Raw genomic sequence first — 288,358 nt, forward strand, 5'->3', positions numbered from 1 at the left:
GGGCCCGGTTTTGGAAAATAGCGCACTGGGGGCAGGAGTCGGTTGGATGAGCCGCCCCCAGACAAAGGATGCACCGGCGATGCGGATCTGTGAGAGAAAGAAGCCGCTCGCACCGGGTGCACTTTTTAAAGCCGGTCAAAGGCCGGGACATTAAATCGAAAGTAGCCGCGGCTCGATTAGCCACGCGGCCACGGGGACCCGGAAGCCTCCGGGTCGTTGAAAACGAAGCAGGAATCAAGTAAAAAGGTAAGGAATTCGCGCACAGCGACTTAATCGTGAAAAAACAAGAAAAAATCGCGGTGCTAGAAGGCAGTTGGGGCAGAGCCTGAAAAACACGTCTTCTAGGCTCGCGGAAAATTTTGAACTGGAGACCACGAGGGGATGCACCCCCTAGTGGAGCAGGAAGGCACGCATGCGTGGAGCAGCAGAGCAAACTTAAATCTTCAATCAAGTTTGCTTGAAAATGCTTCCGCATCGGGGCTCCGTAGATGACGTCACCCACATGTGAGAATATCATGCCTGCTTGTCCTGGGATAAAGGATTTTTCCATGATTTACTCCTTAAAATCTGCAAATTTTGATTCAGTTTGGAAGCAGAAGGAAGCCTCTGGGAACTTCTTAAGTACTGGGAATGAGAAACACATCTGAAAGTCCGAGCGAAGTTGTAAATGAAAGCACACGTTGGTGCATGTTTTCTGCACTTAAATGTAAGCTTTCAATTAAAAAAAAAAAAAAAATTGTTTTTAAAACTTATATTTAAAAGCACAGAGGAACAGCACCAATGCATGTTTCACTTCCAGATTTGCCTGCCACATGCATGCAAGAGCCGTGTTTACCATAAAACTGTTGTACCCTGGATCGGTAGCACAGAATGTTGCTATTCTGGGTTTTTGCCAGGTACTAGTGACCTAGATTGGCCACCATGAGGATGGGCTACTGGGCTAGATGGACCATTGGTCTGACTCAGTAAGGTTGTTCTTATGTGCATAGAGGATGACTTGGGGACAATTTTTTCCCCATCCCTGCGGGAACTCAAATTGCCATCCCATTCTGGCGAGTTTTTTTCTTGCCCCTGCCCCATTCTTGCAAGCTCTGTCCTCATCTACACAAGCCTCAAATACTTTAAAATCATAAGTATTCAAGGTTTGTGCGGCTGAGGCAGAGCTGACAGGAATGGGACAGGGACAGCGACAAATTGAGTTCCTGTGGGGACAAGAAAAAAATGCCCCCGTGTCATTCTCTATGCACATAAGAACAGCCTTACTGGGTCAGACCAATGGTCCATCTAGCACAGCAGCCCGTCCTCATGGTGGCCATTCCAGATCACTAGTACCTGGCAAAAACCCAGAGATTTGTCGCTGTCCCATTCCTGTAAGCTCTGCCTCAATCGCACAAGCCTTGAACACTTATGATTTTAAAGTATTTGAGGCTTGTACAGATTAGGACAGAGCTTGCAAGAATGGGGCAGGGGCAGGAAAAGAACTCGCTGGTACAGGATAGGAATTTGAGTTCCCATAGAGATGGGGAAAAAATTGTCCCCATGTCATTCTCTATGCTCATAAAAACAGCCTTACTGGGACAGACCAATGGTCCATCTAGCCAGTAGTCCGTCCTCACGGTGGCCAATCCAGGTCACTAGTACCTGGCAAAAACCCAGAGTAGCAACATTCCGTGCTATTGATCCAGAGCAAGCAGTGGCTTCCCCCATGTCTTTCTCAATAACAGACTATGGACTTTTCCTCCAGGAATTTGTCCAAACCTTTCTTAAAACCAGCAACGCTATTCGCTCTTACCACAACCTCTGGCAATGTGTTCCATAGTTTAATTATACTCTTGAGTGAAAAAATATTTCCTCCTACTGGTTGTAAAAATATTTCCCTGTAACTTCATCAAGATTGAGAGGGGACATGATCGAAGCATTCGAGATATTGATGGTAATTGACTTAGTAGAGAAAGAGAGATTGTTCACCCTCTCCAAGGTGAAGAGAACAAGAGGGCACTTGCTGAAGTTAGAAGGGAAAAGATTCCGTATAAACATAAGGAAGTTTTTCTTCACCAGAGAGTGGTAGAAACCTGGAATGCTCTTCCGGATGCTGTTATAGGGGAAAAAACCCTTCAGGGATTCAAGACAAGGTTGGATAAGTTCTTACTGGAACAGAACATACGCAAGTAAGGCTAGAGTCTAATAGGGCACTGGTCTTTGACCTAAGGGCCACTGTGTGAGCGGACTGCTGGGCACAATGGACCACTGGTCTAACCCAGCAGCGACAATTCTTATGTTCTTCCATCTTTACTTATGATCTCACAGTATGCATATTATTTACATGCAATTAGTGGGATTGTCAAAATGCAACCCTCCTCCTTCGGTGTCCCAACGCACTCCTTGTTGTCATTCCCTCTGTTCAGCATCGTAATTTTGTGCCTCGCAGGTGTTTACTTCTGGCCAGCTCTCTCCTCCCAATCTCACTTCGCAAAGCCACAGACACTGATTCCTGCAGCTCGTGGCTGACCCGGAAGCCTTCCTTCTGATGTGAAAGAAGACTTCCGGGTCAGCTGCGAGTCATGTGCAGAAACCAGCAGTCGCAGCTTTGCAAAGTGTGACTGGGAGGAGAGAGCCAGCCAGAGGAGGTAAACACCCACGAGAGGCACAAATTTGCGACATTGAATGGAGGGAAAGACGATGAGGGGTGCATTGGGACACCGAAGGGAGGATTACATTTTGACAGGAAGAGAGGAATAAGGGGTGCGTTGGCACAGGAAGGGAGAGTCAGGGTTGCGTTGGGACACAGAAGGGAGGGAGCACAAACTTTGGACAAAGGAGGGAAGGAAGGAGGGAGGGAGCATGAACTTGGGACACAGGATGGAAGAATGGAGGGAGTGAGGGAAAAATGCTGAGATTGGGGAATAGAAAGAGAGAATTGAAGGGCATGGGTGTCTAAGTGAGAGGGAAAGAGAAGGTGCACATGTGGAAACGAAAGAATAGTTGGACATAGGGAGCGAGAGAGAAATATTGGACATGGTGGTGGGAGAGGCATGAGGTGCAGTTGCATGAGGAAGAGAGAGATGAGAAGGAGAAATGTTGGATGTGGTGTTGGAGAGGGAACTGTTCAATTTTGAGGACTGTTTCTTTAATGTTTAATGTTCTTTAATACTTTTATAGACTGTGTTCTGTACAGGATCTGAGTTACATACAAATTCAACTTAAGAACAGTTTAAAAAACGGAACTTGTTCTTAACCCAGGGGACTGCCTGTAGTTCTGTGTGCCCAAATATATTTGGGAATAAATAATTAATTACCTCAAGTGCATTAAACTAGAAGCAGATAAGTGAAAATGCACACATGGGTATAATTAGCACCTTAAACTTTATACCACTGCTTACGGCCTCTTTTACAAAGCCATGCTAGCGGCTGCCCTGCGCTAATGGACCTGAAGCCCAAAGAGATTTAAAGGGCTTCGGGGCTGTTGCCGTGCGGCAGCCGCTAATGTGGCTTTGTAAAAGAGGCTGTTAGTGCTCAGAGAACCATTTGTTGCTTATGAGACCGATGGGTAAGCATAATTTAGCCCACTACTGACACGGCTCAAATTCTCAATCATTGCACTACAGTTTTTCTGCTAAACTTTTCAGTGAATTTCAAACTTTAAATTGCTTATTTTTAAATAGCTTTATAAATCTTCAACTAGTTAAGTAAACACACTTAGCTTTGAGTGAAGGGGTTCAACGGGTTCTGACGCGTTTTGCCATGCTGCCTCAGAGAACCCACATCAACACAGGCACAACTCTGCCCCCATCATGTTTTAGGAAGACCTTTTCCAGCTCCCTCCTTCCGTAACTGTCATCTCCGCAGAATTGTGCCTGTGTTGATGCGGGTTCTCTGAGGCAGCACCCGTTGAACCCCTTCACTCAAAGCTAAGTCTGTTTACTTAACTAGTTGAAGATTTAAAGCTATTTAAAAATAAGCAATTTAAAGTTTGAAATTCATTGAAAAATTTAGCAGAAAAACTGTAGTGCAATGATTGAGAATTTGAGCCGTGTCAGTAGTGGGCTAAATTATGCTTACCCATCGGTCTCATAAGCAACAAATGGTTCTCTGAGCACTAAGTAGTGGTATAAAATTTATGGTGCTAATTATACCCATGTGTATATTTTCACTTATCTGCTTGTAGTTCTGTGTGGACAGCAGGACAAGACACCGACACAGGGGTTGGCTCTTATGGCCTCTACAATTTTCAATGTTGTGCATAGTAGACAGAAATCTCTTTCAGTGCTGCAAACATATAGACCAGCTCTTGGCAGCAGAATACTTTTTTGTTTGGGGGGCCTACAAGCTTGGCCCCAGGCTACACCCCCATAATAGTACTAATTATAATACCAATTTTTCCATTCATTTTTCATATATACACACAATATACTGTAATCTTATTAACAATACATAATGGTTAAACACAAAATTAAACTACGCAAAGCACACTGTATACTTCTCAACATTAATTCCTACCAGAACACCTGGCCTTGGTCACACAGGCAGAACACATATAACCCCTATGCAAATACAGGACCACAAACTAAAAGTATTAATATATACAAACAAAACCCTAAGATGCAAGACTCTGCATGCAGTACAACCCCCAGAGAAATACAAAGAAATGCATTTCTTCCTGAACAGTGCAAAATATTGGCAGCAGATGTAATTTCTCAAAACTGACACAATTAATCACTAAATTGAAAATAAAATCATTTCCCCTACCTTTGTTGCCTGGTGATTTTGGTTTTCAAACCATTTTCCCCACAAATTTAGTGCTTTTAGAGCATCCTTGCGCCATGTGCTGCAGCCGGGGGAGGCGGCAGTGTCTAGTTTAGCCTTTACCCTGCTGAAGCAGATGACTAAATGCTCATCTAGCTTGGCGGGGCGACCTTCTTTGCTTTCGGGGTTCAGCACGGAAAAGGGGGAAGACAGACATCAGACCATGGAAGAGATAGTACCCAGGATGGAGGGGAAGGGAAGAGAGAGGGAGGGAGGAGATGGCACATATGGATGAAGAGGAAAGGCAGAGAGAGGGAGGAGATAGTGCAGATGGATAAATGGGAAGGGAAGACATGAAGAGTAGATAAATGTAAGGAAGTTGAACATTAAAAGTTAATGCCAAAGATGGATGTAGGGCAGAAAATGCCTCAGACATCGCTCAGTGGGCCGCAGAAAGCCAGCCTCGTGCCTGCAGAGACCGGAGAGGAGCGTGGGAGCACTGCTCCGCCCCCCTCCCGAACCAGCAGGAGCCCGACATCAAAACCATCAGCTCCACCAGAGCGCAGCCTTTTCTGCCTCAGACATCGCTCAGTGGGCCGCAGAAAGCCAGCCTCGTGCCTGCAGAGACCGGAGAGGAGCGTGGGAGCACTGCTCCGCCCCCCTCCCGAACCAGCAGGAGCCTGACATCAAAACTAACAGCATCAACGGCGTGCAGCCGTTCGGCGTGCCGTCTTTGCGAAGCACCTGCGCGAGGCAACTGCACAGGTGTCCGCGGAACCCCCATCATCCAAATCCATTCAACCCCAGCCAAGACCTCTGAAAACACAGTCCAGACTGCGGATAATTCAGGGCCAACCACAGATCCCTTTCAACAGGCATAGGCACTGCAGCCGGACAGAGACACAGCCAGATCAATCAACAAGAGACTTCCTACCACGGGTCACCCCCAACAGGTCCGAACTCTCTAGCTCCCCCCATTGCTCTAAGTTCCTCCCCCCCTCCCTCTTTGAATTTTCGTTAGACTCAAATCGTCAGTTCCTATATTGCATCCATTACTGGGATCATTGCCTGTCCCCCTCACAGTAATAGCTAGCCATTATTCTGAACTGTATTCTTCCCTTTGTTCCTGAGCGCCACACCTTGTTCCTGAGCGCTATACCATCCAAGCACCATAGTTGTATTTCATTGAACCTCATTGTATTTCACTGTATTTTACTGGAAATTATCAGATGCCAAACTGTACTATATTTTATTGGAAACTGTCTAGATGCTAAACTGTACTCCTGTTGAGATCAGTACCTGAATTCCCTCCCTGTTCACCCTTCCTCCCACTAGCTCATTTAGCCCCCTCCCGGCCCTGGCTTTCCGACAGTATAGCCTCTCCTTGCTAAATCCCTCCGATTTAGCCCCCTCTGCATACGATTCCGTGTGGAACACCCTATTGCTCAGGTTCCAAAAAGACAGACAGTTTCAGAGGTAAATCCGCTCTCACTGCAGGGATTCTGGTTCATCCACTCTTTCCCTCCTGTGTTGTCCAAAAAAAAAAAAAAAAAAAAAAAAAAAAAAAAAAAAAAAATTCCCTCCACTTAACATACTGCTTCACAATCGATCCAAACAAGCCTTGCCTCCCAGCTTAAAAGGCTCCCCAAGTCAAACATGAAGCCTCCCTTTTGGCTCTTTTTTCTCCTTCTCTGCTCTTCTCTTAAAATCACCCTCTGCTTAAAACCCTCTTCCCCTAATCTACCAGACTCCCCAAATGTCACTAATACCTGCCCCAGCCTCAATATCCCCACGCTGCTACGCACTAGAAGTCACTCTCACAAACATAAATCCCGCAAAGCCAACCTAGCCTACCTAAAGCCTGTGCCCCCTGCCAACCTTCCCAACCATGCCCCTGACTCTCTAACCCCAGTCCCGATACTTTACTGCAACGCCAGATCCGTATGCAACAAGACCCAAATTATGAAAGACCTCCTCACAGATTTTGATCCTGGACTCTTCTGTATCACAGAGTCCTGGATCAAAAAAGATGATTATTATACTCAAAACGAGATTTGCCCCCAGGGCTACCAAGGCCTCTTTTCTCCTAGATTAAACCGTAAAGGAGGCGGACTGGCACTCCTCTACAAATCTTTCTTTAATGTTGAACTCCTCGAAAAAGGCAGCCACCATTCACTAGAATATATGTTAGCCTCTATCAATGATGAGCTCCATCTTCACCCACTAGGTATCTTATTACTTTATCGTCCGCCCACCCCCTGGAGCAACTCCTCCGAACTTGTTTACGAGACCATATCTAACGCTTTCCTTAAGTTCCATAGACTACTGATCATCGGAGATATCAATCTCCACCTTGATGACACCTCTAGTAAAGATGCATCCGATTTCAATAATTTCCTCATCTCTCTCGGCTTCTCCCCCCCCGCCTCCTCTCCAACCCATGAAAAAGGACACTCTCTAGATCTCATCAGCTTCCTCGATCTCACGGATTACAAAACCTCAACCGACGACGTCCGCTGGGATCACGTTCCCTGGTCCGACCACTTCCTAGGAACCTTCTGTCTCCCCATCTTCATGTCCCCCCTTGGAACCTCTCCGCAGTCCTCTAAGTCCATTACTTTCCGTAAGAAAATTTCAAATGACCAGTTCTGGTCCAAATTTCTTGACAATCTCCCATCCAAGCCTAAGCCATCAGATCCTGCAACCAACTGGCACACTTGGATCACTCTCTCAGAATCCACCTACCAATCTCTCGCCCCACTTTCCACCAAAACCATCTCCTACTCCCGTAAGGCCCCCTGGTTCCTCCCACAACACAGGGCGCTAAAACAAAAATGTCGATCCCTGGAACGCATCTGGAAAAAATCGAAATCCCCCACAGATAAACAAATCTGGAGAGTCAACATTAAATCTTACAACAATACACTCAAAAGAGCTAGGAAAGACTTCTATGGTGACAAGATCTCCAGATCGAAAAACCAGAACAGTATGCTGTTCCATATCTGGCGCTCCTTAACCCCCAACACCAACCCTTCTATTCTTCCCTCCTCCCCATCAGTGGATCAACTAGCAAACTTCTTCAACGGAAAGGTCACCGCCTTGAGAAGCTCCTTCCCTCCTGCAGTCTCCTACAATCCTCTGGTGGCCGCCTCCCCCGATCCTACTACAAAGGTCCCCACCCCCATCCCAGTCAATAGATCCTGGACCACCTTTGAGCAAGTATCCGATTCCCAGGTCCTCAAACTCTGTCTGAAACTGAAATCCTGCAATTGCACCTTGGACCCATTCCCATCCTATCTATTTGAGAATATTCCCGCTCAGGCCATCTCCTCTCTCACTATACTCATAAATTCTGCCCTATTATCAGGCCTCTTCTCCCCTGAAATGGGACGCATTGCACTGACCCCCCTACTAAAGAAAGCTGACCTAGACCCCTCCGCCCCATCTAATTATCGCCCAATAGCAAACATTCCGCTCCTAACCAAACTGCTAGAGTCCATCGTCTCCTCCCAACTTTCAGCCTACCTGGAAAGATTCTCTATCCTCCTACCCTATCAATATGGCTTCAGACCCAACTTCAGTACCGAAACCCTCCTGGCCTCCCTTATCTCGAAGATCCAACAATTTCATTCTCATAAAAAATTTGCCGTTCTCCTTCAATTCGACCTCTCTGCTGCCTTTGATGTCGTCCACCATGACATTCTAATCTTCCTACTCTCCGAGATAGGCATCAGTTCTACAGTCCTCGACTGGTTTTCGAATTTCTTACGTTCTCGCTCTTACACCGTCACCAAACATGGTTCCTCCTCCTCCCCATGGAAACCGACCTGTGGAGTCCCACAAGGCTCCCCCCTATCTCCCATCCTCTTCAACATTTATATGTCCTCCCTGAACCTTCTCCACCTATCCCCCCTAGAAACACTCTACACCTACGCCGACGATATCCTGGTCCTCATCGAGACCGATGCAAACCTCACCAATCTCGTAGCTAACATTTCTTCTTGCATAACCAACCTTCAATCTTGGGCTCACACTGTACAAATGAAATTGAATGAGTCCAAAACCAAACTACTATGGCTCGGCCCCAAACTTGATCAATTACCCACCTCAATCCCACTGCCCACAGGTTCCTCTCTACAGCTGGAGTTCTCTAGCAAAGTTCTGGGCATCACCATAGATTCATCATTATCCTTCAATGACCACCTCAACTCCCTGATAAAAAAATGTTTTTGCAGCCTTCACATGCTGAGGAAAGCGAGGTCCTGCTTCCACCAAAAACACTTTGCCGTCCTCGTACAATCCATTATCCTTTCCAGATTGGACTATTGCAATTCCATTTACCTTAGCGTAACAAAGAAAAGCATTCACAGACTCCAACTAATACAGAACACCGCGGCTAAACTTATCTTCTCAAAAAGTAAGTTTGATCATGTCTCACCGCTCCTATCCAAACTCCACTGGCTTCCCGTTATTTCCAGGGTCCACTTTAAATGTGCCTGTCTAACCTTCAAGATCCTCCATGGTATCCTCCCTCCTTTTATCCCGCTATCCTGGAATTCCTCAAATCCAACCTCCACTAGATCCTCGCAAAAATTAAAACTATCCTACCCCTCCCTAAAAGGCATCTCCCTTGTTGGTAAACTTGGCTCTTCCCTCCCTTTTAGAATTGCTCAGCTCTGGAACAGTCTCCCTTCCCCTCTCCGCAATTTGAGTCCACTTCTACCATTCCGTAATCGTCTGAAGACCTGGCTCTTCTCCAAAACGTAACCCCGTCCCGTTCCTGGCATTCTTACACCTAAACCTCTCTCCTCTCTTACTTATATAATTCCATTGGATTTCCGTTCCTTCCCTAACCATGTAAACCGTGCCGAGCTCCATCAGTGGAGATGATGCGGTATATAAATCCAAGATTTAGTTTAGTTTAGTTTAGTTTAGAAAAACAACAAATGGATGAGAAAACCCTCAAACCAGAGTTAAGAACACAGACAGAAGGAGGTGCAACCAGAGACTTGGAAAAGATGATTGAAAATACCTTTGTTATCTGGTGATTTTATTTTTCTAATTTCGTTACTGAGTGACTGAAATATATCAGTTTTGAAAATTTACATCTGCTGTCTATATTTTGCACTGTTCAGGAAGAAATGCATTTCTATTTCTCTGGTGTTTCACTATATGCATGCAGAGTCTGGCATCTTATGTTTTAATTAGTGTATATTAGGACTTTTAGTTTATGGTCTTGTATTTGCATAGGGTTTATCTGTATAACCAAGGCCAGGTGTTCTGGTAAGAGTGAATGTCATGGGGCCATGACACCAATAACACTTCAAGTAGGAAGATATTTGTCAGCTCTCATTTTGACCCAAAACAACCCTCGCTTAAAAATGAATGAAGACCACTGGTACTTTGAAGATTAGTCTCCTAGTGTATTTAGACTTTCAGAAAGCTTTCGACAAAGTTCCTCATGAGAGACTCATGAGAAAATTAAAGACTCATGGGATAGGAGGTAATGTTCTGGATTAGGAACTGGTTATTCTTCAGACTGAAGGGGACAACAAGTACGAGGGGGCATTCGGAGAAACTGAAGGGAGACAGGTTCAAAACAAATGCAAGGAAGTTTTTTTTCACCCAAAGGGTCGTGGACACTTGGAATGCGCTACCGGAGGAAGTGATCAGGCAGAGTACGGTACAGGGATTCAAACAGGGATTGGACGGATTCCTGAGGGATAAAGGGATCGTGGGATACTGAGGGAGGAGCTGGGATGTAACACAAGTATAGAAAGCTAACCAGGTAATAAGTATAGAAACCCAACAGGTCGTGCATGTGCAAGACCAGAGGGTTAGGACTACGATAGGACTTCAATGAGATAGAACTAAGATAGGACTTCAATGAGAAACCAAGGTGGCAAGGGAGCCCCTTCTGGTGATTCAGACAGGTCGTGACCTGTTTGGGCCGCCGCAGGAGCGGACTGCCGGGCAGGATGGACCTATGGTCTGACCCGGCGGAGGCACTGCTTATGTTCTTATTGAATAGAAAACAGAGGGTAGGGTTAAATGGCCATTTTTATCAATGGTGGATAGTGAATAGTGGCATACTGCAGGAATAGGTCCTGGGACTGGTGCTATTTAACATATTTATAAATTACTTGGAAATTGGAACAAGTTAGGTGATTAAATTTGCAGATGAAACGGAACTGTTGTTAAAACACATGTGGACTGTGAAAAATTTCAGAAAGACCTTAGGAAATTAAAAATTGGGCATCTTAATGGCAGATGAAATTTAATGTGGACAAATGCAAAGAGAGGCACATTGGAAAAAAAATAATCCAAATCATAGATACCAGATGCTAGGGTCCACTTTAGGGGTCCATATCCATGAAAAATATGCTGGGAATTATTAAAAAAGGATGGCAAATAAGATTAATATTATGATGCTTCTGTATCACTTCATGATGCAACTTCACCTTGAATACTGTGTTAATTTCTGGTCACTGTAAAAGATATAATGGAATTAGAAAAGGTCCTCTTGTATGAGGAAAGACTAAAGAAGTTAGGGCTCTTCAGCTTGGAGAAGAGACAGCTGAACGGAGATATAATTGAAGTCTATAAAATCCTGAGTGGTGTAGAACGCACACAAGTGAATCAAGTTTTTACTCCATCAAAAATTACAAAGACTAGGGGAAACTTACCCCCTCTTTTACTAACGGATAGCGCAGGTTTTAGCGACGGCAACAGCGGTAACTGCTCCAACGCTCATATGAGCGTCAGAGCAGTTACTGCCGCTGCCGGCCCAAACACCCGCGCTATCCGCTAGTTAAAGAGGGGGTTAATGAAGTTATAAGGAAATGCTTTTAAAACTAAATAGGAGGAAATATTTTTTCACTCAAGGAATAGTTAAGCTCTGACACTTGTTGCCAGAGGATGTGGACAAGGTTTGGACAAGTTCGTGAAGAAAAAGTCCATACTTTGTTATTGAGACTGATGTGAGGGAAGCCACTGCTTGCCCTGGGATCAGAAGCATGGAATGTCACCTCTTGTCTACTAGATCTAAACATTTGCATCCCTGTACTAGAAACAGCTGTTGTTATCTGATAAAGCTCAATGTAAGAAAACTTAACATGGCATTTGAGTATCATTACTAATAAAGGCAATAATACCAAATAATTGTGTGGAGAAAGATCGTTTAGAACCAAATGCAAAAAACGTCAGATAATACAGGAAAGATAAATACAATTATCATCAACATAGAAAAAATAGTCAACACATTCTTCCTGGAGCAATAAACCTAAGTCTCTCATGCATAAGTTAAAAAGAATGGGGATAAAGGGGAACTCCTTGGTCACCTGCCATTGTTGTGAAAGATTTTCTTGCCAACTATTGACTCTACTGACAGCAGTCATTAATAAATCGTTGTTTGAAGGAAATGTTCCCGATACAGGTTACAAATAATCAGCCTATTTCATATTTAAGATTTATGAGTGAGATCTTAGAAAAGCCTCTCTTAAAGTAGATACAAGACTTTTTAGTGGAGAACAAACTGATTGATGCTTGTCAATTTGGATTATACTGTTTCCCCTGCTCAATCTTTTGTGAAAAAAAATCAGGATTTTGTCAGTTTTGGGAATGTTTATTTCATATTTTTATATTTGGGATATTGCAAAAAGAAATTTAGTTTTTATTTCTTCAGTATGGCATTCAAATCCTAGGGACAATGTCTCCTAATGGAATAGGTTTATGTATGCTATGACAGTAATGAACATCACTCCTAAGTCAAGGGATATGGTAAACCTGGCTTTGGGGGGGAGGGAGGGGGGGAAGGGAGGAATCTAGTTCCATTTCTGCCTATTTTCTGTATCTAATCTGATCACTTATTCTGTAAATGAAGAGGGTCTCTATTCTACATGTGCATTAAGATCAGGTATTATATATACAGTATATAGTTTTCTATGCAATAATCTGTAACAATTGAGCATGGCCTAACAATTGAGCATGGCTTCTGTTTTGAACTGGCTTCTGAACAGGTACTGAAAGCTGTCCTGTACAGAAAGAGAATAGAACCAAACAAACTTAGTGCTTCTTTTACAAGTCCCAGTAGATGTTTCTATTGTGGGCTGGTGAGGTAAATGCTCTGACGTTCAAAGAAATTTTATGAGTATCAGAGCATTTATCTTGTCAACCTGCAGTAGAAACCTATATGGCAGCTTTGAAAAAGCGTGTTGGTAATGCTTAAGATAGATACAAAAAAACAGCACTAGTCAATAGGTTCTTACAGGGGGATTTGCCTGCGGACATAAGGACATAATACCAAATGGTTATTTAAATAATTAATTAATTTGTGAAGTGGGGTGTCCTCAGTATGAAGGGTCAGCGAAGGGAGAAAATTCGCCAGTGCTTGACACAACTGGGGAGCGAGTAGAAAACCCACTCACCTGCATACCATCACTGGACACCTCACGTGTGCTCAAAACAATAAGTGTTCAAAATAAACTGTGATATTTAAAATGTATAAATCACACAATGTGCATCTGTAAAGTAGGGATGCTTAGATGGCAACTCCAGTAATTTAGAAGCAAACCCAGGGCCAGGCAGATTTCTACCCTGTGTGCTTAGATCATGGTTGGACAGATCTAGATGAGCTGGAACAGAGCTTCAATAATTGAAGAACAAAGCCAGTGCTGGGCTTCTATATAGAGAGTTGCGCGGGGACAGAAATCCCACCCATCCCTGCCAAGATCCTCTCCGTCCCCACAAGGATCCTCTCCATCTCCACCCGTCCCCATCAGGATCCTCTCCATCCCCATCCATCCCCGCAAGGAATTACCTCCATCCCCGCCCGTCCCCATAAAAAGCAGCAATTACTTGTGACAGGATCATAAATTCCACAGTTTCTTTGGTGTTTCCACTGCAGTTTTCCTTGTGGAATCTCTTTGGTGGAACCCTTGTTTTGTTTTCTATTCAGGTAATTAACTTATAAACCCCCTCTTTTACTAAGGCTGATGTGTCCATTATATTATATGGATGAACCCTGCTTCCAAAGCCTTCCATCCCCGTGGGAGTCCCGTGGACCAGAGGGGGGTCCCCGTGGGAGTCCCATGGGTTAGGGGGGATTCCTGTGGGACCCCCACGGGATTCCCGCAATCCCCGTTCAGACCTCTACTTCTATAGTCTGTGCCCTGAAAATGGCAATGACAAATCAAGACTCCTGGCTCTCCTTTCTTGAACCCTAATCTCCAGCCCTTATCCTCAGTACTTCAACATAAGTACATAAGTAGTCGCCTCCGCCGGGGCAGACCAGAGGTCCATCCAGCCCAGCGGTCCGCTCACGCGGCGGCCCATCAGGCATATTGCCTGGTCAGCGGTCCCTGACTAATTTTATTGCCTACCTCTACAGTTATCTCTAAACCTTCCACTGCTCTTATCTGTACCCCTCAATCCCTTTGTCTTCCAGGAACCTATCCAGGTCTTCCTTGAAACCCTGTACTGTGCTATTTCCTATCACGGCCTCCGGAAGGGTGTTCCATGTGTCCACCACCCTCTGTGTGAAAAAGTACTTCCTTGCGTTTGTTTTAAACCTGTCCCCCTTCAATTTCATCGAGTGACCCCTTGTTCTTGTGGTTTCTTTCAAATTGAAAAATCTGTCTTTGTCAACCTTTTCGATGCCCCTCAGGATCTTGAAGGTCTCTATCATGTCTCCTCTGAGTCTCCGCTTTTCCAGGGAGAACAACCCCAGCTTCTTCAGTCTGTCAGTGTATGTAAGGTTTTCCATACCCTTAATCAGTTTAGTTGCTCTTCTCTGGACTCCCTCAAGCATTGCCATGTCCTTTTTGAGGTACGGTGACCAGTACTGTACACAGTATTCCAGATGCGGGCGCACCATAGCCCGGTACAGTGGCAGGATGACTTCCTTCGTTCTGGTCGAGATACCCTTCTTAATGATACCTAACATTTGGTTTGCTTTCCTCGAGGCTGTGGCGCATTGTGCCGACGCCTTCAATGTCGTGTCTACCATCACTCCCAAGTCTCTTTCCAGATTACTGACCCCTAGCATTGATCCCCCCATTTTGTAAGTGAACATCGGGTTCCTTCTCCCTATATGCATGACCTTGCATTTCCCAACATTGAAGCTCATTTGCCACTTTTTCGCCCATTCTTCCAATGTCGTAAGATCCCTTTGGAGATTCTCGCAGTCAACCGTGGTTTCAACCTTGCTGAATAGTTTGGTGTCATCTGCAAATTTGATGACCTCGCATTTTGTTCCCTCCTCCAGGTCGTCAATGAATATGTTAAACAGGAGCGGTCCCAGCACCGATCCTTGAGGAACCCCGCTCGTGACCCCTTGCCAATCCGAGTAATGGCCCTTTACACCAACCCTCTGCTTCCTGTCTGCCAGCCAGTTTTTGATCCATCGGTGGACCTCCCCGTGCACCCCATGGTTCCATAGCTTCCTGAGCAACCGCTCATGTGGTACCTTATCGAAGGCTTTCTGGAAGTCTAGGTAAATTATGTCTATGTCTATGGGTTCTCCATGCTGATGACCCCTCTTACTCCTTTACATCCAGTTTTCTCACTCCAACATTCTCATACAATCTCCACCACCCCTATGCACCAGAACAGCCACTGCCTCAACATCGCCTCCAACTGCTTTATCACCGAATTATGCACCTCGACTTTTCCCCATCTCTGTCCATCAGCTGCTAGCCTTCACAACTCACCACCTCCCTCCCCCAATCCGGCTAATCACTACCCATATATTTAGGAACCTTCAGGCTATTGACCCTGAAACACTCTCCTCCTTTCAACCACTGTCACATAAATCTGTCAACAACAAAGCTGTCCTCTCCTAAACTCCATTTTCATACCCTTGCCCCTCCCATTTCACATCCTGTAAGTCATGCCAAACTCCAGCCTTGGTTGATCCCCCAAATCTGTTATCTGTGCTCCTGTGCCCGCGTTGTTGAACGTCTTTGGCTTAAATTCTGTAGACATGCCGACTTCATACATTTCATATTCATGCTGACGTCCTTCCAATCTACCCTCTTGCCAAACAAGAATACCACAACCATTTAACTAAGTCTCTTAGTTCCAACCCTTACTGTCTCTTTTGCCACACTCAACTCTCTATTCAAAGTACCCCTCCTCCTATCCCCTCCTCACTTTCTCCCCAGACAAGGATAGAGTTCTTCCATGACAAGATTCACCTTGAATTCTCAACCAAGTTACCTGCCCCATCACCCCTTCCAGCTGTTCACTCTGCCAACCTCCCCTCAACAACCCCTGCCACCTTTTCTGAAATCACAGAAGAGAAAACTGTTCACCTTCTCTCCTCCTCCAAACCCACCACCTGTTCATTTGATCAGATTCCCACCCGCCTACTCGGAGCTATCGCTCCCATCTGTCACATCCTCAACCTATCACTCTCCACTACAACAGTTCCTGATGTCTTCAAACATACTGTAGTTACCCCCTCCTCAAAAAATCCTCATTAGACCCCCACATCCACCTCCTACTATCACCCCCTTTCCATCTTCCCCTTCCTATCCAAACTACTCAACCTTGCTTTTCACCGCCATTGCCAGGACTTCCTTTCGTCTCATGATATTCTTGACCTGCTTTAATCAGGCTTTCACCCTCTCCATTCTATGAAAACTGCCCTTGCTAAAGTCTCTCATGACCTGTTCTTGGCCAAATCAAATGGCCTCTACTCTATCTTCATGCTTCTCAATCTATCTGCTGCCTTCGATACTGTTGATAGCCACCTACTTCTCAACACACTGGCCTCGCTCAGATTCCAGGGTTCTGTTCTCTATTGATTTTCTTCCTATCTTTCCCATTGTACTTTCAGTGTATGTTACGGTGGATCCATCCTGTCTATTGGTGTACTTCAAGGCTCTATCTTGGGGTCTCTCCTCTTCTCCAAATATACCCGCTCTTGATACACTGATCTCCTCCCATGGTTTTCAGTATCACCTCTATGCTGGTGACTCCCAGATTTACCTTTCCAAACCAGGTATCTCTACGGGAATTCAAGCCCGAATCTCAGCCTGCCTGCCCGACATTGCCGCTTGGATGTCTCACCGCCATCTCAATGAATATGGCTAAAACTGAACTCCTTATCTTTCCGCCTAAATTTACCTCCCCCCTCTCACTGTTCTATATTTCTGTAATTAACACTCTCCTCCTCCCTGTCTTGTCAGTTCACAACCTCGAGGTGATCTTTGACTCCTCTCTCCTCCTTTGCTCAGATCCAGCAGACCGCCAAGACCTGTCACTTTCTCCTCTATAATATTACCAAGGTCCAGCCTCCTCTCTGAGCACAATATCAGAAACCTCATGCACAATACCAGAAACCTCATGTACATACTCTCTAATACCTTAAGTTTATATACCGCATCATCTCCATGAGAATGGAGCTCGACACGGTTTACAAGAACTTAAAATAGTGGGTAGAGAAGAAAAAGGATTACATGAACTTATGTGTAGAAGGGGGGAGAGAAAGGGGGGAAAGATAGAGCTACAATTTGCTGAAAAGCCAGGTTTTCAGTTGTTTGCGGAATAACTGAAGGGAGCTCAGGTTCCGCAGCGGGGTGGTGAGGTCGTTCCAAAGACCTGTGATTTTGAAGAGAAGGGATTTTCCCAGTTTGCCTGAATAGTGGATGCCGTGTGGAGAGGGGAAGGCTAGTTTAAGCCTTTGGGCAGTTCTGGAGGAGTCGGGACTGGAGGAGTTGAAAGACAGTGGGATAAGAGGAGGCAGGATTCCGTGAATGATCTTGAAAGCCAGGCAGGAACATTTGAAATGGATTCTGGAGATTATTGGGAGCCAATGAAGTTTGGCAAGGAGTGGGGAGGCATGGTCAGACTTGCATTTTGAGAAGATCAGTTTGGCTGCAGTATTCTGGATTAGCTGGAGTCCTAGAATACTTTTTTTTGATAGATTTAAGTAGATGGCGTTGCAGTAATCTAGTTTGGAGAGGATACTTATCTCAGGACTCCCGCTCATCCATCTCTCACCCCTTCAATCAATTTAAAATGCTGCTGCATTACTCATTCTGTGAGAGCCGCCACAATCACGTTACCCCTCAAGACACTTCATTAACTCCCCATCCATTTCCAAATACAGTTCAAATTCCTCTTACTGTGATCGGGCTGAGCAGTCATTACCCATTACTCTCTGCTACCTAGGTGTTTCCAGTCTCCCATTGAGCTGTTAAAACAATACAACACTGTTACAACAAACACACCCTGTAAAAATACATGACCAGGTCCCTCCAGGTTCTCCCTGGATTCCATGGTTCTTCTGGTCCTCTCCAACCCCTCATTGGCCCTCTGGGTCTTCAGGAAACTTCTGGTGCCATTTACCATTCTATCTGCTGATTGCCACCGGCCCCGCTAGTCCCTCCACTGGTCACTTACATAAAAACATAAGAACTGCCATCTCCGGATCAGACCTACGGTCCATCGAGACCGGTGATCTGCACACGCGGAGGCCCAGTCAGGTGTACACCTGGTGTAATTTTAGTCACCCATATCCCTCTATACATCTCGTAAGGAGATGTGCATCTAATTTGCTTTTAAATCCTAGAACAGTGGATTCCGCAATAACCTCCTACAGACTGCTTCCTAGGGGGTTCTCCAACAGCTTCCCAGTACCATTACCAGTCTCTCCACCAGTCACCACCTGTCCCCCATCAGCCTTGGACTCCTCCTGCTCTTCTAGTAGCTGGTGGGGCCTCCGCCGGTCCCTTACTCCTCCAGCCTTGGGTCCTGAAGACTTCACCAATCCCGTTGCTGGTCATCAAGCCTGAGCCCCCCTGGACTCCAGGCTCTATGGAGACCTCTGTCTACCTTTTATTCCAGACCCTTCAAGTTGCTTAGGTGTCTTTTCCCATACACATACCCTGAGGACTCTTCCAATCTTCTCTGCCACTCTCCTGGGCATTCCCGAGGACTCCTTCCAGTCTCTCAGGTGCTCTCTTTGACAACTCTCCCAGTTGCTCACTCATACCTCCAGGCTCTCTGCCACTCATCAAGCTTGAGCCCCCCTTTTGGGCTCCAAAGCTCTACAGGACAAACCAATCTATCAGGCTTACTAAGGACCAGCAGTCCTCCCTTCAAGGGGCACCTGGCTCCTGTAGGAATTTCTGTTCTACATAGCTCTAGAGAGTTGCGTGGGAAAAGAAATCTCACCCATCCCCACGAGGAGCCCATCCCCCCATAAAAGTTATCTGTCCCCATAAAAAGCAGCAATTACTTCAGAAAGTTTTGATTTTTTTTTAAACCAACAATAAAATACAATCATTTTTTTAACACTCCCCTCCTTTATTTAATACCCCCTCCTCTCTATAAAAAAATAATTTTTAGTAGTATTCCACGAGTCACAAAGCAAGGGTGCACCTAGGAAAAGGAAGCATCATAAATACTGCAGTGAGCATTAGAACATTAATATACCCATTGTTAAGCTGAAGCCAGATTAATACAGATCGATCCTGCACAGTCAACGCTAAAAAGCACAGTTACTTACCGTAACAGGTGTTATCCAGGGACAGCAGGCAGATATTCTTTACGCATGGGTGACGTCACCGACGGAGCCCTCGGTACGGACCTTTTTAACTAGAAAGTTCTAGTTGGCCGCACCGCGCGTGCGCGAGTGCCTTCCCGCCCGACGGAGGAGTGCGTGGTCCCCAGTTAGGATAAGCCAGCTAAGAAGCCAACCCGGGGAGGTGGGTGGGACGTAAGAATATCTGCCTGCTGTCCCTGGATAACACCTGTTACGGTAAGTAACTGTGCTTTATCCCAGGACAAGCAGGCAGCATATTCTTTACGCATGGGTGACCTCCAAGCTAACAAAGAGGGAGGAGGGATGGTTGGCCATTAGGAAAATAAATTTTGTAACACAGATTGGAAGAAGTGTCCATCCCGTCTGGAGAAGGCATCCAGACAGTAGTGAGTAGTGAACGTGTGAACTGAGGACCAAGTGGCCGCCTTGCAGATTTCCTCGATGGGCGTGGAACGGAGGAAAGCCACAGAAGCAGCCATAGCTCGGACCCTGTGGGCCGTGACAGCACCTTCCAGTGAGAGACCGGCCCGAGCATAACAGAACGCAATACAGGCAGCAAGCCAATTGGAAAGCGTCCGTTTGGAGACAGGACGACCTAGACGGTTAGGGTCGAATGACAAAAAGAGCTGAGGAGATGAGCGGTGAGCCCTGGTACGGTCAAGGTAGTAGGCCAGGGCACGCTTACAATCCAGCGTGTGCAGTGCCTGTTCCCCAGGATGAGAATGGGGTTTGGGAAAAAAGACGGGCAACACAATGGACTGGTTGAGGTGAAAAGCTGAGACCACCTTCGGAAGGAATTTGGGATGGGTACGCAGGACCACCTTGTCATGGTGAAAAACAGTGAATGGTGGATCGGCGACCAGTGCATGCAGTTCGCTAACCCTCCTGGCAGAGGCGATGGCGATTAGGAAAAGCACCTTCCAGGTAAGAAATTTGAGCGAAGTTGTGGCAAGAGGCTCAAACGGAGGTTTCATGAGTGCTGATAAAACCACATTCAGGTCCCAGACGACAGGAGGAGGCTGTAGAGGAGGTTTGACATTGAAGAGACCTCTCATGAACCGGGAAACCAGTGGATGAGCCGTGAGAGGTTTTCTGAGGATAGGCTCGTGAAATGCAGTGATGGCACTGAGGTGGACTCTGATGGAGGTCGATTTGAGGCCAGCATTGGACAGTGAGAGCAAATAGTCCAGTACAGATTCCACCGCTAAAGAGGTGGGATCATGATGATGCCGTAGACACCACGAGGAGAACCTGGTCCACTTCTGATGGTAACATTGGAGGGTGGCCGGTTTCCTGGAGGCGTCCAAAATGAGGCGGACAGGCTGAGATAGATTCTCTGGAGAGGTTAGCCCGAGAGAAACCAAGCTGTCAGGTGGAGCGAAGACAGATTGGGATGTAGTAGAGATTGATGCTGCTGTGTAAGTAGAGTAGGAAACACAGGAAGAGGAATGGGCTCCCTGGAGCTGAGTTGGAGCAGAAGGGAGAACCAGTGTTGTCGAGGCCACCGAGGGGCGATGAGAATCATGGTGGCCCTGTCCTTGCGGAGTTTGGACAAGGTCCGCAACATCAGAGGAAGTGGAGGGAAGGCATACAGGAACCGATCCCTCCAATCGAGCAGGAATGCATCTGGGGCCAGACGATGAGGAGAGAAGAGTCTGGAACAGAATTGGGGCAGCTGATGATTGTGAGGTGCTGCAAAGAGGTCCACCTGCGGAGTGCCCCAGCGAGCAAAGATGGAGTGGAGTGTTGGAGGGTCCAGCGTCCACTCGTGAGGTTGAAGGATGCGGCTGAGATTGTCGGCCAGAGAGTTCTGTTCGCCCTGGATATAGACAGCCTTGAGGAAGAGATTGCGGGCCGTGGCCCAGGTCCATATGCGTAGAGCCTCCAAACAAAGGAGGCGAGATCCGGTGCCGCCTTGCTTGTTTATGTAGTACATGGCGACTTGATTGTCTGTGCACAGGAGAAGAACCTGGGGACAGAGAAGATGCTGGAAAGCCTTGAGGGCGTAGAACATGGCTCTGAGTTCCAGGAAATTGATGTGATGTTGACGCTCCTGTGGGGTCCAAAGTCCCTGGGTGCGTAGATCTCCCAGGTGGGCTCCCCACGCATAGGGGGAGGCATCTGTGGTGATGATCATGGAGTGAGGGGGCAGATGAAAGAGCAGACCCCTGGAAAGATTTGAGGAGTTCAACCACCATTGGAGAGATTGCTGAAGAGATGATGTCACAGAGATGGGATGAGAAAGAAGATCCGTAGTCTGTGACCATTGGTTGGCGAGAGTCCATTGAGGTGTGCGGAGGTGGAGACGTGCCAGAGGAAGGACATGTACTGTCGAGGCCATGTGACCCAGGAGGACCATCATCTGTCGGGCCGGAATGGAAGAAAGTCTGAGGACCTGACGACAGAGACGGAGCAGGGTCCATTGACGATCGGAGGGAAGAAAAGCCCTTATTAGAGTGGTGTCCAGAACAGCTCCGATGAATTGAAGTCGCTGGGTGGGAAGCAGATGCGACTTGGGGTAGTTGATCTCGAACCCCAGGAGGTGGAGGAGAGAGATGGTGTGATGAGTAGCCTGTAGGACAAGTTGAGACGTAGGTGCTTTCACCAACCAATCGTCCAAGTAGGGGAACACCTGGAGGTTGTGAGACCTGAGGAAGGCCGCTACTACTATAAGGCACTTGGTGAATACCCTGGGTGAAGAAGCGAGGCCAAACGGTAGCACCTTGTACTGATAGTGGCGGTGTAGCACCTGGAAACGCAGGTAGTGGCGAGAATTCGGATTGATGGAGATGTGAGTGTAGGCCTCCTTGAGGTCCAGGGAACATAGCCAGTTGTGTTGAGAGAGAAGAGGGTAAAGCGTGGCGAGGGAGAGCATTCTGAACTTCTCCTTGACCAGACACTTGTTGAGGTCCCTGAGATCGAGAATGGGACGGAGGTCTCCCTTCTTTTTGGGTACCAGGAAGTAGCGGGAGTAGAATCCCTGACCCCTTTGTTCTGGAGGGACTTCTTCGATGGCATTGAGAAGGAGGAGGGATTGAACCTCCCTCAGGAGGAGGGGGGTTTGAGATGAGTGTGAAGCAGACTCTACGGGAGGGTTGTCCGGTGGAAGAGTCTGGAAGTTGAGAGAGTAGCCGTGGTGGATGATGTTGAGGACCACTGGTCCGATGTGATGACCTCCCAACGGCTGAAAAATATGCGGAGACGACCTCCGATTGGTTGTGGAAGAGGGAGCAAAGGCGGAAGACTGGCTATGCCCTGGAGAGAAGAGTCAAAAGGGCTGAGAAGGCTTTGCAGGTTGAAGAGGCTTGTTGGGCTGATTGGGCTGAGAACGAGCCTGGGCATGGTGTTGTTGCTGACGGGGTCGCCGAGGTTGTTGAGAAGGCGGATTGAGTGGCCTGGCTGAGAACCTGCGCTGATAGGATGATTGAGGTCTGTAAGGCCGTGCAGGTGGAGCCTTTTTCTTCGGCTTAATCAGGGTGTCCCACCTGGTTTCATGGGCGGAGAGTTTCTGGGTGGTGGAATCCAGGGACTCTCCAAAAAGCTCATCCCCCAGACAGGGGGCGTTCGCCAGACGATCCTGGTGGTTGATGCCCAGGTCTGAGACTCTCAGCCAGGCCAGGCGGCGCATGGCTACGGCCATGGCAGAGGCACGGGAGGTGAGCTCGAATGAATCGTATATCGAGCGGACCATAAATTTTCGCAACTGAAGGAGGCCAGATATGTGTTGCTGAAAAAGTGGAACCTTGCGCTCCGGGAGGTATTTCTGAAGGGCAGACAGCTGCTGAACCAAATGTTTCATGTAAAATGAAAAATGGAATGAATAATTATTTGCCCTGTTGGCCAGCATGGCATTCTGGTAGAGCCTCTTGCCAAACTTGTCCATGGTCTTACCCTCTCTGCCAGGAGGGTTAGAGGCATAGACACTGGAGCCCTGAGTCTTTTTTAAGGTGGATTCGACAAGAAGGGACTCATGGGGCAATTGAGACTTGTCGAACCCTGGAATAGGTATTACTCGATAGAGGTTGTCCAGTTTACGGGGGGCCCCCGGTACCGTAAGGGGGTTCTCCCAATTTTTGTAAAAAGTCTCCCGTAGGATGTCATGTACGGGGAGCTTGAGGAACTCCTTCGGAGGTTGTTCAAAATCTAAAGCCTCCAGGAAGGCTTGAGATTTTTTAGAGTCCGATTCCAGAGGAAGGGACAAGGCTGCAGACATCTCCCTGAGGAATTTCAAAAAGGAGGACTGCTCAGGTTTGGAGGTGGCATCGGGTGCCGATGGATCCTCATCAGACGAGGAGAGATCCTCCTCGGTACCGGGGGGGGACTCTTCCCATAGGTCTGGATCCCGGACCTCTGAGTGTGCATGCCGAGACACCGGGGTGGAAGGTGCGGTGTGGTGAGTCTTGGATAAAGATTTTCCAGAGCGCACCGAAACGGTACCGGGAGAAGAAGACCGGCGTTGATCCCGGTCCCGGGAAGTATGGTGTCCTGCCTGGTCCCGAGGAGGATCCGTCGTGGTATGAGAGTGAACCACCGGATGGGCATGAAGTTGCTCAGCCGAAAGAATCGGCATGGAGGTGTTGATAGGTACCGATGGGGTGGATACCGGGGGCTCGGTACGGGGCTCGGGCCGGTCTGGTACCGAAAGGAGCGGTGCCAGGATAGTGGGTAACAGGTGCTCGAGTTGGCGCTGCAACTGTTCCTGGAGTTGAACTTGTAGGATGGCCGTAATACGGTCATCCAGGGGTGGCACCGGAACCGCTTTCTTTTGCTTCGGTTCCTTAGGTGCCGCTCCACGCCCCGGCGATGAGGAGGCCGATGACGAGGCACTCACCGAAATCGGGGCGGAGCGCTTTCGGGATCGGCGCGAGGCCGGTAATGTCGGTGTCGCCACTGTGGCTGGTGGACGCTCGAGGGAAGAGGGAGGCTTCTTAGCCGGCTTACCTGGCGCCAGAGACGCCGATGTGGGGTCGGGCGGTGTCGAAGTAGACGGTGCCGATTTCTGTGGTACCGCTGTCGATGCCGAGGAGTCCATCGTCGACCCGGTGCCGAACAAAAGATTTTGTTGGATTTGTCGGTTTTTAAGCGTCCGCTTTTTAAGAGTGGCACAGCGGGTGCAGGAGTCCGCCCGATGCTCCGGACCCAAACACTGTAAACACCAATTGTGTGGGTCAGTGAGGGAGATCGGGCATGCACACCGCTGGCACTTCTTAAAACCGACTTGCGGGGGCATGAAGGGGAAAACAGCCTCCGCAAAATCGAACCCCGAGGCCTGTATAATGGCAACAGGCCCCGCCTGGGCAAAGACGGAAAAAAGGGAAAAAAAATATAAGTTTTTTTTTTTTTTTACAAATCAAATGAAAAAGAAACCCGAAGGCAAAAAAGAAGAAAAAATGGAAAAAAGCGCGAACGGGAAGGCAAATAAGTGATTTCAACAGCCGTTGAAAAAACACACGCGTCTTCTTCGCTCCGCGGAAACGAAGAAACTGGGGACCACACACTCCTCCGTCAGGCGTGAAGGCACTCACGCACGCGCGGTGCGGCCAACTAGAACTTTCTAGTTAAAAAGGTCCGTACCGAGGGCTCCGTCGGTGACGTCACCCATGCGTAAAGAATATGCTGCCTGCTTGTCCTGGGATAAGAAACTACTTTTCATACATACAGAACACAACCTCCCTACCCCTCACACTGGCCCACTTGCTTCCTTGCCACCATCACCACGCTCTCCCTACCCCTGATCCTGTCACCATCATCTCTGTACCCCCTTATGCCTGTTCCTGTTCCTGTCCCTTCCCCTTCACCAAATCCAGCCTGCCATTTCACTCTCCTTATCTCTCTCTCTGCCCAAGGTGGAAGGCTATTATCATGGCTGGCCTGTCTGCCACCTTATTCTCTAGCCATCTGTCATCCCATGCTCCAAGTCACCATTACCTCATTCTCCCTACCCCTCATGATGGTCATCATCTGTCCCTTTTGCTAGTTCTCATATTAGCCATACTGCCTGCTTACTTGGCTCTGCTATCTTCTGCCCCCCCCTCCTCTCCCTGTCACCACACTATCACCCTACATGCTAGCTTCTCCTCACCCTGGCCTGTCTGTCACTTCCCTCTCCCTCCCCCCTAGCTGACTCCCACAATCCCAAGCCCACCCCTGCCTAACCTGTGGGCCATATTGACTCTCCTCTCTTTCCTCCCCCACCTGTCACATGCATGCCAAGTCCCCCCTCCCTCATTAACCTGACCTCAGCAGCCCCAGCCATCTCCTGCCTAGTGGTTTGGCAGGGGGAGTAGGCCCTCTCCAAGCCAGCCACCCCATTGCCCAGAAGCTGCAGCCACCTTCACCATGGCAGCAGGGAGCCATGGAGGGGGAGGTGCAGGGATGAGACCTGGCCCACCCAGCCCCCAAGGTACTTCCCTTCTCCAGACCCAGTGCCCACACTTATCCCATGCAACTTTGGGCAGCTCAGGTAGGGGCAGGGTATAACACAACTGGGAGCCAAAGAGCCACCCTGCTCCTCACTTAGGCGGCTGCACAAAGGCAATGAAAAGTGAAATGCCACAGCCCCCCAGAAGCAGCAACTCAGCCACCAGCTCTCCCTCTTCCGGAGCTCATCATGTAGGCAGAAAGCTCAGCACAGGCACACATTGATTCAGCTGCAGCACAATGGGCCAATCACAAATGACCTGAGAACTCCGAGGTCATTTGTGATTGGCCCGTTGTGCTGCTGCTGAACCAATGTGTGCCTGTGCTGAGATTACTGCCTACGTGATGAGCTCCATGCCTACATGACATGCTGCTGATTCATCAGGACTCAGAGCCCAGCACAGTGCTGGACTAGACCAGACCGAAAATAAGATAGGCCTCAAGTTGGGATAGGAACCCCAGTTCCATTTCCGTGGGAGTCCTGTCGGCCTTGGAGGGGTCCCTGTGGGAATCCCATTGACCTAGGGGGGTATCCCTGCGGGATTCCCATTCAGACCTCGACATAGCTCTGTCCTGGAGCTGTTATTTTCAGCACCTACTTCACTCAGGGGGAGTGGACAGCTCCCAGCAACTTTTGCAAGATCTTATGCAAACAAGCTCTATACACAGCACTGCTCAGGCTCCCTCTGCTGGCCAATGACAGGAAAGCAATGCATGCACATAGATCTCATGCATATTCATTGGGGAAAACCCAACTGGAATATGGCTTTTGAGGACCAGAGTTCCCTACCCCTGCTGTAGCCCCTCAATATTTCTCACTTTTCCTCTTATGCTGCCCCTTCCTCCACCGTGAACTCCATTCATTACTTGTACCCGTCTCCTCCACCACCAACTCCAGACTCTGTCCCTTCTTTCTTACCACACCATATGCCTGGAACAGGCTGTCAGTCAATATATCATGCTCCATATCTCTAGCAGTATTCAAATCCATGCTAAAAGCCTGTGTTTTTGAAGCTGCTTTCAACTCTTAACTCCCACTCACTGTTAGATACTAGAGAGCTGCATGGTAACGGGGACGATGGGGATCCCATGGGTTCCCCCTTTGGGTCACAGGGATCCTGTGGGGATGCCCCTAGGGTCACGGGAATCCCATGGGGACACCCCCTAGGGTCACAGGAATCCTGCAGGGTTGGATGGCACTCGAGCCACGAGGCTAGTCTCCTTCTCCTTACCTGCCCTGCCACAGCCGAACGGAAGTCTTCCCGATGTCAGCACTGACGTTGGAGGGAGGGCTTAAGCAAAGCCCTCCCTTCCTCCGACGTCAGCGCTGACATCGGGAAGAGTCCGGTCAGCTGAGTGCAGCAGGGCAGGTAGGGAGAAGGCAATGGCGTACCAAAAGGGGGGGGAGGTCTGCCCCGGTTGCAGCCATGGGGGGGAGTGTGCACAGCCGATCAGGTCCCCTTACCTTTGTGGTGCTTCCCCCGACTGACCGACAACAGGCCTGGCCGACAAACCTCCCTGCCCTGTAGCCACAAATCTAAATTACTTTCTTACAGCAGCTTCAATACTCCAGCTGCTGTAAGAAGGTAATTTAGATTCACGGCTATAGGGCAGGGAGGTTTGTCCGACCGGGCCTGTTCTGTTGTCGGTCAGGTGGGGAAGCGCCACAAATTTAAGGGGCTGGGAGGAAAGGTGGAGTGGAGAAGAAAAGACGCTTAAGGGAAATGGGTAAAACTGAGGGGGGAGAAGGCCACTGAAAGCACTGGGGAAGACAAAGGGGTGGAGAAGGATGCTGAAAGGACATGGGGAAGACAGAGGGGGGAGAAGGATGCTGGCAGGGAAGAAGACAGAGATGCCAGACTATGGGGGGAGTGGAGGGAAGAAGATGGGTGCCAGACCAATTTGGGAGGGGGGGAGAAAGGGAGAGGCATAGTAACAGAGCAAATGGAAGACGCAGAGAGAAGAGAGACAGTGGATGGAAGGAATTGAATGAGAACATGAGGAAAGCAGAAACCAGGCAACAAAGGTAGGAAAAAGTTTTTTGGTTGTTTTTTTTGCTTCAGGATAAAGTAGTATATTAGTTGTGTTTATAAAATTTATAAACATTAGAGGCTCTGGTAGAAACCCATTTACAAAGTATGTATTCTTCCCAATTAATATTTCCAAATTAATAAAGTCTTTTTGCTTATTTTTAAATGGGTTTCTACCAGAGCCTTTAATTCAGTAGCATAATTAAATTAAATAACTATTTCTGTAGTTTATAGGGACAGGCGGGGAAGGAGGGGATTTCTCACAGGGACAGGTAGGGATGGGTGGGATTTCTGTCCCCGTGCAACTCTCTATTAGATACCTTTTCCCAGTGTACCATTCCTTCTACTAGAAATTCCCCAAGCACAAGATGTCCTGCAGTCTTCCTGTCTGTGCAAATTAGATTATAATCTCCTCTACAGCACTGCATAAACCTTCAACACTACAGAAACTATAAAATCATAGCAGTAAAGGGGGGGCATATATAACTAGAGAGCTGCATAGGAATAGGGCCAATAGGCATCCTGCATGGATTCTCCCTCAAAGTCATGGGGATGGAGGCACCTCAAGGGCCTCAAATGTGTTTCCTGAGCAGCATGCCTCCTTCTTCCTGCCCTCCAGCCATACTCACCTTGCCACAAAGCAGTGTTCCCCTCACGCTGCCCACCTTCCTTTTCATGTCAGAGCCAACATAAGAGGGCAGGTTTCCAGGTCAGTAACATGCATGAACCACAACCCTGTGAAGCAGCAAGTGCAGTTGGAAGGCAGCCCACCTGGATGGCTCTGCTATAATCTCATGGGAGGGCGGGGGGCACAAAGTAGTTGGGCCACAGAAGGGAGGGAGTGAGCATGTTGGGACAAGGAAGGGAGAGAGGGGCACAAACTTTGGATAAAGGCTGGAAGGAGGGATGGGAACAAACTTGGGACACAGAAGGGAGGTAGTATGTTTACTCAAGGAAGGAAGGGTGCATGAACATGGAAGGTGCACAAATTTGGGACATAGAATGGAGGGAATAGAAAGGGAGAATTGTTTATGTATAGGTATGTGAGTGAGAGGGGAAGATGGTGCACATGAGGAAATGAAAAAATAGGAGCATTGCTAGGTATAGGGAGGAGCAAGGTAGAGATACATTGGAAAGATGAGATAAATATTGGATAGGGTAGTGGAGAGGAAACAGTGGGACAGATTGAAAGGGAGGAATGTTAGTCTTGGGGCTAGTGGGCAGGGACAAAAGATGTCACACATGATCCAGGGGATGAGAGGGATAAGTGTTGTATGTGACAGTAGAGGGCGTAGGAGAGCTGCACCCTGAATCCCTCTCTCTTTTTCCCCCCACACCCTTTGCAGCAAGGGAGATGAGGGTAATGAGAAACAGAGATGATTGACAGTGAGACAGAGACATGTTACACATAGGGGTAGAGAGAGGAAGAAATGCTGTGCAGCAGTGGGAAGGGTAGAATAATCCAGGATAGAAGAGAGGATGCTGTACAATGGGAGAGAGGGAAAGAGAGACATGTTGAACAATAGGAGAAGGAACCAATGGACAGCAACCACTTGAAGAAGAATTTGCAGGAGACAGAAAGGCAGAAAAAAAGAAACCAGAACCAACTTGTTGGAAAAATAAAGCTCAAGACAAAAGTTTTTTTTTTTTTTAAAAAGAACTTTATTGACTAAAATATGTTAGTTTTAGGAAAATGTATATTGCAGATGTCTTTGTATTGTGTTAAAAAGAAAATAACTGCATTTCTGGTTTTAGTTCTCTAGTGTTGAAGTACTTGCTGACCCTTGCTGTGGTTGGGGATCCCCAAGCACCACCAGCTGAGGACCTCCTCTAAAAAGGTAGCCAGAACTTCCCTGCTCCAAGCTTAGCAGGCACTGGTAGCATCCCTAAGGTGCCAACATCTGTGACTAAGCTGGGCAAAAGGGTCTCCTAACTACCTTCAGAAGAAGTCCTCAGTTGACAAAGCTTGAGGGTCCTCATCAGCTGGAGTATTTATACTTTATATTTACATTAGAGGCTCTAGCAGAGATTACATTTACAAAGTATGTATTCTTCCCAGCTAATATTTCCAAATTAATAAAAAATGTCTTTGCTTATTTGTAGGTGGGTCTCTACCAGACCCTTTAATTCAGTGGCATAATTAAATGACTACTTCTGAAATTGAGGATAGGTGTGATTTCTGCCGCTAATTCTTCCTGGAGTTCCCTACTGCCTAATCAATACATACATTAGGCAAGAGTCAACAACGATTTATTATCTAGAAATTGCTCAACATATGTAGAAACATATCACAATTTGAACTAAACAGTTACAGGGAAATTTAAAAAAAAAGTAGACCCTAGAGCTATAACTTTAGGTTTCACCTGTAGAAAGGCTTTCATTATGAACTGCGTTGATTTTGCTACATCAGGAAAAATCATAACCAGGGAACCATATAAAGGAACAGTTTTCTTGGAAAAATAAAGCTTTCAAAGCAGTTTTAACAATAACTAAGAGGGTAACTATTGAAAATTAAAAGTCCTGAGAGGACTCCAGGAAATTGGATATTTCCAGGCTACTGAGCATTTCTGCTGCTCCCTCTTGGTTCTCAACTTTATTAACATCCCTTGGAACATAATAAATGTTCCCTACTGAAATCAAATCTGAGAAGTCTACAAAACATTTTTAGGAGGTACAAGCAATTCAAAATTCTAAAATTTTTAGCCCTAGACATTTTCTATCACTTCTAATTGAAGGTGCATAGTAAAAACTATTTTTAAACAGCAGTAAGTTTAAATCAACTGAAATGACTGCTCCTTAGAGTCCATTTTTTCCAAGATATTACTCTACTTTAATCAGTCTTGTTTAATGGTCAGAAGCAAAGTGACATTCCTCAGAAATCTTAGAAAATTGAGCTAGATTATTCTGCGAAGTTTTAATCAGTCCCTATCACAACTGCCCAAACATCTTTTAAAGAAACAATGTATACCCCGAGGCCCAGATTCCAATGTGGTTAACATCATTGCTATCAGAACAGGAGTCAAACTCTTGTCAGAATTGATAGCAGCACCCAACTGAGTATTACTCATAGGTGATCTGGCCACCTCTGAATCAGAAGGACCAGACCACTCCCACATTATAGTGGGATGGAGGGGGAGGGCAGTTCAACCACCTGATGAAAGATGCCACTGGCGTGATAATTAGTATTCATGGTTCCAACACTCTATGGTCCTTCCAATGGGCAGAAGTGCTGGTGAATAGGTCCTTTGACCAGATCAGTTTGATGGTAGTACTGTGTTTTCCTCCCTTCTGTTTCCTCAGGATACCGAGAGAAACCCCTGTATGCTCCTCTGTTGCTCTAAAGGGGCAGATCTTGTCTCTTTGGTCACACCCCTTCAAGCATGTGCCCACAGCTGTGCCAGGAAAGGTGAGTGAAGAGATCCCCTTGTGATATCACACAGCTGACCAGGGTAGTGCTTGGTCCACATGACTCTCCCTCCTCCATTCTCAATAGGTCGTCTCTATGACTACCTTCTAGGGCAGAGTGGAAAGATCATACAGGTCTTTATCTGCCATCTACTATGCAACTATGTATTTCAGTATTCATATTGCCTATTTTTGGGTTATGGGTGTTAACCTGCCCTATCAAAATAATGTTAGGGGTCTCTTCCCCCCCAGGTTTTGAGTAAACTTTGTGAAAAGAATTTGTTGCTATTAATAAGATGACACCAAGATTTATCTATTCTTTTCTATTGTGGATAGAAAGACAACATGCTACAGCTCTCTCTTTCTTAGGGGCTTGTCAAGTACACAGTACCCATTTGTAAAACTGAAGTGCAGGTTTTCTACTGTGTAGTTGTGTTACTATCAGGCCCCCCACCTCTCACTCCCTTATAATAGGATAAATGGTGATGCACTTCCCGTCAAGCAATGCACCTGAACTCAAAACTGCTTTAATAGCCCCAAAACAAGTATGAATGAGGACAATATACATGTAGCTGCTACCATCAGGACAGGGATAAGACAGGCAATACAGTATACTGGAACCAGTATACGTAGATGGTGGGCTTGCTGATAGGCCAGCACTTTTGACCTTTAGTTTAGAAGTCAAAAATTTTCCAGCCTCTATACAAGAATCTTTTCTAGGTTTACAGTAACTGCAGTAGATTCAATTACTGCTAGATGCAGATCTGATTTCTGCATAATTTAATGTGAACCCTGTAGCTGAGGATCTCTCCAGTACTATGAGGAAAAATAAGTGTGTACATATGGAGGGTGGGTTCAAGATATGTCCCCTCTCACCCCTAGTTCCTGTGCCTTTTTAATACTGAGAACTCCTGACATCTTTGTTTCTAGCTGTACAAGCAGACTTTTGCATGACTGCAGCAGGAAAACAACCAGAGGAACCAACTTTTTAGAAAGGCTGGGGGTGCTGAACTTATAAATATTCCTCTCTAAGTGAAAGCATTTACTTAATAGGGGTACAAGCACCCCCAGAGCTGGCATCTATGACACTTTTATAAAGTATTTAAAAATAAATATCTTGTTATGATCCAAGTAAGTATTGAGTATAAGCTACTAAAATGACCTTCCACAAGGAGTTCAGATTTGGCACTGCCAGTATAATAATATTCAAAGGCGGCCAATTCATTTCAGGTGTATTATTGATAGGTAAGAGGCAACTGCTTTTCCATCGGCACCAACCAAGACAATCTGTGCCACAATATCCTATCAAAAGGACAGCAAGATTGATTTTACATTCTTCTTCTAAAAGAGTGCACTCTAATTCATTCAGCTAAAGATAATTGCATGTATTTTAGCAGTGAGTATTTGTGAGGCAACACAAAGCGTTAACACCTTCTAGTACAAATATGACAATATATAAGCTACAAGATTTTAGCATCCAGTAGACTTCCAGAAAAATTGTTATGAACTGATGTGTTTTCTTCCGGAGACCTTGATGATCATATGCTTAATAGGAAGGGTATTCCACAACCAGAGATTAGCAACCCAATCGCACCAGAGCAGGTTTAAGTCCCACTCTAGTTCAAGTTTTATTTTGATTTGGTGAATCGCTTATTCAAATTTGCTAAGCGAGTTACAATAAAAAAGGTAAACATACATTTAGACATACCTTTACATTTGAATAATGCATGACTTTTGGTGGTGGGGGGGGGGGCGGAATAGCGATAACCAAAAATAAATATTATTTTCTTTTGTTCTGGTGAAAGTAAAGAAGATTTTAGCAAAGTTACCAAAAAAAAAAAAAAAAAAAAAAGCCTCTTGCCTCGATTTTGTTTCATATACGAGACAGCAGGATCTCCTAGAGCAGTGGTCTCAAACTCGCAGCCCGGGGGCCACATGCGGCCCGCCATGTTCTATTTTGAGGCCCGCGATATGTTTATGATAATCACAAAAGTAAAATAAAACAGTTTCTTGATCACATGTCTCTTTAGCTATAAATTACAATATTATTATTAAGACTTAGCCAAAAGGAAAGATTTATAAATTATAAAGAGTTTTACCTCATGCAAAATTGTAATTTCTTTAATAAGACATTAACTATTTTTTCTGCGGCCCTCCAAATGCCTACAAATTGAAAATGTGGCCCTGCAAAGGGTTTGAGTTTGAGACCACTGTCCTAGAGGTATACACCCGTACAAAAAGAGTTAATATGCTGTCCGTAGCCCAAGCACTTTTTTGTGTGTATTATGTTTACTGTATATAGCTAACGAGTTGAACTGACATCCAGCACTGCTATACTTACAGATAGTGAAATCCAAATGGTATGCCTATAACAAGTTCTCATCCCGTAAGGGCAAAAACGCTTACAAATTAAGTGCGATCCTTTACCCTTACTTTAGAAGTACAGAATAGTCAGAGCTCTCGAGCCGAGATTAAAATGCAGTAGCAGTTTTCCTAGCCAAAAAGATAGTTGACATAATCAAATACTGGGAACTTGTACATCTAGATTAGAAATTAAATCTATGGAGCTATTCTGCTTATTACTTACCCTCCATTAGCGGATGAGCCGTGCAGCGTCACCTTTCAGTTTTTGTCTAAAACGCCCCACATACAGAACATAACCGAGATAATCCCGTAAAAATGCTGCTGCAGTACCACTATACCACTGCTTACTTCTATAGCGCTACCAAATGTACGCAGCGCTGTATACGCGAGCCAAGACCCTAATTTAAGAGCAGAAACCAAAAGCTATACGTATAATCTTGTAAAGTATCAAAACCAACGCGTACGCTAAACCTCTAATAAGCCAAAACTTACAAGAATATATTGAGTTTATTTCCAATAAGGAACATACAAAGGCATTAAAGAGTGCAGCATATCATAAGTTATATCCACGTAGCTATAAAAAAAAAAAAAAAATAAAAAAAGAGAGAAAGGAGTTAAGAGGCCAGCTATAACTGCCCCACCTACTACAATATCCTGAAGCATATTATTTACCAAGTTAGTAACGCCAAGAGCCAAGTCAAACTTCTTTCACAAGGTGGGGGAAAGAGAAGAGGAAGAAAAAAGAAGGGGGGAGGGGAGAACACGCGATAACAAAAACGAGTGTTTCCAACATCTATCCTAAACTTACAGTAGTGGCACAAGCAACTTGTCACTATTGCTTGCACAATGAGAGGAAATAGGGAAGAAACAGTTAAGAAGCGGGAAGGGGTAAAGGGGCCGTTGCAGCCATTTATCCCTCGTCCGAAAGAATGAGGATCAGGAGCAACAAGAGACACCGCAGTAGTTATGCTTTCCTAGGCTGCTGGGAAGCAGCAAAATGCAGTCCAGCCCCAGCAGCAGATAACCCAGGAGTGGCACCCTCCAGTCCCGGACTCACAAGCGCAGCCATTTTGGGGTTCAGAGAGGACAAAAGACTCTCACAGTAGCACCCACGATCAATTTCTGTAGGCTGATCCTCCTACTGTAGGTCGCTTCCCAATCCCCATCCCACAGTCGCCCGCACTTCTTCCCACCGATGGAGCCCTCTGGCTGCCCAGGCTCCCCAATAACGCTCGTAGCCATTTGCCTCTGCTTTAAAACGGAGGCGCCGACCAATCAGCGCCGGCCGGGATCCCCCGTCGCCCTGACGTCATGGGGCTGCGCCTGCGCGCTGCCGTCGGGCCCGCCTCGGTGGAGCAGCGGGAGTAAAGATGGCGGCGGGTTCGGACCTGCTAGATGAGGTTTTCTTCAACACAGACGTGGACGAGAAAGTGGTGAGCGACCTGGTCGGCTCCCTGGAGTCCCAGCTGGCGGCCTCAGGCCACAACGCGCCGGAGCTCGGTAGGGCCCAGGGCGTCGCCAACCACGTCGCTGGCCCGGGACTGGGAGGTAGCGCGAGCGTCCAGACTGAGAGCAAAATGGGACTTGCACAGGAGATGACAAAAGCAGGTAATGTGGGGAAGGGGGTCAGGACGGGGCGCGCGACTGGGCGCGAGGGGGCCCTGGCTCTCACTAACGTGTTTTCCCCTCTCTTTTCTCTCTGTCTGCAGCAGGGGCTGGAGTGCAAGCGGGAGTGATTAATAACAACGGTGGCGGTAGCGGCGGCAGGTCCCAGGCTTCAACCCTGGATGGCACAGCGTCGGCCGGCACCGAAACGCCCGGGACCCTCGGCCAGGGCAAGTCGGTGGTGATCAGCACCATGGCAACGACTACCTTGCCCAACCACGGCTCGGGCAACGGCAAGAGCGGCCCCACCGCCCTGCAAACTTTGAATGGGAGTAATGTGCTGATGAACTCGCACCATGCAGGAAGTGCTACTGCCACTTTCCCAGGCGCTCACGTCGCTGCGTCCGCTGTCACCCTGGTCAACAACGGGCCCGGCTCTGTAGCCAAAGGCAATGGGAATCCTGCTCTGCCCTCTGGGGCCAGTACTGTCATCCAGACTTCTTTCCTGAGCACACCGAATGTTTCCTCTACAGTCATCTCGTCCTCTTCCTCCTCCTCCTCTTCTTCTTCCTCCTCCTCCTCGCAACCTGCGGTGGGTGGACCTGGACCCACCACCACCACCACCCCTACGACTACAACCACCACCAGCACCTGTGCCATGGTCAGGCCGCACCTTCATCTCGGACCTGGCATTGCTACCCAGAACGGCAGCAATACTGTGATTAATTCCACTCTCAGTGTGCCCAGTTTGCCCTCCTGTGTAGGCTCAGGGGTTGCACTGCAGACCTCACATTTGAACAGCCAGCCTGGAGTGGGCTTGTCTACAGCCTCCTCTACGCAAGTGATCAAATCCGAGTGTCCGAAAACCATTATACAAGTGCCCCCGCAGTCAGGGCAGCCCAACCCAGGGAACATGGTGATTGGGCAAACTATGCAAGCTGGGCTGTCCGGTGTTGGCCCAAATCTGAGTGGCATTCCCCCTCCTGGGACTCCAACTGGAATAGGAAAAAGCACTGCTAATACAGTGGTTTCAAGTTTGCCGAGAACTCCGAACGTGACCACAGGTGGTCTCCGAGCCACTATTACTCCTCCGGTTTTAGCACCTCGTCTGCCTCAGCCTCCCCAGAACCCACCTAATATTCAGAATTTTCAGTTGCCACCGGGTGAGTAAATACATCTGTAACAGTGTTTATGCTATGCTCATTGACTGGCAGTTGTTTTGCTGACTATGACATGCTATTATTTAAGATGTCTTGACACTTTATAACTGTATGTAAACTGTCCTAGAATGATGCTCAATCTTGAACCACATTATAGCTTCTGGACTTTAGAAACTTCTTGCAGTCATAACGGTGCTTAAGAAATGAAAACTAAACATAAACAAGAAAAAGGTGGCTGAAAGAATGTTACTGTTAAAAGGAATGTTTGTTTAGTTAACTTATTGTTGTGTCTGGAAGCATGTAGGTAACATTGATAGTAGGGTGGCTTAGCATAGCCTCTTTCCTTGTCCCTGCACATCCTCCTTGCCTTGAAAGAAAACTACTTGATTGTGCAGTAGTAAAAACTTTATGGATAACTTTATTCTAGTATTTTTTGAAAACCATTTTCTAAACTATTTAGAGGCTAAAGAACAGTTGAGAGCGTGCAAAAAATTTTCTTTTAAAAGTCTCCTCTGCCAAGTTAGGGTTGTTAAAATACTATATGAAGTAAGAAATGGTTTTATAAATGATTCTTTAATGAATCGGCTTGCAAACGCATGTGAAAATTTTCATGTGTTTTCAGGTAAATCATTACATATAGTACAATGAATACACTTTATTTTCAAAGGTTTAAATCTACTAATGCAAAAGAAGTGTTTATCACATGGATGATTCATTTTATGAAGAAAAAAATCACTTTCCTGAAACATTCTGTGGTGAAGTAAATATTTAGTGAAACAGTTTTGTGATGCATTAATATAGTGCAATATCTATTTGCTAAGAACATTTACATTTTTTTGTCCTAATTGTGTGAAGTGTGATCTGTTATCCATTTAGGTTATACCTTGGTATATCTATCCTTCTAATACATGTGAATTATGTCATGGTTCCCCCTGTTTGATTCTGGGGGGTTTTCTTTCTTTTTACACTATACTAGAGTATAATCCATTAATACGCATTGAAGTTAATGAATGGATGCTGTCCATGGTGACAGGGGATGGAGGAGTTTAAAGAACCTGATATTGCCTGTCTGAAACATTCAACAAGATACATTTGATGAATTAAGAAAGGGTATTAATATAAATATTCCACTTAAAATTATACATTGAACCTGGTGCATTAAGCAAAATCACCTTTGACTTCAATGCTACAACATTTTGTTTTGGGATTATAATAAGGATAATGTTTTGAGTTAGTATAGGCAATCAGGAGAACACTAACTAAAGTATTAATTTTATTAAATCAAAACTAAAGTGATGTCTTCTTTCATCTTTCCTACCTTTCACAGTTAAGTGAACTGAGCAGAAGGTGTATGAAATTCACAGCATCAGTAAACATAATTGTGAAGTGGTTCCATGTTAAGATGTGAGACCCTGAAAATGTTTACATGATATTACAAACTTTGAGTCCAAATTATTTATAATGCAGGGACATATCATAGAAACATGACGGCAGATAAAGGCCTATCCACAGTAACATATTTTATGCTCCTTATCCTAGAAATAAGCAGTGGATTTCCCCAAGCACTCTTAATAATAATTATGTTATAATATCATGAAAATCCAATATCCAACCACTTTACTACTGATATACTAGTGGACCTCAACAGCAACTATTTCACATATGGAACATAGCCTTATATCGGTAGTAAAGTGGTTGGATATTGGTGCCTCATTATATACCTTTTATGCTGGGTTGTTGAGCATAATTTATGGTTTTATTCCTTGGGATCTTGCCGGGTACTTGTGACCTGTTGGGACTTGTGACCACTGTTGGAAACAGGTGGGCTTGATGTACCTTCAGTCTGTCCTAGTATGGCAACTCTTATATGTGTATGTATGTATGTATATGTGTGTGTGTATATATATAAATGTACAAACATCAGATTTTAGTAACAATGAGAGATATATTACAAACGTTACATGTTGCAGAGAAAATGCCTAGTTCTTATAAGTGTGGACAGAGAAGAGGGAAAGGGATTGGGACTTGTATACCGCCTTTTTTGTAGTTTTCCAACCACATTCAAAACGGTTTACATATAGGTACTTCAATCTATCTAATGTACCTGGGGCAGTGGAGGATTAAGCGACTTGCCCAGGGTCACAAGGAGCAGTATGGTGGTTGAACCCACAACCTCAACCTGATTGGTTCAAGTCAACTAACTTCAAGGTTTGCCATACTCAATCTTCCAGTAGATTGCAAAGGCAACACGAGTTGATCACGTTGCATTTGCGATCTTTTTCTTCCTGCCGAACCAGGCCAGGCCGGACGTACAAGCGCCGGACCCACAAGACTTCACTTGCATGGCTGGCCTGGAACTTCCTCTTCAACGTCTGAATTGACATCGGAGGTGAAGGCTTGTGGGCCCGGCACTTGTACACACCAGGCCTAGCTTGGGGAACCCAGGGAGAAATTGGTGTGGTGGCTTGGGGGCGGGGCAGCAGGGAGAGAGAATCGGGGAAGTGGAGAAATTGGCGCGATGGCTTGTGGGGGGCAGGGGGAGAGAGAAAGAAAGGCGGGCAGGGGGAGAGAGAAAGACGAAAATAAAGAGGGGGCAGGGAGAGAGAGAAAGAAAGACAGAAATAAAGAGGGAGGCATGGGGAGAGAGAAAGACAGACAAGCAGGGAGAGAGAAAGAGAGAAAGAAAGAAAAGGTGAGGGGGCAAAAAGAAAGACAGAAAGAAATATTGGATTTACAGAAGAAGGAAGTGCAACTAGAGACTCATGAAATCACCAGACAAAAAGGTAGGAAAAATGATTTTATTTTCAATTTAGTGATCAAAATGTGTCCGTTTTGAGAATTTGTATCTGCTGTCTATATTTTGCACTATGGCCCCCTTTTACTAAACCATGATAGTGGTTTATAGCATCAGGAGCTGCGAGGGGCATTCAGTGCAGCTCCCTGCGCTAAAAACCGCTATCATGGTTTAGTAAAAGGGGAGGGGGATATGTTTGTCTATTTTTGTATAGTTGTTACTGAGGTGAAATTGCATATTTTAAAGTCATCTGCCTTGACCTCTGAAAAAAAACAAACAAATACAAATTATAATTAACATTTTCTCTGCGTACAGTGTGCTTTGTGTTTTTTTTTAAATTTTATTGTTGATAGATCATTTTGACTTGGTCATTTTAAAAGTAGCTCGCAAGCCAAAAAAGTGTGGGCACCACTGATGTAAAGCATTAAAGTGTAATGCTCTATACCTCCAAATGGAGTTTGTACTGCATGCTTTCTAACTTCTTGTAGCACTCCAGAGAAGGGGCCAAATGCTCATCAAATTCTAAAACTATCAAAGGGATAAATTAATTTTCAATCCCATGTTTTCCCACTTATTTTAAACAGCTTTTCTCAAAACATCTCCTTCCCTCACTAGCAAGATATATAAGTCTCAGCAACTTTATGTAGGCATTGCTCTTTCTGTCATCAAAGGGATGCCACATTAGCAGCAAATGTCTTCCCTTCCTCCCTTAGGTTGTGGGTATATTGCCTCCAGAGTGCACACAATCCCAGTTGTCCTTGTTGGGCAAAGAGTTCAATGGCCCTTCTAGCTTAGTTCTGGTACAAACCCAGAAATAATGTTTTACAGTTACTTTTTTCCATATGCTTATGTGTAGTTCTGTAGCTTAGCACTATTCATGCATATAGGGCTCCTCTTACTAAGCTGCGCTAGCCTTTTTAGCGCGCGCTACATTGCTGCGTGCGTTATACACTAACACCTCCATAGAGCTGGCGTTAGTATTTTCCTTGTAGCGTGGGGGTTAGCACGTGCTAATCTTCAGCACACGCTAAAAACGCTAGCGCACCTTAGTAAAAGGAGCCCATAGTTACTGGAAAGGGAAGCATTTTAGCTTGGTCAATTCAAAAGCTGCTAATATTGAAGTGACTTTCATAAGGGAATATGTGCAAATCTATAAATTGGTCTATTGATACCTGTCCTGAAAATTCCTGTGAATAATGACTCTGATACTTTGGATTTATTTAACAGTTTTTATCCAGATATGTTTTGAATAAACTTTATAATTGTGTTGCTTCATAAACATGTAGGAAAAAGGATTTTGATTTATCTGACGTCTTTCAGTAGTAATTTAAGGTGAGTTACTTCAATTATTGTAGGTATTTTCCTGTATACTGGAGGACTTAAAATATCAATTTGTACCTGTAAACAGCCACCCCTGCTGTAGACCCATAGTAGCTTTTTCAACACAAGCATGCTTCATAACTAGGGTCCTCATTGTCTTTGTTATTCTTCCTAGTTAGTTATCAATGTGTGTTACAGCAACAAAACTGAAAACAAATCTGCAAAAAGGATATCTTTCTGAGTAAATAGGTTTTATTTTAGTAGGACAGAAATATGATGTGAGACTGAACTTTTCTACTAATACTACTAATCATTTGTATAGTGATAATAGACATAATGCAGCATAAACACATAAGAGACAATCTCTGCTTGACAGAGCTTACAATCTAATCAAAACAGACAAACCTGGGTCTGTGGGAGGGAGTGGCCAAGAACAAGGAATGGAGATTATACTGGGGTTTGCAGGAGGACTACTGTAAGGATGGGGGTGGGGACAGAGAGCTTGAACCAGTCTCAAAGTTTGTGGGGCTCAGGCACTATTCTGCATTAAAGCATTAATGTGAAAATCAGTTAAGACATGCACAGGAGCCTTTTTTATCTGGGTATGAGTCAATTTTTGATATGATTTTTAGAGATAGGATTTATGATCACAATTTCCATCCCATCTCATAATCCAGTTTATCTTTAAGAATGATTTATTAGATTTTGAATCAAGATGTGGATTAAAAGGACCCTCAAATATTGTGAAATGTCAACAATTTCCTAACTGTATTGAGACTAACGTAATGTCTTCATCCCACTGCTGTGTGTGGATTGACTGAAAGTAAATAAAATTATCTTAGTGTTAGGCACCTGTGAGCAACCCCATTAGGATTTTCTCTGAGGGTTTTTCTCCTCTTAGTGTCTTTATTCCAGAATCAGAAGTCAATCGGCAAGTCATCATCCTCCATGGATGATTGACGGTTGGTTTCTTATCCAACATTTATCTGTCCACAACCTGGATAAATATAGTACCTTCAGCCCAGAAAGAAGTTAGGGTGGGCCTCTATATAAAAGCAAGCTTGGTATCCTGCTTTCAGCAGTAGCCAATTCAGGTCACAAGTACCTGAGAGAAACCTAAATAGTAGCAACATTCTATGCTACCAATCCCAGGGCAAGCAGTGGCTTCCCCCAAGTCTATCTCAGTAGCAGACTATGGACTTTCCTCTAGGAACTTGTCCAAACATTTTTTTTTTTTCTTAACTCTGATACGCTAATTGCTGTTACCACATTCTCTGGCAATGAGTTCCAGAGCTTAACTATTCATTCAGTGAAAAAATATTTCTTCCTATTTGTTTATATTTGAAATTATTCAAATATATTTTTTAGTCTTTGTACTTTTGAAAGATTAGAAAATTGATCAACTTGTAACCACTCAGGATTTTGTAGACTTCAGTCATTTCTCCCCTCATCTGTCTCTTCTCTAAGCTGAAGAGCTTTAACCTCTTTAGTCCTTCCTCATACAAGAGGAGTTCTATCCCCTTTATTATCATTGTCACTCTTCTTTGAACCTTTTCTAATTCCGCTATTTCTTTTTTGAGATATGGTGACCAGATTTGCATGTAATAACCAAGTTGAGGTTACACCATGGCATTATAATATTTTTAGTCTTGTTTACCATCCCCTTTCCTAGCATCTTGTATGCTTTTTTGGCTGCCGCTGCACACTTCACAAAAGATTTCAGCGTTATCGTCTGCAGTAACACCCAAATCTTTTTCTTGGGCGTTAACCCCCCCAGATGGACCCTAGGATTTGGTATCCAATTTGGATTTTCTTTCCCAATAGTCATCCCTTTGCATTTGCCCACATTAAATTTAATTTGCCATTTGGATGCCCAGCCTTCCAATTTTTTAAGGTCTTCTTTCAATTTTTCACAGTCTGCATGCGTTTTAACATTTTTGAAGTTTTGTGTCGTCTGCAAATTTAATCACTTCACTTTTTCCAATTTCCAGATCATTTATAAATATGTTAATAGCACTGGTCTCGATAAAGATCCCTGCAGCACTTCAATATTCACCCTCTACTGAGAAAAATAGCCATTTAACCCCACCCTCTGTTTTCTGTTCAAAAAACAGTTTCTAATACTAGAACAGAACATTGCCACCTATCCCATGACTCCTTAATTTTCTCAGGAGTCTCTCATGAGGAACTTTTGTGAAATGCTTTTTGAAAATCTAGATACAGTACATCAACTAGCTTACCTTTGTCCACATGTTTATTTATGTCTGCAAAGAAATGAAGCCAGTTGGTGAAGCAAGATTTCCCTTGGCTGAATCCATGCCGACTCTTCCCATTAAACCATGCTTGTTTATGTGATTTGTTATTTTATTCTTTATCATTGTATTCACTATTTTGCCCAACCATAAAATAAGTAATACAGTGTTTCCAATTATTCAGTTCAATTACAATCTTCTTATAATATCTTTCTTTAGCATTTTGTCTGAATACTTTTCAACATGTTGTTTTTAGTGTGGTAGGATTGTCTCTTTTGAAATGCTCTTTCATTGTACCTTTCACTAACCTCTTTCAAGAATACTTTGAAAATTTATCTTTTTCAAAAATGCCTGAATCTTAAGTTTTAATTTTCCTTGACTACTTTAGCAGGGTACAGCTTGCTGAAAGAGTTTTAAATCCTGACCTGTCTTCTGCTGTCTATCCATTTCTTAAACTAATTTTAGTGTTTTCCTGTATTCTCCTACCCTAAACTTAGTTTTGTTTGAGATTTATATTAGTGTATTACAGGGGTGCCCACACTTTTTTGACTCGCGAGCTACTTTTAAAATGACCAAGTCAAAATGATCTACCAACAATAAAATTTTTAAAAAACACAACGCACACTGTACGCATAGAGGTCAAAGCAGATGACTCTATGCACTGTCACCTCAATAACAACCATACAAAAATAGACAAATACCCACCCCCTCCCTTTTTACTAAACCATAATAGCATTTTTTAGCGCAGGGAGCTGTGCTGAATGCCCAGCGCTGCTCTCGACGCTCATAGGCTCCCTGCGCTAAAAACCACTATTGCGGTTTAGTAAAAGGGGACCATATTGTAAAATATAGACAGCAGATATAAATTCAGACACATTTTGACCACTAAATTTAAAATAAAATCATTTTTCCTACCTTGTCTGGTGATTTCATGAGTCTCTGGTTGCACTTTCTTCTTCTGACTGTGCATCTAATCTTTCTTTCAGCCTGTATGCTTCCTCTCCTCCACACCTCATTCCCTCCCCCAACTTGTTCTTCCTCTCTCCCTGACCTTTCTTTCTTTCTCTCTTCATGCCCCCTTTCTTTTTTTCTGTTTCTCTTCTTTCCTTCTGTCTCCCTGCCTGTCCCCTTTCTTTCTTTCTCCCTGCCCTTCCCCAAGCCACCGCCACTGCCGCTGCCATCGGGGAACAGGACCCAAATGCCACCAATGGATAACAGGCCCCAAAGCTGCCGCCGCCCCATGCTCTCTCTGCTTCGGGCCAATCAATCTTCCTCTCCCCGACATCAATTCTGCCGTCGGAGAGGAAGTTCCGCCCAGCCAGGCAGCGATTGGCTGGCCCGAACTTCCTCTCCAACGGCAGAATTGACGTCGGGGAGAGGAAGATTGATTGGCCCGATAGATCTCCAAGGCAAAGTGAGTCCTGGATGATCGACTCACTTTGCCTTGGCGAGCTACCGGTCGATCGCGATCGACCTATTGGGCACCCCTGGTCTATTATATAACTTGATCTCTGGTTTTCTCTTTAATCTCAGTTTTCTATATTTGTATGAACTGTAATCTGCTGCGGTGGAATCTCAATCAGTAGTATAAGAAAAAAATTAATGAACTTGAACACTAAGGCCCAGATTCTATAAAGTGTGCCTAAATCCCACCTAACGCTGAGGCGTCCAAACTAAGTTGTTAATGAGCCATTTAAGGGTCTTAACAAGTGATAATTGGCACATGCACGTCCAAAGGATGTGGATGCCACTTTGTAGGTGCATTCACAATTTCATGGACGCCCATTAGGAAAACTCACACCTAATGGAATAGGAATGGGCATGGTCTGGGTGAGGAACCACAAATCTCTAACCTTCGTAAAAAGACTATCTACACAGTGCGTCAACTGCGACTCACAAGACCATATTTTCACCCACATCACTTTGCTCTGATCGTTCAGATGATGGTCTTACCTCAACTGGACTATTGCAACTTCGCGTACCTTGGCATCAATACCACTCTTATCCACAAGCTGCAGCTCATCCAGAACACAGCTGCTAGAATAATCTACAAATTAAATAAATATTATTCAATCACTACCTTCATCAGACAACTACACTGGCTTCCAATATCATCCCGAATAATTTTCAAAACTTCATGTATCCTACACCAGATTCTGTACGGAAACTCAGCAGCCCCCCTCATCCAACTATTCTTTACGGTTTGGTTGACATCAAGTAGAATCCTTAACAGAATTCAACTAAACCTGACATCCACAAAATACCTCCACTACAAGCGAATATTCCACTCTATGCTAACTTCTCTGTGTGTAAAAACCTGGAATGACCTACCAGAAGCAATCAGGAAAGAGACAAACTACACCGCATTCAGGAAAAACCTGAAAACCCACCTCTTTGACAATTAACTGTTTCTGCCTCTGTATAGCTCCCCCTACTTCTAGGCCCCTCCCCTTACTTTTCCATGCCTCCCCCTCTACTTCTTTCCCCCTTCCTCTTTGATCTGTCGTCTTGAGCTTGTATAGGTTTGTACGACTCACAATTGGAAGATTAGATTAGATATGGGCGTCCTTCGATTCATTTGCATAATGCTGAGCAACCTGGGGCATCCATCTCATGCTTACATTGTAGATGAATGAAAATCAGGTCTACTTTTGAGCATAGTTTGGGCTTCAGATAGACCTGAGTTCTATGGACGGAACTTAGGCACAGTTTGGATGTCCTTAATGCACTGTTTAGTCAGGAAAAAAAAGGGTAGCTTTTTAGCAAGAAACCTAAAACTGTAGGGTTTTTTTTATATGTTCTGCTTCAGTTAATGGATGTTTTCCTCAAATTAGCAAATAACATTGCTGTTTGTCCACCAAAAGTAGAAGGTTTTGCATGCAATATATCTGTTTTGATGTGCCCTGTTGATGTGGTGCCGTATTAAATGTATTTTGAGCTTAATAAAGCAAAAATAAAAACCCAGAGAGCAATTTAGCAGATCGCATTAAGGATGTCCAAACTGTGCCTAAGTTCCGTCCATAGAGCTCATGTCTATCTGAAGCCCAAACTACGCTCAAAAGTAGACCTCCTTTACAATGCCTATAGGACCTAGTTTTACAATTGCTATGCAACTTCCTAGCTCATTGTAAAGCACACTGGTTAAACCTACAGCCTTCTACCCTAATGTTACTGGTTCGAATCCCAGTCACTTTCTCTGATGGAAGAGAAACAAATAAAAGAATTACCGTATTTTCACGCAGATAACGCGCACCCGTGTATAACGCGCACATGAGTATAGCGCGCAGAAACCACGATATTATGTATAAAAACTTTTGTATACCGCGCTCACGGGTATAACGCGCATGCTGCCCGACTGTCCTTTCGCCCTCCCCGACTCTCCGTGCGCTGTCCCGACTCTCCGTTTACCCGCCCTGCCCTCCCCCCCCGGCAGGACCACTCGCACCCCCACCCCGAAGGACCGCCGACTCCCCGACAATATCGGGCCAGAAGGGAGCCCAAACCCTCCTGGCCACGGCGACCCCCTACCCCCACCCCGCACTACATTACGGGCAGGAGGGATCCCAGGCCCTCCTGCCCTCGACGCAAACCCCCCTCCCTCCAACGACCGCCCCCCCCCAAGAACCTCCGACCGCCCCCTCATAAATGCTTTTATTAGAAGCTTATGGCTTGCCCACTAAATATCCTCCCTTCTGGAAGACACAGCATAGAGTCTAATAAGAGCCCACGAGATACAAAAGTTTTTCTACATAGTTCCCACCCCGCCCGACGCCCGATTCACCCCCCCCCAGCAGGACCGCTCGCACCCCCACCCCGAACGACCGCTCGCACGCGCTCCCACCCGCACCCGCGATCGGAGCAAGAGGGAGCCCAAGCCCTCTTGCCCGGCCGACTCCCCGACAATATCGGGCCAGGAGGGAGCCCAAACCCTCCTGGCCACGGCGACCCCCTACCCCCACCCCGCACTACATTACGGGCAGGAGGGATCCCAGGCCCTCCTGCCCTCGACGCAAACCCCCCTCCCTCCAACGACCGCCCCCCCCAAGAACCTCCAACCGCCCCCCCAGCCGACCCGCGACCCCCCTGGCCGACCCCCACGACACTCCCACCCCCCTTCCCCGTACCTTTGGTAGTTGGCCGGACAGACGGGAGCCAAACCCGCCTGTCCGGCAGGCAGCCAACGACGGAATGAGGCCGGATTGGCCCATCCGTCCCAAAGCTCCGCCTACTGGTGGGGCCTAAGGCGCGTGGGCCAATCAGAATAGGCCCTGGAGCCTTAGGTCCCACCTGGGGGCGTGGCCTGAGGCACATGGTCGGGTTGGGCCCATGTGCCTCAGGCCGCGCCCCCAGGTGGGACCTAAGGCTCCAGGGCCTATTCTGATTGGCCCACGCGCCTTAGGCCCCACCAGTAGGCGGAGCTTTGGGACAGATGGGCCAATCCGGCCTCATTCCGTCGTTGGCTGCCTGCCGGACAGGCGGGTTTGGCTCCCGTCTGTCTGGCCAACTACCAAAGGTACGGGGAAGGGGGGTGGGGGTGTCGTGGGGGTCGGCCAGGGGGGTCGCGGGTCGGCTGGGGGGGCGGTCGGAGGTTCTTGGGGGGGGGCGGTCGTTGGAGGGAGGGGGGTTTGCGTCGAGGGCAGGAGGGCCTGGGATCCCTCCTGCCCGTAATGTAGTGCGGGGTGGGGGTAGGGGGACGCTGTGGCCAGGAGGGTTTGGGCTCCCTCCTGGCCCGATATTGTCGGGGAGTCGGCCGGGCAAGAGGGCTTGGGCTCCCTCTTGCTCCGATCGCGGGTGCGGGTGGGAGCGCGTGCGAGCGGTCGTTCGGGGTGGGGGTGCGAGCGGTCCTGCTGGGGGGGGGTGAATCGGGCGTCGGGCGGGGTGGGAACTATGTAGAAAAACTTTTGTATACCGCGCTCACACGTATAACGCGCGAGGGGTATGCGCGGTAGGTAAAAACGCGTATAACGCGCGCGTTATATGCGTGAAAATACGGTAAACAGATCCAACTCCCAGTATCACAATTATAATGAAAAGCACCATAAAATCGCCATTCAAATAACATCATAATAATAAAATAACATTAAGGACATTGTTTGGATGTCTGACTCTCGCCTAAAACCCGATTCTCTAAAGGATGTCTCAAAATTTGGACGTCTAAACAGTGCTGAGCATCGCTGAGCGCGATTCTACAAAGGACGCCTATCTTGGATGTCCAAACTGCGCCTAACTTTAGACATGCTTTGCAGAATCAGGGCCTAACTCTTCAAAACCTCAGACACTGTCTTGATAATGTGGCTTCTTTCTTGCTTTCATAAACTAAAACTTAGCCTGCAAAAATCTAAAATTCTGAAGTAATATGGTTCTTCAATAATAGCTGATACCTTGGTTTCCACAAAGGGAACATTCAGCAGCTAAACGTGTCCTGCAGTAAACCATTTTAAGATGTGGTAAGCACATGCTAGTGCTTACTACAGCTTAGCAGAAGGGCCCCTTAGTTATTCACTTGTCTTGTCTCTCTCTGTTCTTATAAGTTACAGTATTATAAACACACACAGACTTTGAGGGCTGCAAGCAAGTAAACATAAGAACATAAAAATTGCCACTGCTGGGTCAGATCAGTGGTCCATCGTGCCCAGCAGTCCGCTCCTGCGGCGGCCCCTAGATCAAAGACCAGTGCCCTAACTGAGACCAGCCCTACCTGCATACGTTCCGGTTCAGCAGGAACTTGTCTAACTTTGTCTTGAATCCCTGGAGGATATCCCTAATGAATACACATGAGAGTTTTGCATGCCTATTACCTCTCGTTTGTATTCATTAGGGATATCCTAAAAACCAGGCCTTTTGGTGACCCTTGAGGACTGGGAGTGAAAACCAAAGGCCTAGTTTCTGTAATTATGGGTAACAATATATTATACAGGCAGTCCCCGGGTTAAGAATGAGTTGCCGTTTTAAAGTTGTTCTTAAGTCGGATTTGTATGTAACTCAGAACTTGTAGATTTTAAGATTCTTGCTGCTTACCTCTGCTTCCAGCTGACAAAAGGGTCAACTGTCCCTAAGAATGTTCCCTGTAAGGTACAGCATGCACAATCACACACTGTTCTTAATGTGGCCATGCATTATTCCTGAATCTGCTGCAGGAGAAGTGTAGGAGTTTATGCCACTGGAAAACTGCTCAGTGAAATCAAATGAAGCTGCAACCGTGTTCTTAAGTATAAGTCATACTTAAGTCAAGTGTCTGTAACTCTGGGGCTATCTGTATTTACTTAGAACACAGAAACTGAGAATGAGATATCAAGAAAGTTTTAAGACTGAATCCTCTGTGCAACCACTGACTCTTCAGGAGACCCTTGTCAAGTTCACAGTTTCATAATTTAACTGTGAATTTCCTGTATTTAATTGTTTGATACTTTTAATTCACTAATGGTTAGTCTGCTAAATCTTCACATAACAAGTGGTTTATCCCAGGACAAGCAGGCAGCATATTCTCTACATGTGGGTGACGTCATCCACGGAGCCCCGACGCGGACAGCTTTTCAAGCAAACTTGATTGAAGATTTCAAGTTTGCTGGTGCTGCACCACACATGTGTGTGCCTTCCTGATCCACTAGAGGGCGCATCCCCTCCTCATGGTCTTCAGTTCTTAGTTTTCCGCGGAGCCAGAAAGCCCTGTCTCTTCTCTGCGTTCTTCTAAGTGCCTTTCTAGCACCGCGGCTTCTTTATTTTGTTAGGGAGTCGCTGTGCGTTTGTTGATTGAGCGCGAGACCTGCACTAGTTTCTAGTCCGGGAGCGGTTCAGCCTCTGTCCGCTCCAGTCTCGGGAGTTCGTCGGGGGCGGACCTGAACCCAGTTTGTCTGCGCTTCTTCTTGTCTCGGCTTCAGGGGGAGGCCCTTGTTCGTTTATGCCGGAAGGTGGCCCCTCTGTCCTCAGCCACCTCCGGTCTTTTCTGCCTCTGCCTCGGCAAGCCGCCCGTCTGCGCCTGAGTCAGCTGGTGTCTCAGCGGTCTTCGGTCTCGGCTGCGCAGATGATGATCCTTTTGGGACCATGGGTCTCCACGGTTCATGTCCCACCGTTCGCCTGGTTTCATCTTCGTGTTCCCCACTGGACCTGAGCGTCTCAGTGGTGGCAGGATCGGGATCCCGCTTTCCAGAACATTGCGGTGCCTCCCTCCTTGAAACGCTTGCTTCGTTGGTGGGCCACCTCGTCGTATCAGCAGGTTCTGACGATGGACTCCTCTGCATAGGCTTAGGGGTGCATCTCGATGGCGTTCGGACTCGGGGTCTTTGGTCGAGTGCGGACCGTTGCTGCCGCATCAGCCTGCTGGAGCTTCGGGCCATTTACAATGCCATGGTGGATTTTCGTTCTTAATTGCAGGATTGCGGAGTCCTGGTGCATACAGACATCCAAGTGGCGATGTATTCTGTGACCAAGCCAGGGGGTACAGGTTCCCTGTCACTTTGCAGGGAAGCCCTTCGTCATTGGTAGGGGGCGTTATGCCACAACCTCTTTCTTCGGGCGGTGTATTTCCAGGGCAAGCAGCATTGTCTGGTGCACACGTTGAGTCGCTTTTTTCGCCCGCATGAATGGTGGCTCCATTCTCAGACTCTGCGGCAGGTGGTTGTTCGGTCGGGAACTCCACAGGTAGTTCTGTTCTCTTCGCCCCTCACTCACTGGTTGCCTCGATACTGCTCGAAGATGTTCTCCCGGGTTTGCCTCGAGGCGGATGCTTTCCTTCTCGATTGGACGGGCAGGTTCCTCTATGCATTCCCTCCCTTTCCTCTGATTCTCAGGTCTTTGGTACACCTCCTGTCGGTCTGCGCCACCATGATCTTGATGGCTCCTCTGTGGCCCCGGCAGCCATGGTTCTCCCTACTCAGTGTCAGGGAGCCTCTGCTTCTACCTGTGTTTCCTTCTCTGCTGTCTCAGTGTTGAGGTTTTCTGTTGCATCTCTTTTGATCCTTGTCGGTTGGGTCGCACTGTTTCCAAGCGCACCTTATCCAACTGTTTGGCTGCTTGTATTTCCTTCTGCTATGCTCGGGATGGTCTCTCACTGCAAGATTGGGTCACAGGGCATTATGTCCGAGTGATGGCGGCATCTGTCGTTTTTCTCAGAGCCATGCCTATTCAGGAGCTCTGCAAGGCTGCCACTTGGTCTTCGGTTCATACCTTCACCTCTCACTACTGTTTGGACGTTTTTCCAGGCGCGATGGCCAATTTGGCCAGTCGGGGTTGTGTAATCTGTTTTCATAATTGCCAACTTTCCCTCCGTCCTTTTTTGGTTAGCTTGGAGGTCACCCACATGTAGAGAATATGCTGCCTGCTTGTCCTGGGATAAAGCACAGTTACTTACCATAACAGGTGTTATCCAGGGACAGCAGGCAGATATTCTCGCAACCCTCCCACCTCCCCGAGGTTGGCTTCTTTGCTAGCTATCTGAACTGAAGACCGTGAGGAGGGGATGCGCCCTCTAGTGGATCAGGAAGACACACACATGCGTGGTGCAGCACCAGCAAACTTGAAATCTTCAATCAAGTTTGCTTGAAAAGCTGTCCACGTCGGGGCTCCGTGGATGACATCACCCACATGTAGAGAATATCTGCCTGCTGTCCCTGGATAACACCTGTTACGGTAAGTAACTGTGCTATACAGTGATTTCCTGAATTACCTGGCATTTCATATCCAGGGTACTACTGTGCATATCCTTACTTTGTATTATTAGAGTAGAAGGTGGGGAATAAAGAAACACTTTGTGATTTGAGCTTGTTTTAGGGTTCCGGACATGAGAACAGAAGCCATTATGCTATAATAGTAAGGCCAAAGTGGTGGTGTGGATAGCATGATGGAGAAGGAATATTACTTTTTAAGCAGGTCAATTTGTTTGTAGCCCATGTATCTTGGACAGTTTTCCTCAAACTGATCCTTTCTTCTCTACCACTAGCTTGCCACACAGGATTTCAGGGCATCCCTAAGCTAATGTGGGCGAGAGATTTGTGTATTGGAAATAATATGCACACATTGTTTGTGTATAATTGTATATTTGTCTAGTTATGTGTGCCAATATACCTAGGACAACCCACCACTTACCTTGACTTCAGGAAGAAACTTCAGACATATGGAATGCTGTTCAAGATTCCATCTGTTTGATCTCTGATTTCCTGGCATTTCAAAAAAGTCTGACAGCCTAATTTTTTTGACTTACCTTCTCAAATTTGGACACTTTGTAATCTTGTAATTGTTTGGCTTTAATTATTTTAAATCTTCGGAAAAGTCGCTCCATAGAAATAAAAAATAAATATAATATAATTTACTTGCATCTATAATGGAACTCTGCTCAGAGACATGAAGGTTGACAAATCCGCCTCACCACCCAATCATTGCAGTGTTCAATGCAATTTCCAACTCATACTCATAGTTCATTATATTGTCACTAGCTACTCGAGCTATGAAAAAGAGTCTCTTTGTAAATCAATTCAAAGTATATTGAGAAAACTGAGACTTAGAACTTTTTCCTAATTCCAAAAGTTCAAAGCTAAGTCTCAGTTTTCTCAATATACTTTGAATTGATTTACAAAGAGACTCTTTTTCATAGCTCGAGTAGCTAGTGACAATATAATGAACAAATATGAGTATGAGTTGGAAATTGCATTGAACACTGCGATGATTGGTTGGTGAGGCGGATTTGTTAGCCTTCATATCTCTGAGCAGAGTTCCATTATAGATGCAAGTAAATTATATTATATTTATTTATTTTTGATTTTTATGGAGTGACTTTTCGGAAGATTTGCAGTTGTAACTTTAGTCACTCAACAGTGAATTAGTTGAGTTCATTACCCCTACAGTGATCTTTAATTATTTTAAGGCATAGGTTTAAGGTTGTTTACTGTATGTTGTCATTTTATAATGATCTGTCATGTTTTGTTTTAATTATGTACGTATTGTTGTTATCCACATAGATCTTTGTTATGCAGGCTACAAGTGTTTTAAATAAATAAATCTCTTTTCCCTATAGCCACTCTCTTATCCATTACCCCTCCTCTAACCACTTCTCCTTCTAACAATGTAACTTCAAGAATCTGATCTAAATCTTATTGTAATCCGCATAGATTCCTTGCAGAAAATTGCGGTATATAAAACAAAGTATTGTGTTGGTTTAAATATGGTTGCTTTATTGTGTCCTCTTAGATTTGTATTTAGCATTATCCCAGGACAAGCAGGCAGCATATTCTTTACGCATGGGTGACGTCACCGACGGAGCCCTCGGTACGGACCTTTTTAACTAGAAAGTTCTAGTTGGCCGCACCGCGCGTGCGCGAGTGCCTTCCCGCCCGACGGAGGAGTGCGTGGTCCCCAGTTTCTTCGTTTCCGCGGAGCGAAGAAGACGCGTGTGTTTTTTCAACGGCCGTTGAACTCACTTTTTGCCTTCCCGCTCGCGAAATTTGTTTCCATTTTCTTTCTTTTTACCTTCGGGTTTCCTTTTTCTTTGATTTATCAAAAAAAAAAAAAAAAAAACTTTATTTTTTTACCCTTTTTTCGACTTTGCCCCGGCGGGGCCTGTTGCCATTATACAGGTCTCGGGGTTCGATTTTGCGGAGGCTGTTTTTCCCTTCATGCCCCCGCAAGCCGGTTTTAAGAAGTGCCAGCGGTGTGCACGCCCGATCTCCCTCACTGACCCACACAATTGGTGTTTGCAGTGTTTGGGTCCGGAGCATCGGGCGGACTCCTGCACCCGCTGTGCCACTCTTAAAAAGCGAACGCTCAAGAATCGTCAAATCCAACAAAATCTTTTGTTCGGCACCGGGTCGATGATGGACTCCTCGGCATCGACAGCGGTACCATCAAAATCGGCACCGCCTACTTCGACGCCACCCGACCCCGCAACGGCGCCGCTGGCGCCAGGTAAGCCGGCTAAGAAGCCTCCCTCTTCCCTCAAGCGTCCACCAGCCACAGTGGCGACACCGACCTTGCCAGCCTCGCGCCGACCCCGAAAGCGCTCCGCCCCGATTTCGGTGAGTGCCTCGTCATCGGCCTCCTCATCGCCAGGGCGTGGAGCGGCACCTAAGGAACCGAAGCAAAAGAAAGCGGTTCCGGTGCCACCCCTGGATGACCGAATTGCGGCCATCCTCCAAGTTCAACTACAGGAACAGCTGCAACATCAACTCCAGCACCTGTTACCTACTATCCTGGCACCGCTCCTTTCGGTACCAGACCGGCCCGAGCCCCGTACCGAGCCACCGGTATCCACCCCATCGGTACCAATTAATACCTCCATGCCGATTCTTTCGGCTGAGCAACTTCATGCCCATCCTGTGGTTCACTCCCATACCACTACGGATCCACCTCGGGACCGGGCAGGGCTCCATTCTTCCCGGGACCGGGATCGACGCCAGTCCTCTTCTCCCGGTACCGTTTCGGTATGCTCTGGGAAGTCTTTATCCAAGACTCACCATACCGAACCTTCCACCCCGGTGTTTCGGCATGCACACCCAGAGGTCCGGGACCCAGACTTATGGGAAGAGTCCCCCCCCCGGTACCGAGGAGGATCTCTCCTCATCCGATGAGGATCCCTCAGCACCCGATACCACCTCCAAACCTGAGCAATCCTCCTTCTCAAAGTTCCTCAGGGAGATGTCTGCAGCTTTATCCCTCCCTCTGGAATCAGACTCCAAAAAATCCCAAGCCTTTCTGGAGGCTTTGGATTTTGAACAACCCCCTAAGGAGTTTCTTAAGTTGCCCGCACACGACATCCTATGGGAGACTTTGTACAAAAATTGGGAGAACCCCCTTACAGTACCTGGGGCCCCCCGCAAGCTGGATAACCTCTATCGAGTTATCCCAATTCCAGGGTTCGATAAGTCCCAATTGCCCCATGAGTCTCTTCTTGTTGAATCCACCTTAAAGAAGACTCAGGCCTCCAGTGTCTATGCCTCCACCCCTCCTGGCAGAGAGGGTAAAACCATGGACAAGTTTGGCAAGAGGCTTTATCAGAATGCCATGCTGGCCAACAGGGCGAACAATTATTCCTTCCATTTTTCATTTTACATGAAACACTTGGTTCAACAGCTGTCCGCCCTCCAAAAGTATCTTCCGGAGAGAAAGGTTCCACTTTTTCAACAGCACATCTCTGGTCTCCTTCAGTTACGAAAATTTATGGTCCACTCTATATATGATTCCTTCGAGCTCACCTCCCGTGCCTCTGCCATGGCTGTAGCCATGCGCCGCCTGGCCTGGCTGAGAGTCTCAGATTTGGACATTAACCACCAAGATCGTCTGGCCAACGCCCCCTGTCTTGGGGATGAACTTTTCGGAGAGTCCCTGGATTCCACCACCCAGAAACTCTCTGCACATGAAACCAGGTGGGACACCCTGATTAAACCCAAGAAAAAGGTTCCGCCTGCCCGACCTTTTCGGCCTCAATCCTCCTATCAGCGTAGGTTCTCAGCCAGGCCACTCAATCCGCCTTCCCAACAACCTCGGCGGCCCCGGCAGCACCAACACCAGGCACAGGCTCGTTCTCAGTCCAATCAACCCAACAAGCCTCTTTCTCCTGATAAACCTTCTCAGCCCTTTTGACTCTTCTCTCCAGGGCATAGCCAGTCTTCCACCTTCGCTACCTCTTCCACAACCAATCGGAGGTCGTCTCCTCATATTCTTCAGCCGTTGGGAGGTCATCACATCGGACCAGTGGGTCCTCAACATCATCCACCACGGCTACTCTCTCAACTTCCAGACGCTTCCACCAAACAACCCTCCCGTAGAGTCTGCTTCTCACTCCTCCCAAACCCCCCTCCTCCTGAGGGAGGTTCAATCCCTCCTTCTTCTCAATGCCATCGAAGAAGTACCTCCGGAACAAAGGGGTCAGGGATTCTACTCCCGCTACTTCCTGGTTCCCAAGAAGACGGGAGACCTCCGTCCCATTCTCGATCTCAGGGACCTCAACAAGTATCTCGTCAAGGAAAAATTCAGAATGCTCTCCCTTGCCACGCTGTATCCTCTTCTTTCTCAACACGACTGGCTATGTTCCCTGGACCTCAAGGAGACCTACACTCACATCCCAATCAATCCGAATTCACGCCGCTACCTGCGGTTCCAGGTACAACACCGCCACTATCACTACAAAGTGCTACCCTTTGGCCTCGCATCATCACCCAGGGTATTCACCAAGTGCCTTATTGTAGTAGCGGCCTTCCTCAGGTCTCACAATCTCCAAGTGTTTCCCTACTTGGACGATTGGTTGGTGAAAGCACCCATGTCTCAACTTGTGCTACAAGCTACTCATCACACCATCTCTCTCCTCCACCTCCTGGGGTTCGAGATCAACTACCCCAAGTCGCATCTGCTTCCCACCCAGTGACTTCAATTCATCGGAGCAGTTCTGGACACCACACTAATGAGGGCATTTCTCCCCTCAGATCGTCAGCGGACCCTGCTCCATCTCTGTCGTCAGGTGCTCATGCATCCCTCCATTCCTGCCCGACAGATGATGGTCCTCCTGGGTCACATGGCCTCGACAGTACATGTCCTTCCTCTGGCACGTCTCCACCTCAGAACACCTCAATGGACTCTCGCCAACCAATGGTCACAGACTACGGATCTTCTTTCTCATCCCATCTCTGTGACATCGTCTCTTCAGCAATCTCTCCAATGGTGGTTGAACTCCTCAAATCTTTCCAGGGGTCTGCTTTTTCACCTACCCCCTCACTCCATGATCATCACCACGGATGCCTCCCCCTATGCGTGGGGAGCTCACCTAGGAGATCTACGCACCCAGGGACTTTGGACCCCACAGGAGCGTCAACATCACATCAATTTCCTGGAACTCAGAGCCATGTTCTACGCCCTCAAGGCTTTCCAGCATCTTCTCTGCCCTCAGGTTCTTCTCCTGTGCACAGACAATCAAGTCGCCATGTACTACATAAACAAGCAAGGCGGCACCGGATCTCGCCTCCTTTGTCTGGAGGCTCTACGCATCTGGACCTGGGCCACGGCCCGCAATCTCTTCCTCAAGGCTGTCTATATCCAGGGCGAACAGAACTCCCTGGCCGACAATCTCAGCCGCATCCTTCAACCTCACGAGTGGACTCTGGACCCTTCAACACTCCACTCCATCTTTGCTCGCTGGGGCACTCCGCAGGTGGACCTCTTTGCAGCACCTCACAACCATCAGCTGCCCCAATTCTGTTCCAGACTCTTCTCTCCTCATCGTCTGGCCCCAGATGCATTCCTGCTCGACTGGAGACATCGGTTCCTTTATGCCTTTCCTCCACTTCCTCTGATGTTGCGGACATTGTCCAAGCTCCGCAGGGACAGGGCCACCATGATTCTCATAGCTCCTCGGTGGCCTCGCCAACACTGGTTCCCCTCCTGCTCCAGCTCAGCTCCAGGGAGCCCATTCCTCTTCCTGTGTTTCCTACTCTGCTTACACAGCAGCATCAATCTCTACTACATCCCAATCTGTCTTCGCTCCACCTGACAGCTTGGTTTCTCTCGGGCTGACCTCTCCTGAGAATCTATCTCAGCCTGTCCGTCTCATTTTGGACGCCTCCAGGAAACCGGCCACCCTCCAATGTTACCATCAGAAGTGGACCAGGTTCTCCTCTTGGTGCCTATGCCATCATCATGATCCCACCTCTTTGGCGGTGGAAACTGTACTGGAATATTTGCTCTCGCTGTCCAATGCTGGCCTCAAATCTACCTCCATCAGAGTCCACCTCAGTGCCATCACTGCGTTTCATGAGCCTATCCTCGGAAAACCTCTCACGGCCCATCCGCTGGTTTCCCGGTTCATGAGAGGCCTCTTCAATGTCAAACCACCTCTGAAGCCTCCGCCTGTCGTCTGGGACCTGAATGTGGTTTTATCAGCGCTCATGAAACCTCCGTTTGAGCCTCTTGCCACAACTTCGCTCAAATTTCTTACCTGGAAGGTGCTTTTCCTCATTGCCTTCACCTCTGCCAGGAGGGTTAGTGAGCTGCATGCACTGGTCGCCGATCCACCATTCACTGTTTTTCACCATGACAAGGTGGTTCTGCGTACCCATCCCAAATTCCTTCCCAAGGTGGTCTCAGCTTTTCACCTCAACCAGTCCATTGTGTTGCCCGTCTTTTTCCCTAAACCCCATTCTCATCCTGGGGAACAGGCGCTGCACACGCTGGATTGTAAGCGTGCCCTTGCCTACTACCTTGATCGTACCAGGGCTCACCGCTCATCTCCTCAGCTCTTTTTGTCCTTCGACCCTAACCGTCTAGGTCGTCCTGTCTCCAAACGGACGCTTTCCAATTGGCTTGCTGCCTGTATTGCGTTCTGTTATGCTCGGGCCGGTCTCTCACTGGAAGGTGCTGTCACGGCCCACAGAGTCCGAGCTATGGCTGCTTCTGTGGCTTTCCTCCGTTCCACGCCCATCGAGGAAATCTGCAAGGCGGCCACTTGGTCCTCAGTTCACACGTTCACTACTCACTACTGTCTGGATGCCTTCTCCAGACGGGATGGACTCTTCGGCCAATCTGTGTTACAAAATTTATTTTCCTAATGGCCAACCATCCCTCCTCCCTCTCTGTTAGCTTGGAGGTCACCCATGCGTAAAGAATATGCTGCCTGCTTGTCCTGGGATAAAGCACAGTTACTTACCGTAACAGGTGTTATCCAGGGACAGCAGGCAGATATTCTTACGTCCCACCCTCCTCCCCGGGTTGGCTTCTTAGCTGGCTTATCCTAACTGGGGACCACGCACTCCTCCGTCGGGCGGGAAGGCACTCGCGCACGCGCGGTGCGGCCAACTAGAACTTTCTAGTTAAAAAGGTCCGTATCGAGGGCTCCGTCGGTGACGTCACCCATGCGTAAAGAATATCTGCCTGCTGTCCCTGGATAACACCTGTTATGGTAAGTAACTGTGCTGTCTTGGCAAACTAGCAGAAATTTTAATTTTGTATATTTATTTAAAATATGCTTATTGATTAAGGATTATTATCTAGGGATCATTATAACAGGGGTAGGGAACTCCGGTCCTCGAGAGCCATATTCTAGTCGGGTTTTCAGGATTTCCCCAATGAATATGCATGAGATCTATTTGCATGCACTGCTTTCAATGCATATTCATTGAGGAAATCCTGAAAACCCGACTGGAATACGACTCTCGAGGACCGGAGTTCCCTACCCCTGTTATATAGGATTGATTGCCTTAGAAACATAGTAGATGATGGCAGAAAAAGATCATAATGTCTCATCTAGAATGGGCCAGTAAGATGATTAGGGTTGTAAGTGCCCCATATTGCCACCCCTAACCCCGCAGCCCCCCCCCCATGTCTGCATTTATTCTATCTTCAGACCTACCTCCTCAAAATTCCTAATTCTTGTTGTTAGTTTTCGAAGAGTTTGGAGGGAGGGAGTTTGTCAGCTTCTGCATTTAACTAGAACTTGTTCTAGTACACTAGAACTAGTGTACACTAGAACTAGTGTACTTCCTTAAATCTAATGGGTTACAGGATCCGAGGCAACATGGCTTTACAAAAGGTAAATCATGCCAAATATTTATTTATTTAGGTTTTTTTTTTAAATCCCATCCTCTCATAAGAGACCAGAATGGATTACAAATTTTACATACACAGTGAGAGAACAATAGTGAGATATTATCTTTGGGACAGTGCTGTGAACAAGTCTGCTCTGTGAACTTCTAATAGCGAAGTTACTCAGCATTTCATATTCTGCTCTTTTCACTGTTTTTCAGCATTATATCTGCTTAATTTTTCTTCTCCTCCCTGTTTCTTACTTAAAAAAAACAACAAAAAAGCACTAAAAAATAAACCCTTCTCTTTCCTTTGTTAAATCTTATTTCCTCTTCCTCTTCATAGGACTAAGGATAAGACTTATAGCCCACCCACCCCAGGGACCATTGTTCATATAATCAGGACATTGTCCAAATAATCAGGACTACGGTACTCAAATCAAGTCACTTCCCAACCAATCAAGATGACCTTTATTCTATGCAATCACTGTGGTGCTTTAATTCCAAGACACACTATTTGGAGGCTTAAGGCTTGCCCCATCTGTCTTCAACTTGCTAGTATTAAGGAGGAGCTCTACAAACTTAAACAGCAATTGAATACAATTAAAGCAGCTTCCATCACTCCACAAAATCATACCAACTTACCACCTCTACCTCAAAGAATAAAACAGCCCAGGAATAAATGGGTCACAGTAGGCTCAGGAAGACTGCAACATGTAACATCCACCTTCACTAATATTACCTCTACAGAATTCCTTTGCTCCACTAGTGCACTGCGATACTCAAGAAAACGAAGGGAGGCAGGACTGGAACTAATAAAGGTAACTCAAGAGAACAAGCGCACCCTAAGCACAAATAAAAAAGCCAAAAATAGAAAACTATTACTGTTGGGGGATTCCATCATCAGAGGCATTAACCTTGGAACACAGGGCGAGGAGACCAAAATAGTGAAATGTCTTCCAGGATCCTCAGCTACCAGGAGTTTCAGGCAAATACTGACTATAATTAAGGAAGAAACTAAGGATTTTAACACTGATGTTGTTATCCATCTGGGAACAAATGACCTGGCCAACAACTCCACACTTGCAGCACAGAAAGCTTTTCGGGAGCTTGGTGAAGGTTTGAAACCTTTTGTAAAGACTTTAGCTTTTTCTGAAATACTGCCTGCATATGGAAAGGGAGAGCAAAGAGTGAAAAACACAGAGGACTTTAATAGATGGCTCAAAGCCTGGTGTCATCAAGAAGGCTTCAGGTGCATAGGAGGATGGGGAAATACATGGAAGGACAAGAAGCTATATTGCACTAATGGGCTACATATTACTACAGCAGGAAAAAGAAACCTTGCAGAGAAATTTAGACAATATGTTTTTAGGCATTTAAACTAGAAGGTGGGGGTGGTGTATGTATGAAGGACAATTATAGAGACCACCCCCGGCAAAAGAAAAGATGTGATAGTAGTAAAGATTGCAACATAAACAATATCAGCAACTCATTTCTTAGTATTGCAACGGAAAGTGAAACGAAACAAAAATCCATACGAAAAAGGAGATTACCGCTGAAAAATAGCTGGAAAGCGATGACCACAAATGCTCGCAGTCTAAGCAACAAAGTTCATGATCTGCAAGCCCTGATGTTAGAGGCAGATCTAGATATTGTCACTATCACAGAGACATGGTTCAGTGAATCCCATGGATGGGATGCAAACATACCGGGATATAATCTTTTTAGGAAGGACAGAGATGGTCAAAAAGGTGGAGGAGTAGCTCTCTATGTAAAGATCAACATCCAAGCGACCAAAATGCAAGGGACCTGGGGAAAGGAAGAAGCGATATGGATCGCTCTGAAAAGAGAAGATGGAATTTCTATCTACGTGGGTGTAGTCTACAGACCGCCGACTCAATCGCAGCAAATTGATAAGGATCTGATTGTGGATATCCAAAAGTTTGGAAGGGAAGAGGAGGTTCTGCTGTTGGGAGATTTCAACCTGCCAGATGCGGACTGGAATGTTCCGTCAGCGGAATCAGAAAGAAGTAGGGAGATTGTGGATGCCTTTCAAGAGGCTCTGCTCAGACAAATGGTGACGGAACCCACAAGGGAAAAAGCGATATTGGATCTGTTCCTCACAAATGGAGAGAGTATCTCTAATGTTCGAGTGGGTGCTCACCTGGGAAGTAGCGATCATCAAACGGTTTGGTTTAATATAACGGCTAAAGTGGAGAGCGGCCGCACGTTACTTAAAGTCCTAGATTTCAAACGTATGGACTTTAATGCAATGGAAGAGTACCTGAAGAAAGAGCTGTTAGGATGGGAGGACATAAGAGAAGTGGAAAGGCAGTGGTCTAAGCTGAAAGGAGCAATAAAAATGGCTACGGACCTTTATGTAAAGAAAATCTATAAAAACAAGAGAAAAAGGAAGCCGATATGGTTTTCCAAACTAGTGGCGGAGAAAATAAAGGTGAAAGAGTTGGCATTCGTGAAATATAAAAAACCCCAGAAAGGACTACAGGGTGAAACTGAAAGAAGCCAAGAGAGGGATACGTCTGGCGAAAGCACAGGCGGAAGAACAAATGGCTAAAAATGTAAAAAAGGGAGGCAAAATTTTTTTCTGATATATTAGTGAAAGGAGGAAGATGAAAAATGGAATTGCTAAACTAAAAGATGCTGGGAACTGATATGTGGAGAAAAAGCAAATGTGCTAAACAAATACTTCTGTTCTGTGTTCACAGAAGAAAATCCTGGAGAAGGACCAAGATTGTCTGCCAAAGTTACACGAGAAAATGGAGTAGATTCTGTGCCGTTCACGGAGGAGAGTGTTTATGAGCAACTTGAAAAACAAGGTGGACAAAGCGATGGGACCAGACGGGATCCATCCCAGGATACTAAGGGAGCTCAGAGAGGTTCTGGTGAGTCCTATTAAAGACTTGTTCAACATATCTCTGGAGACGGGAGTGATTCCTGGGGATTGGAGGAGAGCGGATGTGGTCCCTATTCATAAAAGTGGTCAAAGGGATGAAGCAGGAAACTACAGGCCGGTGAGCCTCACTTCAGTTGTTGGAAAAATAATGGAAGTGTTGCTGAAAGAAAATATATTGTACTTCCTTGAATCTAATGGGTTACAGGATCCGAGGCAACATGGCTTTACAAAAGGTAAATCATGCCAAACGAACCTGATTGAATTTTTTGATTGGGTGACCAGAGAGCTGGATCGAGGACATATGCTAGATGTAATTTACTTAGATTTCAGCAAAGCCTTTGATACAGTTCCTCAGGAGGCTGTTGAACAAACTTGAAGGGCTGAAGTTAGGACCCAAAGTGGTGAACTGAGTTAGAAACTGGCTGTCGGACAGACGCCGGAGGGTGGTGGTTAATGGAAGTCGCTCGGAGGAAGGAAAGGTGAGTAGTGGAGTCCCTCAGGGTTCGGTGCTGGGGCTGATCCTGTTCAATATGTTTGTGAGTGACATTGCTGAAGGGTTAGAAGGAAAAGTGTGCCTTTTTGCAGATGATACCAAGATTTGTAATAGAGTAAACACCAAACAGGGAGTGGAAAATATGAAAAAGGATCTGCAAAAGTTAGAGGAATGGTCTAATGCCTGGCAACTAAAATTCAATGCAAAGAAATGCAGAGTAATGCATTTGGGGATTAATAATCGGAAGGAACCGTATATGCTAGGAGGAGAGAAGCTGATATGCACAGACGGGGAGAGGGACCTTGCGGTGATAGTGTCCAAAGATCTACAGGCGAAAAAACAGTGTGACAAGGCAGTGGCTGCTGCCAGAAGGATGCTGGGCTGTATAAAGAGAGGCGTAGCTAGTAGAAGGAAAAAGGTGTTGATGTCCCTGTACAGATCATTGGTAAGGCCCCACTTGGAGTATTGTGTTCAGTTTTGGAGACCGTATCTGGCGAAGGACGTAAGAAGACTTGAAGCGGTCCAGAGGAGGGCGACAAAAATGATAGGAGGCTTGTGCCAGAAGACAACTGAAGATCAGGGAGGTGAAGGTGGCCTTCTCTGAAATCCTCCCTGTACCAAGAGCAGATGGAAAGAGACAAGGGGAATTGCAAGTGATCAACGCCTGGATGAGACGATGGTGCGAAGACGAAGGCTTCGACTTCGTGCGCAACTGGACGGCGTTCTGGGGAAAAAGCAAGTACTACAGAAGGGATGGACTACACCTCAACAAGGAAGGAGCAAGAGTTTTGGCAGGCAACATGAAGAAAGCAATAGAGAAGGCTTTAAACTGAAGGACAGGGGAAAGCCGACAGTCGACCACCGGTCGATGGCACGGACAACAGGATGCCCCGACGTAGGAACAAAGGACTACTACTCATACACAAGAGAGGTCGACCACACAGCCAACAAAGGAGAACAAGCAGGAAGGGACAACTCAGACACAGGAGGGGATGACCACACAGCAAACATGGGAGATAACACAGGAGCAGGAAAGGATACCGTAAATGAAACTGTAAGGACAGCCAAGAGTAGAAGGTCCAAAAAGGTAACACGAAGGGAACTTAGATGTATGTATACAAATGCTAGAAGTCTAGGAAACAAAATGGGAGAACTAGAGACGATAGCAAGACATGAGAACATGGATATCATTGGCATAACAGAAACATGGTGGAATGAAGAAAACAAATGGGACACAGTACTACAGGGATACAAACTATATAGAAGGGATCGAGAAGGGCAGAAAGGTGGAGGTATTGCCCTATATGTTAAGGAAGGAATAGATTCTGTTGGAATGATTACAACAGACAGGAAAGAGAAGCTGGAGTCCCTCTGGATCAAATTTCCTGGTCACAATGGCGCAGATACAAAAATTGGCCTTTACTATCGTCCCCCAGGACAGGCGGAGGACACTGACTCAGAAATGATGGAGGAAATCAAACAAGTATGCAAGACAGGCAATATAGTTATATTGGGAGACTTCAATTTCCCAGGAATAAACTGGAAACTAGGAGCCTCCAACTGCGGCAAGGAGGCCAAGTTCCTGGAGGTGCTAGGGGATTGCTTCCTGGAGCAAATGGTAAAAGAGCCGACAAGAGGCGACGCCACCTTGGACTTGGTCCTAAATGGTCTCACCGGACCGATAACAGAAGTAGAAGTCATGGTTCCACTAGGAACGAGTGATCACAATGTAATCAACTTTAAACTTGACATCGGGAAAGGGAAACATGCCAAAACCTTAACCACCACCTTAAACTTAAAAAAGGGTAAATACGATTGCATGAGAGCCATGGTAACAAAACGACTCGAGAAGATGGTGGACAAACTTGAAACAGTAGATCAGGCATGGTGCCTATTGAAAAATACTATTGCAGAAGCACAAGATCTCTACATTCCGAGGATTTCCAAAGACCGGAGAACTAAAGGCAAAGGAGAACCGGCATGGCTTACCATACAGGTGAAGGAAGCCATAAAAGAAAAGAAGGACTCTTTCAAAAAATGGAAATGCACGAAGACAACCGAAGCCTGGAACAAACATAAAGATGAACAGAAGAAATGTCACAAGGCGGTGAGGGATGCAAAACAGGACTATGAGGAAAAAATAGCCCGGGAGGCCAAAAACTTCAAGCCCTTCTTTAGATACGTGAAAGGGAAAAAACCTGCAAAAGAGGCAGTGGGACCCCTGGACGACAAGGGAAGGAAAGGGTACATCAAGGAAGATAAACAAATCGCAGACAAACTAAATTCCTTCTTTGCGTCCGTCTTTACGAAGGAGGACACCTCAACAATACCTGAAGCGGAGAAACTGTTTACAGGAGAAATAGAGGACAGCCTCACCACAGTTGAAGTGAACTTAGATCAGATATACTACCAGATCGACAAACTTAAAAGTGACAAATCCCCTGGACCGGATGAAATTCACCCGAGAGTCTTGAAGGAATTGAAGGTTGAAATCGGAGAGTTATTGCAAAAACTTGCAAACCTGTCAATCAGAACTGGTCAGATACCAGACGACTGGAGGAAAGCGAACGTCACGCCAATTTTCAAAAAAGGATCGAGAGGAGAACCGGGCAACTATAGACCTGTGAGTCTTACGGCAAGATGATTGAATCACTGATCAAGGATAGCATAGTTCAGCACTTGGACACACACGACTTGATGAAACCCAGTCAACATGGATTCAGGAAAGGGAAATCGTGTTTGACGAATTTACTCCAATTCTTTGAGACCGTGAACAAGCAAATTGATAGTGGAAAGCCGGTGGACATAATATACTTGGACTTCCAGAAAGCATTTGACAAAGTTCCACACGAAAGACTTCTCAGGAAACTACAAAGCCATGGCATAGAGGGAGATATACAAAGATGGATAGGCAAATGGCTGGATAACAGGAAGCAGAGAGTGGGCATTAATGGGAAGTTCTCCAACTGGGAGAAAGTGACTAGTGGTGTACCCCAGGGCTCGGTACTTGGGCCGATCCTTTTTAATATTTATATCAATGACTTGGAAAGCGGAACATCCAGTGAGATCATCAAGTTTGCAGACGACACAAAACTATGCCGGGCAATCAGATCGCAGGAGGATAGTGAGGAACTCCAGAGCGATTTGTGTCGGTTAGAAAAATGGGCGGTGAAATGGCAGATGAAGTTCAACGTGGAGAAATGCAAGGTAATGCATTTAGGCAGTAAAAATAAGGAATACGAGTACAGAATGTCAGGTGCAACTCTGGGAAAAAGTGAACTAGAAAGGGATCTGGGTGTACTGATAGATAGGACCCTGAAGCCGTCGGCACAATGCGCGGCAGCGGCAAAAAAGGCGAATAGAATGTTAGGCATGATAAAGAAAGGAATCTCGAGTAGATCGGAGAAAGTTATAATGCCGCTTTATAGGGCAATGGTCAGACCCCACTTGGAATACTGCGTCCAACATTGGTCTCCCTACCTAAAGAAAGATATAAAACTGCTGGAGAGGGTGCAGAGACGAGCAACTAAACTAGTGAAGGGTATGGAGAAATTGGAATATGAGGATCGACTTAAAACACTGGGATTGTTCTCCCTTGAGAAAAGGAGACTGCGTGGGGATATGATCGAGACCTTCAAAATACTGAAAGGAATCGACAAAATAGAGCAGAGAAGATTATTTACATTGTCCAATTTGACACGGACAAGAGGACATGAAATGAAGCTAAGGGGGGACAAGTTCAGGACTAATATCAGGAAGTTCTGCTTCACACAGAGAGTGGTTGACATCTGGAATACTCTCCCAGGGGAGATTATTGCGGAATCGACAGTCCTAGGCTTCAAAAGCAAACTAGATGCATATCTCCTTGAGAGAGGCATATAAAGATATGGTTGGCTATAAAATAAGCCAGGTGTATACCTGACAGGGCCTCCGCGTGTGCAGATCGCCGGACTTGATGGACCGAAGGTCTGATCCGGAGATGGCGCTTCTTATGTTCTTATGTTCTTAGGAGAGACTGGAAGCCCTGAATATGTATACCCTAGAGGAAAGAAGAAACAGGGAAGATATGTTATCCCAGGACAAGTAGGCATGATATTCTCACATGTGGGTGACGTCATCTACGGAGCCCCGATGCGGACAGCATTTCAAGCAAACTTGATTGAAGATTCAAGCTTGCTGTGCTGCACCATGCATGTGTGCCTCCTGCTCCACTAGAGGGCGCATCCCCTCCTCATGGTCTCCAGTTCATTTTTTTCCGCTGTGCTAAGAAGACACGTTTTTTCTTAGCTCTGCCCCAGTGCCTTCCCTTCGCCAAAACACTGTCCTCTCAAAAGATTCCTCGATAGAACTTTCGCCTTCCAAGCAGCCAAGTCGAACCCATGACTAGCCCAGATGATACTCGAGGCCCCCACTTACCTTGTCTTCAGAAAACTACTAAAAACTTACCTATTCAGCAAACACGACCCTTAATATTCCATTCACCCCACATAACACTTGCCCCACCCCTGCCCTCTTCCTCCTTCACCAGACCCTCCCTTCCCCACTCTCTACTTCCCTTATCTAGTTCGATCAAACCTGCAATTTCTGTTATATTGTTGTAAATATTTCCCTCATTGCAGACAGTTGTAAATCGCTGTAATTTCACTGCTGACTGCTGTAAATCATTGTAATTTATTGTAAATCTGCTTGTAATTTGCTGTAAATCTGCTTTAATTTTGTTGTAAATCTGCTTGTCAATGCAGATCATTTGCTAATTGTTGTAAACCGCCTAGAACTCACTGGGTATGGCGGTATATAAGAATAAAGAAAAAAGTCGCTGTGCATGCAAAATTTTTTCTTCTTCCTGCTCATCGCGCTTTTCGCACTTTTTTCTCGCGATCCGGGGGCTCCCGGGTCGTCGCGGCCGCGTGGCCTGATTGGCTGCGGTCGCCTGGATTTCCTATGTCCCGGCCTGTTACGGGCTTTAAAAAGTGCACCGGGTGCGAGCGTCTTCTATCACTCACAGACCCGCATCGGTGGTGCATCCTCTGCCTGGGGGCCGATCATCCAACAGAAACTTGCCGCCGGTGTGCAACCTTCCAACACCGGGCGCTCCGCCGATGACGGGCCTGCATGGCGGACCTATTTGCTGCCGATCAACCCTCGGCCTCGAGATCGGCTTACTCCCCGGCCTCGATCTCGGCCTCGGGTACCTCGGCCCCGCCTCGGGACTCGACTTCGAAGACCCCGAGCTCTCTGAAGTCTTCGGCCCCGGGTAAGTCCCCTCTTCCTTCCTCAGGTTCCATACCTCCAAAGAAGCCAACCTCGGGGACAATGGCCGGACAAGGGGGGAGTTCCTTGCCCACGGCCCCGGCGAAACCTCCGAAGACCTCGGGACGGGAATGCTCTGAATCGAGATCACCCCCGGTGGAGTGCACCGCGGCCTCGGACATGCCGTTGATGCTGTCCGTGCCGGTATTCCAAGAGCTGCTCCGAGCGATGATCACAACGGAACTATCCGCTGCCATGGCTCACCTTCTACCGACCTCGACCTCGCGTGCGCCGGACCAGCCTGAGCAACGCGTCGAGACCCCTCGGGGCAAAGCGCGCCGTTTTCGCCGCCTCTCTTCTTCCTCGGATTCCTCTCCGAGGCACTCGAGGCGCACGTCCCCGGCGGAGCACCGCGGGGTGAAACAAAGATCGGAGCCCCTCTCTAAAAAGGCCCGGAGTTCACCTCCGGCTCGAGGCCGCTCCCCCTCGACTCGATCGGGGGGACCGCTACGGGTTACCGAGCTGTCTCTCACTAATCCAAAGCTCCTACTGACTCCCCCTTGGTCCGGGGCTCCGGTCCGAGGCTCTAGGCTTTCGCCGAGGGAGTCCGGGAGGGGTCCCCGACCCGACATCGGTCGGTACCCCGGCGGCGTCCCCGAGGGGCTCCTCGAGGTGACGCAGGTCCTCGACCCTGGAGCGTTTCCATAGCGCGTCCCTGGTGTCGGATCAAGAGTCCGAGCGAGAACCTCGCTATTCGAGGGAGGCTTCCCAATCCTTCTCGGCAAAACGGAGGTCTTGGTCACCGTCCCACAAGGGGCCACGGGATCCCACCGACCTTCCTTCACAAGGTTCGTCCAGGACATGGGACGTGCCCTTGACTTGGACTTACAATTCGACTCGAGGTACTCCAAGGAGTACCTGGCGGAGTTGGATATGCCTTCCCCGCCCCGAGAGTCCCTCCGGCTACCGCTGAACCCGGTACTCCGGCAGACCCTCATAAGGAACCTCGAGACTCCCTACATGGTGACAGCAGTCCCATCTAAAATGGAGTCTAAGTACTGAACGGTGCCTTGCCTGGGGTTTGAGCAACCACAGTTGTCCCACCAATCCTTACTGGTGGAGTCTTCTCTGAAGAAAGCTCACCCCTCTTGAGTGTCCGCGGCAGTTCCTCCTGGACGCGAAGGCCGGACACTAGACAAATTCGGCGCCATTTGTATCAGAACTCTATGATGGCCTCTAGGGTCCTGAACTACACTTTCACCTTTTCCTCCTACCTGAAACACCTTATTGGGCTGCTGGCCTCCTTCTCGGGGGACCTACCTGCCCCTCGTCAGGCAGCGTTTGGCCTCCTCCTCGAGGATTTTTCCAACCTCCGACTGCACTTGTTCCATGCTGCTTACGACGGCTTTGAACTGTCTTCCAGGGTCGCAGCCTTCGCGGTGGCGATGCGCCGACTGGCGTGGCTACGGCTCGTCGATATGGACCCTAACCTGCAAGATCGGTTAGCTAACCTCCCTTGCGTCGGGAAGGAACTGTTTGATGACACCATCGAGGCAGCTACGAAACGGTTGTCGGAACACGAACGTTCCTTCGCATCCCTTGTCCGGCAAAAACCTAAACCTCAAGCCTCTCGCCCCTTCTGGGGATTGCCTCGCCGCTACCCCCAGAAGTCTACTCTGGCCTTTTCCAGACCGCCGCCGCGACGCCCCCAGGCTCACTCTAGGGCTCCATCAAAATCACAGCCCACTGCGCCTGCGAAGCCGTCTCCGTCCTTTTGACGGGATGAGCGGACGGGGGCGAGCCCCTTCCGCACCTCCACCTGGTCTCCTTCCCATCGGGGGCCGCCTACGAGCCTACTACCCTCGCTGGGAAGCCATAACGTCGGACTCATGGGTCCTTGGCGTGATCTCATCAGGGTACTCGCTCAACTTTTGGGAGGTTCCTCCCGACAGCCCACCGAGTGCATGTCCTCCCAATCGAGCGCAGCTGTCCCTCCTCCTCTCCGAGGCACAGGACCTCCTTTGCCTGCGGGCGGTGGAACCGGTTCCCCAAAATCAAAGGGGCCAAGGGTTTTACTCCCGATACTTCCTGGTACCGAAGAAGATGGGAGACCTGCGCCCGATCCTGGACTTGAGGCGCCTGAACAAATTTCTGACGAGGGAAAAGTTTCGGATGCTTTCCCTTCCGATTCTTTACCCCCTGATCGACGAGGGCGATTGGCTCTGCTCCCTCGATCTGAAGGAGGCCTACACCCATGTTCCGGTGCACCCTGCTTGTCGCAGATTCCTCCGCTTTCAGGTGGGGGACCTCCACCTACAATACCGGGTCCTCCCCTTCGGTCTGTCCTCGTCTCCCCGAGTCTTCACGAAGTGCCTCGTAGTGGTCGCGGCTGCCTTGCGCTCCCAGGGTCTGCAAGTATTCCCATACCTGGATGATTGGCTGATCAAAGCCCTGACCAGGGAGGGGGTTATCTCAGCGACCCAAAAGACTATTACTTCGCTTCAGTGTCTGGGGTTCGAGGTAAACTTTCCAAAATCCCAGCTGTGCCCCTCTCAGTCCTTACAATTCATCGGGACCGTGCTGGACACGGTCCGTCTTCGTTCCTTCCTCCCCCCTCAGCGGCGGGAGGCGTTGGTAAATCTGAGCCGACAAGTATCGAGATCGACCTCGGTCTCGGCATGACAGATGATGACGCTCCTCGGCCATATGGCCTCCACAGTCCACATTACCCCGCTTGCTCGCCTTCATCTGCGGTTACCACAGTGGACTTTGGCATCACAATGGCGTCAGGATCGGGACCCGATCAACCGCCATGTGACAGTGACTCCTTCCTTGCAAAGATCACTCCGTTGGTGGACCGACTCTTCAAATCTTTCCAAGGGTTTGCTCTTTCTCGCCCCTCCACACCACAAGGTCCTAACCACGGACTCGTCGGAGTACGCTTGGGGGGGCTCATGTAGACGGTCTACACACTCAAGGTCTGTGGACCACAGAGGACCGTCGCTGCCACATCAACGTGCTGGAGCTTCGGGCCATTTACCTCGCCGCGGTGGCCTTTCAGCATCTGCTTCACGACCGGGTGGTTCTCGTCCGCACAGACAACCAGGTGGCGATGTACTACGTAAACAAGCAAGGAGGGACGGGGTCTTGGCCCCTCTGCCAGAAGGCCTTACGGCTCTGGGAGTGGGCGGTCTCCCAAAACATCTCCCTTCGAGCGGTTTACATCCAAGGGGAACAAAACTGCCTGGTGGACAGGCTCAGCCGCCTCCTCCAGCCACACGAGTGGTCCCTGCATTCTCAGGTGCTGCGACAGGTGTTCGACACGTGGGGGACTCCCCAGATAGATCTGTTCGCCTCCCCCGACAATCAAAAACTGCCTCTCTTCTGTTCAAAGATATACTCCCCGGACCGTCTCGAGGCCGATGCCTTCCTCCTAGATTGGGAGGGAAAGTTCCTCTATGCGTTCCCGCCGTTTCCTCTGATTCTGAGGACGCTGGTCCATTTAAAATCTCTGAGGGCCACTCTGATCTTGATCGCTCCTCGATGGCCCCGCCAGCCTTGGTTTTCCCTACTACTTCAACTCAGTGTCAGGGAACCTCTGCTTCTGCCTGTCTTTCCCTCTCTGCTATCTCAGAGTCGGGGTTCACTGTTACATCCCAATCTTCAGTCTCTTCATCTGACTGCTTGGTTTCTTTCCCCTTGACTTCCTTCCCTGTATCTCAGTCGGTCAGGGAAGTGTTGGAGGCTTCTCGGAAAGTCTCGACTAGACTCTGCTATTCTCAGAAGTGGACTAGATTCTCATCCTGGTGCTCCTCCCACCGCCAGGACCCGGTGTCGGTCCCTGTGTCTTTGGTTCTGGAGTATTTGCTCCATTTATCTCACTCTGGCCTGAAGACCAATTCCATTCGAGTCCATCTCAGCGCCATTGCTGCCTTTCATCAGCCCCTGGAAGGGAAGGCTCTTTCACTCCATCCCTTGGTTTCCCGTTTCATGAATGGGCTTTTGAATGTTCATCCTCCCCTCAAACCGCCTCCGGTGGTTTGGGATCTTAATGTGGTTCTAGCTCAACTGATGAAACCTCCATTTGAGCCTATGGATAAGTGTCATCTTAAGTTTCTCACTTGGAAAGTGATCTTCCTACTCGCTCTCACTTCTGCTCGGAGGGTTAGCGAGCTGCAGGCCTTGGTGGCGGACCCACCTTTCACGGTATTCCACCATGACAAGGTGGTCCTCTGCACTCACCCTGAGTTTTTGCCTAAGGTGGTATCTGATTTTCATCTCAACTAGTCCATTGTTCTGCCTGTGTTCTTTCCCAAGCCCCACTCTCACCCTGGAGAGGTGGCGCTCCACACTCTTGACTGCAAGAGGGCGTTGGCTTTTTACCTTCAACGCACTCAGTCTCATCGGACAGTTCCACAATTGTTTTTGTCCTTTGACCCTAATAGGTTGGGACGCCCAGTTTCCAAGCGCACCTTGTCCAACTGGTTGGCTGCTTGCATTTCTTTCTGCTACGCTCAGGCTGGTCTCGCGCTGCATGGTCGAGTTACGGGGCATAAAGTCCGAGCGATGGCAGCTTCGGTAGCTTTCCTCAGGTCCACGCCTATTGAGGATATCTGCAAGGCTGCCACGTGGTCTTCAGTTCATACTTTCACCTCTCACTACTGCCTGGATACGCTGTCCAGAAGCGATGGCCGGTTCGGCCAATCGGTATTACGTAATCTGTTTTCTTAAATTGCCAACTTCCCTCCACCCCTTCGTAATTAGCTTGGAGGTCACCCACATGTGAGAATATCATGCCTGCTTGTCCTGGGATAAAGCACAGTTACTTACCGTAACAGGTGTTATCCAGGGACAGCAGGCATATATTCTCACAACCCGTCCACCTCTTTGCTGGATATGTGAACTGGAGACCATGAGGAGGGGATGCGCCCTCTAGTGGAGCAGGAGGCACACATGCGTGGTGCAGCACAGCAAGCTTGAATCTTCAATCAAGTTTGCTTGAAATGCTGTCCGCATCGGGGCTCCGTAGATGACGTCACCCACATGTGAGAATATATGCCTGCTGTCCCTGGATAACACCTGTTAAGGTAAGTAACTGTGCTATTCAGACGTTCAAATATTTGAAGGGTATTAACGTAGAACATAATCTTTTCTAGAGAAAGGAAAACGGTAAAACCAGAGGACATAATTTGAGGTTGAGGGGTGGTAGATTCAAAGGCAATGTTAGGAAATTCTACTTTACGGAGAGGGTGGTGGATGCCTGGAATGAGCTCCCGAAAGAGGTGGTGGAGAGTAAAACTGAGACTGAGTTCAAAGAAGCGTGGGATGAACACAGAGGATCTAGAATCAGAAAATAATATTAAAAATTGAACTAAGGCCAGTACTGGGCAGACTTGCATGGTCTGTGTCTGTATATGGCCATTTGGTGGAGGATGGACCTGGGGATGGGCTGGGGAGGGCTTCAATGGCTGGGAGGGTGTAGATGGGCTGGAGTAGAGCTTTGGATTCTTGCCCAGAAATAGCTAATAAGAAAAAATTAAAATTGAATTAGGTTGGGCAGACTGGATGAACCATTCGGGTGTTTATCTGTCGTCATCTACTATGTTACTATATTATAAATGGGTCCTCCTAACATGACAAGGCAATAGATGTAAAAGTTCTTTTACAGTATCAGTAACACAACTAGACATGTATGTGCAATGAGATTTCATAGATGTCGCCATACTGGAGAACCATCAGAAGATGATGGTTGGGATCTAGTTTCAGTTTGAGGGCAAGATTATGTAAAAAGGTAAGTTTTAATAGCTTTCTTGCTGATCTGATGGGTGATGGAACTTGATCCCATAGTGTAGCTATGAAGTGGGAGTAAACATGCTTATGTGCTTTCTCTAAGTGGAGGGCTTGGCCTGAAGGCACAACCAGCCATTTTTCTCCTTGTGACTGCAGGGCTCGCCTTGGGGCATAGATAGATAGTTTTTCTGACATATAATCAGGTATCATGGTATGAGAGGTTTTAAAGGCAAAAATCATGGCCTTGAAGATATTTATGGGCAGCCAATGGATGGAGGTTAGCGCTGTCTTATTTGTTGGAATGTACAAAGCATATTACATCAGTAAAAATAATAACTAATAATAATTTAAATTATGTTTAAATGTGTTAATTACACTTGTACAATATATAAAGCAAGCTTCCTTCACAAACATACCATAACCCCCTCCCATGAAAATGCAAAGAAACAAAAAAGTGGAAATGTCTAGTACTATTGAATAGTATTAAATATTAGAAAACCTAGAAATAGAGGAACTGTTTTCTTATTCTCCCTTATTAACTTGTCTAATGAGTCTAATTATACAAACCATTTAATACTTCTGAAATCCCCTCCACTGACTCCTAAAGCATGTCCCTTCCCATTTCTCTACATGTAACAACCCCATGATAGGACAATCAACTGCTATCTCAATTTAAACGTCTTTAAAAAAATGCCAATCATTTTCTCCTTCCCTCTTCAGATTCAGAGAGAACTGTTTGCTAGAGAGAGAGAGAGACCTGATATTTGGGGCCCATATAGAAATGAAGTGTTTTTTCTTCTTGAGTGAGGTCTTGATGCCATTTCTTTTCATTAACATTCAATTATGAAAGCTATTATGCCAACTCCAGTGTGATGGTGGGGGAGGGCATCTGTATCCATGCGGTCAAAATAAACTTTTTATCAACTAGACCAGCTTTTCAGATAAAATGTTGACTACTCTCACTCTGCAACACAAAAATGTCTGACCTGTCTAGAAGGAAGCCCATTGCCGTAAAGGTATCCTAGAGTTCAACAGACTTTATACAATTGGAAGAGTATGTCTATATACTAGGTTGTCTAAATCCTTAGCAATTTGGTTTCTGCAAAGTTCATAATGTTGAATCACTGTTGACTTCAGTTGTTGAGACTTTAAGAGAGGTATTGGATCGACATGAATCATACTGTGTCGTGACACTAGATGTTTCTGGAGGAGTGTGTGGCGCAGTGGTTGGAGCTACAGCCTCAGCACCCTGGGATTGTGGGTTCAAACCCTACGCTGCTCCTTGTGATCCTGGGCAAGTCACTCAGTCCTCCATAGCCCCAGGTACGTTAGATAGATTGTGAGCCCACCTGGACAGATAGGGAAAATGCTTGAGTACCTGATTATGAAAATCGCTTAGATAACCTTGATAGGCAGTATATAAAAACCTAATAAAAAAAAAAAAAACAACAAAAACTTAAAATTATCAAAACTTGGAATTGGTGGCGAGGTCCTGTCTTGGTTCTCTTCCTGTCTTTTGGGACACTACTTTAGCATTCAAAGGGGGTATTTGATTTCTGATAGAAAGATAGTTAGGAAAGGTGTGTCCCAAGTTTCGGCCTTATCGGCTTTATTATTTAACATCTATATGGCTACATTGGGAAAAAGGTTCCGCTCCTTGGGGTGGGGGGGGGGTTTGATTACAGGAAATATGCAGATGATATTTTGTTCTTTTTCCCTATGAAAGCAAATTGCCATGAATCTGAACTGGATCTAAATACATTTATGACCGAGATTAACAATTGGATGGATGAGCATGGCCTGCAACTGAATGTAGGGAAAACATAGGTTATGGTGGTGAGCAATGAATGTGATGACACTTTACCAGTTTCATTCAGGGTTTTGGATTCTCATTTGATGGTTAGGAAAGAGCTGACAGATCTAGGTCTTATCTTGGACTCTGCCCTCTCGATGGGGAAGCAGATTGTTAAAGTGATCCAAGAAGGGTACGCATAACTACATGTCTTGCATAGGTTGAAACCGATGCTCTCCCAGTTTCATTTTCAATCTGTAGTACAGGCATTGATACTAACTCGACTTGATTATTGCAATACGTTGTACCTTAATTTGCCCAAGATGAAACTTAGATCTCTGCAGCTAGATTAATAATTGGTATGCCAAGGTTTGAACATACCCCGGTCCTGAAAAAAATTGCACTGGCTTCCAATCCCACAGCGAATATACCACAAGGTGCTTTCATGCACCAAGTGGTATATTCTTCTTCTCCAGCGTGTTTCCAAAATCCTTGGAAAGTTTACCAACCTAATCGTAGGTTATGATTTGAGGGTGGTATGAGGCTTATGAATGACAAGGAAGCTAGAATTTACTATAAGAAAATGAAGGATACCATGTTTTCAGTAGTGGGTGTAAAACTCTGGAATTCACTCCCTGGGTTTATGAGATTATGTAAAGATCATATAAATGTCAGGAAACAGTTGAAAACCCAACTGTCGATGCTGTTCGCTTAATCTTCAGACTGAGAAAAAAAGACCACATCAGCCCCTACTACGAAAAACTACACTGGTTACCAATAGAAGCGCAAATACTATTCAAATTTGCATGTATCTGTTTCAAACAAGTCTGGGGACTAGCACCTTCCTACCTGCAAACTCACTTCGTTCTGCACAACCCCAGAAACAACTACCAGAAACAAAAACATCTTTGCCTACCCAAAGATCTCAGGCTGCAGATACAAATCCTTCCTAGATAGAACCTTCATTTTCCAAGCGAATAGACAACAAGTCTGGTTGCGAAACTGCATAAATGAACCCAAACTGACTTACAATGCATTCCGAAAAGCAATAAAAACTGCCCTATTCGACAAATTCATTGACTAAAACAGACCACCCTTAAACTAAAACAAACCCCCCATAAACGCTATTCAATCTCCCAGGAAGCTCCAATTTTCATGTATTCTTTACCCATGGAACTTAAATTAGTATGTACCTTGTTTATGTAACTTTTCTATTTTAGGCTCCTTATCATTCGCTGACTGTCCAGCCTTCTTTCAATGTGAACCGCCTAGAAGTCGCCTGACTATGGCGGTATAGAAAAATAAAGTTATTATTATTATTATTATATGTCATATAAACATTCAATAGTTCATAAATTACTACTCATGAAGTACAATAAAACAAAATAGCGTTGAATTTAAATTTGAAAGCTGTAACTAAAACCCTAGCTAGTGCTGTTAAGGATCTTCAGACTGCCACCCGAGTAGCATAACTCGCTGTGGTGCAAATCCTCATCAATCCCAGCCTAGCAATATTATTCTTATCCTTAATGTTTCAATCTTAATATTTTATATAGACATTGTGCAGATTTGAGCTAAATTATGCATTAACTTAGCTTGTAGGTAGTTCATCCCCTTGCTGACGCGTTTCGCAATCCTTTATCAGAGTTGCGGTGTCAGAGTTTGAAAAGGCAGCCAAATTCACCAGTTATGTATCTCCCCGACCCTGATAAAGGATTGCGAAACGCATCAGCAAGGGGATGAACTACGTGCAAGCTAAGTTAAAGCATAATTTAGCTCAAATCTGCACAATGTTTAAGACTGAAACATTAAGAATAATAAGAATAATATTGCTAGGCTGGGATTGATGAGAATTTGCACCACAGCGAGTTATGCTACTCGGGTGGCAGTCTGAAGATCCTTAACAGCACTAGCTGAAGTATTAGTTACAGCTTTCAAAATTAAATTCAACGCTAGTTTGTTTTATTGTACTTTATATAATACGTACAGATGAAACACTGACCTATTTTGGCCCTTCACTGACCCTAAGGGTTGATGTAGTAGATACAGTAAGATGATGTAAGAACTCCAGCTTGACAGCTATGATATGTAAATGTTAATTTTGTTTATTTTATGGATACTTGGTGTGTTTTAACAATATGTATGTTGTTTTGTACATCTCTTTGATTATAAGTGGTTTATAAAATTTTTAAATAAATAACAATTATTAAATTAATGAGGCTAGAGGAGTCCCATAGCCTTAGAATTCACACTTGGTAAATTACTTGTTTCCATCTTTACTTCTTTTTTTTTTCCATTGCTCCCACAGACCTTATATGACTTCAGTGACTTTGTTTACATTGCATATTAAAGGACTGAAAAAAAAAAATCAAGACCCTTCTACATAACTAGATGCTGTATAGGTTTTCTCTACTGGAGAATTTTCAGATTTTCAGATGCCTTTCTAATGAAAAGTTATTTACTTTGAGATTGTGTACTGATAGCTTGATGACTTTGTTAATATTTGCTAACTCATCTTGTTAAAATTTTCACAAACTTTTGTTCCTACGATGTGAAAATAATTTCCTGGAGTAGCATCAGTCTTAAGTAGCTGACATCTTTAGACAATGACTATTTCATAAACTTCACAAGAACGTATCCTGAACTTTGTATCCTGTATGTATGTTACACGACTGATGAGCAATCAGCTCTGTGGACTGGCATGCCTCTCAACTCCTTAACTTATAGTGCTGCCTGATCTGACCAGCATGGCTGTTGTCTGAAGGTAGTTTTCCTTCCCTTTCTCTTAGCCTTCTCCATGTTTGCTTTCCCTGTTTATGACCATCTTCTGTTTTCACATTCAAACAAAATGTTAATTTCTTTTACTTCATTCATTTTTCCATATCGTTCTCTCATGGGAGTGCAGAATGATTTACATGAATTTGTTCAGGTACTCAAGCATATTTCCCTGTCTGTCCTGGTGGGCTTACAGTCTGTCTGATGTACCTAGGGCAATGGGGGGAAGCAGGTGACTTGCTCAGGGTCACAAGGAGCAGCTTGAGCCTGCATGCACAACTTCAGGGTGCCTAGGCTGCAGCTCCATCCACAGTGCTGCATTCTCAGACATAGTATGGTAACAGCATGATAAACTTAGATAAGATGGCAAAACATAGCTAACAAAGCATGGCAAAGCATGAAATGGTGAGACATAGCATGGCGAGTATGGTTCGGCAAAACAGTATGGCAAACATAGTTTTACAAAGCATGGTTAATATAGTATGATGTGATTTGGTAAAATGGTAAGGCAACTGTGCATGACAAACATAGCATGGAAGGGCAAACATGACATAAGAGATCGTAGTGTGGCAGACACAGTACAAATATGGCATATAGTATGGTATAGGAGGACAGTGGTGAACAGTATGACATAGTGTGGTAGAACATTGTCTGATAGAATGTGGTATGGTCAGACATAGGACGGAACTCATCCACTTTTGAGACTCAAGATAGTGGAGCATTCAGGGCCCTATGTCGTAGTGTCTGGGGGATTTGATTTGGCGCTGGATTAGGGGAAAAGGTATGTTTTTATAGCTTTTCTGAAGTTCAGTAGGCCTTCAATGATCGTATGCTGGTAGGTAGTTTGTTCCAGAGATGTGGTAGATAATGTGAGTAAGGTCTTTTTTGGGCACTCTCAAGGCGGAGGGTGTATCCCGAGGGCATATGTAGTCACTTTTTGCAAGCGAAGCGGTTGATTCGGGGCATAGAGCAGAAGTTTGGAGGCTAAATAGGCCAGTACCATGTGGCAAAGTTTGTAGGCCATCACTAGGCCTTTGAATATATCGTATTTTTCGCTCCGTAAGACACACTTTTTCCCCTCCAAAAAGAGAGTGGAAATAAGGGTGTGCCTTATGGAGCAAATACCACCAACCCCCCCTACTTTTTTTTTAGTCCGTTGGGTCCATAACTGTCGGTCATTTGGCTCTCTCTGCCCAGTGCTGCCGTGCGCTGCTAGCGGGACGCCGCCAGATGCAAAGGTGCTCCAGCAGAGTACAGCCGTCACGAACCACTATCGCTGCCAGATGTAATTTTAAAATGCCCGCTCTTCTTAGCCTCGCCCCAACATGTTTTCTGAGGATGCCTCACCCCGGCACGCGTTCTTAAGACGCCTCACTTCGGCATGTGTTCTTAAGACACACTGGCTGCAACATGGACCCGACACGCACTTCTGCTGGACCTGCAGACTGTTCATTCTTCCTTTTTCTGCTGCCGTGGCTCTGCCTGCTCTGCTCTCCGGGACCAGCTCTGCCCGCTCTGCTCTCCGGGACCGAAGGCTGCAGCTGAAGTGAAGCAGGTACAGAGGCCACTTATTTAAAGCTTCCGCCGCTCTTCCCCCTACCTATCCTCGACTAGCCCCTTTCTCTCTGGTCCTGCCTGGGTCCCCCGGACCCTCCCCACCTAGTGCCAGCCCTTATTTTATTTTTCCTTATTTCTCATTCAGTCTGCCTGCCCATACACTGGAGTTGGTTTTAAAAGTACAGTATTTGCAGAACTCCAGTTCTTTTGCATTTTATGCAGAATATCCCATCTTGCACTCACATTAAGGAAATAAAAGGACCAGGTTAACTACAACACCAGCTGTCAAGCATTTTCATTTGGGGCCCACTTTCATAAAAGACCTGAGTAGAGAGGCACCTATGAGTCAGATCTTTCCTATAGCTATAGAGGGCACATTTTGTGGTCCTGCTAGATTTATAATAGAGAATGACACGGTGAAAAAATTGGTCCCCGTCACCGCCCCGTCCCCGTCTCACCATCCTCTGCACCGCCCCGTCACCGCCATTCCCTTCACCGCCCCGTCACCGCCACTGCCACCCCATTCACCGCCCCGTCACCGCCACTGCAACCCCATTCACCGCCCCGTCACCGTCACCGCTGCATACATAAAAGCCTCAAACGGGTACGATTTTATATACTTTTCTTTATTTACGTATAAAGGAAACATTCTTTAAAACTTTAAAACTTAGTTAAATATTAGTTAATAACTATACAAAAACAAAACACGCAGAGAAAAAATTAATTAATATAAATTCTCAAAACTGACACATTTTGATCACTAAATTTAAAATAGTTATTTTTCATACAATTTTTCAATCACTAATCTTCCACCACCCCTGGGGCTAGCAATGCAAAAACAAACACGACATGTACTTTAAATGCTTACAATGTTAGCCTACATGGTAAGTAGACGCGGCCGCTGTACCTAATCGCGGCAAAGATCTCCCTGCCGTGATTAGCATAGTGACCGCGGCTACGGCTGCAAGTCTCCCCTCCCCCCAGCGATCACGGCAGGAGGGCACCCAACCCCTCCTGTAGACCCCCCCAACGGCCCTCCCGACAATCGCAGCAGAAGGGTACCCAACCCCTCCTGCCGGTCCTCCCAATGGCCTCCCCTAAGATCGCCGGCAGGAGGGTACCCAACCCCTCCTGCTGGACCCCCCCCCCAACGAACCCTCCCACCCCGGAACCCCCTTAGTCTTACTTTCCAAGTTGGACCGGACAGCTCCTCGCTCGTCTGGCCAGCAGGCCTGCCTCCGTCCAAATGAGGCGGGCCCGCCCCTACCCTGCCCAACCCACAGGATCCTAGGGCCTGATTGGTCTAGGCACCTAAAGCCACTCCCGCTATAGGAGGGGCCTTAGGTGCTTGGGCCAATCAGGCCCTAGGATCCTGTGGGTTAGGCAGGGGAGGGGAGGGGCGGGCCCGCCTCATTTGGATGGAGGCAGGCCTGCTGGCCAGACGAGCGAGGAGCTGTCCGGTCCAACTTGGAAAGTAAGACTAAGGGTGGTGTTTCGGGATGGCGGGGTTTGTTGGGGGAGGGTCCGGCAGGAGGGGTTGGGCACCCTCCTATTGGCGATATAGGGGGCCGTTGGGGGGGTCTGCAGGAGGGGTTGGGCACCCTCCTACCAGTGATCATAGGGGGGCTGTTGAGGAGCTGGCAGGAGGGGTTGGATATCCTCCTGCTGCGATCGTCGGGGGGGCTGTTGGGGTAGGCAGGAGGGGATGGGTACCCTCCTGCCGCGATCGTTGGGGAGGGCTGGTTCTGTCGGCATGAAGGGTTGATCTGACAAATGAGGAGCACGGTGAAACACAGGTAAATAGCGGTTCCTAGAAGGGGGTACATTGGCCTGCGGGGACAAATCTTTTCACCGTTTTTGCGGGCGGTGAAAACTTTTGTCCCCGTGTCTGCGGCGATTTGGCTTTGGAGTCTCCATAACCCGCAGCCAAACCGCAGCCACGCCGCAGCTGCCTGCGGGGATCGCTCCCCGTGTCATTCTCTAATTTATAAGAAGGGTCTGTTCATTTACGGTAAATACTACAAGCTTTTTGGTTGGTGTCAATCATATTTCTAAGAGCTGATGGCTTAAATTGGGCTTAAATTAGGATCACTCAAATGCAGGAAGTGGCTCTCTATCCTTTATGGCCTGTATTTTTTTTTCTTGGTTTTTCCTCCTATTTAGGTAGGTGCGTCTTATGCTCAGGTGTACTTGTTAAGTGGGGATATTAATTTACATCTAGAACAAGTTGATCAACCAGAAATTATTGAGTTCTGGGCTTTTCTATCTGCACTAGGTTACTTCAAATCATCTCCGGTAATAACACATCAGAAAGGACACCAATTAGATTTGATATCATTATCTTCAAAAAATTTGACTAATCCTAAAATCCGTTGGAAACAAGCAAATTGACTGGATTCTCTATGGTCTGACCATAAAATTTGTAATTTCGAATTTGAGTGGCAACTAAGACAACACAAGCCACCAATAAAGATACCAATAACAGAAATAAAAAATTTCATGTCAGTAGAAGTAAGGTTAATCCCACCAAATTCTGGTCTCATTACGATATTTCCAAGCAAGATGAAGAAAATGATCAATTTATGAATTCATGGATTAGTACTAGTGCCCATATTTTAAATTAAATGGCTCCCTTAAAAGTAAGAAGAAAGAGACTCAGAAACCTAGAGGGCTGGCTTGATTTAGAGCTTTTAGAGATAAAAAAGAAACTTAGGAAGTTAGAAAGACAATGGTTAAAATCAGGAATTTTAGAGTATAGAGAGGCTTGGAGAAAAAAACTATAATGCTACAAAAATTTAACTAAGGAAAAGAAAAATCATTTTTATGCCCAAAAAATTGGTAATGTATCCACAAATAGCAGTAGCCTTTTTAAATTAGTCAACGATCTTTATGATATCCAGACATTTACGAATCCCATAGAAGAATCCACTGTGGGGGTCACGTGATGCAGCCTACTTAGAAGGACGTTCATGAGGAGAGCTCCCGCTCCGCTTCCCCAAAAATCGGCAAAAATAACCTGCTTTCACTATCTCCCCTGGGGCTTTTTCCTGCTTGCTTGCTGGGGATAAGCTGCTGCCTCCCCGGGTGCTTTGGAGTTCAGTTTGAGCACGGGTATGCCTATAAAATCGGTGCGGGGCTCCCGGGAAAAACCTCTGTCTACCCCCTCCAAGATGGCGGCGGAACAGGCCACTTTTACGATCCCGGCTGGAGATTGGATTACCAACATAACTAAATCTGTGTCGGCTGCCTTGGCTGATAGACTGAGTAAAATCCAGTCTGCGGTCGACGAAATGAATGAAAAATTTGAATCCCATACTCAGCGCCTGAATGAGGTTGAGCAGCGGGTGTCTGATCAGGAAGACACGTGCGCGAGTATGGCGGCACAGATGGCTGCACTTCAAAAACAGATGCAGGAGATGGCTGCCCAACTGGATGATCAGGAGAACCGCAGCCGACGTAACAACCTGCGGCTGGTCGGGATCCCGGAATCGGTTGCTGACGCGGCGCTGTATGACATTTTCAGCAAGTGGCTGCCCACCGCTCTGGACCTTGAGGGGAGCACGATGCACTTCGACTGCGAGAGGGTTCACCGCGTTGGAGCATGTGTCCCTGGAGCAGGGAGACCTCGCATCGCTATTGCTCACTATGCAAACTGGCGAGAGAAGGATCTGCTCCTCCGAGCGTTCCAGAAGGTGGGGGCTCTGGAATACGAGGGCTCCAAGGTGCTGGCCTTTAACGACTACTCGATCCGGATGGCTACTCAACGAAAGGCCATGTCGCCCTACTGCACTGATCTGCATAATCGGGGGATCAAGTTTGCCTTGGTGTTCCCGGCTCGACTGCGGGTGTGGAGCGAGGGGAAGACTCACTCCCTGACAACGGTGGAAGAGGTTTGGGCCTTCATGGCGAAGTTACCTGCCTAAGCCTGCTTTTCTGACCCTTGTCTTCCCTGATGGGGCTTTCAGGCTCTTTGGTGATCGTAGTGCTGGGTGCGGTACTTTGGGGTCCTGGAGGGCCCTCCCGGCCTGGCTGCTTTGGGTCTTATGGATATATTGATTTGCTAACTGGGCTGGTGTGTCTCTGGGGCTGGCTCGGCCCCCCTTCTTCCTCCCCTCTTTATTACCTGCTAGCCGGAGGTAGCGGGGGGACCTCTTGGACTCGGACCCAGCATGAGGACTGCTCTGATTGTTGGGGATCGCATCGCAGCCCTGAACCTTGTTGGACCTTTTTTCCCTGTCACTGGACCAGACACTTTGCTTGTTCATCTTGTTTTTCTTGCCTTTACCAGTGGGGCGGAAAGGCAGGCAAACTCTTAGTGAATCTGGTCCGGCCCTACAGGAAGAAGCAAATTATTCGCGTGGTTCGGAATTCTCGGGGAGAGACTCTCACTCAGGAATCTCATATACGGGAGCAATTCATAGACTTTTATAGCACGCTCTACGCGAGGAGGGACTTCACGATAGAGGAGAGGGATCGCTTCTTTCGGGATTTGCATATTCCGCGGTTGTCAGAGGCTCAGATGGAGCAGCTGAATGCCCCTATCTCTTTGGAGGAAATTCGGTTCGGGATCAAAAAATTAAAACTTACTAAATCACCAGACCCGGTTGGCTTTGGCCCGGAATACTACAAGCTACTGCCTGATTTGCTTGTGCAACCATTGGGTACTTATTTCAACTTCCTTTCCACTACTGCCGCGGGAGTTCCGAGTAATCTAGCTCATATCACCTTGCTTCCGAAGCCGGGAAAGGATCCCGCGCAGGTCGGTTCGTATAGGCCAATCTCCTTATTAAATCAGGATGTAAAGTTGTTGGCTTCTATCATGGCAGCTCGGCTCAATGTGTTTCTCCCTCAGCTTATTGGGGATGACCAGGTAGGATTTGTCCCTCAGCGATATGCATCCATGAATCTCCTTAAGGCGTTGACTGCGATTCATGAACACAGAGGGAGAGGGGGTACCTCCGCGATAGTTGGGCTTGATATGGAAAAGGCTTTTGACAGTATTTCCTGGCAGTACCTTTTTTGGGTGTTGCAGGAGTATGGCATAGATGGGACTTTCCTTACCTGGATCAAGGGGCTCTATACGAAGCCGCAGGCACGGCTTCTTATTAATGGCGGCCTTTCGCAGTCGTTTCCGCTATGTCGGAGAACTCATCAGGGTTGTCCCCTCTCTCCTCTATTGTTTGTTTTAGCTATAGAGCCGCTAGCTATTAAGATTCGGTCTAGCTCTGCCCTGCGGGGCATTCGCATAGGTACGACGGAGTGCCACATTACTTTATTTGCAGATGATATTTTACTATTTCTGGACCAGGCTTCCATTCACTTGCCGGTGACATTGAAGCTGGTATCTGAGTTTGGTGTTCTTTTGAGTCCAATATTGCAAAATCAGACGTTTAACCGTCAGCAAAGTCAGGTAGATAAAGCGCCGCTGAGGAATCGTAAGGCCCTGCTCTTCCAACAGGGTCTGGTCACCAAGCAGCAATGTTTTATAATCCCACTCAATAGTACGTTGTAGAACCAACCGAAGCTGCAGCAAGCCATATGTAGCCGACCCAGAAGTCTTCCCCCGAAGTCAGAGCTGACATCGGAGGGAAGGCTTTGCATCAGTCTGGCGGTGGCTGAGGTGTCAGGTGGGAGGGGGTAGATACTGGATGTAGGAGGTGAGAGGAGACAGACTGTAGATAGAAATGGGGAGGGATCAGACACACTGGATGAAAGGGGAAAGATAAGACAATCTGGAATGCCTGAGGAGAGAGAAAAAGACAGATGATGGATGTAAAGAAAAGGAGAGGGGAGGAAGACATTGAATGGAAAGGAGGAGAGGGGGAGGATACGGATGGAAGGGAGTAAGAGAAATGAAGCAGATGCTGGGCTGAAAGGGGGGAAGATGAGCAGATGCTGGATGGAAGGGGGAGAAAGAAGGGTGGATGATGGATGGGATGACAGAGGGGGCAGAAAGGAGGAAGAGAGGAGACAGATCAGATGCTGGGCAGAAGCAGCAGACAGAGGGGCAGATGCTGGATGGAAAGAGGGGGAGAGGCAGATGCTGGATGGAAAGGGACCTCAGGTCAGCATCTGAATGGCCGTGCAAGTCTACATGGGTCCAAATGGTGCCACACACTGCTAGACCCCCCCCCCCCCAGTCCATTGTGCTTTCTAGAAGCCAGTATTGTGGTGCAGCCTGGTCTCTGCTAGGTTTTCTCCCCCTAGAATGGGACAGACTGTGCTTTTGCCGGCAGAGGCAGGTTGGTGAGCATGCACGATGGCGCAAACTAGCCCCCCTCCCCACCCCACCCCACCCCACCCCACAAGTGTCCTCCACCCAGAACAGGACCGAATCTGGGTTCCCAGTGGCTGAGCAGTGAGCCTACCGAGGCATCCCCTACCGAGAATGGAACCAACTCTGCATTCCCGGCCTTTGTATGAGGGAGGTCTGGTGCCCCAGAGTAAGAAGACTTAAAGAAGACTTAGAGCCATAGAGCACGAGACTCCCACGGGGATGAAAACAGCCTACCTAAATTCTGGCGATGCAGGCATGCAGCTTACAAGTCCGGCGTCGCGGCGGGAAATAGCCATGCTGAGCAGTGAGCTCAGCACGTACACAGATGAAAGCCTTGCTTGCTGATTGGTCCGGTGGCTCCGCCCTGCCATGCCGCCGGACCAATCAGCAAGCAAGGCTTTCATCTGTGTACATGATGAGCTCACTGCTCAGCATGGCTATTTCCTGCTGCGAAGCCGGACTTGTAAGCTACATGCCTGCATCGTCAGAATTTAGGTAGGATGTTTTCATCCCTGTGGGAGTCCCGTGGGCCAGGGGGAGTCCCGTGGGTCAGGGGGGCATCCCCGTGGGAGACCCGTGGGCCAGGGGGCGTCCCCGTGGGAGTCCTGTGGGCCAGGGGGGGAACCCGCGGAATTCCCGCGATCCCCGTTCCTGTGCAGATCTCTATTCAGAATCTTGTCTTGCTGGGCACAGTGGGGCCCCGACATGGCAGCCATTCTCATTTTTGGTTTAAAAAAATGGGAGCATATTACTCCTTTTTATCAGAAGCTACATTGGCTGCCGATAGTCTAAAATTTTGTTTAAATTTTCATGTATTTGTTATAAATCAGTCTTTGGTATGTTATCAGGCTATCTTGTTCCTCACTTCTCTTTGAGCCACTCTAATAAGAGTACATGCAGAGTTCATTTGTTTACATATCCCTCCATAAAATCTTGTCGTTACAAGAAGTTTCTTGAGAGAACCTTCTCGTTTCAGGTCGCCAAATTGAATGTATGGCTTGGAAAAATTATGTTAGAGGTTTCTTCTTATTCTGATTTTAGAAAACTGTTAAAGACACAACTATTTGATAGGTTGGTATCTTAATGCATCCTGTTTTAACTTTTAATAAGTTCTTTTCCATTCATAATTTGATGTATTTTATCTTTATTGTATGTATTAGTTCTACTTGTTGTGAACCGCCTAGAACCTTTTCGGTTTGGCGGTATATAAGAATAAATTATTATTATTTATTATTATTATTATCTCAAACTCTTCCTCATCCAATTGGAGGCCATCTACAAATCTACCATCGTTGGACTCTGATAACAACTGACCTGTGGGTTCTCAGTCATCAAGGAGGGTTACTCTCTTCATTTTGTCACCATTCCTCCAAGAGAGTCCTCTTTCAACCCGCTGCAGACATCTCTTCTTTTTCAGAAAATAGAGGCTCTGCTTCAGCTAAATGCCATAGTGATAGTGCCCTCCTCTAAGAGAAATCAGGGGTTCTACTCCAGGTATTTTCTCATCCTGAAGCAGATGGGAGGTCTATGTCCAATTCTCAACCTCCAAGATCTCAAGTTTCTAGTCAGAGAAAAGTTTCAAATTCTGTCTCTAGGAACTCTGTACCCATTATTAGATCAAAATGAATGGCTATGCTTTCTAGAACTAAAAGAAGCTTATACCCTTATTCCAATTCATCCTGCCCATAGAAAGTTTCTGCGATTTCGTATTGCCCATCAACACTTCCAATACAAAGTTCTGCTCTTCGGCTTGTGTTCACCAAATGCCTTGTAGTAGTGGCAGCAGCTTTAAGAGATCAAGGGTTTCAAGTTTTCCCCTATCTCGATGACTGGCTCATGAAAGAGAACACAGTCAACAATCCTGTTCTTTCAGCACTTGGGGTTGGAAGTCAAGTTTCCAAAATCCCAACTTCAGCCCTTTCAAACTCTACAGTTTCTTGGAGCCCTGCTTGATAATATTCAATTCAAGGTGTTCCTAATTCAACAAAGACAGGACAATCTGATTCAACTTTACAATCAAGTATACCATCTTCCATCCATCTCAGCCAGACAAATGATGAGACTATTAGGTCATATGGCGTCTACAGTCCATATAACCCATCTCAGAACAGCTCAGTGATCCCTGGCGTCTCAATGGTCTCAAGTTTTAGATCCCTTTTCACAGAAAATTACTGTGAAATCATTGCTGCATCAGTCTCTTCAATTGTGGAAGAATTCGTCAAATCTTTCCAAAGGGCTGTTGTTTCAAACACCTCTGCATCAAAAGGTCCTGACCACAGACTCCTCCATGCATGCTTGGGGAGCTAGCTCACCTTTATCCCAGGACAAGCAGGCAGCATATTCTCTACATGTGGGTGACGTCATCCACGGAGCCCCATCGCGAACAGCTTTTCAAGCAAACTTGATTGAAGATCTTAAAGTTTGCTAGTGCTGCACCACACATGCGTATGCCTTCCCACCCCACTAGAGGGCGCGTCTCCTCAACGTGGTCCTCAGTTCTTAGTTTTCCGCAGAGCCAGAAAGCCCTGTCTCTCTTCTCTGCAAATCTAAGTGCCTTTCTTGCACCGCAGCTTATTTTATTGTTTTATCTGGAGTCGCTGTGCCGCGTCTTTTCTACCTTTCCATCAATTTTTGTTCCCAAAAAAAAATATATATATATATTTTGTTTTGGTTTTCGCGAACCTGGGGGCTCCTGGTTTTCCCTTGGCCACCGGGCCTTGTTGTAGCTGCGGCCTTTCTTCCTACCTTATGTCCCGGCCTCTTACAGGTTTAAGAAGTGCACCCAGTGCGGTCGGATGATCTCCATCACAATTGGTGTATCCTTTGCCTGGGGGTTGACCACTCGATGGACTCTTGCCCTTGCTGTGCCACCCTCCAGCCTCGAGCTCTTCGTCAAAGGCGGGCCAAGATTGTGGAACTCTTCAACATGAACCCGTCGGCGGATAAGAATTTGACCCCAGTCTCGGCCTTGACGTCGGCCTCGAAGAACTCGGTTCCAAGCAAGTCTCCCTCGATCTTGAGGGCCTCGGCTGCTCCGGCTTTGAAGACTTCGGCCTCGGGTAAGTCTCCTCTTCCTTCTTCAGGTTCAGCTCAGCTACAGAAAACGCCGACTTTGGAGTCTCTGGCCACCCAGGCAGTGAGTGTAGACCTACTGGCCTCGTCGAGACCTCCTCCTAAGCATGCCTCCACATTACGGGAATACTCTACATCGAGGTTGCCCTCGGTGGAGCGCGCTGGTGCACCAGTCCGTCCAAATCCTTTGGTCTCGGTGCCCATGTTCGAGGATATGCTTAAGGCCATCTTAACCTCGCAGATTTCCTCTGCCTTGGCCCAGCTTGCCCCGGCCTCGACCCCGCTCATCGTTGACCAGCCTGAGTATCGCGCCAAGGGCTCTCGAGGCAAGATGTGTCAGTCTCGACGCTCGTCCTCGAGTGCCTCCTCGCCTACTCCCTTGAGGCGGACTTCTTCCGCCAGCCGTCCTCAGTTGAAGCACCAGCCCAAACGTCCATCTTCCTCGAGGCAGCAGTCCGCCAAATGGCCTAGGGACTCTTCCTCAAGGCGGGGTAGGTCGCTGGGCCCCCGCACTACTGGGTCCATCAAATCCTCGGACCTCGTCCTGTCTGATCCTTGTCTTCGACGTTCCCCCATGCCCTCTCGGTCTCCGCTTCAAGATCGAAGACACCAGCCTCTTCTTCCTGGGGCTTGCCGAGGCGGGCTCCCCAGACCTCCATTCCTTGGACCCCTCGGTCCTTGCCTTCCCGACTCTATAGGCGCAAGCTGTTGTTGACGCCCCCTCGTTCTATCAGCGGGACCTCCTCAACTTCCATGCTTGTGGACACTGACCTGCCGGCGCAGTACTCGAGGGAGGCTTCCCCTCATTTTCTGCTGCACCGAAGTCCCGCTCGGCTTCCCCTCTTGAGGGGCATTCTGCGGGCAGGCCGTCCTCTTTCACCAGGTTCGTAATGGACATGGGCAAGGCGCTGCAATTGGACTTCCAGTCGGGATCCCAGTATTTCCGGGAATATTTGGAGGAGATGGAGCTTCCTTATCCACCGAAGGAATCCCTTCGGCTCCCCTTGAACCCGGTTTTGCAACAGACTTTCTTCCGGAATTTGGAGATGCGTTACTCTATTCCGGCCATTCCGGCCAAGATGGAGTCCAGCTACCGGATGGTCCCCTGCAAGGGGTTTGAAAAGGCTCAGCTCTCCCACCAGTCTTTGGATGGTGGAGTCTTCCTTAAAGAAGTCGAATCCTTCCAAGGTCTTCGTGGCTGTCCCGCCGGGCCGAGAAGGCTGGACTATGGACAAGTTTGGTAGGCGCCTGTACCAGAATTCAATGATGGCGAACAGGGTTCTCAACTATAATTTTACTTTTACATCATACCTGGAACAGTGCATCAAATCCATGCCCTCTTTTCAGGACGACTTTCCTGTTCCTCGCTAGGCAGAATTTCGCCAGCTTATGGATACACTGTCGCAGATCCGACTCTATATGTTTCAGGCAATTTATGATGCCTTTGAACTCTCCTCGAGGGTCTCCGCCTTTTTGGTAGCCATATGCCGCCTAGCCTGGCTCTGCATAGTTGACATGGACCCGAATCTCCAGGATCAGCTGGCGAATCTCCCGTGTTTGGGCAACGAGCTCTTTGACAACTCCATCGAGGCAGCCACCAAGCGCCTCTCCGAACATGGGCGCTCCTTTGCCTCCTTGGTCAGGCCCAAGGCGAAGCCCGCGCTTCCTCAGTCGTACAAGTTGCCTCCCTGGCGTTATCCCCAAAAGTCCACGCTGGCTTTTTCCCGGCAGCCTCCTAGGCATCCGCAGCAGCAGAGAGCCCCTCAGAAACCTCAGGCCCCTGCGGCGGCTAAACCTGCGCCGTCCTTTTGACTGTCCCGGTTGGGGAGGACCGGGCCCCTTCTGCCCCGAGCCTCCCCACCTCCCTATTGGGGGCCGCCTTCATGCGTTTTATCACCGATGGGAACTGATCACTTCGGACAACTGGGTCCTCTCGGTCATCAGGGAGGGGGTATTATCCCAGGACAAGCAGGCAGCATATTCTTGACTGATGGGTGATGGCACCGACGGAGCCCCGGTACGGACAATTTTAGAGTGATTGCACTCTAACAACTTGGAAAGTTCTAGCAGGCTGCACCGCACATGCGCGAGTGCCTTCCCGCCCGACAGAGGCGCGCAGTCCCCAGTTTCTTAGTTTCCGCGGAGCTAAGAAGACGCGTTTCTTTCAACGGCTGTTGAAAGACTTTTTTGGTATCGCCTTCCCACTCGCGTAAATCCTTAAGGAAATATTGTTTCCTTCATTTTCTTTTCTTTAAAAAAAAAAAGTGTCTTGATCCTGACCATCGAGCGTCTACCTGCACCCGCTGTGCGACTTTGAAAAAGAGAACTCTGAAAAACCGGCAGATCCAACAGAGATTATTATTTGGTGCCGAGATGTCTGATTCTGCGGCACCGGCACTGACATCGACCCCTGCTCAGTCGGCACCCTCCTCGTCGACACCGCACGATATCGCGTCGGCGTCGCATCCCTCAGGTAAGCCGGCTAAGAAGCCTTCCCCGTTGGAGCGTCCTCCGGTCTCAGTAGCAGCGAGCCCAGTCCTGCCGACCTCGAGGCACCCACGGAAGCGCTCCTCCCCAATAGAGGTGAGCCCCTCGACCTCGGGGCGTAGAGCGGCACCGCAGGTACCGCAGAAGAAAAAGGCGGTACCGGTGCCTTCGCTGGATGAGCGAATTGCTGCTGTCCTGCAGGTGCAGCTTAAGGAGCAGTTGCAACAACTCCTTCCTGCACTTTTGACACCGAACCTTCCGGTCCCGGTCCGGTCTGAGCCACCGGTACCGACAGTGGAGCAGCCCCTTTTATCGGCATCCACTTTGTCGGTACCGGTACATTCTGCTTCCTCGGTCTCCATTCCAGTCCTTGCTCCGGAACCGAGAGCTCAGCACCAGGCTGTTCAAACTTCGGCACCGATGCAGCCTTTAACGTCTCCCGGTACCGTGTCTATGAGGTCAGGTAAGTCAGCACGCAAATCCCAACACCTGGAACCCTCCACACCGGAATCTCGAGACCGCAGTTTTCAAGTTAGGGATCCTGATCTGTGGGGTGACTCGGAGGACCCTCTTCTCTCTGAAGGGGAATGTTCATCTGGTGATGAGGATCCTTCTGCTTTAGACCCATCCTCTAAACCAGATGTAACCTCTTTCTCATCATTTTTGAAAGAGATGTGTGACTCTCTCTCTATTCCCTTGGAGGCTGAGTCAAAGAAATCCAAAGCTTTTCTTGATGCACTGGATTTTGACCAGCCTCAAGGGAATATCTCAAATTGCCTCTCCATGACATCTTGAGAGAGACTTTTTACAAGAATTTAGAGACACCTTTGACCGTCCCAGGAGCCCCCCGCAAGTTAGACTCTTTATATAAAGTCATCCCGATTCCTGGGTTTGACAAACCACAGCTCCCACATGAGTCTCTATTAGTAGAATCCACTCTAAAGAAATCCACAGGAGCTAGTGTGTACGCCTCAGTCCCTCCTGGCAGAGAAGGTAAAGCCATGGACAAATTTGGCAAGAGGTTGTACCAGAATGCAATGTTGGCCAACAGGTCAGGGAATGACGCTTTCCATTTCTCATTCTATCTCAAGCATCTCATACAAAATCTGACTGCTTTTGAGAAGTACCTTCCTGGCCGTAAAAGAGCTGCCTTTCGCCAAACTTCTTCATCGCTCTTACAACTTCGTAAGTTCATGGTCAGGTCGATCTATGACACCTTTGAGCTGACCTCTCGGGCCACGGCTATGTCGGTGGCCATGCGCCGACTGGCATGGCTCAGAGTTTCAGAACTCGATGTCAATCACCAGGATCGACTGGCTAATGCACCTTGCCTGGGGGATGAGCTGTTTGGAGAATCCATGGACTCCACTACCCAAAAGCTCTCAGCTCATGAAATGAGGTGGGATACTCTCCTTAAGACAAAAAAGAAGACCCCACCTACCAGGCCTTTTCGTCAGCAATCGGCCTACCAACGTCGATTTGTGGCTCGTACTTTGCCACCGGCACCTCAACAACCCAGGCGTCAGAGGCAACAACAGAGGCAAAACACTAGACCAGCACAGCAGCAACAACAGGTGAAGCCTCCTCCTCCACAAAAATCTTCACAACCCTTTTGACCTGTTTCTCCAGGACATAGCCAGTATCCCTCCATCTGCCCATTTTCCGCTGCCTATAGGAGGACGCCTTACTCATTTCATAAGCCGTTGGGAAACCATCACCTCGGATCAGTGGGTCCTCAACATCATCCGCCACGGCTACTCTCTCAACTTTCAGACTCTCCCTGCCCAAGGTCTACCAAAAGAGTCTGCTTTGCACACTCCTCAGTCTTCCTCCTTCTTCAAGAGGTTCAATCCCTCCTCCTTCTGAACGCCATAGAGGAAGTTCCTCTAGATCAAAAGGGGCAGGGATTCTACTCCCGTTATTTCCTAGTTCCCAAAAAAACAGGAGATCTCAGACCCATCCTAGATCTTTGCGATCTCAACAAATGCTTGGTCAAAGAGAAATTCAGAATGCTCTCTTTAGCCACTCTTTACCCTCTTCTCAATCAAGCAGTGGCGTACCTAGGGGGGGGCGGGGGGGGCGGGCCGCCCCGGGTACCAGCCCTAAGGGGGTGTTCCCGGCCTTGCCGTTCAGTCCCCCGCCACCCCCGAAGGACCGCTCGCCCCCCTGGCCTCCCCGCACCACCTATGAACAGCCGCAGCAGGATCGCGAAGTCAGCGTCAGCATCCCTGCGCTGCTTCCTACGACGCGATCCCGCCCCTCCTCTGACGTCAGAGGAGGGGCGGGACCGTGGCGCAGGAAGCAGCAGGGATCGCTGACGCTGACTTCGCGATCCTGCTGCGGCTGTACATAGGTGGTGCGGGGAGGCCAGGGGGGCGAGCGGTCCTTCGGGGGTGGCGGGGGACTGAACGGCAAGGCCGGGAACACCCCCTTAGGGCTGGTACCCGACGCTGACTTCGCGATCCTGCTGCGGCTGTTCATAGGTGGTGCGGGGAGGCCAGGGGGGCGAGCGGTCCTTCGGGGTGGGTCGGGGCATCAGGCCTTCAGGGTGGGGCGGGCGGGCAGGCAAGCAGGCTTTCAAGGGGGGGGGGGTGACAGGCAGGCAGGCAGGCCTTCAAGGGGGGACAGGCCTTCGGGGGGGGGGTGCAGACATTCAAGGGGTGCAGGCCTTCAAGGGGGGCAGGCAGGCCTTCAGGGGGGTGCAGACCTTCGGGGGGGGTGTAGGCCTTTGGGGGGGTGCAGACCTTCAAGGGGGTGGAGGCCTTCAAGGGGGGAAAGGCAGGCAGGCCTTCAAGGGGGGGTGCAGGCCTTCAAGGGGGGGTGCAGGCCTTCAAGGGGGGTGCAGGCCTTCAAGGGGGGAAAGGCAGGCAGGCAGGCCTTAAAGGGGGGACAGGCCTACAAGGGGGTGGGACAGGCCTTCAAGGGGGGGACAGGCCTTCGGGGGGGTGCAGACCTTCAAGGGAGTGCAGGCCTTCGGGGGGGGGTGCAGTCCTTCAGGGGTGGGGTTTAGGCCTTCAGAGGGGGACAGACCTTCGGGTGGGAGGTAAAGTCCTTCGGGGGGTGCAGGTCTTCAGGGGTGGGGTGTAGCCCTTCGGAGGGGGGACAGACCTTCGGGGGAGGGGGGTCCTGGTGTAAAAGTACACAGAGGGAGAGAGGGAAGGGGGGGGTTCAAAGATACATGCATATGCCAGACTTTGGGGGTTAGAAATAATGGGTCTAAAAACAGAGGAGTGGGAGAGAGATGGTGCATAATGGGATTTAGGGAGGGAAGGAACAGAAAGGGAGAGAACTTGGAAACAGGGGATGGTGTGGAGGGGGGATAGAGATACTGGATAGGAGGATAGTTGGGAACAGAAAGGGAGAGATGGTGGATCCTGGGGTGGTGGGGAGTTGAGAAAAGGTGAATCTGTGGATGGAGACAAAAAAAAGGAAAGATGCCAGATCTCCGGGAGAGGGAAGGGAAACGGAAGGGGAGAACAGAGATGGCAGACGGATGGTTAGCACGGAGAAAGGAGACCCTGGCAAGCAAGACAACAAGAGCCTGGGACCAACAAGATTTGAATATTGATCAGAGAACAAAAGGTAGAAAAAATAATTTTATTTTCTGTTTTGTGATTACAATATGTTAGATTTGAAAAGTGTACATGAGACAGCTTGAAATGGGAACTTTTCTATTTTTGTGAATGGCAAGGCTGAGTTCAGTTAAAATATATGCTTTATAAGAAAATATAATAATGTGTTTTATAAAGTTTATAAGCATTGCTGGCATACTCGGTGAGGTGTTCCTAGTGTTGGTGGTGGTGGTAGCATGTCAGTGTGTTGAGAGGAAGAGGTAGTCTGGGAAATTCTGCTGAGCAAACTCTGGGCCCATTTCCACCCCCAGTTAGTCCACTCCACTCAACTGGTTCACACACTGAGTGGGTCTTTGGGTGTTATTTCTGGGTAGTTGTTTTAGAATCTCTTCCAGTGGTTTGTCAGTATCTCCTTCTGGTCCAAGGAAGGAAACTTTGTCAACCTTAGCATTGACCTTCAGAATATGTTTGTAACAGCGCTGCTTGTGTGGCATTAGGCTATGTAGTGATCGAAAGAAAAAAACAGACCTTTGCACATTTTTGCACTATATGGTGGGTGTATGAGGAGATTCATTTCCTGCACAGTTAAGTCCATTTTTTCTACTGAATAATAGTATAGTTACAATGAAAGTAAATAGCAAAAATGTTTGAGTAGATAATTAAGGAAATCTTTTTCATATTGCTTGCTTATGGACTGGGAAAAAAGACTGTTCAAGCAAATGTCTCCAGAACTGCTTTAATGGAAAAATGTGATTTTTTTTTTTTTAAGTACTTTGTGAAATTTATTGTTGTTGTGAAATTTATTGTTATACTTTGTTTAAACTTAAAAAGCGGTGTCATTAACAGTGAATCTAATCGAAAAATCGATTCAACAGGGTGAATCGGATCGAATGAAATATTTTTCTCTGAATCGGGCAGCACTATTGGCTACCATGAGAATGGGCTACTGGGCATGATGGACCATTGGTGTGACCCAGTTAGGCTATTCTTATGTTATGTTCTCATCTGTAGGGGCCTTTGTTTTCACTTCTTATTTTAATGTATTTTTTTCCTGGGAACTTATCAGTGTTTTTTTATAATGGGAACAAAAATGGAAGAGAATTAATGTGTGTGGAATGGGGGGGGGTAACTAATTTCTTCAGCTAAATAATTCAATCCACTTCAAACAGACATAGGAGAACTCACGCACCATTCACACACCCTCCAACCAAAAACGTCAAAAGAAAAAAACTGTTCGACAACCTCCTAGCCATTCGAGCTGCAACACTTGACCCCCAACTCTACAACCTATTGACCTCGACCACAAACTACAAAACCTTAAAAAAAGAAATAAAAACCCTTCTATTAAAAAAACACATAAAACCAAACTAACATAATCAGAACTGTCCCAAGCATCACCTGCAACTACTCCATATGTACTTCTGATGTCATGACAATTCAGACATAATTTATGTTATGTTATGTTTGGAATAATGGTTACATAAATGAGGTTCAATAAAAGAAAATTTTCTGTGGGAGCATTTGTTGGAACTTCTGTTATCCTGATTTCTTCTATCTGTGGGCTTTCTTTAGCTAACCTACTTATCTGGGGCTTTCCACTTCTGCAGCTGCCCTTTTCACGGTCCACTTTGCGCTTGCACTCTCTGGGGAGGGGGGGTTGGGTCTGGGCTTGGTGGGGTAGGTGTGTCTGGTAGTTTTGTCTGGGTGGTGGCTGGGTGTTTCTTGGGTGCTTGTTGTGCGGATTGGTGTGTCTGGTGAGCGGTCTGGGTGTTGTTGCTTGTGGGGGTTTTTTTCATTATAAAATATGGCTGAGGGTCTAGTCCGGCTTATTATTCTTGTGGGTTCTGGGGTGGGATTTGTTTGCTTGCCCCAAGTTTTGGCCTTTTGTTGTGTATTGCTATGCCTCTCATTGGCAATTTTCTCTTGGGAGAGGCTTGTTCATGCTTGTTGTTGCTGTTACTCTCATTCTGTGTTCTTTTTGATAATGTATAAGTTTCTGTACAGACCATGGTTGCTTGTCTGGACCTTTTGCCATTCTCAATAAAAATACTTTGGAAAAAAAAAAAAAAAAAAAAAAGAAAATTTTCACTGCCTGTTTCTATTCTGACCATTTATTCCATTTCATGGTTATTGCAAAAAAAAAAAAAAAAAAAAAATTTTACATGAGGGGGGGGGGGGGGGGGGGGTGTCAAAAAATGATGGGCCCCGGGTGCCACATACCCTAGGTACGCCACTGCAATCAAGGCGACTGGCTATGTTCCCTCGATCTCAAAGAAGCATACACTCACATACCGATCAATCTGGCCTCCAGACAGTACCTACGCTTCATGATCAATCGTTGTCATTACCAGTACCACCCTTCGGTCTTGCCTCCTCTCCAAGAGTGTTTACCAAATGTCTGATTGTGGTGGCTGCTTTTCTGCGTTCCCACCACCTTCAGGTATTTCCTTACCTGGACGATTGGTTAATAAAGGCCAATTCATCTCAGACAGTACTTCAGGCCACCAACCAGACTATCCTATTTCTACTTTTGCTGGGGTTCGAGATCAATCTACCCAAATCTCATCTCATCCCCACTCAGAGACTTCAATTCATTGGAGCAGTCTTGGACACAGTCCTCATGAGAGCGTTCCTGCCGTCCAACCGTCTTCAAACCCTTCAATCTCTATGTCAGCAGGTGCTTCCACAACGTTCCATCTCTGCCAAGCAAATGATGATACTCTTGGGTCACATGGCCTCCACAGTTCATGTCACACCACTTGCACGTCTTCACCTGCGCACTCCTCAATGGACCCTAGCTACCCAGTGGTCCCAAGCGAAGGATCCTTGCTCACGTCACATATAATAATAATAATAATAATTTTATTTCTTATATACCGCTGTACCGTGAAGTTCTAAGCGGTTTACAGTAGAAACAGAAGAAATGCAATAAGTAAGATTAATTAAGATGAAGAGAGAGTACTTAGAGTTCCCTGACTGTCCCAAAGGCTCACATTCTTGCTAAAGTACTTGAGAAAAATAAATTAGTTAGGTTATAAACATAGAGTAGAAGAAGGTAGGAAAACAGTTCAAAGGAAAATTAATTTTGAATACATTATACATTATATATTGTTCAAGGCGGAATACAAATTATAGGAGATTTGGACATTACCAAAAGAATTGCGTAATAAAGATTATCTAGATAAATTACATAACAGTGATTCATGTACATTACATGGTGTGGTAGAGGATTCAATTATGAAAATTACATATCAGGGAATCGAGTGATAAGAGAATATAGTGGAGAATATCAGTATATACGGTTTACAGATTGGAAGTTACCTAATAATGTCATAAGAAGTTTATTGGATAGTGTGGAAAATGTTTATATAGGAATCAGAGTATGTATGATAGGAAAGGTTCTAAGAATTGATTAATGTGTTATTCTATAGAGGGAGAGCTTGTGCATAAAGGGAGGATATTAGTTGGTAATGACGTGTTTTCTGAATAGAAATGTTTTGATTTCTTTTCGAAATACTTTGATGTCTGTTGTATTGATTATTAGTTTGGTGATTGTGGGGTCAATTTTTGCTGCCTGTGTCGCTAGAAGGCTGTCGTATAGTTTTTTAAGACGGGTTCCATTATTAGGTGGGAAGGTGAATAGGTTTTGAGTTCTTCTTGATCTGGATGAGAGGTAGCGGTTTAGGCGGTTGTTTATGTAACAGGGGGCAGTTCCATGGGTTATCTTAAACAGCAGACAATAGAACTTGAATTGAGTTCTTGCTTTTATCGGAAGCCAGTGAGAGTCTATATAGGCGGGAGTGATATGGTCAAATTTGCTGAGACGGTAGATGAGTCTGATGGCAGTGTTCTGAACTGTCTGTAGTTGTTTTATCATATTGTTAGGACATGTTAGGTAGAGGCTGTTGCAGTAATCCAAGTTACTAAGTGTGAGGGATTGTACAATGATCTTGTAGTGTTCTTTGGTAAAGAAATTTCTTATTTTTCTTAGGTTTCGCATGGTGAAGAATGCCTTCTGTATGACTTTGTGTATCTGTGTCTGCATAGTGCAGCGTCTATCTAATTGTATTCCTAGAATTTTTAGAGTGCTCTGTATGGGATATTTGATTGTATTTACTTCCAGTTCTGCTTTTGTTCCTTCTCTAGTAGTAGGAATTTGGTTTTCTCTGCATTCAGTTTCAGTTTATGGTTCTTCATCCATTTTTCTACAGTTTCCAGTGTTGTTATCAGGCGTTCATTGGAGCTGGGGTCTTGTATGTCAAATGGGAGAATGATGGTTATGTCATCTGCGTAACTGAAAGAAGTTATATTTAGGGCGTCTAGGGCAGTGCCTAAGGAAGCTATGAAGAGGTTGAATAGTATGGGCGATAGTGGGGATCCTTGTGGTACTCCGCAAGGGTTTGTCCATGGTTCAGATAAAATATCTTTTGACTTAACTCTATATGATCTTGTTTGAAGGAAGCCTTGGAACCAGTTGTGAACTTTACCAGTTATTCCTATGGCATCTAGTGTCTGAAGAAGTATTAGATGATCTACTAAGTCAAATGCTGCTGAAAGGTCGAGTTGGATTATTAGTAACTTGTTTCCTTTGCTGAAGTGCTGTCGGGCTATATCAAGTAAAGATACCAGTAATGTTTCTGTGCTGTGATTGGCTCTGAAACCAGATTGAGATGGATGTAGAATGTTGTGGTCTTCAAGGTAATTGGATAGATATTGTGCAACTAGACCCTCGATGATTTTGATGTATAGTGGGATAGAAGCAATTGGTCTATAATTTGTTGGGTTGTCTATTGGGCCTTTGGGATCTTTTAGTATGGGGGTGATTATTATTTCTCCAAGTTCCGGAGGGAATTGGCCTTCCTTGAGAGTGGTTTGCAACCATAGCGTGAGACAAGTAATGAATTTGGTAGATGCTGTTGCTAATAGGTAAGGAGGACAGTTGTTCAAATCACAGGAGGATTTGCTGTATTTTTTGTACAGCAGGACCAGGTCTGACCATTGTGTCGTTGGGAAGTTGGTCCAGGTCCTATCTGCTGAGATGGCTTCATCATTTGTGGGTTTTATTGGTATCTCTTCAATGATATTTTGGGAATTGTTGAATGTAGATCTGATTGTGGTGATTTTATTTTTGAAGTAGTCCGATAATTGTGAAGCTGTTGGAGTCTGGGTTCCTTGGGTGGCGAGGAAGGGTTTGGTATCTGTGAGGTTTTTTACAATGCTGAAAAGTTTTTTGGTGTCTAGTTTTTCAGTGCCAATGAGTTTGGAGTAATAGTCTTTACGTTTTTCCTTCAGTTTGATTTTATATTGTTTGATTTGGGATCTCCATTCTGTTTTAATGTGGTCTTGTTTCTGTTTTTTCCATGATCTTTCTAGTTGTCTGCATTGCCTCTTTAGTTGTATGAGTTCAGTGTCATACCATTTGTCTGAAGGTCTGCTTATTTTGTTTTTTGTTTTTAGTGGTGCTAGTTTGTTCAAAGTGGTTTCACTAATGTAACGCCATGTGTTTATGAACTCCTTGTGGTTGTTTAAGTCTAGTAATGGGTCTACTGTGTCCCAGAAAGTAATGGGTTCGATTTTCTGTCTGGATTTGATGCTGTTTGTGATTGGAATAGGTTTGATTTTATTATACATCCAATTGATGGTGAAGGTGTACTTGTAGTGGTCGGACCATAAGGTTGGATTCCAAGAGCCGTTGGTGATGTGGATGTTTTGTTTGTTGAGGTTGGGAGATGTGTAAGCGGCAATGTCAAGTTGATGACCCTTTTCATGTGTGGGTTCAGGATTGAGTAATTGGTAAGATAGGGTGTTGAGGAATGAAAGAATGTCTGCTACTTGATTGGAGGTGTGGTCTTCTAAGTGGAGGTTGATGTCTCCTAGGATCAGGTTGTGTGTGGAAGATAAGGAATTCTGGAAGATAAATTCTTCTAGTTCTTGTTTAGAAGTGTTCCATTTTCCTGGAGTGACATAGCATAGAAGGCAGTTCAGAGTTCCTGTGAGAGACTTGTCCGAGAGTTGGCAAGCAAGAAGGTCTAGGTGAGGGGTGGAGTGCTTGGTAAGGACTTTAATATTGAGGTTATTTTTTACAATGATTGCTAGACCTCCACCTCTTCTGTTTACTCTGCAAACTAGCTCTAGTTTGTAACCGTTTGGGCAAAATTCAGTAATGCGAGGATCTGAGTCTGAAGTGAGCCAGGTTTCGGTTAGGAAGAGGCAACCTAAATTATCTTTGATCAGCCAGTCTTTAATTAGTTCTGTCTTTGGGCTGATTGATCGTATATTCAGATATGCGCAAGCAATTGATTTGAATTTAGTGGGAGATTGTGTGGTGTGAGTATTGGTAATAGTTCTGGATGTAGATTGAGGTTTTTGATAGTTGGCCTTGGTTTTTGGTGGTTGTCTTTTTCTCCAGGTTGCGTGAATGTTTTCAAGATTGGATGATGAACATGTTATCAGTGTTCTGGGGGTTTGCAGTTTCCTAGTGCAGGGGTGTCCAATGTCGGTCCTTGAGGGCCGCAATCCAGTCGGGTTTTCAGGATTTCCCCAATGAATATGTATGAGATCTATTAGCATACAATGAAAGCAGTGCATGCAAATAGATCTCATGCATATTCATTGGGGAAATCCTGAAAACCCGACTGGATTGCGGCCCTCGAGGACCGACATTGGACACCCCTGTCCTAGTGGATTGAAGCATTCTGTGTGTTGTTGTGAGGATGGGTATGGAGTGAGTGTGATATCCGACAGTTTTCCATTTGTCTAAGAGAATGGAGAGCAGTAGTAGGACTATGTAGAGTTTGGTTATGAGTGTTGCCATTTTTTTTTTTGTGTGTGTGTGTGGATAGGGGTGTTAGTTCTGGTGTTTTTTGTTCTATTGGTGTTACCTGTCTTTTTGGAGTGCCTATGTCTATAAGTAGGATTTATGAGTGAGTTTTGAGAAGATGTGTGAGTGGGTGTTGAGAATTGTTCTTGGTACTAATATGTGTTTAAATAAGTTAGGGCAAGCTATCTATCAGCAAGTTGTCTATCAACCATTAAGTATGATTCTATAGTTAAATAAAACAAAGTAAACTTACTGTTAAGTAAAAAACTAGCAGTTAGATATGAGATTTGATCTTTGTGCTAGTATGTGTTTAAACAGGTTAAGGGCAAGAAGTCTATCAGTATGTTGATTATCAACCATTAATTATATCTGTAACATCATCTCTTCGTCAGTCTCTACAATGGTGGTTGATATCCTCAAATCTCTCCAGAGGTCTTCTGTTCCATCTACCTCCTCATCAACTTGTCATCACCACCGACGCCTCCCCTTATGCCTGGGGAGCTCATTTGAACGAGTTCCAAACTCAAGGACTTTGGACAGCTCAGGAAATGAAGCACCACATCAATTTCCTGGAACTCAGAGCAATGTTTTATGCCCTCAAGGCCTTCCAACATCTTCTCTTTCCTCAAGTCCTCCTGCTTTGCACAGACAATCAAGTTGCGATGTACTACATCAACAAGCAGGGTGGGACAGGCTCTCGCCTCTTGTGCCAAGAAGCCCAGAAGATTTGGGCTTGGGCCACAGATCACCATCTATTCCTGAAAGCTATCTACATTCAGGGAGAACAGAATTCCTTGGCGGACAAGCTCAGCAGAATTCTCCAGCCTCACGAGTGGACACTCGATCCTTTCACTCTGCAGTCCATCTTCGCTCAGTGGGGCACTCCTCAGATAGACCTCTTTGCAGCTCCTCACAATCACCAGCTGCCCCTATTCTGCTCCAGATTCTACTCTCCTCACCGTCTGGCAGCGGATGCATTTCTCCTCGATTGGTCCAATCTATTCCTGTACGCTTTCCCTCCTCTACCTCTCATGTTAAGAACCTTGTTCAAGCTCAAGAGGGAACGAGCCACCATGATTCTGATTGCTCCACGGTGGCCCAGGCAACATTGGTTCTCCCTTCTACTTCAACTCAGTTCCAGGGAACCCTTTCTTCTTCCACTGTTTCCTTCGCTGCTTACACAACATCAGGAGACCCTTCTGCATCCCAACCTTCAGTCTCTGCACCTGACAGCTTGGTTTCTCTCGGGCTGACTTCTCATGATACTCTTTTGTCTCAGCCCGTTCGTGCCATTCTGGATGCCTCCAGGAAACCGGCCACTCTGCAATGTTACCATCAGAAGTGGACACGGTTTTCTTCCTGGTGTCTTCTTCATCATCATGATCCCACTTCCCTTGCAGTGGAGACCTTGTTGGATTATCTTCTTTCTTTGTCTGACTCTGGCCTCAAGTCTACTTCAATCAGAGTCCACCTCAGTGCTATTGCTGCTTTTCATGAGCCAGTCCATGGAAAACTCCTCTCAGCTCATCCCTTGGTGTCCAGGTTCATGCGGGGTCTTTTCAATGTGAAACCACCTCTTAAAGCCCCTCCTGTTATCTGGGATCTCAATGTAGTTCTTTCCGCCTTAATGAAGCCTCCATTTGAACCTTTGGCTACCGCTTCTTTCAAGTTTCTCACTTGGAAGGTACTTTTCCTTATTGCTCTTACCTCTGCCAGGAGGGTCAGTGAGCTACATGCACTAGTTGCGGATCCACCTTTTACAGTCTTCCATCATGACAAGGTGGTTCTGCGTACACATCCAAAGTTTGTCCCTAAGGTTGTCTCTGAATTCCATCTCAACCAATCTATTGTTCTGCCTGTCTTCTTTCCGAAACCTCACTCGCATTCTGGAGAACAGGCTCTGCATACTTTGGACTGTAAGCGGGCTCTAGCTTATTATTTAGAGCGTACTAAGCCCCACAGATCATCTCCCCAACTCTTTCTGTCCTTTGATCCGAATAAATTAGGACGTCCTGTTACTAAACATACGTTGTCAAATTGGCTTGCAGCGTGCATTTCATTTTGTTATGCTCAGTCCGGACTGACACTGGAAGGTTCTGTCACGGCCCATAGAGTTCGAGCTATGGCAGCATCTGTGGCTTTCCTCCGTTCCACGCCTATTGAGGAAATCTGCAAGGCTGCTACATGGTCCTCAGTTCATACTTTTACATCTCATTATTGTCTGGATGCATTCTCCAGACGGGATGGACACTTCGGCCAATCTGTTTTGCAAAATTTGTTTTCCTAATGGCCAACCTTCCCTCCATCCCTCTTTTTGTTAGCTTGGAGGTCACCCATCAGTCAAGAATATGCTGCCTGCTTGTCCTGGGATAAAGCACAGTTACTTACCGTAACAGGTGTTATCCAGGGACAGCAGGCAGATATTCTTGCATCCCACCCACCTCCCCGGGTTGGCTTCTTAGCTGGCTTATCCTAACTGGGGACCGCGCGCCTCTGTCGGGCGGGAAGGCACTCGCGCGTGCGCGGTGCGGCCTGCTAGAACTTTCTAAGTTCTTAGAGTGCAATCACTCTAAAATTGTCCGTACCAGGGCTCCGTCGGTGCCGTCACCCATCAGTCAAGAATATCTGCCTGCTGTCTCTGGATAACACCTGTTACGATAAGTAACTGTGCTTTTCCTACATTTCCGGACTCCTCCTCTGGACCTGCCCCCAAGAGAGTGTCCTTGAAACAGTTTGTTGCTCCCTCTTCTTCCCCGGGAGGCTCATGCCCTCCTTCGCCTCCGGGCGGTGGAGGAGGTCCCCTTGTGTCAGCGGGGCACCGGATTCTACTCCCGGTACTTTCTGGTCCCCAAAAAGACCGGGGACCTGTGCTCTATCCTTGACCTTCGAGTGCTGAACAAGTTCCTGGTCAAGGAGAAGTTCCGTATGCTCTCCTTTCCCACGCTTTATCCCCTGGACCTGAAGGAGGCCTACACTCACATCCCGATCCATCCGACCTCTCACAGGTTCCTTCGCTTTCAGGTGGGAGACCTTCACCTGCAATATTGGGTACTCCCTTTCGGACTCACCTCGTCCCCCCGAAGTGCCTCGTGGTGGTGGCAGCGGCCCTGCAGTCGCAGGGCCTTCAAGTATTCCCGTACCTCGACGACTGGCTTATCAAGGCGCCGTCACGGGGAGAGGTTATTTCAGCGACCCGATAGACTATTACATTCCTTCAGCATCTGGGCTTCGAGGTAAACTTCCCCCAAGTCCCAGCTGTACCCCTCTCAGTCCCTGCAGTTCATTGGAGCGGTGCTGGACACGGTTCGCCTCCGCTCTCTTCTGCCTCAGCCTCGACAGGAAGCACACGTTCATCTCTGCCAGAGGGTCTCCCTTCGGCCAACAATTTCAGCAAAACACATGATGATTCTGCTGGGGCACATGGCCTCCATCGTTCATGTGACTCCTTTTGCCAGGCTTCACCTTCGAGTTCCTCAATGGAACCTGGTGTCCAGTGGAGACAGGATCGGGATCCCGCCTCTCAACACATTGCGGTGACTCCCTCCTTGAAGTGATCGCTCCGCTGGTGGATGCTCTCTTCCAGTCTTTCCAGAGGTTTTCTCTTTCTTGTGCCCCCACCGCAGAAGGTCCTAACAACGGACTCTTCCACGTATGCCTGGGGGCTTACCTTGACGGCCTACGCACACAGGGGCCTTGGTCCAGCGCTGACAGACGCTGCCACATCAACCTGCTGGAGCTTCGGGCTATGTACAATGCTTTGGTGGCCTTTCGGCATTTGTTTCAGGATTGCGTGGTCCTGGTGCGAACGGACAACCAGGTGGCGATGTATTATGTGAACAAGCAGGGGGGGTACAGGATCCCTGTCTCTTTGCCGGGAAGCTCTTTGACTCTGGGAGTGGGCGATACGTCACAACATCTTTCTTCGAGCGATCTACATCCAGGGTCGGCAGAACTGCCTTGCAGACAAATTGAGCCACCTGCTCCAATCGCTCCACTCCACTCTGCGTTAGGTGTTTGCTCGCTGGGGGACGCCGCAGATAGATCTGTTCACCTCCCCCTCAACTACAAATTGCCTCTCTTCTGTTCCAGGATTTACTCCCTAGATCGTCTCGAGGCAGATGCTTTCCTTCTGGATTGGATGGACAGGTTCCTATATGCGTTCCCTCCATTTCCTCTGATTCTGAAGACTCTCGTCTAGCTCAAGTCGGTCCGAGCCACCATGATTCTGATAGCTCCTTGGTGGCCCAGACAGCCGTGGTTCTCCCTTCTGCTTCGGCTCAGTGTCAGGGAGCTTCTGCTTGTGTTTCCTTCTCTGCTGTCTCAGAGTCAGGGTTCGCTGTTGCATCCCAATCTGCAGTCTGTACACTTAACAGGTTGGTTCCTCTCCCCATGCCTCCCTCCTTTGGTTTCTCTCAGTCGGTGAGGGATGTTCTCGAGGTTTCTCGGAAGAGTTCCACTCGACAATGCTACTCCCAAAAATGGACTAGATTTGCTGCGTGGTGTGTTGCGCACCGCATGGAGCCACTTTCTACTTCCTTGTCTTCCGTGCTGGATTATCTGTTGCACTTGTCTCGGTCTGCTCTCAAATCGACATCTATTCGAGTCTACCTCAGTGCAATTGCTGCCTTTCATCAGCCGCTTGATGGGAAACCGCTCTCTGTCCATCCGGTGGTTTCCAGATTTATGAAGGGCCTCTTCAATGTTCATCCTCCACTCAAGCTCCCCCCCCCGGTGGTTTGGGATCTTAATGTGGTTCTAGCTCAATTGATGAAGCCTCCATTTGAACCCATTGATATGGCTCATCTGAAGTATCTCACTTGGAAGGTCTTGTTCCTGATTGCTCTCACGTCTGCTCGCAGAGTCAGTGAGCTGCAAGCTCTAGTTGCGGACCCACTTTTTACTGTTTTTCATCATGGCAAGGTGGTCCTTCGTATTCATCCGAAGTTCTTGCCTAAGGTGGTTTCGGATTTCCACCTTAACCAGTCCATTGTTCTTCCGGTGTTTTTTCCTAAGCCCCACTCTCATCCTGGGGAGGTGGCGCTTCATACTCTTGACTGTAAGAGGGCGTTGGCTTTTTACCTCCAATGCACCCAATCTCATCGGACGGCTCCTCAGCTCTTCATATCTTTCGATCCAAATCAGTTGGGGTGTCCTGTTTCCAAGCGCACCTTGTCCAACTGGTTAGTTGCTTGTATTTCCTTCTGCTACACTCAGGCTGGTCTCCCGCTGCAGGGTCGGGTCACGGGGCATAAAGTCTGAGCGATTGTTGCATCTGTCATTTTCCTCAGGTCCACACCTATTGAGGAGATCTGCAAGGCTGCCACTTGGTCCTCGGTTCATACATTCACCTCTCACTACTGTCTGGATTCTTTGTCCAGACGCGATGGCCTGTTCGGCCAGTCGGTTTTACGTAATCTGTTCTCTTAACTTGCCAACTTTCCCTCCATCCCATCTTGGTTAGCTTGGAGGTCACCCATATGTAGAGAATATGCTGCCTGCTTGTCCTGGGATAAAGCACAGTTACTTACCGTAACAGGTGTTATCCAGGGACAGCAGGCAGATATTCTCGCAACCCTCCCTCCTCCCCAGGTTGGCTTCTTTGCTAGCTATCTGACCATTGAGGAGACGCGCCCTCTAGTGGGGCGGGAAGGCACACGCATGCGTGGTGCAGTACTAGCAAATTTTAAGATCTTCAATCAAGTTTGCTTGAAAAGCTGTCTGCGACGGCGCTCCGTGGATGACGTCACCCACATGTAGAGAATAACTGCCTGATGTCCCTGGATAACACCTATTATGGTAAGTAACTGTGCTGATCGGTCTCTGGATGCAAGGTCACTGGTTCTCGCAAGAGCAGAAGCTCCACATAAACTTCTTGGAACCCAGAGCGATTTGCAATGCTCTGAAGACTTTCCAGCACAATATATCCAATCATGTCTTGGTCCGCACGGACAATCAAGTCGCAATGTACCTTCTACACTTATCCAATTCGGGTCTTAAAACAACTTCAGTCAGAGTTCACTTTAATGCTATCAGTGCTTTCCATGTTCAAGTTAAGAATAAATCTCTTGCGGTTCATCCTCTTGTTTCCAGATTTATGAAGGATCTTTTCAACATCAAGCCGCCACCAGTGGTTTGGGATCTTAATGTTCTCACCGAAGCCTCCATTTGAGCCAATGTCTTCTGCTCATCTTAAATATCTCGTTTGGGAAGTGGTATTTTTAATCTCCATCACTTCTGCTTGTTGAATGAGTGAACTTCAAGCGATGGTGTTGGACCCACTTTTTAGTTTTCCACCATGATTAGGTGGTTCTTCACACCCATCCTAAATTCTTGCCAAAAGTGGTCAAGGAATTTCATCTAAATCGGTCAATTGTGCTTCCAGTTTTCTTTCCAAAGCCTCATTCTAACCCTGGAGAAACAGCTTTTCATACCTTGGACTGTAAAAGAGCCTTGGCTTATTACTTACAAAGGACTAAACCACACAGAACATCTCCTCAATTGTTCATCTCCTTTGATCTTAACAGATTGGGCTGCCCAGTGACCAAGAGAACTATTTCCACATGGCTTGTGGCCTGTATTTCCTTCTGCTATGCTCAGGCTGGGCTGAAGCTTGGGGGTCATGTTACAGCACATAAAGTCCGAGCTATGGCAGCTTCCGTTACATTCTTGCGTTCCACTCCCATTGATGAAATCTGCAAAGCAGCTACTTGGTCTTCAGTTCACACATTCATATTTCATTACTATCTGGAATCATTTCAGCCAAGCAGTTTTACAAAATCTATTTTCTTGATTTCCAACTCTCCCTCCATTCCATTGTAGTAAGCTAGGGAGTCCCAAATGAAAGAATATGCTGCCTGCTTGTCCTAGGATAAAGTTCAGTTTCTTACCGTAACAGGTATTATCCGGAGACAGCAGGCAGATATTCTCACTAGAGAATGACATGGGAACAAATTTTTCCCCGTCCCCATAGGAATTCAATTTCCCCATCCTGTTCCCGCAAGTTTTGTCACTGTCCCTGCCCCATTCCTGCCAGCTCTGCCTTAACTGCACAAGCCTCGAACACTTATGACAGGGACAGGAAAAGAACTTGAAAGGAAAATGAGTTCCTGCGGGGATGGGAAAAAATTTGTCCCCATGTCATTCTCTAATTCTCACAACCCTCCCACCTCCTCTGGTTGGCTTCTTAGTTTGCTTACAGAACTGAGATACCACGAACCTCAGCGGGCGGAAAGGCAGTTGCGAAGTTTCAAAAAACTTAGTGACAGTTCACTTGTCAAACTATCCGTACCAGGCTCCTTGGATGATGTCACCCACATGTGAGAATATCTGCCTTCTGTCTCTGGATAACACCTGTTACGGTAAGTAACTGTGCTATACAAGTGGGGAAAATTTGTGGACGACACCAAACTATTTAGTGGAGCTCGGACTAAAGAGGACTGCGAAGAATTGCAAAGGGACTTGAACAAACTAGGGGAATGGGCAACGAGATGGCAGATGAAGTTCAGTGTTGAGAAATGTAAAGTACTACATGTGGGAAGCAGAAACCCGAGGTACAGCTATACGATGGGAGGGATGTTATTGAAGGAGAGTACCCAAGAAAGGGACTTGGGGATAATGGTGGACTTGATAATGAAGCTGATGGCACAGTGCGCAGCGGCCGCTAAGAGAGTGAATAGAATGCTAGGTATAATCAAGAAGGGTATTACTACCAGAACGAAAGAAGTTATCCTGCCGTTATATCGGGCGATGGTGCGTCCGCATCTGGAGTACTACGTCCAATATTGGTTGCCGTACCTTAAGAAGGATATGGCGTTACTCAAGAGGGTTCAGAGGAGAGCGACACGTCTGATAAAAGGTATGGAAAACCTTTCATATGCTGAGAGATTGGAGAAACTGGAACTCTTTTCCCTGGAGAAGAGGAGACTTAGAGGGGATATGATAGAGACTTACAAGATCATGAAGGGCATAGAGAGAGTAGAGAGGGACACATTCTTCAAACTTTCGAAAAATAAGAGAACAAAAAGGCATTCGGAAAAGTTGAAAGGGGATAGATTCAAAATGAATGCTAGGAAGTTTTTCATTACCCAACGTGTGGTAGACACCTGGAATGCGCTTCCAGAGGGCGTAATAGGGCAGAGTACGGTACTGGGGTTCAAGAAAGGATTGGACAATTTCCTGTTTGAAAAGGGTATAGATAGAGGATTACTGCACAGGTCCTGGATCTGTTGGACTCCTGGGCACGATGGACCTCAGGTCTGACCCAGAGGAGGCATTGCTTATGTTCTTATGGATGGAATGGATCTGTCCCTGTGTTACTCTATTCCAAACGTGAAAGATCACAAGTATTTGACACATTTGGAAAAAAGTAAATAGTTTCAAATGTTGCTTATCCACAGGGATAAACATTGGATTTCCCTAAGTCTGCCTAAATAATGATTTATGGACTTTCCTTTAGGAGCTTTTCCAATCCTCTTTTAAACCAAACTATGAGAGCTTTTACCAAATCTAGTTCTGACAAAAATTTCAGAGCTGAGTGAAAAACTATTTTCCTAAGTTTGTTTTACATCTGCTACTTAGTAACTTCGTATAGAATCTCTTATTTTCTGTACTTTTTGAAAGAGTAGATAACCCAGTGTTGTCCAGTGCAAGGAATGGGAGCTTTCTGCAGCAGCCCTTGTCACTCTATTTTTCCCTACTACGCTCTACTTCTTTTCAAGGTCATGACAAAAAGTGGACAGGGGGGGGGGAAGGAAGCTGCATGCTTGAAGGACAAGCCTATAGAACAGGAGTGTCAAACTCAATCACATAAGGGGCCAAAATGTAAAACACAGGCTAAGTTCCAGGCCAAATTTTTTATTAAGATACATAGGGTTCCTTTTACAAAAGTGTGCTAGTGTTTTTAGCACACGTATTGGATTAGCGCGCGCTACCCAAAAAACTATTGCCTGCTCAAGAGGAGGCTGTAGCGACTAGCGCGCGCTAAAACTGCTAGTGCGCCTTTGTAAAAGGAGCCCTTAATCTTAGTAGAAGTATAGATCCTTCCTCATCTGAGACACCATTTCAGCGATTCACCTGTTTTTGTTTTTTTTACCTCCTAGATGTACTATACTTAATCCCAACTTTATTCAAATAGTCATTCTAGGAATGCTTTTTTGTTTGGGGAGGGACCTGAAATTTCCACCCCAGACCCCACCCCCATAATAGTAGCTTGCCCCCATATTGTCCTTCCCTCATTCCCAACCCCCGCCCTCCCCTCTCAGCTGGATCCTACAGTATGATAGTCCCCAGTTCCCGACTCCCCCATTTACCACCTCCCCGCCACCAAAAATTAAAATCTTTGGGCAGCCAACTTGAAGCCAGCCTCCTGCCATCGGCCTGCCCCGGAAGTGTTCTTTTTTGCAAATCTTCCTCTTCCCGCGTAGGCAGGATGCTGCAGAAAAAATACTTCCGGGGCAGACTGATGGTGGGAGACTAGCTTTGCATCAGTGCCTGAAGATTTTAAATTTCAGCAGTGGGTAGATGGGGACTCTAAGAGATTCCTAGAGAGTGTAGTGTCAGGCGCACAGTTACTGCGGGCTGTATAAAATGGCCAGGCGGGCTGGATTCGGCCCGCGGGCCTTGCGTTTGACACGTGCTGTAGAATTAGAATACATTTGAAAATGCTTACCATCTTGAGTATACCTCAAATGAAAAGTTTGAAGATGGTCTTGTGGGGATAGATGTCATTGACACACTGGTTAGCACTGTCACAGCCTTGCATGGAAAGAGAATTGGTGGTTCTCCTGCAGTTTATTTGGATCCAAAGTGAACCCGACTTTAAAAAAATTAGCGAAGATCAGGATCTTTCCTGCAGGACTTTTCTTGGTCTTTCTGCACAGTGAGGCACCTATAGAATGTTGACATTCACTTGGTCTGAAACCATCGACAGCTATCCTTGGAGCCTCCTCTGAAGGTACAAAAATCATATATTTAACTCGGCGCTAGAGGTGTCACCTGTAGATAAGATGATTCTGGGTTTTTCGGTGATTTTTCTAGTACAAATTTCTCAATTTAAAGTCAAGTACTTATGGTAAATGTTTAGTAGTAGCAATGAGGAGACAATTTTCACAGAGATTTCTACAGGTAAATAAGTGTTTATTTGCATGAAATACCCTTTAGGAAATTGTGCACTTCTTTACTTTGGATGCAAAAGGTAATGCTAGGGTAAAATTTAATTTTGAAGCCACCATATGACATGTATCAGGTACCTTTTTCCCTGTGCCATCTTTGGCCAAGTGATGAATAGAAGCCCCATCGATACACTCTGGCTGACTGCAGAGATTAACAGTAGTGCTGCCCGATTCAGGAAAAAAAATTTGATTCCATTCAGCCTATTGAATCGATTTTTCGATTCGATTCAACTTTCCTGCCCAATTGGGTGTTTTTTTCCAAACATCCTGGTGGGTTTATTTTATAGCCTCTTCACCCCCTTTGCCATCTCCTACCCACACTGGTCCTGTAGTGTAAACAAAATAAACAAACAAAAAATACTTTTCCTCTCTCTATTAAATCCTAGCTCACGTTTACGGTCCAACACCAGCTCTGGAAGGATACACATTTCAAATCTGACATATTGTAATCACAAAACAGAAAATAAAATTATTTTTCCTACCTTTTATTATCTGGTCATTTTTCCAATCGTGTTGGTCCCATGTTGGTCTGGTTGTCTTCTGATCAGGCTCTCCTTCTTTCTTCTTTCTCCGTGCTAACCATCCACCTTCCATCTCTGTCCTCCCCTTCTGTTTCCCTTTCCTCCCCTGGAGGTCTGGCATCTTTCCTTTTTTTTCATTTCCATCTCCCCGCAGCTGCAGCGATGGACCCCACCATCCACAGATCCACCATCTCTCCTTTTCTCATCTACCCTTTCATCCAGCATCTCTCTTCTGTGTCCCTGTTCCTATGCTTCCTCCATGCCCAGCATCTTATCTCTCCCCATATCCAGCTTCTTCTTTCTCTCTTCCTTACCTCCTGTATCCCCTTCCCCAGGTACAGGCTTTCTCCTACTATCGCTCCTGCCATCCTGCACCTTGCCCACCTACTTTAGAACAGTATCTGTCCCTCTTGTACCCTTCCCCTTGTGGTCTTGCATTTCTCTCTCCCTCTCTCTCTCTCCATTAGTCCATCACCTCTCCTCTGCTTTCCTCCCCCTCTTTTTGGTCTCTCTCTCTTCCCTTCACCCCAGGTCTGGCATCCCCTCCCTTACTCCTTCCTCCTCCTCCTCCTCCTCCCTCTGCACAGGCCTGCCTCCCTGCCCTGAAGGCCTGCTCCCCACCACGAAGACCTGTTCCCCTCACGAAGGCCTTCTCCTTCCACGAGGCCTGCTCCCCACCCGCGAAGGCACAGTTTCTCCTCCTCCCTACCGCGAAGGCCTGCTCCCGCTGCAAAAGCCTGCTCCCCCCTGCTGCAAATGAATACCTGCTCCCCCCGCCGTGTAGGCACATTTTCTCCTCCCCCCGCCTTGAACTAACGCCTGCTCCCTCCGCAGCCTGCACCTTCCCCGCTTTTACCTCCTTACCGCTAATAGGGCAGCTTGCAGGCTCACTGGTGTTATAGCGATCCCTGCAGCTGCCCGTGGTCCTCAGCGGCACGTTCTCTCTGCCGCGATCCTGCCCCTGACATCAGAACAAGGGCAGGACGTAGCAGGAAGAACGTGCCGCTGAGGACCACGGGCAGCTGCAGGGATCGCTAAAACACCAGCGAGCCTGCAAGCTGCCCTATTAGCAGTAAGGAGGTAAGAGTGGGGAAGCTGGGGGAGGTAAGAGCGGGGAGACAAGAGCGGGCAAGCTGACCTTCCCCCCTCAAGCAGGAGCAGCAGCAGATTGCCAGCAAGAGGCAACGCTGCAGCTTTTGCTTTAGGAAGGCACGGGGGAAGGGTCGGCCATTGAATCAGGAGGCCGATTTTTTTTTTTTTTAATTGAATCGATTCGAATCGTGAATCGGGCAGCACTAATTGATGGACCTAGACTAGGCAAAGATGATCTGTCCACATGACTATCGCTGATGCACCAGTACTCTCAATATTCTTCATCATGACTTGTTAACTGGCTGGGATTTGAGGGGAAAATTCCTCACTCTGCCCTTGTGTTTTATCATTGTAGCAAAAGAAAAAAAATTCAGCAAGTTACAAAAGTAGGAGGATCTTGCACAACTTTCCTATGCTATGGCTTCACTCTTTCTGCTGTCTTGTCTTTGCCATTTGATATTCTTACATTTTAAGTAGTAGTCCTGTTCTGGTAGCTTACTTGGTATATCCATGAAATTTAAACTGCTAAAAGCAATCTTAGTCATATTCTTTTAGCATTTATAAGCAAAACATGCATGTTGAACACATGCTTAGGTTTGAATCTTGTTTTCTCTTCACTTCAGATATTGAAGTGCATCAATCTTGGGTTGTTTCTTTCATAGAGATCAACGGAGCTTTGTACTTTACTAAGGTGATCGTGTTTGGTCTGCCTATTCAATATTTTTCATTTAAACCTTCAAATGGAATCTCTTAAGAATGGTTAATTGGTTTATATGGAAAAATTGGTCAGTTTTGAGAAATTTTTGGTTATTTCTTATTTGACAGTCCATTATATAATTGTGAATTTTAGATAAAAACATAAGGAACAGATCCTGCAGCAGTGAACAAACTCTGTGGTATGTTCTGAATCTACAGAATGGCATAAAACTAGTTACTTTCACTAGCAATAAAGCATCTGGAAAGATTCCTGTTGCCATGGTACAAAAAAAAAGAAGAAAAACCATTTCCTAAAAGAAATTCTGCTTCCCTTCATAATGAAGATCTAAGGTAGAGCACTGGAATATGTTGCAGCAAATGCTTGGACAGTGAGCAGCACTTTTCTGCTGTTTTATTTACATTTAACACTACAATTAAGAATCAAATGAATTGCTGGTAATGGTTGCTGACTATAAATGAGGTTAATTGGATCTGTAATTGTACAGTAAGGGCTCCTTTTACGAAGCCGCATTAGTTTTAGCGCACGCAGCTTTTTAGCGTGTGCTAAACCCGCGTTACGTGGCTAGAACTAATGCCAGCTAGCGCGGCCGGCAGTTTAGCACATGCTATTACGCGTGTTAAACCTCTAACGCGGCTTCGTTAAAGGAGCCCTAAGTGTCAGAACATAAAGAACAGAAGTTGACATACTGGGACAGACCAAAGGTCCATCAAGCCCAGTATTCAATTTCCAACAATAGCCAATCCAGGCAAGATCCCAAAAGATTAAAACAGATATTTTTGTTGCTTATCCTAGAAGTAATTTTCTCAAATCATTTTAATAATGGCTCATGGACATTTCTTTAAGGAAATTAGCCAAACATTTTTTAAACTCTGCTAAGCTAACTGCTTTTACCATGTTTTTTGGCAGTAAATTTCAGAGTTTAATTACACATTGAGTGAAGAGATATTTTCTCCGTTTGTTAAAAAATTTGCTACTTATTAAAGCTTCATTTAATGCCCCCTAGTTCTAGTATTTTTGGAAAAAATAAACAAGTGATTCACGTCTACCCATTCCTCTCCATGCAGTATTTTATAGACCTTTATTAAATTTTCTCTGAGCCGTCCTTTCCTCATAGGGAAGTTGTCCCATCCCTGTATCATTTTCATCACCCTTCCCTGTACCTTTTCTAATTCTATATCTTTTTTGAAATGCGGTGATCAGAATTGCACACAGTATTCGAGGTGTGGTCGCAACATAGAGCAATACAAAGACATTATAATATTCTCATTTTGTTTTCCATTCCTTTTCTGATAATTTCTAACCTTATAGTTGATTTCTTAGTTGCTGCTCTACACTGAGCAGAGGGTTTCAACGTGTTAACAATAACTCTTAAATCCTTTTCCTGGGCAGTGACTCCTAATGTGGAATCTTTAATCACATAGCTATAGTTTGGGTTTCTCTTTTCCACATACATCACTTGCACTTGCTCACATTAATTGTCATCTGCCATTTTGATTCCCAGTTTGGCAAGGTCCTCTTGCAATTTTTCACAATCCTCTTGGTTGTTTAACAACTTTGAATATCTTGGTGTCATCAGAAAATTTAATTACCTCACTAGTTAAACAAGATTTAAACAAAAATTGTTTTTTTTTTTTGTCTTTTCTTTGCTTTCCTATTTTAAATGGCGTTCTTTTCGTTTATTTTTTTAATTTATTTTGTACACCGTGCTGTTGATAAATCGAAGTGCGGTTAAAACTTTTAATAAACATAAACATAGGGCTCCTTTTACACAGCCGCGCTAGGGCCTTAACGAGCGGAATAACGCGCGCTAGCCACTATCGCCTCCTTTTGAGCAGGCAGTAGATTTTCGGCTAGTGCACGCTAAAACGCTTAGCGCACATCGTAAAAGGAGCCCATAGTTATTCCCATCTATAGATCATTTATAAATGTGCTCAATATCAACATCTCTAAAGATATATAGGAGGGAAGATGGATGCTTGAAAGGAGCTCTCAGTTTCATTGCCTTTAATCAGTGTGCTGCACACCATGATAAAGGGAAAGCAGAAAAGGATTACTTTCATTCAAAAATCTCCATCCATGGGAGCCCCATTACGTTTGACTCGGACTAGGATTTCAGGTTTGCTCACCTCCCTGGATGTGACTACCACTTCTGCTTTGAGGAGGAAGCCTGGTGTTGCAGTGGACCTCAATTTACACCGGGCTTCTCTTAGCCTGAAAGAGTGTTCTGCACCCTCATGCCCTTGAAATCAAATGACTTGGAGAGAAAATACATCACTACATGGTCGGGAGAATGACATTCTTCTTTGGAGTGGAGGAACGATAGAGCTGGTGCTCTCTGTAAGTGATAATTGTCGTGAGGAATGAGATCCAAGCTATTGTGAAGTCAGCAGCTACCAGAGTAAAACGTTCTGTGCCTGGGGATTTGCAGAAACCAGAAGTGGTGGATATGAATGCCTGATGAGATGTTATACAGGCCCTGGACAACTCTGTGTAATCTTCATTTTTGGAAATGAAGAAAGATAGTGTGTATCTCTCCCTGGAGTTTGTGGATCATCTACTCCTATGGGTGATGCAGAGGTATCTTCAGATTCTCTAAATTGAACTGCGTTTTTAGAGAATTCATTAGATGTTGTTAGGAGAAAATCAATGCTTCTTGTGACAGAAATTATGTTCTTCATCTTTATTTTCATCATTTGCATGAATAATTTTTTTGATCTGTAATTCATATATTTCCTGATTGTCTCCAGTAACATAGAAGCACAGAAAGAGAGTTCTTGATTTTAAGTCAAGAATTTTAGCATTTGGTGCTACAATTATTTTGAAATTGCCTGTTAAATGTTTTTTGTCTTTTAAAAGATATAAATTATCTTTTCTTTAATCCAACATAGTTGCAAGAATTTTTGGTCTCTAAAGAATTAGGAGGGGTAGTTGTATCTTTCCATAATCTACACGTTCCTGCTTTAGTCTAGTTGGTTATTCATTCTTCTTTGCATAATACGAGTATGTTTCTTTTTCCTTTGAGTGTAATTCAATATTGTTTCATTGTGGACTAAAAATTTAATGTTAGTAATTTTTAATTTAGCTTTAAAATCCAGTGTGGTTCCGAAAGATTGGAGGATGGCCAACATGGCGCCAGTTTTCAAAAAGGATTCCAGAAGTAATCCAGGAAATTATAAACTAGTGAGCCTGACGTTGGTGCTTGACAAAATGGTAGAGACTATTATAAAGAACAAAATTATAGTGAATTTACATAAGCAAGGACTAATGAGACACAGCCAACATGTATTTAGTGAAGGGAATCTTGCCTCACCAATCTACTACATTTCTTTGACGAGGTGAACAAACATGTGGATAAAGGTGAGTTAGTCAATATTGAGAATCTGGATTTTCAAAAGGCATTTGACAAAGTACCTCATAAATGACTTCTGAGGAAATTAGAGAGCCATAGGATAGAAGATAATGTCCTGTTGTGGATTAAGAACAGGTTAAAAGAGAAAATAACAGAATAGGGTTAAATGGTCAGTATTCTCAATGGAAAAGGGTAGATAGTGTGGTTCCAGCTTTCGCTAGGTATTGAGACCTACTGGGATCACTAGCCAAACTTTTACTAAAGTGATTTATATATAAAATATAGAATGTCTTTATGAAATAAAATAAAGGCTCTAGATATAAAAGAATGTGGTAAAGAAGTAATTTATAAATTTCCGCATTCACTAAATGCATTTAAGAAAGATCTGAAATCAATCTTATTCGCTGATGCATTCTCTTAAGCATCCTTTAACCCCCTTCATAAGATGCAGACTTGGTGGATTAGGCTGAGCACTGAGACTTTCCATTTGTATTTCCTATTCCCCCTTTTACTTCACAATCATGTTATATCTTTGCACATGCCTTTCCAGTGGCGTAGTAAGGGTGAACGGCACCCGGGGGAGGTGGCCCCTCCCCTGCCCTCATCCCCAACCCCTCCCTGCTGCATGCACACCTGTTTCCTTTTCCCCGTACCTTTTTAACTTCTCCAGCAAGAGCAGCATGTCCATATCGGTGTTGGTTCGCCCTTTGATATCACTTCCTAGATGTGGGTCCTGGAAATGACATCAGAGAGAGTGTCGATGCCGACACAGGCAGCAACCTCATGCTGGGGAAGTAAAAAAGGTATATGGGAAGACAAAGGGCGGTGGGAGGGGGGGGAAGAGTAGGAGGGCTGCCGTGCCTGGGGCGGACCGCCTCCCCTTATTATGCCACTGTGACTTCCCTTTTGTTTTTTTATTTTATTTAATTGTAAGCCACTTAGAGCACAGTTCTTCAACCGCCGGTCCGCGGACCGGTGTCGGTCCGCAGAAAATTTCTGCCGGTCCGCTCAGGGCCGGCGAGATCAAGACGGCAGTTAAATTTCCTGCCGACTGCGGTTCCTCCCGACTAATGTTCCTCCCAGCCTCAGGCGATCAAGATAGGCTGCCAACGTCGGGGCCTTCCCTCTCTGAGTCTCGCCTGTTCGGAAACAGGAAGTTGAAACAAAATAGGCGGGACTCAGAGAGTGAAGGTCCCGATGTCAGCAGCGTGTCTTGATCGCCACCCCTGCCGAGTTGCTGAAGAGGGCCGCGGGGAAGTTGCGATTAGACCGGAGAGAGCTGCAGATTCAGGTGCAGATGGAGGGAGATGGTCAGCGTGTGCGAACAAGATTCTGGAGAGCCTTCACAGTGGCTGTCTCCCCTCCCACCAGCTCTCCAATTTGCCAGGGAAGTGATTTACCGGCAACTTCCTGCAGGCAAGTACTGAGAGCTGCTGGAAGGGGAGGAAGCCACTGTAGGAGGCTGGGAAAGTCTGGAAAAGGGAGAGCTGTTACTGGACTTGAAGGGAGTTAGAAGGAGAGATGCTGCTGGGAGGGGAGGAGGGAAAGGTATGGGAAGAGAGTTAATGTTGGATAGAGGGAGGAGGGAAGGGAGAAGAAGGAGAGATGCTGCTGGGAGGGAGGAGGGAAAGGGATGGGAAGAGAGTTAATGTTGGATAGAGGGAGGAGGGAAGGGAGAAGGAAAAAAAGGAAGGAGGGTAGGGAGAAAGAAAAAAGGAAGGAAACAGCTGGCAGGGAGATTACAGGAGGGGAAGGGGGTCAGGGTGGAATGGAGAGATCAGATGAGAGAAAGGGGAGAGAGAGGAATAAGAAAGTAGAGAGACATTGATGCTGGAAAGGGGGTCAGCAGAGAAATGAGAGAGGGATAAAGATGCTAGATCTGGTGTAGGAGAGATAAAAATGAAGAAGGCAGTGAAGCTGGAATGAATGATGTAAAAAGGAGAGAGGAGGATGGACAAGGAAGAGGGGCATAGAAAGAAGTCAGATACATATGGAAGGGGGAGAGGGCAGACATTGGATGGAACGGGCAGATGCTGGAAGGAAAAGAGTGAAAAGAAGATGAAAGCAGAAACCAGAGACAACAAAAGGTAGAAAAAAATAATTTTATTTCTATTTTGTCATTAGAATATATCAGATTTGAATTATATATCCTGCTAGAGACATAACTGGGGACTGCAGTATTCTGTTAGCATGATATTTCTATGTAGCATTCTATAATAACTTGGCTTGTTCAGTTTTCTTGATAGTAGAGGGGATATATGTGAAGGGGAGGGGAGACAGGGGTTTTGTTGGTCCGTGCTCTGTATATTTGTATTTATAAAATCACAATTGTTCAGAATATTGTTTCTTTTTATACTTTAATAAAATATGTTCAATATAAAATCATAATTGCGGCTTGTGCAGATGGGATCAGATGGTTTGCGGGGACCGAGCTCGCGGAGATGGGGCGTAAATGGGGTTTTTAAATTTTAGTCCTAGTAGTTTGCCGGTCCACAAAATAATTATTTTATTTCTGCCGGTCCACGGGTGTTAAAAGGTTGAAGAACACTGACTTAGAGCATACGCAGGTAAGGCTAGTCTCAGGGCACTGGTCTTTGACCTAAGGGCCACTGTGTGAGCAGACTGCTGGGCACGATGGACCACTGGCCTGACCCAGCAGCAGCAATTCTTATGTTCTTATGATAGATAAGATATCACATTTTAATAAAACTTGGAAACTTGGCAGAAACAACTTAACCATGGTAAATTAGTCTCATGAATGGGAACACATCCTAGATCAGTGCACCATATTATAATTCCCACTGTGCCTCGCATTCCCCCCACCACCATTGAAATCACTGAGGAGAAAGATGAGAAGGAAGGACATCATGATTTGGGAAGTTCTATTAACTTCTTAATCATATGATCTTACATAGAATAAAAACAGCCTAAATAGAAAAAACAAGCAAATTGCTAAATAGTGATAGCACTAAGAGGTAAACACAATAAAGACCAGTCAGGGACAGAGGAGAAGATTTTGCAACAGTTTTTCAGCTTGAACGGCCATTTTTGTCATCTTTCCCAAGTAGAAGGAGCCTCTGCAAATTTTAAAGGCAAACGGGAAGTAACAAATGTGAACAAAAATTCCATCTACTAGTAATACTATGTTTCCTTGATTCTAAGACATGCCCCCCTTTTTTCCATAGGACGGGGAAAACAGTTCTAAAATGCACCCCTATTTCGCAAAAGTGAAAAATGATTTTTCGTTTCATTTCATTCCCTCACCTACCCACCTCGTTCCTACCAGTAATTTTACTGTTGCTGAAGAGGATGTACTAGGGTAAGTGATCTTCAAGTGATTAAGTCCCAGTGTTACCTCAGTAAAGAAGTCAGTAGCCTCTTTCTGAGCTGCCCATGCCGGCACTCCTCGTGCATGCTCAGTTCATGCGCAAATTGATCATGTACAAGGCTTACCAGTGTCGGTGGACTAGAAAAGAGGCAGTACTTTGAGGCAGTACTGAGACTTAACCACTTGAAGATCACATACCCTAGGGAAGGCACGGTGAGACCAGAGAGGCATGTGTGGTATAAAAAAAAAAAAGAGTTAGAAGATGAGACAAGGTAAGCACTTATCAGCCAGAAATGCATGTTCAAGATAGATGGTGGTGCAGCATGAATATGGATGCAGAAAATGTACCATGCAGTTCTGTTCTCCACCAGCCCTTCAATAGTTATGGTACCGGTTGTGGAAGGTGCCTAAATGAGCAAGTCCTCAAGGCCCCTAGTAGCTATATGGATGTTGTAATGGAGAGAATAAAGAATTAGGCTATATAATTTGACATTTTAGACCTCAATTCTAAGATGCTGTTGAATGTAAGCCATACCTACTTTCCATGGATGTTAAAACTGTCAAAAAAGTATGCATTAGGCTTGAGGAAAGATGGTATTTGTGAGACTCATATTCAGACAGTGAAGAAAAAGTGCCGATGTATGCTGACTCTTTCATTTATGTCTGTGCATGCACATAAGAGCCGGGCTTACCACAGAACCTTTGTGCACATGCACCAGGCATGTTTCCCGCCCCCCCCCTCCCCAATTTTGGTTTAATAGCATACAATTTGCTTCGAGCATTGACGATGATATTTTTCGTGTTACTGTTGTATTCTTGGCCCATCTGCATATGGCTTTAGTGCATGGCTTTTTGCATCGACCCTTGAGATAGAGAAGTGTTAATCATACTGCCCCATATTATGTATCTTTTATCCGTTGGCTTTGAATCAATTTTCAAAACGAAATAACTTGTGTACTAAAGCTACAAAGTACATGTTGTTATTTGCACCTTTTTTTTTGTGCTGGCAAGCACACGCTTGAAAATGCATCTACATGTGTACTTTTTCTTTGCTGAACCTAAACCTCTACAGTATATATAACCACACTGAGTTTGGGCATTTTCAGACAGCTAATCAGTACAGGTAAAATGCTTTCTGCCCGCAGAAATTACTTTGAAATTTGGCCACAGAAGAGATATACAATTTAGAAAAGTGCTTTAAGAAATGATAGAAATTCCCTGTCTTACGGGCACTGAAAACTTGGATGCCAGCATCCAAAGTATATGATCTTTGTCCCAATATGGTTTGAAAATTACTCTCTACTTTTTTTCTATTACCAAATCACAGTTAATAGAATGGTACACAGTAATGATAGTGAACTGGGTGAGGTTATCTATGGGAAATGTCAGAGATTACTCCAGGTCTCAGGTTTCAGTCACTATGTCTGCCTTCTCCCTCATACTTACCTTCGCAGCGATTAGATGTGACCTCTATAAATTGTTGATATTTGTAGAGAATATGTTAGAGGACTTCTGTCGTACAGGACTGCATGTTGCAACTAGCAACTTACGAATGGGGTTGTGGAAAATGCATGTTAAACTTTGAAATTTCACAAAAAAAGTATCAGCGATATGTTTGTAAGATGTGGTTCAAATTAATTAAACTTCAGGTAATGTGTTGGTTGGAATGACAGGCTGGGAAGCCAGCGTTTAAATCCTACTGCTTCCACTGGTGCTGCTTGTCACCTTGGGCAAGTTGCCTCAGGTACAGTTTAGAATTCCAGTTCTCAGAGGAATGGAAATAACTTGGGTTCCTGAATATGGAAACAAGATGGCAGATAAAGGCCAAATAGTCCATCCAGTCTGCCCATCCACAGCATCCACAATCTCCTCCTCTCCCTGAGAGATCCCATGTGCCTGTCCCATGCTTTCTTGAATTCAGACAGTCTTTTTCTCTTCCACCTCTACTGGGAGACTACTTCATCCATCTGTTACCCTTTCTGTAAAAAAGTATCTCCTTAGATTACTCCTGAGTCTATCGCCTCTTAACTTCATCCTATGCCCTCTCATTCCAGAGATTCATTTCAAATGAGATTTGCCTCGTATGCATTTATGCCATGTAGGTATTAAAGCGTCACTGTCATATCTCCCCTCTCCCTCCTTTCCTCCAAAGTACAGTATACGTACTGAGATCTTTAAGTATATCCCCATACGCCTTATGATGAAGACCACTGACCATTTTAGTAGCCTTCCTCTGAACTGAATCCATCTTGTTTATATCTTTTTGAAGATGCTGTCCCCAGAATTGTGCACGATATTCTAAATGAGGTCTCACCTGAGTCTTATACAGGGGCATCAATACCATCTTTTTCCTACTGGCCAAACCTCTCCCTATACACCCTAGTATTCTTCTAGCTTTCACCATTGCCTTTTCAACTTATTTGGGCACCTTAAGATCATCACATACTATCACAATCAAATCCCTTTCCTCTTTCACACACAAAAGTTCTTCATCCCCTAAACTGTGCCATTCCCTTGGATTTTTGCAGCCTAAATGCATGATCTTGCATTTCTTAGCATTAAAATTTAGCTGCCAAATTTCAGACCATTCTTCAAGCTTTGTTAGGTTCTTCCTCATGTTGTTCACACCATTAGGGGTGTATACTCTATTGAAGATTTTGATATCATATGCAAAGAGGCAAGTCTTACCTGATAGCCCTTCAGCAGTATCACTTACCAAAATGTTTAAAAAGAACAGGTCCAAGAACCGAACCTTGAAGCACATCACTGGTAACATCCCTCTCCTCAGAGTAATCTCCATTGACCACTACCCTCTATCGCCTTCCATTCAACCAGTTCTTGACCCAGTCTGTCACTATGGGGCCCATTCCAAGGGCACTCTGTTTATTTATTAGATGCCTGTGTGGAACACTGTCAAAGGCTTTGCTAAAATCTAAATACACCACATCTAGCGCACTCCCTCTACCCAATTCTCTGGTCACCCAAAGAAATCAGATAAGATTTGTCTGACAAGCCTGCCTCTAGTGAAATCATGTTGCCTCAAGTCCTGTAATCCACTGGATTCCAGAAATTCCACTATTCTCTGTTTTAAAAGCATTTCCATTAATTTACTTACCACAGAAGTCAGTCTTACTGGTCTTTAATACCCTACTTCTTCCTTCTACTTTTGTGGAGAGGGACCACATCCACCCTTCTCCAGTCCTCCGGTACCACTCCTGACTCTAGAGAAGCATTGAAAAGGTCAGCCAGTGGAGCCGCCAGACCTTCCCTAAGTTCCTTCAGCACCCTTAGATATACACCATCCAGCCCCATCGCTTTGTCCACCTTTAGTTTGGGTAGCTCAGGGGTGGGCAAACTTTTTGACTTGTGGGCCACAATGGGTTCTTAAATTTGCCAGAGGGGCCAGGCGACTAGGGAAGGAGGGTGTCTGATTTGCCACGCATTTCCGCAAGAGCAGCGTTTCACAGCTGCTGCAGAACGATGATGGTAAGAGAAAGGGCTAAGGCAGAAAGAAAGACCCCCCCCCCCAAAGGGCATACTGTTGTCTCTGGTTTCTGCTTTCATCTTTTGTTCACTCTCTTCCTTCCAGCGTCTGCCCATTCCATCCACTGTCTGCCCTCTCCCCCCTTCCATATGGTATCTACCTTCCTTCTATGCCCCTCTCCCCTTTCCATCCAGCCTGCGCTCCCTCTCTCCTTTTTATATGATTCATTCCAGCTTCACTGCTCTCTTCATTTTTATCTCTCCTACACCAGATCTAGCATCTTTGTCCCTCTCTCCTTATTTCTCTGCTGACCCCTTCCCAGCATCAATTTCTCTCTACTTTCTCATTCCTGTCTCTCCCCGTTCCCTCATCTGATCTCTCTATTCCACCCTGACCCCTTCCCCTCCTCTAATCTCCCTCCCAGCTGTTTCCTTCCTTTTTCCCTCCTCCCCTGCCCAGCAGTATCTCTTCTCCCTTCCCTCCTCTCCTATCCAACAGTAACTCTCTTCCCTTTCCCGCCTCCCCTCCCAGCAGCATCTCTCCTTCTTCCTCCCTCCCTCCAGGTCCAGTAGCAGCTCTCTCTTTATTTTCCTTAGTCCAGCAGCTTCCCAGTCTCCAACAGTGGCTTCCTCCCCTTCCCTCTGCTCCCCTCCCAGCAGCTCTCAGTACTTGCCTGCAACAGTGCCAGTAGCATCAGCATGGTGATTCTCTTAGGTAGCCTTGGGTCCTTTGATGGGTCGCACCTGCCTCTGAGGACAGAAGAAGTTGCGCAATTCAGCAAAAGCTCTAAGGCTGCCTAAGTGAATCACTGCGCTGACGTTACTGGCACTGCTGCAGGCAAGTACTGCAGAACTGCAGGCAAGAGCTGCTGGGAGGGGAGGAAAGGAAGATACTGTCGGAGGCTGGGAAGTAAAACATCAGAGCTCATCGGGCTCCCCTGATCTCGCTGGCCCTACAGACTGGCTGGAAACTTCTGCACACCAATCTCGCTGGCCCTGCATGGATCGGCAGGAAATTTTTGGTCTGAGCTAGCTCCTCTCGAACATGATACTGTGAAAATTGATCAGGGTCTACCACACCTCCATCCCTTTTTGTGTTTGTGTTCTGCAGTCCTTCTCCTGGTGCTTCAGCTGTGAGCACAGTACAGAAATATTTATTAAGCAATTCAGCCTTATCTTTATCAGCTTCTACATATTCTTCCCCTTCACCTTTTGAGTCTCACAATGCCACTTTGTACTTCTTCCTATCACTGATATAACTAAAAAAAAAAAAAAAAAGTCTTGTCTTCCTCGTTTTACTGTGCCAGCTATTTTTTTTTTCTTGCATTTGCATTTTTGCTTTCCTGACTATTTGACCAGCTTCTGTTAACTTTTCTAGATATTTTTACCTGTCTTCCTCTTTTTGCAATCTTTTGTAGTTTATGAAAGCTAACCTTTTTTTCTTTACCTTCTCAGCTACTACTTTTAAGAACCTTCTTTTCCTCTTACTTTTTACTTACTTACTTTACAAAATGGTTTGTTGCCCTTACAATAGCTCCTTTCAGTTTTGCCCACCGCTTTCCTACTTTTTCCTATCTGGAGAAAAATACTGTGGGGGTGGGAAGGGAGTGACATGTGTGACATGTTTTTTATATAGATGGAGCTGCTTTGACCAATTGTGTGAAGCTTGGGGAATGATGACACAAGGAGCTGGGCTGCCATTGCTGTAACAATGCCTCCAAGGAAACATAAGGCAATTGGCCAAGTGCAATCAAAGGCTAAAAAAATGAAACACCAGTGTATACAAGAAAATCCTGAGGAGAGGAATACAAGACTTGTGATGCTGTGCAACAAAGCTGCTACATTTAGAGCTTCAGAAACAGTCCAGCGGCGTGAGCCCCGACTACAGGATATAAAAGAGAGAGCTGCTACATCTAGAGTTTCAGATACAGCAGTGTGAGACCAATTTTATTCCTTTTCCTGTCTAATAGAAGATTAGAATAAATAAATACCCGAGCAATGTTGGGAAATCAGCTAGTTAAACTATAAAAAAGGACAATTTTCTGTACAACTGTTTATAAATCACAAATAGAACCTTCCATTTTGATATGGCTTTGACACAACCTTCACAAAGATTCAGTTGACTATATACTTCATCTGGGAAGGTAAGTGGATTGTCTTTCAGACATGGGTATAGAAGAGAACCTAAACTGTGTAGTAGATGAACAGGAAGATAAATATCTATTAAAGGTTGGAAATGCTCCTTGATGCCAGCAATCTGTTGCAGTAACAGCAAGATGCTTGAGTAGCTGGGCACATGATAGAAACGTTGCAGATGGTAGGAGTCTGATCAGCAGCAAGACTCTTGTTGCCACATCAAAGGCAGACAAGACACAAATGATGTGATTTAACAGTAGATCATCTAAATCCAAAAGCTTCTTCAGGTTTTTTAAATTATTGAATTTAGTTACCAATTTTCTAAGATGTGTTAAGTTTTTACATATTGATACTAGTCTCAAGTTTTTAGAGAATGACATGGGGACAAAGTTAGTCCCTGTCACCATCCCGTCCCCATAGGTTCTGTCTCTGTCCCCACCCTATGGCTCTGTCTCTGTCCATGCTCCATGGTTAACTGTGGATTGCTGCTGCCCAATTTCCGATTCAAATTGATTCACCTGGAGTGCAGGCCTTTAAGGGGGGGACAGGCCTTTAGGGGGGACAGGCCTTCAGAGGAGGGGGGCCCTGGTGTAGAAGTACACGGAGGGAGGGAAGTTGGGGGGTGGTGTTCAAAGAGACATGCTTATGCCGGACTTGGGGGGAAGAAATAATGGGTCTAAAAACAGAGAAGGAGAGAGATGGTGGATAATGGGATTTAGGGAGGGAAGGAACAGAAAGGGAGAAATGTTGAACACAAGGGATGGTATGTGTGTGTGGGGGGGGGGAGGGGGGTAAAGATACTGGATAGGGGGGTAGTTTGGGAAGAGAAAGGGAGAACTTGTAGACCCTGGGGTAGTTGGGAAGGAGTGAGAGATGCTGGAAGAAAGGGTAGTTGAGAAAAGGAGAGATCTGGGGATGGTGGGGTCCATTGCTGCAGGGATGGAGATGAAAAAAAAGATAAGATGCCAGACCTTTGGGGGAGGGAAGGGAAACGGAAGGGGAGGACAGAGATGGAAGATGGATGGTTAGCACGGAGAAAGAAGAAAGGAGGAGTCCCTTTCAAGCGAGTTATCAGAAGACAATCAGAGCATGGGACCAACATGATTTGAATAATGACCAGACAGCAAAAGGTAGAAAAATTAATTTTATTTTCTGTTTTGTGATTACAATATGTCTGATTTGAAATGTATATCCTGCCAGAGTTGGTGTTAGGCTGTGAACGTGAGCTAGGATTTAACAGAGAGAGGAAAAGTCTTTTTTGTTTATTTTGTTTACATCACAGTGCCAGTGTGGTTAGGAGAGGGCAAAGGGGGTGAAGAGGCTATAAAATAAACCCACCAGTATGTTTGAAAAAAACACCCAATTGGGCAGGAAAATCGAATTGAAAAATCTATTCAATAGGCTGCAGTGTTCTCCCTAGAGCCTTTTAGCTGGGTGTTCCGCCTGGCTAATTTAGATGACAACCCAGCTGTCATCTCGGTCATGAATCCTGCTGCTGCCGCTGCTTCTCAAACATTTTTGAAAAACACCCTCTCACCGGCTTGGGGATTACCCGGGCTGACTCGGTACAGCCTGAAGAGCCTTTGGAAGTTCAATGTTCGACTTCCGCTTCAGCCTGACTTTTTTTTTTGAAGTGCCAGCAAACGACTTGAACCCATGCTCCAGGGTTCTAACTGTAACATTATGCATGCCGGCTTCCCTTATTCCTCTCTGAAACCGCCGTGCCTTTCTCCGGCGGGTAGTTTTCTGGCCGGCTCCCTTGCTGCAGTCATCTGCGGGCGTCGTCGGCTCCTCGCACGCAATCTGCGGCTGTGTCAGAAGCGTTCTCTCTGATGTCACGACAACAGAGAGAAGGCTTATGAATCAGCCATGAATCGCGCATGAGGAGCCAACGCCTCCCGCAGATGACTGCAGCAAGGGAGCTGTCCAGAAAATAAATACTTGCTGAGAGGCACAGAAGGAAGGGAATGCTTCCAGCACAGGCGCAGATTGCTGACGGCCATAAAATAAATGCTTCCAGCATAGCCACGATCATGTGAAGAGCCAGCCACCACCGCCTGCAGCTTTCACCAGAAAAACGATTGCAGCATAGGAGCCAGCCAGAAGGTAAATACCCGCCGGAGGGAGGCACAGAAGGGAGGGAGAAGGTCATGTTGGGACTCGAGGGGGAGGGAGCAGAAATTTTGGACAAATGATGAAGGAAGGAGGGAAAACACATGAGCCATAGGATTGAAGAATGGAGGGAGCGAGGGAGGGAATAGTAAGGGAGAATTGGGTGTCAGAGAGGGAAAGAGATGGTGCACATGGATAGATGAAGAAAGAGGAGAACTGTTGGGCATAAAGAGGAGGGAGGGTGGAGAGAGAGAATTATTGGACATGGTGGTGGGAGAGGAGTGATGTAGAGATGCATGGGCTCTGAGAGGAGGGGGGGTGGGAACATGCTGGGCCAAGGAAGTCTCCTGGACTGGGTTTGTTTGTTTTTTAAAGTACAGTGGGGGAGGGTATTAAAAGAAGTGCCAGATTGGATGTGGGGAGAGAGCTTATGGCGCCAGAAACAGAGGACAGAGAGGAGAGAAGGTGGACCTGGGGTGGTGTGGAGGAAGAAGGAAAGAGATACTTGAAGAGAAAGGGAGAAATGGTGAACCTGGGGGAGGGAGGCATGGGGAGAAATGGGATGAGGGCAGTTGGGAAGAGAAAGGGAATTATGAAGGGATGAGATTCATGATGGGGAAAAAGATTAAGAAGAGGATAAGCACTGTAAAAACCCTAGAGCGAGAATGGTCCCTTTTTAAGGACACAGTCACCAAGGCGCAAAATCTATATATACCATGTATCAACAAGGGATCCAAGAGAAAAAAGAACAAAGAATCGGCGTGACTCACTGTAGCGATGAAGGAAGCGATCAGAGACAAGAAGACTTCGTTTAAGGAATGGAAAAGGTCAAAAACGGACGAAAACTGGAAAAAGCTCAAACAGCATCAAAGCAGATGCCATAAGTCGGAAAGAGGGGCCAAAAGAGACTACGAGGAAAAAATAGCCAAGGAGGCGAAAAACTTCAAGCCGTTCTTTCGATATATCAAGGGGAAACGACCTGCGAAGGAAGCGGTGGGGCCGTTGGATGGCCATAGAATAAAGGGAGTACTAAAGGAAGACAAAGCCAGCGCCGACAAACTGAACACATTTTTTGCGTCTGTATTTACCGAAGAGGATATACACAACATACTGGAAGCCAACAGGCTATACGCGGAAAACGAAGATGAGAAACTGACTGGGTTGACAGTCAGTCTAGAAGAGGTATGCAAGCAGATTGATAGGCTTAAAAATGATAAATCCCCGGGACCGGATGGCATCCATCCGAGGATAATCAAGGAACTGAAAGGGGCTATAACTGAACTGCTTCAACTATCTGTCGATCAAATCGGGAAGGATTCCGGAAGACTGGAAAGTGGCGAATGTTACGCTGATCTTCAAGAAAGGTTCGAGGGGAGATCTGGGAAACTACAGACCGGTGAGTCTGACCTCAGTACCCGAAAAGATGGTAGAGGCGTTGATAAAAGACCGCTATCATTGATCACCTTGATGGACATGATCAGATGAGGACCAGCCAGCACGGCTTCAGCAAGGAAAGATCTTGCTTGACGAACTTGCTGCACTTCTGCGAGAGAGTAAACAGGCAGATAGACAATAGTGACCCGGTCGACATTGTATATTTGGATTTTCAGAAGGTGTTTGACAAGGTTCTGCATGAACGACTACATCGGAAAATTGCGAGCCATGGAATCGAAGGTGAAATACTCACATGGATTAAAAACTGGCTGGCAGGTAAGAAGCAGAGAGTGGGAGTGAATGGACAATACTCGGACTGGAAAAATGTCATGAGTGGAGTGCTGCAGGGATCGGTGCTTGGACCCGTGCTCTTCAACATATTTATAAACGACCTAGGAATTGGTACGACATGTGAGGTGATTAAATTTGTAGATGATACGAAGTTATTCAGAGTAGTAAAGATGCAGGGAGATTGTGAAGACCTGTAACGTGACATAAACACGCTCGAGAAATGGGCTGCGACATGGTAAATGAGGTTTAACGTGGATAAGTGTAAGGTGATGCATGTCAGTAACAAAAATCTTATACACGAATACAGGATGTCCGGTGTAGTACTTGGAGAGACCTCCCAGGAAAGAGACTTGGGAGTACCGGTCAACAAGTCGATGAAGCCGTCCGTGCAATGTGCGGCGGCGGTGAAAAGGGTGAACAGAATGCTAGGAATGATTAAGAAGGGGATCATGAACAGATCGGAGAAGGTTATCATGCCGCTGTACCGGGCCAATGGTGTGCCCTCACCTGGAATACTGTATCCAGCACTGGTCGCCATACATGAAGAAGGACATTGTACTACTCGAAAGGGTCCAGAGAACAGCGACTAAAATGGTTAAGGGGCTGGAAGAGTTGCCGTACAGTGAGAGATTAGAGAAACTGGGCCTCTTCTCCCTTGAAAAGAGGAGACTGAGAGAGGACATGATTGAAACATTCAAGATAATGAAAGGAATAGATAAAGACAGGTTGTTCACTCTCTCCAAGGTAGAGAGAACACTCTCTAAAGTTAAAAGGGGATAGATTCCGTACAAACGTAAGGAAGTTCTTCTTCACCCAGAGAGTGGTGGAGAGCTGGAATGCTCTTTCTGAGGCTGTTATGGGGGAAAACACCCTCCAGGGATTCAAGACAAAGTTAGACAAGTTCCTGCTAAACCTGAATGTACGCAGGTAGGGCTAGTCTCAGGGCATTGGTCTTTGACCTAGGGGCCGCCGTGTGAGCGGACTGCTGGGCACGATGGACCGCTGGTCTGACCCAGCAGCGACAATTCTTATGTTCTTAAGTTGGATCTGGGGATGGAAGGGAGGTAGGGAGAAATTTTAGGCCTGTGGATGGAAGGCAGAGAGATGCAGCATCTCTCTTTTTTTTTTCTCCTCCATTTCATTGTTCAGCATCATGGGAGGGAAGAAGAAAAACAGAAAAGAGAGGGTGCAAAATGTTGGACCATGGAGGTAGAGGAGAAGAGATGGACTCTTGGGAGGGCAGGAGGGATGAGAGCTGGGATAAGAAAGGGGATGGAAAGAAAAGGACAGGGAGTTATAGCCTGACCAGTGGAGAGAGGGAGGGCGATTTTGAAAGTGGTGAGCAATATTGCTGCCAGCTACAGAACTTGGGAAATTGGAGGGGAAGAGGTGGCCGTCAGTTGGTGAGGCTTGGGGATCCTTACTAGCTACAGCAGGGGAGATGTTCATTTTAAGGGTGCCTAAGCTCAACGTGGAAGGCCCAAAAAAGCAGTAATATTTACCCTCACTGAACGATCCTCCATGTGTGCCACTGACAGCTGATTCAGCATCCCCACTCTGATGAGGCTCACCTCTGATGAGGCTCACCGTAGCTGTAATAGAAGTGAATGGGAAAACCAGGAGCGTGCATCCCTGCTCATCAGAGTGGGGATGCGGAAGCCTGTGGCTGCTCCCACTGTCAGTGGTGCACATGGAGGATCACTCAGTCAGGTTAAGCATTACTGCTTTTTTGGGTTCCTCTCCACAGAGTCCCTTTAATGAAGGTTTATTATTAGATACGTACATCTTCTATATTAATGATTGCAAATTTGGGACCTGCTCAGCCCTTTTTTTTTTTTTTGCTCATCAGCTAGTGTTAGTGTTTGTGCGGCCCCAGAAAAAATTTTCGTCCAATGCGGCCCAAGGAAGCCAAAAGATTGGACACCCCTGCTTAAGATCCCTGGAGCATGGGTTTAATTCACCACAGGCTAAGGCGGGAGATAAGGCAGGGAGGGAAGCTTACAACTTGCTTTCTTCGGGCCTTCCTCACTGCCGGGTCCTGCCTACTTTCTGTTTCCACGAAGGTAGGACCCGGCAGCGAGGAAGGCCCAAAGCAAGAGCAACTAGTTATAAGCTTCCCTTGTCGCTTCCCTATCTCTTGCCTTAGCCTGTAGCGAATTGTGAATGCTGCACTGGGGGGGGGAGAAATGCTGCACTGTGGCCAATTGGAGGGGAGGAGAGAAATGATGCTGCACTCAATTGGAGGGGGGAGGGAAAGAGAGCTGCTGCAGCACCCAATTGGGGGGAGAAGAGAAACGCTGCTGCTGCACCCAATGGGGAGGGGAAGAAAAATGCTGCTGCTGCTGCACCCAATGGTGGGGGAGAAGAGAAATGCTGCTGCACCTAATTGGGGGAGAGAGGGAAGGAGGGAGAAGGAAGATCAGGGAAGGGAGAGGAAAGAGAGATGCCAAGACCATGGGAGGGAGGGAAAGGAAAGGAGATACCAGACCATGGAGGCGGAGGGAGAGATGTCAGGGTGGGGGGGGGGGTTGTAGAGACAGATGCTAGACCAGGGGAAAGGAAGGAAGGAGGGTGAGAAAAAAAGGAAGGAGAGAAGATGCCAGATAATGGAGGGGGAGATGGAAGGAGAGGAGAGAGATGCCAGGGCATGGGGGGGGGAAGGGAAACTAAGGAGACAAATGCCAGACCAGAGGGAAAGGAAGGAGATGAGGTACCAGAGCAAGGAGGGAGAGGGAGAGATAGGAGAGGAGAGAGATACCAGGGTATGGCGGGGTGGGAAGGGAAAAAGATAGAGATGCCAGACCATGGAGTGGAGTGGGAAGGAAGGAAAAGAGAAGAGAGATGCCAGAGCATAGGGGAAGGGGTGGAGACAGAAAAATGAATCATGTACAAAGGAGAGAAAAGGCACATGATATACATAAAATAAGGGACGATGCCATATGGAAGAGAGAGAGGGCAGACACTGAATGGAAAGGGCAGAGAGGGTGGACAGTAGATGGAAGGGGTGGGTAGAGAGAGGGAGAGAGAGAAAGGCCAGAGGCTGGGTGGAAGGGGCAAAGAGAGAGGGCAGATGTTGCATGGAAGGGAGAGAGGACAAACGCTGTATAGAAAGAAGAGAAGATGATTGAAACAGAAATGACAAAAGGTAGAAATAATTTTTTTTTGTTGCTTTTACATAGAATCAAATAGTATTGTAACTGTATTGATAAAAGTTTATAAATAGGAAATGAAAATAAGGCAATTATTTTTGGGACAAACACCTTTCTTCAGAGCAGGACAGGATACCATAACAGCAGTATACTGTACTGTCTTGAAAGATTTGTCATCTGTAACCTAATTGAAAAATGGATTAGTCCAATAAAATGTATTTTCTCATTTCTTGTTATTTGTTTTACTTCTAAACTAAACTAAACTAAACTAAACCTTAAGTTTTTATATACCGCATCATCTCCACGGATGTTGTGGAGCTCGGCACGGTTTACAAGAGCTTAAAATATAGGAAGAGAAGGAAAAAAAAGTTTACATGAACTTATATATAGAAGAGAAGAGTAAGGGGGGATAGAATTACATTTTAGTGAAAAGCCAGGTTTTCAGTTGCTTGCGGAATAATTGGAGGGAGCCCAGGTTCTATTTGTTAATTTGTAAAGTGATTGTTTTGTATCAGTTTTTTCAAATTTACATCTACTGTCTATATTTTGCACAGTATTAGGGGACTTGTGTCACTGTTTCTGTGGTGTTGCATTGTATGCAGAATCTGGCCTTTTAACTTTTGTCTACATATTTCTATTTTTAGTTTGTGATTATTTTATTACTAAAAATAACTTTTTTTTATATAGAGGAGGGGGTTGTTCAAAAATGATCAGCACTGGCTGTCATATATACTAGGTACGCCATTGGATTTAATGACCCTAATCTAACCATCAAATTTCCCTGTCCTGCCCCACCCAGCTGGAAAAAATTTCTGGAGAGAACACTGGGCTGAATCGAATCTAAATTTTCTTTCCTGAATCGGACAGCACTACTGCGGATACCTGTCCCTGTGTTTTTCCTCTACCTCAGGGCTGTCTTGAGATCTCATCTCATCTTATCCATGGTTTTCAGTATCACTGATTGACTCCCAGATTTACCTCTCAACAACAGAAATTTCAGCAGCAATCCAGACACAAGTACCAGAATATTTGTCTGTCGTGTTGCCTGCAATAGAAATTAGTAGTTAAAAAACAAACAAAATAAACAAAACAAAGGATGGCTTTGTTTGGAGTTTTGATTCTTTGTTTCATTTGTCGGTTATAGGTAGTATTTATCAACTTCAACCTCACAGTGGATATCAGCATAGCATGGTTTGATTCAGATTCTTCCAGTAAGGCATTCAGAGTTGACATTCTAGAAATGTAGCAGAGGAATTCTCAAGAATACCCAGTAAATAGCCATATTACCTGTCAGAGACCTAGATTCTTGAAAAACTGTGTTAAAAAAAGATGGGCTGCTATCGCAGCCATTCTGGTAGCAAATTTAAAAAAGCGAGTCATTCTCCAAAAAACGCTCATGTAAATGAGGTTGGCGGAGAGTAGCGAAGACTCACTAAATTTGCATGTGCCCATTGCTGGTGATAGCGTTGGGCACATGCGCAGAAAAAAAACACAAAAAGTAAAAAAAACCAAAACACAACAACAGTGGGAGAGATGCCCATTCTCTCCTGCTGCCACACAACACCCCTCTTCTCCCCCCACCCACAGCAGGAGAGATACCTATTCTCTCTCTCTGCATCACAAACCCCCCCCCCCCACCAACGACCCCTCTTCCCTCCGTACCTCTAATTAGATGACTGACCGGAGGGATGCCTATTCTACCAATTTCCCATCAGCCCAATCCCTGGCAAATTTCTTTCAACATAAAATTGAGAAAATCAAGAAACAAATAGGGCCCCAACCTTACTCAAATTTCAATATAAGCTTCACGGATCAACCTCACTTTTCCTAGTATTCGTATCCCAATGGCTAAATGCTCAACATTTAATCTTCCTACCTTACCAGAAATTCAACATATCTTTCAAGATATCAATATCAAAGTTTCATCCACAGAGGTGATTCCCCCCCCTCTCATCTTAAAAAAATTATTCTCCCAGTTTGGGGTTCTTATACATACACTAATAACCAACAGTTTAGAATAAGGTACTCTTCCACAACTCTAGAAAACTGTTGTTAACCCTATTATCAAGGATCAGAAAATTAGTGCATCCAAAGAATCCAACTACTGCCCAATTGCGAAAATACCGTCTTTCTAAAGTTGTCTTCAATAATACTTCTTCAGAACCTTTTGTCAGTCAGAGCGGGGCACCACAAGGTTCTATCCTCTCTCCTTTACTGTTCATCATTTTCCTCTCTCCTCTGCTTACCCTATGTCAGTCAATTGGTTTTACAGCATTTGCCTACACTGACGATATTCAATTATTACATCCCCTAAATCCAGAGAATTCCTATGAAATTACAGAGATTAATAATAAACTTACCCAGATCAGAATCTGGTTGAAGGACAATATGCTAGCCTTAAATACATCTAAGACACAAATAATCTGGCGAGAAGGGATCTCATTAAATGATCCTATTCTTCTAGATAATTCTCCCCTTGACCGTGTTACCTCAATAAGAATTTTAGAAGTTGTTTTTGATAAAAAATTGACATTCCATAACCACATAAGTTTTATAATTAAATCCTGTTTTTTTAAGCTCAGGCTGATCCAGTCAAAATCCTTGAACATATTAATTCATTCATTAATCATTGCAAAATTGGACTATTGCAATAGCTTATTCATAGGAACAACTCAGAAAGAATTAAGGCGCCTTCAAATAATTCAAAACGCTGCAATTAAATTAATAGCAAAAAATAGGAAATATGATCACGTAACCCCATTACTCCGAAATGCTCATTGGTTACCAATTAATCAAAGAATCTCTTATAAGATTTCATTAATAACGTTTAAAACATTACATTCTAAATCACCACAATTCATCGACAATTATCTTGTTCCATACTAGCCATCCCAAAGTCTCATATCATCTGATCGTAAATTACTTTCGGTCCCCTCCCTTCGAATAATAGGAACAAGAAGGAATGAAATCTTTTCAGTGGTGGCCCCGCAACTTGGAATACCCTTCCAGCTCCTGTTAGGGAGGAGGAATAACCTTGTTCGTTTCAAAGGCCTACTCAAGAGCCACCTATTTAAAGAAGCGTACAACACTTGATTTTTTCATTCCTTTATTCTTCGATTTTCTCCAAAAGAAACAAGTAGCAGTGTTCCCTTCCCTTTTGTTTGCTCCTTATTTGTTTTTCTTTCCTGTATAACTTGTAGTTCTAACCCAGCCTTCTTTCTGTTTCATATTTGTCTGACAAATTGTCAACCAATTAGTACACCATTTGATGTTTTACTTAAATTCTTTTAATTATTTGGTTATTGGTGTTGCTTTTTATTTTTAAATATGTTTATGCTTTTTTGTACTTATGTTTTTAATTATGTATATTAATTTGTATCTTGCTTAGAATTTAGATAAGTGACTTAATCAGATTTTAATAAAAACTTGAAAATTTGAAATTAAAAACAGATAAGCCATAAGCCACCGCTAAAATGTGTGCAGGCTAAACCATTGGAAAACAGTTTAGTGACGGCGTTAAAATTTTGAGAATCTAGGCCTGAGGCTTTAGTCAGGCCCTGCTCCTGTTTTATGTAAATGCTGCTGTCTTCATTCTATACCGTTCTCCCAGGGGAGCTGAGAATGGTTTACATGAATTTATTCAGGTACTGAAGCATTTTTCCTTGTCTGTCCTGGCGGGCTCATAATCTATCTAATGTACCTGGGGCAATGGGATTAAGTGACTTGCCCAGGGTCACAAGGAACAGCATGGGTTTGAACCTACAACTTCAGGGTGCTGAGGCTGTAGCTTTAACCACTGTGCCACACTCTCCCTGGGGACATACAGCTCCTGGTTTCTTTCCTAACTGGGCAAAGAGCAGAATCTGCCCCACGGCTCTCAGATGACTACCTCAGTTGCGTCCATTGGTGTTTGTATCCTTTCCTCACTTCCAGTATAGTAGAAGGTAGTTATAGCTTTGGAGCCATTTTCATTATTAATATTTTGCTAAGGGTTATTAATGTTAAAAGTTAAAAATTCATCCTCCTCTTGTATGAGGAAATCGGGTTTAATTGTCTGGTAGGTTTTAAACATCAAGAGTCTTTAATACTGGAGAAGGACTGGCTTTGCTTTTCTTTGGTTTTATCTCACTAGATTCTTGTTTTTATCCCAGGACAAGCAGGCAGCATATTTTCATGTATGGGTGACGCCATCCACGGAGCCCCGATGCGGACAACCTGACAAGCAATCTTGCTTTGAAGAACTCTAGAAAGTTTGACTGCCGCACCGCTCATGCGCGAGTGCCTTTCCGCCCGACGTAGGGCGCGTGTCTCCTCAGTTCTAGTTTTTCTATGGAGCTGAGAAGTCACTACTTCAAGGTTCTGCCTTTAAGCAGCGGAATTAAGTTCCTTTTGTTTTTTCATCTTTCTCTTTCTTTTATTTTTTATTACGTTATAGTTAAAAAAAACCAACTCTGTTTGTTTTTTCTCTTCGGCCGTTTACGACGGCTGGGCCTGTTCCGCTGCCTCAGCTCTCGAACTTTGATTTGGCTGAAGCGGTTTTTCCCTCCATGTCCTGCCTGATTACGGGGTTTAAAAAGTGTATCAGGTTCCAGCATACAATATCGATCACTGACCCAAACAAGTAGTGTATCCAGTGTTTGAGTCCGGTCCACTGTGTGGAGTCGTGTTTACACTGTGCCATGCTACAAAGATGCACTATCAAGAACCAGCGTATCCAACAGACCAAGATCTTTGGCAGTATGGAATCTACTCCGATCAAGTTGTCAACTAAGACTGCTTCGATGACAAAGCCATCGTCATCGGAGAAGACATCGACATCACCCGTTGTCGCGAGATTCAAATTGATGTCTCCAAGTCAGTCAGGTAAGCTAGCCAAGAAGCCTCCAGCTTACCAGGCTGAGTCTCTGGCCATTCAGGCATCGAGCCAATTCGTGCCAGCCACTCAGAGACCCTCATGTGGCTTGTCTCCAAGTCTAGAGGAGCATTATCGTCAATGTCATCCTCCTCTCCAGAGTGCACCGCAGCACCTGTAATACCGACAGCTACACCCTTTGTATTGGTGCATGGTCTGAAAGAGATGCTCGATGATCTCTTTCGACGGGAGTTTGGTAATATGTTTGCCAAATTTGCTCCCATGTCAATACCTCCGACTCCAGTCCAGCCTGAGCATTCCTCTGAGCCACTGACTGGTGTCGAATCATTAATGCTGCCTCGACGTCGATCCTCGTCGTCGAGTCATGCTTCACGGCATTGGTCATTGACCCATTGATTCCCGTTTAGACATCGATCTCCGGTTCCATCGAAGTGTCTTGCTTCCCCTATATTGAAGCAGCGTCGAGTCATCACTCCACATCGAGGAAGAAGTCAGTTTCCCCTAAGCATTGACATCGATCTTTGAGGCGTTCATCGATGCATGGATCTTCCTCATCCAAACATCATTCCTTGGAGCATCAGCATTGGAGACAGAGGTCCAGTTTCTCTAAATCTCCAATTTCTAAATCAGGGAAGCAGATGTCCAAGTCGAGGCATCTTACCCCTGTGCATTCCGCTAAGAGAAAGCGTTCAGCATCACCTGCTCCTTCCATGCCTTGAAACTCTCGGGGGCGCTATTCCTCTTCATCCATGCATGAGGATTCAGACATCCACTATCAGTATGCTCAAGCAGCTTCACCTTCTTACTCGGTGGTGGAGTGTTCTCCAGTGGAGGGTTCCCCTTGTTCCACCTCACAGAGGGCATCTTCACCTTCTGAACCAGTTTCCTTTACTCGGTTTCTTCACTAAATGAGTAAAGATCTCAACATTTTTCTGGAGTCGGATTCCAAGTACACTAAGGAGTACCTGGAAGAATTGGAATTAAAGCATCCTCCAAACGAGTTTCTTAAGTTGCCCATGAATGGCATTCTTAAATATACTTTCAAAAGAAATTTAGATACTCCATATTCGGTTCCAGCAGTTCCTGGCAAGATGGAATCTCGATACAGAATGGTTCACTGTACAGGTTTTGAAAAACTTCAACTTTCCCACCAGTCTTTAGTGGTGGAGTCTTCTTTGAAGAAAACCAACCCTGGGCGTGATACATTTGGTCGCATATGGATACATGTGGTCGCAGACTATATCAAAATTCTATGATGACAAATTGGATTTTGAAATACAACTTTGTCTTCACTTCATATTTAAAATATTGGGTCAAGTGCATGCCTACGTTTTTCAAATATTTCTCATAGGCTGTCGCAGTTTAAACATATGCACCGTACTCTCACACAACTTAGAGTGCATATGGTACAAGTAGCAGTCGCCAGCCGGTTTGAATTTTAAGAAGAGATTTTTTCAACCCCTCCAACCACGCTGCAAGTCACGAAGTTATACCATACTAGCACAAGTTAAATCCAGGAACCTGTTTGAACAAGCACAACTCGGGTCCCCTGAAGCAGGGATCGAAACGGAGCCACGTTGGGACCCCCTCAATCCTGCTTAACAGCTAAGTGAACTTTTCAGCTGTAATTGTGCAGTGAAGTTTGCATGGTATTTACAAAAATAAGTAATCACTGGACTTTGGAAAGGCTAAAAATTGTTAAATATTTCAAAGATTCAGAGTGTGATCAAAAATATTTATGGAAAAACAATGACTGGAAGGTAAACTCTTTACCCAAGGGAGGTTTTTCAGCCTTCCCTTCAGAGTTTCATATCTCTGAGTATTTTTATAAATATTTTTTGATTACTCTTCAAAGGCTTCTTAGTTCTATTAGGTCAGTTTTTGTTTTTGGGCAAAGATGGATGCAAGGCAGAAAGTGAAGACAGAGAGAAAAACAATCAAAGGCCAAGAAGGCCCTGGAAACATAGTTAAAAGCACAGAAAAATAAAGTCACCAGCCAACAAAGGTAGGGAAAATGATTTTATTTTCAATATAGTGATTGAAATGTGTCAGTTTTGAGAAAGGAAAAATATTAAACTTTAAATGTGAGGGCTGCAGAAAAAATAGGGTACTTGGAGGGCCGCAGAAATGACAATTTTGCATAAGGTAAAACTCTTTATAAATCTTTCCTTTAACTGTTAAAGAAAGATTTATAAACTATAAAGAGGTTTACCTCAGGCAAAGTTGTCATTTCTTTAATAAGACATTAACTATTTTTTCTGCGGCCTTCCAAGTACCTACAAATCCAAAATGTGGCCCCACTAAGGGTTTGAGTTTGAGACCACTGTACTATTGAACAAGCAGGGAGGAACAGGCTCTCTCCTCTTTTGCAAGGAAGCTCAGAAGATTTGGAATTGGGCAATTCCTCACAACATCTTTCTCAGAGCTGAATACATTTTTCAGAGCTACATTCAAGGAGAGAAAAATTCTCTAGCGGACAAATTGAGTCGTCTTTTACATCCTCACAAATGGACACTCAATTCTCCGTCTCTCCATCACATCTTTTCTCAGTGGGGAATGTTTCAAATAGATCTTTTTGTTTCTCCCCACAACAACAAGCTGCTCCAGTTATGTTCTAGAATATACTCTCCTTACCGCCTGGAGGCAGATGCTTTTCTCCTGGAGTGGACGAACAAGTTCCTCGATGCGTTCCCTCCATTTCCTCTCATTCTCAGGACACTCGTCAAACTCAAACAAGAACACACCACCATGATTCTGATAGCTCCTCGGTGGCCCAGGCAACCTTGGTGTTCTCCCTTCTACTTCAACTCAGCAGCAGGGAGCCTCTACATCTCTGCTTACACAGAGTAACGGTTCTCTTCTTCATCCCAACCTGCAATCTCTACATCTGACAGCTTGGTTCCTCTCGACATGACTTCAAACCTGCAATTTTCTCAATATGTTAAGGACATTTTAGAGGCTTCCAGAAAACCTGCCACTAGGCAATGTTACAACCAAAAGTGGACTAGGTTTTCTGCTTGGTGCGATCTTCATCACAAGGAGCCTCAGTCTACCTCCTTGTCTTCAGTTTTGGATTACCTATTCCATTTATCTCAATCTGGCCTCAAATCAACCTCCATTAGAGTCCATCTCAATGCAATTGCTGCTTTCCATCAGCCTCTAGAGGGGGAAACCTCTCTCTACTCATCCTGTGGTTTCCAGATTTATGAAAGGGCTTTTCAATATCAAACCACTTCCAGTGGTATGGGATCTCAATGTGGCTCTTGCTACATTGATGAAGCCTCCATTTGAACCAATGTCTACGGCTCATCTGAAATATCTCACTTGGAAAGTGGTCTTCCTCATTGCTCTCATGTCTGTTCGCAGAGTCAGTGAGCTACAAGCTTTAGTAGCGGACCCACCTTTCACAGTATTTCATCATGACAAGGTGGTACTCCGCACTCATTAAAAATTCTTACCCAGAGTTGTTACAGAATTTCATCTCAATCAATCAATTGTACTTCCAGTGTTTTTTTCCCAAGCCTCATTCTCATCCTGGAGAAACAGCTCTTCATACTGTGGATTGGCCTTCTATCTGCAAAAGACTAAACCACATAGATCTTCTCCTCAACTTTTTGTCTCCTTTGATCCAAACAAGTTAGGACATACAGTTTCCAAGAGATCAATCTCCAATTGGTTGGCTGCTTGCATCTCGTTCTGCTTTGCTCAGGTTGGGCTGCAACTGGAGGGTCGAGTCACAGCCAACAAAGTTAGAACCATGGCAGCTTCTGTAGCTTTCCTTAGATCTCCTTAGATCTACTCTTATTGAGGAGATCTACAAAGCTGCGACTTGGTCCTTGGTTCATACATTCACCTCACATTACTGTCTGGATTCTTTTTCCAGATGGGATGGCCACTTTGGCCAAACAGTATTACAAAATTTATTCTCCTAAATCACCAACACTTCCACCATCCCATTCTGGTTAGCTTGGAGGTTACCTATACGTGAGAATATGCTGCCTGCTTGTCCTGGGATAAAGCACAGTTACTTACCGTAACAGGTGTTATCCAGGAACAGCAGGCAGTTATTCTCTCAACCCACCCACCTCCCCTGGTTGGCTTTTTTGCTAGTTATCTGAGCTGAGGAGATGTGCGCTCTACGGGCGGGAAGGCACTCGCGCATGTGCGGTGCGGCAGTCGCAAACTTTCTAGAGTTCTTCGAGCAAGATTGCTTGTCAGGCTGTCCTCATCAGGGCTCCATGGATGACGTCGCACCTATGTGAGAATATCTGCCTGCTGTCCCTGGATAACACCTGTTACGGCAAGTAACTGTGCTTTATGCAGGCAGCAGGAGCAAGTACACAAAAATGTTTATTGTGCTTAAGTGGGTGTTGTTAAGGACACAAAAATGTTTATTGTGCTTAAGTGGGTGATTCTGAGCAGTAAAATTACTAGAAATGTGTGAAAGATTTATGTAGAAACATAGAAACATGACGGCAGATAAAGGCCAAATGGCCTCTCTAGTCTGCCCATCCACAGTAACCATTATCTCTTTCTCTCTCTGAGAGATCCCACATGCCTCTCCCAGGCCCTCTTGAATTCAGACACAGTCTCTTTTTCCACCACCTCTTGTTATGTTTGTTTTTTTAACCTAATTCTTAACTAAATGTAAATCACATTGGATTTGGATTTTGCGATCAAATCAAATATTTTAAGAAACTTGAGACTTCTGTAATCATAATCATTTTGAAGTCAGTCGGGAAATAAATATCTGAAGAGAAAATTAAGTTAATTAAGCTGCAATTAATAGCATTTGGTTGTTTATAAATATGATTTTTAGCGCTTTTGTACTGGGCTCATGCTATGCTCATTACTGGGGGAGAGAGAATGGTGATATGAGATGAGGAGGATGTGTTTTTCCTATGCCTCTGCTTCCCTAACTCTCAGCTCTCTGCTTTCCTCACAGGTATGGTGCTGGTGCGCAGTGAGAATGGCCAGCTGTTAATGATCCCTCAGCAGGCTTTAGCTCAGATGCAGGCACAGGCACAATCTCAAACCAGCATGGCTCCACGGCCCGCCACACCGACCAGCGCTTCTCCTGTACACATCTCAACGGTGCAGGTCAGCTTCCCCTGCAGAAAGACTAATAGGACCTCTTCCAGTGCAGACCCCAGCTTTCACACTGGGATGGATTGGGGATAGGGAAGGGTTTTGAGAGTGAGGTACAGTGACACCCTCATTTTGAGGTTCTGTGATTTTTATTTTTATGTTTAGTTTGTTCTAATCAATTTGCTAGTCATTAAAATTGTGTTCAAAAGAAACTGTAATTCAAGCCAGCTCCCCTTCCTCCTCTCTTTTGGTTGCCAGTTTGATTCTCTGGAAAGAAAGGATGGGATAAAAATTTTATATCTTATATATTTTATATCTTACATATATATATATATATATATATAGTCACACAGTGTAGTCACACAAGTGTCCAGAAAAAACGATACCCTTACATATTTTCAAAATACTTTGCAAGTGTTTAAAATTTAGTATGATCTTTGAAAATACATTAGTATAAAATTTTTTTTCTTAGTTAATTCATAATTTGTGTTCAAAGTGTCACACACTTCACAAAGTCTTCGATGCCACTGAACTGTTGGCTTAATAAATTATGGGGTTTCATTAATTAAGAACACAGCTGTTTTACAAGCTTGATGCGTTGGAGCTCCATGCTTTCTATTCAAATATATTGCATTTCAGGCAGAAGTTTCTGCTGCAGTAGGATTTTTTTGGGGGGGTTATTTGGAAAAATGTTGAGGGTCTAGTTTTATCCTGTCACCATGTATATCTGTTTCCTATTGAGTATACTTTATGTTGGTGGAATTGAACTTCTGCCTTGAAATAAATCATTTTAATAAGCATAAAAGTCAAAGTAATACTTGGATTCTGTTTTTCTTTGGTAATTTATTTGCAGGCTTCTGGTGCACCTATAATTGCACGACAGGTGGCACCAACGATAATTAAGCAGGTGTCTCAGGCACAGACGACAGTACAGCGGCCCCCTGTAGTACAGGTGAGTGTATGTTATGTGTGCATGGTAACACCACAAGATACAGAACAGCAAGGATATTATCCAGCCAAATCAGTGATTCTTTTTTCCTAGAAAATGAACCATATGAAAGACCATATGGCCTGTCTAGTGTGCCCAGCAACTTAAAGCATGACACTCTAATGCCTTCTTTACTCTAGATAGAATAATAATTCCCTTTTGAGCTCCTCGAGTGGAGATAACTCAAACTGAAAGACAGAAAAAGAAAAATTATTTCCTGTTCTTTTAGGTTTCTTAAGTAACATAGTAAATGACAGTAGATAAAGACCTGAAAGGTCCATCCAGTTTGCCCAACATGTTTAAATTGCCTTTTTCTTTCATATTTCTGGGCAATAGACCATAGAAGTCTGACCAGTATTGTCGTTAGGTTCCCATTACTTGAGTTGCCATTGAAGCTCACTCCAATCTATCCTAACCACACTGTCACTGGAGCTTCCATCAAAGCCCTCCCCAGTCTATCCTAAACCAAATCGCCATATACAGGATGCAGACTGTGCAAGACTGCCCAGTACTGGCCTTAGTTTTATACCATTCGTTTTCTAATTAGAGATCCACTGTGTTCATCCAACACTTTTTTTTTATTCTGTCACCCTTTTCATCTCTACCACTTCCCTCAGGAGGGCATTCCAGGCATCCACCAACCCCTTCTGTGAAAAAGAATTACCGTACCTAACTTTGCTCCTAAGTCTGTCACTCCACAACCTCAATTCACGCCCTCTGGTTTTACCATTTTCCTTTCTCTGGATGAGATTTGTTTCTCGTATATTAATATCTTTCAAGTATTTCAATGTCTATATCATATCTCCTCTGTCCCTCCTCTCCTCTAGAGTATGCACATTTAGGTGTTACAATTCTTCTTGTATGTCTTTTTGGCACAAGCCACATACCATTTTTGTCGCTTTTCTCTGAACCACTTCAAGTTGTGATACAGCCTCCAAAACTGAACACAGTATTCCAGGTGGGGCTTCACCAATGACCTCTACAGGAGCATCAGCACCTCTATTCTTCTGCTAGTTATGCCTCTTTCTGTACAGCCCAGCATCCTTCTGGTTACAGCTATCACTTTGTCACACTGTTTCGTTGCCTTCAGATCCTCATACACTATTACCCCAAAGACCCTCTTCCCATCCATACACTATTGAAAATGCCCTGCTAATTAAACACATCTTTATTCCTGAGTGAAGCAAAATAGGGGAGAACCTTAATGAATTGGGGCTTCTCTGCTACAGAGGTGAAATGCAGGCTGTGGAAGGAGCAGCTACATAGCTTTGAGTAAAATACTTAGGACCAGGCCTTGTTTTGAATATACATTTATTTTCAGGAAGTAATTTCCAAACAGCCCACATAGTTCCAAACTATTTGAGTGCTTTTAATTTGTATACTTTGGGGGAATTTTCAAAGAGAAATTACCTATGGTTTCTCTTTTGAAAACTAGCAAGTGCAAAGTATGCTCTTTAACGGCCTCTGGTTTGAGGGGAGGGGATTATCAGTGTGGGCTACTGTTAAGATGTTATTTTTCCAGTAAGTCATGCTATTTTAGCACATGCCCCATTTTATGCAATGAGGCCTAGTTACTAATCCATCTAATAATAACACAAATAAACCATTTTAATAGTAGCCCATGTTGATCTCCCTTGCTCTCTCTCCCTACCTCTACCTCGTGCTTTGCATTTACTGTTTATGCAGGTAGTGAAGGAGCAGCACAGTAGTGTGTGTGTGTTTGAAAAATCATTGTAGATATGCATTTTTCTTCCCCACTGTAATGCCTTTTCTAAAAGTGCACATTCTATAGACCTGTATCTTTTTAGTCAAATTTGAAGAGAGTAATTTTCAGTCATGTCATTTTTTTTTCTTTTGAAAATTGCATCTGGATTGATACCTGACAAAACTGAATTGGTTATAAATTGTTGCAAAGCTGAAAAATTTGTATTAGACATTTCACACTTTACCGTATTTTCACGCATATAACGCGCGCGTTATACGCGTTTTTACCTACCGCGCATACCCCTCGCGCGTTATACGCGTGAGCGCGGTATACAAAAGTTTTTCTACATAGTTCCCACCCCGCCCGACGCCCGATTCACTCCCCCCAGCAGGACCGCTCGCACCCCCACCCCGAACGACCGCTCGCACGCGCTCCCACCCGCACCCGCGATCGGAGCAAGAGGGAGCCCAAGCCCTCTTGCCCGGCCGACTCCCCGACAATATCGGGCCAGGAGGGAGCCCAAACCCTCCTGGCCACGGCGACCCCCTACCCCCACCCCGCACTACATTACGGGCAGGAGGGATCCCAGGCCCTCCTGCCCTCGACGCAAACCCCCCTCCCTCCCTCCAACGACCGCCCCCCCCAAGAACTTCCGACCGCCCCCCCAGCCGACCCGCGACCCCCCTGGCCGACCCCCACGACACCCCCACCCCCCTTCCCCGTACCTTTGCTAGTTGGCCGGACAGACGGGAGCCAAACCCGCCTGTCCGGCAGGCAGCCAACGACGGAATGAGGCCGGATTGGCCCATCCGTCCCAAAGCTCCGCCTACTGGTGGGGCCTAAGGCGCGTGGGCCAATCAGAATAGGCCCTGGAGCCTTAGGTCCCACCTGGGGGCGTGGCCTGAGGCACATGGGCCCAACCCGACCATGTGCCTCAGGCCGCGCCCCCAGGTGGGACCTAAGGCTCCAGGGCCTATTCTGATTGGCCCACGCGCCTTAGGCCCCACCAGTAGGCGGAGCTTTGGGACGGATGGGCCAATCCGGCCTCATTCCGTCGTTGGCTGCCTGCCGGACAGGCGGGTTTGGCTCCCGTCTGTCCGGCCAACTAGCAAAGGTACGGGGAAGGGGGGTGGGGGTGTCGTGGGGGTCGGCCAGGGGGGTCGCGGGTCGGCTGGGGGGGCGGTCGGAGGTTCTTGGGGGGGGGCGGTCGTTGGAGGGAGGGAGGGGGGTTTGCGTCGAGGGCAGGAGGGCCTGGGATCCCTCCTGCCCGTAATGTAGTGCGGGGTGGGGGTAGGGGGTCGCCGTGGCCAGGAGGGTTTGGGCTCCCTCCTGGCCCGATATTGTCGGGGAGTCGGCCGGGCAAGAGGGCTTGGGCTCCCTCTTGCTCCGATCGCGGGTGCGGGTGGGAGCGCGTGCGAGCGGTCGTTCGGGGTGGGGGTGCGAGCGGTCCTGCTGGGGGGGGCGAATCGGGCGTCGGGCGGGGTGGGAACTATGTAGAAAAACTTTTGTATCTCGTGGGCTCTTATTAGACTCTCTGCTGTGTCTTCCAGAAGGGAGGATATTTAGTGGGCAAGTCATAAGCTTCTAATAAAAGCATTTATGAGGGGGCGGTCGGAGGTTCTTGGGGGGGGCGGTCGTTGGAGGGAGGGGGGTTTGCGTCGAGGGCAGGAGGGCCTGGGATCCCTCCTGCCCGTAATGTAGTGCGGGGTGGGGGTAGGGGGTCGCCGTGGCCAGGAGGGTTTGGGCTCCCTTCTGGCCCGATATTGTCGGGGAGTCGGCGGTCCTTCGGGGTGGGGGTGCGAGTGGTCCTGCCGGGGGGGGGGGGGGCAGGGCAGGGCGGGTAAACGGAGAGTCGGGACAGCGCACGGAGAGTCGGGGCGGGCGAAAGGAGAGTCGGGGTGGCCAGAGGAGAGTCGGGGCGGGCGAAAGGACAGTCGGGCAGCATGCGCGTTATACCCGTGAGCGCGGTATACAAAAGTTTTATACATAATATTGTGGTTTCTGCGCGCTATACCCGTGTGCGCGTTATACATGGGTGCACGTTATCTGCGTGAAAATACGGTAATTCAATTGTTATACTCCAGGATGGTGCTTCTCAGCCCTTTCCTGGAGGCATATCTAGCCAGTTGGTTTTCAGGATTACCATAGTGAAAATTCATTAAATTTGCCTGCCTAAAATGCTTCCTTCTGGCCTATGTGAAAAGCTTTCTCATGCATATTTACTGTGATAATCTTAGTTAAGTGTCCTGAAGAGAGTTGAGAAACACTGTTAGAGCTTTCTACTTGCTAATCTAAATCCAAATGCCCTTGAGTCTGAGTTTGACTTCTGGTGACCACACAATGATCATGTATCCCCTCTGTTGAGGAGTTTACATTGGTTCCCATTTTGACTGAGAGTTCAGTTTAAGTGTGTGTATATTGTTTTTAAGATTCTACATGGACTTTCTGACCTCTTGATTCCTTTATCCTTAAACTCCACGAGATCTTCAGGTTGTAGAATCATTCATATATTCAAACTTTCCTTTCCATGAATAAAAGGTAACAGATAGTAAAATTGCCCATTCTTTGTATTACTTATTAACTGCAATTTGGAATGATTTACCTTTTCAATTAAGATCTTGCTTATCACTTTTGTTCTTCTGAAAAATCTTGAAGACCGTTCTGTTTCAATGCTTTTTAGCAGATAACTTTTAATTGATGATATCTCCTTTATACTATTATAATTATTGTTAACCGAATCAAACCCTGTGTATCAGGGATGACTTGGTATATAAATCAAAGATTTAGATTAGATTAGGGAGCAGATGCTGGGTGGAAGGGGGGAGAAGAGGAGAGGGAGCAGATGCTGGATGGAAGGGGGAGAAGTGGAGAGGGAGCTGAGTGAAAGGAGAAGAGAGAAGAGAGAGGATGGGCAAATGTTGGATGGAAGTAGGAGATAGGGTCAAATGCTGAGTGTGGGAGAAGAAAGAGGATAGAGTTAGAGACTGGGATATATGAGGAAGTAAAATAGGTGAGCTAGAGTGACACAAAGAGTTGGCAAGCTTTAGATTGACGCAGTAAAAAAAAAAAAAGGGGGGGGGGGAGGAATTGTAGACTGTATAGTAGGAAAGAATTACCGTATTTTTTGTTCCATAAGATGCACCTGACCAAAAAACGCACCCACCTGTAGAGGAGGAAAAACCAAGAAAAAAAATTCTGAACCAAATGGTGTACCCTGTACCTTGTCCCCCCTCTGGTGGTCTAGTGGTAGGCCAGGACAGGGTACAGGGCACGTCTAATGGTAGGCACATATAGTGGCAGCCAGCCCCAAGCCCCTCCCTCCCCCACCGCACCCTCCTCATACTTTTAGATCATTTCCCCCCGTACTTTTAGATCATTCCCCCCAGTAGATCATCCTCCCAGTACTTTTAGATCATCCTCCCAGTAGATTTCCCCCCCAGTACTTTTATTTAATATTTTTATTTTATTTATTCATTTTTGTATATCATTCTCCCAGGGGAGCTCAGAACAGTTTACATGAATTTATTTAGGTACTCAAGCATTTTTTCCCTGTCTGTCCCAGTGGGCTCACAATCTATCTAATGTACCTGGGGCAATGGGGGATTAAGTGACTTGCCCAGGTCACAAGGAGCAGTGTGGATTTGAACCCATACCCCAGGGTGCTGAGGCTGTAGCTTTAACCACTGTGTCACATTCGCGAGAACTGACGGCAGCCATTTAAAAACAGTGTGGGCCCAAACAAGAGTGCAGAAAACTTGCTCCTGACATCTGCGCTCTTGACCTGTGTGCCACTAGCGAGGGAGGGATACACGCTGGACCCCCAGGCACTGCGACAACGGAGGAGGAGGAGGAGGTGGCGAGCAGGCGGGTAGATGTTTTAAAAGGTGCGGCAACGGCAGCGACAGTGGGCGGGTAGGTGGGAGGGTGTTTTAAAATGGTTCGGTGTGGTGTGAGGGTGTGTAAAATTTGTACCTTCGCTCCATAGGACGCAACGAGATTTCCACCCACTTTTGGGTGGAAAAAAAGGGTGTCTTATGGAGCGAAAAATACAGTAAACCTGGACTGAGGCAGAAAATATATATTAAAGAAAACTAAGTGAAAATAAATTGAAGAAAGCTGAGTGGAAAAGGATAAGAAAGAAGAGGAAAATGACAAATTGACAGGAATTTTTGGCAAGAGTTAAGAGGAAAACAGAAACCAGAGCATGGGTCCCACATATTTAGAAAAAGTAAATGACCAGACAAAAAATGAATTTTGTTTTAGGATAAAGTAGTGTGGTTGCTATATTAATAAATGTTAATAAATAATGAAAATGGAAATAAGGTGACATCTTTTTATTAGACTAATTTTAATACATTTTTGATTAATGTTTGGAGACTAAACCCTCCCTCCTTATGTCAGAGCAGGGTACCAGTACAGGGTACTGCTGTCTATTGTCCCAACCTGATGAAAGATGCTTTATCTTCTAAACATACCCAAAGATCACAGGCTGCAAATACAAATCCTTCCTAGACAGAACCTTCATGTTCCAAGCAAACCTACAACACATTCCGAAAATCAATTAAAACCATTCTATTTGACAAATTCCTTGCTTAATGAGATCACCTCTCTCATGTTTTTATTTTTGTTTTTCACCTTATAACCCCATTGTATTATGTAACATCTTTCTTCTGTCATGTATTCTTTCACCATGTTTCTCCAATTCATGATGTAACTTCCTTCTTCTTGCATTTTGTAATTCGCTGATTGTCCAGCCTTCTTTCTATGTGAACCGCCTAGAAGTCAGTTTGACTATGGCGGTATAGAAAAATAAAGTTATTATTATTATTAATAAAAGCTAATTGAAAAATGTATTTAGTCCAATAAAATTACCCAAATTCTGTTTTATTTTTATTTGTTAATTTATAATGTAATGATTGTAATATATCAGTTTTTGAAATTTGCTTCTGCTTTCTTTATATTTTGCATTGTACAGGGGAACATGCATCACTTTTTCTCCAGTGGCTTTTTGTTAGAGCTTTGGGGAGTGGGCTGGAAACATTGGGGGGGGGGGGGGGGCTAGAGAGAAGAGCATCAGGAAGGGGGACTGGAGAACATGGGCAACTGTAGAGGAAAGCATCGGGGAGGGGGGTTGTAGAGCATGAGGGGAACTGTCCCAAATGTTGTCTATAGCCCATTATCGATAGTAAAAGAAATTTTACTAACTTGACAATTTTCATTTTTCAGGTATCATATGTACCTTTTTGATTTAATTAAATAGGGAATGGTACAGCTGAATTAACGGCCTCTTTTATAAAGCCGTGCTAGCGGCTGCGCTGTGCTAATGGCCCCGAAGCCCATAGAGATTTAAAGGGCTTCGGGGCGGTTGCTGTGCGGCTTTGTAAAAGAGCCGTAAATGTTATTAAATTAGTAGATGGAATTCCTATTAAATCAGCAGTCATTGGAGGCTGAGAAAGGAGATGCTTTTTATGTGATGATCTGGGTGTTTGATTTTCATTACATTTTAAATAGAGGTAGGACTATGTAGAATGGGGTTAGCCTTGTATTAGCTGCTTTAAGAGAGAAAGAGAGGAAAAGCTCCTTTCAGAACATGGCATTAAAGAATGCAAATGTTTTAGTGTGTTTTTTGTAGTTTAATTCTGTGGTTACTATTATATATTGTTAATAAGAATATATTGTGTGCATATGAAGAATGAATGGAAGAAATTGCATTACAGTTAGTACTATTATTATGGGGGTGAAGTCTGGGGCGGAGATTGGGCACCCCCAAACAAACAGGTGTTCCACTACCCCTGCCTTCCTTAATCATCTTCAGTTTACAATCATGTACTGAGGGAAGTTTTAATAATCTTGTGTGAGAGAATAAATTTTACTAAATATATTTATGGGAGAGTCATCCCATTTAGTAATTTAAAAACTATTAACACTATTTAAAAACTACCATAGCTTGCAGTGGTAAATAGTATAGATGAATTAGGAATAGAGTCGCTCTTTCCCATCTTTTTCCTCCCAAGATAATTTTAGCTACAGTCTTTCGCAATACTTGCATTTCTGTTACCATTTTTCTTTTTATTATTTTTTTTATATGAGGCCCAGATCAAATGGGGTGGTCTTATGGACAAGTAGGCTAAGCCATTTTTCACACCTGAAGTAGTTGGCCCAGTTGTCTATATGAATAGAGATAGCCTGTTCCATCATGTACTAAAATCTGTGAAAATTCATTGTCTTTTAGCTTAGTCAACTTTACCTTACAGGGTGAGTCAAAGGTAGATATACAGCATTAATTCACTATTTCTTTTTATTTTACAGGTATTGAATAGGTATAATACAGTACTGAACAATAATCAAGTAAAAGCGAAACGATGTAACCCAATAACAAAAACTTCACACAAATGTTATTCATGACACCTGAAAAATAAAAAGAAATAATGAGTAAATACTGTATACCTACTGTTGGCCCACCCTGTAGATAAATATTAATATCTTAATGTACTAGATCCAAAAAGCCACAAATCAGCAAAATTGAGGGTTAGCCCACTTGTCCATAAGACTATCTAAATGATGACCATCAAAATGGAATAAAGTTACTGCTTGGATCACCAGTCTAAGATCCTTCTGCATAAAATATGTTTTAATTTGAGGAGCCCATTTCAGGGAGGCAAACACTTTAAGTACAGCTGTCACCTGTAATTCTTTGGTTGACATTGACTCATGAATGATCTCACGGTTTATCACACTTCTTTTTAATGGGATCTTAATCTTTCCTGTGTAAAAGTACTTTCTTGTACAACCCCATTCTATTCCTGAACTCAGGTAGTCAATCGCATCTTGTGAGATCTTTTGTTGGAAGCTTCATTTAATAGTTATGCTCCTTTTCTCTTACCTCTAGACTGCCCTCCAATTTCCATTTGTTTTCTACAAGTGAGACAGTAGGAGCTAGTCTTTTCGGCTCATGTTTATTTTTTCTTATCTTCAATATTTTTCTGCTACATAGTGAGATTTATTTTTCATGCTGCAGAGGATACCCTTGCAGGACAGCTCTGGCTGTGGGAGATCGCAGACTTTAAGGTGCAAAGTCTGCTTCCAGGGAGTTGGCTGCTTTGCAGTGCACCTACCTGGACAGCCTGCATTCACAGTCCGGGAGCTTGGAGACCATTCCCTTGGAAGCATAGCTCACCCCAGGTTTGTCCACTAGTGCGTTTGAGTGCAGGCTGCATGGCTTTGTAACTGTTTATCCAGAATTGGGGCCAACTGCATTCTTCCACCCTTTAGTGTGTGTAGATTTTGAGAGGGCTGGAGGTCTCTGGTTGGTACATTGGGCGCGAGAGGCTGTCAGAAGAAACAGGCAGTCCAGGTCCCAGGCTTCTTGGGGCAGAGAATCTCCTTGTAAACTTTTACAGCTTCCATCTTGCAGTTCTTAGTATACAACATGGTGAATAACAGGCTGACAGCCTGACAGAACGATTTGTGGGGGTCTCAAAAATTGCATTATGGGAGGTTTGGTGATTAGTCCTGGGTCCCCCACCTGAAAAATCCTAAAATCACCAGTTTTTATTTTTCAATTTGCCTTTCTTGGGCCGTTTATGACACTAAAATCGCTGCTGTGGAAGCCATCTTGGATTTCCCAATTTGAAATAAAAAGCTTTTATCTGCCTCAAAACTACATCATTTTTGATTTAAAAAAAAAAAAATAATAATAATGGATGGGTTGGACTCCTCTGCAGGATACTGTGGATTCATGCCTTTTTTGTGGCAGATGGCTATCAGAGAAGCATCCGTGTTCCATGTGCCACACAACGCATTGGGGGGGGGGTGGAATTGGTAGCGTCTGCATTAGCCTCCCTCCCCCCCTGCTCTTTCGGGGGTTTCTGGTGCCCAGTCTATCTGAGGACCATCCAAAAAGTTGAAATTTGAGCCTGAAGGCAGCACAAATGTGTCCCCGATGAAGCGCAGCTGTGATTCAGCACCAAAATCCTGCAAAGGTTCAAAACAGGGTCCAGATGGGTCCTTTGTCCCTCATGGACAAGGATTTACCCAATAATTTGTTAATATGATGAATTCAGGCTTATTTGATTAACAAGGGTTCTATTGCGGCTGTGTTAGCTCTGGGAGTCTCTTCCTCCAAGAGCATGGACCCCCAGCAGCAAAGCCATGCACTTTCAGGGGACAGTCTGCCTGTGGATAATTCAGATGATTCGGATGCTGTTTTTAATATCTTTACTTTCTCTGTGGGTGATGATGCTTCAGTCACAGAACTGCAGGACCCAAATCTGGTGGATTCTACGGATCAAGGGAAAGACCCCACTGTGAGAAGATAGGGATGATCTCAGAACCCCTCCACGAGTTAAAATTAGAGACTCCTCAGACCTCGGCAGTTCAGTGCTCCCTTATGAGTAACAGGAAGCTGCAGTCTTCCTGTTTTCCTGACTATCCGGATATCATGAAGATGCTCATGGATCATTGGGATATGCCAACAGATCATTATGATATGCCAGAAGGACCTCTACAAGTGGCAAAGGCTATGACTAAGCTCTGTCGGATCACAAAATACTTTTATTTAGCTTTATTTCCCTTCAAACATGGATTCTCTTTACTAAATGCACTTCTTTCCCCAGTGAAGGTGGTGTGGTGTTGAAGGATGTCCAAGGCTGCAGAATAGATTTTGTGCTTGAATGGCTTTTCGACTCTATGGCCGTGACAGCATCTTTTGTCGCCAGGGTTTGTCATTCCAAGTTGCGTCATGATCCTGACACTATCGTGGATAGTGATCTTCCATTTTTGATCACTGGAGTAGATTAGGTGGCAGATGCCTTGTATGACCTGTTTAGGGTTGTGAGCAAGCTGTTGGCTTACTCTGTCTCTGCATGCTAGATGTTGTGGATTAGACAGTGGTCTGGTGAATCTTCATCCAAGGCGATCCTAAGTAAGCTGCCATTTAAGGGACAGTTAATGTTCAGTAAAGCTCTGGATGACCTTATGGCTAGTGTGCTAGACTGTAAATTGAAGTCCTTGCCAGATAGCAGGCCTTGATCTTCTAAGGCAGCCCTGCACAACATACGGCCCCCAGGCCGCATGTGGCCCAAAATGGCTCTCACTGCGGCCCGGCTCGCACGGTGCTCTCCTGCTCCTGCTCTTAGAACATAAGAACATAAGAATTGCTGCTGCTGGGTCAGATCAGTGGTCCATCGTGCCCAGCGGGCCGCTCATGTGGCGGCCCCCAGGTCAAAGACCAATGCCCTGAGTCAAGCCTTATCTGCGTACGTTCTGGTTCAGTAGGAACTTGTCTAACTTTGTCTTGAATCCCTGGAGGGTGTTTTCCCCTATTACAGCATCCGGAAGAGCGTTCCAGTTTTCTACCACTCTCTGGGTGAAGAAGAACTTCCTTACGTTTGTACAGAATCTATCCCCTTTTAACTTTAGAGAGTGCCCTCTCGTTCTCTCTACCTTGGAGAGGGTGAACAACCTATCTTTATCTACTAAGTCTATTCCCTTCATTATCTTGAATGTTTCGATCATGCCCCCTCTGTCTCCTCTTTTCAAGGGAGAAGAGGCCCAGTTTCTCTAATCTCTCACTGTATGGCAACTCCTCCAGTCCCATAACCATTTTAGTCACTCTTCTCTGGACCCTCTTGAGTAGTACCGAGTCCTTCTTCATGTACAGCGACCAATACTGGACGCAGTATTCCAGGTGGGAGCGTACCAAGGGCTGATACAGCGGCATGATAACCTTCTCCGATCTGTTTCTTAATCATTCTTTGCATACTGTTCGCCCTTTTCGCCGCTGACACCACACATTGCGCAGACAGTATTCCCAAGTCTCTTTCCTGGGGAGTCTCTCCAAGTACTGTACCGGACATCCTGTATTCGTGTATAAGATTTTTTTTACTGACATGCATCACCTTATACTTATCCGTGTTAAACCTCATTTGCAATGTCGTGGCCCATTTCTCAAGCGTGTTTATGTCACATTACAGGTCTTCACAATCCTTGTGCGTCCTCACTACTCTGAATAAGTTTGTATCGTCTGCAAATTTAATCACCTCGCTCTTCATACCCTCCTAGTCTCACCTTTAAAAGTGCCGCTGCATTCGAGGACCATCAAGCTAATTACGGCAGCCTGCAGAGTGAACCTAGCAGACTGCTGTCAGTCTCCACACACATTCCCTCTGCCATGGTCCTGCTACTCTTTTTAAGAGGAGGGCGGGACCGCGGCAGAGGGAGCGTGCTTCAGAGGCCACCGGCAGCCTGCTAGGTTCTCTCTGCAGGCTGCCGTAATTAGCTTAGTGGCGGACCGCGGAAGATGACCTATCTTGCTGGGTGCGGGAAGCAGCAGAAGTAAGGCCGCTGGATCTGGACACTGGGGCGGGGAGAGAAAGAGACAGAGAGACAGGGCGGGTGGGGAGAGAAAAGGACCTTGAGGAGAGACAGGAAAATAGACTTAAAGACAGGGCAGATGCTGGACTAGAGGAGGTAGAAAGGGGAAACACCCTGAACCGAGGGGAGAGAGATGCCAGGCCCTGGGGAGGGGGAAGACAAAGAGAGCGAGAGAGACAGAAAGACCTGGATCAAAGGTGGAAGGACTCATAATGTTAGCAGAAGGAAGAAAGAGAGAGGGAGAAACCTGAAACAAAGGGGAGGCAGAAGAGATGGGGGCAGATGTTGGACTTGGGGGTGTAAAGAAGGAAGACAGAGAGAAACTGCAGAGAGGTGGAAAGATTCTGGACCAGGGAGGGAGGAAGGAAGGAGAAGCAGAGAAAGACCTGGAAGAAAGGAGAACAAATGCTGTGTGTGTGTGTGTGTGTGTGGGGGGGGGGGGTGTTGTAAGCAGAAGAAAGACAGGACCAAAGGGGAAAGACAGGAGGCATATGCTGGACTATGGGAGGTGCAGACAGAGTGGGAGAGACCCTCAGGAAGAACAGAGAGATGGAAGATCATAACAGAGGAGGGAGAGAGAGGGAGACCTGGAACAAAGGTGGTGTTAGGTACAAAGGAGAACTGACACTGGATCTGGGGAGGGTAAGCAGAGGGAAAAGAGATAGAGACCTGGACCCAAAGGGGATTGGGCTGGATTGTGAAAGAAATGTTGGATGCACAGTCAGAAGGAAGTCCATCCAGAAACTAATTAAATCACCAGACAACAAAGGTAGGAAAAATGATTTTATTTTCAATTTAGTGATCAAAATGTGTCAGTTTTGAGAATTTATATCTACTGTGTGTATTGTGTGTATATGAAAAATGAAAGGAAAAAATTGCATTACAATTAGTAAAGGGGGCAGGGCACAGCTTGGGTGGGTTTAGGGCAGAGCTCTGTGGTTGGGGGTACTTAGCTTGAAGTAGTTGAGAAACACTGCTGTAGGCAATCAGCCATCGCCAGTGTCTCTCCTCTCCTGTGCTCTTCCCTACTGGCACCCCCTACTGGCGTCTCAGGGCCCGTCTGGAAGGCGCTGATGTCACGCATGCGCATGATGTCATCACGGTAAAATCTGCGTACTTCCGGGTGCCTCGAGCCGTGGCCACTACCTGTGGCCTTCGCTACATTTTCCGATTTCATTTTGGCTCCAGATCATTTTTGAGTTGTGTAGGACTGTTCTAAGGGATCGTGGTGAACCACTTTTTGCACCTCTAGGTGATATTGTCAATATTCTGGAGGGTCCCTTTGGCCAAAGATAATTTCAGAACATCAAAGATTTGGAGGAGATAGGCGCTCGCAATCTTTAGGAGCATGCTCTACTTTCGTTCCTAAGGAGCAATTATGACGCCAGGCCATTGGCCAAGCCTCCACACATTGGAGGGAGGCTTTTGGCATTCTTAGAGATGGGTGCTAGACATTCTATGAGAGGAGTACAAACTCTTCCAGTGCTTTTTCTAGACTCCCCAGTTGGGAAACCAGATAAAAAGGCAGGGCAACAGTCCAGAGATTAATGGCTATAGCAGCCATAGAGCTTGTTCCAGAATCCGGCTCTGGCAGATACTCGATATACTACGTTGTGCCAAAGAGAGGCTCCGGGAACTGGAGACCAATCCTGGATCTCAAAGCATTCAATGCGACCCTCAAAATTTCACGGTTCCAAATGGAAACAGTGAGGTCAATGATTGCCTTGGTCGCGCCAGGGGAATTTCTGGCCTCTCTGGATTTGACAGAAACCTACCTTCATATACCCATTTTTCCAGAGCACTTCCAGTTTGTGGCCTTGCCCTTCGAGCTGGCAACAGCGCCTTGAACCTTCACCAAGGTGATTGTGGTGTAGCAGCATACCTATGCAGGCTTGGTATCCAGGTCCACGCATATCTGGACGATTGGCTCATCAGAGCCAGTCCAAGTCCGAGGGACATCAACAGATTACCAAGACATCCAGTTGCTACAGAAACTTGGCTGGATGGTCAACTTTCAGAAGAGTTGCCTCATTCCAATGCAAAATCTGGAATACCTGGGAGTCCGTTTCGCCATGGGAGTGAACAAGGTGTTTCTTCCGGAGACATACAAGGAGAAGCCTCTCCAGCTGATATGAGCTTTTCTGAATAAATACGCCCAACAGCCTGGCAATCCTTGAAGATCCTGGGGTCGATGGTCGTGACCATAGATGTGGTTCCCTGGGCTAGAGCTCATTTGCGCCTGTTTCAAGAAGCGTTTATCTCCTGTTAAGAGTCCAGAAAGGGATCCTCTGCATCAACTGCTCCCTTGGACAGCGGAGGCTTGTTGCAGTCTAGTCTGGTGGTTGAATCCTCTCTTTTTTCTAAAGGAGTTCCCCTCTCTATCTCCACCTGGATGATCTTGATGACAAACTCCAGCCTGTATGACTGGAGAGGTGCTTTGTGAGGCCATCTAATCCAGGGACATTTGTCTCCTTCTTCCCGGAGAAAGTGGTTGATCAATCGCTTGGAACAATTTGGCTGGATTTCCTACAGAACAAGGTGGTTTGAGTCTTCTTAGACAATGCCACAACAGTAGCTTATGTCAATCGCCAAGGGGGCACCAGTAGTGCACCCCTACATCTAAAAACCAAAATGCTCTATCGATGGGTGGAAACTCATCTTCTAGCACTTTCGGCAACGCACATAGAGTGGACCATGGAGCCGCCGGACCATGGATCCTGGTGAATGGTCGCTGTCCCAGAGAGCCTTCATGTTTAAAGTGAAGAGATGGAGATGTCCAACATTCGACCTGGTGTCAGTGTCCAACAAGAAGGCGGCTCGGTTCTTCAACCGATGACTCGAACCAGGAAGTGAAGGACTGGACGACATGGTCCAGCCATGGCCACAGGATGATCTCCTCTATGCCTTTCCTCTGTGGCCCATGATAGGATGTCTCCTGTGCACATCGAAGTTGGGTGATTCTCGTGGCGCCCTATTGGCTGAGATGCCCATGGTATGCAGACCTGGTTTGCCTGCAGCTAGATTGGGGTCTCATACTTCCCTTTCATGCAGGGCCCAATAGCCCTGCAAGATCTGGACTGCTTTGGTCTTAAGGCATGGCTCTTGAACGCACAGCTTTAGTGTGCAGGGGCTACTCGGATGGTTTGGTTGCCACCATCTTACACAGCAAGAAGAAGTAGACTGTTGCAGTGTACGCAAAGGCTTGGCAGTGTTTTCAAGTCTGGTGCGCTCAGAAGAATGAAGACCCAAGCACAGCGTCGATCCCGGTGGTACTCGCCTTTTTCCAGGAGGGCCTGGAAAAGGGCCTAGCAGTCAGCTCTCTGAGAGTTCAAATAATCAGGCTTTCTTGCTTTGGTCCTAAGCCCCATGGGAGCTCTTTTGCTGCTCAACTGGATGTGGTTAGGTTTCTAAAGGGCGTGTTACAGCTCCGCCCTGTGCTGCGTCAGCCAGTTCCGACTTAGAATCTTAACCTGGATCTCGGAGCACTTGCGAGTCCACCCTATGAGCATCTGGACCAAGCTTTTCTGATGGATCTCACCATCAAGATGGTATTACCTCTGTCGCAGAGTATCTGAACTTCAGGCTTTATAAATCCTGCAAAGATCCCTTTCTTTGGATTATGGACTCAAGCATGACTCTGAATTCTGTTCCCTCTTTCTTGATGAAAATGTTTCTAGCTTCCACATCAATCAGGAGGTGTGGTTGCCAACCTATACAACCTCGGGTTCGAGTAAATATGTCAAGGTTTTAAAATCTGTGGATCTGTGCAGGCCTTTGCTGAGGTACTTGGAAATCATGAACAAATTTCATTTGTCAGATCACCTGTTTGTGCTGGTTGGAGCAGCCCGAAAGGGCAGACCAGCATCAAAGGCCACCATTTCCAGATGGCCATTTTTTCCACCTATATTGCAGCTGGAAAGCAGCTCCCTATTTCAGTGAAGGCCCAATATATACAAAGCATTACTTTCTCGTCAGCGGAATCTTCAGCGGTTTCTCCAGAAGAGCTGCCACTTGATCTTTCCTGCATACTTTCACAAAGTTTTACAGAATAGATGTAGTGGCCAAGAGGGATTCCACATTTGGATCTTCGATCCTGGTGGCAGGCTCATCAGTCCCACCCTAACTTTGAGGGACTGCTCTATTAGTCACAAGAGTTCAGGAATAGAGTGGGACTGTACAATAAGAAAATATTAGGTTCTTAACCTTTCTAATCTTCTTTCTTGTAAACCTGCACTCTATTCCTGAAGCCCACCTTGGGAGATACTGAATTGCTAGTTGTCTGCCTCAATAAGTGCCAATAAGTTGGACTGCTATTTATTTGACCAGCTTTTTCAAGGTTGCTGTGTGCAAATATGCACTTTGCTCCAGGGGTCTCTCATTGATGTATCCCCATACTGTTAGTGTAGGCTGAGTCTCCTTGATTCATTGTTTAATCTGTTTCTCAAAAAATGTTTGATTGATTGGTGTGATGTTTATTGATATGAGCATACTAGACTTGTTTCTTGGGGAGTTTCCCCATACTCCTCTCTCTTTTGTGTCCTCTACAGGAATGAATGTCTGCTTTGTCACACACTGGAATTTGGAGGGCAGTCTAGAGGTAAGAGAAGAGGAACAACTATGCAAATGATGCTTCCTACAAGAGATCTCACAAAATGGGATTGACTACCCAAGAGTTCAGGAATAGAGTGTGGGTTTGCAAGAAAGAAGATTAACAAGGTAAGACTCTATTATCCCAGGACAAGCAGGCAGCATATTCTCGCATGTGGGTGACGTCATCCACGGAGCCCCGGTACGGACAGCTTTAAAAGTGTATCGCCACTTTAAGTTTTTAGAAACTTAACAACTGCCCGCACCACTTCGGCCAAGCAGTATTGCAAAATTTATTTTCTTAATGGTCAACACTCCCTGCATCCCATTGCAGTAATCTAGGTAGTCCCACATGTGAGAATATGCTGCCTGCTTTTCCTGGGATAAAGCACAGTTACCTACCGTAACAGGTGTTATCCAGGGACAGCAGGCAGATATTCTCACAACCCACCTTCTTCCCCTGGTTGGCTTCTTAGCTTTGCTTATGAAACTGAGCCTAAGTTGGGCAGGAAGGCACTCGCACATGCACGGTGCAAGCAGTTGCGAAGTTTCTAAAAACTTAGGCGATACACTTTTAAAGTTGTCTGTACCGGGGCACCTTGGATGACGTCACCAACATGTGAGAATATCTGCCTGTTATCCCTGCATATCACTTGTAAGATAAGTAACTGTGCTATCTTTTCTTGCTAGTAAAGAACAGAAAGAAACCATGTAAAACGTAACCAACAGAAACAAGACATAGGATAACATGACACATTTGGAAAGATATGTTAGTTCGGTGGCAGGTATTAATGGGGCAGACTGGCAGCCCCATATGGCCTTTTTCTGCCAGCATCTTCTATGTTAGTCTTTCGTTGGTTAGTAGAAAAAATTTTATAACTCGCAGATCCCTTTGGTTTGGTACTTGTTATTTCACTGAAACACTTCATGATATTTATTAATGAAACTAGGTTCTGCCTTGTAGCAGCTGTAGCTCCTCTCTCTTTATTTTTGGCATTGTCTGCCATCCAGTGTTGCTTTTTAGTACTACAAGAACAGTTCATGAAACTTTGAAGGCTTTTTTTTTTTTTTTTGTATCCCTAGGGATTTTTCTTTATTTTGTAACTTCGGTTACATGGACTTTGTTGTTTGTTTTTTGTCCCCCCCCCCACTTGCATGCCACCTTACCACCTTAATTGTAAGCTAGTTAGGGTAAGGAAACTGTAATTTTCTGTTCCTTGTGAGACATGTCTGTCTGTCTTCATCTGCTTACATACACTATTTTGTAAAAATGTAATAAAGCATGTCTGTGCAGCTCTCCAAACTTCAGTTCTTTCTTGTATGTGTCTTCTACAGTCACAGATTGTTCTGGGTAGTACAGCACAAACAACAGCACTGGGAACAGCATCGGTGGTACAAACTGGAACCCAACAAAGACCTGTGCAAGGAGCAACAACGCACTCCACTGCTGCCACAGTAAGACCACGTTTGCCTTGCCACTCTCTCTAAACTACTGTCACTGACTCCCTTTCTCAAGACCCCCTTGCTGCTCATCCCCTGTGAATTCACTGCAGTAAGGCCAGAACATCGCTGTGTAGCATCATATGTCTAAAACTTGACTTTTTCCATAATATCAGAATAGTGGGTGTACTAGGGTAGGTAGGTATGTTTTATTTAGTTTATTTGATAGTAGTAAGGGGTTAGATCAGGAATTTGGGTAATTATTTGTATTTTCATGCATATTAACTTGTGTGTGGGTGCGCCATAGTGATATATATTTTTTACTAGGGCGCATTAATTGCAAAATTAGAATATTTGTTTTTAAGGATTTTTCTTTTTCTTTGTGAGCATTTACCTCACCTGCCCGAAGTAGTAACCTCTACCGTAGCTTTGTAAAAGCCAGCGTTAGCTTTTTACCTCTATTATTTAATTTCCTAATTTGTATTTATATTTATAATGTGGAAGCTAGAAGGTAGTTTTGTGAATCTGTGTAAAAATATTTAAATGTTACTCTTTGATAAATTCTCCTTCAGGTCTTTTTGTTGAAACAGTGATGTGCACAGGAAATGCAGTAGCTGATCTGCTTCCATAGGAGCATGCATGTAGTGATGTGATTTTGCAGCAGATCCTAACTTTGTCTTATGTGGCATGCTTAAGTTCAGTATTAACCGATCTACCTCCAAAGAATTAATTTCCCAAAAATGTAATTTTTCTAATTTCAGACCTAATTTTCTACTCTCTTTTTCCATTTGGTGAACACCTTGTAAGACTTCTGCAACCCACAATTTTTGGGAAGGACAGTTTCATATTCTTGTTCTCATAACATGTTTGACTTATCTGGCAGGTGAAAAGTTGAGCTGCAAGACTGTACCATTTGTGTAGGACCATCCCCTATGAGAAGGGAAACACAACGAGTAGAAGAAGACATTTTAGTGTTGTTATTCCTATATTTATGCTGACATTTTCATTTTATTTTATTGAAGGACCCCTGAAGAAGGCAAAGGTTTGCTGAAACACAGCCCGTGTAGGGTCCCTTTATAATGACCTTTCCTGGAAGCAATTAGCATTAATTATGTGAAAGTTTTTGCAACATGGTTATGTAATTTTATGTTCATGATATTTTAATAAACTTTGGGAATCTTTTACCCAGAGACTATTGTTCCACTTTTGTTGTTTTGGACTATCCACTATGCCATGATTTTAGGGACAGTGAGTAAGATACTTAACTCTGCCATACCTTGGAACAAAGTTCCCCCAGACACAAGAAAATTTGCATCAGCCAAACAGTAGCATCTTGCACTGACCTCAAATCCATCTAGCCCATGTTATGGAGAGAATGGGGGCTTTGGAGTACCAGAGCCATTTCTTGAAACAATATTTGTTCTTCATGAGCATGCCAACAGTAAAATGTATGTGCTCTCTTCTAATCAGGAAACCATGGAAAATGTGAAGAAGTGCAAGAATTTTCTATCAACGCTAATCAAACTGGCTTCCTCTGGTAAACAGTCCTCAGAAACTGCAGCTAATGTGAAAGAACTTGTCCAGAACTTGCTGGTAAGAAATAGCATCAGTCACCAGGTTCATGGCATACTCCTCTTCCTAGGTCAAATCCGTACTTTGAAGAGGATTTGGACCCTTTGCATATGTATGTAACTGGATTTGTTTCAATGATAGAATAATGCTGATAAACAGAAGCAGGTTACATTGCGTTAGAATAGATGAGGTAAATTAGACATTTTAGGAGAGAAGCTGAGGAGTATGTCACTGTCAGTGCTGTGCTGCACTGAAATTAAAGTTTACACCACTTGTCTTAAACACCAAGCACGTGGTGTTTTTTGGTTTTTTTTTAAACATTTAAATCTTGGGTTTGAGACTGTTTTTCCAGTTGTACTTTGTGAGGCTAACTGTGAGGTGGCTGCTGCTTACAGATATCAGAATAAGTTACACTTCTCCCTCCGTATTCGCAGTTTCAGCATTCGTGGTTTCGATTATTCACGGTTTTTAGCTTGCTGGCTCCTCCCCTCCCCCCAATTACGTCAGCTTGCATAGAGAAATCGCCAATTCCAAATGTTTACAAAGAAAAATTGCTGATTCCCAGCACTTTATTCACTGTGTTTTGCCTCTCCTTCAGGAACAGGCCACGTCTCCCACCATGTTATTCACGGTTTCACCATTATGGTTTTTAATAGAAAACAGTGAATAACATATGAAAAAGTTATTCGCGGTTTTTCTGTATTCACGGGTTTGTTAATCCCCTATCACAGCGAATATGGAGGGAGAAGTGTATTTGAATATCTTTAAATGTATTTTCAGCCAAACTATCTGCCAATATTCTGAACTACTATTGATTATCTTGGAATGATTCTGCACCAGATTTGCTATAGTCTCTTAATTACTCATTATACAGTAATCACTAAATTTGTGATCCCCCCACCATCTATTGAATATACTGGCCTAAGCTTAACTGGATAAACCACTTGTTGAAATTGACTTTTATCTGCTTATGTGGATAGAGACTGAATAATTGTCAATATCACTCAAGTTTAAATCATGTACCTATTATGCGTCTGATCCCTTTGTCTTCTGTCCATAAAATGTTCAATCTGATTTGAAGATATCCAGCCAAAAGTTATATTTAAAAAAAATACCCTCTTGAAGCAGACTCCAATGTTAATTGCATAAATCCTTTTTAATTATGACTTCTATATATTTTTTAAAATAAATTTTGTATTTCTTGGTAGCCTGTTTTGTCATGGAGCTATTTATTGATTGTTTTCAAATTGATACCTTTTATCTATTCAAATTGCTGCAAAACAAAGCATGTGGTGCAGTTTCACTGAGCCTGGCAAGCCACCTTCAAAGGGGGAAGGTCTCTGCGGTTTCTTTTCACCCAGCATACTTTATAAATACAAATCTGTGTAAAGCAGGCACTCCAGCCTTGCCTCCAACCCCAGCAAACATACTTTTCTGCACTGATGGTTCAGGAGAATTTTCAAATGGCCTTCCCTCTCCTACTTCATCTGACAGATAAATCCACTGATTACTTATTCTAATGATCAGACATCTTAAACACCTTGGTATTAGATAAGATATAGGGGGGGTGGGATTGGGAAAGATAATAATTGCTAATTGTGTTATTATTAATAAATGGGTGGGTGGGAAGGGATTCTTTTATATTTATATATTTTAAGGATTATAAGTAAGATTGTCAAGTGATTTGTTAAAAATTTTTCTGATTGATTATTATACACTTGTTGTAAGATTTGAAAATAAAGATTTTTTTTAAAAAAAGATAAATCCCCTGTTTTGTAGCAGAAATCTCTTTGAAAATTTAAGGTAGTGTTCTGGGATACTGCTTAAATTGATGTGCTTTAAGTAAAGGCAAAAGCCTGTTTGGTGTTTATACAATGAGAGTATGTGAAACTTAGTTTTTTTTAAATGTCATTTGTTTCACAGGATGGAAAAATTGAAGCAGAAGATTTTACCAGCAGGTTATATCGAGAGCTTAATTCTTCACCTCAGCCTTACCTTGTGCCTTTCCTGAAGGTAATTCTGCTTTTATTTTTCCTAGTAATGTGTTCATTAAATCAGGGCATCAATGTGAAATCAGCTGTCATACATTAGCTCAGTAGTGTGCTCCTCTGAAGAAAACACTATTCTGTTCTATTCAGTTTTATTCATATCCTGTCTATATTACATTGAATACAAAGCATGCTACTAAAAAAGTGTTAACAAATGCTGTTATTGAAACCAAATCACTCCAATTGTAATCTAAGTATATTCTTCACACAGTTTTGCAGTGAAATACTTTCACTGATGTCAGAACAATTCTCAGATAGTGTTTAAAGAGCCATCAGAAGCGGCACTCCAGATATTCAAGATATCAATTTATGGAGCTGTTTGCCACTAATGTTTCCTCATAGGCTCACTAGATCAGCGTTGATGCCCGCCATATTTAAGAAGTTTCTTAACTGAAAATTATATGGGCATGCCCTGAAGCAGTATCGTTGCACAAAACATGCATGTCGGCGTTGGTGTTCTGCTGTTCCTGGTATCAGCTAATGTTTGAACCAGGACTTCAAAGTTAAGTCTCGACTTAACTATTTATTCAAGCTTAAGAGCTGGATTCGTATAAAAATTATAAGCTAAAAATAAGATAGCTACAGAATTAAGTTTAGACTCAGTAGTGTAGGAGCCTATGAGGAAGCGTTAGCAGCAAACAGCTCCATAAATTGATATCTTATATTTCTGGAATGCCGCTTCTGATGGCTCTTTAAACACTATCTGAGAATTGTTCTGACGTCAGTGAAAGAATTTCACTGCAAAGCTGTGTGAAGAATATACTTAGCTTACAATTGGAGTGATTTGCATATTATGGTGAAATTTGGTACTACAGCAAATCTCAAAAGTTATTCAGCTGGTTTAAGTTATTGAATCCAAAGTATGCTTCTAATAAAGTGTTAACAAATGCTGTTAAGAATTTACAAATCTTCACTAATCTGCTATAACAGATGGGGAGTATGTGGCGCAGTGGTTAGAGCTACAGCCTAAGTACCCTGAGGTTGTAGGTTCAAATCCCATGCTGCTCCTTGCAACCCTGAGCAAGCCACCTACTCCCCCATTGCCCCAGGTACATTAGGTAGAGTGTGAGCCTACCAGGACAGATAGGGCAAAATACTTGAGTACCTGAATGTAAACCACTTAGGATATAAGTGGTATATAAATACTTTAAATAAATAAATATTAAAATACTTATGAAATAAAAATGTTTTTAAAGCTTTGTGAAAAAGTAAATAAGTTGGATTTTAATCTGGAATGGGATGTCATTCCAAATTTTGCTCGAGTTGGCCAAGTTAAAGTGCACTTTGAAATCTAAGTATTGACTCCTTCTTTATAAGCACGAAGGGTGTGGATTGAAATTTTTTGGTCTGATTATCAGAGGAAGCAGTGGGTGAAACGGGCCCGTTAGAATCAGCATTCAAAATTAATGCTTCAGCAACTACAAGATAAGTGTTTTGGATGATTTATATTATTGAGAAATTTTAAGTGCATATCCACATTTTGCACATATATATTGAGTGATGGGATAGAGGAAGACTGATGATTACAACACTGTTTATACTAGCTGAACAGCCATTTGGCTGGCGTGTAATGACTAGTAAATAGTCTGAGGTCTTTTTTCTCCTCCCCGTTTATTGCTAAACAAGTTACAATTAAAAAGAGTATATTTTTCTTGGGCACACTAGAAGATATGAATCATTACTAATGTTTTTGAATTCTACTTTTGTTTCTAATTTTGCATTCTGGGTTGTGGAATTCTAAGTATAGTTGTTTGTTGTTTCTGTAATAGATTTTACACATGGAATTTGGCATTTTCATTATTTCCCACTTTTTCTATGGGTAGAAGTATATGGGGCAAATAATAAAAACAGACAAACAAAAAAAGTCTTAAAAGTGGCCTAAATGGGCACTTGGATGATCAAAAAGCCTGATCGTCCAAGTACTCATAACCAAAGCTTGTTTTAGACGTATCTAAAACCAGCTTAGGCCTTTCCCCTGCTTCTAAATGCATAGAGCGAAAAGAGGCATTTTTAGAGGAGGGGAAAGGGCAGGAGGTGGGCCGACCTATACATAGGTGTACAGCATGTATAACCAAAAGTTTTGGCAGGCTGCCTGGTTGGCACTTATACGTTTTGACTTAGACCAAGTCAAAATAGGTATAAATGCCGGAAAAGAACATAAGAATTGCCGCTGCTGGGTCAGACCAGCGGTCCATCGCACCTAGCAGTCTGCTCACACGGTGGCCCCCCAGGTCAAAGACCTGTGCCCTAACCGAGACCAGCCCTACCTGCGTTCTTTCTGGTTCAGCAAGAACTTGTCCAACCTTGTCTTGAATTCCTGGACGGTGTTTTCCCCTATAACAGACTCCGGAAGAGCATTCCAGCTCTCCACCACTCTCTGGGTGAAGAAGAACTTCCTTATGTTTGTACTGAATCTATCCCCTTTTAACTTTAGAGAGTGCCCTCTCGTCCACTCTACCTTGGAGAGGGTGAACAACCTGTCTTTATCTACTGAATCTAATCCCTTTATTATCTTGAATGTTTCGATCATGTCCCCTCTCAGTCTCCTCTTTTCAAGGGAGAATAGGCCCAGCTTCTCTAATCTCTCACTGTTCGGCAGCTCTTCCAACCCCTTAACCATTTTAATTGCTCTTCTCTGGACCCTTTCGAGTAGTGCCATGTCCTTCTTCATGTATGGCGACCAGTGCTGGACGCAGTATTCCAGGTGAGGGCGTACCATGGCCCGGTACAGCGGCATGATAACTTTCTCCGATCTGTTCGTGATTCCTTTCTTAATCATTCTTAGCATTCTGTTCGCCCTTTTCGCCGCCGCCGCACATTGTGCAGACGGCTTCATCGATTTGTCGACCAGTACTCTTAAGTCCCTTTCCTGGGGGGTCTCTCCAAGTACCACCTTGGACATTCTGTATTCATGCATGGGATTTTTGATACCAACATGCATTACTTTACACTTATAATAATAATAATAATAATTTTATTTCTTATATACCGCTGTACCGTGAGGTTCTAAGCGGTTTACAGTAGAAACAGAAGAAATGCAATAAGTAAGATTAATTAAGATGAAGAGAAAGTACTTAGAGTTCCCTGACTGTCCCAAAGGCTCACATTCTTGCTAAAGTACTTGAGAAAAATAAATTAGTTAGGTTATAAACATAGAGTAGAAGAAGGTAGGAAAACAGTTCATAGGAAAATTAATTTCGAATACATTATACATTATATATTGTTCAAGGCGGAATACAAATTATAGGAATTACCAAAAGAATTGCGTAATAAAGATTATCTAGATAAATTACATAACAGTGATTCGTGTACATTAAATGGTGTGGTAGAGGATTCAATTTTGAGAATTACAAATCAAGGGAATCAAGTGATAACAGAATATAGTGGAGATTATCAGTATAAACGGTTTACAGATTGGAAGTTACCTAATAATGAAGTAAGAAATTTATTGGATAGTGTGGAAAATGTTTATATAGGAATCAGAGTATGTATGATAGGAAAGGTTCTAAGAATTGAATTAATGTGTTATTCTATCGAGGGAGAGCTTGTGCATAAAGGGAGGATATTAGTTGGTAATGATGTGTTTTCTGAATAGAAATGTTTTGATTTCTTTTCGAAACACTTTGATGTTTGTTGTATTGATCATTAGTTTGGTGATTGTGGGGTCAATTTTTGCTGCCTGTGTCGCTAGAAGGCTGTCGTATAGTTTCTTAAGACGGGTTCCATTATTAGGTGGGAAGGTGAATAGGTTTTGAGTTCTTCTTGATCTGGATGAGCGGTAATGGTTTAGGCGGTTGTTTAGGTAACAGGGGGCAGTTCCGTGGGTTATCTTAAACAGCAGACAATAGAACTTGAATTGAGTTCTTGCTTTTATCGGAAGCCAGTGAGAGTCTATATAGGCGGGAGTGATGTGGTCAAATTTGCTGAGACAGTAGATGAGTCTGATGGCAGTGTTCTGAACTGTCTGTAGTTGTTTTATCATATTGTTAGGACATGTTAGGTAGAGGCTGTTGCAGTAATCCAAGTTACTGAGTGTGAGGGATTGTACAATGATCTTGTAGTGTTCTTTGGTAAAGAAATTTCTTATTTTTCTTAGGTTTCGCATGGTGAAGAATGCCTTCTGTATGACTTTGTGTATCTGTGTCTGCATAGTGCAGCGTCTATCTAATTGTATTCCTAGAATTTTTAGAGTGCTCTGTATGGGATATTTGATTGTATTTACTTCCAATTCTGTTATAGATTGCTTTTGTTCCTTCTCTAGTAGTAGGAATTTGGTTTTCTCTGCATTCAGTTTCAATTTATTGTTCTTCATCCATTTTTCTACAGTTTCTAGTGTTGTTATCAGGTGTTCATTGGAGCTGGGGTCTTGTATGTCAAATGGGAGAATGATGGTTATGTCATCTGCGTAACTGAAAGATGTTATATTTAGGGCGTCTAGGGCAGTGCCTAAGGAAGCTATGAAGAGGTTGAATAGTATGGGCGATAGTGGGGATCCTTGTGGTACTCCGCAGGGGTTTGTCCATGGTTCAGATAAAATATCTTTTGACTTAACTCTATATGATCTTGTTTGAAGGAAGCCTTGGAACCAGTTGTGAACTTTACCAGTTATTCCTATGGCATCTAGTGTCTGAAGAAGTATTAGATGATCTACTAAGTCAAATGCTGCTGAAAGGTCGAGTTGGATGATTAGTAACTTGTTTCCTTTGCTGAAGTGCTGTCGGGCTATATCAAGTAAAGATACCAGTAATGTTTCTGTGCTGTGATTGGCTCTGAAACCAGATTGAGTTGGATGTAGAATGTTGTGGTCTTCAAGGTAATTGGATAGATATTGTGCAACTAGACCCTCGATGATTTTGATGTATAGTGGGATAGAAGCAATTGGTCTATAATTTGTTGGATTGTCTATTGGGCCTTTGGGATCTTTTAGTATGGGGGTGATTATTATTTCTCCAAGTTCTGGAGGGAATTGACCTTCCTTGAGAGTGGTTTGCAACCATAACGTGAGACAAGTAATAAATTTGGTAGATGCTGTTGCTAATAGGTAAGGAGGACAGTTGTTCAAATCACAGGAGGATTTGCTGTATTTTTTGTATAGCAGGTCCAGGTCTGACCATTGTGTTGTTGGGAAGTTGGTCCAGGTCCTATCTGCTGAGATGGCTTCGTCATTTGTGGGTTTTATTGGTATCTCTTCAATGATATTTTGGGAATTGTTGAATGTAGATCTGATTGTGGTGATTTTATTTTTGAAGTAGTCCGATAATTGTGAAGCTGTTGGAGTCTGGGTTCCTTGGGTGGTGAGGAAGGGTTTGGTATCTGTGAGGTTTTTTACAATGCTGAAAAGTTTTATGGTGTCTAGTTTTTCAGTGCCAATGAGTTTGGAGTAATAGTCTTTACGTTTTTCCTTCAGTTTGATTTTATATTGTTTGATTTGGGATCTCCATTCTGTTTTAATGTGGTCTTGTTTCTGTTTTTTCCATGATCTTTCTAGTTGTCTGCATTGCCTCTTTAGTTGTATGAGTTCAGTGTCATACCATTTGTCTGATGGTCTGCTTATTTTGTTTTTTGTTTTTAGTGGTGCTAGTTTGTTCAAAGTGGTTTCCCTAATGTAACGCCATGTGTTTATGAACTCCTTGTGGTTGTTTAAGTCTAGTAATGGGTCTACTGTGTCCCAGAAAGTAATGGGTTCGATTTTCTGTCTGGATTTGAAGCTGGTTGTGATTGGAATAGATTTGATTTTATTATACATCCAATTGATGGTGAAGGTGTACTTGTAGTGGTCGGACCATAAGGTTGGTTTCCAAGAGCCGTTGGTGATGTGGATGTTTTGTGTGTTGAGGTTGGGAGATGTGTAAGCGGCAATGTCAAGTTGATGACCCTTTTCATGTGTGGGTTCAGGATTGAGTAATTGGTAAGATAGGGTGTTGAGGAATGAAAGAATGTCTGCTACTTGATTGGAGGTGTGGTCTTCTAAGTGGAGGTTGATGTCTCCTAGGATCAGGTTGTGTGTGGAAGATAAGGAATTCTGGAAGATAAATTCTTCTAGTTCTTGTTTAGAAGTGTTCCATTTTCCTGGAGTGACATAGCATAGAAGGCAGTTCAGAGTTCCTGTGAGAGACTTGTCTGAGAGTTGGCAAGCAAGAAGGTCTAGGTGAGGGGTGGAGTGCTTGGTAAGGACTTTAATATTGAGGTTATTTTTTACAATGAGAGCTAGACCTCCACCTCTTCTGTTTACTCTGCAAACTAGCTCTAGTTTGTAACCGTTTGGGCAAAATTCAGTAATGCGAGGATCTGAGTCTGAAGTGAGCCAGGTTTCGGTTAGGAAGAGGCAACCTAAATTATCTTTGATCAGCCAGTCTTTAATTAGTTCTGTCTTTGGGCTGATTGATCGTATATTCAGATATGCGCAATCAATTGATTTGAATATATTGGGAGATTGTGTGGTGTGAGTATTGGTAATAGTTCTGGATGTAGATTGAGGTTTTTGAGAGTTGGTCTTGGTTTTTGATGGTGGTCTTTTTCTCCAGGTTGCGTGAATGTTTTCAAGATTGGATGATGAACATGTTATCAGTGTTCTGGGGGTTTGCAGTTTCCTAGTGGATTGAAGCAGTCTGTGTGTTGTTGTGAGGATGGGTATGGAGTGAGTGTGATATCCGACAGTTTTCCATTTGTCTAAGAGAATGGAGAGCAGTAGTAGGACTATGTAGAGTTTGGTTATGAGTGTTGCCATTTTTTTTTTTTTTTGTGTGTGTGGATAGGGGTGTTAGTTCTGGTGTTTTTTGTTCTATTGGTGTTACCTGTCTTTTTGGAGTGCCTATGTCTGTAAGTAGGATTTATGAGTGAGTTTTGAGAAGATGTGTGAGTGGGTGTTGAGAATTGTTCTTGGTGCTAATATGTGTTTAAATAAGTTAGGGTAAGCTATCTATCAGTAAGTTGTCTATCAACCATTAAGTATGATTCTATAGTTAAATAAAACAAAGTAAACCAACTGTTAAGTAAAAAACTAGCAGTTAGGTATGAGATTTGATCTTTGTGCTAGTATGTGTTTAAACAGGTTAAGGGCAAGAAGTCTATCAGTATGTTGATTATCAACCATTAATTATAAGTCAACAGTAAAAATAAAACATGGTAAACCAGCAGTTAAATATAACAATGTATAACAAGTTATTTTGGTCTTCCTGCTGGCTTATGGTGTTAGAAGGCTGTGCGCTATTGGAATGCTCAAAATTAAGGATCCCTCTGGTTTCGATGTAGTGGCTGAAAGTATTATCATTTATCAATCTATATGTAGAATTATAGGTTATTAAACAGTATTATCACTTATCAATCTATATGTAGAAATACAAGTTAGTTAAGTAATACTATCACTTATCTAGCTATATGAAGAAATACATCTAGTAATTGTATGTCTCTAATGGAAATATATGCTTAACAGTTATTTATGCAGGTAGGCAGTTTTATTTTCAAGTCTATGGGCTCCTGGTAGTAGCGGCTGGACCCGCTGCTGCTTAGGTGTATAAGCAATTGATTTCCCACTGCTGTTGATGTTTAAAGGCAGGCAGATTGATCTCTCCAACGGATTGCATGGGGAGGAGCTCACATGCCTAGCTGTATCGTGGTAAAGGGCTCCCGGTAGTGGCGGCTGGTCTTGCTGCTGCTTAGGTGTAAAAGCAGTTGAACCTCATTTGCCATGTTGCTGCCCATTTCTTGAGCATGGTTATGTCGTGTTGCAGATCTTCACAGTCCCCCTGCATCTTCACTACTCTGAATAACTTCATATCGTATCGTCCGCAAATTTAATCACGTCACTCATCGTACCTATTTCCAGATCATTTATGAATATGTTGAAGAGCACGGGTCCAAGCACCGAGCAAGGGGCTGCTGAGCTGATTGTGGCTGCCGCGATTAGCTCAGCGGCCCCGGCAACCTGCCCCCCCCCTCACTGCAACCATCGCGGCAGGAGAGATGGCTCTTCAGGGCAGGAGGGAGCCCAACCCCCTCCTGCCCTAACCGCCCCCCTGATCCCCCGTCCAGCAGGCCCGCCATCCTCAGAATGGCGGGCCTTAGAGCCTGATTGGCCCAAGCGCCTCAAGCCCCGCCCACAGGTGGGACCTTAGGCACCTGGGCCAACTGGAATTGGCCCAGATGCCTTAGGTCCCTCCTGTGGTCGGGGCCTTAGGCACATGGGCCCAACCCAGCCTAGGTTCACCTAAGGCTACCGCCTAGCCTTAGGTGACCTTAGGCGGTCTTGCGGGCCTCCCTATGCTCCTGGAGGCTCCTTCAATATAGGTGGCCTGCCTGGGGAGCATTTTTTTTTTTTCTTTTTAATGTGCATCCCGATTGGCTGATTAGACAGCTGTAGGAAGCCTACAGCTGCCTATAATTGGGACACACTTTGCAGAATCCAGGCCTAAATGCTCCAACACTGCTCTGATGCTCATAGGAATTATATGAGTGACGGAGCAGCTTCAGAGCATTTAGTGCTCCAGGCCGCTGTATAAACCTCTACCGCAGCTTAGTAAAATATTGTGGGGGGAGGGGGGGGTTAAATAGGGTTTGGATATGACTACTTAAAAAGTGCTGAGGATCCTTGGATTAGTGGATACTATGAAAAATTAAATAATTAAAGGAGTGGAGGAGTATCTTAATGGTTAGTGCAGTGAGCTGAGAGCTTGGGGATCTGGCCTTGATTTCTACTATGCCTTCTTATGATCCTGAACACAAAATAGAACCCAAAAAATGTATAGGGAGGAAAAATATATAACTGCTGCCAAACCTCCCCAACCCCAAGAAAACCAACTGACAAGGGGGAGAGACAAGAAGAAACCTCAATCTAAATTAATCAGCAAATTGCACATAGTGTGAAACAGGAGAACCCTCAGTAACACAGCCACCCACTAAGGGAAAGGCTGTCACCGGCTGACACTCAGAAAGAGTGTAAACTGTGAAACATCCCCGGGTTCTTCCTGTGAGTGAGAGTAAATCAAGTGCACCCCCAAAAAGTGCTACGTGTGAAAAAAGATTCTAGAAATCAAAAAAACACACTATGAGGTTAAGAAATTCTTGTCTCTACTCCTTGCCAGGGGGGCCAAACAAGGAAGGAAAGTGTCCAAATCTGTCCAAATCAGAACCAAGCCAGTCAATAAATGGAAGTACTTAGCTTCTTTAGACTGTAGAACAGCCAGCCGATGTGTAACATCATCCGTCCAACGGGGCTCCGTTTCGGGGGTGCACACCCCCTTCCTCAGGAACAACTGGACTGTAATAAGACTGGTGATTCCTCCGGCGTGGCTTGGAAAGTAAGGCAGAAAATGGCACCTAACAGAGGGAAACGCCTCCAGATTTAAACTGCAGCCACTAGTATTATTGGATGAAAAAGTCAGATGACCAATTTCTTGAGGGAAGAGGTGGAAATTCCCTGAATACCAAAAAAGAGTAAAAAATGACAGCATATCAACTGAAGTAAGTCCCACAAAAAATGCAAATGGGATTATACTGTGTGTACGAAAAAAAGGAAATTAGGCAAAAGTCAGTTCGCAAAAAAGGCTAGTATGTAAGTTGCCATTCTATATACTCATTATGTCCGTTAGGAATAAGGGTCTGTAATTCAAATATCCAGTATTGTTCTCTTCTCTGTAACCACTTGGTTTTATTACCCAGATAGTCAGCAAACAGATGTTCAATAATGAACCAGCGTAAGTCTCGGAAAGTATGGCCATATTGGATACAATGGGGGACCATAGGAGAATTCAATGATTGAGTGTTGATCCGTGACCGATGTTCTATCAATCGGGTTCTGACAGTTCTCTGTGTGCGACCCACATAGATCATAGTGCAGGGGCAGATGATAACATAAATAGCCCACATGGATTTACAAGTGGTGTCTGACTTTAAAGTGTATAATCTGCCAGTATTAGGATGTTGCCACTGATTGCCCTGAATGGTAGTATGACAAATGTCACAAGTGTCACTGCATCTGGAATGACGGCCTTCCCGCATAGTAAAGCCCCTGTTCTTGCTATACCTAGAATGAACCAGGTAGTCTCCTAAGTTCTTTGCCCGGGAATACGCTATGCGGGGAAAATCCTGGAAGACCGGGTGAAGCTGAAGAATAGACCAATGTCAGCCAGTTCCTCCGTGTCCGTAGGATTTGTTCTGACACCAAAGAGTTCCGCTTTCAAGCGAGGAAACTTTACGCCAGATTCAAGGAGAGAGGGTACCCTCATAACGTTCTACAGAACGCTTATACTAGGGCCCTTTTCGCTAATAGGGAACTCCTCCTTTCAACGACTTCTACTCAAGAAGCGGAGGGCACCACATGCATATTGACTTTTTCTAATCATGCTGCCCGTGTTGCCCAGAGCATCCGGAAACATTGGTCTATTCTTCAGCTTCACCCGGTCTTCCAGGATTTTCCCCGCATAGCGTATTCCCGGGCAAAGAACTTAGGAGACTACCTGGTTCATTCTAGGTATAGCAAGAACAGGGGCTTTACTATGCGGGAAGGCCGTCATTCCAGATGCAGTGACACTTGTGACATTTGTCATACTACCATTCAGGGCAATCAGTGGCAACATCCTAATACTGGCAGATTATACACTTTAAAGTCAGACACCACTTGTAAATCCATGTGGGCTATTTATGTTATCATCTGCCCCTGCACTATGATCTATGTGGGTCGCACACAGAGAACTGTCAGAACCCGATTGATAGAACATCGGTCACGGATCAACACTCAATCATTGAATTCTCCTATGGTCCCCCATTGTATCCAATATGGCCATACTTTCCGAGACTTACGCTGGTTCATTATTGAACATCTGTTTGCTGACTATCTGGGTAATAAAACCAAGTGGTTACAGAGAAGAGAACAATACTGGATATTTGAATTACAGACCCTTATTCCTAACGGACATAATGAGTATATAGAATGGCAACTTACATACTAGCCTTTTTTGCGAACTGACTTTTGCCTAATTTCCTTTTTTTCGTACACACAGTATAATCCCATTTGCATTTTTTGTGGGACTTACTTCAGTTGATATGCTGTCATTTTTTACTCTTTTTTGGTATTCAGGGAATTTCCACCTCTTCCCTCAAGAAATTGGTCATCTGACTTTTTCATCCAATAATACTAGTGGCTGCAGTTTAAATCTGGAGGCGTTTCCCTCTGTTAGGTGCCATTTTCTGCCTTACTTTCCAAGCCACGCCGGAGGAATCACCAGTCTTATTACAGTCCAGTTGTTCCTGAGGAAGGGGGTGTGCACCCCCGAAACGGAGCCCCGTTGGACGGATGATGTTACACATCGGCTGGCTGTTCTACAGTCTAAAGAAGCTAAGTACTTCCATTTATTGACTGGCTTGGTTCTGATTTGGACAGATTTGGACACTTTCCTTCCTTGTTTGGCCCCCCTGGCAAGGAGTAGAGACAAGAATTTCTTAACCTCATAGTGTGTTTTTTTGATTTCTAGAATCTTTTTTCACACGTAGCACTTTTTGGGGGTGCACTTGATTTACTCTCACTCACAGGAAGAACCCGGGGATGTTTCACAGTTTACACTCTTTCTGAGTGTCAGCCGGTGACAGCCTTTCCCTTAGTGGGTGGCTGTGTTACTGAGGGTTCTCCTGTTTCACACTATGTGCAATTTGCTGATTAATTTAGATTGAGGTTTCTTCTTGTCTCTCCCCCTTGTCAGTTGGTTTTCTTGGGGTTGGGGAGGTTTGGCAGCAGTTCTTATGATCCTGGGCATCAGGTGACTCCATTGCCCCAGGTACAAAAACTTAGATTGTGAGCTCATTAGGGAAAGAGAAAGTACCTGTATATAATATGTAAACCTAGTGAATATCTAGAAAACCTGACAGGCTGGGGAGCCTCCAGGACAGGTTTGGGAACCACTTTCTAAACTGCTTTGGTTGTATCACACAAAGGTGGTATATCAAATGCATTAGCATTTTGCATGTGTAGAATTATGTCATGATGTTTGTGCCTCTAACATGGCTATTTTTTTCCTTCCCTCAGAGGAGTTTACCTGCCCTAAGACAATTAACTCCAGACTCAGCAGCTTTTATTCAGCAGAGCCAGCAACAGCAGCCGTCCACGCAAGCTACGACCGCACTTACAGCGGTGATGCTTAGTGGCTCTATCCAGCGCACTGCAGGAAAACCCACTGCCACTGTAACAAGTACTCTGCAGCAGCCTGTAATAAGTCTCACACAGCCTCCACAAGTTGGGAAGCCAGGGCAGCCTACGCCGCTGGTATGTAAGCCAAAGTCCTTTTATTATCTCTTCTGGATTGGGATGGAAATATATGGATTCACAATGCATTCTCTATATGTAGCCAGTGCATAGTTCTGTGTGTGTCCTGAAGCTTCCACAGCCCAAGTTAGGAGAAGCGTATTGGTCATTGTGTTCTGTTTCAAAGTAACCTATCCAAATGCTTTGTTTTCCCTTTATCTTACATATAAATGTCAAACTGATGATAATTCTTTATAATGGCATCAGTTAGTTCCAAGTGTGATACATTTAGTGATATGGACTCCTGTTCACAAAGTATATCATTCAGGCGTTCCGCTCTATCTTTCACAATACATTATTGCTTATATGCCTACTAGAACTTTAAGATCTTCCCAATCCAATTTATTACATGTATCATCCCTCTGCTAGATCTGCCATGACTCCATCCATCCAAAGATCTTTAGCGACACAGGCCCTACATTGTAAAATGTTCTACTCCCTGAAATTAGGTTTCTTTCCTCCTATTCAGACTTCCACAGCTCTCTCAAGGCCTTTATTCAGAGATGCCTTTTAGGTCTAACACTTAATTTTCAACTCCCCTTATATCTTAGCTAACTTGACAGCAGTTGTAGATTTGTGTCTCAGTGCATTGGCACCAGAGGTCTATACCATTTCTCTATTCTCCTATTCCTATCACTTTCATATAATTAATGGAGTTCATTACTTCCTCCTTTTATCTCTTCTTCCTTTTAATATTCTCTTTTCCCCTTTTAATGTTAAGTCACCCAAACTGGGATATTATATAAACTGCTCTGATGGCCATCACCCTAAGCGGTATATCAAATCTCTAATAAAACTTGAAAACTCACTGGGACCTGACTTGAAACACCAAGTTATTTCATACCAGTCACTAACCAGCTTTCAAACAGCAATGACTTTGAATAACTATTGACCTGAGCAGGATTTGAGCTAGTGATTTATATGCTAAAAGTGCTACAAACCTGTGCCAGTGCCTTTGTGCCATCTGGTTTTGCCCCTCAGTGAGCATAGTAGGAAAGCTTTTAGAGATGCATTTTTTTAATTTTTTTTTAAAATAAATTCTTTATTCATTTTAAAACTGACAAACAAGTGATTAATATTAAAACATTACATTACTAATAAAATATACAGCACTTGACATTTTTATACATATAATCCATTAAAGTAGAAATTATAACCCTTTCCCCCCCACCCAACAATTCAACAGAAATCCAATCATTAAATAAAAATATTAATCATCCAATTTCCCCCCTCCCCCCAATAAAATACATGTATCCATCAGAAAGGAAAACGATGTTCATTCATTACAATAATTCTCTAATGGCCCCCAGATTTTTATAAAGTTGTTATAATTACCTTTCTGTACAGCAATTGCTTTTTCCATTTTAAAGATGTATTATGTTCATTCCTGCTATTATAATTGCTCCTCTGCTTTCCTACAGGTTATCCAACAGGCTCAAAAAGCAAGTACTATGGTTAGACCACCACAGGTCACACTGACGCAGACTCCTATGGTGGCACTGAGACAACCTCATAATCGGATTATGCTCACTGCTCCTCCACAAATTCAATTAAATCAACTCCAAACAGGTAATGTGGTTGTCCAGTAGTTCTACTAATGTACTGTATGGAGAGCTTTACTTTGTTTGTATGGTCTTTGTTTATGAATAATTGTCCCCTAGGAAGGATTCTGATAATCCAGTGGTTAGTACAGTAGAGGATATGAAGATTTCCTTTTAATGATTTACATTTTTATTGGGAATGGTATGCATATAAAATCTTACCCATTATCTTGAAATGCTGAAATTACTGTCCCAAGTTCTCAGACATTAAGACACACCCCTCTCCCCTCTGTTTTTGAATTAAAAAACATTGGTAAGTGGTTTTGAAAATTGCCCTCTTTGGGCAATGTTATCAGTTTTTTTGCACAAAAAAGACTTTTTCAATTCCTAAGGAAGTTTAGAAGATTGAACTTATTCCTTACCTCCAATGGGGAAGGCATATATCTATACTTGTTTTGTTATTTTATAAAAAGAGCATATACACTTATGTGCTTTTATAAAAAAAATATTCTACCAGTAAACAAGCACATGTTTGCTATAAGGAAGGCATAAATAGCCCACCTAAGTTTGCTCTCAGGAATGCATATGAGTATGCTGCATAAAAAAGGATGCTCCGTGTGGTGTTGAGGGTTAACTAGAACTGCAGTCTGTATATTATGTTGTGTGAGGTTTTTTTTTTTTCCTCTCTTTGGTGTCTCTTTTCTTTGATTTGTAGTTCCTTTCTATTTCTATAAGATTTTATTGTTATTGTAAACCACCCTGTTATTGCCTAAGGAAGAGCAGTATATTAGATAAAATTAAACCATAAAACATAACCCTTTTACAGAGAGTTGTATGTAAATGCTGTTGCATTTGGTGGACATTATACATGGTAGTTTTCACATGATTAAGTTGTTAGTATTGCTTTCTATTTGATGAGGCAGACGGAGCTGCAAGCAATGTGAGGAAGAAGGATTCCACTTTGTGCGCAACTGGATGACGTTCTAGGGGAAGAGCAAGCTATTCAGGAAGGATGGACCCCACCTCAGTGGAGACGAAACGAGGCTACTTGCAGGCAACATCAAGAGAGAAATTGAGAAGTTTTTAAACTAAGAAGAAGGGGAAAGCCGACAGTCGACCGAGAGTCGATGGTTCGGGAACCGGTATACCCAGAGTATACCGTACAGAAAGACAGCGGGGAAGATTCACTGGATCATAGGCAAGCCAGAAATCCTAACGGATCAAAAGATACACAAAAGGGAAGAAAATGCAAGAAAGTAACAGGCGCAAACTCAAGTGTATATACATGAACGCAAGGAACCTAAAGAATAAGATGGGTGAATTAGAAGCTATGGCACAAAAAGATAACCTTTACATCATCGGCATCACAGAAACATGGTGGATTGAGGAAAGTGTCTGGGACACTGTGCTACCGGGATACAAGATATACCGCAGAAACAGAGTGGCTGAAAAAGGTGATGCCATTGCCCTATACGTCAAAGAGGGAATTGAATCTACCGGAGAGAACACAAAGAATAAGTTAGAGTCTCTATGGGTCAAAATTCTGGGAACAAATGGAACGGAAACGAAGATCGGCATCTACTACCGACCCCCCAGGGCAGTCCGAAGAAATCGATAGAGAAATGACGGACAAGATTAAACGCAACTGCAAGGGAGGCAATGCAGTTATCATGGGTGACTTCAATTATCCGGGGATAGACTGGAACCTAGGCAACTCCGGCTGCGGTAGGGAGACCAAGTTCCTGGATGCTGTAGGTGATTGCTTCCTGGAACAACTTGTCAGGAAAAAATATGAGAAGAAACGCAATTCTGGAATTAATTCTAAATGGACTATGAGGACCGGCGCAAGGTGTAGAAGTAGAGGGGACGCTGGGAACCAGTGATCACAATATGATCCGCTTCGACCTGGACACAGGGGCGAAACATCGATCCAGAATGACGGGCACGGCGCTGATCTTCCGATAAGGGAATTACGAAGGGACGAGACTCATGGTGGGGAAGAAGATTAAGAAAAGGATAAGCACTGTAGAACAAGCATGGCCCCTTTTTAAGGACGCAGTCACCGAGGCACAAAATCTATATATACCACGTATCGACAAAGGATCCAAGAGGAAAAAGAACAAGGAACCGGCATGGCTCACTGTGCGATGAAGGAAGCGGTCAGAGACAAGAAGACTTCGTTTAAGGAATGGAAAAGGTCGAAAACGGACGAAAACTGGAAAAAGCACAAACAGCATCAAAGCAGGTGCTATAAGGCGGTAAGAGGGGCTGAAATAGACTATGAGGAAAAAATAGCCAAGGAGACGAAAAACTTCAAGTTGCTCTTTTGATATATTAAGGGAAAATGACCCGCAAAGGAAGCGGTGGGGCCGTTGGATGACCATGGAATAAAGGGAGTGCAAAAGGAGGACAAAGCTATCGCCAACAAACTGAACACATTTTTTGTGCTTGTGTTTACCGAAGAGGATATGCACAACATACCGGAAGCTGACAGGCTTTACGCGGGAAACGAAGACGGGAAACTGACTGGGTTGACGATCAGTCTAGAAGAGGTATGCAGGCAGATTGATAGGCTTAAAAATGTTAAATCCCTGGGACCGGATGGCATCCATCCGAGGGTAATCAAGGAACTGAAAGGGGCTATAGCTGAACTGCTTCAACTAATAGCCAATCTGTTGATCAAATTGGGAAGGATTCCGGAAGACTGGAATATGGTGTATGTTACGCCGATCTTCAAGAAAGGTTTGAGGGGTGATCCAGGAAACTACAGACCGGTGAGTCTGACCTCAGTACCGGGAAAGATGGTAGAGGCGCTGATAAAGGACCGCATCATTGAGCACCTTGACGAACACAATCTGATCAGGACCAGCCAGCACGGCTTCAGCAAAGGAAGATCTTGCTTGATGAACTTGCTGCACTAATTTGAGGGAGTAAACAGGCAGATAGACAAGGGTGACCCAGTCAACATTGTATATCTGGATTTTCAGAAAGCGTTCGACAAGGTTCCGCATGAACGACTACTTCGAAAAATTGCGGGCCATGGAATCAAGGGTAAAATACTCATGTGGATTAAAAACTGGCTGACGGATAGGAAACAGAGAGTGGGAGTAAATGGACAACACTCGGACTGGAAAAGCGTCACCAGTGGAGTGCCACAGGGTTTGGTGCTTGGGCCCATGCTCTTCAACATATTTATAAACGATCTGGAAATTGGCACAACGAGGGAGATGATTAAATTTGCAGACGATACTAAGTTATTCAGAGTAGTGAAGACGCAGGAGGATTGCGAAGATCTGCAACGTGACATAAACACGCTTGAGAAATGGGCCGCAACATGGCAAATGAGATTCAGTGTGGATAAGTGTAAAGTGATGCATGTCGGTAACAAAAATCTTATACACGAATACAGGATGTCCAGGAACCCCCCAGGAAAGAGACTTGGGCGTACTGGTCGACAAGTCGATGAAGCCATCCATGCAACGTACAGTGGCGGCAAAAAGGGCGAACAGAATGCTAGGAATGAATAAGAAAGAGATCACGAACAGATCGGAGAAGGTTATCATGCCGCTGTACCGGGCCATGGTACGCCCTCACCTGGAATACTGCGTCTAGCACTGATCGCCGTACATGAAGAATGACATGGTACTACTCGAAAGGGTCCAGAGAATAGCGACTAAAATGATTAAGGGGCTGGAGGAGTTGCTGTACAGTGAGAGATTAGAGAAATTGGGCCTCTTCTCCCTTGAAAAGAGAGAAAAGAGGAGACTGAGAAGGAATATGATCAAAACATTCAAGATACTGAAGGGAAAAGACAAGTTGTTCACCTTCTCCAAGGTAGGGAGAACGAGAGGGCACTCTCTAAAGTTAAAAGGGGATAGATTCCGTACAAACATAAGGAAGTTCTTTTTCATCCAGAGAGTGGTAGAAAACTGGAATGCTCTTCCGGAGGCTGTCATAGGGGAAAACACCCTCTAGGGATTCAAGACAAGTTAGACAAGTTCCTGCTGAACCGGAACGTACGCAGGTAGGACTGGTCTCAGTTAGGGCACTGGTCTTTGACCTAGGGGCGGCCATGGGAGTCGACTGCTGGGCACAATGGACCACTGGTCTGGCCCAGCAGCGGCAATTCTTATGTTTCTATGTAAAATGACCTGACATATAAAGATAGGCTAAAACACATCAACCACAAAACAGAATTTGCTACTAGTGAGCTCACAATTATAGCAGTGAGTAGAAAAGACCTCAGACTGTCCGTAGTCCTTAATAATAATTCTTACTAAACGGACAGAGAATTGGATTTTTCTTTGACCAATGATTACCATTCTCAGTTTGTTTAGGGAAAAAAAAATACTGAAGGCTTTAAGGCAATCTGAGGTCTTTTATCCTTGCTGCTGTAATTGTGAGTACAATATTGGCAAGTTGTTTTGTGGTGATGTGGTTTATCATAGATTTGCCTCACTTGTCTTAATTTTTCTCCTACAAAAATAGGTTAAGCAGCTTAACACTGTAGGTACTTTGCAGCATTTTAAAATGTTTTCTAAGTGTGGTAGATATACATTTTTTGTTTGGTTTTTGTTACAGTCCCAGTGGTAAAATCAGCTGTATTACCTGGAGCCAAAACGCTTTCTACTGTTTCATCACAAGTAGCCGCTGTGCAGAAGAATAAACTGAAAGAACCTGGGGGAGGTTCTTTTAGGTAAGAATAAAACCTGACAAATTTCTGTTAACAGGGCAGTTTTAGAAGGGTATTTCTACTGGTGTTTCATCTTCAGAAATAGGCTTAATAAAATTGTTCTTCCTTCAGCTGGTAATAGGGGGTAAACTAAACTCATAAATGAGTTCTCTGCTTCAGACTTCCCCATCTGCATGATAATAGACAGTTTGACTGCCCAAGAAACCCTAATTGGACCTGTTGGAATAACAAGCGGTATATCAACTTTTAATAAAACTAATGGTAACCACTATCTTGTGTTTTTTCTTCTTAGGGACGATGACGATATTAATGATGTGGCATCAATGGCAGGTGTCAACCTATCAGAAGAAAGTGCACGGATATTAGCAACAAACTCTGAGTTAGTTGGCACATTAACAAGGTCGTGTAAAGATGAGACCTTCCTGCTGCCAGCCTTGTTGCAGCGAAGAATACTAGAAATAGGTACACCAAAGCTCTGCTTTTTGCAACATGAAAACCTTGAACATGAAAACCTTGTAGGAATTAGATACTTGCAGGACAGGGGCCGCTTTAGAGTATGGGACTGCAGAGCTCACATTTGTAAAAAGTTTGCACTAGCCTGTTTGGCCTTTGTTAATTGTATGTAAACTTTTGTAGTTCTTGCGCTGTGTATGTATGGTCTCCTTTTGTGCATGTTTAATTTCGGCATTTGAAGTGTATTTTCATTACAGTGTCCTCTTGCATGGCATTCATAGTAATTTTTTTAGCATACATGCTTAGAGAGGGTAAAAAGTTGGCAAGTTGAAAAGTTGCCATTGTTATAATTGTACTATAGTACTCTTACCTGGCCTTTATTTATGTCGGAGTCCAAAACCTGTTGAAAAAAAAATGTACTCAACAATGAGTTCATAATGGAAACAAAGGTTTACGATATTCAGTGAAGAGAATATTCTATAGGATAGAATTCTTGAAAAAAAAACCTTTTTGTACATAATGGGTTTTGGAACTCACTGCCTCAGTCTTGGTTTCTTTTCTTTTTAAAGTATTGTTTGAACATTCAAAGGGGAAAAAGGAGCATTTAGTGTGTTCAAGTGCAAGGCTTCCTATGTTTGGCCTTATAAAAATGAGAGTTTAGAAAATGTAACTGGTTCTTGAGACTCAATGCCATTTTCACAGTCCCCAGCATCTGGTTTGTCCATTCTGTTTATGCACTCTTACCTACAGAGGACAGACAGTGAAAATGGAGCAAAATGAACAATATGTGCAAAGTGCTGGGTTTCTGCTGCCAGGTTGCTTCTGTAACTTGGGGCAAAGTTTTAGATTTTGGCAGTATGACTTGTTGTTACAGATGTCACTGGCCCGGATGAATCAAAAACTTACCTTTTATGTTTTATGTGAAAAGTCCTTTTACTGAGGATCTTTCATCCTGTTACCTTAGGTAAAAAGCACGGGATTATGGAAATTCATCCAGACGTCATCAGTTATGTGTCACATGCAACACAACAACGATTACAAAACCTAGTAGAAAAAGTGTCAGAAACTGCCCAGCAGAAGAACATTTCTTACAAGGTAACCAGCTCTTTGAATAAGTATTTTCATTTTGGTGTGTAGATACACGGAGTAGGATGTTTGCTTATACCTTTTATTGTATCTAGAGATCACTGGCTTATTGGTATCGACAACTGCAGAGCTGGTTGCATTTCTCTAGGATCTCCCTTGCAGTATCGGATTAACAGTATTGTGCTGTGGCATCTGAGACGTGGCATCCAGTGGTGATCATGCATGTTGGCTGTACAGCATTTTCCCTCATGAGCTGTCCCTTTTAATTGGCTGCGACTTGCAAAATCTTGTAAGGCATTCATGCTTTTTTTCCCAGACTTGTAGATCTTTTTGGAAAAATCAACTGTCCATCCTGTACTATTGTGCTGCAAATTTTAGAGCACCCAAGCTGGGCTTATTTTAGGTCAGCTACTTAATGTATCACTTTTTCTCCAGTTTCCCAAAATAGGTAATACTATACAGGAATGATTTTACCTAATGGTGATTGAGCTAATAATAAGTTCAGCTAATAAAGGTACCTAATTTCATTAAAGCATTTTCTTTCATTGAATATTTCTGGAAAATGTTAAGATTATGTGCATCTGGAATGGGAGGAGGGATGCTACAATGAATAAAGCATTCTCAGAGGACAAGTAGGCCTTTTATACTCACAGCTGGATGACATCATGTGATAGAGCCTAGCATGGTACTAGCTAGTTATAATTATGTAGAGGCGGTGGATCCAAGATGGCGATTGAGTCGGATGTCTGGCGGTGAGCTCCATGTCAGCGTCCTCTGACTCTCCCTCTCCCAACAAGCATTGGCCAAATTTTCCATCAGAGAAGCGGGGCAGAGTGTGTCTTTGTTCCTGCTTGGCCTCCGGTACTGTTTCCGCAGCTTCGCTGCTTCTGTTTCTCGGCCAACTGATGGAGAAGAGGAAAGGAGCTATGCAGCTGAATCCTACGGCAGTCGCGAGCTCTGGTAACCTGATCCAGACGATGCTTGACGTGGGATTTGCGCGTTATCAGAGAGGGACCCTACCGGCATCGGGAGGAACACCAGAGGCTTTGGTGAACCTCAGCATGGATTGGGCTTCTCTTAGCCCGATCAAAATACAGGCTTCTTCCTCTTCAGCCTGGGAGTGGGAACCCTGTGGAAGGAGAGGTACTTCTGCAGACCTGGAGACAGGGACAGCTGGAGAACCCCAGAGGAGCAGTGGGGGCTGAATTGTTGAGAGGTGAGACTCCCACTGTAGCCAGTTTACTGGCACCATTCACAGAAGATGGTAAGAACTTAATTTCTGCTCCTATTAGCCAACAATTTGGAGAGATAGTTAAACTAGTGGGAAGTCATTGCGACAATGGACTGCAACCTCAAAAAGGCAGTATCAGTGTTACATTTGGATAGTGGTACTGTCAGCTCTCAGTTAAAGGAACATGAACTTAAAGTAAGAGAGCAGGATGAAAAAATACAGTAACATGATTACCAGATTGATTCACTTAAATCACTGGAATTGGAAACTATTAAAGAGCAATCTTTTATTTATAGAAAATTGGAATTTATGAAAAGTAAACAGAGGAGAAACAGTCTCAGGTTTTTGAATTTTCCAGTCTCCTGTGATTTCTGGTCTGGAAATGGTCCGAAAATACTTAAAAGAAGTTCTTTTAGTGCCAGAAGAAAGCCTACCGCCTATTGTTAGAGTGCAATATATTACCTTGGAAAAGAAACAGAAAAGCTCTACTTCTATGGACCCAGCAGAACCAGATAAAAGTGGACTGAACTTAACAAATTTTCTGGAAAGCTCTCTGGAAGTAATAACTGAGAGGACTACCGTATTTTCATGCATATAACACGCATACTTGTATAATACACATACGCGTATAGCGCGCGGGAACAAAGCATTGCTGTAAAAAAAAAAAAAAAATCTATATAGCACTCACACGTGTATACCGCGCATGCTGCTATAACCTCCTTCCGCCACCCCCGCTTACTCCCTCTTCTGGTCTGCGAACCGGCATCCTCCCCCCCCCCCCGCTCGTGTCACCCCCCCTCCCCTGCGATCCTACGTCCCCCCCAGCACCGCAAAGACATCGCTTACCCGATTGGGCACCAGCACTAATGCACAGGACGTGCCAGTACCCGAAGATCCTCCCTCGCCTGGGCTGGGCTGGGCTGGGCGGTGTGAGAGAGATCCTCCCTCTTCCCTGTGCTGGGCTGGTCTGGGCTTTGAGCATTTGCGCATGCTCAAAGCCTTCTGGTCTCGCTCTCTCCGAGATTCTGAATCTGAGAATCTCGGAGAGAGTGAGACCAGAAGGCTTTGAGCATGCGCAAATGCTCAAAGCCCAGCCCAGCCCAGCACAGGGAAGAGGGAGGATCTCCCTCGAACCACCCAGCCCAGCCCAGGCGAGGGAGGATCTTCGGGCACTGGCACTGGCACGTCCTGTGCATTGGTGCTGGTGCCGGTGCCCAATCGGGTAAGCGATGTCTTTGCGATGCGGGGGGATGTAGGATTGCGAGGGGGGGGGGTGACGCAAGCGGGGGGGAGGATGCCGGTTTGCAGGGGGGATGCCGGATCGCAATGAGAAAAAAAAAATTGTATAACGCGCTCACACATATAACGCGCATGGTTATACTCGGTTTGTAAAATCGTGTATAACGCGCGCGTTATATGCGTGAAAATACGGTTCTCTTATTATTTCATTTGCCTTAGAGTTTGACAGAGATTTGATTTTTCAAACTTATTTCCGACATATGAATAAAACTTTTTTGGGTTCAATAATTCATATATTTCCAGATATTTCTTGTGAGACGCAAAAGAAAAGAAAAGTCTTTCTGGTTTATAGACCTAGAGTTATTGCTCTAGGTGCTTCCTCTGTATTAAAATTTCCTGCTAAGTGCTGTATCTCATTAGAAGGAAAATCTTTCCTATTTTTTGAACCCAAACAGTTGTTACAATTTATTGTGGCCAAGGAAGGGGGAAGTAACCATAGGACCAATGGTGATTCTGATTCTGACAGTTTAGCGAACCGGCAGCCGGAAGTGGTCTCTCTTATTTCTATTATGTCCTGATACATGATTTTGTGATTTCCATCTTTTGTTGTTTGCTTAGGTCTTGGATCATTGTGGACAAAATAATGAATGTTAAATTTTTCTTTCAATAATTCCCTGGATGGGGTTACCATCCATGTTTCCTGTATTTTAATTTTAATCTACATTCAAGTTGAAGTGCTTGTCTAAAATGTAAAATTTGAATAAAAATAAAATAATTAAAAAAAAAATTGTGTAGAAACTTCTAGCAGCACTGTACCATGCATGTTTGGGTGAGAGGTCCCTCAGTCTTGCTTCATCTGTGGATTAGAGAGGATGTGTTTTATCATTGTTCTCCTTAGTCACATGCAAATTGGTGCCTTCCCTTTTGCTTTGTTTATTATTTTAACTTCTTTTTTTCTCTAAATATTCCTTCCTGGTATTATTTCCTTGAGTTGTGCGGCATTTTTTTAAAAGTTTCCTTTATTTTTCATTGTGATAGACCTATTTATGGGCCGGAGCCTTGTCCTCAATTTGAGTGTGCTCCTTTTTCAACTCACCATTAAGGAGTTTAATTTGGCTGTGATTCTTTTCACATATCTAAGAAGACCCTCAGTGGCTTCAAGAGATGTACCAAATGTAATTGGGTCATCTTGGTAATGAACCCACACAGTTGGACCTGACCATGACTCTAATTAGTGCTCTCTCTGTTCCCAAATGCAGACCAGTACCCAGAAGGCTCAGCAGGTTCAACATGAGAAGCTGTTTGGCTCCTTGAAGGCTTGGTAGCATGCCCAAGCATGGAGAACCACTGGGCATGTGCCGGTATTGAGGGGGACTCCACCTCACTTGATATCAGGTGCTGTTAGTTGGCTCCAGGACTGGTCACTGAGAATATGTATGGGTTCGATATCATCCTCACTGAAGGACCGTGATACAGAGCATTGAGGGAAGCTCAAGAAGCATTGGCATAGGAGATTCCAATACCCAAGAATCATCAGCACCAAGATCACTCCCTATCTTTAGTGGAGGTGCTGATATGCAAGTCGCTGGGCAGCCAGATCCCTGCTTTCAATTTGACACCAACACCTTCTCGGTCTATCCCTGTACCAGCTTCCCAGGTTTAGCTGATGCTTGTTTCAGATGAGTGGTACTTGGCAATCCTCAGAGAGGAGCTGGTGCAGATCCCACTGCTGCACACCGCTTCAGCATTGAGGATGCTTATACCTGAAGAGGCTTGGCCCTATATTCTCACTGAGGCTTGACTAGAGCCTGTGTGCTGAGCTCAGACACTTTGCCTTGAAGAGTATCTGAGCTGGCCTTGATGCATTCACCATCGATGGGGGGAAAAGGGGGTGACTTCTCAGAATCCAATGATAGGGATGTACCTCAGCGATCTTAAGAGATGTGGACATTGCTCCACTAGACTGAGGCAGGCGGAACACCTCTCAACTCACTCTGTCTTGGAGGGGTCTCTGACTGGAACCGTTCTTGGGACTCAGATGTGGATCTACATTGTCTTGGAAGAGGAGTCATATGGCAACCCATTTGACTTGTTGCCACCTTAGGAGAGAAGAAAGCTTCCACTAAAGTCTCTCTCCTTCACTGGTTTTGTTAAGGAGATGGCTTTGGTCATCCTATTTAAGTTGGAGAAAAAGGAGGAACCTATGTTCTTGGATTGTGAATCTCTACCCAAGGAAAGGGACAGAGTACCATTGCCTATCCTTAAGGACACACTGATGAGGAATTGGGAGACCCCACTGTCAGTGCAGGTCATGCCAAGGAAAGTAGATACTCGGTACTGTATCCAAAAGGCTCCTGGATTCAAGAGGGCCCAGCTTCCTCAACACTCTTTAGTGGTAGAATCTGCTTCTAAGTGAGCCAAGAATGCTAGGACTCATGCCTTGATTCCCAAAGGCAGAGAAGCCAGGACTTTAGATTTGTTTTGGAGGAAAGCTTTTCAGGCCTCGATACTCATCTTTTGCATTCAGTTTTCCTATCAGCTTTACACAAGCATGTACTTGATGTCTTTGGCTCGCAGGATGCTATCTTTGACTGATTCTCTCCCATATGAGCAGGCTGAAGAACTTTGTCAGCTGACAAAGAAACAGCTGTGGTGAAGAAAATATATGGCCAGGATTGCATGATATTTTTGGCATTGCATTCAGACTCTCCGCTGTGGGTGTGGGAATGTGTAGACTCTCATGGCTGTGTGTCTCTGACCTGGACCCAGCAGTTCAGGGGAGGTTGTAGATGCATCTTGCCAAGGAGACAACTTATTTGGGGATAAGATAGAAGAGGTGGCTGATCTTATAAAGGAAGATACAGACACTATCCAGTCCCTGTCTCGGCAACTTGCAGCTGCTACCTCCTCAACTAGGAGGTTTTCTGGTAGGCAGAGGCAGCATTGCTACTACTCTCAAAGACATAGGTACCTGCCTGCTTCTCACCCTTCCCAGCATTCCCAGTCCCACCATTCCCATCCCCATCAGCCTTGCTAGCAGAAGACCCAGCCAGCTCTCATTCTAAGCAGGGGACGAGTTTTTGACTGGCACAATGAGAGCAAGTTTTCAAGTTTCAAGTTTTATTTAAAATTTGATAAAACCCTTTCCAAACAAATTTCTAAGCGATTTACAAAAATGAAATACCATATTTTTCACTCCATAAAACGCACCTGACCATAAGACGCACCCTAGATTTAGAGGAGGAAAACAAGAAAAAAAACCCCATTCTGAACCAAATTCTCCCAGCCAGGCTCTGTACCCTGTCCCCCTCTCTGGTGGTCTAGTGGAAGGCCGGGACAGGGCACAGAGCAGGCAGGCAGGCCTAGTGACCTAGTGATAGGCAGGCAGGCTTAATGACAGGCACTCCTAGTGGCAGGCAGGCAGGCCCCCCCCCAGTACCTTAAATCATTCCCCCATGTGCCCCCCACTACCTTAAATCATCCCCCATACCCCCCATGTACCTTAAATCATCTCCCATACCCCCACATGCCCCCCAGTACCTTAAATCATACCCCCATAACCCCATGTGCCCCCAGTACCTTAAATCATCCCCCATACCCCCATGTACCTTAAATCATACTCCCAAGTGCCCCCCAGCACCTTAAATTATCCCCCCATGCCCCCCCATACAACCACGTTCCCCCCCCTCAGTACCTTAAATCATCCCCCCAAGTACCCCCAGTACCTTTTTTAATCAAACCCTTTAATCATACCCCCTTGGTACCTTTTTTAAATTCCTCCCTCCTTAGACGGGCTCTCATCTTTCCCAGCCAGCAGCGCACAGGCCAGAAGCGCAGAGATCAGGAGGAAGCCCTCAGCGCTGCCGCCTGGGCTTGTGCCGATCTCAGAATGGCTGCAGTCAGTTCTCGCGAGTCCTGCGAGAGCTGACTGCAGTTATTCAGAGATCAGTTCGGGCCCAGGCGGGAGCGCGGAGGGCTTGCTCTTGATCTCTGCGCTTCTGGCTTCTGCCTCTAGTTAATTCATGAGAGGTTTGTTATTGACTAAGCCCCCAATCAGATCTCCTACTATGTCATGGAATCTCAGCATGGTTCTCACCCAGCTGATGAAAGCTCCTTTCCATAGTGTCCTTCCCACTATTCATGGGATAGTTATGTCCATTGACCAGCATGTGGAGATAGAACATACTTGAAGAGCTGTGAGATATAGGACCAATTTCCCTCCCAGCTTCCTTAGTATTTTCTGTCTCTAAGCAGGTGGATGGAAATAGCTTTCAGCTCTGTACCTGGATAAGCTGCTCCTGGTCCAGTTTGTGAACTGGTTCCTTGAAGAGCTTCCAGGGGTGCCCTGCAGATTGCATGCTTGGTAGCACCAGCCTCTGCTTCCTGTTCTTTCTCTCCAGCCCTTCGGTTTTTCTCTTTTCCTCTGGGTTTTTGCAGCCTCTTCAGCCTGTTTTTTTAAAAAAAAAGATACAGTAAGGCAGTATATTTTTATTATTTTGCTAAAATTAGTTTAATAAAGGTCAACAGTAAATATACAAGAAATACAACAGGGCGACTGACAGAGGTGGGAGTCCTCTGTGGGCAGTCATGTGGTCTGACCATGTGGACAACCAGATGGTTTTCTGTGTCGGTGCCTGGCCAATGCACTTTTGGAGGGCTTTGGAAAGGGTCTCTTCCCTTGAGAATGCACCTCCAGTGGATCCTCAGCCTTGGATGACTTTGAGGAGGCATCGCACACGGGACATGGACACGGACACTCCTCAGTTGGCCATCCAGTACAAGCCTGGCATGGTATAGGGGTAGGAAGGCCTGAGGAGTCCATCCCTGTCAATTTTAAGCAAAATTAAAGGGTTTTGAGGTAAATGGAGGCTTTAGAAAAAAAGATTGTTTAAAATCCAAGATGGCCACCACCAGTACAATCACGCCAAAATTGGCCCGTGGGGACTTCCCTGAAGTACAAAAATTTGCTGCAGAAACCAAAATTTCACTTTTGGAGACCCCCCTGCCCCTGATTTTCCCCATAGGCTCTAATAGCCTTACTGTGCCATGTGCCTGCCTGCTTCAGCTCAGGAATGAGCTGGGATAAATGGAGAAGAACTTGGTCTTTGGGCTGCCAGTTGGACCTAGGTCAGGACTGATCCTCAACCCCCATAAAATCTTGCACTGCAAAGGGAGAGAGGATCATGCAGCCAGCCCACTATTAATCCCAGCCAAGACGGACTCCACCTAACCAGAAGAGGTAGAAACGTATTTGGACATCGATTGGCCCGCCTACTCCATAGGGCTTTAAACTAGGTAAGTTGGAGGAGAGTACATACTTATATCCTAGAGCAGTAAGAAACCACCCTGAGGAGGCAAGTCGCACTCACACTACCAAGTCTAAGGTAAGTACCAATGATATCCACAATAATTCAGGGAGATATATCACTGATAATTTAGGAGCCACACTAGCTCGTAAAGGAATCTCTTCACAGATATGGAGGGCTATGTATGTTAATGCACACAGCTTGGGCAATAAAATTCTAGCATTAGAGACTGAGATAACAAACACCGATCTTGACGTGATAGCGATATCCGAAACCTGGTTCACGGAATCGCATGGGTGGGATATGGTTATACCAGGGTACAACCTACTTCGTTGCGACCGAGAGGGTAAATTGGGAGGAGGATAGCGCTATACACTAAGGAAAGCATCAAAACCACCAGAATCACAGATGTTAGATACACCGGGGAATCCCTCTGGGTGAACCTGGCCAGAGGGAATGAAAAATGCCTATACCTTGGGGTGATATATAGACCTCCCAGGCAACAGGAGGACAAAAACATGGAATTAATCGAGGACATAGAGAACATCACACTGCGCGGGGACACAGTAATGCTAGGAGACTTCAACTTGCCAGATGCAGATTGGAACACACTCTCCGCGACTACGGGTAGCAGCAAAAGAATATTAACCTCCATAAAGGGTGCACGTCTCAAGCAATTGGTATTGGAGCCCACCAGGGACCAGGCGTTACTAGATCTAGTTCTCACCAACGGAGATAGCGTCACGGAAGTCTCAGTAGGAGACACACTGGCCTCCAGCGACCATAATATGGTATGGCTCAACCTCAAGAAAGGTTTCCCTAAGACAAACACAGCAACAAGGGTTCTCAACTTTAGAGGCACAGACTTCAACCGCATGGGAGATTTTGTCAATCAGGAGCTACATAAACAAGCAATATCTGACAATGTGGAGGATATGTGGTCGTCTCTGAAGTCCATCCTACACGAAGCAACAGACCGATACATAAAGACAGTAAGTAAACGCAGGAGAAACAAAAGACCCCAATGGTTCAGTAAATAAATTTCAGACCTAGTTAAACAGAAAAAAGATGCATTTATCACCTACAAACATTTAGGCAGAGAGGGGGCGAAAGAGGACTATCTAGACAGATCTAAAGCTGTCAAAACAGCAGTCAGAGAAGCCAAACTCCGAATGGAGGAAGAGCTAGCACGGAAAATTAAGAAAGGGGATAAATCTTTCTTCAGCTATATTAGTGACAGGAAAAGAAACAAAGATGGGATAGTACGCCTGAAGCAATCGGAATCAGATTTGCGGAATCAGATTCTGAGAAGGCAGAACTACTAAACAAATACTTCTGTTCAGTGTTCACCCGAGAAGCACCGGGAGCTGGTCCACAGCTGCAGACGGGAGATAACCAGAAAGACCCATTTCAAGATTTCGAATTTACGCCCAGTAGCATCTATGACGAACTATCAAGACTCAAGGTAAACAAAGCCATGGAACCGGATAACCTACACCCCAGAATGCTCAGGGAGTTAAGGGAAGTCCTGGCAGAACCATTATCTGTTCTTTTCAATCTTTCCCTAAGCACAGGAAGGGTCCCCTTGGACTGGAAAACCGCCAACGTAATCCCACTCCACAAAAAGGGCTGCAGGACAGAGACAGCAAACTACAGACCAGTGAGTCTCACGTCTCTAGTGTGTAAACTCATGGAAACACTGATCAAACAGAATCTTGACACAATCCTAGACGAAGAAAAACTGCGTGATCCACACCAACACGGGTTCACCCAGGGCAGATCCTGCCAATCTAATCTGATTAGCTTTTTTGACTGGGTTACTAGACAACTGGACGCCGGAGAGTCACTGGACGTGGTATATTTGGACTTCAGTAAAGCATTTGATAGCGTCCCTCATCGAAGATTACTGAACAAGCTGAAATCGATAGGATTAGGAGACACTCTAACTACATGGTTTGGGGATTGGCTGAGCGGTAGACTTCAGAAGGTGGTGGTGAACAGTACCCCATCCGAAGCATCGGACGTGATCAGTGGAGTGCCGCAGGGCTCGGTCCTGGGCCCGATTCTGGGCCCGATTCTATTTAACTTATTCATAAGAGATATGACGCAAGGACTTAGAGGAAGGGTATCACTGTTCACCGACGACACCAAACTTTGCAACATAGTAGGCAAAAGCTTATTACCTGATAATATGACACACGACCTACTGTTGCTGGAACAATGGTCAACTACTTGGCAGCTAGGCTTAAATGCTAAAAAATGCAAGATAATGCACCTGGGTAAGAGAAACCCGCGTAGAACTTATGTACTAAATGGTGAGACCTTGGTTAGGACCACGGCGGAACGCGACCTAGGGGTGATCATTAGTGAGGACATGAAGGTTGCCAATCAAGTGGAGAAGGCTTCCTCCAGGGCAAGACAAATGATGGGGTGTATCCGCAGAGGTTTCGTCAGCAGGAGACCTGAAGTTATGATGCCGTTGTACAGAGCCATGGTGAGGCCTCACTTGGAGTACTGTGTTCAGTTTTGGAGACCACACTACCGAAAGGACATGCTGAGGATCGAGTCAGTTCAGCGAACGGCCACCAGGATGGTCTTGGGGCTCAAGGATCTCACGTATGAAGAAAGATTAAAAAAATTGCGGCTGTACTCACTTGAGGAAAGAAGAGAACGGGGAGATATGATTGAAACATATAAGTACATCACGGGACACGTCGAGTCAGAAGATGATATCTTCTGGCTCATGGGACCCTCGACCACCAGAGGGCATCCGCTGAAAATCAGGGGAGGGAAGTTTCATGGCGACTCCAGGAAGTACTTCTTCACCGAAAGAGTAGTGGATCATTGGAACAGACTCCCACTCCAGGTGATAAAGGCCAGCAGCGTGACGGATTTTAAGAGAAAATGGGATACTCACGTGGGATCTTTAAGGGAGTAAATTCAGGGGAGGGGATACTTGGAATGGGCAGACTTGGTGGGCTATAGCCCTTTTCTGCTGCTTTTTTCTATGTTTCTATGTTTCTAAGCTGGGAAGGAGGCAGACAGCCCCTGCATTCAAGCTCCTGATAAATCAAGTATGCGAGCAGCTATGTAGGGGACGGCCCCTAAGCTCAAAAAATACAGAAGCTGACTGGCTAGCTAGGTGATCCTGCTAGTAGCAGACTCCATAGCATGTGTCTGCATCTTCCCTCAGGCATAGGTCCCAACAGATGGGAATCTCTGGGGACCGAGCTGCCGACTGAACACTTAGAAAAAAATATCTGGAAATAATAAAACCGCAGAGCACAAACATTTCTGAGCAACTTGCTTGCAGAAAAATAACTGAGGAGACAGGAGCAGCTCCCTCGGAAGGAGGCAGAGTTCAAAAGATGGTTGACAGTATTCTGCAAGCAACTTGTGGATTTAGATGCAAAACTTAGTGTTCATGACCACTAGACACATTGCACTAAAAGTGTTGTTAATGTTTGCTTTAGATAATAGCTTTCATCCCAGTAGGGTGACAGTACACTTTGTATATTTTAGTACTTCAGACTAGAGAATGACACGGGGGAAAAAATCTGTCCCCATCACCGCCCCGTCCCCGGCCCACCATCCTCTGCACCGCCCCGTCACCGCCGTTCCCTTTACCACCCCGTCACCACCGTTTCCTTCACCGTACCGTCACCATCACCGCCCCGTCACCGCCACTGCCATCCCATTCACCGCCCCGTCCCCGCAGCATCCATATAAGCCTTAGTACTGTAATATTTAGCTTATTCCTTTCTTATAAATCAAAGTTCCTGCTGCTGAACTAGAGAAAGAGATGTTCAGCTGGCAGGGCTTTGTTTATAAATTTTTATCAACACAACTAATATACTACTTTATCCTAAAGCAAAAAATAAATAAATAAATAAATAGAATTTCTTTTTTTTTTCTACCTTTGTTGTCTGGTTTCTGCTTTCCACATCTTCTCATTCAATTCCTTCCACCCACTGTGTGTCTTCTCTCTGCGTCTTCCATTTGCTGTTACTGTGCCTCTCCCTTCACCCCCCCCCCAATTGGTCTAGCACCCATCTTTTTCCCTCCGCTCCCCCATAGTCTGGCATCTGTCTTCTTCCCTTCCAGCGTCTTCTCCCCACTCTGTCTTCCACATTTCCCTTCAGAGTCTGTTCCTTTCTACCCTCTTTCAATGTCTGTTCTATTCCTTTCCACCACCACCCTTCAGCTCCTCTCGCGTGGCCTATCTATCTACCTTCCTCCCTCTTATTTTCGTGGCACGTTACAATGTAATTTGTGGAAGCCACTGGAGCCTGCGAGCTCGGTCCCTGTCCCATCCCCACAAACCATCTCGCTTCTGTGCTCCTATTTTCCCCATTTCTAATATCTCCCCTATGTATCTGCCATTGCCCCCCCCCCCTGTGTCCATATATCATCCCCATGGCATGTCCCCTTTATGTCTCTGTCCCTATGCCCCATGCACATAATTTCCCCTCTTCCTCTGTCCAGATTTCCCCTATCTTCCTCTTCCATCCCAGTGTGTCTCTTCTTTTCAACCCCATCTAGCTTCTTTCCCTCTTTCTTCCCCCCCTCCCTGCTTCCAGCATCTGGCTCATCTGCCTGTCCTCCCCTTTCTTTCCTGCTGTGGGTTTTTCTTTCCGTCTTCATCCCCTTGGCCCAGAATCTTTTTCCCTTTCACTCCCTCCTTCCAGTGTGAGCCGGGAACACGCGCGATCGCGCGGTCCCCGCAGCCCCCACCCGCCTGCCCAATCGATCGTAGCCAGCTCCCTCCCTTCACCTCACCTTAGTTTGCAGGCTTTCTTTTTCGGCGACCTGCACGCTTTCAAAGAGCCACGCATGCGCAGCTGCTCAGTGTTCAATCTTCTGCTCTGCTGCAACTTCCTGTTTCCGGTTGCGTCAGAGTAGAAGATTGAACACTGAGCAGCCACGCGTGCGCGGCTCTTTGATAGCGTGCGAGTCGCCGAAAAAGAAAGCCTGCAAACTAAGGTGAGGTGAAGGGAGGGAGCTGGCTAAGATCGATCGATCGGGCAGGCAGGGGCTGCGGGGACCGCGCGATCCTTGATGCCTCACTGCGGAGACAAGACCATTCACCGCTCCACGGGGCGGTGAATGGCCTTGTCCCCGTCCCCGCAGCGACTGCTATTTTTCTTTCCCCGTTTCGGCGGGTTACCTGCGGCTAAACGTGGCTAGCCGCGGGTAACCGCCACCATGTCATTCTCTACTTCAGACACATATAAGCAGCTGCTTCTAATGCGGTTATTCTGCATATTTCCAAAGATGAAAGAGAGGTAAATGGTTATCTTGGCCTAGAGGGGTAAGGTGACTTCCTCAAGGTCAAAGGGTTGGAGAGAGAGGAGTGTATTGAATATACATCCTTGATTATATATGTGGACTTGCAGTTCAGTGCTACTCCTATTGCATTCCTTGTAACTCTGGGCACGTCACTTATCCTTCCATTACCCAGGTACAAAGGAAGTACCTGTATATAATAATGTAAACCACTTTGATTGTAACTACAGAAAGGCAGTATATCATATCACACCCCCTTTCCCTAGAAATAGGAATGTTAAGGCTCCACTAGAATGTATGTTTTAAATTCAGTTAGGAGATGTTTGTTTATGACCTGGAATTTAAGGCCCCAATTCTATGCACTTAGGCCCCAATTCTATATAGATTACCTAAAAACTCGACACTGTCTAGTGCAGCACTAAGCACAATTTTGTAAATGTTAGGTGTACCATATAGAATCAAGCTTAGCACAGCTTAAGTGGCATTAGGCATCCCAACTTTCAGGCACACTGTACTTATGCCAGGGTTTTCTTGGCCTAAATATGTGTGCTTAAGTCAAAAACAGAAGCCTAACTCGAAAACATGTCCACAGTCCTCCCCTAACCATGCCCATTTTAGATAGGACCTTTGGACTTGACGCCTTCTTTTTATAGAATCATGTTTATCAAGATAGGCACCTAACTTTCAGTTAAGTCTTTGGGGAGAAAACAAATTAAATAAATAAGTCCAATTAATGGCAATTATGAGATGTTGTGTGCCAGTTATTAGTGCTGATTAAGCTTGTTGATTAATTAATGGCCCCTTTTATCAAGCTGCGCTAGAGGTTTTTAGTATGGGCCAGCGCAGTAAATGCTCCGACATTCATAGAATTCATATGAGCATTGGAGCACTTACCTCAACAGCCTGCGCTAAAATCCTTTAGCGCAGCTTGATAAAAAAGGGAGTAAGTTAGGTGCAATTATTGGCTAGGTGCGCTGATGTAGGCACTTTGCTTAGACACAAAATGAGAAAATTTTTTTATATATCAAACCTTCAGCTGCCTTTAAGTCTTAGCTTCCTTCCTGTGGTTGAATTCCTACGATTAGTGGACCCAGATTCTGTAGTTGGCACTTTCCTTTTATGTAATGCAGGTTTACACAACATAGAGCAGCTTTTAAATTGAGATTAGGGGGAAAGCCGACAGTCACCCAGGAGCTGCTGGTTCAGTGTGAGGTATTCTTGAAGGATACTATTGAAACAGGATATTTAGGGAGTCCCAGTAGAGAGGTTTCAGTAATGGTGAAAGAAAGCCAGAAGGGTTTAAGAGGAAGGCAGAGTGAGCAACCCAAATTTTCCCTGTCTTCTCAGCAGTCTGTAGTTACATGAAAAAAACCACAATTTGAAGTGTCTGTATACAAATGCTAGAAGCCTAAAAATTAAAATAGGAGAATTATAGTATATAGCACTGAATGATGAGGTAGATATAATAGGCATCTCGGAGACCTGGTGGAAGGAGGACAATCAATGTGACACTGTATTACCTGGGTACAAATTATATCACAAGGATAGAGTAGATCAAATTGGAGGGGGATTGCGCTATATGTTAGAGGGAATTGAATCAAATAAAATAAACATTCTGCATGACATAGATAGCAGTGTGGAATCCATATGGATAGAAATTCCATGCGTGAAGGGAAGGAAAATAAAGGTAGGGTTATACTACTGTCTCCCGGGATAAAATGAGCAGACAGATGAAGAAATGTTTTCACAGATTAGGAAAGCTGGAGAATTGGGCAACAGTATTATAATGGGTGATTTCAATTACTCTTACTATCCAGGTAGCACACTTACAATATCATAAATATAATACAAAAAAAGACATGTGCTAGCACTAGTTTGGGGAAGCTTATCTCGCTAACGTTGTGCCAACTACTCACTGAAATAAATCCAGTCTCACATGGGTGGAAGGACAAATTTAAATGTGGAGAAAAAAAGATCTCAGTTTGGCTTCATGGATCTTAGAGAAAAGAAACTCCACACATTTATATCCGTTCTTCCATCAATCTTTACTTCAGAAGTTCATAACTAAACCTCTCAGCTTCACCCAAACTTCATGGGGGACAAAAAAATGCTATCATAGTTCCACAAAACTGCTTGCAGCTAACCACAACTTAGCTGTGATAAGTCCCGATCCAGCACTGCATGCAGAGACAGCTACACCAGATGTTATTTACTCCGAAGACTCCCTGTTCCTTTCACCTCGGGATCCACAGCATTGCCGTTCCAGCTACAGTTAGGTTACTGGGAACCAGCCTTCCTTCACCCGACAAAGAAATCTTCGTTTCGCCTTCCTGCTGCATCAGGGGTGTCACCTACTCAACTGCAAATGCTCACAGTGGAAAACTAAATCCAGCAAACAGACATCTCCAAAGTAATGGCTGAGCTCCAAATGGCAAAGAGCAGTAAACTAAATGTGCACTAACCACACCTTCCCAGCTGATTTAGCATTAGGAAGGCTGGTTCCTGGTAACCTGACTGCAGCTGGAACGGCAATGCTGTGAATACTGAGGTGGAAGGAACAGGGAGTCTGGTGTAGCCGTCTCTGCATGTAGTGCTAGATCGAGACTTATTATAGCTAAGTTGTGGTTGCTGCAAGCTCATTTATTTTTGTGGAACTATGATAGCATTTTTTTGCCCCCCATGAAGTTTGGGTGAAGCTGAAAGGTTTAGTTGTGAACCAATGATAGAACTTGTGAAGTGAAGATTGATGGAAGAATGGATATAAATGTATAGCAGGTTTTTTTTCTCTAAGATCCATGAAGCCGAACTGAGATCTCTTTTCTCCACATTTAAATCTGTCCTTCCACCCGTGTAAGGGGTGGATTTATTTCAGTGAGTAGTTGGCACAATGCTAGTGAGATAAGCTTCCCCATACTCATGCTAGCACATGTCTTTTTTTTCTATTATATTTATGATTTCAATTACCCCAACATTGACTGGTTTAATGTTGCATCAGGGTTTGCTAGGGAGGTAAAATTCCTAGACGTCATAAATGACATCTTGGAGCAACTGGTCCAGGAACCGACAAAAGGGGAGCTATTTTAGATTTGGTCCTTAGTGGAATGCAAGGCATAATACAGGAGTTACTGTGTTGAGTCTGCTTGGAAACAGTGATCATAACGTTATCAAATTTGAACTGATACCTGGAGTGACATTGCAAAAGAAAATCTGCTGTAGAGATATTTAATTTTCAAAAGGGAGACGGATAAAATGAGGAAAATGGTTAAAAAGAAGCTAAAAGGATTAGGACTGTAAATCAGGCATGAATATTATTTAAAAATACCATCATAGAAGCCTAGACCAGATGTATCCCACATTATTAAGACATTGGGGAAGCCTCCGCTTGCCCTGGATCGGTTACTACTCCTTGGGTTTTGGCCAGGTACTAGTGACCTGGATTGGCCACTGTGAGAACGGGCTACTGGGCTTGATGGACCATTGGTCTGACCCAGTAAGGCTATTCTTATGTTCTTATGTACTTTCAAATATGAAAGAACAATGATGGAAATAGTTTAAAAAAAAGTAATTAAGAAGGTAAACTATATTGATTTTATAAATTATAACGTGTTTATCCCAGCAAGCCCAAATTAGCTCAGTTTTTAGAAATTGTGTTAGCAAAGTCCGTATGTTAGAGCACTCCTGTGCCCAGTCACAGAAGTTGAGCTGACTCAAATATCCTCCAAAGTTAAGGAAACTGGAGGGTCAGTGTGAACCCTAAGAACCACAAAGGTCTTTACCTGAGACTGGGCAAAATATTGACTGTTCATTTTCAAAATGATTCCACAAACGTAGCTTCCATGGGAGGGTGACAAGAAGGAAGTTGCTGTTAAAGCAAAGCCATATTATATATCCTGCAGTTTTTGGAAAGAAATCCTCAGGGGACACTGCATGCAGTAGTGTGTTGAAACCAAGTTAGATTGTTTTGGTCTGGGGAGAAGCGCTTTTGTGGAAGGCGATCTGTGACGGAGAGAGAGGCTGTTTCCTATATTACCTGCTTTTCCTGCCCCGTGCAACGTTTTTCAAAAGTCCTCTGAGTGCCGCGATCGAACAGGCACAGAGCAGGGCACCCCATAGAAACATAGAAATAGACGGTAGATAAGGGCCCACGGCCCATCTAGTCTGCCCACCTTAATGTCCCTCCCCTACCTTTGCCCTGTGAATAGATCCCATGTGCCGATCCCATTTGGCCTTAAAATCAGGCACGCTGCTGGCCTCAATCACCTGTAGTGGAAGACTATTCCAGTGATCAACCACTCTTTCGGTGAAAAAGAATTTCCTGGTGTCACCTCGTAGTTTCCCGCCCCTGATTTTCAACGGATGCCCTCTTGTTGTCGTGGGACCCTTGAAAAAGAAGATATCTTCCTCCGCCTCGATGCGGCCCGTAAGATACTTGAACATCTCGATCATGTCCCCCCTCTCTCTGCGCTCCTCGAGCGAGTATAGCTGTAATTTGTCAAGCCGTTTTTCGTATGGTAGATCCTTGAGTCCCGAGACCATCCGGGTGGCCATTCTTTGCACCGACTCCAGTCTCAGCACATCCTTGCGATAATGCGGCCTCCAGAATTGCACACAGTATTCCAGGTGGGGCCTCACCATGGATCTATACAATGGCATAATGACTTCCGCCTTACGACTGACGAAACCCCTTCGTATGCAGCCCATGATTTGTCTTGCCTTGGACGAAGCCTGCTCCACTTGATTGGCAGACTTCATGTCCTCACTGACGATTACCCCCAAGTCTCGTTCTGCTACCGTTTTTGCTAGGATCTCGCCATTAAGGGTATAAGACTTGCATGGATTCTGGCTGCCCAGGTGCATAACTTTGCATTTTTTGGCATTGAAGTTGAGTTGCCATGTCCTAGACCATCGCTCCAGTAGGAGTAGGTCGTGCATCATGTTGTCGGGCACTGAATCTTCGTCTGTTGTGCATTTGCCCACTACATTACTAAGTTTGGCGTCATCGGCGAATAATGTTATTTTACCTCGAAGCCCTTCTGCCAAGTCTCTTATAAAGATGTTGAATAGGATTGGGCCCAAGACTGAGCCCTGTGGTACTCCACTAATCACCTCCGTCATTTCGGAGGGGGTGCCGTTCACTACCACCCTTTGGAGCCTACCTCCAAGCCAGCTCCCAACCCATTTCGTCAATGTGTTACCTAATCCTATAGAACTCATCTTGCTCAGTAACCTGCGGTGTGGTACGCTATCGAATGCTTTGCTAAAGTCCAGGTACACGATGTCCAGGGACTCCCCAATATCCAGCTTCCCCGTTACCCAGTCAAAGAAGCTGATCAGGTTGGATTGGCAGGATCTCCCCTTAGTAAATCCATGTTGTCGGGGATCCCGTAGATTCTCCTCATCCAGGATCTTATCTAATTGGTGTTTGATTAGAGTTTCCATTAGTTTGCTCACTATCGATGTTAGACTCACTGGTCTGTAGTTTGCTGTCTCCATCTTTGAGCCTTTCTTGTGGAGTGGAATGACGTTAGCCGTCCTCCAGTCCAACGGGATGCTGCCTGTACTAAGGGAGAGGTTGAAGAGCGCGGACAGTGGCTCCGCCAAGACATCACTCAGCTCCCTAAGCACCCTGGGGTGCAGGTTGTCCGGCCCCATTGCTTTGTTAACCTTGAGCTTTGACAGCTCACCATAGACACTGCTGGGCGTAAACTCAAAGTTACTAAACGGGTCAGCTGAGCCAACCCTTGTCTGTAGCTGAGGGCCGAGCCCTGGCGCTTCTCGGGTGAAGACTGAGCAGAAGTATTCATTTAATAGTTGGGCTTTTTCCGAATCCTTTTCCACATAGTCTCCGTCTGGTTTCCTAAGACGTACAATCCCGCCTGAGTTTTTTCTTCTATCACTGATATACCTGAAGAAGGATTTATCTCCCTTCTGGATGTTCTTTGCTAGAGACTCCTCCATGAGGAATTTAGCCTCCCTGACTGCTGTTTTGACGGCTTTTGATTTGGCCAGGTAGTCTGCTCTAGAGTCCTGCTTCCCTGATTGTTTGTAAGAGATGAATGCTTTTTTCTTCTCCTTGATCAGGTCTGAGATCTCCGTAGTAAACCACTGTGGCTTATTGTTCCTTCGCCGTTTACTTACTGATTTTACATAGCGGTTTGTTGCTTCTTGTATGGTTGCTTTCAAAGTCGACCACATGTCTTCCACGTTATCGGTTTCTTCTTGGCTTTGTAGCGCCTGGTGAACGAAGTCTCCCATTTCTTTGAAATTTGTGTCCTTGAATTTGAGGACTTTGGTTAGTGTAGTAGATTTAGTGAAACCTTTCCTGATATTGAACCATACCATGTTGTGGTCACTGGAGGCCAATGTGTCGCCCACCGAGACCTCTGTGACACTTTCTCCATTAGTAAGTATCAGGTCCAGTATTGCCTGATCCCTTGTCGGTTCCAACACCAGTTGCCTGAGGCTTGCTCCTTTCATAGAGTTTAATAGCCTCCTGCTGCTGCCGGAAGCAGAGGTAAGTGTAACCCAATCCACATCAGGCATGTTGAAGTCACCTAGCAATACTGTGTCCCCACGCAAGGTGATATTTTCTATATATTCGATTATTTCCATACCCCTGACATCATCGGTGGCCCTATACCAGCTGACTTAAAATGCTGCCGCGCTTGTGGTACATGGCCAAAGGGGCCAGGCCCCTTGAGAGCCCGTTGGAGCCAGGTGGAGCAAGGTCTCATTGTTTATTAATCTTTATTTCCTTATTATATGGGGAAACGTAAGGGGAAAATTAAAGCATCCACATCGGTATCTTCAGTTCTGATGGACCATCATTTGACTTTTGGTGGGGTAAATATTTCCCAAGAGAAAAAGGTGGACAAATATCAGGGGCCACTTTGATCTCTCAGGAGCATACTCCTCTGCTCCCTGTGGACTTTCCTGTAGTACAAGGACCTGAAGATAGTCCTGGTGCTTCCTTGGAAGCCTCAGAACCCCAAATAGACCCGGTTATTTCCTTTACTAAAATGCCTAATATATCTTCATATGCAGATGTTTTTGATGGTTCTGATGAAAATTTACAGGATGTGTCTTTAAAACATTTATGGCAAATTAATGCGAGGTTGGAGAAGTTATTGAAATCTGTTATTACTTAATCTCAAGTATTTTCTAAAGAGGTGGTAGAAAAACTAGAAAATGTTGATACTAATAAAAAAGTATTAGATACATGGGTGACTAGAACTGATAAACAGGTTTCTAACTTGCAAAGGTTTTCAATTTCCGCAATGAAAGATTTCCATTCTATTCATTTAAGATTAAAATTAATGGAAACCTCTGCAAGAGCAAAAACCTACATTTAATGAAGTTTCCCAAAACTCATTTAATATCTCCTCAGATTCTTCTTAGTAAGTATCTTAGAGAGATTTTGGAAATAACTAATCCTGATTCAATACCTATTTCAAATATTTATTATATACCAAAAAAACTGAGGAGTGGCTCAGTTGGTTTCTGGTTACTGTACATGAAGAAGGACACAGTACTACTTGAAAGGGTCCAGAGAAGAGCGATTAAAATGGTTAAGGGGCTGAAGGAGTTGCCATACATTGAGAGATTAGAGAAACTGGGCCTCTTCTCTCTTGAAAAGAGGAGACTGAGAGGGGACATGATAGAAACATTCAAGATACTGAAGGGAATAGACTTAGTAGATAAAGACAGGTTGTTCACCCTCTCCAAGGCAGAGAGAACGAGAGGGCACTCTCTAAAGTTAAAAGGGGATAGATTCCATACAAAAGTAAAGAAGTTCTTCTTCACCCAGAGAGTGGTAGAAAAGTGGAACGCTCTTCCGGAGGCTGTTATAGTGGAAAACACCCTCCAGGGATTCAAGACAAATTTAGACAAGTTCCTGCTGAACCAGAACGTACGCAGGTAAGGCTAGTCTCAGGGCACTGGTCTTTGACCCAAGGGCTGCCGCGGGAGCGGACTGTTGGGCACGATGGACCACTGGTCTGACCCAGCAGCGGCAATTCTTATGTTCACAGTTCCTAGAAGATTTTCAGGATTTGATTCCAACTGGATCCACTCTCTTGGTATCCTGTTCGAACGAGAGCGACAAAGTATTGATTATGAAGTTGTATTTTAAGAACAAGATGGTTCCGTTCTGTGGTGCAAAAATACAGATTTTTCCTGACGTGGCAAGGTCCACTCAGTTTAGAAGGAAAGCCTTTTTGGCTATGAAATCTAAGGTGTTGGACAATGGGACAACTTTTTTTTTTTAAGTTCCCGTTTAAGTTTTTAATATCATATTTAAGTAAGGATTATGTATTTTTTGATCCAATGCAATTACAACAATTTTTAGTCCAGTTTGAGAAACAACCATCTGGATGATATTTCCTTTTCTTTCTTTTCTTGTTTTAAGTAATTACAAATTTCTGAAAGAGGAGATGAAATATATTACGCCTATATGATAGGAGGGATAATAAATCCTTCTTTGTGTTTCCTATTTTTATTTCTTATGTTAAATAGAGCTGCATTTCCCCATGGACGTGGGCTAGATGGGATCTTAATATGATATTAAGCTGTATTATTTTTTTCTGTTGAAGTTGCTTTTGTATTCCCATATTCTGTATTTTCTTGATGGATACATTGTAAAAGTTTGATAAATAAAAAAAAAAGAATGTCTTGGTCTCGGTGTTGAGCAATATGTGTGGCTTAAAACAAACAGTGCATTACCCCACTTACACCACCCCTACAGTAAAGTTTGGTGGTGGCAGTACTATGCTATGTGGATGCGTTGCATTAGCAGAGACAGGGAAACTTGTGAACATTGAGGGAAAGATGGATAGCGGATCCTAGAGAAAATCCTGGGTCTGGGGAGAAGATCCACCTTTCATCAGGACAATGACTTAAGTGCAAAACAAAAGCAAAAATGGAGAGGCTGAGCAAGAAGAGGAAAAACAACAACAAAAAAATGTCCTCAAGTCATAGTCAAAGCCCATTGCTAATAGAAAATATGTGACAAGGCTTGAAGAATACAGACCATAAAAGATGCTCAAGCAGTCTGAAGGAACTTGAGTTATTCTGACAATAAGAACAGGCAAAATTGCACTATCCCATTGTATAAAGTTGGTAGACACATCCTGAACAACTCATGGCTTTTATTGCTACAAAAATAGTTTCCACCATGAAGATTTATACAGTCAAGACTTGTTGATTTCTTACCTTTAATGTAGTTGTACTTTCATATTGAAAGTATAGAGTATGTTTGTATAGATCAGTGAAACAAATGCTAGTTTGTTAATTTATTTTAGGATTTATATATTGCAACAATAAGTCAAATATAGGCTTGCTGTAAAGCATTTTAAATTGTGTTTCTAGACAGTAAAATGTGAAAGACTTTTGCAAGGTTTATCTTGTCAGCACAATACAAACAGTACCTGGTTAAATAATATATGGACCCACTAATATGTGGAATACAAACAGTTCTCTGAGAACATTCCCTTTAATGCAAATACCAATTTATCTAGAACCTGGTTATTTTCAAGGGCATAAAGATTGTTTTCAGATAACAGAGTTACTCGACTGTGTGCTCTGAGTTAATAGCTTTTTCTGGTAGCATGAAGTATTTCATTGCATTGTTTGCAGGATGACGAAAGATACGAACAAGCAACTGATGTTCGAACGCAGCTAAAGTTCTTTGAACAACTTGACCAAATAGAAAAACAAAGGAAAGATGAACAAGAACGGGAAATTTTAATGCGAGCAGCAAGGGCAAGTATCTGTTTATTTTATTTTTTTAGATTAATTGCCTGCCTAGTTTTATATTTGGTGTTAAAATCTATATGATCCTTTTATTCATCTCACAAAGTAGAATTCGATAAAGGAGACTTGTGCCTGCCGTATTAAAGAGTTTCCTTTCATATTTGGCTCAATATGTCATCAGCTAAACACATTGGTTTTGTGCCTGATAGCTAGGGGCATGGATTTACTAGAGAGAGGTAGTTAAAAAAAAAAAAAAAAGCATGATCATGTCTGCGCTATTAGCTAATGACTGGATCCTGGGCTCCCACTCCTAGTTCCTGGGTACAGGGAGATGTTCTTGGTTAAAGTACTTCCTCAGAATTTGTTTGTGTAGATTTAGGTAGCTCAAGATGGGTTATATTTGGGCATAGTATGTATAACCCTGTCCCCAGAAGGCTTTGCACAGTCTTTAATATAAATTTTTTTTATTAAAAATTCAATAAACCAACAACAGTATCAGACAATTTTTTCTAGTGCAATAGACACATCATTCTGTAACACTTAGTGTTATGTATTCGATTGCAAGATCCTGTGTAGAGAGCCTCATTTACATTTTTCTGCTCTGCCTTCCATCCCTCTGGGCTGTCGTGTAATTCTTCAGGTTTACTCTGTACACACAAGATGGTAGAAGCCTGTCTGTTCTGCTTGTGTTTATTTTAAATTTAATTTTGTTTTTTTTAAAAATCCGGTTGTGAGACTTTTCCGTGTTGCAGTGGCTCTCAATTTAGGGATTCCCTGACTGCAGAGAACACAGACTTTGAGGGCAGTAGTCTATAGCCAAGAGGCAGCCTGCTTGGCCAGCCTGCATTAACAGTCCGAGAGCTCAGGGACCGCTCCCTTGGGAGCACGGCTCGCTCTAAATTTTGTCCACAGAGAGCTTGAGCACAGGCTGAGTGGCCCTATGCTGTGCTGTTTTTTTTTGTTGGTTTTTTTTTTTACCAGGATCGGGTACTGACTGTGTTTACTTCCCTGAACTTCATGCACGAGTTCTGATGGGGGTTGAGGTCTCAGTTCTGCCGATTGGGCTGAGGACAGTCTGAAGATGCAAGCTATCCGGATGTCCAGGCTTGTCTGAAGCAAAAGTTCTGTGGCTGCAGTTTCAGCATTTTTGCAGCTTCCAGCACCAGCATGGTACAGTGAGTAAGGCTATGACAGCCTATGATAAAAATTGGGGGGGGGGGGGGTACTTTAAAAGTGATTTTTAAAGGTTTCTGGGGCTAGGAACAGGGTACCCCACCTCTAAAATCCTGTTTCCTGAATTTTTTTTACCCCCTTATTTAGCTCCCTCAAGCCATTTGGGGCACTAAAATTGCTGCTGCGATGGCCATTTTGGATTTCCCGATTTTAAAAGAAAAGCTATCTCCCTCAAAACACCTCTAATTAACCCAAAATCAGTTTAAATGGACTCCTCAGGCCAGGATACTAAAGATTCATGCCTTCGACAAGGTACCACACGAAAGACTGCTAAGGAAGCTATGGAACCATGGGGTGCAAGGGGTGGTCCACCGATGGATCAAAAACTGGCTGGCGGACAGGAAACAGAGGGTTGGAGTAAAGGGCCATTACTCAGATTGGAAATGGGTCACGAGCGGAGTTCCACAGGGGTCGGTGCTGGGACCGCTTCTGTTCAATATATTTATTAACGACCTGGAGGCGGGAACAAAATGTGAGGTTATTAAATTTGTGGATGACACTAAACTATACAGCAGGGTCAAAAACATGGAGGACTGCGAAGACCTCCAAAAAGATCTGACAACGCTGGAAGAGTGGGCCAAAAAATGGCAAATGAGCTTCAACATAGGGAAATGCAAGGTCATGCATGTTGGGAAAAAGAACCCGATGTTCACTTACAAGATGGGGGGATCACCGCTAGGGGTGAGCAACCTTGAAAGACACAACATTGAAGGCGTCGGCGCAGTGCGCCACAGCCTCAAGGAAAGTGAACAGAATGTTGGGTATCATTAAGAAAGGTATCACGACCAGGACGAAGGAAGTCATCCTGCCACTGTATCATGCAATGGTGCGCCCACACCTGGAGTACTGTGTCCAGTACTGGTCGCCATACCTCAAGAAGGACATGGCGGTACTTGAGAGAGTCCAGAGAAGAGCAACTAAGCTATTAAAGGGTATGGGGGACCTCTCATATACTGACAGACTGAAAAAGCTGGGGCTTTTCTAGCTGGAAAAGCGACAACTTAGAGGAGACATGATAGAAACCTTCAAGATCATGAAGGGCATAGAAAAAGTGGACAAGGACAGATTTTTCAAACTATGGGGAACCACAAGTACGAGGGGGCACTCAGTGAAATTGAGAGGGGAGAGGGGAAAGGTTTAGAACAAATGCCAGGAAGTTCTTTTTCACCCAGCAGGTGATGGATACATGGAACGCGCTACCGGAGGATGTGATAAGCAGAAGCACGCTACAGGGCTTCAAAGAAGGTCTGGACAGGTACCTGGAGGACAAAGAGATTGAGGGGTACAAATAAGAGTAGAAGGATAGGATTAGAGGTAAATTGCAAAATTAGTCAGAGACCACTGTTCAGGCAGTGGGCCTGATGGGCCGCCGCGAGAGCGGACCGCTGGGCGAGATGGACCTCTGGTCTGCCTCAGCGGAGGCAACTTCTTATGTTCTTATGTTCAGATTTGTGCTGGATGGCTGATCGAGGACGGCCGTGTTCCAAGTGATATGAGAGCCATTGGCTTAGCTCCTCTAATCCTTCTGGAGGTATGAGGTCCCTCTTGGATTGAGTTTCAGGTCAAAAATCCCGGTTAGAGCTAGAAACTGGCAAAAGGATGTCCCTGGGGAAGCATAGCCATGTGTATACTCTGAAACTCCAGAGTGGACTGCAGGAGCACCTGCCAGAGCCTTTTGGGCATCCTGGTTTGGGTTTTGCTCCAGAATTTATAAGCATGATGTATGAAGCGTACCTAAATTACAGTGGTTGCAGTGACCCCTTGGTGGTCACGACAGTGGTAGCAGGGCTATTCCCTCTAAGGATGCATTTTCCCTGCAGCAAAGCCATGTGCAAGATGCGGGAGTACAGTCAGAAGAGGACTGGGATGAAGTGAATTCAGTATTATACCTTTACTCCCCCTGTCAGGGTCCTCCATATTAGGAGAATCTGCATTGTGCCTTGGAGAGTCAGGCTCTGACCAAATGGCAGCCCTGGATCTCAGAGAGGACCTGTGCGCAGGCTGTTCAAGCCATCAGTGCTTTTGGAGATTATTACTGAGCCTTCACAGTGTTCGCTCATGAGCAGCACCAAGGCTCAGACCACATTACTAAGATGCTCACAGACCATTGGGAGGTCCTGGAATGGCTTCTTCGGGTAGCTAAGGCTATGACAACACTTTACACGGTGAATGCTGAGTTTCATCAGCTGTTCGGTCCACCAAAGGTGGATTCCCTAGAGGCATAGGTTACACAGCGTTCTTCACTTCCTAGTGAAGGGGGGGAGCAGTGTTGAAGGATACACAGGACCACAGACTGGACTTTGTTCTTAAGAGGCAATTTGAGGCCACAGCATTGGGGTTGAAAGCAGCAGCATCGTTGTATTCAAGGTTTCATCGTGCTCTGGGAGTGGATGCCAATGCAGAGCCCCAGTTTCTTATGCTGAGAGTGGCAGATGCTCTGTACAATCTATTCAGGATCCTGAGCAAGGTTTCTGCATATGGTATTTCCACTCATAGAATGCTTTGGATCAGACAGTAGGTGGGAGATTCATCCTCGAAAGCTATGCTGAACAAATTGCCGTTAAGAGTCAATTGCTCTTTGGTAAGGGCTGAATGATCTTATGGCCAGTGTGCAGGATCGTAAACCATAGTCTTTACCAGACAGCAGACCAAGGGCCCCTAGGGGTTCAGGTTGAGTTAATTTTCGTGGTTCTTAGTATTTTCACTAGTACTTGGGAGGACCTTTGGTCCAGAGATCTTTTTAAGGCTCGAGACCGATTTGGGGGCGCTAAGCGTCTACAGTCTTCTGGATCTCATTCCACAGTGGCCTCCAAGAAACAGTTCTGATGCCATGTCAGGATCTGTACCTTCAAGGATAGGAGGAAGGTTGTCTGCTTACTGGGAGGCGTGGTTGAAGATCACATCAGACCGATGCATATTGGAAATTATTCAGGAGGTGTACAAGCTTGAATTCTTTCTTTCCCTTCTGGACCTCTTTCTGGATACTCCAGTGGGGAAACCAGAGAAGGTGGTTCGAGTCCCAGCGACAGTAAAGAGGCTTTTAGATTTAACAGCCATAGAAGCTGTCCTGGATAAAGAGTCAGACTCAAGCAGATACTCCATATAGTTTATTGTACCCAAATGAGACTCAGAAGACTTGAGGTCGATTCTGGATCTGAAATCGGCCAATGCAGCTCTCAAGAGACTGCGCTTCCACATGGAAATGGTAGGGTCAGTCATTGCCTCTTTTGTCACAGGGGGAATTTCTTGCCTCGCTGAACTTGACAGAGGCGTATTTGCATATCCCCATTTTCCCGAGGAAGTTCTTGAGGTTCCATGTTCTAGATCACCACTTCTAGTTCTCAGCTCTTCCATTTGGACTGGCCATGCTTGCAGAAAAAGTAAATGAATTCCAAAAATTCATAGGAATCTGGCGTCAATTTTAAATTGTATAAAGATGAATGGCACATACACCCACAAATGATAAAAATACTGAAAACAAAGGAGCATAAAGAGGGGCTAGGGTCTCAGACTTCCGATAATCGCCAGGGTCCACTATAAATGCGCCTGTTTAACTTTCAAAATCCTATATGGTATCCTCCCTCCCTTTATCCCTCTTTCTTGGAATTCCTCAAACCCTAATACCACCAGATCCTCCCACAAATTAAAACTATCCTTCCCCTCGCTAAAAGGTATTTCCCACACAGGAAAGCTAGGGACCTCCCTCCACTTCAAAATCACTGAGCTCTGGAACAACCTTACCTCCCCTCTTCGGAACTTGAGCTCTCTCCAAGTTTTCCGTAAACATCTGAAAACCTGGCTTTTCTCAAAAAATGTAAGTCTCCCTCCAACTTAGGAATCAAGGAAACTCTTATATCTTGGCATCCCAAGTCCTCTAAATTTTCTTCACACTTCTACCTCTAACCCTCTGTTGTAGTTCCTTCCTATTTCTCCTACTGTAAACCGCACCGAGCTCTACGAACATGGAGATGATGCGGTATACAAACCTAAGGATTAGATTAGATTAGACTACCCTGTCATCTGGAGTTACTCTTACAGGGCTTATTCACCCTGGAGGATCTGGAGCTCTTTGGTCTTATAGCATGGCTCTTGAGCATGTAACCTTAGCATTCAAAGACTATTCAGAGGTGGTGATTTCCACTTTCCTGAAGTCCAAGAAACAGTTAACCTTGGCCACCTATATGAAGGCCTTGAGGTACATCCAAGGCTGAAGTGCCTAGAAGAGAGAGAACCTGGTCATAGCACCAGTGTCATTGGTTCTAGCTTTCCTTCAAGAAGGGCTTGAGAAAGGACTAGTGGTTGGTTCCCTCAAAGTACAGATAGCAGGTCTCTTGTGCTTCAGATCCCGATCTAATAGAAGGACATTGATCTCTCATCCGGATGTGGCCAGATTTTTGAAGGGAGCATTACATCTGCATCCTTCAGTACATCAACCTTTTCCAACGTGGAGTTTTAATCTTGTTTTGCCTTTGGAGATGGTGTCATCGTTGGACTTGACAGTTAAAATAGCATTTTTAGAGGTGGTTACATCAGCACTAGAGAATGACACGGTGGCGGTTTACCCGCGGCCACCGCATTTTAGCCGCGGGTCACCCGCTGAAAACGGGGAAGAAAACTAGCAGTCGCTGCGGCGACGGGGACAAGGCCATTCACCGCCAGCGGGGCGGTGAATGGTCTTGTCCCCGCAGTGAGGCATGAAGGATCGCGCGGTCCCCGCAGCTCACACCAGCCTGCCCAATCGATTCTAGTGTTTAGCCAGCTCTCTCCCTTCTCCTCACCTTAGTTTGTAGATTTTCTTTTTCGGCGACCCGCACGCTATCAGAGAGCCGCACACGCGCGGCTGCTCAGTGTTCAATCTTCTGCTCTGACGCAACCGGAAACAGGAAGTTGCAGCAGAGCAGAAGATTGAACACTGAGCAGCCGCGCGTGCGCGGCTCTCTGATAGCGTGCGGGTCGCCGAAAAAGAAAACCTATAAACTAAGGTGAGGAGAAGGGAGAGAGCTGGCTAAACACTAGGATCGATTGGGCAGGCAGGTAGTGGCTGCGGGGACCGTGCGATCGCTAGTGTTCCCGGCTCAAATTGAAAGGAGGGAGTGAAAGGGAAAAGGATTCTGGGCCAAGGGGATGAAGATGGAAAGAAAAACCCACAGCAGGAAAGAAAGGGAAGGACAGGCAGGTGAGCCAGATGCTAGAAGCAGGGGGGGGGGGGGAAGAAAGAGGGAAAAAAGCTAGATGGGGTTGAAAAGAAGAGACACACTGGTATGGAAGAGGAAGATAGGGGAAATCTGGACACAGGAAGGTAACAGAAAGAGGGGAAATTATGTGCATGGGGCATAGGGACAGAGACATAAAGGGGACATGCCATGGGGATGGTATATGGACACAGGGGGGGGGGCAATGGCAGATACATAAGGGAGATATTAGAAATGGGGAAAATAGGAGCACAGAAGCGAGATGGTTTGTGGGGATGGGACAGGGACCGAGCTCGCAGGCTCCAGTGGCTTGCACAAATTACATTGTAACGTGCCATGAAAATAAGAGGGAGGAAGGTAGATAGATAGGCCACGCGAGAGGAGCTGAAGGGTGGTAGAAAGGAACAGATGGTAAAGGAGGGAGGGAAGGGTGGTGGTGGAAAGGAATAGGACAGACATTGAAGGAAGGTGGAGAGGAACAGACCCTGAAGGGAAATGTGGAAGACAGAATGGGAAGAATACAGATGCCAGACTATGGGGGAGCGGAGGGAAGAAGATGGGTGCTAGACCAATTGGGGGGGGGGAGTGAAGGGAGAGGCACAGTAACAGCAAATGGAAGACGCAGAGAGAAGACACACAGTGGATGGAAGGAATTGAATGAGAAGATGTGGAAAGCAGAAACCAGACAACAAAGGTAGAAAAAAAATTCTATTTATTTTTTGCTTTAGTTGTGTTGATAAAAATTTATAAACAAAGCCCTGCCAGCTGAACATCTCTTTCTCTAGTTCAGCAGCAGGAACTTTGATTTATAAGAAAGGAATAAGCTAAATATTACAGTACTAAGGCTTATATGGATGCAGCGGGGACGGTGACGGGGCGGTGAATGGGATGGCAGTGGCGGTGACGGGGCGGTGAAAGGGATGGCGGTGACGGTGACGGGGCGGTGAAGGGAACGGCGATGACGGGGCGGTGCAGAGGATGGTGGGCCGGTGACGGGGCGGTGACGGGGACAGATTTTTTCCCCGTGTCATTCTCTAATCAGCACATCAGGTGTCTGAACTACAGGTTTTATGCTACAGAAAACTTTTTCTCAGGGTTTCGAAAATGGATGTTTCACTGAGAACAATTACCTCTTTCTTACTGAAAGTAGTCTCCAGTTTTCACGTCAACCAGGAAATACAGTTGCTGGCCTTCATGCCCTCGGGATTCAAGAAGAGTGACAGAACTCTGAAATTGCTGAATATTCGCAGTGTTGCTTCGTTATCTGGAATTGACGAATGAGCTTCAACTGTTGGATCAGCTCTTTGTGCTAGAGCAGCGGTGTCAAAGTCCCTCCTCGAGGGCCGCAATCCAGTCGGGTTTTCAGGATTTCCCCAATGAATATGTATGAGATCTATTTGCATGCACTGCTTTCATTGTATGATAATAGATCTCATGCATATTCATTGGGGAAATCCTGAAAACCCGACTGGATTGCGGCCCTTGAGGACTAACTTTGACACCTGTGTGCTAGAGGGTTCCAGCCGCTGGGGCAGGCCTGCTTCAAAAGCGACCATTTCTAGATGGATTTGTATGGCCATTTCTTCAGCTTATATTGGTAGCGGAAAGCAATCGCCAGTAGCCATAAAGGCCCATTCCACTAGAAGCATAGCTTCCTCCTGGGTGGAGTCTAGAGCAGTTTCCCCTGAAGAAATTTGTAGAGCGGCCACATGGTCTTCCCTCCATACTTTCACAGAGTTTTATAGGATAGATGTAGCGGCCAGTTTGGATACTGCATTTAGACCTTTATTACTTTCAGCAGGCTCATCTGTTCTGCCCTAGATTCTAGGGACTACTTTGATACGTCCCAAGTATTCCAGAATGGTGTTCCTATTTCACTAGAAGGAATGATTAGGTACTTACCTTAATAATCTTCTTTCTAGTAAATAGGCCCATTATTCTGGAAGTCCACCCTGACAGATGTACATTAGCCTGCTTGCTGTCTCGGACATATTTGTGTTATCGGATTCTTGGTTTCTTTCCTCTGTACAGTACAGTCAAGAATAGGGAGAACTACTATTATTGTGAAGAGACCATTGATTATCTTTCAGAACTCCAAGACTGTTAGTGAATGTTGTGCTCGGTAGGTAGCCTGTTCATTCCATCATGTTATAGGGTTAAATGTTTAGATGTTTCATGATTATTTTGTGTTATATGTTGTGATATGAACAGAACAGACTTGTTTCTCGGGGAGAGTTCCCATACCCCTTCCTGGTATGTTTTCTCTTCTAGGGCTGACCATCTGCTTTGATACAAACTGAGGAATTACAGAAAAGCCCAGAGGGGATGGGGGGCAGAGCAGAAAAATGTAAATGAGACTCTTTACACAGGATCTCGCTATCAGAGATACATAACCCAAAGTGTTCCAGAATGACATGCCTATTTACTAGAAAGAAGATTATCAAGGTAAGTACCTAATCTTTCCTTTTTTTTAGTGTAACTTAATAAGTCCATCTCTTAATTACGCCCTCCTTTACCCCAAAGAATACAAATCCCATCTTCATATACTGTGTTGGGGGTAACCCATGTGTCCAGGCTCTTCTGACCCCTGCCATCCTATTCAGTAAATTATTTGATTTTCCTCACCCCTGGGCCCATGGACAACCTTTGCAAATAGTTCAGTGTGAATCTTGACCAGAACTTTCCCTTCAAAGCAAAACTACATATCCTTGTAGATGAGGACTGAAGATATCTTTCCCAAATTAACAGATGAGTTTTTGATGCTTGGATGTACTTCAAAATCAGAACATTCAACGTTTCTCCAGTGCCAAAAAAACAGTGGTGAATTTTGAACCCAGTGAAAAAGAATACACTTCTTCCCTATTGTCTATCCTGTATTTAAAAATTTCTTAAGACCTTGTTCCTGACTTATAAAGCCTTAAGGTTGTACCTGAGGTACTGAGTAAAGGTCACAAGGAATGTCAATGAAATTTATAATTTACTAGTTTTTTAGCCCGTTACATTAACGGGTGGTAGACTTAGGCCTTCCTTCCTTCCTTTCCCTTCCCTTCCTAACTATCCAGCGTCCGCTAGTCCGGCCCGCTTTGCATTATCAAAGTGGGCCGGCCTAGTTAATGCCCCGCTGCTGGCCGGGGGTTGAGAAGGAGAGGTGTCAGAGATTGGGGCAGGAACGATGCTGGGGAAACCGTCACAAACCGCCGAAGGCTCCTACTGCGCATGCGGCAACATGGAGCCACGAATCAAGGATAATGGTCGTACTGCACATGCGCGCTAAGGGTTTTATTATAGCGGATTATTTATATTCTACTTTTATTTAAAATGGATTACAGTAAAACATACATAATAAATTTGAACCCTGGCTTCCTTCGTTCTCTCACATCTCTGCTCTAAATGCTGCTCCTTCCCCTTTCTTTACCATTTTGGCCTTTATTTTATGTGTATATTTATATTTTTAAATTATTTCTTTTGTTTATTAGTATTTTGAGGGTAATGTTTTAATAAAAGGTGAGGGTTTGGTATGATGTTGCCCCATGACTGGTGTGGAACTCCTATTCCTGTCTTGTAGTTGCTGTTAAGTTGTGCATGTGTATGTGAAGTCAACATTTACAAGGTAATAAATAAGTAATGTGTAATAGTACAATTTCTATAAATTAATATTTTTTCCTATCCCTAATATACAGTCTCGATCTAGACAAGAAGATCCAGAGCAGCTGAGGTTGAAACAGAAGGCCAAGGAGGTATGTGTTACTTGTTCTCTAAAGTCAATGTTTTAAAGCCCTTGAAATGGGATGTGCCGTGGGGGAGGTGGCGCTGTTTACTCTGCTCTATTAGCTGTTTAACTGGACTTTATGCATATGCCTACTATACATCCACATTAAACAGCTAACTTGGAAAATACTCTGTTGGGTTGGGTATTACTCCTACTACTAGTTTCTATAGCACTACTAGAGGTATGCAGTGCTGTACACATTATATGCAGGTACTTCTCTGTCCCTGGTGGGCTCACGATCCTAAGTTTTTCGTATCTGGGGCAGTGGAGGATTAAGTGACTTGCCCAGGATCACAAGGAAACTGCAGTGGGAATTGAGCCCAGTTCACCAGGATCAAAATCTGCTGCACTAACCATTACACTACTCCTCCACTCCAAATTAGTGAGAGAAGCAGGATTAGAACCCTTGTTTTCTTTGGTGGCACCCTACTTGCTCTAACCAGTAGGTAAAGCAGAGCAGTTCACACTGATTCAAGAGATAACTAACTGCATTGTGCATTATCTGTCATATAATTGGAGGGTAATTCTAGAATGACACACCTAACAGAGGTGCTGGTGGTTATGAGTCCTATTTTAAGCCTGCTTTTCTTTATGGAATGCGGAATGCTAGTTCTAATTGAAAATGTTCTGTTTAAGACACAAGCACTTATAGCAGCCCTGTAGCTGGTATAAATGTCTGCACCTAGTTGTGGGCTAGGATTCATACTATTTATTGCCTTCTACAATTTTTGTGCATACTTAATATGTGTAAATGACTAAAATACTGCCATTTGCAGGTCTTCCTGCTACCTGCAAATGGGTGGCACCTTCCCCAGTTAACTCCTTCAAGTGTGGCACTGGACTTTTCTTTGTATTACAATGCCAGGGGAGCCACTAACTGTTAACACAGAGGATTTGCAGTTAACATGTTAATTTTACAGCATGGTAACAACAAAACTTTAGCATGGTTTAGTAAATTGAGACCTTGGAAAGGAATAGAGATGCTTTACCATTTTTTCCCCTTTAATGTTACTTAGATGCAGCAACAGGAATTAGCACAAATGAGGCAGCGGGATGCCAACTTAACTGCATTAGCTGCAATAGGACCTCGAAGGAAACGGAAAGTGGACTCTCCGGGACCTGGATCAGGATTAGAGGTATGGATCAATATTAAGCCCGCAAAACAGAGAGATGACAATATCCCATTCTTGTGTACGTACTCTTTTTGCTCCTGGAGGGGACGAAATAAAGGAGGGTTGACTTTGATTAATTATCTATTTACATTTTCCTTTTATTTTTTTTTTTAAACTTAATTAAGAAAAATCCACAGTTAAATAGAGAATAGTTCCTTTCTTCATGCCCAGTCCTCGAGATTTGCACATAGTCTCTCATGCATATTCATCAGGGGTATCCTGAAAATCTAACTTATTAGTAGCCTTTGACCAGGAGTGAAGGGCAAGGGAATAGGCAGTTTTTGATAAACAATTGTTAAATTAATTAACATAAGAGTTTGCATGCTGGGACAGACCAAAGGTCCATCAAGCCTGTTTCCAACAGTGGCCAAAACAGGTCATAAGTACCTGGCAGATTTTATGCTGCTTATCCTAGGAATAAGAAGTGGATTTCTTCAAGCCATCTCAATGGTTTATTGACTTATTTTAGGAAATTATCCAAACCTTTTTTAAACTCTGCTAAGCTAAGACATCATATATCACCCCATAGACATCGTATATCTCAATTTCCAAAAAGCCTTTGACAAGGTACCCCACGAGCGCCTACTGAGGAAACTGTGGAGCCATGGGGTGGTAGGGGACGTGCACAGATGGATCAGAAATTGGCTGGCGGATAGGAAACAGAGGGTGGGAGTAAAGGGACACTACTCAGACTGGAAAGGGGTCACAAGTGGGGTCCCACAGGGGTCAGTGTTGGGACCACTGCTGTTCAATATATTCATAAACGACCTGGAAACAGGGACAAAGTGCGAAGTTATAAAATTCACGGATGACACAAAACTCTCCAGTAGAGTCAGAACAGTTGAGGATTGCAAAGAATTACAAGGAGACCTGAACAGACTGAATGAGTGGGCAAAGAGATGGCAGATGAGCTTCAATTTAGAAAAATGTAAGGTCTTGCATGTGGGGAAGGGGAACCCAATGTACAGCTATACAATGGGAGGGAGGGTACTGGGGGAAGGGAGCCTAGAAAAAGACTTGGGGGTATTGGTGGATAGAACAATGAAGCCAGCGGCGCAATGTGCAGCAGCCTCAAAGAAAGCGAACAGAATGTTGGGCATAATCAAAAAGGGTATCACTACCAGAACGAAGGAGGTTATTCTACCATTGTATCGAGCGATGGTTTGCCCACATCTGGAGTACTGTGTCCAGTACTGGTCGCCGTACCTTAAAAAGGATATGGCGATTCTCGAGAGGGTCCAGAGAAGAGCAACAAGGATGATAAAGGGCATGGAAAACCTTTCGTATGCTGAAAGGTTGGAGAAGCTGGGGTTCTTTACCCTGGAGAAGCGGAGATTAGAGGGGACATGATAGAGACTTAAAAAATCATGAAAGGCATAGAGAAGGTGGAGAAGAACAGATTCTTCAAGCTAACCGGGCCAACAAAAACAAGAGGGCATTCAGAAAAATTGAAAGGAGACAGATTCAAAACGAACACTAGGAAGTTCTTCTTCACTCAGAGGGTGGTGGACACCCGGAATGTGCTCCCAGAGGAGGTGATAAGGCAGACTACAATATTGGGCTTCAAAAAAGGATTGGATGACTTCCTGAAGGAGAAGAGGATTGAAGGGTATAGGTACAGGTACTAAATGAATAGGGGATAAATAATTTAGGTAAGGACCAATTACAAGTCACGGACCTGGGGGGCCGCTGCGGGAGCGGACTGCTGGGCACGATGGACCCCTGGTCTGACCCGGCAGAGGCAATACTTATGTACTTACTAACTGCTTTCACCACATTCTCTGGCAACAAATTCCAGAGTTTAATGACACATATTTTCTCCGGTTTGTTTTAAATCTACTACTTAGTAGCTTCATCACATGCCCCCTAGTTCTAATATTTTTGGAAAGAGTAAACAAACAATTCACATCTACTCTTTCCATTCCACTCAGTATTTTATAGACCTCTATCATATCTACCCTGAGTCATCTCTTCTCCAAGCTGAAGAGCCCTAGCAGCTTTAGCTTTCCTTATAGGGAAGTTGTCCCATCCCTTTTATCATTTTTGTTGCCTTTCTCTGTTCCTTTTCTAATTCTGCTATATCTTTTTTGAGATACGGCAACCAGAATTGCACACAGTATTCAAGGTGTGGCCATACCATAGAGCGACAAAGGCATTATAACATTTTCATCTTTGTTTTCCATTCCTTTCCTTATAATTCCTAATTAAATCTATTCAAGCAGAATTGCACCTTGATAAGTTTTCAGATACATTAAGGGGATTTGCAATGACAGCTGATCAAGTGTTTCCAATCTTCACTGCCTAAAGGATGAGAGATAATGGACCTGAATCACAACAAAGGAGATTTAAGTTAGATGTTGGAAAAAGCTTTCTGAGCGTAAGGATTATCAAGTATTGGAATGAATTGTCTATGGTGGTAGCAGACTCACTATCATTGATGGTTTTTAAAAGCAGTTTAGACCAGTTCTTCTCAAACTTTTAGTGCCCTCCCCAATGATTGTATCCAAATACAATTGTGTTACCCCTTAGAGGTACAGAATAATGATGTACTTAGATGATGATACCCAAAGCAGGTTTTGTGGGATCTTAATTGACAGTTTGGGAAGCTCTGGATTAGACATCTATTTGGGATGTTTAGATACAGAGAGCAGAACACATGGGCTGACTTCTTGAGAGTCCTCTCCATTCCTGTTTCTCTATGGCTATGTGGTACATAAGAATATAAGAAAAGCATTACTGGGTTAGACCAATGGTCCATCAAGCCCAGTAGCCCGTTCTCATGGTGGCCAATCCAGGTCACTAGTACCTGGCCAAAAGTCAAGGTGTAGCAATATTTCATGCTACCAATACAGAGCAAGCAGTGGCTTCCCTCGTTTCTTTCTCAATAACAGACTATGAACTTTTCCTCCAGGAACTTGTCTAAACCTTTCTTAAAACCAGCTACACTATCCGCATTTTTTAATAATTGTTAGTAGTTGTAATGGAAAAATGTCAATTTGTATTAAGTATGGGAACACATGAAGCTACCATTAAATATAAAATAATTCTGAAATGTACAAAGTTTTGTGTACACCAACAATTCAGTTGATATCCGGGGAGTTGTAGCCTGCTGGTAGTAATCTAGTGACTTCATGTTGCTAGTTTCTGCTTCTTTTCTGTGTTCTTGATTCTGCCTTTGACAGAATGAGGAGTGCATTTGCAATGTTACAATCTCACTGCTCTGGTTGTATCACTTTCATAAAAGAAATAAAAATTATACTCTTCAAGAAATCCCTAAAGAAATCATAATTCTATAAATTCCCCCTTTCTCCCCACTAACTTCCTGACTCCCCGAAACTACCAGATCTTTTCTATTATTTCCTGGAAATGACCAGATATCTTCTTTGTACTCCACCTTCTAGAACTCTTCTGTAATCCGCCTTGATCCGCAAGGTAATGGCAGAATATAAATCTCTAATGTAATGTAATATAATTGTGTATAAAGACCCTTGGGCCCATTCACTTTGCCCATTTCATAAGAACACGAGTTTCCATATAGGGACAAATCAAATTAATCAAACCCAGTATCCTGTTTCCAACAATAGCCAACTCAGCTCAGAAGTACCTGGCAAAATATCAAAGAAGAAAACAGATTTTATTTTGCTTATCCTAGAAATAAGCAGTGGATTTTCCTGTCCATCTTAATAATGTCTTATGGACTTTTCTTTTAGGAAATTATGCAAACCTTTCTTAAACCAAGCTAAGCTAACTGCTTTCAGTACATTCTCTGGCAACGAATTCCAGAGTTTAATTACACATTTGAGAAAAGAAACATTTTCTCCGTTTTGTTTTAAATCTACTACTTAGTAGTTTCATTGCATGCCCCCTAGTCCTAGTATTTTATGGAAGGAGAAAACAAGCGATTCACATTTCCCTGTTCCACTCCACTCACTATTTTATAGTTCCATGACTATAATCTAAAGGTTCTTATGCTTCTGGGTTCTAGAATGTGCTGTCATTTGAAAGATATGGAAAATTGTAATAGACATAGAAAGATAGAAAAAAGTCTGCCCATCCATTCCTTCTACTATCACTTCTGCTCCTTTAGTGTCCTATGTACTTTTCCCACTGTTTTTTTTTAGTTCAAGTACAATTTCCATCTCCCATCACCTCCACTGGGAGGCTGTTCCATGAATTCTCCATCCTTTCAGAGAAGAAGTGTTTCCTCAGGTTACTTCTGAGTCTGCTCCTTTCATCTTCATCCTGTGCCTCCTCATTCCAGAGCTTCTTTTCAATTGAAAGAGACTTACCTCCTGTGTATTTATGCCACATTAGTGTTTAAAGGGTCCACCTTGGGGATTAGCACCCAAGAAAAGGATCTGGGTATCATCGTAGACAATACGATGAAACCTTCCGCCCAATGTGTGGCAGCGGCCAATAAACAAACATGATGCTAGGAATTATTAATAATGGAATGGTTAATAAGACTAAGAATGTTATAATGCCCCTTATTGCTCCATGGTGCAAACTCATCTGGAGTATTACATTCAATTCTGGTCTCCTTATCTCAAGAAAGATATAGTGGTGCTAGAAAAGGTTCAAAGAAGAGCGACCAAAATGTTAAAGGGGATGGAACTCCTCTTGTATGAGGAAAGACTAAAATGGTTAGGACTCTTCGGGCTCTTCAGCTTGGAAAAGAGACGGCTGAGGGGAGATATGATTGAAGTCTGCAAAATCCTGAGTAGAGTAGAACGAATACAAGTGGATTGATTTTTCACGCTGTCAAAAATTACAAAGACTAGGGGACATTCAATGAAGTTACAGGGAAATACTTTTAAAACCAATGGGAGGAATTTTTTTTTCACTCAGCGAATACTTAAGCTCTGGAACGCATTGCCAGAGAATGTGGTAAGAGCGAATAGTGTAGCTGGTTTTAAGAAAGGTATGGACAATTTCCTGGAGGAAAAGTCCATAGTCTGTTATTGAGAAAGACATGGGAGAATCTGGATCGGTAGCATGGAATATTGCTACTCCTTGAATTTTGACCAGGTACTAGTGACCTGGATTGGCCACTGTGAGAACGGGCTACTGGGCTTGATGGATCATTGGTCTGACCCAGTAAGGCTATTCTTATGTTCTTATGTAAAATGTCTCGATCATATCTCCCCTCTCTTGCCTTTCTTCCAAAGCAACACAACAATAAGGCAGAAATAGTCCAAAAAGGGTTCACAAAGGGGGCGCTCAGGAACCAAAACTGTGCACACCACACAAGCCGCGTGAAGGCTGACAAGATAATATCAAGTGTTAAGGGTGCTCTCAGTGTGAGCAAGCAGTAAAGGGAGACTAGCTCCAATACTTCATAACTCAGGTAGAGGTAATATACCCCCACCCGCACACCATCACTGAGCACCCTGGGCGTGCAATAAGTCAAGTGAAAAACATTCACGAATCAAAAGCAGGTAAATTAACTAAGTGAATAACAGGTGAAACCTGAGCGATCCCTGAATGAACCCTACCAGCCAAAACCCCAGTGCCAAATCAAAAAATCAAGAAAAGGTAACTTAACTGAAAAGTGAAGCAGGAACTCATCTCTGAGACTCAAAATGAAACGCGTCCGGAAAACAGTTTCAACCGAGCTGGTTTCGGGGAAGAACCCTTCTTCAGGAACCCATGAACCCGACGAAAAAGAGTGAGGGCGGCTGGAGGGCGGGGCAACCGAGGAGCAACGCACCCACGCTAAAAAGCAGACAGCAAGCAACGTCATACACGCATCCACCAATCACACAAAAACACCAGTCATTCCATAATGAAAACAGGAGCGTAAATGCAAAATACAAAAAATAAAAAATGAAAATGAAGATAAGCGAAAACTAAATAATGGTGATTTACATCATCATTTACCCTTGTGAACTTATCTACGTTGGACGTACCACCAGAAAGATCAGAACCAGGCTTCAGGAACACAAAAGCCGGATTCATACTGGCACTCTTTCTGCTCCCCTTGTACCTCATTGTGTGGAACATGAACACAAGTTTGCTGACCTGTCATGGTTTGTCCTTGAGCAAGTGCCTAGGGACTTCAGGGGTGACAGACAAGCTCATTTAAATCTTCGTGAACAGTATTGGATCTTTCACCTACAGAATGTCTTGCCTATTGGACTTAATGAGAGGTCGAATTGCACACCATTATTTCGTTTTCGCTTATCTTCATTTTTATTTTTTGTATTTTGCATTTACGCTCCTGTTTTCATTATGGAATGACTGGTGTTTTTGTGTGATTGGTGGATGCGTGTATGACGTTGCTTGCTGTCTGCTTTTTAGCGCGGGTGCGTTGCTCCTCGGTCGCCCCGCCCTCCAGCCGCCCTCACTCTTTTTCGTCGGGTTCATAAGAACATAAGAACATAAGCAGTGCCTCCGCCGGGTCAGACCATAGGTCCATCCTGCCCGGCAGTCCGCTCCCGCAGCGGCCCAAACAGGTCACGACCTGTCTGAATCACCAGAAGGGGCTCCCTTGCCACCTTGGTTTCTCATTGAAGTCCTATCTTCCCATCGTAGTCCTAACCCTCCGGTCTTGCACATGCACGACCTGTTGGGTTTCTATACTTATTACCTGGTTAGCTTTCTATACTTGTGTTACATCCCAGCTCCTCCCTCAGTATCCCACGATCCCTTTATCCCTCAGTCCAATCCCTGTTTGAATCCCTGTACCGTACTCTGCCTGATCACTTCCTCCGGTAGCGCATTCCAAATGTCCACGACCCTTTGGGTGAAAAAAAACTTCCTTGCATTTGTTTTGAACCTATCTCCCTTCAGTTTCTCCGAATGCCCCCTCGTACTTGTTGTCCCCTTCAGTCTGAAGAATCTGTCCCTATCCACCCTCTCTATGCCCCTCATGATCTTGAAGGTCTCTATCATATCTCCCCTGAGCCTCCTTTTTTCCAGAGAGAAGAGCCCCAGCCTATCCAACCTCTCGGCGTATGGGCAGTGTTCCAGCCCTTTTACCAGTTTCGTTGCTCTCCTTTGGACTCTCTCAAGTACCGCCATGTCCTTCTTGAGGTGTGGCGACCAATACTGAACGCAGTATTCCAGATGTGGACGCACCATCGCTCGATACAATGGCATGATGACTTCCCGCGTCCTGGTTGTTATGCCCCTCTTTATGATGCCCAGCATCCTGTTGGCTTTTTTCGAGGCTGCTGCGCACTGTGCAGATGGCTTCAGTGATGCATCCACCAGCACACCCAAGTCTCTCTCAAGTCTGCTGTCTCCCAACAATGCCCCCCCCCCAATTTGTAGTTGAACAACGGGTTCTTTTTCCCTATATGCATGACCTTGCATTTTTCCACGTTAAAGCGCATTTGCCATTTGTTTGCCCAGTCTTCCAGCTTGTCCAGGTCCCTTTGCAGGTCCTCACACTCCTCCCTGGACCTAACTCTACCGCACAGTTTGGTATCGTCTGCAAATTTTATAACCTCGCACTTTGCCTCCTTTTCCAGGTCATTGATAAATATGTTGAAGAGTAATGGCCCCAGCACCGATCCCTGTGGCACACCGCTCGTGACTCCCCGCCAGTCAGAATATTGGCCCTTCACTCCGACCCTCTGCAGTCTACCCGACAACCAGTGCTTGATCCATCTGTGCACATCCCCTCCCACCCCGTGGTTCCACAGCTTCCTAAGCAGCCTTTCATGTGGCACCTTGTCGAAAGCCTTTTGAAAATCGAGGTAAATGATGTCTATGGGTTCCCCATTATCCACCCGACTGCTTATTCCCTCAAAGAAGTACAGAAGGTTCGTTAGGCATGACCTTCCCTTACAGAATCCGTGCTGGTTTGTTCTCAGTAGGCCATTCCTCTTGATGTGCTCGCAAATGCCATCCTTGATCATAGCTTCCACCATCTTCCCTATAATTGAAGTCAGGCTCACCGGCCTGTAGTTCCCGGGGTCACCCCTCGATCCCTTCTTGAAGATAGGTGTGACGTTCGCCAATTTCCAGTCCTCTGGTACCTCACCAGTTTTCAAGGATAGGTTGCAAACATGCTGGATTGTGCCCGCTATTTCTTGTCTTAGTTCCTTCAGAACCCTTGGGTGGATCCCGTCCGGGCCCGGTGATTTACCGCATTTTAACCTGTCTATCTGTTTGAGAACATCCTCCTTACTTACCTCTATGTGCTCCAATTTTTCGGCCTGTTCCCCACTCATGAGCTCCTCTGAGTCCGGTATATTAGATGTGTCTTCGCTCGTGAAAACCGACGAGAAGAACGTGTTCAACCTCTCAGCTACCTCTTTATCCTCCTTAATCACTCCCTTCCTATCCCCATCGTCCAACGGCCCCACCTCCTCTTTCGCTGGTCGCTTCCCCTTTACGTAACTGAAGAATGCCTTGAAGTTTTTCGCCTCCCTGGCCAGCCCCTCTTCGTATTCCCCTTTCGCTTTTCTAACCTCTTGGTGGCATTCCTTTTGGCATTTCCTGTGTGCCTGGTGATTTTCCTCCGTTGGGTCCTTTTTCCATCTCCGGAAGGATACTTTTTTGTCATTTATTGCCCTCTTTACTTCAGTTGACATCCAAACCGGGTCCTTTGATCGCTTGTTCTTGCAGCCTTTCCTGAAACTGGGGACGTACATTCTTTGTGCTTCCTGCAGGGTGTCCCTGAATAGGGTCCAGGCGCTTCCCACAGTCTCCATCCTAAAGATGTTTCTGAGCTTCCTCCCCACCATTTCCCTCATAGCAACATAGTTCCCTTTCTTGAAGTTGAGCGCAGTTGTTGCGGTCCTCCTTACTATGGGTGTCCCCCTTTCTAATGTGAATCTGATCGCATTGTGATCACTGTTGCCTAGTGGTCCTCCCACTTCTACCCCTCTTGCAGGCCCCCCTAATCCGTTTAGGATGAGGTCAAGAGTAGCACCCCCTCGCGTCGGTTCTTTGACTAGTTGCTCCATGAAGTAGTCCCTCACAGCTTCTACAAATCCTGTTTCCCTAGTGCAGTTGGAGTGACCCGTACTCCAGTCTATTCCCGGGTAGTTGAAGTCCCCCATCACTGTTACACTTCCAGTCCTGCATTCCTGTCTCAATTCCGCTTCCAAGTCGTGTCCGACTCCTTCTGGCATACCAGGTGGGCGATAGTACAGCCCCAGTTTTATGCCTGCACCCTTGTTTTCCGGCAATTTGACCCATAGCGATTCCAGCCCCTCTGCCTTCGTTGCCATATCCATCCCGACCGAGTGGATAGAGTCCTTTATATATAGTGCTATGCCTCCCCCTTTCTTGTGGGTCCTGTCCCTCCTGTAGAGCTTGTACCCCGGCAGCGCCACATCCCATTGATTTTCCTCTGTCCACCAGGTTTCTGCAATTCCAATTATATCTAGGTCCTCCCCCTTGGCCACGACTTCTAGTTCACCCATCTTGGCCATGAGGCTTCTTGCATTTGCGTATAAGCACCGCAGGTCCCGTAGGTCCCGTCGTTTTTCCTCCACCTCTGCATTTACCTGGGCCGCCTGCCCTTGGATTTCGGGCAGTTCTCCCGTTCCCTGTGCTTCTGCTTTGCCCTCAGCCTTTACCCTCTTAGCTTTCAGCTTCCCCACATTCCCGCCACCCCACTTCCCCGCTTTTCCTCTGGGTTTTCTAGCCCTACCGGCCCCCTCCTGGGCTATCATCCCTTGAGCCTCTGTTTGATCCCCCTCGCCTTGTGGTACCTCTATATTGCCCTCAGCTTTCGCCCTCGTGCCACCCAGTCCCCCTGTGTCTCCATGCCCCTTAGTCTTCTCCCAGCAAGCTCCCTTTACCTGATGTTTCCCTCGCTGTCTGATCATAAGATCCTCCGGTCCCTCTGCTTCCTCCCTGCAGTCAGCCCGTTCAGCATCTGTTCTGGATACTGTTGTCCGAAGCGTCAACATCAGATCAGCTGTCGGCTTTCCCCCTCTCCTCAGTTTAAAGCCCTCTCGATCTCCTTCCTCACATTGGCTGCCAGTAGTCTAGTTCCCGCTGTGCTCAGGTGCAGGCCGTCCCGCCGGTAGAGCTTGCTCTTTCCCCAGAAGGACGTCCAGTTCCTCACAAAGTGGAAGCCCTCCTCCTGGCACCATCTCCTCAACCATGCATTCACAGCCTGGAGGTCTGCCTGCCTCTTTGCATCTGCTCTCGGTACAGGCAGGATCTCCGAGAATGGGTTCCTGAAGAAGGGTTCTTCCCCGAAACCAGCTCGGTTGAAACTGTTTTCCGGACGCGTTTCATTTTGAGTCTGAGAGATGAGTTCCTGCTTCACTTTTCAGTTAAGTTACCTTTTCTTGATTTTTTGATTTGGCGCTGGGGTTTTGGCTGGTAGGGTTCATTCAGGGATCGCTCAGGTTTCACCTGTTATTCACTTAGTTAATTTACCTGCTTTTGATTCGTGAATGTTTTTCACTTGACTTATTGCACGCCCAGGGTGCTCAGTGATGGTGTGCGGGTGGGAGTATATTACCTCTACCTGAGTTATGAAGTATTGGAGCTAGTCTCCCTTTACTGCTTGCTCACACTGAGATCACCCTTAACACTTGATATTATCTTGTCAGCCTTCACGCGGCTTGCGTGGTGTGCACAGTTTTGGTTCTTGAGCACCGCCTTTGTGAACCTTTTTTGGACTATTTCTGCCTTATTGTTGTGTTGAGTTCAGGTTGTGGCAGCAAGTTTTGGAGTGTGTTTTGTCGTTTCTTCCAAAGCATGCATATTAAGATCGTTAAGTCTGCCCCCTTATGTTTTTTGACTAACACCACTGACCATCTTAGTAGCTGCCATCTGGATCGATTCCATAATGTTTATATCTTTTTAAAGGTATGGTCTCAACTTTTACATATTTCCCCCTTCACCTGTGAGTCTCACAATGCCACTTTTGCACTTCCTTTGCCTCAACTGTGTTATCCTAGGGACATCAGGAAATATTTGTATTTTCCCTCCACAAAAAAGGAAATCTTTTTTTTTTTTTTTTTTGTCATTTTTTAGTGCATTAGCTTTGTCCTCTACCTACATAGGCACTGCTTTAGAAAGGGAAAACAAGAGCAGCAAGAGCTTTAAAAATTGGGACCAGTCTTTGAGTTGACCTGATGGGACATGTTTTGGCGCACAGTGCCTGCTTCAGGGGCCTGTGTGGAAAAAAAAATATTCTAATCATATTCAATACAAAGAATACATATAAAACAGTTGTATTATATGTATATACCCCTGACACAAGTGCTGTGTCGCGTCAACTCAATAAAGACTGGTGCCAATTTTTGAGATTCTTGTTTTTTTCTGTTGATGTGCTGTACTATGACTCCACACCTCCCCCCTCCTCTGTGTTTTTGGTTGAACACTATTTTAGAGAATGACACGGTGACTTTTACCTGCAGGTAGCCTGCCAAAACGGGGACAAAAAAACCTGGTCGCCACGGGTATGGGGACAAGGTCATTCACCGCTCCATGGAGCAGTGAATGGCCTTGTCCCCACAGTTAATTGAGGGAACGCATGCAAAATCTCCAATTGCGCCGTCCACCTGCCCCCTCCCTCCTTCTTCTCTATCGCGATCCGGGCATCTCCCTTCCTCCTTCCCTTCCCCTTCCCTTCGCTGGCGATTTTTATTTTTCTCTCAACAAGCAGCTGGAGCCTTGAAGTTGTATGCGGCTGCCGGAAAGTTCTCCTCTGACGCAACCGAAAATAGAAAGTTGTGTTAGAGGAGAAGTTTCCAGCAGCCGCACGCAACTTCAAGGCTCCGTTTTCCCTGTGTCATTCTCAACACTATTTTATAAAGGCAAACAGTTGCCTTGTTGTCTTTATAAAATGCTAGTGTACAAAGCAGCAAATGTGCCTTTTATGTAGGCATGATCACCAGTGTAAATGACGTGTATGCTTTATCCATATACTTACGTAGAACAAGGTAATTTGTAATCTGCACACGTTATGTGCCAACTCTGCCTGCTTTCTTTCCAGACTCTGCCCCTGTGCATACCCACTGACAAAATGTGCACCATCATACCATGCCACCTATTTTTATGCCAGTCGATATTTTATAAGAGGTCATTTACACGCAAGAATGACTCGATAAAATAACTTCTTGGAACCAGTCTGCACACCCTATCTGCTGTTTGTGTGGGTGATGCATTTGAACACTGAATAGCCATACACTGCTTTGTTTCCTTCAGTCTAAACCAGCGCCAAATAGAGCTGTACCGAATAACATATTTTACTATTTGGTCAAATATAAATAATGAAAAATATTTGTCTAAATATGAATACTAAATACAAATGATGGGCATTGAGTTTTAACATAATAATAGAAGCAACGTGAAATCAGAGGTGGTGTTTATTTCAGTAGGATTTAGCATAGTAGAGTACCGTATTATTAGTGTTTGAATTTAAATTACTATTCAGCCGAATATGAATAATGTATTCAGGCCAAATTGAATATGAGTATATGGTACAGCAGCCCTATCAAGGACCTTCTTATTTTAGGTCAAATCATTTTTTTATTGATAAGAAACCACAACCAAACCAACACAGTCCAAAATCATACTGGAAAAACACAGAACAGATGGAATATGTGAAAAATAGGAAACAGCAAAATGGCAGTGATGATATATTATCAAACGTAAAGTATCCTCCCACCCTACAACACCTCCCCCTCCACCAACCCCCCAAACCCCCAAAAGAAAATCCCCCCATCAATTGCAGTAAAGTAACCAAATAGAAACAGCAAAAAAAAGGTTCCCAATCCCAAGAAATAGTATGAAAGAAATAACCATCCCAAATAATCCCTAACCCCCACCCCCCAAGTATCAAGAAACCAGCAAGCACACTCGTCAGAGAGCTATACTCAGATACTCTCCAGCAATCAGTGAGCGAAGACCTCCCTTTCCCCAAATAAGAAAGCCAACATCCCCCCCCCCCCCCCCGCAGGTCCCCCCTGATATCCTTCCCAAGCATACCGCATCCATACCTCCCCATTCATACCATCAGCACTCAGGACCTTCTCATTTTAACTTGTTCATGAGGGCAGCTGTTAGGCCATTTCACCTGGGTAAATGGTTTTGACAATTGTTTTCCAGCCTTCATACTAGATTATTTTTGGCTCGCTATTGCAGTTTTCTCCTTACATGCTCTGAGTACATAGCCACTGATGTTAATTAGGCTTGGTTGAAGGAAGATATCCATTCACTAAATTCAGATTCCTTCAAATGTTTCATAATATATTCATGGCCCTGCATTAGGTTGAGAAATGATGTGGATTATGTCCATAGGCATCTCTGGACCTTATTAAGTTTAAATACCCTGGTTGTGGCATCAACTCTGATGTGAAGTAGCCTTTTCTTTCTACTCTTGAATAAATGTGACTGTCATCTAGCATTGAAATGGTTGGATGTTCTACTGTTATATTTACTAAGGTGCACTGAAGTTGTAACTCATGGTTTGTTTGTTTGTTTTTGCTTATTTCCAGACGTCTGGTACAAGCACGACAGTCCCAGGCAGCTCTGGAACAGGAACCAGCAGACAGTTCACGCGGCAAAGGATAACGCGGGTCAACCTCAGGGACCTCATATTTTGTTTAGAAAATGAACGAGAGACAAGCCATTCATTATTGCTATACAAAGCATTCCTCAAATAAAATCGGAAGAGATCAAGGTATTTTTGACAGACGCCTGGGGACGTTTTTATATACCTGCAGACTCTGCCTTTTTGTAATAAGCAGATGGAATATTGTTTAAAAACAAACCAACCAACCTCTTTACACGGAACAGTTTTATATTCCTTGTTTCTAAATAATTTCTCTTCAGTCCGAATGATGCACACAGTGTGCTTCTGGTACCACATAAATACTTTGCAAAGGCCTGTGGATAAAATTTTGGAAAAAAAATTTTAAAGAGGATATTTAAATCTTAACTCGCCTCCTGTGCGTGTGGCCTTCCTGCCAACAAGCCATATATAAAGACTGACAGAAATGTTTAGCAAATAAAAACCCATTTGTAGCAGTTGCATCCTCTCTTGTGCATTTTTCTTAGTTCAAATTTATCCAACTAAGTTTGTTACTCAGTTTTGTCGGCATCACATGACCTCATTTCATTTAGCTTTATTTGTTCTCTTTTTCTTTGTTTGCAATCATTTCGCAGTGCAAACTGACACCCATAATATTTATCTGCGTTCCTGAGCAACATAAAAATTCTAGAGAAAAAATTATTAGATTTTAGCAACGTGGTCTCAGATTTATTTTTTTTTTAAATTAATGACCTTTACTGCTTTTTTTTTTTTTTTTTTTTTTTAAGGCCCTTTTTGGGAAATCCAGAAAGTGGGCAACTTTTGAATGTGTTAGCACCTGTAAAAAGGAAAGGAGAAATTCTGCTTTATTTGCTATCATTTGTAAAATTGTACAGTTCAAACACATACAAATGAAAAATTGAGAAACCTTTTCAGCATAAATATATTTTAACTTGCACTGTGTTTTATTATTATTATTATTATTGTTATTATTATTATTATTTTTTTAGTTAAAGTGAAGTCTTAGACATAAAATCCCAGGGCACAGTTCAAAGCTTTTCCTGTGTGTTGTCTCACTAGTATGTGCTGACTTGCTCAGTGTAGCAAAAATCAACATGGGAAATGTTTTGAATATGGGCTTGAACTTGAGGAGTAATCAGAAGACAGGTTTTCTCCGTGTGAATCAAGTGTTGAAAAACAAAAGTGGCTAGTGTTTTTTTGTCAGTAATTGTACAGAATATTTGGCACATAACACAAAAATTGCTTTGTAAACCATAATTATTTTGCTAGAAGACTGTATGCAAGATGCGGGCCGATTATAAAGATACCCACTCAAAGTCCCTTCTTTGTACCTATTTTTTTATTAGAAAATATACTAATTTGTTCTTTATATTTTCAGAGGTTATTGTATGAAATTGTCTATTGATAGTACTTTTCTGACTGTAAATACCTTGGCTTTCTTTGTGTAAACTCTCATGTCTAGATTTGAACTTTTCTGGCCTGTAAAATGGAAGGCTGATCAGTATTTTTATCAACATCTGACAAACTGTTACACCTTTTATTTTCACTATTAGGAAATCCTGTCTCTCCATTTTTTTCATGTAAATTTTGCACAGTTGTTCATATGTAAATATTTTACTTTAAAAAAAATGAAGTTTTTAATTGCTATTGTTTTATATAGGATTGAAAAAAATAACTCCTTTATTAAAAACAAATTTATCTGTAGTTGGTTTATGGTCCATTTTTATTCTTGTAAGTTTGCTGCTCCTCTCTACCAGCGAACCTGTTATATCTAAGAACAGAACACAGAGCCAATTTAAATGAACATAAGAAATAGAAATTGTATTGGTAAGTCCCAGGCAGTGGTATGAACATTTTTATATGAGGCATCTTGAATTACTGTATACATGCGAATATAAACCGAGATAACCTTTTTCCCCCAATAAAGGAAAAAAGGTTGACTCGAATATAATCCGGGGGGAGGGAGGGTTGTTAATATTCAAGTGCAGTCCTTACCAGGTTCTGCTTCCTGCCCCCTCAGTCCCTCCCTGCCAGGCTCTGCACCCAGCCCCCCTTCCCTTTTAGGCTGTGCACCTTGTTTGCCTTCCCTGGTCTGCCAGGCTCTGCATCCAGCCCCCTTCCTTACTCCCTCGCCTGCCATGCCAGTCTCTGCACCCAGTCCCCCTCCCTCCCTGCCAGGCTCTGCATCCATCCCCCTCCCGCACTCCTCCCTTTCCGGTCTCTGTACCCAGCCCCCCTCCTTCCTGCCCTTTCCAGTTCTGTCCCCTGTCCCCCCCTCCTCCTCCCTGCCCTGCCAGGTTCTGTACCTTGTCCCCCCTCCCTCCTGATGCCTTACAGGCCTCCACAGGGCCTACCATAAGTCCTGGTGAGCTAGCGGTGGGCCAGGACAGGAGGGATCTCAACCGTCTCCTGCCCCAGCCAACTTTTAACAATTTTTATCTCCCTCCCATCCCTCCCCCTCTTCTTGCATACCTTTTAAATTCCTGGTGGTCCAGCAGTGGGCTGAGATAGGAGGGATTCCTTCTGTCTCCTGCCCCGGCCGACTTTAACCAACTTTTATCTCACTCACTCCCCCTCTGCGTACCTATTAAATCACTAGTGGTCCAGCAGTGAACCATGGCAAGAGCATCCTTTCTTTGCTCCTGCCCGTGCAGAACCGCTATCTACTGTATTAAGTTAATGCGTGGTAACTATCTCTTGATTAATTGTAAGGTGCGGTCTTTGCCAATTTAATATCGCCTTCTGTTGATGATGCACACATCCTTCAGTTCTGCAATGTACAGTTTTGGAAGTGAACTGGGTTCTATACCTAATTAGAAGGCTCTAAGGGCCCTTTCTATAAACGGCATCCCGATTGTAGGCAGCGGTAGGTGTCCTACCACTGTGTAACCAGCCAATTGAGATGCAGATTTTCAAAAAAAAAAAAAACAACCCGAGGCAGGCCGCCTACACTGTAGGCGTCTGTTGCAATTGAGGAAAGCATACAGGGACGCTGAAAGCAAGGCTGGATGTGGGTGTGGTTTTGCCTAGAAGTGGCCTTTGGCGAGCTTGGGGGGGTTGCCAGCAGTAGGGAGTGGACATCTCTCCTGCCAAGGATTGTTTTGGGGTTTCCAACAGGAGGGAGTGGGCATCTTGCACTGGGGTTCGGGGTTTCCCTGCTGCTCAGTTGATTGCGTCAGGGAGATTCCCTTGCCGCAATCAGCTCAGCAGCAATGCGATTCTCTGAACGGCGTCTGTGACATGGATGCCGGTTAGAGAATCAGGTTGGTTAGCGATTCTGTATAGGACGCTAATGCACAATTCTTAAAAGTTGATTAGGTAGCTGCTGAGACTGGGCATCCTATACAGAATCAGACCCTAAATGTCAGATATAATTTGCTACTTTCAGTGCTTAGCTCTGTCCAAACTGTCTCCACTGCGTTCTTTTCTTTTAATTACTATTTAAGGATTTCCTCTATCTGGGGACAGCTAAGCTGCTGAGAGCTGCTAAGAATATTCTAGACCTGCTACCCTTACATTGATTGTAACTTTAAACTGCAAACCCTGACAAGGGTTTCCTGGATGTGTTGTTTGCACTGTAGGAGGTGTAAGTACCCACAATCTTGCTAACTTGAATTTGTACCTGACTTTTTATTTTTCTGCACCACTTCCTCAATGTTAAAAGCTACAAGAAGGAAATATTTCCTCCATCTACCTTTCTTGTGTTGCATGCTGAACTTACCGGGATTCAGCAGACTTATACCTGAAGGTCCACTACCACATCCCTTCCCAAATCCTAGATCACGTTTCTCATTCTTCCAAACTCCATGCCATAGAACAAAAGTTGCAAAGGCATGGCTGGTTCAGGAATGAGTACAACTATTGGAAGCCTGATCAGGAAATAGCCCCGATTTGAACATCATTAAAAATATGACATTGATGAGACAGGAAGTGTCAGACCTAACATGGATCAAAGCTGTGTGAAACCAAGTGGCAACACCAGGGAAGAGACAGTCTTAGAACGTTTCAAAGGCAAATTAAAAACATTTCTATTTAAAGATCCTTACAACCTATAAACTTTCTTCAATCTCTGCTCACAGACAGGACCCCCCCCCCCTATTGTTCAGTCCTTAAGTGGCTTCCTTTACTGACTTGTATTTCTTTTCCCATTACCCTTTGTTTCCGTACGTTGGTACCTTTTCTCACATCAAGCAGCTTATGCCTACTACTTATAGGGAATTCAGGAACCGCCTAAAAACATATCTGTTCCTGAAATATCTAGGCAGTTGACCAGTACAACTCTTTCTCCTCAATAACTGATCCCTTGAGCTGTTAATTTCTAACTTCCACCCTGTTAAGTTCAATCTATTTGTACCTTTCTTTAATCTTTGTAAACCGCATAGAACTTCACAGTCCTGCGGTATATAAGCTGTTGTTATTATTATTGGTTTGTTTTTTGTCTGTCATCCAAACTCATAATTTTAATATGTAGTGATTATGTGTAAGTCTATATACAATTATTTATTTAATTTTTTTCTGTATCTGAGCTTCTCGGGTGGCTTTCCATAAATCAAAATACTGTAAATGTGATGTCAGCGTTGCCTGCTTGCAACTTTTACGCTTTTCTATAGCATTTAATAGATTCAAAAGTATATTAGAAACATAGAAAGATGACAGCAGAAAAGGGCTATAGCCCATCAAGTCTGCCCACTCTACTGACCCACCCCATTAAGTCTGAGTACTAATGACCTATTTCCTAAACTCGACCCTCGTAAGGATCCTACTAGGGCATCCCATTTATTCTTAAAGTCAAACACGCTGGTGGCCTTGATCACCTGCTCTGGAAGCTTGTTCCAGTGATCTACAACTCTTTCTGTGAAGAAATACTTCCTTACGTCACTATCGAATTTCCCTCCTCTGAGTTTGAGCGGATGCCCCCTTGTGACCGAGGGTCCTTTGAGAAAGAAGATGTCTTCTTTCACCTCGACATGTCCCGTGATGTAATTAAATGTCTTATTCATGTCCCCCCTCTCCCTGCATTCTCCAGAGTGTAGAGCTGCAGTTTGTTTAGTCTTTCTTCGTACGAGAGACCCTTGAGCCCCGAGATCATCCTAGTGGCCATCCGCTGAACCGACTCAACTCTAAGCACGTCTTTTCGGTAATGTGGCCTCCAGAATTGCACACAGTACTCCAGATGAGGTCTCACCATGGTTCTGTACAGTGGCATTATGACTTCAGATCTGCGGCTAACGAAGCTTCTATTGATACATCCCATAAGTTGCCTTGCTTTGGATGAGGCCTTCTCCACTTGTTTGGCGGCCTTCATGTCTGCACTGATGATTACTCCCAAGTCTCTTTCTTCTGAAGTCCTAGCTAGTGTTTCTCCATTTAAGGTGTAAGGTTTGCATGGATTTCTGCTACCGAGATGCATAACCTTACATTTCTTAGCGTCGAAGCCCAGCTGCCATGTCGAGGACCAGTTTTCCAACGTAAGCAGATCCTGCGTCATACTATCCTGCAGATTGCTTTCACTTACTATATTACATAGTTTGGCGTCATCAGCGAATAGAGTTACCTTACCCTGAAGCCCTCGGGTCAAGTCCTTTATGAATATGTTAAAAAGGAGTGGACCCAGGACCGAGCCCTGTGGCACTCCGCTGGTCACCTCCGATGTCTCAGAGAGGGTGCCGTTGACCACCACCCTCTGACGTCTTCCACTCAGCCAATCATTGACCCATGCAATTAGTGTCTCACCTAACCCCATCGATTTCATCTTGTTTAATAGTCTACGGTGTGGGACGCTGTCGAAAGCCTTACTGAAATCCAAGTACACTATGTCCAGAGACTCTCCCGAGTCTAGCTTTCCTGTTACCCAATCAAAGAAGCTGATAAGATTGGATTGGCATGACCTACCCCTAGTGAATCCATGTTGACTAGGATCCCTTAGATTCCCCTCATCCAAAATCGTGTCTAATTTACCTTTAAGTAGTGTTTCCATGAGTTTACACACTATTGATGTGAGACTCACTGGTCTGTAATTCGCAGCCTCCGCTCTGCAGCCCTTTTTGTGCAGAAGAACGACGTTAGCTGTTTTCCAGTCCAGGGGGACTCTCCCCGTACTTAGGGAGAGATTGAAGAGCATGGCTAACGGTTCCGCCAGGACATCGCTCTCTGAGCACTCTCTGAGCACTCTCTGAGCACTCTTGGGTGCAATTTGTCTGGTCCCATGGCTTTGCTCACCTTGAGTCTTGACAGTTCGCTGTAAACATCAGCTGGTGAGAACCCAAAATTCTGAAATGGGTCTTCCTTGCTTGGCTTTGCTTCCAGCTGTGGCCCGTGTCCAGGTGCCTCGCAGGTAAAGACTGAGCAGAAGTAATCGTTCAGTAGTTTGGCTTTATCGGAATCTTTTTCCACATAATTCCCATCTGCTGTTCTAAGGCGTACTATCCCGTTTGTGTTCTTCTGCCTGTCATTAATATACCTGAAGAAGGATTTGTCCCCTTTCTTAATGTTCTTTGCTAGAGTTTCTTCCACTCGAAGTTTGGCCTCCCTGACTGTTGTTTTGACTGCTGCAGACCTTGTCTTGTATTCAATGTTAGCTTCTTTCTCCCCGGTGCGTTTGTATGAAAGAAATGCTCTTTTCTTGTCCTTGACTAGGTGTGAGACTTCATCAGTGAACCAAAGGGGTTTCTTCTTTCTTTGTTGTTTATTTACTGATTTTATGTAGCGGATAGTTGCTTTATGTAGTGTCCTTTTCAGTGTTGACCACATAGCTTCCACATCATCCGTTGTTTCTTGAGCCTGTAGCGTCTGGTGGACCAAATCACCCATGCTTGTGAAGTCAGTGCCCCGGAAATTGAGTACCCTCGTTTTTGTTTGTGATCTAGGGAAGCCCTTCCTAAGGTTGAACCATACCATGTTATGGTCACTGGTTGCCAGCGTTTCTCCCACCGAGACTTCCGTGACGCTTTCCCCGTTCGTAAGTACCAGGTCCAGGATGGCCTTGGCCCTAGTGGGCTCAAGTACCATTTGTTTGAGCTGTACTCCCTTCATGGACGTTAATATCCTCCTGCTACTACAAGCTGTTGCTGAGAATGTGTTCAGGCATGTTGAAGTCCCCTAGCAGGACAACGTCCCCCCGTAAGGTGATATTCTCAATGTCTTCAATTAATTCTGTGTCCTTGTCCTCCGATTGTCTTGGAGGTCTGTATACCACACCAAGGTATAGGCATTTCTCTCCGCCTCTGGCCAGGTTTACCCAGATGGATTCCCCAGTGTACTTGACATCTGTGATCCTAGTTGTCTTGATGTTCTCTTTGATGTAAAGTGCTACCCCACCTCCCAACTTACCCTCTCTAACTTGGCGAAGCAGGTTGTATCCTGGTATAGTTATATCCCACCCATGAGAGTCTGTGAACCATGTTTCGGATATTGCTACCACGTCTAGGTCTGCATTTACTATTTCTAGTTCTAGAAATTTATTCCCTAGGCTGTGTGCATTTACATACATAGCTCTCCACACTTTGTGTCTACTAAACTCCTTTAGAGAGTTACCCATCTGAGTTAGAGTGTCTCCTAGCGAATCTTTTGCTGCAAGGGTACTTACCTCTGACTTAGAAGTGCAGTTTTGGTTCACCTCATCAGGATTGTTACTTACTGCTCCGATATATAAATGAGTACCCTCCCCCAACTTACCTAGTTTAAAGCCCTTCGAAGCAGGCGGGCTACTCGGTGTCCGAAGACGTTCTTACCTCTGTTGGTCAGGTGGAGTCTGTCTGATCCCTGGAGTCATCTAGAGTAGCGAATGACACGGGGAAAAAAAATCTGTCCCCGTCACTACCCCTTCACCGGACCACCATCCCCTTCACCGCCCCATCTCTGCCCCGCTGTCTACTTCACCTCCCCGTCCCCTTCACCCCCCGTCCCCGCAGCATCCATACAAGCCTCAGTACTATAATATTTAGCTTATTCCGTCCTTATAAATCAAAGTTCTGGCTGCTGAACTGGAGAAAGAGATGTTCAGCTGGCAGGGCTTTGTTTATAAATTTTTATCAACACAACTAATATACTACTTTACAATTCTCCCTCCGTATTTGCAGTTTCAACATTCACGGTTTCGATTATTCACGGTTTTTAGCTTTCTGGCTCCTCCACCCCCCCCCCCCCCCCCCAATTACATCAGTTTGCATAGAGAAATCGCCGATTCCAAGTGTTTATAGAGAAAATTGCTGATTACCGGCACTTTCTTCACTGTGTTTTGCTTCTCCTTCAGGAACAGGCCAGGTCTCCCACCATGTTATTCATGGTTTCACCATATTCACGATGGTTTTTAATAGAAAACAGCGAATAACATATGAAAAAGTTATTTGCGGTTCTGTTAATCCCCTATCACAGCGAATACGGAGGAAGAAGTGTATCCTAAGCAAAGAAAAGAAATAAATAGAATTTTTTTTTTTACCTTTGTTGTCTGGTTTCTGCTTTCCTCATCTTCTCATTCAATTCCTTCCATCTGTCTTCTCTCTGCGCCTTCCATTTAGCTCTGTTACTGTGCCTCTCCCTTCACACCCTCCCCAATTGCTCTGGCACCCATCTTCTCTCCACTCCCCCATAGTCTAGCATCTCTGTCTTCCCTTCCAGCGTCTTCTCCCCACTCTCTCTTCCCCATTCCCTTCAGCATCTTTTCTCCACTCTGTCATCCCCATTTCCCTTGAGCATCTTCTCCCCACTTTCTCTTCCTCATTGCCCTTCAGCGTCTTCTCCCCACTTTCTCTTCCTCATTTCCCAGCGTCTTCTCTCCACTCTGTCATCCCCATTTCCCAGCGTCTTCTCTCCACTCTCTCTTCCCCATTTCCCAGCGTCTTCTCTCCACTCTCTCTTCCCCATTTCCCAGCGTCTTCTCCCTACTCTCTCTTCCCCATTTCCCAGCGTCTTCTCCCTACTCTCCCTTCCCCATTTCCCAGCGTCTTCTCCCTACTCTCCCTTCCCCATTTCCCAGCGTCTTCTCCCCACCTCCTCCACCCCACCTTCCCCAGGTCCCTTCAGCGTCTGTTTTCCTCCACCCCACCTTTCTTCCCTTTCTCCCTCCCTGCCGCTTACCTTCACAGCAGGCAATTTCTAAATATGTTTCCTACCAGCAGCCGGAGTGTTGAAATCACATGTGGCTGCAGGAAAAGTCGACTCTGATGCAACTTCTGATTGTGTCAGAGATGATCTTTATGACAGCTACACGTGATTTCAATGCTCCAGCTTCTGGTAAGAAGCACATTTAGAGAAATTCCCTGCTGCGAAGGTAAGGCAAGGCTTAGGCGGTGGCGGTGATCAGGATGGAGGGAGGGAGATGTTTGGGCGGCAACTATCAGTATGGAGGGAGGGAGCGCGATCGGTGACCATGCGTGTTCCCTCCCTTCACTGCGGAGACAAGGCCATTCACCTCTCCATGGGGCGGTGAATGGCCTTCTCCTCGTACCCGCGGCAATCACTTCCTTTCTCTCTCCCGTTTCAGTATGTTACCCGGAGCTAGTCGCGGATAACAACCACCGTGTCATTCTCTAATCTAGACAACCCAATTTGGACCAGCCAAGAAATGGATCTTTGATGAGCCACTTATGCCATTTCTTATTATAATCTCGAATACCCTGTTCTAAAAAAGGAAACTTAACAATAACTAGGCTAGACATATAACACAATACAATTACCGGTAAAAATATAAAAAAAAACCAACCTTCTACTCACCACGGTCAGAAGTCCTCAGCGCTGGCAAATCAGGACTCACGGCAGTCAAATAAATCCTTGTTGACCTCTCACAGTATGAGCCCTTCACACAAATTCAGGAGCACCACTGATGTACAAAGGCTTGCCAAATTGGCTCCTTCAGCTCCTATAATCTCCTAATTTCTGGAATGAATTACTGCGTTCAAAGTAGCTAGTAAATTCAACTTCCCACTCCACTCCATGCCAGTGACACCAATATCCAGGGGCTGCAATTTACCTGGATACAGGTTCAGGAGAAGTTTAACAGGATGAAAATTCCTCTCTTAAGCAGTAAGAGAAGAGCTTCCCGTCCTGATATGTAAAAATTAGATACAAAACACTGAAGACCTTAGAACAAAATCTTTGTGATTTATTATAATAAATGCGAAGTAAATATCAAATTATAAAGTAGTTATGTGTTCAATTGGAAGGAATAAGAAACTCGCTTTATATTCTCCTGTTCAAATTCCTTCAATGAAATCTAGACTAAGCTATGCATTTTGTCCTTTCTCTGACGTTAACATACAATAGTCTGATGTGTAAGTTGCCTAAACTCGTATATCCTGTGGAGCCTAGTTAATTTACAAAAATGTATTTTTCCCAAATAATTGTCCCAGTTAACCCTTACTAAAGATAAGTTTCCAATGTAAAAGATAGACCAGTTTTTGCTCATCACATCCAATAGATGTCAGTGTTACTTCTTTTCGCCATATAACAACTGACATTTGTAACCTGTCAAAACATGCAGCATGTTAGTAAAAAAGCTCTACTTCCTGGTTTATAAAGTCAGACTTCCCAGGCACTTCCTAACATCTGTGTAAACTCTTAATTATCTTTTGTGTTCATTAATCTATAAGAAACGGAGGCTTTCACATGAATCTATATACAAAGACAGTTTTCCTGTTTCCTCTAGAATCTTTATCTCTAAATTCCATGACTGTATTTAAACAATCTAATATAATAAAGCCCTAAACGCGCATGCGCACTCTCACCTGCGTGCTCCCGTTTTCCGTGCGCTGTAGGGCACCGCAGGTAGGAGTGCACATGCGCGAGAATCCCCCAAGACGGATGTCGGCTGTCGGCGGCTGCAGGCCGTGGCAGAAGATGGCTGAAGCCTGGCTTCCCAAACGCAAGAGGACGCAAAGGAAAGTGGCAGTGAGCCACAGTGTCTCCAGCGACCGTGTCCCTGCCTCTCTGTTTCTGGGCTGTGCTGGGAAAGGATGGGCTGAGGACAGGGCTAGAAGAGGAAAGAGAAGCGCCTGATCCAGCAATTAACTCAACAGCTGAGAAAACTGCTCCCTCTAGCTGATGGAGAAGCCAGGGAGCCAGAAAGAAAGGTGAGGGGGGGGGGGGGGGGAGGACGATACAGAGATAAAGAGGAAGGGATAGAGAGAGAGAAAGGAAAAAAAACAGGAGAAACAGGGAGGGAGAATGGTACGCCTTGGGTTCTGAAATGGAGAATCTACACCAGGTCTTATAAGATAGCCTGTGGACCTAGGACTTGCACATGCATGAGCTTTTAGTCTCACTGTATATGCTTTTACAGCTGTAGATAGGAAGGGCCAGTAGCATACCTGGTGGGATGGGAACCCAGGGCAGAGCACCCCTGTCCTCCAGGTAATGGTAAGGTGTGTGGATCGGTCACGGGAGAGAGAAGATGGAATGATGCTGGATGGGGAGAAAAAGGTGGAAATAAGGAAGGTAAAAGGGGAAATTGGAGCCTGAATATGGGTAGGTAAAAGGAAGGGAGAGGGGTTACTGCTGGACAGGGGGAGCAAGGAAGGGGTACTACTGGAGAGGGGGGAGGTAAAAGGAAGGGAGAAGGGCTACTGCTGGACAGGGGGAGCAGGGAAAGGGTACTACTAGACAGGGGGGAGGTAAAAGGAAGGGAGAAGGGCTACTGCTGGACAGGGGGAGCAGGGAAGGGGTACTACTGGACATGGGAGGTAAAAGGAAGGGAGAAGAAACAGAAAGAAAGACAGATAGACAGGGGGCCAGGGAGAGAGACAGATAGAAAGAAAGAAGGGGCAGGGAGAAAGAAAGAAGGGGCAGGGAGAAAGAAACGCCTCAGCGCCCCATTGTGCTAAAAGTCTACACATCTTTTCTAGCACCCGTTAATGTAACGGGCTTAAACACTAGTGGTATATAAATTTACTTATATCTTTAAAAGTCACAAGTCAAACTAAACTTTTGAACTTCCTTAGCATTAGCTAAAATGTAGAATCATCAATTTAAACTTTTCAATCCTTAATTACAATTGCCTCAGACTTTGTCATTATAGATCTCTCATCTGAGTCCCCAGATTTTTAATAAACACCTTGTTTTAATTCATTCACAAACTCAATTTTCTGTGACACCTTATCGCACCTGTAAATTTCAGAAATTCCTCAACAGTACATTGCTTAGAAATTTGATGGACGGTTTATCAAATTTTAATAAAACTTGAAACCTACCTTACATTACCTGTTTGACTGAACTATTTTTAATGTGCAAGAAATAAGAGTCCTCCTCCTTTAGCTTTCCCTGGGCCTGAAAACTTCAGCTGAAGCACAATATGTCAGAGGTGTAAAATTGCCACAATTTCATTGCTATTCCCTGAGATCAAGAATCTACAGAAATACCAGGTCTTCAGTGGCTTTTCTGGGCCCGAGTCACTGTACAGCACTGCTCGCCGTACATGAAGAAGAACACGATACTACTCGAAAGAGTCCAGAGAAGAGCAACTAAGATGGTTAAGGGGTTGGAGGAGCTGCTGTATAGTGAGATTAGAGAAACTGGGCCTCTTCCTCGAACAGAGGAGATTGAGAGGGGACATGATCGAAACATTCAAGGTACTGAAGGGGATAGACTTAGTAGACAAGGACAGGTTGTTCACCCTCTCCAAGGTAGGAAGACCGAGAGGGCACTCGCTAAAGTTGAAAAGGGATAGATTCCGAACAAATGTAAGGAAGTTTTTCTTCACCCAGAGAGTGGTGGAAAACTGGAACACTCTTCCAGAATCTGTCATAGGGGAAAACACCCTCCAGAGATTCAAGACAAAGTTAGACAAGTTCCTGCTGAACAAGGACGTACACTGGTAGAGCTAGTCTCAGGGCGCTGGTCTTTGACCAGAGGGCCGCCGCTTGAGTGAACTGCTGGACAAGATGGACCACTGGTCTGACCCAGCAGCGGCAATTCTTATGTTCTGAACAAGGAGGGCAGAATGATTAGAACTTATATAGTATAAATTCAGAATTGTAATATTTTTGCAGTTGCATAATTAAATAGGCTTGTTCTCTGGCTGCTGCTCAGAATGTACAAGGGATCTTCAAAAGGATTTTGCATTTTTATTTATTTAAACACTATGGGGGGCTCAATAATAATAATAAAAAAGTCTAAAAAGTGACCTAAATGGGTACTTGGATGATCTAAAAGCCTGATCGTCCAAGTACCCATAACTAAAGCTGGTTTTAGACGTATCTAAAACCAGTTTAGGCCTTTCCCCTGCCTCTAAACGCATAGAGTGAAAAGAGGCGTTTTTAGAGGAGGGGATAAAATAGAAATACATAGACAAAGGTTAAATTGAACCAGCAAGAAGCTGGACTCTGCATACAATGCAACACCATAGAAACAGTGACACATGTCTCCTAAAGCAATAAATAAATAGAAAATTTTTGTTCTACCTTTGTCTTCTCTGGTTTCTGCTACCCTCATCTTCTTGTTACTCTCTTCCTTCCATCCACTGTCTGCCATCTCTCTGCCCCTATATGGCATCTTCTCTCCTTCTATGCCCCTTCCAGAAACTGTATGCTTCCTCCTTCCATCTCTCCTTTCACCCCCATTGGTCTGGCATCTCTCTCCTTTCCTTCCCTCTCCCACACCTCTCTTCTGCAATCCCTTTCTTACCTCATTTTTCTTTTCAATTTATTTTCTACATCCATCTAGATTACGTTCTTACTACCCTCTCATCCTTTTTTACTGTCTACCTACAGCTTACCACATCTTTCCCTCACCCCCTCCAGTATTTCCCTAACTCAATCCTTTTCCCCCCATCATGTGCCCTCCTTTTATTTATCCCCTCCTTCCCTCATGTGCCCTCTTTCTCTACCCCTTCCATCTAGTATCTTCTCCTCTCTCTGTCCACTTCCATCGTCTGCTCCCCTCTTTCTCTCCTCCCATTTCCTTCCTGCATTTGCTCCTTTATCTCTCCCATCCAGCATAGGCTCCCCCTCTACCCGCCACACTACCATCCAATGTCTGCCCTTTCTCTCTCCATCCACCCCTCTTCAATCAGCATCTGCCCCTTTTCTTTCCCTCCGATCCAATTCCATCCAGTATCCTTCCCCCTTATGTATCTCTCCCCTTTCCCTGTACATCAGTTCCATCAGCACCACCCTTCCATACCACCCTGCCCCCTTTCTCTCCCTGCACCACTCTTTCATTCCAGCAGTCCTGCTCCTATCTCGCGATGACTAGCTGCCGTCTGCCGGTCCACCCCACTCCGACATACTAGCTCTGGAGCAGAGTCGGCAGCCACGTGCTGGAAGGTCCCGCGATGACTCCAGGCTTTGCTCCGGAAGAAGTAAATTACTTCGGAGGGGGTTGACCCAGCAGACCAGGGAGTTGCGGCAAGGACCCACGATGACTGCGTCTGCCGGGTCCACCCCCTCCGACATAACTTACTTCTTCCGGAGCAAAGCCAGCAGACGAGTCATCAGGGGACCTTCCTGCACCTCAGCGCAGCTGCCGACTCTGCTCTAGAGCAGTGTTTTTCAACCTTTTTACACCCTTGGACCGGAAGAAATAAAAGAATTATTTTGTGGACCGGCAATAGTCCATCAAGCCCAGTAGCCCATTCTCACGGTGGCCAATCCAGGTCACTAATACCTGGCCAAAACCCAAGGAGTAGCAATATTCCATGCTACCAATTCAGGGCAAGCAGTGGGCAGGAACACCTCCAACCAGGTCAGACAAACTTGCACATACATGTCCTGCATGGCAGTTTTATAAAAGCTGGTTTATTGTGTAAAACTCTTTTCTATCTGTACTAAATTAACAAAACCAGACTAATTATGAACTTGTCACCCCAGTAAGGACACGAAATAAAATAAGTAAGTGTTTTGGGTGTTTAAGATCTGGGAATACAAGTTTAATCTGCATTAGTTTGTTCATATACAATAATCATGGATTTGATATTATAATAGGAGACCAAGACGATAAGCTGGTCAACTTAGAGGTAAGCCAAGAGGATGTACTCAAGCAGATTGACAGACTAAAGAGCAACAAATCGCCAGGTCCGGATGGCATTCACCCAAGGGTACTCAAGGAACTAAAAGACGTAATAGCGGAGCCACTTCGACAAATATGCAACCTATCCTTAAAAACCGGAGAGATCCCGGAGGATTGGAAAATAGCAAATGTCACGCCCATCTTCAAGAAGGGCGCAAGGGGGGACCCGGGAAACTACAGGCCGGTGAGCCTGACTTCAGTTCCGGGAAAGATGATGGAGGCACTGATTAAAGACGGCATCTGTGAGCACATCGAAAAAAATGGGCAGCTAAAACCAAGTCAACATGGCTTCTGTAAGGGTAGGTCATGCCTCACAAACTTATTGTACTTCTTTGAGGGAGTGAACAGCCAGGTGGATAAAGGGGAATCTATAGACATCATTTACCTTGACTTCCAAAAAGCCTTCGACAAGGTGCCACACGAGAGACTGCTTAAAAAGATATGGAACCACGGGGTACAAGGGGAGGTCCACCGATGGATCAAAAACTGGCTGGCAAACAGGAAGCAGAGGGTTGGCGTAAAGGGCCACTACTCAGACTGGAAAGGGGTCACGAGCGGAGTTCCGCAGGGGTCAGTGCTGGGACCGCTCTTGTTCAATATCTACATAAATGACCTAGAGGCGGGAACAAAGTGTGAAGTCATTAAATTTGCAGATGACACCAAACTATACAGCAGGGCTCAAACCAAGGAAGACTGCGAGGAGCTCCAAAAAGATCTAACGCAGCTGGAAAAGTGGGCCGAAAAATGGCAGATGAGCTTCAATGTGGGAAAATGCAAGGTCATGCATGTGGGGAAAAAGAACCAGATGTTCACATACAAAATGGGGGGAACACCACTAGGGGTTAGTAACCTGGAGAGAGACCTGGGAGTGATGGTAGACGCAACACTGAAGGCATCGGTGCAATGCGCCACAGCCTCTAGGAAAGCAAACAGAATGCTGGGTATCATTAAGAGGGGTATTACGACCAGGACGAAGGAAGTTATCATGCCGCTGTATCGTGCAATGGTACGGCCGCATCTGGAGTACTGTGTCCAGTACTGGTCGCCATACCTCAAGAAGGACATGGCGGTACTTGAGGGAGTACAAAGAAGAGCAACCAAACTGATAAAGGGAATGGAAAATCTCCCATATACCGACAGATTGAAGCAGTTGGGACTTTTCTCCCTGGAGAAGCGAAGACTTAGAGGAGACATGATAGAAACCTTCAAGATCCTGAAGGGCATAGAAAAAGTAGACAGAGACAGATTTTTCAAATTAAGGGGCACCACAAGTACAAGGGGGCATTGGGGGAAATTGAAAGGGGACAGGTTTAGAACAAACGCTAGGAAGTACTTTTTCACTCAGAGGGTGGTAGATACATGGAACGCGCTTCCAGAGGCTGTTGTAGACAAGAAAACACTAAATGGATTCAAAGAAGGTTTGGATAGATTCCTAGAAGAAAAAGGGATTGGGGGGTACAGATAGGTATAGACCATTGCTCAGGCAATGGACCTGATGGGCCGCCGCGGGAGCGGACCGCTGAGCAGGATGGACCTATGGTCTGCCTCAGCGGAGGCAACTTCTTATGTTCTTATGATATGTCACCTTTCTGTGGTACAACCATATTATATACAGGTACTTTCTCTGATCCAGAAGGCAAACTACTAAGACTGAAATTTAAAAAACACATTTCCGCCCCGTCTCCGCAAGCTCAGTATCACGACCAGGACGAAGGAAGTCATCCTGCCACTGTATCGTGCAATGGTGCGCCCACACCTGGAGTACTGTGTCTAGTACTGGTCGCCGTACCTCAAGAAGGATATGGCGGTACTTGAGAGAGTCCAGAGAAGAGCAACTAAGCTAATAAAGGGTATGGGGGACCTCTCATATACTGACAGACTGAAAAAGCTGGGGCTTTTCTCGCTGGAAAAGCGATGACTTAGAGGAGACATGATAGAAACCTTCAAGATCATGAAGGGCATAGAAAAAGTGGACAGGGACAGATTTTTCAAACTATGGGGAACCACAAGTACAAGGGGGCACTCGGAGAAATTGAGAGGGGAAAGGTTTAGAACAAATGCCAGGAAGTTCTTTTTCACCTAGAGGGTGGTGGATACATGGAACGCGCTACCGGAGGATGTGATAAGCAGAAGCACGCTACAGGGCTTCAAAGAAGGTCTGGACAGGTACCTGGAGGACAAAGGGATTGAGGGGTACAGATAAGAGTAGAGGTAAGGTTATAGGGACAGGATTAGAGGTAAATTGTAAAATTAGTCAGAGACCACTGTTCAGGCAGTGGGCCTGATGGCCTCCGCGAGAGCGGACCGCTGAGCGAGATGGACTTCAGGTCTGACTCAGCAGAGGCAACTTCTTATGTTCAAACCATCTGATCCCATCTGCACAAGTGCCAGTTATGATTTTATATTGAACATATTTTATTAAAGTATAAAAATAAACAATATTCTGTACAATTGTCATTTTATAAATATAAATATACAGAGCAAGGACCAACACAAAACCCTTGTCTCCCCTCCCCTTCACATATATCCCCTCTACTATCAAGAAAACTGAACAAGCCAAATTATTATAGAATGCTACACAGAAATATCATGCTAACAGAATACTGCAGTCACGCTACGGCTGCTGAAGAAGCGCTGGCCACAGGGTAGGGAGGTTTGTCGGACCGGGCCTGTTGGGGGGGGGGGGGTAAAAGCGCCATGAAGGTAAGGGGGGGGGGGTGAAAGCGCTACGAAGGTAAGGGGCAGGGAGGGAGAAAGGGAGCTGATTCAACTCGGCAGCGACAGTAAGGGCAGGAGTAAGGAGGGAGGGAGCGCGATAGGGACCAGGCCGGCTGTGCACCCCACCTAAGGCTGCACCTGGGGCGGACCGCCCCCCCCCTTGGTACGCCACTGCTGTGAAGAGTATTGTCTTTATTCCTTTCTTTAACTTTATGGTGTCTTTTTCTAGTTTTCATATCTTCAGAAGAGAGAGTTCCGCCACATTGGGGCCATCACTGAGAACATTCTTTTCCTGACGCTTTTGTATTTGATGTCTCTTCTGTATTTCCAGTAGGTAATCTTGGCTCAAGCGTAGGGCGCATGTTGGTGTATGGGTGTCTAGTCTAGGTGCTAGGTGTCAGACCAGTGGTCCATCGTGCCCAGCAGTCCACTCACACGGCGGCCCTTAGGTCAAAGACCAGTGCCCTATTTGAGTCTAGCATTACCTACTCTCATACTATCTCTCATACTCTCATACTATCTCTCATACTCCCATACTATCTCTCATACCATTTCTCTCTCTCACATTTACTTTCTCATACTATCTCTCATACTCTCATACTATCTCTTTTACTCTCACATTTACTCTCTCCCTTTTTGTTGTTATGGCAGGGCGGACAAGGAGTGTGAAACCTACAAGCAAGGTCGGCATCCCCTGCACTGAGGTGATCCGGGAGATGACCTCAACCTACGTACAGACGGAGGAGAACACAGCAACAGGAAAGGACGTCTCCGTGCAGACCGAGACCATCCCACAGCAGTACATTACGGCCTCCACACAGACAGAGGAGGTCAGCCAGCAGGATGACGACATCATGCAGGAACTCAGGAGCCTCAGGGAGGAGGTGAAACGTCTGAGAGGCATTAGAGAGGATGAGGCTTATATCGATGGGATAGTGCAGGAACTGTCCCAAATCACAGAACGGGCCCGTGACGGATCTCCCATGGTGACGCCAAGGCCGTCACCACAGAAACCAACTGTTGGAGTTCAGGAGATGGATGGAGACACTGACTCCTGGCAGTTGGTGACCTCATCCACAGGTAAATATAGGAGACCCCGCACCCCATTTACAAACTCTTCACCTTCTTACTCTTTCTCTCACCAGGACAGCTCCACATCGACTCCACATCTGAACCTGAAGAACAGATTCCAGGTCTTGCAGGAGGAGACTACCGACGTGGAGCAAGACCAGGATCAACACATATCTCCTTCTCCGGGGACAATGGATCGACACACCCAAAAGAAGCGTAGAGTCATAGCCATTGGGGACTCCATGTTGAGGGGCACTGAGGGACCAATGTGCAGACCAGATATGCAGTCGAGGGAAGTCTGCTGTCTTCCTGGAGCCAGAATACGAGATGTGACCACCTGTCTTGATAGACTTCTCAAGCCCCAGGACTACTTCCCCATGCTGCTCATCCACGTCGGAACGAATGACACTGCCAAGAACACATAGCCAGAGACTTCGGAGCTCTGGGAAAGAGGCTGAAGCAGACAGGAGCACAGGTAGTATTCTCTTCAATTCTTCCTGTCAGGGGCAGAGGAAGGTACAGGGACGAACGTATCCTGAAGACGAATGAGTGGCTACAACGATGGTGCCGGGAGATGAACTTCGGATTCCTGAATCACGGAGAGACACTACAGGGACTACAGGGACCAGACGGACTCCACTTGACCAACAGAGGTAAGAACGTCTTCGGACACCGACTAGCCCTCCTACTTCGAAAGGCTTTAAACTAGGTAAGTCGGGGGTGGGCATCCACTTTTACACCAGAGCAGTAAGTAACAATCCTGATGTGGCGAACCAAAACTCCGCTTCTAAGTCTAAGGTAAGTACCCTTACTGCAAAAGAATTGCTAGGAGACACTAACTCAAATGGGTGGCTCTCTGCATGAGCTTAGTAAACAAAAAGAGTGGAGAGCTATGTATGTTAACGCACACAGCCTAGGGAATAAATTTCTAGAACTGGAAACAGAAATAGTTAATGCAGACCTAGACGTAGTAGCAATTTCAGAAACATGGTTCACAGACTCTCATGGGTGGGATATAACTATACCAGGATACAACCTGCTTCGCCAAGACAGAGAGGGTAAGTTAGGAGGAGGGGTAGCACTTTACATCAAAGAAAACATCAAAACAACCAGAATCACGGATATCAAGTATACTGGGGAATCCATCTGGGTAAACTTGGCCAGAGGCGGAGAAAAATGCCTGTATCTTGGTGTGGTGTACAGACCTCCAAGACAATCGGAGCACAAGGACATTGAATTAATTGAAGACATTGAGAATATCACCTTACGGGGAGACGTTGTTCTGTTGGGAGACTTTAACATGCCTGATGTAGATTGGAACACACTCTCAGCGACTACTTATGATAGCAAGAGGATATTAACGTCCATGAAGGGAGTACGGCTCAAACAATTGGTATTAGAGCCCACTAGGTCCCAGGCCATCCTGGACCTGGTACTTACGAACGGGGAAAGCGTCTCAGAGATCTCGGTGGGAGAACCGCTAGCCACCAGTGACCATAACATGGTATGGTTCAACCTTAGGAAAGGCTTCCCTAGATCACAAACAAAAACAAGGGTACTCAATTTCCGGGGCACTGACTTCACACGCATGGGAGACTTCGTCCATCAGACGCTTCAGGTTCAAGAAGTGACGGATAATGTGGAGGTTATGTGGTCAACCTTGAAATCAACCCTTCATGAGGCAACTATCCGCTACATAAAATCAGTAACTAAACAACAAAGAAAAAAGAAACCCCAATGGTTCACTGATGAGGTCTCGTACCTCGTCAAGGATAAGAAAAGAGCGTTTCTCTTGTACATGGGGGAAAAAGAAGCAAACATTGAATACAGGACAAAGTCTGCAGCGGTCAAAACAGCAGTCAGGGAGGCCAAACTTCGAATGGAAGAAACACTAGCGAAGAACATTAAAAAAGGGGACAAATCCTTCTTCAGGTACATTAGCGACAGGAAAAAGAACGCAGACGGGATAGTACGCCTTAGAACGCCAGACGGGAATTATGTGGAAACAGATTCTGAAAAAGCCAAACTACTGAACGATTACTTCTGTTCAGTCTTTACCTGCGAGGCGCCAGGGCAAGGGCCACGGCTGGAAGCAAAGGAAAGCAAGGAAGACCCATTTCTGAATTTTGAGTTCACACCAGCTGATGTTTACAGAGAACTTTCAAGACTCAAGGTGAACAAAGCCATGGGACCGGACAATTTGCACCCAAGAGTGCTCAGAGAGCTGTGCGATGTTCTGGCGGAACCGTTAGCCATGCTCTTCAATCTCTCCCTAAGTACGGGGAGAGTCCCCCTGGACTGGAAAACAGCTAATGTCGTTCCTCTGCACAAAAAGGGTTGCAGAGCAGAGGCTGCGAATTACAGACCAGTGAGTCTCACATCAATAGTGTGTAAACTCATGGAAACTCTACTTAAAGGTAAATTAGACACGATAATGGATGAAGGGAATCTAAGGGATCCCTGTCAACATGGATTCACCAGAGGCAGGTCATGCCAATCCAATCTTATAAGCTTCTTCGATTGGGTGACAGGAAAGCTAGACCTGGGAGAGTCTCTGGACATAGTGTACTTGGATTTCAGTAAAGCTTTCGACAGTGTCCCACACCGTAGACTATTAAACAAGATGAAATCGATGGGTTTGGGTGAGAAACTAACTGCATGGGTCAGGGATTGGCTGAGTGGAAGACTTCAGAGGGTGGTGGTCAATGGCACCCTCTCTGAGACATCGGAGGTGACTAGTGGAGTGCCGCAGGGCTCAGTCCTGGGACCATCCCTTTTCAACATATTCATAGGGGACCTGACCCGGGGGCTTCAGGGTAAAGTAGCACTGTTCGCCGACGATGCCAAACTGTGTAACATAGTAAGTGAAAGTAACCTCCAGGATAGTATGACACAAGATCTGATCACGTTAGAAAACTGGTCCTCGACATGGCAGCTAGGCTTCAATGCTAAAAAATGTAAGGTCATGCATCTCGGCAGAGGAAATCCATGCAGAACATACTCCTTGAATGGAGAAACGCTAGCTAGGACTTCAGAAGAACGGGACTTGGGGGTAATCATCAGTGCAGACATGAAGGCTGCCAAACAAGTAGAGAAGGCCTCATCAAAGGCAAGGCAAATGATGGGATGTATTAATAGAAGCTTCGTCAGCCGTAAACCTGAAGTCATTATGCCACTCTATAGAACCATGGTGAGACCCCATCTGGAATACTGTGTGCAATTCTGGAGGCCACATTATCGGAAAGATGTGCTTCGAGCTGAGTCGGTCCAGAGGATGGCCACTAGGATGGTCTCGGGGCTCAAGGGTCTCTCATACGAAGAAAGACTGGGCAAACTGCAGCTCTATACCCTAGAGGAGCGCAGGGAAAGGGGTGACATGATTGAGACATTTAAGTACGTCACGGGTCGTGTCGAGGTGGAAAACGATATGTTCTTTCCCAGGGGACCCTCGGTCACAAGGGGGCACCCGCTCAAACTCAGAGGAGGAAAATTTAGTGGTGACACCAGGAAGTATTTCTTCACAGAAAGGGTAGTAGATCACTGGAACAGACTTCCGGTGCAGGTGATCAAGGCCACCAGCGTGCTCGACTTCAAGAATAAATGGGATATCCACGTGGGATCCCTACGAGGGTCGAGTTAAGGAACTAGGTCATTAGCATTCAGACTTAATGGGGTGGGTCAATAGAGTGGGCAGACTTGATGGGCTGTGGCCCTTTTCTGCCGTCATCTTTCTATGTTTCTATGTTTCTATGTTTTGTTCCAGCAGGAACTTATCCAACCTTTTCTTGAATCCCTGAAGGGTGCTTCCCCTATAACAGCCTCTGGAAGAGCGTTCCAGATTTCTGTCACTCTGGATAAAGAAGAAATTCCTTACGTTTGTACGGAATCTATTCTCTTTTAACTATAGCGAGTGCCCTGACAGATTAATGATTTTATGTGTCAGCAACATGATATTGAATTTCACCCTGCTTTCAGTCGGGAGCCAGTGTAACTCTTTCAGTAACGTGGTGGCACTCGTCTGCTTTGATTTTCCCAGCAGACATCTAGCTACTGCGTTATGTACTTTTTGGATCTGTCTGATCATGTACTTTGAAATGCCTAGCAGGATTACATTGCAATAGTCGAAGATTGAGAATACCAGGGATATTAGTACATTGGACATAGCTTGATAGGTTAGGTAGGGTTTTAGTCCCCTGACCCAGTAGAGTTTGCCATAAGAGTTTTTCACAATGCATAGGATGTGTTGTATTATCATGTTCAGGTTTGGGTTTAGCCATACTCCTAGGTTTCTCACTCCCTCCATGGATGATTTTATGGTGTTGCTGTTCAGAGTTAGTTGGTAACTTGGGTTGGTTCCCCCTTCCCCCCCCCCCCATTTGTTAATTAGAAATAGTTTAGTGTTGGGGTTTTTTTTTCCCCTCCAGTGGTCATCTGATAAATTTGGGTACCTTTTTGGCACTTGAACACTTCTAAAACAGGTCTAGCCCAAAATGTCTAAGTTCTATCTAGGATGTCCTGGGAATGAATGGTTCAATTATCGCCACAAGGCATCCAAGTCTAACCTGTCCAAAGCCCGCCCATAACATGCCTCCAAACATGCCCCCTGGAACTCTGGATGCACAGCGGACATCCAGAAAGTCACCCTTGAAAGAACTTGCATGTCCTGGTGATTAGAACATCCAAGTGTGCTTCTGATGGTTTTAGGATGTTTTTATGTTTTGATTATGAGCCCCTAAGCCCGTTTAACTTTGGACGTTGAGCGGCAATATGAAGGCCTAGGTCATTTAGAAATACGTCCAAAACCCAGATTTATTATCAGCGCTTGGACGTTTTTGAGAAATGTTCGTCCAAGTGCCTACAGGCTGGTTTTTGGACGTTTTTCTCTTTCGATTATGAGCCCCATAGTGTAATATGATTGTATAATATTGTTGCACTTATTTTTGGCTTCAAAATGAATAAAAATATTTACAAATTTGTAAAACAAAATCTTAATCTCACTGAAAAAAATCTACCATACCCACAGTATATCAAATCTTAATTCCATTCCCATTCCCAACTTACAGCCATAATTATAGACACAAAAACAGCCAAAAGAGAAAATATTGTTGCGTACTGTTTGAAAATGAAAGGAAATAAAACTGGACCTGTTCTTAATATTTTATGTTTTTCTTCCTATGAATTTGCATTCCTAAAGTTCCTCCACTCTATAAGAATAAAAGTATAGGTGAGGAAAAGCTTAGGGCTCCTTTTATCAAGCCGCGCTAGCGGTTTAACGTGCGTAATACCGCAATACCGCTGGCTGCGCTAGCTGCTACCGCCTCCCTTGAGCAGGCGGTAGTTTTTAGGTCAGCGTGGGGGTTAATGCGTGATGAAACGTTGCACACATTAACCCCGCTAACGCGGCTTGATAAAAGGAGCCCTTAATGTCTTCCTGTGAAAGCTAGAATTCTCTGTAAACTTTATTTGTTTTCAAAATTTTACAAGGTTTTTCTTTATTCTTCAGTTTGGTCTTTGTGTCCATTACATGAAATTTGTTTAACAATTTAAAGAAATTATTTGTTGGAAATCTACAAGACAAAGATCGATTGTAGGTAGAGATCTTTGAAATAAATTCCCATGCAATTTAAAAGCAGTTAACTGTTACTTTACATTCAAATGCCTTTTGAAATCTTATTTGTTCAAATATTATGCAGCTAACTTCAGATTGTTTAATGTTTTAAATTTTCATATGATTAAGGTGTTCTTGGGACCATAGCCTTGAACCAGAATTTGTTTAAGCAGAATATAAATGATCAGATTAGATTAGAAATATACCCTCTCTCTCCCCAAAGCCCTTTAAATCCCTATGAGCTTAGGGGCAGTAAAATCAAGACAGAATAAACATTTATCCGAAGAGCTGATAAGTACAGCAAAGAATTAAAATGCTTTGGCATGTAATAATTCTAAGAAAAAGAATTCCATGAGACAACAGAGATTAATACATGAATATAAATAGAACAACTGTATATTATGCAGGCCGTGTTCCTTCCTAAATGGGTGGTTTTTCTCCTTTGTTAGTACCAGCAGACCTGCTGAAAAAACATTTGTACAAAAACTCCTGAAGAAGCTCTTTGCAGAGTGAAACGGGGACACTCCATTGAGCAACTTAACACCATCAGTTAGCTCACAGGGGTAGTGCATGCAAATAGATCTCATCCATATTCATTGGGGAAATCCTGAAAACCCGACTGGAATACGGCTCTCGAGGACTGGAGTTCCCTACCCCTGAGTTAGCACAACAGAAAATCCAACAGATAACTGGGCTTAAAGCTGGGAGAAGATTGCATCAATCACATCAGGGGAAACAAAGCTAATTACAATATATAAAAAATTCAATAGAAAAGCTTTGTTATCCCTTTATGATCATGATTATTAGTATTAATTATGAAGATATAATAAATTAAATTATTGAAAACAAAAATTATTTAAAAATGAACATTAAAAAAGAAAAGTAGGAACAAAATAGGGGGAACTTAGGGACTAATGATAGCTTGCATAAAGTTCTAATGTCAAACAGCAGCAAGCTCTTGAGGTCACCTTTCCCCAAAATAAGTTAATAAAACTCCAGAATAGAAGAAGAATTTACCTTTCCATGTCATCCATCAAACCTTGTAAAGGGTGATTAGTCAGTGACAACATTTCTGAAGGAACAAGATTCAAAGAACACCAATCACCTATTCCTCTCCCAATGAAGGGCATCAACCATGGAGACCAGGCCTAGATTCACTAAGCCCACCGATCTTACCCGATCCGTGGGTGATCCGAGGCATGCCGACCAATTCACAAACCCTCTTCATGCAAATGGGAGCGATTGGAGGCATGCCCCTCACCGAAGACACAGATCGCTGGAGAGCGATCCTGACGCCTGTGCAGACCATCTACTTTGCCTGTAGATGGTCTGGCAATGCGTTTTTTTTAAAAAAAAATTTTACTCAACCCCAACTCTCCTGCTCTCTGCCTCCCTTCCCTGCTGTGTGAGCCCGTGGTTTTAACCCACGGGTTTAAAGCAGGTCTGCACTGTGGCGTGTTTCAAAACTTAATAGAACGCACCATAGTTCAGCCCCATTTCAAACCCATGGGTTAAAATTATGGAGTTGGGGCAGCAAGAGCTGGAGAGTCGGAGCAGAGAACAACAAGCCAGAATTAATTATTTTTTTGCTGTTTGATGTCATGGAGTTACCAGAGAAGTTCATTCAGCAAGATGAAAGGAGTCGGCAACAAATAGCAAAACTTTCAGCCAGCCTGAAATGACAGCTCTTCAGTGGGACCCAGCGAGAAATGACTCCCTGCCCCTCTGTTCTCCAGCTGTGCCTCCCTATATGTGATGCTGGGCTTGACCACCGTGTACACTGTTTTCTATATACTACTGTTCGCTTTTATTTATTGGCAACTCTGGCTGATCCTGCACTACAAGCTCTTGAAGGTCCTCTGTGTCTCTTTCAGGGCTGTGCTCTTTTCTTTTTACTTCAAGAACTTGGGCTCGATTGGGCACCTTCCCCATGTGCATCGCTTTTCTGGTATGGAGGGTGGGTTGTGCGCTGTCAGTCCAGAGAGGCAGGGCGGCAAAGACGTGAGCAACTGGTCTCCAGCAGTCGCTTCTTTGTTGATCTGCCAGCCCAGTCGGTGTTCCTCATTTTTTTTAGTGGATCGCTGCCTGCCTACATTTGCATGCCGTTCCCCCTCATTTGCATGCATGGATTGGGTACGGATACTCTCAGGAGGATGGTTAGTGAATTGGGTTGGGGTCGCAAAGAGGTTGCTAAGTGGTCAGGACGTGATTGGCGAGCTTAGTGAATCTAGCCCAAAGTCTTGATATTGTGACCATTGCAAAAGCCACATTGTTAGGGGTTCAGAAGATCACAGTTCTAAACTCATCCATGTGCAGAAAAACATATTTTTCCCACAACCTTACTTAAAGATGAAGAATTACTGTAGATACAAGCTTGTAGCTACTCAGTACTGCTGTGTCTGAGATAGAGGTCTGCACGGGAACGGGGATTGCGGGAATCCCCCCTTAACCCTCAGTATTCCCATGGGGACCCCCCTCTAGCCCACGGGACTCCCACGGGGACCCCCCTCTAGCCAACGGGACTCCCACGGGGATGGAAGACTTTGGAAGCAGGGTTCATCCATATAATATAATGGACACGTCAGCCTTAGTAAAAGAGGGGGTTTATAAGTTAATTACCTGAACAGAAAACAAAAAAAAGGGTTCCACCAAAGAGATTTCACAAGGAAAACAGCAGCGGAAACACAAAAGAAACTGTGTAATTGATGATCCTGTCAGAAGTAATTGCTGCTTTTTATGGGGACGAGCGGGGATGGAGGCAATTCCTGGCGGGGATGGGTGAGGACGGAGAGGATATTGGCGGGGATGGGTGGGATTTCTGTCCCCGCGCAACTCTCTAGTCTGAGAGACACAACTTTCTTGAGCTCCTCTGGGAAACCTCTACCTTTTCAGCAGACCCTCTCAACAAGGCTACAGAAGAGGGATCTAAAACAGAGCACCTGCATTACATCCTTTGTGGAAATGCCATGAAAGTACTCCATTGTTCAACTAGCTGGTTAGAAGCTTAAAATAATATGACCTCACCAGAAACCGATGGTGAAAATCTTATTAGACTTTGCCTTTGGATCAATGAGTATGTAGTAGAGAATGACACGGTGACAAAATTCATCACTGTTCCCATCCCCGCGGATAACCACGGGAAACCATCTTCATGTCATTCTTTAAGGAAAGAGGGAAGAATCAGAGCATGAATGGCCACAACCACTGACCCGCAAGCTTTGCTTTGAATAATGCTGGTGTAGAAGGACAGAGAATGAAATAAACACTAGAAAATGACATGGGTTTATTTCCCGCAGTTATCCGCGGGGACGGGAACGGTGATGAATTTTGTCACTGTGTCATTCTCTAGTATGTAGCTCTTGGGTGGGTTTGACGTAGCTACTCACCCTTTAACAATGTGAAATAACTCAAGCATAGAGTTAATTGCAATGTGAATCTTATCTGTAAAATATTATTACTTGGCAGCTTGAATCAAGTCATTCATTTAACAAATGCTGGCATTCAACTTTACCATTATTAGCATGAATATGATGCCATCGTCTCTCAGCTACTCTGAGGTACCATTTCACGGCACTCCTTTAATCCATGGGCAAACTCATTCAATACATCTGAAATGAAGCCATTCCAGACCTCCACCATAGCACAAAAATCTGGACACTCAGACACAGGGAGAACCAAGTTCACGTGTTGGGCAAACCTCTCAACCTTCACTCTGCTCTGAGTTCTATATTATTCATAGTATTGTTTTGTTTTTCTTTTTTTTTAGCTGTTAAGTATAAATTGTGTTAACTCTGTGTTAGCCAGTTAGCACATACCAAGTACAACGCACTAGCTGGTTGATGCTTCCCCACTCCCTCTCTGTCCATTACACCCCCCTCCCCAAAATATCTTTAAAAAATCAGTAATGTGTAGGTTAGCATAGCAAGTAGAATTTATTTATTTATTTAGATTTTTATCCCGTCCTCCCAATAGCTCAGAACGGTTTACAAATGAACATACACAGTGGGGAGCAACTAGACATATAAGTGGTACAACAGGTTTAGGGATTGGATTTAGTTTTTGGAGAGAATTTAAATACAGGGAGAGTAAGCAGAGAGAGAGAAGGGGGAAATACAGTAGTTTAGTTTAAGGAAAGTTATAAGCTTATAGGTACAATTTGTTAGTGGATAGAGTAAGAGAGGGTCATACTGGAATTTCGGGAAGGTGGTAGGAGAGTGGAGGGTGGGGCCTAAGGGGGGGAGAAGACAGAGGAGATCTTTAATTGAAGAGGAGGGTCTTTACCGATTTACGGAATGTTAATAATGAGTTCTGTTGTCTAAGTTGGGGGGGGGAGTTGGTTCCAGAGGTGTGGAATGAAGTGGCTGTAGGATCGTTTGTGGGCAGTTTCTGTGAGCAGGGATCTTCCAGGGGGGGTGCATAGGCGTATCTCTGACTTTGAGCGGAGGGTGCGAGTGGGGTTATAGATGGGAAGTTTGGATTTTATGTAGGAGGGGGTGGTGGAGTAGATTCTCTTGTGGGCAATTGTCAGGGCTTTGAAAGTACAGCGTTGGCTAATTGGGAGCCAGTGTTCAGCATGGAGTGCCGGGGAGATGGAATCGTGGTAGTTGAGGTTGTGTAGGAGGCGGATGGCTGCATTTTGGACCCGTTGGAGGCGTTTGATATTATTTTTGGTTAGTCCATTAAATAGGGAGTTACAATAATCCATTCTGGAGAGGACATATGCGTATAGGAGTTGGGCGAGGTCTGGTGTGGAGATGTAGGGTTTGATCCTTTTCAGTTGGCGAAGGTAGTAGAAGGAGGTGGAGACTACTTGGGATATGTGGTTGGATAAGGATAGGTGTCCGTCTAGGGTTACTCCCAGGCTGCGAACTTGATCTGCTGCCGTTAGTAGAGTGGAATCCCATGTTAGTGTAGGTCGTAGGTATTTGGTGTTTTTGTTTCTGATCCATAGGAGTTCGGTTTTGGAGGCATTAAGTTGAAGCTTGTTGTTTGACTTCCAAGTCTTCATGTCAGTGAGGCAGAGTTCGAGGTTAGCAATTTGGGATGGCCGGTTTTCGCCTAAGGGGAGGAGCAGCTGGATGTCATCTGCATAAGAGTGGATTTTGATTTTATATTTTTGCGCTATATCGATGACGGGTTTGATGTAGAGATTGAATAGGAGGGGGGATAGAAGGGCGCCTTGAGGAACGCCATATTTGATGGGCTTAGGGTTAGATTTATGTGTCCCTAGTAGGACAGTTTGGGTCCTTTGGTGAAGGAAGGAGGTGATCCATTGGAGGGCTGTGTCTTTGATTCCGAGGTCTTGGAGCCTAGATGTGAGTAGGTGGTGGTCAACTGTGTCGAAGGCAGCGCTAAGGTCAAGTAGGACTAGTAGGGCGTCATTGCCTTTGTCAAGTATTGACCAGCTGTCGTCGATGATATCAAGGAGAACTGATTCTGTGCTGTGGCCCTTATGGAAGCCGGATTGGGCTGGGGATAGGGCAGCTTGTTCTTCAATGAAAGGGTGTAGGCGGTGGAGTACAATTCGTTCAAGGAGTTTGGAGACAATTGGGAGGTTGGAGACTGGGCGATAGTTGCCAGGTTCATTAGGATCAAGGGAGGGTTTTTTGAGAGTGGGCTTGATAATAGCTGATTTCCAGCTGAGGGGGACAGTTCCAGTAGTTAGAGAGGTGTTAATGATGGGGAGGATGGATTCTGCCATGGCGTCTCCGGCAGATAGCAGGAGGCTGGACGGGCAGGGGTCGAGGATGGTGTTGGAGGGTTTGAGTTCTCTCAGGGTTTCGAGGACCTCCGCATGAGTAGCTAAATGAAATTGGGAGAGAGTGGCGGAAGGGGGGGTATATGGAGTTGGTTGGAGCTGAGTAGGAGTGGGTTTGGTGTTGAGGTCGAGGTTAGCTCGGATGTTTTGTACTTTGGACTGGAAGAAGTCCGAGAGAGTTTCGCTATCGAGTTCTGTTTGGTTGATTTGATTATTCCTTAGGGCGTTGGTGAAGAGATGGTTGGTGAGGGTGAACAGTTGTTTTGATCTAGAAGGGGCTTGTTGTAGGAGACGAGAGTAGTAGGTCTTTTTTGCTTCTAGAATGGCAGCTTTGTATGTGGTGGATATGTTTTTCCAGTGGGTTTTGGTTTCAATGTCCGGATGTTTGGCCCAGATCCTTTCTGCTTTCCTCAGGGATCGTTTTATGGATCGGAGGTCATTAGTGTACCAGGGAGCAGGTGCTTTGTTGGTGATTATTTGGGTTGTTTTTGTCTGGACCAGGTTATTATAGAGGGATTGGATGTTACATAAGAACATAAGAACTACCATCTCCGGATCAGACCTTCGGTCCATCAAGTCCGGCGATCCGCACACGCGGAGGCCCTGCCAGGTGTACACCTGGCGTAATTTATAGTCCACCATATCCTTATATGCCTCTCTTAAGGAGATATGCATCTAGTTTGCTCTTGAAGCCTAGGACGGTTGATTCCGCAATAATCTCCTCTGGGAGGGCATTCCAGGTGTCAACCACTCTCTGAGTGAAGCAGAACTTCCTGACATTAGTCCTGAACCTGTCCCCCCATAGCTTCATTACATGTCCTCTAGTCCGTGTCAAATTGGACAATGTAAATAATCTTCTCTGCTCTATTTTGTCGATTCCTTTCAGTATTTTGAAGGTCTCGATCATATCCCCACGCAGTCTCCTTTTCTCAAGGGAGAACAATCCTAGTGTTATAAGTCTGTCCTCGTATTCCAGTTTCTCCATACCCTTCACCAGTTTTGTTGCTCGTCTCTGCACCCTCTCCAGCAGTTTTATATCCTTCTTTAGGTAAGGAGACCAATGTTGGACGCAGTATTCCAAGTGTGGTCTGACCATTGCCCTATAAAGCGGCATTATAACTTTCTCCGATCTACTCGAGATTCCTTTCTTTATCATGCCCAACATTCTATTTGCCTTCTTTGCCGCTGCCGCGCATTGTGCCGACGGCTTCAGGGTCCTATCTATCAGTACACCCAGGTCCTTTTCTTGTTCACTCTTCCCCAGAGTTGCACCTGACATTGTATACTCGTATTCCTTATTCTTATTGCCTAAATGCATTACCTTGCATTTCTCCACATTGAACTTCATCTGCCATTTCTCCGCCCATGTTTCTAACCGACACAAGTCACTCTGGAGTTTCTCTCTATCTCTCTAGAGTGCCATGTGGCGGCTGCCAGGTCAATTGATAGGGGATGTTGGGTATAAGATTCGTTTAGGGTGCGAATACCTGCGGCCATATCTTGAGGGTTGACCGAATTTGGGAGTTGACGTAGGGTGGGGGGGGGGTGGGATCTTTACGTGGGGTTAGGGCAGTATCGAGTGGGAGTTCGAATTCAATGAGGTGGTGGTCTGACCATGGGACAGGTGTGGAGGTGTAAGTTTGCTGGGGCTCTGTCGTTGGGTCTCTGAGGGTGAAAAGCAAGTCTAAGATGTTGCCTGCTGAGTGCGTGGGGGTGGTTATAGTTTGGTGGAATCCTAGGTCGGAGAGGGAGGAGAGGAAGTTGTCAATTTGTCCTGAGGTGTTGGGGTAGTCTGGGAAATTGAAATCTCCTAGGATTGTTATGTGTTTGTGTGAGATGGTTAGTTCAGTGATGAATTCGAGGAGGGTTTCTAGGGTATGTGCTGGGGAGTTGGGGGTTCTGTAGAGGAGTATGAGGGCGGTTTTTTGTTTGTGGCCTAAGGTGAACGCAATAGCTTCTAGGGAGGGAATATTGATGGAGTTTATTAGTTTTGGTGTGGCGGAGGTTTTGATAATGGAAGTCACTCCACCTCCTTTTCCAGAGGTACGCGAGCAGGTTAGAGCCTGGTAGCCTGGAGGACATAGTTCGCCTAGCGTTATCCCCTCGTTGTCTTGGAGCCAGGTTTCGGTGATCATGAGGGCGTCCCAAGTCTTGTCGCAGATGAGGTCGTGTAGGAGGAAGGATTTGTTGTTGACTGATCTTGCATTGATGAGTGCCAATTTGAGTGTGTTGTGAGAGGGGGTTTGTGGAGAGGGAAGAATGGGGATGAGGTTGGCAGGGTATGCACATGGTAGCTGTGCCTAACTTACAAAAACTGAAGTGAAATGGTGATTTTAGGGAAAGCAAGAAGCAAAATATAAAGGTTTCACACTTTTATTACTGTATAACTGGTGTTTTAAAAGTCAGAACCAAGGCAAACCCTTCTCAAACTTGCATTCTGTGGTAATTCCCATTGTCTGACACTGGAGGACGCCATTGCCCTGTGCAATGAACACAGCAGTGTTTCAGCTTCTGGAACTGTGCGTATGTATTTTCCATTTAGCCTTTGTTTGGAAAGATGGGTGGGAAGCTTTAAGCTGCAATGTAGTTACTGGTTGAATCTCTATTCATATGTATGAAAGATGTACCATGCTGTCATAGACCCTTCCTCAAGAATAAAATCTGTTAAAAGAGAACTATTTGGATAAAGATTTGTATTGTTAGGTTAATAATGTTTTAAGATGCAAATATGACCCCTATTCAATTTTAGGATGTGTTGAACCATCATGATGCTTCCTGGGATTCCTGTACGTCCTCTTTTGGGTACCTGTATAATGTGTTTTCTATGGTTTTCTATGCGATTTTTTTTTTTTGTCCCATACCTGCTAATACATATAGATATCTCTCGGAGAAAGAAAGAGATAATGGTTACTGTGGATGGGCAGACTAGATGGGCCATTTGGCCTTTATCTGCCGTCATGTTTCTATGACATAGGAGGCAGCTTTTCAAAATGATTGGGGTACTGAACCTACCAGATCCCCCAGCAAAGTGGTGTGCTAAGCACCCAAAGCAATGATAAACTACTCCTATATCAAGCCCCCCCCCCAAAAAAAAAAAAAGACTCCATGAAGGGAGGGTGTCCATCATTGTGTGGTCATCAGGAATCAACTTTGAATTGAGGGCACATCAGGATCTAGAAGCACTCACGGAGCTGGGTCCTATGAATATAGAATGTTTTGCCTTCCCAGCTTTCACAGCTGTGCACAACTGCAGTTGCTAGAAATAGGGGGGGGGGGATTCATTTATGGAATTATGAGGCCGATTTTTACCCAGAATGTAGAGACTGGAATTGAGACGTCCAAACTGGGACCTAGTCCATTCTGGAGGAATTGCAGAAAAGGCTGTGCATCTCCAAAATATATGCGGGAGGGCAGGTGTTTTTCTCAGCAGGTATAGCAGGAGCAGTCATTGTACCGGTGTACATGTGGATTAAGTGAACAGCACAGCTTACGACCTCTGATCTCCTCCAGTTCAAACAGAATCCATGCAGTTCTTCCACGGTCTTACTACTGTAATACTAAATAAAAAACGCTTCTTTTGAAGCGAACCCGACCCTATTGTCTCTACCCCTCCCTCTTATGGTTTCTTTTAACCTCAATGTAATTACCTACTTTCCTGTTCCCTACTTTCCCCCATTTGTTCTAGTAAGTCCTTTTGTAGTGCTCTCCCTTTTAATAATTTAATTAACACTATTTCTTGTAAACCGTCTAGGTACATATTTGATAAACAGTATAGTCAAAGAGTAAAGAAACTTGGAAACTTGCACAGACCTGGTGGCAACTTCCGTGTAGAAGCAGTGATTCCACATGTAAGAAAAGCTGCCGCACCGTTTTAGAAACCAACAAAGGAAAGTGTTGCCAATTAAGTAGGGAGGCTTTCTGTTAGGCGCTATCGACCGGTGTTCGAGTCCTAGTGACTCGATGACAATCATCAAGCTTTCGTGGCCGAATACAGAAGTAGATTGCCGGGCCTTTCTTCTGCACAGTATAAATTCAATGTTGTCGCATCAAACGTGATCCTCCGCCGCCAACACTGCCCGTCTGCTGCTGCCCAGATGGGGCGGTACATCGTTAGTCTGACATCTCTGCTGAAACCTGTCCGCCTTGGGCGGCCCTGCTGGGGAAGGGGCAGCGCCCTATAGACTCCCTCACAAAGTGATAATCGTAGTAGTATAAAAATGTTTAGTAGTAGTTTTAAGCTGGCACCACCCAGCATCCCTAGCTCAGTGTATTGCAAATTCCGTGCCGCACGAGATTTCAGGTGTGCCATGAGATGCCGGGGAGGAGAAGCACCAGTGCCGGCTGACTGCCTCTAGGACATGCCTCTCGCAGGCAGTCAGCCACTGCCTGTGCCTCTCCTCCTCCCTGGTGTCTCTCCTTCTCTCCGTGGGTCTTCTTTTTCATCGCTCCCACTGGTGACTCAGGGCCCCATCTGGAGGGCCTCTGTGCATGTACGGACGCCAATGTGATGATGCCATGCATGCATGCGACATGATCGAGTCGACATTCGCACATTTCCAAGTGCCCTCGAGCCATGGCTGCCAGTTTAGTGTGCTGCGGCTTGCAAAGTTTGCGAGACACTGCCCTAGCTGATATGGTAAAAAGCAGGCATGATACAGTCCTTTAAGCTTCCTTTAAAGTGCCCCCTGTCCAGTTTTGTCCTGTCTTTTTTCAAGGCTGGAGGGTACCTGATAACTAATGCCTAGGTACATAATACCCTTGCACCAGCCCTGGGTGTTCTCTTCTCATTCAATAGCTCTCTGTCTTGGAGAGCCAAAGCAGGGCAACAGCTGCTGACTGACTACCCTGCCTCTACCTTGGCAAGATTATGGAAAGCGGGTGATTCAAATGGAGATTAGATGAGTTGTTAAGCCCTAAAGCACTTCATTTCTCAATGAATAACATACATTAAGAAGCTGTTGTGGAGTTCAGCGATCTTTGATCAGAGCATGCATTTAGTTCTTTAATAAAATCTTCCTCTAGAGGGCGACTCAGTTTAGCAGCTGTCTCTCAGCGGAGCTCTAACTTATTCCTGGACAACCTATTTGTCCAACAGGCAGTCAACCCCTTGCCCCCGGACGGTGAGAGCCATAAGTCTTACTGGTGAAGTAAGGAAACGGAACCGGCTTTTTTTGGAGTTACTGCTCAAGTTTGCGAAATGTGCAGTTTACCGCATTATCTGAATGGCAGGATGCACAAAGTTCCGGCAACCTGGTAAAAAAATATTAGGTTGGAAGTGATTTTCTTTTGCTGGGGTATTCTCAGCACAAATACCATGCAAATCATATGCACACTATTTGTGTTGAGTATCCTGATGAAAGGGGGAGGAACTGTGCCTGGCGCTTGTGCATGAGAGCTGAGCGGTAGGCACAGCTCTTGTGCGCAGACCCAGTACAGTTCCCAGTCACCAGAGATCTCCAGTAGAGAATGGCACGGGGACAAATTTTTCTTTGTCCCATCCCTGCGAGTTTTGGTGGTGTCCCTACCCCATTCTTGTAGGCTCTTCCTTAACCACACAAGCCTCGGACACTTATGATTTTAAAGTGTTTGAGGCTTGTGCAGATGAGGACGGAGCTTGCAGGAATGGGGCAGGAACAGGAAAAGAACTTGTGGGGACAGGATGGGAAAATAAGTTCCCAGGGGATGGAGAAAAATTTGTCCTCGTGTCATTCTCTAATCTCCAGGTAAGTTTATTTTTGCGTTTTTTTTTTTTGTTTCAACTGTGGTATGGACGCACAAGTTGTGTATGTTTAGTATGAGTGTGTGTTCTGTGTCTAACAGCTGCGTTCTGACCACAGGTGCGAAACACACACTGACACAAAATCCACATAAACAGCTACTGGCAACTCCACACCTGCCAGAAGATTTTACACGGTAGGAGGAGGTCATTCCCTTCTGTGCATTACGAGCATGTGTAGCAGGGAAAGGCCAGCATGATGGCAGTGTTTGGACAGTGTTGCGAGCTGGAGCACGTGGGAGAGGATCATTTTTTGTCACCAGATGACCCTCGCTGCTGGTGGGGCTTGGCTAGGGTTACCAGATGTCTGGATTTCTCCGGACATGTCCTCCTTTTGAGGACATGTCCGGGGGTTCAGATGGCATTTCAAAACCCGGCACTTTGGGCTTTGAAAAGCTTTCCTTTGTGCAGTAGAGCATCCGCACCTGCGTGGATATGACGCAATGATGTCATGCGCACGCACGTGCGGATATCCTGCCCAACAAGAGCAGGTGATTGGAGGCAGGGCTGGGGCAGGACCAGGGCATGATAGGGCAGGTCTAAGGGGGGGGGGTCTGGATTTTCCAGATGGAAAATCTGGTAACCCTAGGCTTAGGAATCCCCACCAGCCATAACAAGGGCGTGAGAATTTTGGGTGGGCCTGAGCCCAAAGTGGGTGAGCCCGGGTCCACCTTTGGGCTACACTACTGCATTCATCACCCCAAAAATAGGCACCACCTTATGGAATTATCCCCTAAATTCTTCTGCTCTGCCAAGGACGCTCCATCACTGGAGCTAAACAATTTCCAAATTGTATAATTTGGGTTTTCTAGCTGTTAATTGCTACCTTTTTGTTACTAGAATACTCAACAGCTGTTGCCAAGTGTTTGCTGATCTGCTACAGAGTCAAATCAACATCTTCCAACTGAGAGACAATGATTTGGAGATTATACACAACAGTGACTCTTTTTGTCTTTAGGGTTGGACGGCTGAGTGCACAGGAGCAGGAATAGAGAACTTGGTGCTACTCAAATTGATTCTGCTCCTTGTGACCTTGGGCAAGTCACTTAATCCTCCACTGCCCCAGGAACATTAGATAGATTGTGAGCCCACCGGGACAGAGAGGGAAAATGCTTGAAGGACCTGTATGTAAACCGCTTTGAGTATAGTTATAAAACTACAAAAAGGTGGTAAATAAGTCCCAATCCCTTTCCCTAATTCAGAAGACAGACATCTTTTCTATCCTTAGTGTAGTTCAGCTCCCTTTCCCCACACTGTCAGTCTTATGTCCATCACCATCATTATCCTTTTTTAGAATGTAAACTGCCTAGATCACATGTCAGTAATAAAGGGTAGAAAATATCAACAAACTTGAAACCTGAGGTAGGAAGTGACAGTATTTCACAGTAAAAGGTGTAGCCTAATGGTTAGGGTAGTGGGCTTTGATCCTAGCAAACTGGGTTCAATTCCCACTGCAGCTCCTTGTGATACCTAAGCCTTCATTGCCTATGAGCCCACTAGGGACAGAGAAATGTCCAGCTATAGAAATGATTAGCAGTCTGGAACTGACTGACTGCTCAGCGTTCTGGCCTGGGATGACTCCCGCATCTCTTCTAAAGCTAGTCCATGGCTTTGTATGAGAAGCCCCCTGACCTGTACACAGAACAGCTCTATGTGAACCTGGTAGAGACATTATGGAGAAAGCATACTGACCGACCTGTTGAGAAAGCATTGTATTCCTATTTGCTGATGTTTCTCTATGATGATTTTAGGGTATTACTCTGTCCCCCCAGAGCTGCCTAGCTACCCAGTTCCCGGAAGGAGATCTTAGGCCAGTTCTTACTATAGAATGCTAGGAATGATTAAAAAGGGGATCATGAACATATCGGAGAAGGTTATAATGCTGCTGTACCGGGCCATGGTACGTCCTCACCTGGAATATTGCGTCCAGCACTGGTTGCCGTACATGAAGAAGGACATGGTACTCCTCGAAAGAGTCCAGAGAAGAGCGACTAAAATGGTTAAGGGGCTGGAGGAGTTGCCGTACAGTGAGAGATTAGAGAAACTGGGCTTCTTCTCCCTTGAAAAGAGGAGACTGAGAGGGGACATGATCGAAACATTCAAGATAATGAAGGGAATAGACTTAGTAGATAAAGACAGGTTATTCACCCTCTTCAAGGTAGGGAGAACGAGAGGGCACTCTCTAAAGTTAAAAGGGGATAGATTCCGTACAAACGGGAAGTTCTTTTTCACCCAGAGAGTGGTGGAGAGCTGGAATGCTCTTCCGGAGTCTGTTATAGGGAAAAACACCCTCCAGGGATTCAAGACGAAGTTAGACAAGTTCCTGCTAAACTGGAACGTACTCAGGTAGGGCTAGTCTCAATTAGGGCACTGGTCTTTGACCTGGGGGCCATCGCGTGAGCGGACTGCTGGGCATGATGGATCGCTGGTCTGACCCAGCAGCAGCAATTCTTATGTTCTTATGTTCTAACCTCATCATGAGGCAGAACTGATTTCACAGATAGAATCAGAGATTGTAACTAGACTGGGCATATACGTTCAAAACTAGGACTGGTCAAAACGTCTCCCTCCAGGCAGTTCTTTTTTTTTTTTATATTTCTTTATTCATTTTTAAACTTTCAACAAGTAATTAATTATACAATCATATACACTGTAATAATACTTATTAATCATACATTTAATGAAATCGAACTATAATTTCACCCTCCCATCCTTCTTCCAATATAATCATATAATTTTATAAGTATAAATTCATCCCCCCCTCCCCCCCTTATACTTCAATACACAAAAGGACAGAAATAAATTATTAACTAATCAATTATAATCATTCCTTACAATAATTTGTTAATGGCTCCCAGACCTCCATAAACTTTTTATAACTTCCTTGTTGAATAGCTAATATTTTCTCCATTTTACAAATATGGCACAATGAATTCCACCAAAAACTATAACTTAATCTATCATAACTTTTCCAGTTTCTCGTAATTTGCTGAATAGCAACTCCTGTCATTATGAGTAAAACTTATTGTCCCTCCAGGCAGTTCTTATTTAATGATCTGGCTAGAAATCCCTTCATAGTAACATAGTGATGATGGCTGATAAAGCCTGGAATGGACCATCCAGTCTGCCCAACAATTACACTCATTATCAATTCATAATTGAACCAATAACGAATGTGGTATAAATACGTACACTTGATCCTGATCTTTGCCATTTTTGGTACACAGACCATAGAGTCCACCCAGCACTGTCCGTATGTCCCAACTACTGTACTTGTTAAAATCCAATCAAGTCTATCCTGATCCATCTTCATATATATGGGACATACAGTAGACTGTAGAAGTACTTTATTTTACAGATATTCTTATGCGCCACAAAACCTTGCAAGTACCATGTGGAATCCAAATCAAAAAAAGAAAACAAAAAACAGACAATCCCTAGAGATCACTAGTAGAACATTAATTACAAACCAGCAAATTGAACCTATTACTTGATAAGATATTTTAAAAATAAGAATATTTCTAGTATCTTCCTAATCATACGATAGCCATGAATTCTAATTTGAATGAGGAGAGCATTTCAGATAGCTGGTGTTTGATAAACAAAAGTAGAGAACATCAACTCTTTGGGATTCAGAAAATGTAATAACATAAAATTTCATAGATGTTGCTCACTAGATGCATTTGAAATTATCAACTCACTCATATGAAAAGGCTCCCTTACATAGAGTATCAGCTACTGGAATCAGCAGCGTATCATGCCTTACCTCAAACTTCAGCTTGCCCCATAACTCCAGTGTAATCAAGCCCATATAAGAAAATCACATCTTTATTCCTGGCCCAATCATCTGATTCTCAGATACATATTAAGCAGGTAACTCCAGTCATCTAAAAGCTCAAAGCAGGAAAACCACTTTCATATCTACAGGTATATGTGAACATATTCCTTTGCCTCCTAGTCACTGGCTATACCAATTCCATACAGGAACATGATCCCCTATGTGTCCTTGGTATATAATCAGTTCCCAGTGAATAACACCACTCCTTTGAGTTCTTTGCTCTGTGTCCTAATTGCCTGTAAGTGGACAACCTAAATGCTCTTAGAACTACATGTCCCAAACAGCTTTGCTTTAGAGCAGGAATTCTCAACTCAGTCCTCAGTACCCATCTAGCCAGTCAGGTTTTCAGTGGAATGGGACAATTCATCGTAGTTGCAATGAAATGGCCACGATGAATTATCCCAGATAAATTGTCCCATTCTGTGTAGGAGATGTACAGCACAATTGGCCAGCAGTTTTAATGATACCTGTTAAATGAGGAAATAAACCTCTTCCAGCAGTAATACCAGATGTCTGTGGTTTGTGAATATATTATACTCCACATCTGCTGTTCATGTGGTTTGGATTTGATTTTGGTTCATGAACAGGGAGGAGAGAAGAAGGGTATAATTTTTTTTTTTTAAGGGGGGGGTGTGTGTGTGAGGGAAATGCTGAAATTTGGGTACATATGGAATTTCTTTGGAATAGTCTGAGGACTTTGAAATATCCTGGTCCCTATGTATATTCTGACTTTTATCCATGCTACTTAAATGCCTCATGGTTGCACTGTTCTGAAAACATCTTGGGGAAGGTGTTTGGAGTGATGGCATGACTAGAGATCACATCTCAGTAAAGATGTCTCCCGTAAGCTACTTGTAGCCTAGGCACTGTTGCATCCAATATACTGAGGTTCTGTCTTTCTGGAAGGTTTAGTTTTGGTTTTAATCTTATTTGCAAGTTGATCAATATGTTTACAGAAGGAGAGAATGTAATCAAGTATTATAGAAGATACTTAGCAGACAGTTGTGACAGGATTCACTATGAGGTTCCTGCAAATTGTACTGTGAAGACATCTACCTATAGAGTATAATCTTGTTATAACGGACTTCAAGGGACCTGGCAAAATAGTCTGTTATATCCAGAGTTGCATTTTTAAAAAAACTTTATTTAGGTCAACGTACAGTCAATGAACAACAGTTACTGCACAAGTATATCAGCAACATCAATAACAAAACTCAGCAAAACATTGCTACGGCATGAAATGATTGCAAAACCAGAACACTAAAAGATGTTCTAAAGCAGGGGTGTCCAACCTGCTGCCCCGTGAAGTATTTTGTGCGGCCCTGGTGGAGGGCGATGCAGTGTTTTCCTCTGCTGCCCCCGGATGTTTACCATCTTGCCGGCTCCTCTGTCTTGCTGCAGCGTTTGCGCATTTGTGTGGCTCCAGAAACATTTTTTTCGGCCAATGCGGCCCAGGGAAGCCAAAAGGTTGGACACCCCTATTCTAAAGCATTATGTCATACTTTACTGGAAAGAAAAATAATCTGCATGTCCGTTATAGCTGAACAAACTACAGCTAAAAGTGGTTCTGGGGACCAAATTGTTTGTCCGTTATATGCGAGTCCTCTATATGCGGTGCTTTTCTGCATATTCGTAAAGACGCAAGGTCAGGGGACCAGCAGACCTCGTCCGCTATAGACGATATTCCTTTATAAGCAAGTCCATTATAATGAGATTATACTGTATTTATTTAGCTTTAGCTCACATGTGTTTCAGTAGTGAGTTCCATTTAGGTACTGCCAGTATTTCCCTGCCCCCGGAGATCTCACAATCTAAGTCAAGGAGAGCAGTAGGACATGAACCCTGGTTTCACTAGTTGTCAGCCTGGCACTCTAGCCACTAGGCTACTCCTCTGCTCTATAAGCTTAGTTTGGGGTAGGAAAGGGGGAGGGAGAAATGCCTCCTTAAATATCATAGGTGCTAATATTGAATTGGTCCCCCTCTCTCATTACCAACAGGATGAGGGTCAAGTAAAGGCCCTTAGATCTGGCCATGAACAAGTCACTGCAGAATTTGGTGAGGGCAATCTCTGTGGTGTGTTGGGGGCGAAAGCCAGATTGTAGAGGATTAAGAATCTGTCGAGTTGAAAGGAAGCAAATAGAGAACAAGTGGGGAGTGAAATAGAACACACCAACCTTGGGACAATCTTTTATTTCTTTAAATTCAAAATAAATACAAGAGCACATGAATAAAAACACAGGTATAAAAAGTCCTATGGACATAATGTCCATATATTGAAAGGATCCAGCCAATGACCCGACACGGTCCATGTTTTGGCTCCCAGTTGGAGGCCTGCTTCAGGGTTGTGTCTGTTGGTCCACTAGGTGTCACTCTAGGTGTTGGGAATACAAACTTTAAAATTCTTTAAAAATACTAAGAACATATACAAGGTTCATAGAAAATCCAAAAACCAAAATCAACAGGGTACACAAAGATCTCCTGCCAAAAAAGATTGCCCCAAGGTTGACGTGTTCTATCCCACTTCCCACTTGTTCTTTCTTTGTTGGATTTTACGTGAGGTTTCAGTTCCTTTTACTTTGTTCTAGAGTTGAAAGGAAGTCCAGGAAGCAATGGAGAACAACATGCTCGAGAAGCTTGGATAGGAACGGAAAAAGGGAGACAGGGCGATAGTTGGACAGGCAGGTGGGGTCCAGCGAGGGTTTTTTGAGATGCTGCTTAACCACTGCATGTAGAACTCTGTCAACATAAAAACAATATATTACAAATATATATTACAAAGCAGGAATCATCTTCTGTTATAGATAAATCATTATAATGGAAAGAACTCACACACACACATACACGATTATGTTAGTTTTTATTAAACCAGCCTGACATTCTACAAAGATATTTGAAGGTATATATATTTTTTTACTTCTAGGGCCTCTTAGAGGGGAGGTTATCAACGTGGGCTACTGTTAGGTCAGGTTATTTTAGCTCAGTGTCTCATTGCATAAAATGGGGCCAGTGCTAAACCATCATGACTTATGGTAAAATAACCTGACTTAACAGTAGCCCATGTTGGAAACTTCCCTCCTTAATGGTTCAGACAAAAAAAGCTGTAAAACAGAGATATAATTATAGTGTGCAATCAGTGACTTGAGCTACCAGTGCTTCATAATAAATCTACATCGCTGAGGTTGTATGAATCTCAAAATGATAAAGCCCCATCATTTCTAAAAAGGTATATTATTCCATATATTCCTACTAGAAGTCTGAGATTGGAGGACAAAAACCTTCTAATAATTCCATCACTTAGTACAATAAATACAAGACAAAATACGATCTTTGCGGTTACAGCACCTAAAATATGGAACTCCTTACCATTATTTATTAAGGAAGAAAAATCATTAAGTAAATTTAAAGGATTGTTAAAATGCTGGTTGTTCAAGGACGCCTTTGAGACCTAATCGTCGGATTCTCTTTTGACTCCGTTCACTGCAGAAACTCATGTTTCCTCTGTCTTAGGTTCAGAGAAATTAAAAAAAAAAAACCAAACCTTTTAATTTTCATTTTTTAATCTTGATTATACTTTTACATTTTTTATCCTCCTTTTGTACTTACCTTTCATGTTCTCTTTACTAGGCCTATTGTAGTTCTCCCCACTTCCCTTATGTATCAGTCTGTAATGTTCATGTGTTTATTGTAGTTAATAACTAAGACCCTGTTTTAATTGTAAATTGCTTTGAATTCACGATATTGTGATACATCAAAATTTTTAACAAAACTTGAAAGGGATCACATTTACCAGATTTGCAATTGGGTTTTTAGAGGCATAAGACTAAAAGTATTATTATCTTTGAGAGATCATTTCTAAATGGAAGAGACAATGGCAAAGGCATCCCATCATCGTCTTTCTTTCTGCAGTAAAATTACCGAGGAAGGTCTGAATCCTGCTCAGACACAAAGCTCCAGTCTAATTGCATAGAGATTTTCTGCCATACTTCAGACAGATGGGGCGCTTTGACTTGGATGTACCTAGGCAGATGTTTGTTGAAAACAAAACATTTAGCTTGTCTAGTTTTGCCTCAGGTTAAACCAAGAAAGAGAGAAAAGAAAGCACTGGTGTGGTAGATTTATCAGCAAGCTGTGTAAGGCATCTCAAAGGGCTTCAAACATCAGGAAAAGAAACACGGAAAGTTGGAAGGTTACAGGGGGGAAAAGAGCCCACAGGCTTCCACCAAGAGTCTAATCTTCCCCAGGATGATGTGGCACTTTTGAATCTCTGTGCAAGTTGAACAGAAATAGGCTGATGCAGCTCTTTTCCACCTGGGTAACTGATAACTAATCATATCAGGGGAAGAGGAGATGAAAGACCTAGCACAACCAACCTCTTGGATGAATCACTAATCCAAAGAGAGAAGGGGAAAGGTGAGCATGCTAAAGAACAAAGTATGCAAAATAAATGTTTATGTTTATTAAAATTTAGGGCCCCTTTTATCAAACCGCAGAAGAGCTTTTTACAGCGGGTCGGTGAGGTAAATGCTGCAATGCTTATTCAATTCCTAAGAGCGTTGGGGCATTTACCTCGCCGGCCCGTGGTAAAAAGTTCTACTGTGGTTTGATAAAAGGAGCCCTTAATATTCTGATTAAGCTAGCAACAGATCCAAGTGGGTACAAAAGACAAGAGGAAAAGAACTCCATAAAATGATAGGACAGACCTAATAACATATGTACTACTCAACCATATGAGACACAACTTTAAAATTTATTTATTTATTCAGTTTTCTATACCGCTCTCCCAGGGGAGCTCAGAACGGTTTTACATGAATTTATTTAGGTACTCAAGCATTTTTCCCTGCCTGTCTCGGTGGGCTCACAATCTATCTAATATACCTGGGGCAATGGGGGGATTAGGTGATCTACCCAGGGTCACAAGGAGCACCGTGGGTTTGAACCCACAACCTCAGAGTGCTGAGGCTGTAGCTTTAACTACCATACCACTCTAGAAATCAAAATGTAACAAAAGTGAGCCACTGTGACATCACTGATGAGGTTGACTCTTACGCATTGGTGGATTGAGGCATTATGATGTTACAGTACCAGCTCTAGTTATCAGAGGCTGAAGCTTTTCACACTACTGTATTTATTTTTTTCAATTTTCTGTACTGCTCTCCCAATGAAGCTCATAAAAGTTTGTATGAATTTATTCAGGACTGTCTGTCCTGGTGGGCTCACAATCTATCTAATGTACCTGGGGGATTACGTGACTTGCCTAGGGTCACAAGGAGCAGTATGGATTTGAACCCACAACCTTTAGCTTTAACCACTGTGTCACATGTTCCCAGAACAGCCTATGGTACCTGCGGGGCCTCTATACTAAAAGCCTGCTGGAAAAGCTAGGTTTTCAGATGACACTTAAAAATTCTGAAACTTTCTTCTAAATACTGAAGCAACAGCCTTCGGTTGGAATCCAAAAGGAAGTGCCTAATTGGGGGAGGGCCATAGAAAGAGCCAGACTCACATCTAAACTCTGAATTCATGAATGCTCAGTTAAATGCATCTCTTATAGAAGTAGATCCTCCTGATGAGCAGATGGGTGAACCAAATGGTTCTTACCAGTTCATATCTTCTATAATAATAATAATTTATTCTTATATACCCGCCAAATAGTTTGATGCGGCTTACAATAAGAAGAGCTGGACAATCAGCGAAATAGGCACAATGTAAAGTCATCAAATACATTTAAGCAGAATACAGAGATAATTATGGTTTTAAGAGTTCTTAGGTTACATTTCGGTTAGAGCAGGGGTGTCCAACCTGCTGCCCGAGGGCCGCATGCAGCCCCGTGAAGTATTTTGTGCAGCCCCGGTCGAGGGTGATGCAGTGTTTTCCTCTGCTGCCCTTGGGTGTTTACCGTCTTGCCAGCTCCCAGCGTTTGCACGGCCCCAGAAACATTTTTTTGGGACAATGCAACCCAGGGAAGCCAAAAGGTTGGACACTCCTGGGTTAGAGTATAAAGAGATAGGGCTTTAAGAGTTCTTAGGTTACACATTGGTTAAACAAGTTTGTTTTTACTAGTTTTCTAAAACTTAAATAGGATGAAGAGTGTGTACGGTAATAATGTTACCCAGCCAATCGTTCAGTTGACCTGCTTGGAAAGCAAGTGTTCTGTCCAGGTATCTTTTATATCGGCAGCCCTTTATTGTTGGATGGATAAACATATGAACTCTGCATGTAGGCCTAATAGAACAATCCAAGTTAAAATGAGAAACCATGTACACAGGGGCCAAATCAAGAATAGATTTGAAACAAATTTGAAATAGAACTCTTGCTTCCAGGGGCAGCCAATGAAGTTTTTGATAATAGGGAGTTATATGTTCCCATTTTTTTTTACCAATATGTGCTATAATCACAGTGTCTTTATTGATTCTTAATTAAATATAGTGAATATCTCAGAACCAACACCCGTGACTGGTGAATTCACCAGACTGGGGTTAATTGGGGGACCATCATTGAAATTCACTGTCCCCTCACCATCCTACTTGATATTATTGAAGGTTTCAAAATGTGGTTACTTATCTGTGAATCGGATGGTTAGTTCTTGATATTATTCCCCAGCGGTGAAGAAATAAACTTGTATTAATAACGTGTTAAAACCCACTGTAGTAACTCCTCCAAACTTTATCCTTGTCTCTCCGACTCGAGTTTCGATGGATATCGTCTTCAGGGAAGGACTCTGTTAGAATGAGGATACAGGGTAGTTATGACATGAAAATATACTCAAAGATTATCCGCACCACTCACAACTCATTGGTTGGAAAAATCCCATGCAATTCACGACTTGAAATACACTGTCTTGCTACACATTAAGAATTTTAATGGTGACCTTTCAAAATGTTTGATAAGAAAAGAACAAAGGTTCATTTATGAGTGGGGTACATTAATTCCCAAGGGATTGAATCACGAGATAGAATGGTTGTCCCTTTAAATGGATCGGTATTTGTGCAAGAGTCTCCTTCCCCTCAGACATCACTTCCGTTTCGGTTCATTGCATTTTCAAAAGAGCTCTATATAAGACCCGTACCTAGGGTTTATGTTCATTCAGCAACAGATTTCAGCCCCAAGCTATAACAGGGAGCCGATATAAGGTAAAAGATTAATGTCATAAGATAATGTATATTAGAGGAGTTAATGTCAAGTATGACTATCAATAATTAATGAGGTAGGTTCCCGTTACGAATATTTTTATGATAAGAGTATATTTTCACGTCATAACTACCCTGTATCCTCGTTCTAACAGAGTCCTTCCCTGAAGACGATATCCATCGAAACTCGAGTCGGGGGGACAAGGATAAAGTTTGGAGGAGTTACTACAGTGGGTTTTAACACGTTATTAACACAAGTTTATTTCTTCACCGCTGGGGAATAATATCAAGAACTAACCATCCGATTCACAGATAAGTAACCACATTTTGAAACCTTCAATAATATCAAGTAGGATGGTGAGGGGACAGTGAATTTCAATGATGGTCCCCCAATTAACCCCAGTCTGGTGAATTCACCAGTCACGGGTGTTGGTTCTGAGATATTCACTATATTTAATTAAGAATCAATAAAGACACTGTGATTATAGCACATATTGGTTTAAACTAACATCACAGTATAATAATCATATCTCTCCATATAAAAGTGCCCATTTTTTTTTATACAAAAAAATCAATTGAACTGCCGAATTTTGAATAATTCGGAGTCTTTGAATGGTTTTTGTTTCTATATGCACTGGGAATACATTAGGGTGGTTGAGTAAGTACTCATTGATATTGTATGTCAAAATAAGTCTGCAAATTGTAGGTGATAACTTCTTTTTATTTGATCTCCTTAAATCAACCTGGTTTCATGTAGCAATAATTTGGGTTATTTTTCCCCATTTCAATGCTCTGACTCCCAGTCTCACAAAGTCCTCCTGCCATTTTTCACAATCAACATGTGACAGAACAATTTTGTGTCATCTGCAGATTTGATCTTGTCACTCACTGTACCCATTTCCAGATCATTTAATAATATGCTAAAAAGAACCAATCCCAGTAGATCCCTGGGACATTTCAATATTTTCTTTTCTCCACTATGAAAATTGATCATTAGTCCAACTCTCTGTTTCCTATCTTATAACTGGTTCCCAAACCAAAATAGGGCATTGCTTTCAATCACATGACTTTTTAAATGTCTTAGAAGTCTCTCAAATGCCTTCTGAAAATCAGACTATTCTGACTATTCTGAAAATCAGGGCATACTAGCAACCAGCTCACCTCTATCCACACATTTATCAACCTCTTCAATAATTGTAGCAGACCAGTGAGGCAAGGATTCCTTTGGTTAAATCCTCATTTGGCTGTATCCCATTAAACCATGTCTATCTATAGGTTCAGTAGTTTTGTTGTCTTCATTGTTCCATTTTTGCAATGACTTCATAAAGGGAGTGTAGTTCTTAAAAGCTAGTCATGTGAATTAGTCATAAAGGGGTGCCTTCTTTCAGGTGCCCTGATACTGTGCAGTGACAATCTATTCTATAACGACATCTGGAAGCCAATTTGTATAACTACAAATGCAGCACGGGTACTTGTAAACTTATAGTATATTCTTAGTTGCAAAGGTAAGGCAGGTCTTGCCCATGCTCCTGCCTTGTGTATGCCTTCCTTGAATTTAAGCACTACGCCACTTAGGTGCACCCTTAGGGCCATATTCTACAAATGGCGTCGTAAATTAGGCAGTGGTAGACACCATACCACTGCCTAACTTAATTGATTTAATTGGCTTTAATCAGCGAGGTAATTGACCACATCATTTAAACCGATTAAAACCTCGTTAAAAAGCGAAGATATCGATACTACCATTTATGATGTTACCTGCCAAAAAATCTGGATGATCACATCTAAGGTGTCCAGCTCTGCTTCAATTCTCCAATCTTCTTATTTTTTTGCTCCATAGAGCTTATTGGAGTCCTTTAAAACTCTCTAAATTGAAAACGGTTACAGAAGACTTCTGTTGGTCATATAGAACTTCAACTGGATCATTACATCATATGCTATATGATTGTCCATTGCTAGCGGATTACTGGAATAACATATGGTCTACTATCTCTTCAATATTAGAGTTATCTGTGTCACTCTCGTATTCTATTCTTATAACTGGTACATCAAAATCTCACTTACATATATATCACTGATGAAAAAGCAAGGCTACTGCATTTATTGCTACTCATTGCAATTAGAGCGGTTCTGTCTAATTGGAAAGAGCTATCAACTGTTGAATACATCACGTGCTGGAATACAGTACGTCTGATTGCAAAATATGAACGTATAGCAGCTAAGCGTAAGGATGCTATTAAATCCTTTGAAAAACTCTGGTCACCCTTGTTGGATATGTCAAGGTATGCTAATTAACATTAATAATAGGCTTATGTTGTCATAATAATTGTTTGTACTATTACTCTAATTTTTCTCACATTGTTACTGATTTCTTGACACCCATGACCATCATGTTTATATTTTGTTTTTGAAGCTGTTAGATTTCTTGACCTTGAATGTAATTCTTTGAAAAGTGTCTATTTCTATGGTCAATGATACTGTTTTTTTTAATATTTCCTGCTAAAACTTATTAAAATGCATGAAACTTAAAAAAAAGTAGGTGCTGGGATGCATCTACAGAGTAGGTATCATTGCGTTTGCAGCAGAATGTCTAATGGCGCCTTACGCCTAAGTGGGTGTGGTTATAGGCAGAGCGGGACTTAGGCACTATTAGGTTCTATTCTCTAAAGAACTTAGGGCCAGATTCACTAAATGCACCCGCTGATTTTGTGATCGCTCCTCGACCCTGACCCAATTCACTAACCTTGTGCCTGATCATTCTCCCACCCAATCCGATCCGCCCATGCAAATGAGGGGAAATGGCATGCTAAGTAGGAAGTCATCGATTCACTAAACAGAACACGAAACACCAATTGGGTTTGCCGATCCAAAATGAAGCGACCCTTACTACCCTAGCCGACTCTCCTTCTCTCTGCTGCCCTGAAATCCCAGTATCGAGGTTATAAAACAACCCTCAAAATAAAAAATAAAACTGTACATTACTCCCCATATATTCTGCAAAAAAGCACAGTGCAGTGTGAGCCCGTGGTTTTAACCTGCAGTTCCATAATCTGGCTGCAGTGTGTTCTGTTCCATTAAATTGAAATGCCCACTCAAGTAAACTGCAGCCACCCCTCCCCCTTTGTTTTGACCTCGCTTGTGTGTGGAGAAAGCGCATGCGCGGATCACATCTACAGCCAACCAGGATGGTCTGCGCATGCATCGCAATCACTCTGCAGTGATCCGTGGGATCGCAGTGGGGCGTGCATCCGCTCAGATAATTTACATTAGGACTTAGTAAATCGGTTGCCCGGCAGAACGCGGCCACGAATTGCCGAACAACGAACCAGACCAGTGAGTTTAGTGAATCTAGGCCTTAAATGCCTGCAATGTGGGCCTGTAAAATGCTGGCCTACATTGCAGGTGTCTACGTTATTTTTTAGGATTCTGTTTATGGTGCCTAAACATGATTGACATGCGGCTGGCATCCAGTTTTGTAGATGCTCTCGATATAAGCGCCGTTTACTGAATCTGGACCTTACAGAATAGCGCTTAGGGAGAATATTGATATTTAAGCGCATACATGGGCACATATGTGTACCAGTATTGGTATTCGGTACATTTATATATTGTGGCCACCGGGCCGTGGACTAGGCGAATAGCGCCCCGGGTGGACCACAAGGAAATTGTGCTGGCGTGCTGCTCAATAAGGAGACAGTCCCCACAGGCAAAATATCAAATAAAACAGTCAAGTGGAAACCATGTAATTAGTCAAATTATATCCAGGGTTCTTTATTCCACAAAACAAAATCAGAATGGCAAACAAGAAACAAAAAGGAAAAACTCAAAGCAAAAATCCAGGTCAGCAAATCAGGATATACACAGCTTCCTGTAACTAGGCCTTGTTTTGACCCTAAAACTGGTGTGAGGGATAGTAAATATCAAGGTGATGAAGTGATGTAGCTGTATGTTTTTTTTCCAAGCCCTTAATAGGGTACTACAGCATATGTGCACACCCGTAGGACATACAAACATGAACCACATTCAAAAACTCCTTCCCTTGTGTTAATAGCTTTATCAAAACACTGTGCTTCCACAGAACACAAAATCACTTCTCAATAAGCAGGTAAGTGGAGAGCAAGAGAGAAAACTCACAGATTCAGTTCACTTGCATAGCTTCAACAGCTTCAAGGATTAAAGGCATGGTTTCCCAAGTTCCATGTCTTCTGGCAATGAGGTAACTCAGTAACTGAGATAGGAGGAATTTCACCCACCTCCTGTATATCCCAGTCTAAAGGTTTAGCACTGGTAGGCCAGCTGGCTCCTAGCTGGACACTTGGTCTGTCTGCTCTCAGATCTACTCCCTCTGAGGCTCCCATGCTTTCTGTAGCTTCCGTGCCTACTCTAACCTGAGCCTGTCTTTAAGCAGCTCTAGGCTACGCCCCCTAAGCTAGGGCAGGAAAATAGCATCAGGCACTTGATATTGAGAAGCGAACAACACACCCTGCCTCTAGAATCTGAGTGCCTTATAGGGACAGGTCCTCAAACATACCATAGTGCAAATCCTGGCCATTCAAGGGAAAGCCTTGAACTAGCCCTGGATTTGTCACAGTGGTAGATGCATTGAACAGTCTCCCAGAAGAGGTGGTACAGAGACTGAATTCAAAAGGGCCTGGGATAGGAACATGGGATTTCTTGGAGAGAGAAAGAGATAATGGTTACTGCGGATAAGCAGACTAGATGGGCCATTTGACCTTTATCCCAGGAAAAGCAGGCAGCATATTCTCACGAATGGGTGACATCACCGACGGAGCCTCGGTACGGACCACTTCAAAAGTGCATCGCCACTTTTAAGTGTTTAGAAAGTTCTCAATAGCCCGAATCCCGCATGCGCGAGTGCCTTCCCGCCAGAAGTAGGGTGCGCGGTCCCTCAATTTCTTAGTTTCCGTGGAGCTAAGTCACTCATCAACGGCCATTGATATTTTTTCGCTGCCTTCCCACTCACGTGGCTTAATTTCTGACTTTTTTTGTCAGTGTTTTCTTTTTCTCCCTTTTTATAGTAAAAAATTTTTTTTAACTTTCTCGCTTTCGCGGGTTCGGCCCGGCGGGGCCTGTTCCATTCCTCAAGCCTCGACCTTTGATTTTGCCGAGGCCATTTTTCCCTCAATGTCCCATCCTCAAACGGGTTTTAAGAAGTTGGATGGTGTGCTCGCCCTATTTCCATCATAGATCCGCATCGCTGGTGTCTTCAGTGTTTGGGGCCAGAGCACAGGGCTGAATCTTGTACTCGTTGCTCCTCCCTCCAGAAGTGGATCCTTAAAAATCGGTAGATTCAGCAACGTCTCCGTTTCGGTCCCATTATGGAGGGTGATTCGACACCGGCATTGGGGTCCACACCGAAATAGACACCACAACATCTGACGTCGATGGAATCATCTTTGAAGCCTTCCCCCACCCCTTTGGGTCCTCAGGTCACTTCAGCAGTGAACCAAGTCCTGCCAACCTCGAGGAGACCCAAAAAGTGCTCGGCTCCTATCACGGTGAGTGCTTCGACATCGACATCCTCATCGCTGGAGCACAAAGCCGCACTGAAGGTACCGGTGAAGAAGCCAATGGTACCGGTGCATTCCCTCAAGCAGCAAATTAAGGAATTGCTGCAGGAGGAGTTACAGGAGCAGCTACATCTCTTGCTCCCTGTCATGGCAACGCCGGCTCCTCCGGTGCCAGTACCAGTCAGGTCTGAGTCCTCAGCACCGGCATTTCAAAAATCTCCATCGGTGCCATCTCTCTTGGTTAAAGTCTCGGTGTCGGAGACAGTTCGGCACCGCTCTTCTTCACAAACATCTCCCGAGACGATGTCGATTAAATCAGGTAAGGCCTTGAAGAAGATGAAACATATGGAACCATCGACACCCAGTGCTCGACACTGCCTTCTACCCACCCGGGACTCTGATCTCTGGGGTGATTCTGAGGAGCCTATTCTTTCTGATGATGAAGTCTCTTCTGATGAAAACTCTCAATTCCATCTTCTCAAGAGCCTTCTCAAAAAATGGATAAGTCGTCTTTCTCCATATTTTTGAAAGAAATGTCAGAGACTCTTTCTATACCCCTTGAAGCTGACTCAAAAAAAATCTAAACAATTTTTAGATGCATTAGTTTCTTCTGCTCCCCCTCCATAACATCTTGCGGGAGACCTTTTACAAAAATTTAGAAACTCCTTTGACCATCCCTGTGGCTCCTCGCAAGCTTGATTCGCTATATAGTGTAGTTCCCATTCCAGGCTATGATAAGTCTCAGCCCCCCCCCCCCCCATGAATCTCTCATGGTGGAGTCCACACTTAAAAAGTCTGCAGGAGCCAGTGTCTATGTTTCTGTCCCTCCTGGCAGAGAGGGTAGGGCAATGGACAGCTTTGGCAAACGAAACACCTTCGAAACACACACCGACCTACTAGTCAGAAAATGCTTCTCCACCCTATGGAAGTTAAGAACCATCAGAAAATACTTTGATGCTCCCTCATTCCGCTTATTGGTCCAATCCTCCATCCTGAGCTTACTTGACTACTGCAACATTATCTACCTGGGTTCCTTCAAAAAAACTACGTGTCATCCAAAACTCAGCAATTTGACTGATCTTTGGGCTGAAAAAATGGGATCACATTACTCCCTACTACCTAAAACTACACTGGCTGCCCCTGGAGGCGAGAGTGCTGTTCAAGTTTGCCTGCCTCTGTTTCAAATCCATCCATGGCTCAGCCCCCTTATACATGGTCCCCCACTTTACCATGTATCGTCCATCCAGACCCACTCGCAAAGCTCATCTCTTCAGCCATCCAACTCTAAAAGCCTGCCGTTACAAAAGACACCTGAACAAAACTCTTGCCTTCCAAGCAGGTCATCTAAATAACTGGCTGTGTAATATTTTCTCGTGCTCTTCATCCTACCTAAACCGCAGAAAATTATTAAAAACTAATCTAACCGATTTGTAACCCAAGACTCCTACCATACCCCTCCCCCCTAGACCTCCTTGCCTTCCAAGCAGGTCATCTAATGACTGGCTGTGTAATATTTTCTTGCGCTCTTCATCCTACCTAAACTGCAGAAAATTATTAAAAACTAATCTAACCGATTTGTAACCCAAGACTCCTACCCTACCCTTCCCCCCTAGACCTCCTTTCTCCTCCCTTCCTGCTCACCTTCCCCTGACCCTTACCTTGCTCCAGCCCCCCTTCTTACCTCTATTAATTGTATCTATTCTGCTGATTGTTCCACTTACTGATTGTACTTGCTGATTGTACCTTTTCTCTGATTGTACCCATTCACTGATTGTCCAGCTCTTCTTCACTGTAAACCGCCTCGAACTTCTATGGCTTTGG

At 44.9% G+C, this 288,358-nt stretch overlaps 1 protein-coding gene across 1 annotated transcript; it reads left to right on the forward strand.

Moving 5' to 3' along the window:
• Positions 1-34,833: 34,833 nt before the first annotated feature.
• Positions 34,834-235,807, forward strand: TAF4 (TATA-box binding protein associated factor 4). The gene is made up of 16 exons (XM_033914827.1): positions 34,834-35,121; positions 35,223-36,281; positions 143,537-143,691; positions 144,533-144,631; positions 162,669-162,788; positions 164,244-164,366; positions 166,269-166,358; positions 178,410-178,646; positions 180,107-180,254; positions 184,808-184,922; positions 185,212-185,381; positions 186,337-186,467; positions 209,154-209,279; positions 219,376-219,432; positions 220,481-220,600; positions 234,058-235,807. The coding sequence occupies exons 1-16, from the start codon at positions 34,884-34,886 to the stop codon at positions 234,223-234,225; spliced, it is 3,156 nt and encodes a 1,051-aa protein (XP_033770718.1). The 5' UTR covers positions 34,834-34,883; the 3' UTR covers positions 234,226-235,807.
• Positions 235,808-288,358: the final 52,551 nt, after the last annotated feature.

The sequence above is a fragment of the Geotrypetes seraphini genome, chromosome 11 (assembly GCF_902459505.1).
Source record: "Geotrypetes seraphini chromosome 11, aGeoSer1.1, whole genome shotgun sequence".
Taxonomy (NCBI): domain Eukaryota; kingdom Metazoa; phylum Chordata; class Amphibia; order Gymnophiona; family Dermophiidae; genus Geotrypetes; species Geotrypetes seraphini.

What these genes read in the sequence shown, in the direction of transcription:
- TAF4 (XM_033914827.1), top strand. Translation starts at nt 34,884, where the DNA reads ATGGCGGCGGGTTCGGACCTGCTAGATGAGGTTTTCTTCAACACAGAC. An exon ending in ACCTTGTGCCTTTCCTGAAG is followed by an intron (nt 166,359 to 178,409) that starts GTAATTCTGCTT and finishes TCCTTCCCTCAG; the next exon opens with AGGAGTTTACCTGCCCTAAG. An exon ending in GACCTGGATCAGGATTAGAG is followed by an intron (nt 220,601 to 234,057) that starts GTATGGATCAAT and finishes GCTTATTTCCAG; the next exon opens with ACGTCTGGTACAAGCACGAC.